The sequence below is a fragment of the Balearica regulorum genome, chromosome 3, assembly GCF_011004875.1.
Source record: "Balearica regulorum gibbericeps isolate bBalReg1 chromosome 3, bBalReg1.pri, whole genome shotgun sequence".
NCBI classification, from domain to species: Eukaryota; Metazoa; Chordata; class Aves; order Gruiformes; family Gruidae; genus Balearica; species Balearica regulorum.
In genome coordinates this window covers 53,475,199-53,763,556 of record NC_046186.1, presented here as the reverse complement: position 1 = coordinate 53,763,556, position 288,358 = coordinate 53,475,199, and the positions used below count along the sequence as shown (strand labels likewise).

The following is a 288,358-nucleotide window of genomic DNA, read 5'->3' as shown; positions in this document are numbered from 1 at the left end:
AGAAAAAAAATGTTGGCAGAAAACAGGGATGAACTAGCTTAAATGGAAAGGAAGGGTGATGAAAAATGAATGAGGATATTGCCTACAATCAGGACATGATACAAGGACAGTAAATCTTTTTCCAACATTTTATACCTCTGTGTTGGGAAGGAAGATTATTTTGTAACTCAGCCTATGAACCAACACTAATTCTTGGACTGAATATAGCTGAAGAGGAAAATGGAAAGACTGCAAAGAATTAAAGGACTGAAGTTTCTGTAAAGCGAGATAACATTCTTGGGAATCCCTGGTTCAAACTTTATGCATATCAGGTCTGGTGCCTGGAAAATAAGATGTAAAGCAAACCTATAAGGATTTTAACATGTGGCTCAGAATTCAGTAGATAATTTAGTTTGTTAGCCAAACAGCAGGAACTTTTCTCCTCAAGAAAATTCTGGAATTTTGGTCTCTGGCTTTGTCAATCAGTCTAGAAAGTCTTCACATCTTTGGATAAAATAGTACATTCTGAAAACATTAAATTAATTTAATAAAGGCTGATTGTAATGATGAACTCAATACAATGCGTTTTACATGTCACAATAGAATCAACTTTGCTGAAATAACAAAAATTGAAATAAAACCAGGCAAAAATCCATATGCTCTGTGAATCATTTTTGCTTTTTTCACACCAAGATTTCCTGGTAGAAAGCACACCTATGCCAATAAGTGTTCCACCACTTCTAGTAATTACACCATTTTTATGTGTTTATATTTCTTGGGATGTAAGTTTTTAGGAAAAAAATGTAATTCAAAAGCTCTTTCTTGTGAGTAAAAATAAGTATTTTAAAAGGAACTAGTAAAAAAAAAAAAAAATGTTAAAACTTGGGAGGATGCATTGGTAACAGGAAAAGCTTTTATTTACAAAGATGAAAAGTCAATTCCTGAGTGATGAAAGCTATATTAGAAAGATCAAAAAGGTATACATGCAATTCTGAACATACTTACAATAAAACTTCTTAGAAGTTCACTCTCAATTATTTATTGTAAGTGTTGTGACAGTCAATGACTGAAGGATTTAACTGCTTGTATCTACTGTCAATAGACTGACTTTCATTGATGAACATACACAAGTTACCTACAGGCTTCACCTTGTGGTGTGTTTGCTATTCAGAAGTTTGGAGGAACAGGAGAAGGAGGAAAATGAAGAAAAAGCACCAAAAGTCTTCTGAGAGCAAGCAAAGTAAGAGGAAAAGCCAGGTACAAATTTTCTAGGCAGATGTCTATGGATGAGAAGCTTAACATTTTGTGTTTCTCAAAAAAAAATTCCTTAACCTTTTATGTTTTGGTTTTTTAAAGCCTGTTGTTAAAGATTTGATCATTTCAATATTGTGTTGATTTATCTACCTGTGCTGATTATAGCTGAGTTCAAAAAATCCCTGCCCAGGAAGACAGCTACATACATAAGTTGTCACAAGGTAAGCTGGGAAGTAGATTTATTGCATTTTTTACTACTCTCTAACAATAGTCTGAGTGCTTGCTCTCACTCTGCAGCAAAATTGAGACAGCTTACCCCTCACTGAAGAAGAAAACTACCTACATTTACCATGGCATAAGAACAGGCAGTTATTATAGAGTAGCTGATATCATAAATTCAAACTATAACTTACACCTCATTAACCTGTTCAAAGACTGGGAGTCCTGTATGATAAGCACTGTACAAACACACAGGGATAAATATTCCTTGTCAGAAAGAACAAAGAAAACAAAGGATGAGTTTAGAAACAATGATCTGAATTGTAGAAATCAGATGACTTGCTCAAGGACACATGTAAAGACGTGAAGTTGCAGACTTGGGACTTGAATATTTATCTTTGAAATTCCAGTGCTTCCTCACCTCAGCAGTACAAACCTTCTTTTGCAAACAGAGTGTGCATTTAAAATTTACCTATGTTCTTTCACTTCAGCATTGCTATAATTTGCTGAAGTCCCATCCCTACCTAAATCCAAAAAAACAAGTGTTGGATAAGAACACGTTCAGTATACTCACCAAAGGGTCGCTGTAGCACACTTGTTCTGCTGCCCGAGGAGATCCAGGCAGCTTCATGGCCAGGTCCCAGAGGGACAACTTACCTGAGGGACTGCTTGGGAATGCGGAATGTTTGGGCTACTCACATTTGTTTAAAATGATAACTATCACTTTCTCAGCTGCTAACCATAACGGGGTATGCTGAAACAGTTAAACTGGAAGGTGTGCTTTTTGCTGTGACCCTGGAACAGACGCTGCACTGAGAAAAAAGCTGGTCACGCAGTGCTACACCTGCAGACTCACCTTAGAGCTGTAGCAGGTTATTCACAAGACTTCATGAGGCATGCCCTTCTCTCCTCCCTCTCTGCTCCCATGTCAGCAGCCAATGCTGCTTTGGCCTCTCTGAGCCATCCTCCTGGGCACCAGAAGCAGCAGGGAGTAAGGCTTGCTTGTGCCTGCACCCTCCAGGAACCCTTTGCTGAGGAGGGTTCAGGATTTCCACCCGCAGGTCCTAACCCTGGCTCTCACTCTTATCGACGTGCATGTTTCCCCGATGTGCAGCTGGTTAGCACTTTGGAGAGCCATGCCAAAATAATTAGGAAATTGTAGGAAGTTGTAAAAAATGCAAATCAATTAAAATAAAATCATGAACACCAGTCACTGATGCATTACATTTTGAGGAGGGTTTTTCTGGGTTTTTTTGGGGTTTTTTTTTGAGGAGGAGGAAGGGGTGTTAAGCTGGGCCAATCCATACATATACAGGATGGGATATTGGTCTGTGACATGTAGGGGTAAACTACTGTAAAATCCAAAATACTACCCTTAAAAACCCCTACATAAACACTACTTTTATGACAGTCACTTATGACTGTGATACATTTCTGTTATGTCATAGACTATGAAAGTGATTTTACAGATTTATTCTCCTTTTCTGAGTCTTCCAAAATTAGAGTAAAAAGTCATCATTCTACTTTTCTTAGTGTGTTTAAACAGCCCTCTTGCTAGCAACCTCTATTTTTATTGAAAACTGGCACAAAAGCATGATTCCAGGCACATATTGGACATTCAACAGCAACTTTGCATTGCAATTAGAAAGCAAATCAGCATCGCCTTGTAATTAAAATAATAACAGAGCACTGTCTCTTGCTAGTTCCTAATGTCTATCTCTCTCTTGCTCATTTTTTTTCCCTTCAGTTACCACAGTGAACAGCTGTGGTCACATATATGATACACCTGGCATCTTCAAATGTCCAGATGCCAAGCTTATCTTTCCAGTATTGGCATTCATTTATGAATGTAGCTTTATTTGAAGTGGGGATTTGCCTAGAAAAAACATTTCAAGTGACAAGTGTCAGAGAGAGGAGATGCTCAGCAGGAATAATTAACCTCCTGTTTGAAATTTATTTTGAATGGTCATAGGTATCATAATTAAAAGGGTAAGTGAATTATGGGACTAAAGAAATCTTTGCCTATTTGGAATTCTTTAATGAAGGCTTCAATAGTTAATGTTGAACATTTAGGTAAATCTTCAAACTGAGTTTTGCATACACCTCCCTTGGCAAATGGCAAGGCCCCAGATCCCATCTCCACTGATGGTTAATAGACAGGAGTAGGTTAAAAGGTAATAAGATTTGCTTTTCTGGAGCAGTCAATTCCGTCTAAAAGTGCCAGAAGGTACCCTCATGACACCTTCACAAGACAGACTGTATCATTTTCCCCCCAATTTGCTGCAAAATAAATTGAGGATCAAAGAGGTTAAACTACTTACCCATGGATTCATATGAAGCCTGGGGCACAGCCAGGATTAGAAAACAAACTTCCTCACTCCCACCCTATGTTTTGCCACAAGAACCATTCAACATTTGGTAAACAAGAGACTTGTAACTCAGCCATGGAGAAAATACTGCAGTAAAGTAGTTTGTTTTTTTCCATCTTGCAGTGTGAGCAAGGAAGTTCTTGAACCAAAGAAATGACAGTATTTTATAAGGAAGGGGTGCAAATCTTAAATGTTTCTGAAATTCTTCAGCTCTGGGGCTATCAAGTACTGTTCATTTATACATCATATAAAATTATATATACTGGATGATTAAATAATTGAAGAATTCATAAACTCTGAGGTTAGAGGACACATTGTTTAGGATGGTAATCAAAGCCTATGCCTGAATTATTGCAAAAGTGAAACATTAAGTCTAAAAACATTAGTGTCTTTGCAGTATTTTTTTCCTCTGGCCTACCAGTCTCTGATATTTCCTTCCAAGAAGTCATAATATTTTTGTTAATTCACTTATTTAAATTATGTAAGGTCCCCTCTGTAAACTATGGTATTGCATCCCTCTCCTTGTCAAGGTAGAGAGAGGCCATGCGTATCATCTTACTCAAATGACATAAGGAAATTGTTTTGTGATTTGGTGGGGTTTTTTTCAAATGTGCCACCTAAACCAATATCAAGATCCAAGTCTACACAGAATGTACACAGTATGCTCCAGATTTTCCAAACTGCAATAAAATCAAACCTTCTCTCTAAAAGAAAAAGCCCTAGTCTTTCTTTTCTTTAGAAAGTGAACACTTTATGGAAAACTGTGATGCTGTCAAATGCATTTCACAAATTCAACTTATTTCCCCATCATTTACTTGTATGTTTTATCAGAATCACAATGAAAGCTAATCTGGAGCCTAATTTGCTACTGCCCTGTAGCTTTTTTAGGTGAGTTCTGCTGCCCCAACGTGGGAAAGCTCCCGCGAAGAAGGGGGTTCTCTGAATTGCCTGCATTACCTTCCACTGCAATCCTGGAGACTGTCAGGAGCGTTTCCAGGGAAAATCAGACAAAACTAATTATAATGTGCTGTTTACAGGTAAGCAAAGATTAAGGTAGGTCTATTGTTTTCCATACCATATGAGAGAAACTGGTCTCCAGACAGTCCCAAAATCAGTGAGTCACAAATGGAAACAAAAGTTTGAGTTCTGTCTGGTACCTGCTTCTTACAAAGGCTTGTATAAAGTGAACAATTTGGAAAGGGTGAGTGTGGGACAAGACAATTTACAAGCATTTTAAAAAATACTACTATTTGTAACTAAACAAATTACAGAGAAGCTCAAATCAGATAACTTCAAACACCCTGAAAGAACACAGACTAAGCTAAAACATTTGACTAGCAGTAGGCACTACTGGTTTTAAATAGAAATAAGAGAATTTACTGATTTTGTGTTGCTTTGTGCTAAAATGGTAATGAGACATTGAACTTTCCATTGAACTTTTGAGAACAAGTTGATTAACATGGAGAAGTTTAGGACTAGTACTTAGACAAAAAATAAAGGAAAGGGAGAAAATAGCTGAACATGCTGAAGGAAGCATACCAATAAAGAATAACTACTAGGAGCTTTCTAATATTTTCTTTAGTGACGTTGATGTAATAAGAAATCTTGTTTTAATGGAATTTACTGATACCATGAAGTTGGGAAACATCCTCAGTGCAAGAGAGGATGATGAGCTTGGGGATTTGCATAACAGTAATGAGATAAAAATCCAATCATGCAAAGGGCAATGTCATACACTTAGGGGCTAATATTAAGAACTTATGTTATGAGCTTGAAGTATTAGAAAAGGAGATGATCTGTGTGTACCAGTGATGCTTGTGAACTGTAGCAATATGTGTAAAAAAGCAAATGTAATTCTTACTTGTATCAAGTGAGGTATTTCCAGAAGGAGCCATAGCATTTGAGTGGCTTTACATGAGGTACTCCTGACCACTTTTGGACAATTATGCAGTATTTAAGACCACTCAGTAAAGAGCAGGTGAAGGAAAAGCCTCTTGGAGTGATCAGAGAACCATGAGTCCTAGAAGAAGAGTAAGACTGGGTTTGTTTTGGGTAATCTAATAAAACAGAGGCCAAATGATATTGAATTACTATCTATAAATACACAGACAAGGAAACACCAGGGCAAGAGAAGATCTATTTAAACTAAAGGATGGTATTGGCACAAGAACAAATGGATAGAAACTGGCCATAAATAATTCTAGTGTGGAAATCAGAAGGAGGTTTCTAGTCATTAGGAGAAAGATATTCTGTAGACTCCTTGCCTCCCCCACTCAATAAGTTTATGAAAGGGATTGTGAAGAATGACTGCTCATAGCAGCTGAGATTTAGATCCAAAGATCCAGGAGCTTCCAGTCTAGGTTAAATGCCCATTCCTATCTTACTAAATAAAGAAAATATGCTGCACGTGGCATGTCACGCCACAAACCAAAAAAAGTTGAATCTCTGTCTTTGCTGGTTAATGTGTCAAACTGTGTGGTGGAGGAATTAAATAGAAAACAAATATTTTGTAAAAGGTAAAGATGCCTAACCGCAAATTGCTTTATTAAAATGCCTCTTAATAAGAGAGATAGCATGGAAGGGCAAATCCTGTGGCCTAATCTGTGGGGGGAAAAGAAATAAAATCAAATGATGTAAAGTTCCTACATACCCCCTTTAAAGTTTACCGGAGAATTGTGCCAGCCTGGAAAAGGATACTGACTAAACCTTTAGACCATTATTTATTTATTCATACCCAGATTTATGTCAAAGCAAGACAGGAAGAAACACTAAACTTCTTAGTGTAATGAAGCTTGGCGTTTGACTTCCATTATAAACAATGTGAACTAAAACTGCCTGGAGGCACTATACCTTCTGCATCTGGCATTTATACAGCAGATTACCAGCACTCTCACTGACCTTGGTAGCTCTGCAGGGGACACACTGTATTTTCATTTAGCTGAGCTGATTTAAAAAATCTCTTGTCTGTGTGCATCCATATCAGGGTGAAGCTCAACTTGTCTCTATCATTGTGTCAAAGGGATTCATCCGAACTTCATCATGCTCTCAGCAAAGCGCATTTGCAAAGGTGTGAAATCAGATGGCAAGTGTATTTAAAAACCCTCTGTTCCAAAACCCTCAAGCTCTTACATGTGCCTGTTGCCCACTGGGTTCAGTGCAAACAATTATGGGAGTTATTCGTTACATACACTCAAAAGCCTACCAGATCAGAGGATGTAAACATTAAGGGTCAAGCTTTCCCTAGGCTCTTTTGCAATTGTGTGAAATAGCTGGACACAAGAAGTTTTCCATCTACCTACATGTTTCGTGTAAAAATCTTCTCTACCACTTCAAAGAAATGAAGTTTGAAAAGTAGGCCACTGCCATCTGACTTGCTGGATGGTAATGAAAGGCCAACTGACATGAGAGGTTTGGGGGAACAGATGTAGCACTCAAAAGCAAACAGAGACTGCCTTCACTTTCTTTTCTCATCGTTCCACTGTACCTTCAGAAACCAAGTCTCCAAAAATTCTCAACAGACCAGGCACCTCTGGGCCATCCGATCTCAGAAATACTTTAAAACCAGAGTCTGCCTTTTACTGCAATGTACTGCTTTACTTGAAGTTATAATAGTGGTAGCTGTAGCAATATTCCTAGTCTCAATTTCCCTTATTGTTAAGTTCTACTTACAAGAAGACTTCAAATAATAAAAATGCAAAGAATGAAAATGAGTTCTTCTGGCAATCTATTCTCTGTGTGTTTACTTCCATCAAAGTTTTCATTAAAACAGAAACTTAGTGAGTGCAATCCAAACCCTTTGGATTTTCTGAGAAATAAACCAGCCAAGATCATGAATACTGTGCTAAATATGAATTAATTTATTTCTGACCAAAAATATTATTACATGTAGACATATTAATATGTATGTACACCATTATATGTATGTTAACCTTCAAAAGCTTCTTAAAAGATCTGTTTCACTACACATTAAAATGAATATCTACCAAGATGTGTTATTTAGACATAACGGAGTCTATAACACTTCTTTTGAACGTAGCATTTACTGTGCTAAAAGCAGATCTTGTAACTGCACATACTGAGTTTCTGAAGAGCTTTATTTCATGAACTTACAGAATAGAAGAATCTTTTCTTTCATTGAATGATGCAGTAGTCCAAAGAGCATGCTAAGTCAGATATAGCTGTCTAAAATGTGTTCTAAGAATTATTAATATATATACATATACCTGCATTTTGAAGTAGCAGGCTAACTGAAGAACGTACATTTTTTTCTGAGAAGTGTTTACCAAATAATGATTCTTATTTTTCTATTTTTTTTGGTAAATTTTTTCATAGATGTTTTATCAGAAGCAGAAATAACAAAACCCATCATGTAGTAGCTTTGTTCTTGCAGTAGAAAAATACAAACTAACCCCTCCCCCAGTCCCAGCAATCCTGACAAGAAAAAAAATGGGAGAATGTTGGCTTTGCATTTACAACATCATTTTCAGCAGTCAAAAACATTGATCAAAATATTCCCTAAAACTAATTAACCAATTGTAATCAATAGCAGCCTCAGTATTTCACTCATTTAAGCAGGTTTTGTTCATTTGACATGTTTAATTTTGGCTGCCAAGCACAAAATGAGCTTTCTAGTCATTTAATTACCTGAAATTATGAGTATCTTCCTGATAGAGAATGCCGTGGTCATGGAGAGATAGTCGGGGCAGAACTCTTGGCTTTTGTTCCAGAGTCTTTATGTTACTGATGCGGCGCAAAGCTGACCCACTTGCTTCAGTTCCCAGTCCTCAGCCTTTCTCAAAAGTGTTATTGAAAAAAGAAGCGTAGGGGCAGAATGGGGATGGGAAAAGGTAGAATGGTGGGTGCAGTGCCCTATCACATCCTTGGCCATGAGTAGCTTTTGCAACATTGTGGATTAGAATATGCTAAAAATAATCTTAAATTATGGAGCAGATTTTCTTGACTAGACAGGAATTGTAAAAGCATAGGGAAATGGCTGAAAGGTAGCCTCTCCCTAGACATTTGTGCAGGTACTTTGAAAGAATGAATTTTCTGCTGACACCAGTATAAGCATCCAAAATATTGCATTTTCCATATACTTAAAACATGAAACAATGAATGCCTGTCTTTTGAAATTCTTTACTATTTAATGGCAAGCAGTGTAGGGTTATTTGAAGCAAATGTATATTTCAGTTCTCCCTCTAGAGTAATATTTTCTGTTAACAGGTCAAATAGTCTTCTATTTTTTCTGCTAGAACCTGGCCTGTCATGCTTATTGATATGAAGGAATTAGAGACTGGGGAGGGGGGAACTGTAGAATATAGCAATGGCAATTAGCATGTATATTAACATTTAAAGAGTGTTATGTGCCTACATAAGAAATGAGGCATAGTTAGCTGTATTGGTGCTATTCCTATACTGCAACAACTCCTTCAGGTCACACAGCAAGGCAGCAGCTTATCTAAAATGCAAGAGGGAACAAGGAGACATTGTTTCCATCTATCTTGTTGTTTCAAATATGATGTTAGTTCTTGGAACTAAATTTATATGGTTTCATTTGTCTCTTCAACATATGAAGTTTCAAGAGATGCCAATTTATTTTTCATACATATTTTTGAATGCATTCATTCTGAGTGCTGGTTTTCATGTTTTTGCAAGTTCAAAGTGCCTGTCTCACGCAACTTGAGATATAATTAATCACACAGGGGTAGGATTATATGTTTAACACTTAGCCTGTATTTTGAAAAAATCAAAATCTCCAGAGGCTGCTCCATTTTCAGTGTAGTAATGCGTATAAGTAACTTTCCATCAGCAGACATGTTGGAGCAGATATACATAACTTTACAGCTCCTCATTGGCTTCAGAACACAGAAAAAAAAAAAACAAACCCAAAAAAATGCACAAAACAAAACACAGACTTGGTTACACTAATGAAATAGAGTAACTTGCTTTAAAGAAGTTTTTGATGAGGAAAAAAGTCAGTGAATGAGTGTTTGCTAAAATCTCTTCACAGTTAAGCTATGTTTTAATTCAGTATAACTGACACATGATATACATTCACAGCAGGAATATAAAAGAAAAACTAATGAATATTAGGGGGGAAAAATCAGCAAGTGAAACCCTTAGAGATTATTTCTTTCTTCTGCAGAAAATCCAAGCATCAGCTACTGCTCAGATGAAGTTCTGCAGCAAATCAGGGTGAAAATACCCTTCAGTGTTCTGCCATAGCAGGCACTCTGCATGGGATTCATCTGAACAAATGTAGATTTCTACATCTGAGTGAGGCTTCCTTTTTAGTCCCCGCAGAGAAATAGGCACTTCTATGCTGAAATTTTGCTCAGTTTGAACTAAACATCTACATTTGGTCAGATGAATCATGCAATGAAAATGCCTAACTCCCTCCACTGTGCTGCTCTCTCCCAAGCTTAAAGGTGACCAGCTGAGATGTAGATGTCCTTGCTGTACTTTCTGACCTTTATGTGACAAGAATACTACCCTAACCACCACCTCAGCATTAGTGGCTAACTACACCTGCAGCTGCTTACAATTCCCTCTTACCCCGACAGTCATCCAGCTACATGTCCTTGGGCAGCTGTGCACAAAAAACACTCTCTGTGATGACCAGCCTGAGCTGGGTACTATTACTGTCCCAGCCTGTATTGTCAGGTAAATCCTATATGACTCAACAAGTCTATATAGGAGGAGTACTGACTGACTTGAATTATGGTACATTATTTCCAATATAGTAGAATAAGAGCAATGACAAGTTAAGGTCATAAGGAAAAACAGAGAGAGGAGATTCAATAAAAAGAATAAAACTACGTCTAAAACATAAAGCGGAAAAAAACACTTCAGTTAGGTCCATAGCAAATGACAGAAAATTAAGTTGTAAGGTGAAAACCTATAAATAATTTTGATGATTGTTATAAACCACAGTCCTCCTTTGTACTCTGAGCAGAAGTCCTCACAAGGGTGACCTGTACAATCCTTCTAAGGGTGCCCTGAGCTTTCACTCCTCACCATTTCTCTATAGCCATTAACTACACTTCTCATATTCTTCTTTGAACTCCGTGTTCAAGCTGATACTCATTGGCCCTTTTTTAAAAAAATTATTTTTCACATACTTCACTCAATCCTCTTCCTCTCTGATTTATCCCAGAAACTGATAAAAATGATAAATTGACCTTTTTCTTTGACTCAAATGTAGAAACTTCCTGATACCGCAGATGTAGCCCTCTGTCTTCTCTTCTGTTTTCAGTTCCACCTGCACTGTGGACACTAATCGCGAGGGAAGAGCTGTTCAGTACAACACAATGTGTGCAGCAGCTTAGTGTCCTAAAGGAGTCTTTCCTTCAATCTGTTTCGATAAGTATTTTTGTGTGTGTGTATGTGTGTATATGGACATATATAAAAGAAGGAGAAAAAGAAAAGAAAAAGAAAAGTAAGAGCACAAGTCTGAGGGAACTAAATTCTGCTAGGGAAAAGATATTCATTTATAAATGCCATCCAGTAATTTCTATCAAAACTACTCTGAAAAGTAATTTTCTACATGACAATGGTAGCTCAGAAGAGAAATATATATCAATAGCTGCAAATAGTTGATACATCTAGAAAAAACAGCTGAGGAGAATCAAAACCAAACATGAATGGATGGTGGGGCAAAAGTATGTCCTGGAGAGTGTCTTGCATTGGCAACACCCAAAGGAAGAATAGAACATCAGAGGTGCCTCCAGCCCAGTATGCTGTCTGCAGCAGCAACCCAAACCAGATGGCAGAGAGTGAGTGAGAACTAGCAACCATTGTTCCTCCCAGCTAATCCCATAGACTTCAACACCTTTCAGCTCAGGCCATTTTCTGAGCCAGATAGGGTTTGTCTGTTTAGTAACCTCCCATGGATATCTCTTCCAAGAATGTATCCAGTCTCCCTTGAACCCATGCATCCACAACATCTTTTGGTGAGGAGCTCCTCAGGTCTGCTACCTAAAAATTAGGTCATTCTAAATGCAACAATTGTGAGGTAAAAATCAGGACAAAAGAGTAAAACAAAACTAACTAAGAACTATCCATCTTTAATTCTTATAGCATAGACCAAGAACAAATATTGAGGTTTTCCACAAACCTATTACACTTTCAGATATAACCCATCTATTTATAAAAGATTTATTTATTCTGCAGCACTATTTAGGTACTCAAAACTTCCTGCTACTCTCTCCAAATGGCTCCTTCACATTAGGACTAATGGTCATTCTGTAAAGCTTTGACTCTTTTTGTATAGACGTAATTCACTTAATGCTAGAGTCAATGTCACTTACCCATGGAATTGCAAGGCTGTCATCGCTGAGACACTTTTCAGTCCGTTTGCTTGGTTTTGCCAGAATACCATAGGTGGAGCTTTAATTTTTACTGACTCATGCCAGTAAACTAGTAGCCCCATCCCGACTCCAGACTTTTCAATGGAGAGATGGAGAGTATTTCTTTTTCTTTGAAGAGAAATCAAATTGTGTTTTAACAATATGTAAGCTGCATGAGGGGCAACCTACCAAATCAAAGTTTTAGGCCTGAACTTTACCTTTTTAGGTCGGCTTTATAATTTCCTGTGATCCTTTTTCATTTTGAATCCCTTTACTTGTAAGAGAATCTACAGCCTATAAATCACTCTTCAGAAATATCCACAGCAGTATCTGACAAAAAAGTAGTGAGCTTTGCGTTTGAATTTTAAAAGGAAAAATTTTCAGAAGGATACTATAAGAGCTAGTAGAAGAAATGATGAATCACTTCAAAATACTTTTTTAAGAAGAACAACTTAATAAATTTTTTTTTGAGAAACAGTGAAAACAATGCTCTGACTTCCTGAAGAAGTTGTAAATTTTCCATTAATAAATATTATTTTTCCCCGCATGAAGGTTGTTTTTTTTTTCTCAGATGCCTGTGTTTCAAGGACTAACAATATAGATAGTGTGAGAAACAACACAAAGACAGTGTCTTTGCATCTTAATTATAGCAGCCCTCTTCTTTCTAGCACTGAACCAAGCTACACCCAGAGCATGAGGAGATAAATGTGGGATCTGTAGGCTTGACGTCTAATATCTGCTACTGAAGATTTGGGATTTGATTTAGTGCCTCTATTGGAAGGTTTGAAAAAAACAGGTCTTCCATCTTCTTTTAATAAATTCATTTTCAGACCTGCAATTTACCTTTTTGGCAGTTTTACGATTCAGAACAATGGGCCTTTTTTAGTTGTGTAATTTTTTTGGCTGTTTCCGTTTTCTCTCACATTTATAAGCAGAAAAGTGGTGTTCAGTAATTTGCAGAATAGGGAAGCAGGAGACATTCATAGCTCCCTAGCTAGAAAACCTTAACCATGATTCCTGATTGCAGAAAATGTTGGAGGACTATTTGACATTTTTTAATAGTGACAAACCAATACTTGCACATTACCAGACCACATTACATTAACTCCATATACTCCTGCTGTATTGGAATTTCTGAAAAGTAACAAATTCTGAAGTGACATAATACAAATAGCTCCCAGCAGAAAGGAAAAAAGGTTTTCTGCAAGGAGGAAAAGAATCTCACAATAGTATGACTTTGCTTTTATTTCCCAGTAAGCTACCAACAAAAAGGCATCAGTGTAGAGTGGGGGTAGGGGGTGCAGAAGATATTTAAGAGGATAGAAATAAGCTCTGGAGACTAGTGATTCTGATGAATCTCAGACCTGATAAACTCATGACAGCAAGAATTGGCCAAATTTGTGCAAGGCCACCAAAACACACATCAACAACAGGTTGTGTGATGACTCAGCCCATATGAAAGAATGTGATGGCTGCTATGGGCAGACAAAGACAACAGGATTACATGTTTACAGCCTCTTGGGGGACTTTCTGAACTTGTACCTAGAGGCCACTGGTGCATCTTCTGAGTCGACTTCTCAGTTGGCCTCCTCATTGCTGCTCCCATCGGGTAACTCTAAGTGTGTGTGTGTGTGTGCGCGCGTGTGTGTGTAAACTGTGTGAGGAAACAAGTAAAGGTACTATGTGAACAGCTATCTGATATTAATAACAACAGCTAGATTCTTTTAACAACAAAAAATTAATAAACAATAGTCATTCTAATAAAGCTTGGCTATGATCTGTACCCCTGGTTCAAGAACCTGTCAGGGGAAGAAAAGAGGTAACGAGCAGCCATCACCCCTCTGCATACATGCACTGCATCCTATCTGGTGGTGGTTTTGAGTAACACATATACTTTAACTGCATTTTCTTGAAGAATTGTACAATCCAACTCAGAAAATTAACAAGAGTGACACAGCTGTTGGGTGAAACAGAGCAGTTTCTCTATTGCATTGACCTTTCACAAACATGGACGTCTTGAGCACATGGTTCAACCAGTTTTTAAATAAATTTTAATTGCTTTAAAATAAACTGTAAAGGAGAAATAAAATATTCTGTATTCTATATAGATAAAGATATAGAATATAATCTGTCTTCTGTCAACAAAAACAAAACAAAGAACTGCTGAGATTCATGCAGCGATCCAGTTGTGTCAGATCACCATAAAACTGAAATAAGATTGTAAATCAGTCCTGTTATATCTGCAATTCACAGTAGATATTTGGTGCTCCAAGTTCCATTTCTTTGCTAGGAAGCAGCTGCTGGGAATGTCCCTTGGTCAGAAACCAACCCCGATTTCACAGTCCTTTCATGTCTTGCTTGCACATAGACCCAGGATCCCAGGGTCTCACTGCTCCATGTACACATTCCAGCGCTGGCTTCAATCTCCCCTGCCATTAGTACTGCAGCTAGGATGATTAGGGTGATAGGATGATTGGTGTTTATGGGGTTGTTTCTATAGGGAAAATATCTTCCATGCATCAGGACCAGTAACAAGAAAAAGGTTGTGGTACATTCCTTTTCAGGTTGGATCAATGTAAAGAATGTGTTGTTAGCTATAGCATGGCTTTATTTTCATTTAGATCCTTTTCTACAGATTGTGGGAGGAATCATGGAATGATGCTGTGCTTAGCATTTGTCTAAGAAATGAAATCATAGCATTATCCATACAACAAAACATTTGTCTTCACTTTCTCCAGATTTCCACAAGAGTTTACTATCTTATTATAAGGGAAGCACAACCGCTTTTATATTTCTATTAAATTCAGTTGATTAACAGTAAGAGCCAGGGTTGTATTCTTGTTCTTTTGATTCTTGCAGTCAGCATCCTTTTCGGTAAATGAAAGTCCCATAGGGCATCTTTCCTTCCTTTTTATGTATTTGTCTAAACCCAGTAAGAATGGAAGAAACACTGAGGCATCAAAGGAGAGAGGGAAAGAAAAAAGAAAAAAACAAAACAAAACACAAAATCACCTCACTCCAAACAATATAATTAGGACAATTAAGGATCTAGCCTCCACTCAGTACGCATACATAACTCTGATTAATGTTATCGGGAAATACAGACTCACAGACTGGAGAATAGGCCCCTTAGCTCAGAAGAGAGCATTACTCTTGTATCTGAATGTGTCCTTTAAAAAAATGACCCTTAAGTTTATCCCATAGCAACTATTTTCCCTTTTACTGCATATTTGAAACTATTTTAGTTTGAAGTGCTGTCAGGAAACTAAAATCTTGTTATAAAATTCCCCACAGAATTTGAACCACATGTTTAAAGAATCACTTGATATTAATTGCAAGATATGTGGAAATAAATTCTGCGATACCCATGTGGACCATCTCACAGATGGCAAGAGGGCTGTAACAAGGATGTAACAGGGATCAGAGTCTGTCCAATTTATGCTCCTTAATGCAACACCATACAGGAGTATTTTTGGAGAGAGGAAAAAGGAAAGGAAGAGGAATTCGAAACTGGTTTTGTCCCCTTGTTTTCTTAAACGTCATTATGACTAATGATCCACGGACTGTTTCCAGGTCTATATACTGCAGTAACAATAACGAAAATGGAAACATCTATATGCAGATATGGGCTCCAGTAAAAAAACTCTCTCATACAAATACAATACTTCTGTTCCAATTTTCCACATTGTAGAAGGGAGGAAACCTATCTTAGCAAGCCATTTACTGAAACAATCTCAAAACCTATTTCATTAACTCATGGTCCTCATATCAGCTGACAAGAAAAATATTTCAAGGTTTTGCCTTCTCAGCTCTTTTGATGGGCAAAATATTATACCTCCCTCACAGACATGCCATCATGCAGGGCTGTTTTCAAAACAGTTTAAACAAGAAATGCTGGACTGGCAATTAAATTCAATCACTCTGTTTAGCTAACACATCCTGAACAACAATCTCTTCTTTTTGCCAATAGAATACAGATGTGTTTCTAACTTGCTGCGTACACTTGAAGGCCATCAGGTCATTTCCACCTGGATATACCAGAGATGGTCCATTGATTTGATACCAGGCGCTGTAATTCACTTGCGTATATACAGTTCAATATCTCTTGTATTCCTCTGTGTGAAGTCTGTTATCTCTTCACTAAAAAATAGATGTGTTTAATCCTGGTAGAATGTGATTCTTCTGGGAAGTTTACTGAGAATGAAAAGTAATTAAATAATTGGTGTGTGGCCTAAGAAGGCTAATGCTCTTAGTTATCTTTACAGAAAAAAATCTGAGGTCAACTGGAGTCTTTTAGTTGGCTTCACAGAATGTTGTAGCTAAAAGGAATCATTAAATTTTCTAGTCTGAACTCCTTCACATAAAATTTCATCCAATTATCTTTCTAGTGTTTTCACTAAATCATTTTTTTGCTAAAGCATATCTTTCAAAAAGGCATCCAACCTTGATTTTAGGACCTTAGCTGTTGAAGGACTGGTCACATCAATACATATATTGTTCAAGAGATTAAAATCTGTGAGAAAATAACATTTTCAAACTTGTGCTTTTCAAGCATTGGAATTTGCTTGATTTATATTTCTAGAAATTGGCTCTTGTCCTTCCTATCATTGATAAGTTTTAGCCTTTCACCACCCACTATTTTCCTGAGAAATTTATTCATGGAAATAAGTAATTTCTTAGTCCCTCCTTAAAACCAAAACCAAACCCAAACCAAACAGATTTGTCTGTCTTCATAAATCCTGATCTAGATCTAGTTAATTAGAAGCTACCTTCAAATAGTTTCTCTAGTTTTAAATCACGTCTGTATGAGACACAAAATATTTCATTCTTTTTCTTCCACAGTTTTTAACATGGATTTAGAAACAAGAATAAAAGAGTGGTTTGCAGCTAACAGTCTGACTTAAGCCACATTCAGATGCAGAATTACATAAATGTATCCTAAATATGAGTCAGTGTTTCCTTATCTATAATTCTAAAATTTGTTTTGCTCTTTTATTATAGCATCACACTGGACAGTTTCTTCTCTTCTATAACCACTTCCTGGAGACATTGCTTTCCAGAGTTGCAGACCCTCATTCTGTAATAATAGTTACATACTTCAGTTTTAGATTTATAACTTAGACCTATGCAAATATGATTCCAAGTTATGCTACTACTATGCATTTCAGGCATTTTCTACTGATCTTCAGCTGTCCTTCTTCATGTAACAATGAACTTCTATAGTGGATGCTAGCATGGTACTAGTACCTAAAGCTAGCTCCTTTTAACTTTGCACAAAGTTAAATATAAAATAAGGGCTAGTGACTGGCATGGGTGAGTTTCAAGCTAGCGAGCTTGTACATTTGACTGAAAAGAGTAGGAAGCGCTGCAATAGAAGATATATTACATCATTCTCAAATGCAACTGTGCCAGCAACAGCAGCTGGGAAGAGTATGGGGTTCTAATTACAGATTGCATCAATCTCTGTGAACAGAAGCAAATCTCCTTCCTAGGTTTCAGAGTTGCAGCTTGCTTGGAGAGGCATAATGAGAGAGGATTAAATGTTCACTTACAATAGGATGACATTATAGGATGTAAGCAGATGTTGCATGTAAGAGCTCTAATGATATATGTTTCAGTACACCAAAACTTCAAACTTCTAAATTAAGTCTTTATTAACCTAACCGTAGATGTAAGGATCCGTGCCTTTATTTTGGGATGCAGAATCCGTGGTGAGAAGAATGTTATCTGTGCATGTTAAGTGGGATTATAAATCAGCTAGAAACATCTTAAAAGAAATATTGGGAGAGGGTTTCCACACAAGAAGGAGACAATAAATGTTGCATATGAACAGAAATAGTGAAATTACAATGCTAAAAGTCAAAGTTTACCAGATGATACTGAGAAGTAAGCATGTTATCATATTATTTCTCCCAGCAAAACTTTAAGCCCCCATTAAGACTCCAAATTAAAATAGGACTGTTCTAGTCCTTTCAATTAGGAAATCTGTGTTACAAACTGTGGTGGGTTGACCCTGGCTGGACACCAGGTGCCCACCAAAGCTGCTCTATCACTGCCCTCCTCAGCTGGACAGGGGAGAGAAAATATCATGAAAAACTCATGGGTCGAGATAAGGACAGGGAGCGATCATATCCCCAATTACCGTCACGGGCAAAACAGGCTTGACTTGAGAAAATTAATTTTAATTTATTACCAATGAAATCAGAGTTGAGTAATGAGAAAAATACCCCAAATCTTAAAACCACCTCCCCCTCACCCCTCCCTTCTTCCCGATCTTAATTTCACTCATGATTTCTTGATCTTCCCCCCTGCAGCAGTGCAGGGGGGATGGGGAATGGGGGCTGTGGTCAGTTCATCACACGTTGTCTCTGCTGCTCCTTCATCCTCAGGGGGAGGACTCCTCACACTCTTTCCCTGCTCCAGCGTGGGGTCCCTAGCACTGGAGAGAGTCCTCCATGAACTTCTCCAATGTGAGTCCTTCCCATGGGCTGCAGTTCTTCACAAACTGCTCCAACATGGGTCCCTTCCATGGGGTGCAGACCTTCAGGAGCAAACTGCTCCAGTGTGGGTACCTCACAGGGTCACAAGCCCTGCCAGCAAACCTGCTCTAGCCTGGGCTTCCCATGGGGTTACAGCCTCCTTTAGGTGCATCCACCTGCTCCAACATGGGGTCCTCCAGGGGCTGCAGATGGATATCTGCTCCTCATCATCCTTCATGGGCTGCAGGGGGACAGCTTGCCTCACCATAGTCTTCTCCATGGGCTGCAGGGGAATCTCTACTCCAGTGCCTGGAGCACCTCCTCCCCCTCCTTCTTCACTGGTCTTGGTGTCTGCAGAGTTCTTCCTCTCACATCTTCTCACTCCTCTCTCCGGCTGCAATTGCTGTTGAGCAGGTTTTTTTTATTTTTTCCCCTCTTAACTCTGTTATCCCAGAGGCGCTACCACTGCTGCTGCTGGGCTTGGTCTTGGCCAGCAGCGGGTCCATCTTGGAGCCATCTGGCATTGGCTCAATCAGACATGGGGGAAGCTTCTAGCAGCTTCTCACAGAAGCCACCTCTGTAGTCCCTCCACTATCAAAACCTTGCTATGCAAACCCAATACACTAACAATGCAATTGTAGTTCTGAGAAGTTAATGAAATTCTGTTAAATAAATCTGACCTCAAAGCACACACACTATAGTCCAAAGAGTTTGGTTCAACCACATCTCCATTTTGTTTTCTTTTTATTCCTGTTTCTTTGACTTCATCACTGCTGCTGACTTAAAAAAATAATTCCTACTTTATAAGGAAGTTTATTCAACAACAAAGAACGTATTGAAAACCCCCTTAAAGGGTATATACAAATCAGTAGTAGGTGTTAGATGGATTTCCTCTGCATCATTTGTACCATGAAACCAGGTATACTGATGCTCTTGTCCTCCTCTCTGTTGTTTAAAAGTCTATACCAAAACACATAACTCTTCAGGTGTTTGGAAGCCTAAGCAGAGTCTTAATAAATGGTGGCAAGGGAATTATTTAGAGGCAGAAAACCAGATGCCTAAGCCAGGCTTCTGCTTCCAATAGTTAGCACACCTGAGGGATCTTTACATCAGAAGATCATTAAAGCCAAGGCATCTGAGATTTTGTTGATCTCCCGGCATCACATATTCCATGAGCATCCTCTCATAGCAGGACACACTGCTACACTACACTAGCTTTCCTCTGCTGTAAAGGATTCACTGATACACGTGAAAGTTAGGACTGCCTGGCAATAAGACTGGCCTTCAGAATCAGACAGCTATAACCAGACACCAACAAACCCTCCCTCTTCTGTGCCAAGAAAAGATCTAGTGGAAGACTATTGACAGCATCATTTGCTCGTAAAAAACATTGTTTGGATTGTCAATTCAGTTGATGCTAGAAGACAAACAAAATGCAAGGACTAGAAAATCAGAATAATTTCTTTTCTCCTGTTTGATGGAAAGGAACAAAAGGGGATCTGAGAACATTTTAGATCGATATTCCTGATAATTCCTCATAGAGTAGATACCTATCAGCAGAAAATAATATCTTGCTTAAAAAGTTTTCTTGTTTACTAAAAATAATCATGAACCTACAAAATTTTAAAATGGAAAATAATGTTTTTAAAGTATTTTTAATGGAATTCCTTAGATAAATTTTATGATAAACTCCATGGTGCTGTATAGAAGCATCTTTCAAAACAGAAGAAGTGGAAATAAACAATGAGCACTTGTAAACAACTACTATGTTCTACAGCAATTATAGTGCTTCAGAACAGAGTTTTACCTCCGCATTCCTCTTCTAGTAAGAGAGTAGTCCATGCATTCCTCCCTGTGAATGATCTACCTTGTACACCATTCATATCAATAAAGATTTTTAAAGAGTGGGGGTGTCAGGGAGCAGCAGGAGCTGCTCTGCAAAGGAGAACGAGCAGGAACCGAAGGTGACTCCAAGACAGATCGTGTCCTCGTCGACAGGCACCACCCTGGACTACCCAAGCAGACAAGCAGGACAGGATGGTCACAGCAGTGGATCCTATCAACAGCCTCATGAAAATGAAATGGTCATGAGATGACGAATCAGGTCCAAGGTCAAGTCAACCCAGGATATTCAGCCAACCTCAGCTGGGGACAAGACACAGATAATCTAAACCACAGATAATCTAAACCACAGCTCAGCAACAACTGCAGGCTGAGCTGAAATGGGGTACCATCTCCCATGTGTAGAGTGTGGGTGAGGGTCCTGGGTGAGGCTGACCAGGGCCACTAAGGCCTATTGTTGCCCTCAGGACTCTGATATAGTGACTCTTTTTTTTTTTTTTCTTTCTTTTAATGTTAAGTACACTGCTTCTGGGATGTACTTATAACGTAATTACTTTTCTTATATTTTGACAGACGTGTACAGCTGTGCTCTTCAAGTACTTAAAATTCTTATTAACATAGGTTTATTCATTTCAATAAGAACAAGATGTAATAACTATTCATAAATATGAAACTGGGTCATATTAGTTCAGTGACAGTGGTTTATTTGTGCCTCAAAGCTTCCTATGCAAAATTAGCCAAAAAATAGCCACTCTTAGTGGTTTCCTAGAATCTATGTATGGAAAGAGGTGGGTTTGTCCAGTCACCCACTGCTGCAGCAATGACTGAACTGCTGAACCACACAATCTCCAGGAACCACAAAAAGTTCAGTGCTCCCTGAAGGCTCCTCTCTCCCTGTTTGCCATTTCTATCCACACACCTGCTTCCAGCAGCATGGCTCCATCCCTACAGGCACTTCCTGGGAACAGTATGTTATTTTCATTGCTATGGCATGGAGAGCTTGAATTTAACACTATTACTTTTATTTAAACACTGCACAACTCAAGCAGCACGAGCTTGGCTTTGACTGCAGACCAGAGCCTCAGGCTTTGAAAATAGAAGCCAAACTTTGTTTTCTATAGTTGCAACCTGCTTCCTTGCTGAAAAATAGCAACTACTCCATGCAGAGCCTGTGCAGAAGTTGTGCAGCTACACAAGGATATAATTTTATTGAAAAGAGTCTCTGAGTAGAGAAAATCTTACTATTGCTGAGGTACTGAATAATGGTGACACAGAGCAAGGACAATTAGCTAAATTTAGAGCACAGATTCAAATCCCTTCACCTTACATTGCTGATTATGTCTATTTTAGGAGCATAGTTGCCAACAGAGAAAGACATTTCCACAAATAAATTAGAATACTAGTGGCCTGGAGGTGCTCTTTTTTTTTCTACTGTCCATACACAAAGTCTAAGCTACTCTCCTGATTTAAGTGATCCATGCTAGATGATTTCACCTAAGCCTAGAATAGTAACTGGTAGAAATATCACTTCTGCAAATCTTTCTTTTTTTCACCCATGTATGCTTGAGTTTAGAATAAGATCATCCAGGTTTTTCAATTGGATGAGAGTACAAAGATTATTCTTTTCCTCATGTAGGCTGCTCAGGAGTTTGTCTTCTGACTGACATAGGTTTCTGTATCCCTGGAAACAGTACTGGGAGGAGATGTGGCTGGTGGGATAGGCATGGTTTTGTTTTACAAACCTGTCCACCTTCCTTTGACGTCTCCTGTTCTATGGCCACCCTTCCAGAAAAACACTTTTTCCCCTGTCATCCATCCATCTATTCTTATATTTCCATCTTGTCTCAACAACCAGAATATGTCCTTTGTTTCGTGTTTGTTTTGGCATGATTGTTTTTTAATTTTATATCTAAATGATAGTTATCTCACTGGATGTCTTTAAGGATTCAGTTGACACAAAGAAAGCAAAAGTTTCATTATATTGGATTTTTAACACTACTTGTGGATTACTTATATCAGACCAGTGTCGTTTAAACCAGTTAATTCAATACCCCTCGGGTCAAGAAGGTTTGCTGATTTTATCATCTTGTCGATACTATAAATGCACTGCCTGGTTGCTCAGTCAACATCTCTGTTAGAAATCCTATGCTTCTTATAACTTAACCATTTCAAATGGCAATTGGACCAAAAACTGGCCTACAAGTACTGATCCACTTACATTGTTTTCAAATCCAAAAAGGAAAACCAAGGACCTTTTAAAGAGCTCTTACTATTCTGAATCCAAGTAAAAGACTGTCATGGTAATGGCTAGACAAAAGCTGTTGCCTGCTCTGTCTTTCTTTCCCATTCCAAGGTAATATTACTGCACATAACAAGTGCTGTTCTGATACTTCATCTTTAATTTAGTCTTCCCTAGAATTTGTCAGCTTAAGCCAGAGACTTAACACTATTTTTATGCAGCTTTTTTGTATTTAACGACAGACAATCCATTCTGCTGTGGAGCAGTAAACAAGCTCACTGCAAGATGCCAATTGGGAATCACAATGGGAAATAACTGATCTCCTGTGTGATATTAGCTAAAATGGTGTGTCCTACAGCCAACCTTGAGACTTGGTAAAACATTTTTTTGTGAGAGATTAACTCACACTTCTTACAAACTGCAGCAAACCCCATACATTATCAGATAATCATGAGGCATTTTCTAAACAATTTTAGTTTATTGAGACACGATTAAAGCTTGCAATATCTACCAGGCTCTGGCTGTGGAAGTCCACTCGAGAGAGGATATGAATGACAGTCAAGCTACTCCAGAGGTAGCACCTAGGCCCAAAAGGCCCATGCCCCAGGTCGTGACCACCCCAGCAATGAAGAAAAGGAGAGTTATCGTCGTAGGGGATTCCCATCTGAAGAGTACAGAGGGCCCGATATACAGGGCAAACCCTCCTCTCAGAGAAGTCTGCTGCCTCCCTGGGGCCCATGTCAAGGACATCACTAGGAAACTCCCCAGCCTGGTACAGCCCTCTGACTATTACCCACTGCTGCTCCTACACATGGGTGGGGACGAAGCAGAGACACGCACCACGAAAGCGATCAAAAGGGACTTCAGGCTCTTAGGGCAGTCACTGAAGGATTCAGGAGCGCAGGTAATATTCGCCTCCCTCCTTCCAGTTAAGGGCAGCAATGGTGGGTGGAACAGGCGGATGCAGTCCATAAATGCATGGCTCCGTTGCTGGTGTCAACGCCACAACTTTGGGTTCTTTGACAATGGGGCAGCCTACACGGCACCAGGCCTGATGAACCCTGATGGGATTCATCTCTCTTAAAGGGGGAAGAAGATCTTTGCCCAGGAACTAGCGGGGCTCATTGACAGAGCTTTAAACTAGGCTCGAAGCTGGAGGGCGATAACATCAGGCTTGCCAGCGACATGGTGTGGGATGATGTGCCCATGTTGGAGGGACAGGGCACTGGTGAGGACCCTCGGCCTACTGCTCAGAGACGTGCTGGATGCACTACAGAACGCTCAAAGCCTAGAGGAGATGAGCTGGGGGCTCTGGATGCAACAGGAACCAACGGGGTAACACTGGGAAGATACATCAAAAGAATCCCAGCCACCCCAGCCAATAAGTCAGCCTCATCAGGGACACAAATGAAATGCCTCTACGCGAACGCACAGAGCATGGGGAACAAACAAGAGGAGCTGGAGACGTGTGTGCGCCTGCAAGGCTATGACATTATTGGCATTACAGAGAAGTGGTGGGATAGCTCCTATGACTGGAGTGTTGGCATGGAAGGGTACAGGCTCTTTAAGAAGGACAGGTGAGGAGGGGGCATCGCCCTCTATGTCAATGACCAACTGGAGTACATGGAGCTCCACCTGGGGATGGATCAGGAGCCCACTGAGAGCCTATGGGTCAGGACTAAAGGGAGCGCTGGGGCAGAGGACATCATAGTGGGGGTCTGCTACAGGCCACCTGACCAGGGGGACCAAGCAGATGAAGCCCTCTATAGGCAGATAGGAGCAGCCTCACACTCACAAGCCCTGATCCTTATGGGGGACTTCAACCACCCTGACATCTGCAGGAGGGACAACGCAGCTGAGTGCAAGCAATCCAGGAAGTTCCTGGAATGTGTCGATGATAACTTTCTCCTCCAAGTGATAGAGGAGCCCACGAGGAGAGGTGCCATGCTGGACCTTATTCTCACCAATAAGGAGAGCCTGGTAGGGGATGTGAAGCTCAAGGGCGGCCTGGCTGCAGTGACCACGAAATGGTGGAATTCAGGATCCTCAGGGCAGTGAGGAGGGTGCACAGCAAGCTCACTACCCTGGACTTCAGGAGAGCAGACTTTGGCCTCTTCAGGGACCTGCTTGGTAGAATACCATGGGACAAAGCCCTGGAAGGAAGAGGGGCCCAAGACAACTGGCTAATATTCAAGGGTCACCTCCTCCAAGCTCAGGAGCGATGCATCCCAACAAAGAGCAAGTCAAGCAAAAACACCAAGAGGCCCCCGTGGATGAAAAAGGAGCTCCTGGGCAAAGTCAAACAAAAAAAGGTAGCCTACAGAGGGTGGAAGGGTGGTTACCCAGGATACGGAGAAGGCTGAGGTACTCAGCAACTTCCTTGCCTCAGTCTTCACTGGCAAATGTTTGAGCCACACTGCCCAGGTCACAGTAGGCAGGGACTGGGAGAATGCAGAACCGCCCACTGTAGGAGAAGATCAGGTTTGAGAATATCTAAGGAACATGAAGGTGCACAAGTCTATGGGACCTGATGAGTTGCATCTGCGGGTCTTGAGGAAACTGGCGGATGAAGTGGCCAGGCCACTCGCCATCATATTTGAGAAGTCCTGGCGGTCTGGCAAAGTTCCCGCCGACTGGAAGAGGGGGAACATAACCCCCATTTTTAAGAAGGGAAAAAAGGAAAACCCAGGGAACTACAGGCTGGTCAGTCTCACCTCTGTGCCTGGCAAGATCATGGAGCAGACCTTCCTGGAGACTATGCTCAGGCACATGGAAAATAAGGAGGTGACTGGTGACAGCCAACACGGCTTCACTAGGGGCAAATTGTGCCTGACAAACTTGGTGGCCTTCTATGATGGGGTTGCAGCATTGGTGGATAAGGGAAGGGCAACTGACATCATCTACCTGGACTTGTGCAAGGCGTTTGACACTGTCCCGCATGACATCCTTGTCTCTAAATTGGAGAGACATGGAGTTGACAAATGGACCACTCGGTGGATAAGGAATTGGCTGGATGGTCACACTCAAAGAGTTGTGGTCAATGGCTCAATGTCCAAGTGGAGAACGGTGATGAGTGGTGTTCCTCAGGGGTTGGTACTGGGACTGGCACTGTTCAACATCTTTGTCAGCAACGTGGACAGTGGGATCAAGTGCACCCTCAGCAAGTTTGCTGACGACACCAAGCTGTGTGGTGTGGTTGACACGCTGGAGGGAAGGGATGCCATCCAGAGGGACCTTGACAGACTGGAAAGGTGGGCCCGTGCGAACCGCATGAAGTTCAACAAGGCCAATTGCAAGGTCCTGCACGTGGGTCAGCGCAATCCCAAGCACGACCATAGGCTGGGCGAGGAATGGATTGAAAGCAGCCCCGAGAAGGACTTGGGGGTATTGATTGATGAGAAGCTCAACATGAGCTGGCAGCGTGCGCTTGCAGCCCAGAAAGCCAACCGTGTCCTGGGCTGCATCAAAAGAAGCATGACCAGCAGGTCGAGGGAGGTGATCCTGCCCCTCTACTCGGCTCTTGTGAGACCCCACCTGGAGTACTGCATCCAGCTCTGGGGGCCCCAGTACAGGAGAGACATGGAGCTGTTGGAGGGAGTCCAGAGGAGGGCCACGAAGCTGATCAGAGGGCTGGAGCACCTCTCCTGTGAGGACAGGCTGAGAGAGTTGGGATTGTTCAGCCTGGAGAAGAGAAGGCTCCAGGGAGATCTAATTGCAGTTTACCGATATCTGAAGGGGGCCTATAGGAAAGCTGGTGAGGGACTGTGTATCAGGGAGTGCAGTGACAGGACAAGGGGTAATGGGTTTAAGCTGAAGGAAGGTCGATTTAGATTAGATGTTAGAAAGAAATTCTTTCCTGTGAGGGTGGTGAGGTACTGGAACAGGTTGCCCAGAGAGGTTGTGGAGGCCCCATCCCTGGAAGTGTTCAAGGCCAGGTTGGATGGGGCTTTGGGCAACATGGTCTAGTGGAGGGTGTCCCTGCCCGTAGCAGGGGGGTTGGAACTAGACGATCTTTAAGGTCCCTTCCAACCCAAACCATTCTATGATTCTATGATTCTATGATTCTATGATTCTATGATTCTATGATTCTATGATATCTGTTGAGAGATATCTGTTCACATGTGCATGTGTACGTGTGTGTATGAAGTTAAAAGTAACTGTAAATCCGACCTGCACTATTTTGTTGCCACTGATACTGGCATAGTACTGAGGTACTGTTAAATAATTTAGAGAAAGATAAGAAAATGTGAAGGATCAAATTTACCTGTTTTCTCAGGTGGCTATGAGCTGCTGTAGTCCATGGCAAAACTGAAGAACTGTAAATGTGAAATAACTGACAAAAGGCGAGGGTTGAGTTTCTGACTGTTTTGATTTAGAAAAATAGTCCAAAGGAGCTAAAATGTGCTGGTGAAGTTTGCAAGCAATCTTAGTGAAATGTTTTCATTACATAGTAAGGGTAGTAAGATACAAGGAAAGAAAATTTAGGAAAAAACATCTTTTTATATCCATCAAGTACTTGCCTCCTCTCAAAAAAACCCAGCCTGGTGTCATATAAAAAACTCAGATCTAAGTCTAACTGGAGTTCCTGTTTTGTTTGGTGGTGAAAATGTACAAGAACGAGAATTTACTTTAAAGTTAACAGCTAACAAACTAAGGAAAATAAATCAGCCTTGGGTTATTTTTATCTTATTCAGGTGATGGAGAAGGTAAAACAAAATGTGACAGAGGGAAGATTATATAGAAGGAAACCATGACTGAGGATGCCTGAAAAATACCTGTCTTCATTTAAACAGATTAGTTGGGGCCACATGATTCACAATCTAATGTTTGTTTTTTTGTAAACAGACAAGGGAAAGACTTGTTATTTTCAGTTGTTTCATCTCAAAGTAATCCTGAATATTGCTGCACAAAGCGTGGTTACCTTCAGTGTGAAAGGATACTGTAAGAAAAATCAAGGAACTCCAAGGCGGGGGGGGAAATAAGAATTAGCGGTCCAGGTCTCTCACAATGTCCTATTCCATATAATCAGGAGGCTGTAATTGGAGATGTATCAGCTTATAACCAGTAAACATTATTCAATTTTCTCTTGCCACCCACTGGCTAAGAATTTCTGTCTTGTACTGTTCAAGTTGCTCTGCAACCTGTCAGTGTTATCTTGATAAGTACCTTGCCTTTCCCAGTTAAAATGCATAGTAGGTCATGCATATGAAAAGCATTCCTATTTCTTGTAAATGATCAGAGCACACATTGTGTCCTGCGGTTATCAAAAAGCCCCTGTGAATATGTCCAACTGTTCCCCAGCTCAGGTGATGCTTAAAGTTGCACAGTATGGGCTTCAGGTATTGCTGCTATTAAATGCTTTTCTTTGACTGGGAAACTTTTATCAGAGAAAGCTATTATCTGCCTTACCTCCTGGACAACACCATAAAGGTTCTTTGCTGCTATTTCTGCAAAGTACTTGCTACATTTTAGTTACTCATTCCTTCCTTTGTGCACATGGATAGATATACATATATAAGTGAAAGTTCCCCATATCATTCTGCAAATGGAAAATTAACAATAGCAATTATCACCATTTCTTACTTAATTGCACTTGCAGGCACACAGCATATAAAATAATGTGCTATTTGAGCACTGATAATATATATCCCCAAACCTCACTGTTACTTGAGGGGAAAAAAATGACAGCAGAAGTAATATTTACACACGACAAATTCATGTGCAATATCGACTCTTCTACTCTGCTTATTTTAGACGCTACCTGCACCATAGGTTTCAGGGTCGGTGGGACAGCAACATTTGTGTAAGGGCAGTACTAGCTCCATATGCCTGGAGAAGGGAACAGTCCTTGTCAACACAGACAAGTGGTGGAAAAGCTTTCTTCTCTTTTGGGGCAATGCTGGAGCCATGGAGGAGCAGCACCTGCTCCTAGAAATGGCTTCACTAAGAAGTGCTTGATGCTGGAGCTTCATGGTAGTTGTGCAACTTGGAACTCAGATGTGTTTCCAGGAGAGCTTAAAATGCAGTAAATCCTGACAGATTGTGATAGGCTTATATTTTCTCTGCTTAGTGTCAGGCATGTAATGTGGATAAGCGTATAAAAATAATGATATTTCTGTCATAATGCAGTTTTGTCAGGCTGTACATGTAGACTACTGGTAGGCAAGTGGGACAGTTTGCCCCAAGACCCATTGCTTGGAAGGATTAGAGAGTCCAAAGTTTTTGAAGTAGAATGAATCATCAAATAGATGAGACATACAGAAAGCATATGTTTGTGAGTATAGTAGAGGGAGTAAAAACTTTTGGCCTAGATCTCTTTGATCCTTTGTATGTCATTACCTTCATGGGAGAGACTCAGCCAGGTACATCTCACAGATTAACAGTTTCACAGAGCAGTGGGGTTTGGAAGGCACCTCTGGAGATCATCGTGTCCAACTTCCCTGCTAAAGCAGGATCACCTAGACCAGGTTGCACAGGATGGCGTCCAGGCAGGTTTTGAATATTCCTGGAGAAAGAGACTCCACAGCCTCTCTGGGCAGCCTGTTCCAGTGCTTGGTCACCCTCACAGTAAAGTTTTTTCTCTTGTTCAGATGGAACTTCCCGTGTTCCAGTTTGTGCCCATTGCCCCTTGTCCTGTCTCCTCAAACTAAAGTGTCTTGGAAGAAGACTAGGTGTGGCTAGGTTCTACTAAAAACAAAACTAAACTAAACAAAACCACACCAAAAAAAAAAACCAAAATAAAAAAAATAGCCTTTTTTTTTCTCCCCCATGTGTTACATATTTGTAAGAGCAGAGCAAGGAAACACTGCTTAATTTCCATCATCTTGCTTCATCAGGAGGTAAGAGTGAATTCATTAACCTCTCCTGCATCTCCTATGCTGAAAAATGTATGCTTCAGAAGAAACAGCCTAAGGAGTTTATACTCTATGTCCCTAGTTTCCTAGAATGTTAACAGTGAGGCCTAAAGCGATTTGGGTGATATTATAAACATGTTTAAAGCTAATTCAGGGCCCTAAGTTCAGCCCAGGGGGGTTCTTTGAAATAGGAAAGTCTTGGCCAAAAATGCAAAGGCTTGCATTGTTCAAGTCAAGCAGTGTAGCAAAATGAGGTCAAATAATAAGTCCTGTGTGATTGACCTTCCTGTGGTTTCTCTGTGCAAGCATTGGGTAGTGTAGCATAGCTGATAATTAAAACTTGTACGTATTGTAAAGCTTTCCTGTATCAATATGATTTTCTTTTTCTCTCAGATAAAGCTAGAATAAGCATGTTAAAGGTCATGTACACCTTACATTTGAACATATCTGTAAATATTTGCCCTTGTGCAGGTTACAAGCTTTGTAATAGTGTGCTAGGTGGTGGTGGGGGGTTGTTTGTGTATTTCTCTACATTGACTATAAGTCATATATTGGGTAGAGAAGCTGGCTAAATTGAATCCGATATCCAGTCCAGCTTTGGTTTATTGCTACTATTTGATTCAAAGAATTATCTAACCCATGTGTTGCTTTAGTATTGGGCTTTCCCAGTAAATACACTAGAACTCGTAATTTTTCTGAACTCTTGGATGTATATATGAAATACTTTGTACTTGTTTCTCCTTATTAGCACCCTAGCTGATTTCTCTTGAACTACTAAATAAAATGACCCTAAAAAGCAGAGTGGCAAAACTGCATTTGTCATGCTCAGCAGCAAGAGGCATTATTTCTTGCATGCAATAATGCATGAAAGTTCTTATCAGGGAACAAACCAACAAACAAATGCCAAGAGCTGACGCATATGAAATAAAAGCCTCTTACATTTTAAGCAGAGTGGATAGAATAAAAAGACAAAAAATAAGACAGTGGAAAAATCCCAGAAAGGAGAGAAGTCAAGGCAACAGGCCCATCTGATATCATCATCAGCAGTCATAGTACACTCATTATCTAGCCAAGTATGTTTCACTGGAATCCCATATCATTAGACGAACAAATATTTTTCCTTTAGAAAAACTCTGAATGATCTGATAATGGGCACAAGGCACGGTATAATTGTCTCATGTTTTAATCCTGGCTTGTTTCACTGCATAGCTCAGGACAAATCACTTTTCACCCCTCACCATCTTCTAAGTGTGAATAATTATAGCTATCCTACTTCACAAAGGTGGTATTAGGAACAATTTAATTGATGCCTGTGCAGTGCTTTAAGAAACTTGGGTGGGTAGATCAATGCTAAATTAGAGCAGGCAATTATATGCAGCCTGAGGGAGAGAAATCAATATCCATATGGCAAGGCAGGAGGTATACTTTCATGGGCCTCTCTGAAATCTCCCTTACTCCACTCTCACATCCCCATATTTTGTGTACTTCCTTGGAGCTAGTTCTGGACAGCACTGGAAAGACGAGAGTACAGTCAGATCCAATGAGTCCGTACCTGTGAGGAACAACGGCCAAAATGCTCTCCGTGGGACTGGAAGAGAAAGCAAAGAGCAAAAGCAGTTACAGTCGAAGCTCCTCTATATCCTGCACAGTATTTTGATTTCTCTGCTTTTATGCAGGCTTGGATTTTTACCAAGTTTTACCTTTTAGGGAAATAATATTATTACATTCCTAGGGGAAAACAGAAAATGCTGACACTGAGTTTTTGCGTTGTATGGGAGAGTCTTTTTCTTTTCCTTCCTTTGGAATAATGACTGAAACTTTTATTTAGTTACTGTCTCCATACAATTATTTCTTAAATGAAGTGAAGTATGTCCTGAACCTTCAAAACCAATTCATTAATTTTATCTTAGGGGGTAAAAAAAAAAAAAAATAAAAAAATCTAAAGATTATTTTTATGCCTAAATTCATAAATTCAACTAACAAATATTTTCAAAATATTAGATGTATCTCAAAACATACTGAAACATGAAAACATTGAAATATGTTTCTAAAGTATTTTTCTCATATGTAATATGGGAAAAAATCCTGACAAATTTTATGGAAAAGTACACTTTTAGAAAAAAAGAAAATACTAAATAAAAAAGGTTATAATTACATTTGTTTTCATTCACAGCATCCAGATCTTAATTTTTCTGCAATCTCTGTGCCATTCCAAAGGGTTCAGAGAGCTATTTTATCCAGCAGGTGAGGACTGTTCTGGTGAGGGGATGAATTATAGCAAATGCAGTGATCCATAGTTATTAGAACAATTGCTTTAGGGAAAGGGGAGAAGTTGGCAGCTAGAAATTACGTTAGGCTAGCCCTGAAACTTGAGACCACCTTCACTTCTCAGATCCAGTGCCAGAATTAAATAGCAACTCAGATTTAGGCCTGGAGAGTACACTGTATTAATACCGACAGCTGTCTTCCCGGAGAACGCGTATACACAGGTGTACATATGTGTTGCACTTCATGCTCCTGGGAACCAGTAGAGAGCCTTTCAAGTCAAGACTGGATTAGATTTGAACACAAGCCCTTCTTTTCTAGTGTTTATTGCTAATGAAATGCATGTTTTGCAAATTTGGTGCGAAAGCACATTGAATTTGCACAAGTTAAAAAGGCTGGATTCTGTCACAAAAACGTGCTTCTACCTGAAATCTTTGTCTTTACTGTTACTGATGATCCTGTTTCTGATTTTTGGGACTTGCAATTAAAAGTTAAGTGAAAGTTTTTGTTTATTTTGCAGTAGAATTCTTAAATATTTATGAAGGACCTTAAGTCTAGTTCGCCTTGAGGAAATATAGATGAATTAATAATTTATGTGGTTGTTTTGCAGAAAATTAAAGGTTGGGAACAAGTGTTTAAAAATTAAATCATCCACAATCTAAGATAGCAGCTGTTATTTTGTTAAAATCTTGCAAACAACAAAGTACAATGAGGTGTTATCTTCTCCTTGGTCCAACTGCAATCTTAACAATTCATTACATTGAGCAGATTCTAAAGCCTGAGGCTAGCTAATGTCAGAATAATGAAGAGGAACTTCAATTATGTAGCCTAGATTTTTTCTATTTGTTTTTGTTTTATTTTATTGCCTGCAGTGAGAAAGACTCTATATCTCTATATTACATAGTGATTTGTAAGATGTTGCACTCCCACAAAAATCACTGCATATTTCATTAGTAATCCTACGATGGAATCCCCTGCAACTACAAAGTGTGTGCATCTACCTATGTAAATAATAATAACAGTAATAACAACAACAACAACAACAACAATAATAATGAGATTTTAGACGGACAAGAGATCCTGCAATTATATAGCTTAATAACTTAATGATTCTTACTCTTTTTTCCAATATCACTTTTTTTTTTTTTTTTTTCATCAGTGACAGCTGTCTCTAGCTCTCACTAGTCTAGACATCATAGCCAATTTCTGGTCAGCATCATAAGTCAGTAGAGTAGGAAAGATGGCTTTCAGGCAAGGTCTGTAATGGGTTTCCTTCTTGGCTTTAATGAGCCGCCCTGACAATACAGTTCCAAATTCTGCTATTGTATATTTACGTACCTTCCATGATGAAATCTATATTGAGAAGTTGTAAACAAATTGCTGGAAGTAAGGTTAGGCATGCAGTCTTTTGGAGTTATTTTTTACAATAAAATTCTCTTTACAACTACAGTATCTTTATCTATGTCCTAAGCATGGTCTGATGGCTAGTCCTGCTTCTGGATCGGTGTTCAGTGCAAGGGTTTTACTAAGATCAATTCAAAACTCTCAGAAAAAGAAAGAAAAAATGGTACCAGAACTTGGAGAAAGATCTGTTCTACGAATACAAATTCCAAGAAGTCTATAAGTGTAGAACTTTATACCAGGATCCAGAGAAACCATACATTAATTTCTCCTCTCATTTTTTGCCTATTTGATTGTGACTTCAACTGTATAAACAAAATTTGGTCATTTTGGCAATGTAAAGACATCAGCATATCAGTCTGTAACCACAACTGCAAATATAAAAGAGATTTTTTAGCCTTCAAATAAAAGATCTGTACAGCAGAGCAGATGAGAGAATTTTGTGCTTAGATTCCATCTAATAAGAACCCAAAGGATTTCACTGCTATTAAAAATGTAAGTTAAGCAGAGATGTCTTCAACTTAAATAAAAAGTATATGTAGGAAAAAATATAGTCATAAAAGGGTGCTCTTTCAAGATGCCATATGAGGGTTTAGCAATGTGATTCCCAAGATGCAAATAAAGGCAGAACATCTAAAAACTTGTACATTGCTTGGTAATATAATTCAGCTCTGTAGTTTGGCATTTTCTCCTCAGAGGAAGCCAAGTATTGGCAACTCATCTACACTGATGCTAAATTATGGTTGGTATAGATATACGACTGTAATTGCACAGTAATAATAAATGAGAAACTTTCACAAAAAACTACATACATAACAGTTCATAGACTCAGTCTGTTCCGTTTTCCTTCTAAATGTTCATCTTCAATCAGCATTGCAAAAATCAGTCTCTTTTTTTTCTTGTTTTTTTCTTTCCTATTCTGAGTTGCTGTTTGTGAGATTGACTATTCCTAGTGATTTCAGAGGAAGCTAGATTTGCCTAGCACACACATCTTAATAAAATGGCAGCACTCTGAATAAACTGGAGTGCTTTAAAGTAGAATCACTTTTCTAAATATTAAATGTAAGGGACATAATGAGCAGATTGCTTTGATAGCATCAGAAGCTTGCATCTCCTGACTTTCTCTAGATGTGCATTTCCATATATGTAATCTTTCCTTTTTTTAATGTTCTTTCTACTGAGCAAATTAATCTCACATTCTCACTGCTGGTGTTATTTTCATTATTTATTGTGTCACTGTTATTCAACACAGTCAAATCATAAATCTAGTGCCTAGTTTTTAAGGGTCCATTATTAGATGCCAACCATTTTGTTCCCCCCTTTCCAGATAAAAAATGCAATTTATGAGTGTGATCAAGTTCTAGAGGCTTCTGTGTGATGCAGAGCATTGTTGTGACAAGTACTAGTACTGCAAAGAAAAAATATTAGAAATGTTCAGATTTTGAAACAGTTTGATTTGCTGTGAGGTATGTGAGATACAGTTGAAAACCACAGTTTTAGCACACACAAAAAAATCAGGGATCTGAAATTTGCTTTTGTTTAGGAATGATTGAAAAAGGAGAGGAAAGAAAACCTTTTGAAATCCATCACAGAACAGAGACCATCTAGCACACCTCAAAATATCTGGCATCTCAGTGATTAGAGAATACACCTCATACCTTGAAATTCAAGGGTCAGATCTTTACTCACAACAATCTGAAATTAAAATCTCCACCTTCCTCTTTCCTGATAAAATTTCTGTGAAGACTTTCTATGAAATATTTTAGTTGCAATGAAACATTATCTCATAACAAGGAAAAAAATTTGGACCAATGTTGTTAAGTACTATAAAATTTCATGCAGTTGCACCTTTATAAAACAGACTGGATTTAAAATTGTTTAAAGCTCTGTTGACTTCAGTAAAACAAAACCCCTTTTAATTCAATTGAAGTTCTGCCCCAAAGGATCTAAGAAAAACTGTCAAGTGTTAAATGAAAATAACTCATAATTTTGTTTCTCAAAACCCTCCTTTTATCTAGAAACCAAAAGTAAGATACAGAAATGTTTTGAGAAGTCGATAATGTATCTGACACTTCTTCCAATTTCCAAGCGATCTGGAATTCACAAACAGCTGGTTTGCATAATATCTACAAGCATTGCAGATTAGATGCAAGCTATCACTTTCAACAGAACTAGCCAATCTGAAAGTGTGTTCTCCTTTACATTTTAGCAGTCATGTCTCATTACACAGCTAATGTTCTATTACTCTGTCTAATGTAACATGACATGACTGGTAAAATTCGAGGAAGCAGACAATTTTTCATATCAGAAACTCACTCTTCCTCTCTCTGAACTGGTTGTCGATTCCATTTTGAATGCACCAAACTGTAATTTTGCCTAAGTCACCTATATTGGTGACTAACGTAGCAGCTATTTTACGACCAGAGGAATGAAAAGCCAAGCTTCAACAGCTTGGCATGTCACCTTTTTTTTTAAAAAAAAAAAAAAAGGCATGACATATGATGTTTGTTTCCTTGAAATTGCTTTGAAAGCCTGTTATGGTTGAATACAAGCTTTTACTCTTCTGTTTATGTATTCAACTACCCACACATACAAAATATAATCGGGTTGTACTTTTTTAATTAAGAAAAACATCACATAGACAGTTCTTAAGGAAAATATATTGCAAAGTTTGATTCTTTTTTGGAAGCTGAGTACTAAGAATTGAGAGCAGATGGAAATATCTTAGTCCTGCACATGTGACACATATATAGTCCTTAGACAAATGCAATTCGCATTAACTTTGGCAAGTGGTGCCTTTCAGTAAAGATTTTGAACCGTAATGAACAAGTACTTCTTTGGCACATCTATCTGGAGTATGAGAAGGGCTGTGGCCTAACCTGAATGGCAGCTACACCAGAATCCTCAGGTGGATTGATTTCATTCTACCTGTTGTCTTCAGCAGGGCTAAGACTGATATAAGCTGTTATTTCATGCTTAAGACTGGGGACTGCTACACAGGCTTAGATCTATGAGATTTCCATTTTTCATTCTACACGAGGCTGGCATCTAGAGGAAAAAGGAAACCTTTATGTCTGAACTTACTTAAGTTTGATATAAGAAATGTTTTAAATGAGACACAATGAATCTCATGGTGATCTTTCTTTAAGGAACACACAAAAATAACCAGATTCACGTAGAATATTTCTAATGCCAACAACCATTACTTAACACTTCAGGACTTCTTCATAATCTCAAAAGTGACCAGGTCTAAGTCATCGACAAGAGGAGGAGGAGGATTACAGAACCAGTAATACAGATTAGGCTGGTAAAGCATAGTAACAGTCTTACAAAAGTAGGTTCTCCCAAGTTTATGGCAATCACATTTGGCTAGATCTTAGACATTCTAGTGTCTCTAGCCAGTGGCACCAACATCTCTACTTGCACATTGCTGGAAACAAAAATTATTAATAAGAGTATGTAGTAAAGCCCTATTACATGAAAAAGGGCCCTCACAAAAACAATTTATGCTCTACCTTGATATCAAGTGCTTCTTTCTTTCTCGATTTTTTCTGTCAGTCAATTAATGTTTTTGGAGACAAATCCCCTGTCTTGGCAGTAGTTGGGTTAAGTATTAATTGAGAAAAGGTATTTTGTATGATAGTACTCCTTTGGGTTTTGACACGTCAAAGCTGCACAGTCATGAAGGAAGGCATAACAGCTGTTTCTTTTTTCTACTGAGATTTTGGAAAACTTCTGAAATTTAGAAGAGGAAAAATAACAAAATTAATTCTTTTCCCCCAATGACTTCAGATATATATTTAGTATTTTTGATAGTCATAATAGTCTTTTCTTAAATTAAGTATACATAAACTATATACATAATATTTATAGCTGGCACCAGGAAATCACTAAAGATTTTTTTTATAAAGTTTGTTGGAAAAATAAATTTTGTTGTGTGGACATCTTGTAAAGAAAGGCTATTTTTCAGTTTACAATGAGGACATTTTCATGTTGTAATACTGAATACTCTAAAAATATAGTACTGTAATAACCAGAAGATTTCAAATTTTCCTAAACTGTCAAGTAAAGTATAACATGCCTCAGCAAAATTATTACTTGCTTATATTTTATTGAGGTAACAAAAGAAGTAAGTGATTTAATCTGCAGAATAAATCTCCTGCAAGTATTTTTTTTTTCTGTTGTAAGACCATTATGAAAGATTGACATTAAAGAATGCTCCTAGATTTTACCCCAGTGTAAATAAACCAGTTTTTATTGCAAACTTTTCACTCAGGAAGGATACATACTTACACTATATATGTTTTTCATGCTTAATGAATAAAAAAAATGATGAGGCAAGAGTGTGGAAGAACTTAATTTTTCTTGGTCATATTACTAATGAAAAGGAAAAAGAAAAGGAAAGAGAGCAAGTTATACATTAAATATCTGCTATAGCAATGGACAAAGCTTTCTTTACATAACCACTAAGACATATTTAAAATTTTTTATATGTCTGAAAATTGTAGACTGGAACCCATCGAAAATGTTTTGGCACTCCAGCTGTTCTTTCTGACTGACCTAAATTTTATTTTTCTCAACTATCTCTAGATTTATTATTATTATTATTTAGGTGTCCCATTTTTTAAAATAATGTATAAAAATTAAATATCTGAATGTCAGAATCCAACAATTTGAATATTTCATGTTCTTTTTATTTAATTCTTACCTCATATCATTAAATGTACTCAGAATACAGTATTTACTGTGCAACACACCCATCTTGCAGAGCAACCACTAAGACTATAGACAGGTCCTTGAGACATCCATTCTGGTACAACTAATTCCTTACGAATGACCGTAATGTGACTTTACATAAACAGAGGCAGTAAATATTGTGATGCTCTTAAAAAACAAGTGATTTTGATTAACAGTTTTCAGATGTTTTTACTTACCACCATAATCTCATAGGGGGCTTAAAAAAAAATAATGTGGAAGAACCATAAAAAATCATTTCGCTTAACTGCTACCCAAAGCAGAATTAGCTGTGCCTAAAAAAATTCCTGACAATTATTTCTCTACACTGCTCTCCAAATTTCCAGTGAAAAAGATTCCCTAGCCTCCACAAGAACTCGGTGTCCATATTTAACCACCAGAACTACACTTTTTCTCTGATGGGCTGTAAGCCTTACAAAGGGATAGTTCCTTGTAGAAGAGAAAAAGAAAAGGAAAATTGTCTTTTGAAAAGGTGTGTTTAGGAGAATGAAAAGCAATAGCCCAAGCTGCTATCTACTGTGGACTTCATCAGGAGAAACAGTGTTTTCTTCTGCTGAAAGGCAGTTATTTACCATTCTGAGGGGAGCAATTTTTACATCCTGCTTTCCTCTAGAAATACTGTCCCCAAAATAGTCCGTATTTTCAGTAGTCATTGCCTTTTCTAATTCTCAGATTTACTAGCTTCCTAGCTATACATATATATGTGTATATATATGTGTGTGTGTATATATACATATATATACACACACATTCCAATCCAACACATATTTTAACTCTCCGAAAGAACATATCCTTGCTATCATGTCAGTGTGCCAGCTGAATTGGTATCCTTTTTACTTTGTTGCCAGGACTATTACAATGAAATTGTCTCCACTTGTGATCTCACATTATAAAGATTCCTGAAGCTCTGACAACTCAAGGCATTATGATATACTCCTCTTACACTGGTAAAGCAGACATAGGGAGCAGAGTTCTCTGTAGAGCATAAGTAAAGATTTATAGACATGGTGAAAGAACACTTTCCCTGCTGCCTTCTTAAAATAATTATGACTTTCCATGAATCTCTTTCTAAATCAAGTGCAGAATGACAAAAGCATAAGGAAGCAAGCTGCAAAAATACCATTTACAATAAGCCCTAGTGGACTTATTTCAGCAGCATATCACATCCTTGGGTGAAAACTGTATATAATTATTTCAAGACATATGTGCCTTAATAGGAAAAATAAGTACTTATTGTGCCTGCCACTACATTTCAAAAGCTTGCTTTCTGCAAGCTGTGTTACTATAATACTTTCATATGATGTTACTAAATATTGAAGGAGTGAACAGATACAAAGTGAGAGACACATAAAAGGACACTATGTGACACAAAATAAACATAATAGATTGACCAGTTCTAACTCTCATGAAGAAATATTCTTCTTTAGAAAAAAAAAGTAAACACCACTGAAATTTTACAGACACCATTGCCGCTCCTCATTCAGACCACAAGAGAAAACTCTCTGATTTGTCTGATCTAGCAGCAGCTACTACGTGGGCTTATCGGTACGTGGGGTTAGGTAGCTGCTGTGCGTTCAAAGGTATCAGTGACTTTCCACACTGCCATTTCTGCCTAAGCGTAATATATCTTACTGTAGCAGTACACATTGCTGAATTAATACCCTTCATTCTTCGTGTTAATTATACAGAATAAAACCATTCAAGATTAGCTGTTAACTTGTCAAGAAACGGGTGGGGACAAAACCACCCTTCTGTTATAGGGATCGTAAATGCAGAATGTCTCTCTCAGGTGCTCTCTGACGGCCTCTCCCAGCCGAGCCGTGCCTGGACGGGCTGTACAACCGTCCTCACGTCCGGCTGCTCAAGTGCCTCATCTCACCCAGCCAGCCCCTCGCCCCGCTGGCAAGGTTTGCCCTCAGCCTCGCAAGGGCCGGGCAGCACACACAACCCTCTCGTAACAACAGGGTGGTTTCATTCTGTGAAGGGTACCCTGCTCATGAGATATCATCAGCAACCTTTTTAAAGAGCAGATTTCATTCACAGTCATCCTCTCCTCGTAGCTGACGTCTCCCTGTCTGTGTGGTTCCACACAGGTAGGTAGGCTGGGTTACCCCATTCTCCTTGGGTGTATAACCCCAGTTTTTCTGACCTTCAAACACTGGCACAGCCTCAGATGCTGTCTGTGGTTTCATGGCATGAACCTGATCCCTGCATTTTAGAGAGAGATTGCTAAAGCCATTCAGATAGACTCCTGCCGTTATGTAGTAGTACATTCACTTAATACACTCAGATCCAGTGAAAACCACTAAATGTAGGCACTAAAAGATGATCTGGACACACAAAAGTGCATAAGAACTAATGATCTAAAGGATTTGTATTATTAAATTGCATTAAACCGAAAGATATCAAATTGTGTGATGACTTCTAAGAAAATTATAACATAAATTCAAAAGGTTAATGAATTACAAAGGGTCAGCACTCAAAACAGAGGGTCTTATAACAGACACACATGACAAAGCACTTTAAATAAAAGACCATGAGCAGTAAAATACAAAAAGGTTGGGTTCTATAAAGAAACAGAAATAGTTGCTTAAAGAAAATAGCGACTTTAGACCCATTAAGTTTCCTTATTTTGTTCAAACAAATCTTCCACCCTCTGATAAACTTCTGTGCCAGTGGATTTTGGTGGATGGTAAAGCTTTCTAACAGCTTGATGCTTTGAGATAAGGTAATTTTATTCTTTAAAATAAAGCTTTCATGATGTTTGTATACTTGGAAAACAGGCATTCAGTTAGGTCTTTAAACTGTCCGTAATCCTGTGCATGCAAGGACTAAAAAAAAAAAAAAAAAAAAAAAAAAGTTTTTTAAATAACATTTGGTTGCAACTTCTGCGGTGTTAGCTTTGGTTTCTTTCAAGCTAAGTAGTTTATGAAATAGTAGTGGCCTATAAACATTAAAATTATTGAGTTTCTTTAATCTAAAGAAGACAAAGCAGAGGGAAGGATCATGATGGAAAAGAAAAATGCCCCACTAACAGACTTCAGATACAAATTAGACCATTAGCAAGACCTGTGAACACATGTCGTTCAGATTAAAGGCACCAATGAAAGTTGTGCTCATATGTTTGTGATGCTGTCACTGCAATACAGCTTCTCTCTTGTCAGGGAAGCAAAACATAAGAAGTAGCTAGAAATAATTTGAAAGAGTAAAAACTCCTGAATCTGGGGCAAAAAATCTCCAGTAAAAATAATAGATCAGTAATGCTCCCTGCATCCTACCAAAATTTCTCTCTACAAACAACTGGCCTAGGATGGTGTTAGACTCAGTGGGTCTTCAGGGAGCTCGCTCACCCATAAGTAGGCATGTTTTTTGAAGTCCCAGTACCCTTTACAAGAACCTTTGCTTAGACAAAAAAGAAAACCAACCAATCAATTTTTTTTCTTATTCTTTGATGCATAAATAAAAACAAACAAAAAAATGGAAACATATGGAAATGTTGTCATGCAGAAGTATACAAACTGCAGATGAGTGCATTTAATTTATTTTGTACTTAGTTGGGTTTTTTTCAAGACTGGATTTATTTCAAAGTTCACAGAGATCTAGCCTTGTTGCATTATGTATGGTAATTTTCACTTCCTCTTGGACGTAACCACTATAAAAATTGTATCATGCTCAACAAAATCAAATAAGAAAATGCTTTAATTAACAATACTAACCATGCTTTAACTATTGAAATCTTACCTATATTTTGACTCTGTTTCTATTAGGCTTGCTGATAAAAGATAGATATCAAATACCTGTAACTGCATATAGCATGAAAAAAATTATGCTTCTTAGTTTGGTTATTAGGAAAAATTTCTTCACCAAAAAGGTTGTCACACACTGGAACAGGCTGCTCAGGAAAGTGGTTGAGTTACCATCCCTGGAGGCATTTAAAATACATGTAGATGTGGTGCTTAGGGACATGGTTTAGTGCTGTGCTTGGCAGTGCTAGGTAATGGATGGACTCAATGATCTTAAAGGTCTTTTCCAACCAAAATAGTTCTATGATTCCATGATTTTTGTTATAATTTATTAATATAAACCTGTTTATGGAGATGTTTTTACTGAACGAGTAATGCTAATGACTACCACTTTTCTTTTAGACAAGTTACATAGTTGGTTATGAAGTTTCACAGTGAGCTGCCAGACAAGGAATTAAAATGAACAAGGTTGAATTCATGTCCATATTATTTCCATCAAATTCCGTGAAGATTTGAATTAGATGTATTTTACTACGTGTTTATTAGTATGTGTACATATTTTATATGCATACATAGAGAACAATGAATAGGCTACATATGTTATATCCAGAGTATATATCATTATATACTATTATATTACACAGAACATATTGTTGTTATATATTAGGTATGGATATTTCAGTGTATCAATCTCTAATTTATAATGGCAGTAACAAGTTCAAATCTACAGGGTAGAAGAAAAGCTCAAAACAAAGTCTTTGTATCTTTTTTCCACTAAGAAGAAAAAAAAATATTCATTTTTTGATGCGTTCAAACACTGCAGAGGCTCACTTTTAAAGTGTAGGCCTCTGGTACCCCTTTAACACTTTACTCAGCAATACACATTACATTTTCTCTTGTGCTCCATATTATATTCATAACACATGACGCATGGCTTTTGTATAATCAAATGTGTTACTCTTGACACTCATACAGAAAACATTCACATTTTAATGGGAAGTGCTGTATGGATAAAGAAAAAAAGACCTATTTGTCATCCTTCATTATGTCAATTCACTATAATAAATTAACAGGGAAGAAATATTCTCCATATTTCCACTGCGCATTCTACAGCTCTTCCCCTTCAGCATGTTAAGAGACCAATCTCTTTAGGGAAATAGTGCAGGAGTACTTAAAAGCACTTTGCAATCTGGTGTCTGAATTACATTCTTGTAAACTCTGTTTGGCCTTGGATTAATATCTAATTTTGCTCTGACAAGAACAAGCAAAACTTATACCTGTTAAAATGCTTATTTAGGTTGAATATGAGAACATTTGTTTCTCTGTGGGAAATATGCACATAAAGCTACAAAAGAGAGCCTGAGCTATGGAAAAAACCCCACCTCTTCAAGGCTTGGTCATGCTGGCAGTTCATGCAGCTGTGTACAAAACAAATTATACAACATACATGAATGCTTTAATAATCCATTTCAAACTCTATGCAATATATATGATCAGTCACAAAAGAAATACAGGTATATGAATTATGTTGACAGAAAATATAATGGAAATGGGTAGGAAACAACATATACCCCACATGATATGAAAAGCATGTTCTGAGATGCATAATTAATTGGTAAAAAGATCTTATGGGAACTTTGTATAATCATTGCCCACCATAGTAATTCTGCCTACAGGACTTCAGAGAATATTTAGGAAATTATTGCATATTGTAGATTATTCTTGGTTAGGTGATGACCTACTTCTGTGTCTTTTACTCTGCTTTAGAGCTCTTCAAAACAAATAGACAAACAAAAAAGTCAATTGGTCTTTTTGTTAGATGTCTGGGGAAAATAATCTTTTCCCTGACTCCTTTCTCTCCTGTTATGACAACAAACCTGGTTTGATTTGGTCACTTTTTCAAAAATTGACTGACTTACTACTACTAGTTAATCTCGATTCCACTGAAATCAGTGAATCACCCTTGGATTTTAGTGAAAGACCATGTGTTCACATAACTCATTGAAAAGTTCAGTTCAAAAGGTAAGTTTTTCAGAAAGCTACAGTTGTCCACAGATAGAGAACTGGAAAGGATCACCTTGATTTCATAGAATCACCAGATATCATTTAGTACTTAATTATTCTGACATCAAAATTGTAAGTTCTGTTTTGCTTGAATATCTAAGCAGCCACAAATAAGTTTGGGGTTTTGTTTTGTTTTGTTTTTCTGTTTGCTTGGTTGGGTTTTTTTCAACAACTGAAAAAGCATTTTCATTACAATTAAAAATAACAGTGACAACTGCCCCTTCTGTTCTTGAACACTATTATGAGATTTTTCCCTGTCCGTATATTTCTTTGGCAGTGTAACTTTTTTTTACCCAGACAATGTAGTGGATTTTTCTATTTAGTCATTGGATAGGTATGTTTCATATAGTAGCACTTGGTATACTATTAGTATATTTGGAAAAAAGATTAGAATTAATAGAGCAATTGTAAAATTGGCAAAGATGCATTTTTAAGGAGAGCAGCACACAGATGTTTCAGATGGCAGTATGAATGTGGTTCCTAGTCAAGTTCCTCAGAATATGATCTTGGAATTCATCTGGCTTATTGTTCTTAATCTGGCATAGTTTTAGATCTGTAATTATAAAGTTTGCTGATGCCATGAATATGGAAGGTAGGACAGAGGAGATTGGAACAGAATACCAGAAGATCTAGATGAACAGAAATAGGACTAGATTGAAATGCAAGGTCATGCACGTGAAGCTAATAATAAAAAGTTCTCCAGTATTCTGGGGGCTCATCAGCTGGAAATTATTTGTAGGAATGGGATGTGATAGTCAATGAACTGCCAGTATGATGCAGTATAAAAATGGCAAATGCAAACTGAAAATGTACTGCAAAAGGTGAATCCATAAGACAGACAAGCACCGGTACCATTACACTAGGCCCTGGTTAAACCTCGCCTGCAATACAGTATTGAGTTTTCTGGTCTGGAAAGGTAACCATGAAAGAGAATAGATGCAGAGAAGTCTGTGGAAGAAAACAACAGTAGAGGTCAAATTTTGAAGTTGAGCCTGCAACTGTTTTCCTGGTAGGAAAATGTGTAGAAAAATGAAGCAGAGAGGGAGGTGATTGAGGTCTACAAATACATCAGTGGATAAATAAAAGAAAGAAGAAAGAGCTCATTAAATGACAGTACTGAAACAAAAAACATTCTAGATGAACATAAAGATTTGAAATGGAAACGAAAAAGGCTTCTAGCCATTACACCAAGAAAATTTTACAGTGGCATTCCAGTTAGACTACACAGGAAGAAAGCTTTTAAAAGAGATGTTGGTAGATCTAACCCCATTGTGAACGCGATCATACAGAATATGCCTGAGCATGGATGGAAAAGTGGGATTATATGGCATACGACTGAGCCAGGATGGAAATGTTATACATGAAACATGTCCCTTCCATTCTCACCAGCAAGACTCCAGGGGCATCACTGCTTCTAAATTAGCCTGAAAGAGTAATATATGGTTGAATAATACCTAAATGTATAGAGACTGAACCCATGTATTTAGTGATGTGTAACTCTTAAGGGAAAATTGAGCAATACCAAAGATCAGATTCCCAAACTGGACTTGAAAGATTAATTTATACACCAGCTTCTAAATATGGAATCTAGAAGGACAATGTACACTTTACAGGATGTCACCTGCAATGCAGGTGCCACTTATCTCTCTCTATTTCTGCCAGCTACATGTATCATGAAATGCAAATTTACTAAGCATGTGATGCTGAGTGTTTGGATTTGTTACAAAAAAATATCTGTTAAATATGGAAGTAAATGTAAACAGTCACACTCACAGGCAGCTCTTGAAATACATTATTCAACACATACTTGTATATATTTACTGGTTTTTTTCCCCATAAACCTAGAGTCTGAGTTAAAGGAATTCAGCTGTTTCCATTGTCCAGAGCTTGTTGTGGATTGACAGTTCAAGGAGGAAAACACATCAGCAAGGAGAGGGTGCCGAGATGTGCATGATGAATTTTCTGAATTTTATAGAGAAGAGCAGAGGGACCAGCTCTGCAGCACGTCCCCACTGTGATCAAAATCTGTGGATTCAAGTAGGCACATGGCTCAGTCAAAGTTCAGAACAGCAGTCTGCACTGCGGCTCCAACAGAACTGGTAAACTTAGAAAACTGCTGGTGGTTACAGAAATTATGAAAAACCCAATGTCCTGAGTGTTATTCCCCATAGATCTGATCTTAACTAGGCTGTTCTAGGAATCATAGAATCGTTGAATAGAATCATACGATGGTTTGGGTTGGAAGGGACCTCAAAGACCATCTAGTTCCAACCCCCCTGCTGCGGGCAGGGACACCCTCCACTAGACCACGTTGCCCAAAGCCCCATCCAACCTGGCCTTGAACACTTCCAGGGATGGGGCATCCGCAACCTCTCTGGGCAACCTGTTCCAGTGCCTCACCACTCTCACAGGAAAGAATTTCTTCCTAATAGCTAATCTACATCTACCCTCTTTTAGTTTAAACCCATTACTCCTTGTCCTGTCACTACACTCCCTGGTAAACAGTTCCTCCCCAGCTTTCCTGTAGGCCCCTTCAGGTACTGGAAGGCTGCTATGAGGTCTCCCTGGAGCCTTCTCTTCTCCAGGCTGAACAACCCCAACTCCCTCAGCCTGTCCTCATAGGAGAGGTGCTCCAGCCCTCTGATCAGCTTCGTGGCCCTCCTCCGGACTCACTCCAACAGCTCCATGTCTTGTACTGGGGCCCCCAGAGCTGAATGTAGTAATATTACAGATGAATGAGGTGACTGTCAGTCTTGGCCTAGCAAAGCAATTCCTGACCAACAAGATCCTCACCAACAAGAAATCAGTTCAGAGGAAATGTTCCTTTGGTGATTCTTACAAAACTTCCCACAGATAAAAGTCCCCATCTGTGGGTTTTAGTAGAGAAAAAGGACCCCTCTCTATTTTATATCAATCAGTCCTTGTTAATCTAAAGAGTTGTGGTTTACAGATTGAGTGGAAAAATAATACAAAAATAACTGTAACATTTTATGTCCTGTTGAAATTCTCTGAAGACATTATTTAGCAAAAAAGTTTCTTGTTGTGGGCAGTAAACAAAGAAATGGGCGTGTTTTGCTTTTTTCTTCAATGTTTGTTCCAAATCAGAAAACAGGAGAGGTCATCCTGGCATCACTGTTGTTAGAAAACTTGGAGAGAGAAGCAAAGGCTTCCAGCTCCCAGCAGTTCCAAGCGATTTCCCTCTCCTTTAGCTCTGCTTCAATCCTTTCTCCCCCTATAAGTGCAATATTTTAAGTGCTCAAAATAATGCGATGACAGCACCAAAAATGAAGTGGGCTGTCAACTTCAAAGCTGGAAATTTTCCAGGTGCTTCTAGACAGCAGACAAACTTTTCCAGTTTGGCTCCAAAATAAATGTTCAGCAAACTTTGCAGAAGATTATTCTGGGATTTAGATTTTCACTATGCTTGAAGAACTAATGCTCAGTTATAATCTAAGCCTAAAGCATAGATGGGTTCCAGTTTACCACATACAAGGATTGTAAAGATATTTTTTGTTTCTACAGGACCTCTCCTCATCAGTGCACAGGATGACTTATCTCTGGGGATAAAGTGGGACATGTTTTATACAGTGCTGTCATCTGTTTTCTCTCTGCCTTTTTTCTAATTTCTATATTATAGTATACAGTGAAAGAAGTTTCAGTATACATTTCAATGAACGTTTCATTCTTAAACTATTTGAATGATGACACATGCCCTTGCATTTCTGGGAAGTTCCAGAGGGATGCTGGAAAAACCACCAAAACTGAACTATTCACATGTTTCTCACGAGTTATGAGTATTTTATTTTTGGATGCCGTACTTAAAAGCCTGGGTGTCATTTGTAGAATTCACCTCTCAGCTCAAGTGAGCCTTTCACAATAGCCTTTCAACAACTAAAATGCTAATTCCTAGGCAATTTACATTTACGCTTAAAACTGGTGAATACTCTTGCTTTAATTTGTTATGTCTCAGTTCTCATCTCTACAATGGGAAAGATGGAAGCACTGTGAAAGTAAATTAATATTCATTTGTGAGGTACGCAGATGCCATATGACTGGTATCAGAGAAAATCCTCTGAAGATGCAATTAATATTTTTCTCAGTAGAGTTTGAACAAATTGGTTAAAAGTGTCTGATCTGCCCAAAGGCCAAGTAAAATAAAAGGCCTTTGACATGGTCCCCCACAACATCCTCCTCTCTAAATTGGGGAGATATGGATTTGATGGGTAGACTGTTCAGTGGATGAGGAATTGGTTGGATAATCACATCGAGAGGGTAGCCATCAATGGCTCAATGTCCAGATGGAGATAGGTGACAAGTGGTATCCCTCAGGGGGCCGTACTGGGACCAGTACTGTTTAATACCTTTATCAATAACATAGACAGCAGGATCGGGTGCACCCTCAGCAAGTTTGCTGACAATACTGAGCTGAGTGGTGCAGTTGCCATGCCTGAAGGATGGGATGCCATTCAGAGAAACCAGGACAAGCTTGAGAAGTGAGCCCATGTGAACCTCATGAGGTTCAACGAGGCCAAGTGCAAGGTCCTGCACATGGGTCAGGGCAACCCCCTGCAATACAGGCTGGGGGAGGAAGGGATTGAGAGCAACCCTGAGGAGAAGGACTTGGGGGTACTGGTGGATGAAAAGCTGGATATGACCTGTCAAGGTGTGCTTGCAGCCCAGAAAGTCAACCGTGTCCTGGGCTGCATCAAAAGAAGTGTGACCAGCAGGCTGAGGGAGGTGATCCTGCCCCTCTAGTCCGCTCTTATGAGACCCCATCTGGAGTACTGCATCGAGCTGTAGAACCCTCAGCACAGGAAAGATATTGAGCTGTTGGAGCGAGTCCAGAGGAGGGCCATGAAGCTGATCAGAGGGCTGGAGCACCTCTCCTATGAGGACAGGCTGAGAGAGTTGGGATTGTTCAGCCTGAGGAAGAAAAGGCTCCAGGGAGACCTTATAGCAGCCTTCCAGTACTTAAAAAAGGGCTTATAAGAAAGATGGGCACAAACTTTTTAGCAGGGCCCTGTTGCGATAGGATAAGGGGTAATGGTTTTAAACCAAAAGAGAGTAGATTTAGACTAGATATAAGGAAGAAATTTTTTTATGATGAGGGTGGTGAAACACTGGAAAAGGTTGCCCAGAGAGGTGGTAGATGCCCCATGCCTGGAAACATTCAAGGTCAGGTTGGACAGGGCTCTGAGCAACCAGATCTAGTTGAAAATATCCTGCTTATTGCAGGGGACGTTGGACTAGATGACCTTTAAAGGTCCGTTCCAATCCAAACCATTCTATGATTCTATGGTAAAACAAAACATTACGCAGCTACTTAGTCATTGAGCAGGACTCATCTCCTCCAGTGACAGATGTCCTATGCTGATGGAAGAAAACATTACATGGTTTTATAATTTTACAATGTGTTATAATGTATATCCATAAGTAGGGAAAGAGAAGATGAATAGAGTTAGTAAAGGTTACTTCAGTTCTAATGTTGCCTTATACATGACAGCAACACTCTTTTGTAATAAGAATTGAAGGGTCCCTTCTTTCCCTTTCCTTTTCCTTCTTCTCTCTCTTTCCCTTCCATTTTCCATACCTTTTCTAATCTTCAAAAAATAATGAACATAAATATTTCAAAGAATGGCCTGATACCAATAAGTTTCATCACTGCGGTCAGAAAGATGTCTACAGAATATGTTTCTGCCAGTAGAGCTGATGTCAGGCTTGACAATGGTAACAGATGGTCAGCCCTTGTGTAGAGCAGCACCAGAGGAGAGCTAGGAGCTCACTTTGCCAACAGGTTTCACAGATATTTATTGATAACAGCGAAATGCTGAGGTTTGGGATGGTTGGTTCATTTCCAAGATCTGCATGGCAGTGTGCTCTAGTATTACAGACTTTTCTGTTTCTTTTTCTGCCTTCATGTCTTATTCCAGTTCTCTCGCTCTCTCCCCCACTTCTGGGACTTCATTCTCATCTTCACATCTTCACTGGCTTGTTTCCACCTGACTTTTTTCACTTAGGCAGCTACGGTCTTCAGTATTTAGATTTCTTCTTTTTCCTTATCAGCATATCCAAAATTATAAACTTCTCACATAGTTTTCCCATCTGACTGCCACACAGCCAGATCTGTTGTCTCTTCCCATGCTCCTTTCCTGCACCTAGTGGTTAGTCATCTGAGTTCAGTCTTTTCCTTCCAGTTCCTCCCAGGTCTCAGATCTTTCTCCCATACTTTTTACCATTGAAATCCCTGTCACTTCATCTTTGCCAGCTCCCTCATCCCAAGAAATCCAGGGAAGACTTCTTGCACTCCTGTGCTCAGCTGAACCAGTCTCCTTCTCAGCGCAGCTTTGGCTCTAACCAAGTGAAGAACAGAGAAAAGACAGACCCTCTTGCTTAAGAACAGCACTGGAAGGGACAAAGCAAGGTAACATCTGAATATACCTGGTTGGAGAACAGCTAAATGTATGCAATTAGCTGCATAACTCTAACAAACTGCTATTTAGCATGTGTGAACTGAATTTTCAAGTGTTCATGAACTGGAAAAAATTAAATTTTTGTAGGAAGATTTCAAAGGGTCTTCAACTAAACTAATAGTTATCACCCTGCTAACTTACATGTCTCTCCTCCATTGCCTGCAGGTCCTAGAGTTCTTAAAAAGTGAGTCTTACAAGAAATGCATTAACAAGAAATAAAACAAAATAATGTCCCTTAATCTTGTCCTTGGATATAGCTGAGCCATTTGTCAGGTATGCTAAGAACATGCAGCCTGAGGCAGAGCTCCAGCATACAGAATTTCAGGTTGAATCACTGAAGTTTAGGAAATTTATAAGAAGCTGCAAGCAGCACAAGATAATGACAATGTCAGGAAGAAACACAGAAGGGGCAGTAAAATAGCTGAGAGTTATTCCTCTTACATGCAAACCTCAGCTATTTTGTCAATGCTTATCTCAATGGAAAACAACACTCCATAGGCCTTGTATGTTAATTTGGAACTGAACGGAACAGTAAAAATATCATAAACCTGTGAAAATAGTGACTAGCAAGGGTGCCCAATGACCAAATAGCTCTGCACATATCCATTGATCTTCTATTAAAATTAATGTTAGGTCTTTGCATATCTCTTTTTTTTTCCTTCCTAAAGGGAGTCATGCATGGACATTGGGAGGCAGAATTTGATTCTAAGCCTAGTATCTTTGGATTTTTTTTTCCTAACATGAAAGTCCCTCTTTAACATGCTAGGCACATTTCACTATGATTTTAAATAAGCTGTCTCTCAACCTATTATGGTTTAGTATGTTTTCCTGTATATTTAGAAAGAGTTGTCAAAACTCTCAGGTGCTGCAGATAAGCTTGCAAAGCAAAGCTTCCACAAAATAAAGAAGGAGATGGTATAAATTCTGGAATATATCAAGGTTAGATTACCTTTGTTGCTTTGTATATCTAAGATTTGAATTGATTTTTCTGGTATGAAAACAAAGGGGGGAAGGGACTTCTGATGTAATGCTTTGCAGAAAACAGAAAAGTCAATAATATGCAGACAGCTCAAAAATACAGTATTTACTGATTCAGTGAAGCATGTTTGTATTGGTTATGATGGCAAGTTCCAACCTAACAGAAGTATATCAGTTAGATTTCTTAAAAATTATATGTATTCTTGTAATGCATGAGTTTACATAATCCTATAAGATCCTTAAATACCTTAACTTTTTATAAAGCTCTTGAAGGGCACAATTTTTTTTTTCTTTTCTTTTTTTTTTTCCCCCCAAAAATAAGACAGCTTGCCATATATTAATAAAAAGTCGGGGTATGAGACCTTTCACATGAAACAGAATGCAAAAATGAAAAATTGGGATATAATTACATAAAACATACCTTTGTGATGGACCAGATGTTTAAAAAATAAAGCAACACTTTATTCTAATTGCCAGAACTATTACTCAAACTTGAATTTTAAACTGAAAATGCAGATAGAACATATTCCTATGACCATTAGCTACCTTATTTTCTAACAACTGAGACCATGTATCTACATGTGACAAAACAGCATGGCTTTTAATGGTCAGATGTTGGATTGTGAACTGAATTTCATATTTTGTCAAAATACCGCCATTTCAAGTTACTGTCTCGGTTCCTTACCAAGATACAAGGAAGAGTAACCATCCTGTACCAATCAGTGTCATTTTGTCCATCATTTTGACTTTCTTAGAAAATCCTCTTGAGTATCAAAAATCTCACTTGTTTTAAAGGGGTCAATGAGATTACAAGCTAATGCAGCCATAGCAAATGTAATAAAGGTTGGGTATTTAAATTTTACCATTCTTATCTATTGTTGATACCTTTGCTTTTTTTGCAGACAACGTCAGGTTTCATTATTATTTTATTATCAAAGCCTGTTTGTAATAAATGATACATACCACTTCAAGTTCCAGAACCAAAAATAAATACAATAAAGCTGTTGCATAATATACCTTGTAGTAGAAAAGGAAATAAATTTAAAAAAAAAAAACCTTTATTAAAGAACAGAGGATTCAACTTTGTATTTCCTTAAAACAATGGCTACCAAATATCAGCTATTTTTGTACCATGTGAAAGGCGGGAAGCTTGGATAGCCAGGAACTTCACAGTTTTGCATCAGCTAATATCAAAGTGATTATCCTACACAACATAGGCAAAGAGGGACCAATATGTCATGGCTTATACCTCTCCCATATTATGGTAGGCAACTCTCAAGTAAGGAGAAAACACTTTGGACTTGGTGAAGAAAACACAGTGAAAAAGCAAGCCACTAAAATACGCCTACTTTCAATATTTAACTAGGCTATTGACAGTAGTGGTAAGCACTCATTCATTTTTGAGCTTTTAATGACTACTCTTGCCACAACAGGTTGAAATATAGCCTAAATTTAACACTATTTATATAGTGTAGATTTCCATCTCTTTCCCATCCCAAATGTCTGCTCTGAAGCCAGGCAGTCTCATGCACTGAAAACATTCTGCTAATGTATCAGTCACTTCTTGATTTTGTTATTGATCTTAATGAAAATGGGATCAAGACTTCATTTTCTCAGATTAAAACCATAAAATAGCCAGCAAAGAGTCTTGGGCCTTTCTCTCTTCAGGCTAAGACAGCACAGTGCCAGCTGACTATGCCTGAGGAGCTGGTTAGGGTGACAAAAACCACCCCTTAAACCTTCTTTCTTGGGGTGAACAAGTAAACACCCTTTAGGGAGTGGGTGAGTCCCATGAACTTGGATTTTTTAGCATTGCCCAAAGTTTCATATTTGTTTTCTGGGAGGACTTTCCCTAAGCCACAGAGGACTTAGAAGCAATGTGTGGAGGTCTTGAGAGGATGTAGGTGTTATCCTGCACTCCTCATCCCCTAATGAGCAATGGGATATGTTTTACAGCACAACTTTACCATGAGAAAGGAGGTTAAGGTCTTCTTTCGTGCTGTGTCCTTCACAAGAGATGGGATTTTGTTTCCAGGCCCAGTTTCCTCTGTAACATATCAGCTTCTTGTATTCGCTGTTGTCACCCAGCTAGCACTACTCCCCATCACCATCACCTTTCCCCTTCCTTCTCCCCAGATCCTGATAGGATCAGTCATCTTTTTTACACATATTATCTTCTACTCCCAGACCAAGCAGCTCGATTTAGCAATGCCAGATTCAACTTCTCTGAATGCAGGCTTTCCAAAACAAGTATTTTGACACATGGCAATTAGGACCACAGCCTAATGTCAAAATGTCCTATGCCAAAAAAAAAACCCCAGAAAACATTGCACTTCCATTTTTCCACAGATGTATTTCTATTAACTACGTTGGTTGTGTAAAGAATAAGGTGCAAAGTATAACTTTCATGTTCTTTCTGTATCAGTGATTCTGTGATTTCTCCTCCAAGTGGTAGCATTTTTTAATAGCACTCAGCAGGGGGTTGAGAGCTGTGTTTTTAGCTTTGCTTCTTTTCTGTACTCATTTTCTACACTAATTTTTTAAATTATTTTGAAGTATGTTATCTATATAATGGGTGTATATATATATACTGCATGTACATGTGCACACACATTTATGTATGAATATATAACTTCAGACAGAATGTATTTGGATTAAAGGGCATATATGTATGTGTGCGTATATACATCTATAACATACATGAAAGGAAAAAAAGGCCCTATATATCCTATTTTCATACTCTAATTTTGATTATGTTGGGTTTTGCTTGGTCTCTCTCTGTAAAAGAACTGGAACTAAAACTTTAAATGGTACACAGTCTAAATAATACATAATTAAATGATGAAGGTAAAATTATCCAAAATCATGTTATAAAGTAAGAATTTTTCATACGCCGTTGTCCACCTTTCTACGTATTACCTTAAGCACAGCACAATGTTTTTCCTCATAAAATGAACACAAAGTAGCAAAAAGCCCACAATATATTTCTTTCTTATTACTTTTATTGTTGAAGACACCCTTTTCAATTGCAACATAGGAGAGGGGAGTTTACTATGAAAAGAAAATGGCTTGTCTTTAAAATATAAGAATTTGATCGTGTGCTATTGTTGCCTGCCAGCAATGAGCTAAAGAGGTTAATGGATCATAGGTCTGGCAAACAGCCACGCTACCTCCGCCCCGATATATGTAACTGCGTAATCTGGATTAAGGTTTGGTGCTGTTTTTTCATCAGGGCATGAATTGCTGGTAAATAAAAGTTAGATTTTATCCAATCTTTTTCCCGCAAACAGCACCACTGATCACTGATCTTGATTTCCACAGCGGGAGGAGCGAGGGAAAGCAGCCGGTGGCCTCCCGCCCCCCCGGGCGTCCTACGCCCTCGGACTCGGCTGCTGCGCTCCGCGGCCGCGCTGCCTTCCGCGCCCGCCGGCTCGCCCCGCGCCGCCCGGCGCAACCTGCGCGGGTAACGGCGCGCCCGCTTGGTACGGCGAGCAGCTGCGCGGCGCACAGCGGCCCTCCGCGGATATCTCCAAGGTACCGGGGCCGGGGTACCACCTGGTCGCCCCCCGAGATCCCCGGGCGTTCATCAGCGTCCGCTCCCTCCTCCCCCGCGGTGCCAAACCCGAGGCCCCAAAACTCAGGGGGAGCGCTCCCAGGGGTCCTCTACACTCCCCCACCCCCCCGGCAAACTCTACTTGCAACTCAGAAACCACCACCTGGAGCCACCTCTCCAGCAAGTGGGGTATGTGTGTGTTTGGGTTTGGATTTTGGGTGGGTTGGGGTTTTTTTGGTTTTTTGAAAGAGAGATTGAAAGAGAGAACTACTGTCACGAAGAGAAAGCACACAAAAAGTATATAGCTCCCTCTCTCCCATCTTGCATGTTTCTTGGGTACGCTGTTGGAGGAGACAGGCAGCAGCGGCAGCGTTATAATGCAAATCACAAAGCGAGCAACTTTCAATGCTGTTACGGCTATTTTTGATTTCTCTCCCGAGAACGGGCTTTTTTGGTGTGCGTGTTGCTTTTTTTCCCCCTTTCACTGTGATTGTTATAATTATGCCCTCCCTCCCTTCTCCGCCTGCTCCCCCCCTTCTTCCCCCACGAAACCAGGCAGTAATGATGCACTGTCCTCGGTCCTCTTCAGCGGGTCATTCCGCTCAAGCAGAAGGTGAGCCGAGCGGGGGAAGCAGCGTTTGCTGGCGTGCGATGGGGCACTGCACCGCTGCCCGGCTGAGGCGGGCCCGCACCGCTGCTTCCTCATTCCGCCGCCGTTGCTCCTGGGGCCCGCCGGCAGCTCTCGGAGGCGGCCGGCTCCCTCCTTTCCGTCCCTCGCTTCGCCCCGCTCCAGCCGCGTCCCGGCGGGGGCAGCCTGCCAGCGCCGCCCCGGTGCCTGGGGGAGCCCGGCCGCTGCCCGCGGAGAGGCCGCTGAGCCCCGCGCAGCGCCGGCGGAGGGCCCTGCCCTGCCCTCCCCTCGGCCGCCAGGCGAGCCAGCAGCACCTACCTGCGCTGCCCGCCTCAGCGGGCTGGGAGGGAGGGAAGGAGGGAGGGAGGAAGGGAGGGAAAGGAGGGAGGCTCCTCCGTGCGCGGGGAGAGGCTCCGACTCTCAGCTGGGCGCTACCGGCAGCTGCTGCCGTGCTGCACCGCGGGCGGTGGCGGCTCCCGGCGCGGCGGGAGCGCGCCGTTGCCGCGGGACCGCAGCTTTGGGGCGGGAGGCGCAAACCTCGGCCGGGAAGTAGAGACAGAGTTTTGCTGGTTTTTTTTCCTTCTTTTTTTCCTGGTGATTGGGCTTTTTTATTATCGTTATTTTTAATCCCTCCTCCCTGCTCCCCCTCCTCCCCGCCTGCGGTGCGTGTGCCACCGGGGAGGATGCGCGCCTCCCCCAACCCCTTCCCCGGCAGCTCCCGCCGCGGCAGGGGGCCGTGGGGGGCCGCGGGGCCGGGGGCGCGCTGGGCCGCACCTTGCCGCGCCGCGCGGGCTGCGCCCCCTGAACTCCCCCGCCGCTTCCCGCCGCCCCTCGGTGCCTGAGTCTCGTCTCGCTTGTGTCCAGCAGCGCGCACACACGCACAGGCACACACGCACGGAGACACTCACTCACTGACTCGCAGCACTCTGCCGAGCTGCCCAGGCTGCCGAGCAGCGCAGCGCCGCGCAGCCCGCCAGTAGCCCACTCCCTTCTTCCCTCCCTCCCTCCTTCCCCTCCCTCTCTCTCTCTCTCTCCTCCTCCTCCTCCCTCGCTCCCGCCCGCCCGCCGCTCTGAAGGATGCCCGGTAAGTAGCGGCGAGGACCGGCACCTCTGCCGGTGCGTGTTCTGACGGGTTAGGGACCGCTTTATAATGCTGCCGCCCGCCGGGGGGTGTGTGTGTGTGTGTGGGGTGGCGCGGGGCGGGGGGGCGAGGGGAGGGGAGATGACAGCGATCCGAGGCAGGAGGCGGCGGGGCTCGCCGGGTGCTCCTCAGAAGGACTTTTAGCTGCGCGGCCGGGTCTTGGATGTGGGCGCCGAGGGACGGGGTCTGTGCACCGCAGCGGGCACCGGCCGGGGCGGGGGCGCTTCGCCTGCGCTGCGGGTTGCTGCCTGCAGCACCGCGGTGAGTACGGGGCTCCGCGACGCGCCGGGGTCCCCCGGGGACGGGGAAGGTGTGGAGGGTGCCCTGCCGTGCTGGGGACTCCCTTCTCTGTGGCTCCGCTCCGCGCTTTACTGGGGCCGGGGCGCGAAGGGCACGGTGCCCCCGGCGCGCCCCGGGGACTGTGCTCTGCTTCTCTCTCCCTCGGTTTTGGCGATGTCCCCGGGGGCTGTCAGCGCGGTCCGGTATTTCGGGAGCCGCGGTGCCGCTGTCCGGGGAAGAGAGTGAGCTCCGCCGGGCGCCTTACCTGCGGAGGGGAGCACCCAGGTGCTGCGCGCCGCTGCGCGGGGAGGAGAGCGGAGCCCCGGCCGGTGCCCGGCACCTCAGCGACAGGGTGCCCGCAGCTCCCCTGCCCGCTCCCCGTCCCGGCTGCTCCCTCCCGTGCTCTACAGTGGGCTCCGGTAGCAAAACGCTCGTCCCTTAGGGAAGGCTTAATGTTCGCAAAATATTTGCTATCAAATTAGTGCGCGGCTCCGCTTAAGCTCGGGTTTGCGCACGGCTAACTCCTCTCAGGCTGGGGTTCAACTCCGGCTACCAAATGCCAGGGACACCGGGCAAGGGGCGTTTTGTTCTCCTTGACTGCCTGGTGCGACTTGTGGGAAACATATATAAAAGCTGACTGTTGCTGGAGATTTTTAAGTGGATTTTGCTAAATCATTTAAATATTTTTTCTTACTTTTACAATGTCTACTTTGACAATGATATCTTTTCTCACTGTGTTTTGCATCCTGGGTATGATAACTCTCCCATTGAAGTCAGTGGCAAAACTCCCAATTGACTTCAGAGGGAGAAGATTCTGGCCAATACCAAATACTTTTCGAATGAAGGGGACTGGGCAGAAGGCTGAGAGATGGCAAACTGAGAGAGATGTATAAAAGAAACTTCATTTTTAAAAGATAGCTTTTTAACCAAAGAGATTTAGCTGCACTGTGTCAAAAATGTCTTCTAGATTTTCATTCCCACTTTGCAGTGGAGAAATATTGGAATGATTTCCTGACATGTTTGATATCAAGATGGACTTGAAGCCCATTGTTTTACCCACAGGCGTTATAAAGTATTACCAGATTAGTATCTTGTACTTTTCCGGTGCTGTATACCTTTTTTTCTCACTAAAAAGTTGGAAGCAGAGGGAGACCACTGAGGCAATTGGATGGGCTCCCATTGACTTCAGTGGCCTGTGAATCAGGCCCAGAAAGATTCAGTAGAGAAGTAGCAAGAGAAATGTGCTACAGTTTGTAAGGAAAGGTGTTGCATAAGCATTAACTCATGAACAGCCTCCCTCTAGGGAGGAGACAAATCTAAATGTACATAATTTCTTATCCCGTTTTTAAGAACTCTTTCACAACACAGATACAAATAAGAAAGTATGCTTCTGATTAATAATTAAAATGCCCATATTCATATGAACTACAAGGAAGATTTTATGCAAAAATAAATCCATTAGCAAATGGAAGTTCTAGTTCATAGAACATCCTCTGTTCAGTGCAGTATTTAGATTGGGAGCAGTCAGATACATAATGAAACACCAAATAAAAATATTTGTATTCAAATGGCAAAAGCTACTCTTGTTCCTCTAACCTGAATAACCACTTTCAATTGCATGGAATGCCGTAAAAAGGAAAGTGTGAAGACATGTTTTTAATTTTTTTTCAAACTGAGTGTTGAAAGAACCCTGAAAATGCTGCATGTGGTCAACAACTTGTCAAGTATCAGAATTATGCCCATACTCCATGAAGAATGGGACTATTACATTGATAAGAAAAATTACCTTTCTCAGTTATGGTCCAATAATAATGTTTCCCTTCTAAGCACAAGTGTGTGTTAATAGGCAAGTATAAAAGAAGTTTGAGGTGCTACATCTCTTGTTCAGCTCTTTATTTGTAGGCATCTGGTAGAATTGTCATTGAATTGAGCTATATCTGCCACTGATATTTAACTGTGAACAAATTAAGATGTTCATGTTACAATGGGGAAAAAAAAAAACCCACCTGTAAAATGGGCAAATGCTTCACTGGTTATTTCTTCTCTCCTTGCAATTACATAGGCTAGACAGAAACCTCCTTTTAAAATGTCATATTACAGATTCCTGTCTATTTTCCCTGTGAATTCAAATGTTTCTTTTATCATGTGCCATATATGGAGGTGAAGGATACATATTTTACGGAACATTGCATGGAGAAAAATTTTCTGAGCTGCTTTGTTGCTTCCTATATTCTCCAATCTATCTGCTGTTTACTAACACATTGTAATGCCACAATCTATTTTTGTTGATAATACTTCCATTTCAAGTCAAATGTGAAGAATATGGTGATTATTTCCATCTTAAGGGTTTTGGACTGGATGGTGGTTTTTTTTTGGGGGGGTGCTGGTTTTTTAAAGGTCCAAAGCAATGCTTAATTCTCTTTGCTTGCTTGGATGTAGAGAGTACTGTAGTACTAAAAATGAGAATATATATTTGCATAAATCTTCAGTTTTGTCCTGAGAGCCATTGGTTTGAAATTTTGTATTTTTTTCATTTTAGTGTTCCAATATTTATTATACATATGTGCATATGGAAATGCAGCCAGATGTTCTGGTGGAAAGCATCTCCAAAATAGAAAGTTAGATTTTTTAGGCTTACCTGTAACTGAAGAGTATATAAGATTTGAATACTTAAAATGGGGTTGAAAGAAGCCAGATAATGAAGGAAACTCCAGGAGATGATTCTGAGTAACTATTACTCACTTTTAGCATCTCTATAAGCCTCATCCTGTTTTGAGGAATAAGTGCTGTCTATCTTTATTCAGACACATCTTTTTCTAAATCATTGCAAATTTGCTGTCCTTTACCTGACTCTGAAACATGTTTATGACATTGTATTGCTATGGTTGTTAAGTGAATGGTGGCAAGCATTTACAGATTTCTCAGTATCTGAATCTAGGAAGCAATATTAGTGGAATTGATGAAAGTCACCTGAATTTTGTGATTATTACACCTTTAAAAAGTTTTTTAGAATAAATTTGATTGTTTGTTAATCCCAGAACACATTTGTCAGATTATTTATTTAGGACTATATTCTTCCATCCAGCAATTTAAGAACAAAAGCCTCCACTGTAGCTCAAATCAATCAAAATATTGGGTTTAGGTTATACATTGTACATATGGAACCTGGCATGTAAAGCAGATGGTACGTAAAATTATGCATAGCATGTCTGGAGAGCCATACTATATCTAAATGCAGTGCAACAGAACAAGGAAAGAGTGTCACATGCAACTTAAAATATCAATTACTGGCCTATGTCTAGTCTCAACTGCGCTGGTTTTGCGCGTGTATATGTGTGTGTGTGTGCGTGTGTTCAATTTTCTCTTACTTCAGTCAGGACATTTCCTTGATAATATGATCTTCCCTAGAAAAGCATGCAGATTGAAATGGTATGCTACTGGCTAGATGAAATAAAGTTGGATATACAAGAAAAACTAGTTTAGTTTGGGTTCAGAATAAAAATGCATGCAAATTAAAAAAAAAAAAATCAGTAACAGAACTTTTAATCCGTTAAGGAAGATGATCAGACACCATTTGCTACCAAGATTGTCTTTTTTCTATATAATTTATGCACTTGGTTTGCCCAACCTAGCAATAGCATTTAATAGTACTTCTGTTGCATAAATACTGTGTTAGCTCCACACACTCTCTCTCTCAAGTATTACAAGTCTGTAAGCACAAAATTTCTTCCTGAACAAACAAGCATTACTGTGCATTGTTAACACAATCAGATGAAATGGTAATTGCAGAAAGATTCACATCAGCAAAACCCTTAAATAAATATTAGTGTTTAAGCATGTGCTGGCCTCAAAGGGACTTAATCACATGTTTTGTTGAACAAAGATGCTTTCCTGATCAATGACCGTGAAAAGTAATAATTTTCCCAAGTTTATTCAAGTGTCTAAATCTGTGGTTATAAAATATTCTCAACATCAGACAACTTTAACTTTTAATTTCCAGGGGAAAAGCTTTAAATATTTCTACCTTTTTTGGTTTTTTTAAAATATTTTGTATACTTTAGAAGTACTGCAAGCATTTAGCTGTTTTAAAAAGAGTTGCACACCTGTACTCAGATATTTGTAATCAAAATGAACTGTTCTAGATTAGATGTGAAGGATGAAGTTTATAATGAAAGACTACCTCAAAATGAACTCTGGATATAGTGTCAGGAACTAATACTGCATAAAGTAGTCTTTAATAGCCAATTTTGTAAGATGCAGCCATTTTCAAAGAGTCAAACTGAAGGAATGCCTCCATATTTGAACTGTAGAATATCCTCAAACATTTTTTAAGGTTTTTTAAGGTACCTGAGTTGGTATAGAATGTTTCACACTACAAAAAAAAAAAAAGATAATTCCTGTACTTTTTGTGCACTAGCACCTTTAGTCCTTATGCATGTTATTGCTTGCAACAGTATTGCTTGAGAAAATACAGCTCTCTGTCTGGGGGATTAAAGTAACACATTTGTCCTGATATGTTACAAAACAGTGTCTATCAATCCATTTCTCTTTTGGAGATGAGAGAACTTTTATCCATTCAAATCACTGTAATACAATCTTGTATTATAATGGCTTGAACAATCTTGACTGCACACAGTCGCTGGAGTCTCCAAAGGACTGTCATAAATAAAACTATTAGACTGTATTATAGCAGACACATATTCAGAGTCTACCAAGGGATGCCAGGATTTTACATTACAGCACAAATCGCTAAAAAATGTCTGCGAATACCAAAAATGATTGGTAGAAGGACTTCATGAACCAATTTATAATCAATATATATATATATATTTCTTTAAAAGTATGTAAAGGAAATATTAATATCAATCGATTAATCCTCTGGAGAATCAAGTAGAAACTGAGCCAACAAATAAGGGATTTGTCCTCTACAACAGGTACTTAAGCTTGCTCAGCAGCATGTAAACTTTCTGCACTAGCTGACGGACTTTCAACCTACATCCAAACCTCCCTTTGCAACCTGGCATTGCTACTGTGATGACAGCATTAGAAAACTGACATCTCATGGGAGACAATTCAGTTTACATCAATGGAAATGGATTTACACTGCATCCTGGATTCTGTGCAGACAGGTTTGTTTTTCTTTTCTCTTACGAGATACTTTTATAGAAGATATGACTTTTGCCAGATATACAGACACAACTGAGTTTGGCAAAACCCTAAATGAATCTAGAAACAAAGTTGGAAATGGTGGAAACATGGCAAAATGAAGTAAAAATATGTAAGGATGTGTTTTGTTGGGTTTTTGGTTTTTTTTTTGAGAGAGGAAAAAATGTACTCTCTTATGAAAGATCTTTAAGACAGTAGTGAAACATAAAAATAAATGCAACTGAGGTTAAAAATAAAATTATGAAAGCTGAGTTACCTAACATGTTCTGGCCACGGGAGAAGTAACTAAAGCTGACGTACTGATAGGATGGGAGCTTCAAAAGAAGACAAAAGCCAGAAAATAACAATTTCCCATGTTGGAAATCCAGATGGCCCTAGCAGATTTTGTGTGTGTTTGTATACGCATTTATCTGTGTGTATACACGTGCATACATATGTAATTTTTTTCTTTTAATATCAAAATCCGTATAATGCCCTACTTTGTTATTGTCTGGTTTCCTCACCCCAGCAGGGATTTGCTGGTTGGTCTTCCTTTCTGACCATGAAGATACAGAGGAAGATATGACAGCACAATAAATAGCTGAGAGTGGTTAAACTGTTTCCTGAAGGTAAAACAGCAGGGTCCAATGGTTCTCCTGCAGAATGTTTGAAACCCAAGGCTATAAATAATAGCCAGTGCTGCCGAAAAAAAAAAAAAAAAAAGAAAAAAAGTAGCTAAATCCTGAAAAAGAAGAAAACAAAATGAATCTTCATTTCAGTGTCTGAAGCCAGTGTTACATTATGTCCTGATAAACATGAATTGGAAAGATATTTTGCCAGCTACAGGCTAGTGTCATCTACAATCACAGTCAAGTTCTTCCTGTTAAGACTTGAAAAAGCAACTACAGACTTACATTGAAGTACCAGAAAAGATTATCAGTGAATGTAATATGGAGCTTTAGGAAAACAGAAGATGACAGTAGAGCAGAGAAGTATTTGATACAGCACTGTACTTAATACAGTAAATAGATATACAATTTTTTAATGTCAGCTTTTGATGCTGAAAAGACAGTTGACTGGACTGAGTGAAGCTAACTTTGGCACGATGTCAGAAGTAAGAGTCGGGGAAAATTATTTTAGATAATTTGCTGCTGCATGTCCTCACCTTTGTAACTGCTGTATAAGTATAAATAATGTCAGAGGTGGCAGTAAATCCTTCCTATTTATAATTTCACATTCCTGCCTCTTGTAAAAGGATTAATCTCCAATATAAAGTAAAACAGATTTGCAGTAGGAAAAAAGTCTATCAGTGCAGAGTCTATATCAGTAGAGTCAAACAACATGCTTTTATTTGTCTTCTGGTGGAAAATTACATTCCTGAATGGTGATGCACAGTCTGGCTAAAATAATCTATTATAATCTTTTTGGTAAATAAGAAGATATGACTGATAAGCTTTGTATGAAGCAGAGTTTTCACTCAGAGGTAGAAAAGATTTGAGGAGAATTAGTGAAAATTCATTCTGGGATTAGATGTTCTCAGTTCGCATATAACAAACAATTATTGTTACAATTGGCATTGCTAACCCCTCTTTCAGTATCCTATATACAGTGGTTTCTGACCTAAGAATGAAATTCATTACCTTCAGGTATAGCCGAACAACCTGGGCTTCAAAAAGTTGGGTTGTGCAACTGCAGAGAATGGGAACTCAGAGCTTTGTTCAGATCTACCTAAAAACATATTTCATTTCTGCGGTTGCTTTCCCAGCGGTTCCTTCATGACTGCTGCCCGGCTCTTAGTGAGGTAGATCCAGGTGAACATGAATCAACAGCTCTTTCCTCCCTTATATATCGGACCCACAGTGTTGTAAGTGCCTTTGCTGCTCTTCTGGAGGCTAGCAAAGAGAGTATTTGTGGTTCAAATGCTTCAGAGACATTTTCGTATACCTCCACCTTACACAAGTTGATAGCAAGAAACAACAAAGGATGAATTTCGTGACAGAAGCTTTACTTACCAGCATTATCCCTGAATAGAAATTATTTTCTTCAACAAAAATGGATTGAAAAAAGATTTATCTGTTGTTCAGATTTGTCATCTTTCTTACTCTGTCACAAAGCAAACTAGAAAATTTTGGTTTGTTTGTTTCAGAACCAAACAACATACAAGTTTCTTAAAGATGTGTTTATCATTTTTCTCTCTTTTCTTTTCTTTTCTTTTCTTTTCTTTTCTTTTCTTTTCTTTTCTTTTCTTTTCTTTTCTTTTCTTTTCTTTTCTTTTCTTTTCTTTTCTTTTCTTTTCTTTTCTTTTCTTTTCTTTTCTTTTCTTTTCTTGGAAGTGAGGAAGAATTTCAGTGACAAAAAGAGGGAAAAAAGAAAAAGAGATAAAAATATTTTTAAGCTTTCAAACAATTTTCTCTGTTACACAAAGTAAACATATCTGATTAATGCTTCTTTATTATTCATCGCCTCAAAAATATTCTGTATTAAATTAAAAAATCCTTTTTAAAAATGTCACCTCAGAATGCATCAGAACTTTTTATTACAAAAATCTTGTCTTTGAAGATATTTCTGTCAATTCCCATGAAAAACTTGAAGCTGATTGATTGAAATTTCTTTGAAATTTATGTTTTTTCAGACATACAAGTTCCTTGAAACCAAAGCTGTCTGTAGAAAAGATGCATTTTCACACATTTTCTTTGTGCTGTGATTGTATATCAATTAAAAGGTATATTTTTCTTTTTTTTCCCCATCTATAAGGTGACTTTTTGTAAAAATAGTAAAAAAATAACCCCCCCCAAAAGTCCTCAAATTATTGACACAAGACTTTTGATTTGTCCCTAATCAAAATGTTTTTCTATCTAAACTTTTAAAATTTTTAATTTCCTTTTTCAACTTCAAAAAAAAATTTGAAAAGCTCCAAACATTTTTCCTGATGGGGGGAATACTTCTTGCCCAGTTCTAGAGCACACACCATTGGGTAGATCATGTTTTTTGTCTAGTGGATAAACTGGAAGTATTGGAAAGCTAACCAGGTGCTTCCTTGGAAAGGCACTTACTAGTGGAGGGTTGCTTATTATTTTATTCCTGAATACAGCTCATGCATTGAGGCAGGCTTAAGGTGAAAACCGAAAGAAAGAGGGAAGGAGGGGTGGGTCTCTTTGCCATAACTAAAGAAAATAGTGAGTGGGAAATCAGATGTGTCTTCTTTAACAACTTTAAAAGAAAAATGTCCTCTGATCGAACTGTATTTAAGCTCAAAATGCAGGTTTAGAAGACACTTAGAGGCCAGGTGGAAAGAAATCTAATTTACTTAGTCTACTGTTTGAGGAATTTAAGTTTAATATGTGTTGTTTATGTGATTTGACATGTATCAGTAAGTAGTGCTTATGGACAAGACAGCTTGCCTCTGGACTCGGATGTATATCAGCACCAGTGCACTGGATTAATATAGAAAGCACAGCATGGAGATACAGTGTAAATCCCCAGCATGGTGGTAGACAGAAGCTGGCCACTCCTGTTTTTCCCCGAGGGACACAAGAGAACAGATTTGTCAGGGTTTGTCTCTTTTATTCCAGTAATAATGAGAGATTAATTGGGAATGTTTACTGTTGGGAGACTAATTGGGAATGTTTGTTGTTTAGATTTTTTTATTATTATTATTACAGCTGCTTTTCTGCTCCTTGCCTATATTTTTTATGAATAAACTGAATGATGCAAGGCCTCTCTCTAGCCTGGAGGCCAGCTAAGCGTGGCCACCTCCATATGGTTAAGCTCCCTTAGCCTCCCGAGCACAGGCTGCAGCTAGCCTGCCTCTCAGGAACGGTCCCCAGGCTGGGCTGCTGCCCTAGCTGTGCCCAGGAAACCCTTGGGAGACGGCTGGTCAAGTAGGCGAGATCAAGAGAGTGTCAGGGAGTGCCCTGAGATTTTATGTTTTACAAAAAAAATGGTCCCAGGGCATGGATTCGTGCCCTAGCACTATTTAAATCACTTGCATAGATGTAGTCTTAGTATTATTTAGGTCAGTATGACTCCAAATGCATACATATTGTTTATTCACTTTTCTCATTTGGAGTGAACTCCACTGATTTAAGTGGTGTTAACTACAGCACAGCATGATGTTTTTACAAATAGTATAAAAGGGGCTTAATATTTGTTTGTAAGCAGTCATTAACTGTGGTATAAGCAATAATGTTCTGAAAGTAGTAGAAGATTTAAACATGGTAAAATCTTTTAGGAACTGGTAGCTACTTTTTTGCATAATTTTCATTATTTATAGTTAGGTTTCTCACTGAATGCTGGGGACAGTTTATTCAGCAATCACTGTTATAGGACAGCTATTATCTACTTACAGTGCATTTGTTGACAGAAGTTTGTAAAGTATTGAAAAATGTGGTTTAGAAAAGTGAGGGTACAAGCACTTCTCAAAGATGCATTACTAACTTTTGCCAGAGAATGCATATGGAGATAAAAATCCTTGTTTGGTAGAATATTCAGTATTCTGTGTGATAGAAAAAATTCATTACAAATTTTTTAGGGTGTGGTCTCAGAAATCAAACTGCTTTAAACTTTAAAATACAGACATTCTCAGCTAACTGAAAACTATGCTTACACAGGATAGTTGGATAAAATTTTAGGAAGTAATTGTATGGCAATACACTAATTGCATAACAAACATAATATTTCAGTTAGTTGTGGAGGAAAACCGCATTAATTTATGGTGGTTCTTATCACAGGTTTTTATTTCTTGGTATTTAGCATCATTGTTGCATCTTTTGCAACTTTTACAAGTCATCTCTACTCTTTCTTCATCTTTTACTGGCAAGCTTTTGCAAGGTTTTATGATTCCTTCACTGAGGCAGGATAGCACAACTTAAAAAATAGTGAAAATTAATCTGGGTGTGGGTAAATAAAAATGTTGCCTAGGAGAGATTCTGCTTCTCACTGTAATCCTTCAGTACCAGTTCTGTGGTTCATGGGTTGCATACATAAATTACAGTGCTCTTGGGGGAAAGTCACCTAGCAGAGAGATAATACTTTCCTACCAATGGTAAAATAATTGCTTCCAAATGCCATGACCCCAGGTGTGGTAAGACTGAATCTCAGGGGGAAGATCATGAGGCTCCAGTGCCTTCTCTGGACAATGCTCTCAGCACTCCAGCAAGCTGCATTGATTTAATACCTTTGGTGGTTTCAAATTGGGAGAAAGAACAAACCTAAATCTTTTAGCCATTTCTTCCTCTAAGTGATGCTTTTAGGATATCTCTCAGGAGTTTCAAGGAGTCTGATTTAACTATTGCATAAGTACATATATAACAAACCTGGTGGATCCAACCTACAAAAAAATGGATCTGAATTGATAAATAAACAATAGTTAAATATCAGTTTCATTATTCAATAGGAACTATTTGGCTTGACCCACAAAGACATGAAGATTTTTCTAGAAAATTGAAACTTAATGGAGCGTACTAGGACTTTGAGCTCAGCTTTGGTTTGGAAGTTGGGATTACATTAATTTACTTACTTTGCCTTCCTATTGAAATCACTGAGCTCTGTAAAATTCTTCACGCTTGGAAAATTATATATAATATGTAACTCCATAAATATGTTTAAAAATAATAGGATAGCAACAGATATTTAAAGACCCCTGGTAAAAATCTGAGAAAGGTACTGTATGATTATTTATGATATACCTGTAGTTACTGATTTTTAATTTATTCTTACATATATATTGTTGGGCAACCTGGTCTAGTGGAGGGTGTCCCTGCCCGTGGCAGGGGGGTTGGAACTAGATGATCTTTGAGGTCCCTTCCAACCCAAACCATTTTGTGATTCTGTGATTGTACAAACTCTCACCAAAATATAAATGGATTTTATCAGTAGGTATGGAATGTAATGATTAAGGAAAACTGGGTGTGTTCTAAAAAGTTTAACTTTTTTATCAGTGATATTTAGTTAAATAAGTAGATCTAAAGCTGGCCTGGACCACCTTTGGTGTGTGGCTGAAGCATGTCTACTAACTACAACTGTAATTCATGTTCTAAAGAGCATTCTGCTCCTTACATCCTGCCGTAACATCTCTGGTGCCTCTGCCTGTATCTATTCTCTCCCTCCAGTTTGGTCTGCAGGGATTGTAGCTCTCAGTTGATGAATACAAGTCATGCAGTCCGGAAGAAGAGGAACTCTTACCAAACAGTTGTTAATGGATAGTGAACTAGTAGCCAGTCTGTGGGGCAAACAAAGAATTTACCACAAGTCTGAGATTTCTTTAGATGTCTTTCTTTTGAAGATGAGGCTTTTTCATCCAATCTATTTCTTGGAAAAAGCCCCCAAATTATAACCCAGCTCTGCAAATCTCTTTGCAGACTGTCTCGATATGAAAACATTGTCATTTGTGGCAATAAGTGTAAGCGTCTATGAAGCGTCTACCAGTGCCAATAGCTTCCTATAAACTATGAAAAGCAGCTGTTATTCTGGCCAAAATTGTACCTTCCTCTTGACTGCTTGCAGCGGGTGGTGGACCTGACTCTGACCCCCCCAAAGTAACCTTGAAGCTGCTGTTACGGTAATGGAGACCTCACTATTAGCCTGGTCCTGCAACCATTTGGCACACGCTATAGCAAAACTGTTCTAGCCTGACTCTGTCAGCTGCCATCTCAAAAGCGATACTGTCCGCTTATAACTCAAAGTATAACTCTGTCATACATATGCTTAGTGCAGTATGGTTCTTAAAAGGCATTTTAATCTGCTGGCATTTTAGTTCGTAGGCCTCTAGGGTCAGGTTGAAAAATTACACTAATGCTGAACTTACTCCGATATTCTGGGCAGCCTTCTGAATTTTAAATAACTATCCTCAGAAGTATAGTTATTTCAAAAATTATCTTTAAAACTGCACACAGAATTTTAAGCTCAGTTCAGTTAATAGCACACTGATATGCAGGCTAAAATTTATAAAAATGCAGGGTAAGAATCTCTGAATTTATAGATACCGGGAGTTATTTTAGCTTTCATTATCTGAGTATCTGGCCTATAGATTGCTAACTGTATGAGTTCAGTGTTACTGTAATTGTTAATATGTGCATCTGAATTAACTGTTCTGCATTGTTGGTTTTGTAGTTGACTGCCTACTCAAATATGTGGGACTATTTTGAAACCTATATAGGAAATGATCCTTTTATAATCTGGAATTAGGCAAAGCAAAAGATACAGGTCTATTTTTCCAATGAATGACATTCCTTAATCCATTTCCTTACATGTATATAATGAAAAAAACAAGATTACCACTTCTTTGTCTTGAGAAAGATTTATGTAAGTATTATGTAGTTTATCCATTATTTGTTTCTTCTCCTAGTGCTCTACTTGTATTGTTACTGATTCTCATCATGCAGCTATCCTTATGCCCCCCCACCCTGTGTTATACAGCCGCGTCTTCTGCTGTAGCCTCTTCTATTGTGGAATTGAATCCGATGATCCTTGCTTGTCCAGCCCAACCCATTGGGCTCCTCCTCTGGTCCTCTACCACCTCCTCCAGTCTGACCCTGCCCTCGCCCTCAGTCTGTTTCCAAACCGCAGACTGCAGCAGGCATCCAGCCATGGAATGGGACCAGCTTTTGGGCACAAAATAAACCCCACTGCTTCTAGGCAGGGACTGCAACCCGTTAGCCATCTGTTCTGCCTGATCGTTAGGGATAAAGGCTACCCAGAGACAGTTTTTAGCAAGGCCTTGAGCAACTGTACCTTTCTGGTTTATCTGAACCCTCTCTAACAGCCTTAGAGGCATGCTAGATCTAACCTTCTGTGTATCGAAATCAAATTTTTGAAAAGCTGTAAACAGTTCTCAGCTCACAGCACATCTTCTTACTAACTTGACTGGAGCTGTTCTCCTTTGGGAAGAGGTCTTTTTGAGCCAGAGGGAAAAGAAGGATGAGCTCAATATATTCCTTGTTCTACCAGCTGCCACCAAACGTATTCATCTTCCCTCCAAGGAACAGCAAGTCCAGATCCATTCGCACTGTGCCCCCTGATGAGACAGACTGACATATTCCATGATAGGTGATGAGGCCGTGGTTCCAACCTCTTTTTTTTAGCACATCTAATGAAGAATGCCAAAACAGATGTGTTTCACTGTTGTGCTTTCAGGAACAGAATGAAGTAAAAAGCTTAGAATGACCGCTACAGTGAAATCTTGCAGCATGCCATGTACCTGGACAGTGAGAAAAAGATATTCTTTGGCTTCCCAGATAAGTCACAGTCTTTTCTGAGTGCTCCAGCAAGCTCTAGAAAGAAGATTTAACAACTGCTCATCTACTCTGTGTTGGAAAAGGCTTGTTAACTTCGGCATGTGTCCAGCCCTTTGCTAGTTAGCAAAGAGTTTCTAGAATGCTTCTTTGGCTCCTTCTAAGATCGTGTCTTATTTTTAGATTGACAGCAAACTGTGCCTGGCAGTGACATCTGCAAGCTATTCTTTCTGGGCTGAATGGTTGCTTTTGTGCTAGATGTGTGATGCATAATACACCAGTTCTGCTCTTTGAGTAGAAGGAGGGCAGGGTTTGCTTCAGAGGGTTTATTTTATCCTTGTCCTGGCCGAAAATCATTGGCTTCTTAGGAACTGGGTGACCTTTTTTGGTTGTTAGTTGAGGTAGATAATGGTTCTGATTCTCCACAGGAGCTTTTTGGTACAAATATGCTCCAAATAATGTAAATAAGAAAGTAATGATAATACTTTGTATTATTTACAAAACAAAACAGAAGGAAAAAGATTATAGAACTCCACAAATAATCCATTACTTCAGTATGCAAACTGTTCTGTTAATATAGACAAGCATGCGGTTCTATAGAAGATGTAAAGGCATATCAAGAAATACCTATGTCTTTTGATGTTTAGACACCTCTTTTGAGAGTTCTGGTTGGGGTCCTTACGAGGACAGGGTCCTCCTGTCAAACTATCCTGCATGATTAGTTGTCTATTTTCTCATTTGGGAATATCCTTGCTGAAAAAAAAAAAAAAAATGAAAATGACATTTCATTGCCTTTTTCTTCCTCATGGGAAATGCACATAGAATTGCCCCTCTTTTTGTGAACTGCAATTGTGATTGTTATCCAACAGATTCAGGTCTTGAATAATGAAATACTGCATTACTTGCTTTCATCATGCTAAGTGATCTATCTCAATTCTTCACTTATATGAAGAATGACCTATGCTTTCTTATCCTTTCCTCTCTCTCAGAGTTTGCCACAGAATTTCAATGTCACCAGAAGAAAATAACAACATTACATCTATGCAAAAATAATCTACTTTATCATATATCATTCTCAGTAGCATCACACTTTCACCTTTTTCAAAATTAGATGATGGATTAATAAATTGGTGTTTGTTCCAATCATAATGGAAAACTGTGACTACTTAACATGCTCGTGCCCTCCCTGTAATTGAAATTTTCCAAATATTAATGAGATTATACCACTGTTCTGTCAATAACTACTATCAACTGAGTTCATTTATGTGGAGATCTTGGGATTTCTGCAGAATGATTTTGCATTGTCACTCAAAAGATTTCATTATAAATCTAACGGATCCTGAATACCTTTTTTAATTAACTCAAGTTCTCTCAAACTTTATATAACATGTCACTGGGTGTAAAGTATACAGCTCTTGCACATGTAAGCAGACAGGGAGAATGCACGCTGACGTCACTGTTGCTTATGAAGAGTTACAACTATTTGGAGCTTTGCAGTTGCTTCCCTAGCCGAAAATAAGTGAATGACAGATAATCTAGCTCTATTCCATGTGTAGGTTGTTTCTGAATGAATATATCTCTCTCCTGGGCAAAAAACATCCAGCACTGTCTCTGGGAGACACAGCCCAAAGCTCTTACCTAGTTCTTATGTGGCAGCTTTGCAATCAAAAGTGACCTTGCCGTTAACAAACTCCTCAGTTACTCATGCAAAGCTGCTGGGAGAAGGTGACTCCCTTTACGTACAGCCTGGCATAGCCAAAGCTGAACACTTGCACGCACACAGAGAACAGGAACGCTGTGTGGAATAGCACCATTTGGTGACACTTGTCATACGAATATCATCACTGGGGTGGTTCTGACTGCCTGAGTTATGTTTAATAACTGTGAGGAGTCAACGCTCAGTTTTAAAGGAGTTATAAGTTTCTGAAAATGTCCCTGAACCAAAATTTCCAAGATGGGCCTATTGCTGTATGTATATAGAAAGTTCAAGGAAAATGGTTTCTCTTTTTAACTTTAAGGTAAATTCCACAATCATGTTAATGACTAAAAAGTAAAAGACCAAGTATTTTTAATGCCTGTGAAAACTGAAACTTCCAGGGCTAGAAAACTGAAAAAGTTAAATCCAAAACCATGGCCCAAATAAATCTTTCTTAAAATGTATTTGGTCATTCCAGAGACATTTAACTGAGCTCCAGCTTTTCAAAAAGTATATTGTGCAAGATTTTTTTTCTAAACTTATAAATAAATGTAGTTCTATATATATATTTTTCTAATTATTTGAAATATACTGAGCATTCAAAGGAATGAGAGAGATCTCTTGTTCTTTGTATTTGGCATGAAGGGTGTCCTAATGCACATTTTCAGCTTTTCATTGAAGAAGAATGCTATCCCGTGGATTGCTTACACAAAATGGGAGAGTCTATGTCTGAGAGAGGCAGTCAAATGACATTGTGTAATACACAGTCAGCATATTTCAAACTGAGAATTTTTTTTCCTCTTGTTACCTTCCTCTGATGTTTTCTTTTAAAACAACATCACCAGATAACCTTGGAAAAATCCTACTAAGAGTCCATCTAGTGCGAGAAAATTAAAGTTGTCATTGTGCAAAAATGTAAACTTAGTAAAAATAACTTTTATTACAAGTATTACATCCCAATTTTATGTGCCCTGTGTTTTGAAAAAGGTCAGACTAAATTATCACAGTGTTTCCTCCTGACCTTAGAATCTGTGTCAGCACATTTTATTTTTTATTGGATCCTGGCACTGGCATTTCTCTAGTGCTTCTCTGAAGGTGCTATCTTTTATTTTTAAATAAAAGCAGAAAATCTGGGGGGGAAAAAAGCATGTAAGTCTCTAGCTGTGACCATGACAAAGAAAATTTAAAAAAAAAAAAAGAAAGAAAAAAAAGAGTTAAGATTTTGTCTTTTTTTTCAGAGAGAGTGATAGGCACTTGCCTTTTACTTGACATAGTCTAATTTTAGGTGTGAATAGTCATATAGCAAAGCTCTTTGTATCTGCACTGGGCCTGAATTTGCCTTTGTGATGTGCAAGAATTCTGGCTCCATTTCTAACTGCCTGAACCCTGCTACAAAACTAAGCCATCCCATATTTTTTTCCAGTTAATTGAGAAAGAACTTCTGTGCTATAGGAGAATTTCTGAAGAAATATGACATAAAGATAATTTAAATAAGGAGAGATTCGAAAAATAATTGGTATCCCATCATCCAAATAATTTTCCTGATGATAGAAATCCGTAAAATCATGGCATGACTTTCAGTGTCATCTCTGAATTGCTTTCATACCCAGGATGTTTCCCTAGTATATTCATTGAATTTTCCAAAACTAGATCTATGACTAAATAGTATATGAGCTAAGGTATTATTCCTAAAAAAATAATCTTCTTTGCATTCATTTCAGAGAAATAAGTAGGGAATTAATTAATAAAATACTTTCAAAAAATGATTGCAGAAACCATGACAGTTTATTTCTCTGTCATATTCCAGGACCTCTTTTTTTTTTCTTTTTCTTTTTTTTTTTTTCCCCATCAGTTATATATTTTAGTTTAATTATTCTACAGATTACCAAATCCTATTGCAACGTTCAGTGCAGTATCAGAACAGGGGAAAAGGTGAGAGTCTCTCCAAACTGCGCCTGCGCAAGGTGCTTTTCACTGTGAACTTATAAAAATAGCTGCTTTTCATTTTTAATTGATCGTGTATTCAGAAAATTATCATAACTGTGTTTTTCATAGGAGCATGTCCATGGGCTCTGCCAGTGTGAACATCCTTACATGAGATTAAATGCTTAGTTGCATATTTCAGTCTTTTCCTCTCTTTACATATATAAACCAATTCATGCACAGGCATATATTAAATTTCAACACGGATTGAGTTTTGGAAGGATGTTCAACTACTGCTACTTTAATATTTAATGCTAGTTTTAAAAATTATATCTTTAAGTATTTCCAGTGTATAAATTGGAATAAAATTTTTATACTTTTCTATCATTAAAACTCATTACTTTGTACATTCCTGTAGAATGTACATTTGAGCAAATTAGGTTTCCATCTGAGTTACTTAATTTATTTTCCTCCCTTTTACATATCTGTGCATTTTCTTTTTTCAAAATGTGCTGTTCCCAATAATTTATAAGGAGACATAAGATACCTAATGAGACTGAAAGTGTTCAGAAACTCAGTAAAAAAGGACACTACTCCACTAGTAGGAGGGAGATGTCTGTACTAGAAATGGTCAACAACTCCTGTAATTTTTTAATATGATTGCAACCACAGGCTTCTCTCTGATAAGACAGATACTATTTCATAAAAGTTTCTCATGTCTTAGCTCACACATCTACCAGTTGAATATGTGACCAATGACTGGAACAAATGAATTTTATTGGACATAATGCCATAATTAGAACAAATTATAATTATTTCCAAAATAAGGATCCTGTTTTTCAGGATCCTCATGTTTTGCACAACATGAACTTTAAAAAAAAAAATTTAAGGAAAAGCATGGGAAAAAACCCCAACTTTACTATATCCAACCTAAGGACTCTTCAGGTATTTCCTGCATCTAACATAAGAGAACTAACTGTTTACCTTTTGTTTTAAACTTGGGTACTTCACCGTATTTGCTTGTTACAGGGCGGATAAAAAAAGAGAATGCTGTATATCCCATTCCCAGCGTGGTAGGAGAAGCATGGTCCCATGATCAGAGCATTGCTATTGCTAAATGCAGAACCTTTGCCTTGCTTTTGAAGGACATTGAGATCTAAAGATTTAATCTATCATATAAAATTTAATTACAGTTTCTGCAGAATCAGTAACAGTAATTCCATGTATAGGTAAAGGTGAAGTCTAGGGCAAGACATATAGGCTTCTTTATAAGTTTTTTGAAGAATCTGATCCTGTATTAAGGTTTTAAGTTTGATTACATTGAAAAGTGAAGTATATGTATGTGGGTATAATTACAATAATGTTCATATTTACCATTCAGAAGTGCGTCTTCATGCTGAGCCCTCTTGTCACGTTTATGAATGGTGTATGAGACAAAGGATGTATATAGATCAGTAAGCCATGCCAGTGCTCACTGCCCTTAAGGACACCAGCAAAAAAATATGTAGACAGCCATTTTCCAACAACACCCTGTATGCATAATTTCTCACTCATTCCTTTCTTCTCAAACCCGCTAGTTCGTAGGTTTGTATAGCACCTAAACCCTCACATGCCCAGGGTCTGCTCCAACCCCCGCTGCCCAGCTCTGCAGAGCAGTAGGATGACCACCACAGCTGCGGCTCGAGGAGAAGGGTGTCCTGCATCAGCACAAGTCGTGATCCAGGGAGGAAGACCCGTGGTGGACACCATTCTTTGTGGCATAAATGTGAACAGGTGTGGTCGAGGAAAAGGGTGGAAATGCTCTAAGGATGTAGGGATGAGCTGGTAAAAGGGCAGGGTGTCAACTCAAAGGAGCATGCAGTGAGTCTTTTGGTTCAAAATTGGCTTATATGGCTGGCTGGACCTGTAGGTATTGACTAAGCACAATTTTCCAAATACAGTTTGAGGCTGGGTTAAAAGAGAGGCAAAGGAACAGAAATCTGATTTGCAGTCTGCTGATGACAGCTGCTTAATTTTCCACTACTCTTTCGAGAAAACCTGTGGTGTAACAAGGAAGGAGTTTTAATGTACAACCAACCAGTCAACTAGGCTCAAGCCTGTAACATCCCTCATGCCAGCAATTACAACTACCTGTGATGACAGGCCTCTCTCTGCCCATCGCACCCAGTGTCTGTGATCTGAGACAGGTCCCACCTTGGGTGAAAACACGGGAAGACAGCGGGTTCTCTGCGGTGGTGGCTCTCCTGTACGTGAACCAGTGTGACAGGAGCTGCGCTCCCAGCATGACTGCAGTGTAGACATCCCTTTGAGATTCCAGGTAGGACAAATTTTTAACAGCTGTGTTAGTAGCTAATTAGCTCTATCCATGCTTTGATATGTGGTTCAGTCACTACATGATGAAAAGTCTTAGTGTTTGAACTGATACTATTTAAAGGACTCCAATTTTGTACTATTAGGACCCAAACCAGATGCCTCTCAATTTTTTGTTTTTTAACTGTATTAAATTTTCACCTTGCTTTTCCCTGAGTCTTCTTTCCCAGGAAGAATTCAGAGTAGTCAGTGCAATAGAAGAAGAAATGAAAGCATATCAGCCTGATGGCAGTGACGTTTTCTTTCTATTAGCATTGAATATAAAGAGGAGATATTCTGTATTTCTTTGTTCTTTGGTGTTTGTTGGTTGTTTTTTTTAAAAAAAAAGAAAAGAAAAGAAAAGGGAAATAAAAGGACTAGGAAAGTTAATATGTTTCTCATTCTCTTAATGTCATTTATACTATGTTGTTACTCGGACGTCTTCAACTGAGAAAATGGCCATGAAATCCCTGCTTGTCCCTACAGATGAATCCTGGTTCTCTTCAGCATTTAACACGTTCCTGCATAGTTCATAGTGTCATATGCCTCTGCCCCTATGACTGACTGCAGCCCACAAAGTGACTGTCACCATTTTTTAGTTGACATACTCACTCTTTCTGACATGGAAAGTGTATACTAGCTGCATTTAAACTAAGGGACCTGATAATTTTTCCAGCTCAGAAGTGAGAGGTGAAAAATCTTCTCCTGGCCAAATATGGAGGGCAGACGTGAATGCAGAGTAGCACATGTCACAGAATAGTCCTACACCACAGAATAACTTGTGTCTCCAACCACCATCAGCACATTTTCAGCTGACTAGGCACCATAAACTCATCTGCTATGGGTCTGCAGCAGGCCAGAATAGTCCATTTCCATATAGTTATTATCATCTTTCTGTATTGGAATGGTCTTGTTCACTTGTCTGTCCTAGGAAATCCTGAAAATATCTCTTTTCTTTAGCTGTGGAGTCCTTGCCAGTTATTCCATGCCTATAAGATGACAGTGTGATAGGACATGTGTGGTGTTGCACCACAGGAGCCTGGAAGCAGGTTTATCCCACAGACATCCAGACATTCCTGGTTCTACTTCTGTCTGGACTGCAGTTTGAGTGCACCTGGGGGACGGGGTAGATTCCTGCCTCAGTGACATTGGATATGCACCGGGAGAGAAAGACGAGAAGGGTAATTAGTCAGAGAATCCTTGGGATGTTCCAAGTTTATGTTTGAGTTTGTTACACATGAATGACTAATTTCTTATAAACTAGGTTTTTACTTTTATAATGTCTATAGTAAAGCATAGTTCTCCAAGAAATCCATTAGTTGACTTTAAATATCTAAACATATTTTTAAATAATTTGATTTGTCTACAGATCTTCTTCGACACAAGCAGAAGCATTTTTTAAACATTAAGTATTAATTTTATAATTCATATATAACTTTCCATAATCATGTACATGTACATTCTAATTAAACAGTGCAGAAATCAAATTATTCTGTTAAACTGTGACGTACCATTAAATCTGATATTTTAACCATGATGAACTATAATTAGATTAAATATAATTAGATCAAAATAGTGTCCTGAACATTTGGTACAAAAGGAAAAATATATGGCTGCTTACATAGGCATCATTATGATAAATTTGATACAAAAGAACATAAGCTAGGTTGGTTTAGTGATCTTGTTCAGAACATGGCAGGAGTAATTTAAAAGGAGTTCTCTATCAGTTTTATCCACATTATACACAATAAAACTGTCAAATTGAATCATTAGTATACTAATTTTGGCTCTTTTAATAGTCCTTTTTGTAATGTGTAATCTTACACAATCTTACAATGATGGGGAATGTATATAATTGTTGGTTGCACTAACAGCTTGTCTGTATAAAAGGAGAACAAATTTCAAAAATAGCCACTGCTTTCAGTTGTGCAGTTTGAGAATCCTTATTTAGTCATCCAAAACCAGAAGAAACCAAAATCAGGGATCATGACGTCAAACCAGTAACTTGCCTTTTAACCAAGCTATAAGCAAGTAAGCAGCCATACAACAAATGGCAAACACTGAAGAATACTAAGAAGGTTTTGAAATCAAGAGCTCAAACATTAGGAAATGTCACAACCAGGGCACTTTGCTTCCAGCCCTATTTTATGGATGCATTATGATTCAGACTTCAATTGCATGAGTGCATAGTACTTTTTCCAAAGGAATCTTGACTCATTTGGTATGATGATTAGGATGGTCTCTCTAAAGAGCAACATTTAAATTCTTTTTTTTCTTTTTATGGTTTACTGAGTGAACCTATGCCTCATTCACTTCATGCTGTCAAGGCCTTATTTTGAAGACAGAAATCTTGATTTTCTCCTTGGCTTTTTCCAGTGTTCATTGTGGTAATTTGAAAAAGTCACTAATATAATTATTAATTTTATAAATCCTGAAGAGGAAACAGGTTATTATTGGTAATGATAATATGATATGATAATCCATTATTACCATAATGGATTGACACTAGCCCTGAGGAGAAGGACTTGGGGGTGTTGACTGATGAGAAGCTCAACATGAGCCGGCAGTGTGCGCTTGCAGCCCAGAAAGCCAACTGTGTCCTGGGCTGCATCAAAAGAAGTGTGACCAGCAGGTCAAGGGAGGTGATCCTGCCCCTCTACTCTGGTCTGGTGAGACCCCACCTGGAGTACTGCGTCCAGCTCTGGGGGCTCCAGTACAGGAGAGACATGGAACTGTTGGAGGGAGTCCAGGGGAGGGCCACGAAGCTGATCAGAGGGCTGGAGCACCTCTCCTCTGAGGCCAGGCTGAGAGAGTTGGGGATGTTCAGCCTGGAGAAGAGAAGGCTCCAGGGAGATCTAATTGCAGCCTTCCTGTACCTGAAGGGGCCTACAGGAAAGCTGGAGAGGGACTGTTTATCAGGGAGTGTAGTGACAGGACAAGGGGTAATGGGTTTAAGCTGAAGGCCTTTTTTTTTTTTCTGTATATTTGAAAGACCTATTTCATTAATATGCTGGATGTATATTATACATTATACTTTTAATTCCCTTGTTTCCACATACATCATATTAGAAATAGTTACTGTGTAGGCCTTTTCCCTTGCCAGAAGTTCTTTGTTTGAAAGGAGTCTTTTGTTTTATTAATTACATTATCAATTTCCAATTATTACTCAATTTTGATGAAAATAAAGAATAATAAAAAAAAGTTATCCAAGATCTTCCAAGCAATTGTTTCTAGTGGTGCATCTTTGGTGGTGGTTGGTTGGTTGGTTGGTTGTTTTTTTCCTCTCATAAGGAACTAATGAAACAATGCCCTGGTATGATACTTTATTTTGTATTCATATGGGCATTATTCTGCAAGGTCTTCAACCTTTCATGTCATAGGAAATATATGCTATGGTACTTTTCACAAGAGCAATGATGTTAAACTCTGGTGTCCTGGCTATGTTCCAGGTTGATTAATTAATATTCTGCATAGCTTCTCTAAAATTTCAAATGAAAAGATTGTTCTTTATTTAAACTCATAGCAAACATAGCATCGCATGTACGTTGCCCTCCAGAAAAGACTGCTTTTCTTATTGCAGTTTAATTTTATGAAGTCTTTCAACTTTGAAGAAAAATAATCGTAGAAATGTTAGCATGCCACAAGAAACTAAGGTTGGCTATTCAGAGCAATGCGTACCTGTTGCAGGATATCAGATCTTTCATGGTAAATTCAACTTCATGTAAAAGACCAAAATTTAAATGAAACATGGATGGTATATATGATACAGTAACGTGGCAAAGTTATCACATAAAGATGAACCAAGATGGATTTGAAGATTCCTGTGACCTTACTGACCCCTGTGAGGACAGGAGCAATCAGAGTCCTTGAGCACAGATGTGCCCAGGGTTGTTAAGTGGCACTCCCGACTTGGAGGGAAAAGGGGTGTTGCACACACTTTCCTTTCTATTGAACGGCACAGCTGGCCTGTGCAGATCAGAGCATCTGCTGCTCCCTCTGAAACGCTGCTGCTGCAATCCCGTTACCACAAGCTCTGCATTCTGCTTGACTCTCACACCTGCCACTTGGATAATATAACTGAGAATTACCCCAGTGCAATACAGAAACTACATGATGCTATCCCTAAGAGCAAATTTGCAGTTTTAAAATCCAACGATATCATTGTATAAATGGAGCGGGAACTAAAATACAGCAATAGAGATATGTTTCATCTTGTGTTTTAGGAAACAACGAGGATAAGTATGCCCTCAATGAAACAGTTCTCTCTCTCCTGCTCTCTTCTATCTTGCAAAATATACTCAGTAATCCAACTGGAAGAGATGCTGAAGATCAGTATCTTTATATTCAAATTTGTTGGGTCTTTTCCTGTGGTATGAATAGGAAGAAGGAATTTGTCGAAGGACTTGAGGGTCTTTAGCCAAAGAAGTGATGGATTCGCATGGGTTTGGTTCTCATCATGCAATTTTGAGAGAAGGTGCTTCTGATACATCTCAGGACTGTAAAATGCCAACCAGGCCAACCTGTGGGCGTACCGCATACTTCTGAATTACATAGTGGCTCAAGTCAAGATAACTAGGGACAATCTGCAAACAGAGGCCGGGGCTTTGGCTTCTTCCAAATTCTGAAAGGGCTTTAGCTGGGAGATTTCATCCAGTCTTTGCAGGAGATGGGGTTCCTCCACCCTGCCCTGTTCCCATGCTTTAATAAGCCCAGGGTGCTGTAGTCTTCCTGGTCATTCTGGAACCAGAAGGATCAATTATCACTGAGAGATTTGAAAAACATTCCTGGCGACTTGGGCTGCCAGCCCATTGGCACCTGAATTTTCAGAGCTACAGATACACTCATTTTATCTGAGTCAGTCTCCAAATGGCAAGGGCTAGTGTTAAATCAGCATTGCATAATCCTGGGGAATCTCAGTGCCTCACCTGCTTTAGCACAGACAATTAGATGGCTTGGTCCTTGTCTGTTGCCTCTCCTTCACAGACCACTCTGATGAGACAGTGATTTGAGGACAGAATCTCCCTGGGAGAAAGGGTTTGAAGACGGAGACTTGTTATAAGAAAAAAGGGTAAGGTAAGAAAGGTAGGAGGCCATTATGTGGCAGGGCAGCACAGCTCACCACGAGCTAATTGCTTCTTTGGAGAATGAAAGCAAGCAGGAAATAAAATCACTCAGAGAGGTAAAATAGCACTTGTCTAGGCTGGTAGTGGCTTTTTGGCCATGAAGTAAACAGATGTAAACCCCTGATGGCTGGAGGCAAAAATAGAGGGCCTGATGCCATATCATGCTGCAGGCTATTCCAGTCCTAGCCTACAGCAAGGCTGGATTATCAGCAGGCTGGAGGGTTAGTGGAGGAAGGAGAAACCCCTGCCCCTGTGCACGGTCTCCCCAAACTCTAATGATACTTGTCCAAAAGTCTTAATTTTGTCATGATCCGTGATGATATTGTGGTTGGTTTTTTTTTTTTAATATCAAGGTTTTGAGACACACAGGTGCATTGCAAATCATTATTATCCATTGGTCATAACTGCTGACTGAAAGTCCCCAAAGCAATACTCAGACTCAAAAAAGCCGAAAAAACTATTTTCTACAGTATGTTGTCCTTTGGAAGGGTCATTCATTCAGCGTAAGTGTCATGGATCTTTATCTTGCTCTAGCCTCACACTGTCAGGATAGCAACAGAGGGAGCAATATATTCCCTCCAACGTAGACATAAGGACCTTGTATCCTCAAGTCCTGATATCGTTACAGTCTCTTGAAAACTCCAGCCTCTCAGCAGGAGTAATTACTGTGAAGGATCTAAAGTGGACCAGCGGAGGCTGTGCAGAGCCCTGCTGCAGAAACCACGCACGGGGAAGCTCGGGTACGCAGCAGCGTGGTGGCTGCGCGGGGGCCTCTCAGTCGGGTCACAGAGCCTGTATGACTGACACAAGAAATAATCTACCAGAGCAGGACTCTGCCACCGGAATCCAACTCTGCCGGAGTCCCTGGTGGGTCCAAAGCCAGCTGCACAATTTAGGAACGCCTGTCACAAGGTATAACCTTCACAAGGACTGGTTCCAGCGCTCTGACACACCTCACTCCTCTCCCGTCTGTTTAGGAGAGAATATAATATCTGGGTCGTGTGTTACCATCATGTATAGGAAATGAGCTGTGATGGTTAGATTTTTCTGTTATATCCTCAGTATCTGACCCTATTTAGGATTTTGAGCATTTTTCCTTTCATTTTTAATTCTTCACTCCTGATATAGAGGTTGTGGTAGGTGAATGACAGTGCTATGGGTCAGGCTATCTTTTTCAGGCCAGAACAGGAAAACACAATCAATATTTTTAGGTGGCATAGCTAGTATATCACTGTAAAACCAATTCATTTCAAATAGTCTTTTTTAAAGTTTACAGTAACAGAAATGTTTGTAAATAAACACTAAAGAAGAGTATGACTCTCTAGAACTTTCATGGGCTAACTTTACTCTTGTGCCATCCATTATCAGTGCCCCAATTTCTGAAGTCCCTGTAGGCATATGAGTGTTCATTAAGAAAAAATGGATGTATTCATTGACAATGAGGCAAATGATCTTAAACTGGGAAAAAATCAGATTTTCATATCATAAGTCCCTGCATGAAACTATTTTGTTATCATAAAGAAAGCACTATAGGCTAATGTCTTATGAAGATGTAAAAAAAAAAAATGTCTACAGTTTTGAAAGTTTCTTAAAAGTAATTCATATTCACTTTGAATGATGCCAACTCTTTAAGAATTTTGCAAGTTGCTTTAATGATAACTGTGATCATTGTATTAAATTATGCATTCAGTAACAGTAGCGGAATATTGTGTATTAGTCTGAATAAGTGAAATCTGGAAGAGACATTTATGCAGTCCACAAATACATTATGAAAGTACTTAATCTGAAGCAAACGCAATTGTATATGCTTTTATTATGTGCTCTTTTGGATTTAGCTATGACAGAGTATCTTACAGAGCATTCTAAGATATTAGACAAAATTGAATATATTGCCTCAGTTCATCCTAATTTTAAGTAGGTATGTCTTGGGGTTTTTAAGAAAACTTTTTCCAGTGAATACAGAAACTGTCATGAGGTGTTACACTATGCTACCACTTCTTTTAGGCAAATAGCTGCTTTCTGAATGGCAATTTATTTTTTCCCTCTGAGTTTGCTTAATGATGTTATTCATAGAGTGATAATTTGTCACAGTGTGAGGCTGCCTGCTCCAAAGGAACTCAGCAGGGGCTGGGAGCTGCTGCCTCCCTCAGGTCACTCCGCTGTGAGGCAACAGCTTGTATGCCTATAGGAACTCGCTAACATCCACTCCTTCCCCAAGGAAATATCACCCCTCAATTCCCTCTTTATTTTTTTTTCCTCCCAATATTTGTAGCATCTCAAAAATCCCAAAAGAAATAGGAAATAAACTTCTACACATGGACGTCTCCAACCAAATATGGATTTTATGAGTGGAGAGAGTGCTTTCTGTTCTGTCTGAATGCATGAAATAATTTTTTGATGCTTTACTCTGAATCTGTCAACAGATAATCAAAATATTAAGGAAGAGGACACTTTTGTGACCAAGGTGTCAGCCTAAAAGTGATTACTTTCATTACTGAACTAAGGAAGTCTGTAGTTTGTCCACAAAATAAAATAAAATAGAATAAATAAATAAAAAGCTTTCAATATCTGTTGGCATGTCTTTTCCATGTCTGCCTTGCATATCTAGAGGCAGTGACCGCATGTATGTGACTACTACTTGATGCTGACATGAATATTACTTGAAATGTTATGTCCAAACACATGTTTTTCAGCACATCTACATTTTCACTTAGTTTCTCAAATTTCTCTGATTGTTAACTCCTGGAGCTTTTTTTTTAGTGGTCCCTATTAAAAATAGATGGGAGCTATCAACTTGTTTTCACTGTGTTTTATCAGCCATAGGTATCAGAAGATTATTAGAGGATTAGATGAATGTTTCCTCTATCATTATAGAATAAATTGTAGTGGGCTCAGTGGCTCATTTTATAAAGTGGACTTTGTAATATGTTCATTGAATATTTCCTAATGACTTTGGAGAGCCCACAAACATCATACTTTATTAGGAGAAGCTGCAATAAGGTGTGAAATGAAAAACTGAAGAGTTTAGTTGGGAAAAACAAAACATCTCTCAAATTCTTCTGCCTTGCACAGCTCTCTCAAATTTAACATCTCTGTGTAATCAATCCTCCTTCTTCTTTCCTGCCTTCTTTAATTAGTACTCCTATGTACCTACTGAAGTCTTGAGCAACAAAATAATCTTGAAGTGCACGGGAGTACACAACTGCCTTAGCAACAGGTTATAATTTTTTTCTTTCTTAAATTATAGTTCAGGGTCATTGTGCCTTTGGATTTTCTAAAGGCCAGAAAGATGCTAATTTCAGTGGAAATGGCCCAGGCATTCATAGAAAGAGAGGGTGGGGGACAGGGTCGTGGACAGTGTTTTGAGAGCAAGGAATCAGGAGATACCCTAGACCTGTGGCTTCGCTTGCGGTAGTGTTGCTCTGTTAAGATGAATGGGAGATATATGGGTTCAGTGACTTTGAAAATGAGGTTATATAAACTCTGCAGGTATCCTTGCTTTCTTTCATGCCCTCATCCCTAGTGCCATGCAGAAGCGACGTGTGTCAGAGAGATTATAGTTTCCTGACTCCTAATGCTTTGTGTCTTCCGTCCTTTCTTGCCTTGAAATCTGGAATTCACCCATTGTCTTGAACGTGATTCTTCACACACACCTCACAGTGTCAATTACACAGTTAAATCCAGACAGAAACATACACTTCTTTTTTTGAGGGAGGAGGGGTGAGTGTCAACTATAGCTTGTGCTCTTCAGAACTGAGGTTGTCAATAGTTTTACCTGGTGTAGTGCAATTTTTTTGTAGAGTTCCAGAAAGCTAACATTTTCCTCCCCTCTCTATGTGCAAAAAGTGGCAAATTAACATTTTTTTTCTAGAACTGAGTTGCTGGGAAAGGCAACTTTTCCTTTATTGGTTTATTTGAGGGCACTTCTGCAAGAATACATAATTTAGACTCATTTTAACTTGGTGCTTAAAATTAAAAAATAAAATTCTCTTTATCACAATAATTACCCAAAAGAATGGAAATTTCACAATGAATCTTCAGGCTTATTATAGATCACAGACCTATAGATGGATGCATTTGTTACTTGTGGAAAATGAAATTCTTATAGAAATTATTTCAATGTGGTTATATACAATTAAATTTAACAGTGATAATCCAATAAAGAAGCCTTAATAATTAAATAAAACATTTAAAGAATTAAAATCTAGGCTTATCTTAATTCCGGTAGTACTGTAGAACAATTTAGGTAATATGGAGTTAGCTGAGTCAATAGACTCCTTTTTCTTTCTTAGCAGAATTATTTACTTAAGTTCCAGTCAATTACACCTATGCAATTCCATTGCAGACTTAATCTAAAGACAGTGGGGTGGCCCAGCATTATCTTGGGGTTTAATTTTGCTTTCAGAATCTTTATTACTGGTGATGATGTGTGAAAAGGAAAGAGCACAGCTTGGCTTTCAGAAGCCAGAGTGAGTTTGTTTGGCTGATGATTAGGAACAATAACAAACAAAGGCTCTATAAACTGGTCACGGATGATGTATAAGTCCCTAAAAACCAATAAAATTTAAATTATTCCATTTTAGAATGTAACCTCAGTTTAACTTGTAGGTGCTGCAGAGTTTGCATTGCAAAGTGATTTTAAAATACTTATTTACATGCCTTAAGCTAAAAAAGTTTATGGTTACAAAAAGCTAGATCATATTAAACAAAGCAACATGCGCCAAGTATTACATTTTTCCTCATTGAGCTTAGTGGTAAGACCTCAACTGAGTATTAGATCCACAATGAATAATTTGGGATAGGCTTTTTTCTAACAAAAGATGAATTAATTTTCCAAACAAAATTAGCAATCCTTAAACTAAACCTGAAGTTCTACTCTAATGAGGTTGGAACTGTATATTTTATGTCCACTTAAATGATACTTTTAGCTCCTGAGAGGACACTACAATTGGCACTGATGATAGTTAGATGTGATTTTATTAAAACCTTATAGACTCTCTGAAAAATATAAACAAACAAAAAGTTCGTCAACTGTCCTGAGAACAAAATGTCAACAGCTTGCATTCTCACCAGTGTTCTGAAGAAACATGTTGTTTAACTGCATGGTGTTCATTAATATTTGTAAAGATACATATGCTAAAGTTAAATTAACCACTTGATATCCCTCTAAAGACTTAACTGAGACTTACCCGTAGATTTGTCCTGCGGAAACTCTGACCCAAGACAGAAAAAGTATGTGTACTCTTCAAACTCTGCTGGTTTGTAAAGCACTTCCACCATTGACTTCATTTTCTGTCCCTAACCCGTATGAGTCCTATGTGTCAACTGACCTCTCCCTCCTATTTCAGGGACTCTTGTAGTCCACTCATCACTTTCTGTTTGCTTGTTTTGTTTCCCTAGAGACACTGATTGCACTTTGCTTCTTATCGCTTCTCATCCCAAGACTCCACTTTTCATTGTTTGATGTGATTCCCTATACATTCTAGCTCCCCTTTTCTTCCCAGACCCTCTTTCCCTATACTAGTATCACAAGTTTCCTTTTCCTCAGCGTGTCTCTGTTCTCTTGCTTTCTTCATATCAAAATTCATCACACCCTTTCTCATGCACCTAGAGCTTTGGGTCCCCATGGCCAGTCATTTTGTGTCCCCTGTTTTTCTCAGTTCCATGGAAGGTGCAATTTCTACCTCTGCCTAAATGTTCTCCTCTCTGCTATGGGTCTGGCAGCTTCTTCTGCCACTCTCCTCTTCTTTGTAATTTTATTTTCCTCTCTGAAAGACATATCATTCAGAGCGCCGATGCATAAAAATCTATTGGGAAGATGGTTAGAGCCACGGTGGGAGCTGCAAGGTATTAATTTAGGTTATCATCAGACCTATTCTTTGAACTTCAGATAATTGGAAAAGTGCTTGGAGCTGCTTAGGTAAATAGATGGCAAAGGCTTAATGCGTGATATGGGGGTTTTTTCTTTTCATGTTTTCCACTTGTTTTTTTTTCTCTGAAAAATCAATACATTTTTGCCCATTTAATATTTTCTGAAATTTGGAACATTGATCACATGCAATATGCAAAAGTGTTATGGACAAGGAAATGTATCAGGCTGAACCAGAAGCCTTATAAGTGTGGCTGGTCAGTAAGCAAAGGTAAAACTTCCTACCTGCCTTCCTCCATTCATGAGTAAGCAGTTGCAAGTGAGTTAAAATAGTTATTATGGATGATTATGGTTATCAGCCAAGGCTTAGTTCTCACAGATGGCAGGGGGGGTCGGAACTAGATGATCTTTAAGGTCCCTTTCAACCCAAACCATCCTATGATTCTATGATTTATGAAGCTTGCTCAGATTACCTTCTCAGTCTCAACGAGCAAGTCTGTCTTTCCATTTATTGTTGCCTTTTATATTGTGATGGTTATATATAATAGGAATGGGATTCATCTCACCTAACTTTCAACATCTACAGTATTTCAGTTAGATGGCCTTTATAGTTGAAAAAAAGAAAGAGATGTTTTTAGGGTATGATTCATTTGACCTCTTTCAAATATCTACTTTAGGAGTAGATGAAACATGCTGTACAGGTACCTATTTCTCTTCACTAACTACAAAGAAAACCTAGAGGGACTAGATCAAATGTTGTGTTTTGTTGTTGTGTTTACATTTATTCAAATTAGGAATCTCAATTTAGTGATTGGAATTTATTAATGATATCCACTTCTGTACAGAGTTGGTATACAAGACATTTTTATCATGTAAATCTTAATTTGAGAATATTTTTTCTCTTTGGTTTGGCTGGAAGGGACCTTTAAAGATCACCTAGTCCAAATCTCCTGCCATGGACAGGGACATCTTTCACTAGACCAGGTTGTTCAAATCCCCATCCAACCTGACCTTGAACACTTCTAGGGATGGGTCATCCACAACCTCTCTGGGCAACCTGTTCCAGTGCCTCATCACCCTCACAGTAAAGAATTTCTTTCTAACATCTAATCTAAATCGACCCTCCTTCAGCTTAAACCCATTACCCTTGTCCTGTCACTACACTCCCTGATAAACAGTCCCTCACCATCTTTCCTGTAGGCCCCTTCAGATACTGGAAGGCCACAATTAGATGTCCCCGGAACCTTCTCTTCTCCAGGCTGAACAAGCCCAAATCTCTCAGCCCATATTCACAGGAGAGGTGCTCCAGCCCTCTGATTATCTCCGTAGCCCTCCTCTGGACTCCCTCCAACAGCTCCATGTCCTTCTTATGTTGGGGCCCCCAGAGCTGGATGCAGTACTCCAGGTGGGGTCTCAGGAGAGTAGAGTAGAGGGACAGAATCACTTCACTCAACCTGTTGGTCATGCTTCTTTTGATGCAGTCCAGAATATGGTTGGCTTTCTTGTACAGTGTTGAACATTGTTGTTATTTGTGTCTTTCACTACAAATGAACCCTACCTTCAGAGACAGCACATTGTTATGGAAGGCGTGGGAAAAAGAAAGGAAAGAGTAACAGGATAAAGCAGAAGGACAGTAGTACGAATTGCTTGAAATCTGAAGTGCAATTTATCATGATATCTTGCAAACTAAATCTAATGCAGCAAAGCTGAAATAATTTCCAATGTGTCTTACTAAAACAAGTAGACCTTAAAAAAAGTCTCTGACAGTTTCTTTACTTAAACCATGTTTGCCCTTAAAACAATTTGCTGACATAGCTGTACTGGGGAGGGGTGAGATGTTTTCACCATCTTAACTGACATAAGTATGATAGCAACTCCCTGGATGTAGAAATGCTTCTAAAACAGCAACAAAGCTATTTTGCAAGTACAGCTTATTCTATTCCCAGAATGAAACTCCTTTGCTGTTGTTCTAGCTCCATGGTTAGGATTTACCAATGTCACCATAGTATAAAGCTTTTTCAGCAAACCCTTGTAAATCTAGAGAAGACCTTCTGCCCTTCGGGAGAATCAGCCCTTATATTCTTGCTTTTTGATAACCTTATGAATTACCTCCAATGAACAACCTTTTTCTTAAGTCACCACATTAAAATATCCCCATGTGGTCTTTGGTACAAGTTCACTTGACCTTTTGTTAAGGACTTTTCTGCTACACAGCCAATTTATACCAGTCTCTTGAGTGGCCACTTATCAGATATGTATATTCATTTGATAAAGATGTGCTGTCTAGCTGAATGTGTGCCAAAATTTTATGACTTCCCCTCTTCATTTCTGCTGGACAGTATGAAACTGCTTAATAATTTCTGGCATATTGTGCTTTGTCACTATGTATGACCTGAATGTATCCAGACATATGTTACACAGAGCCTTTATCTCTTCCTTTTCAGTGGGTGGGAGAAAGTCATTACTTATCAGGAAACTGCCGTGTTTAATTATTGAGGGTATTTAATTCCAGAATATAGTAGGATTTGCATATTCAATGCATTCGTTTTATGCCATCCAGGCAATATCTGGTTCTGTAACCTTATATAAAGTTCACAGAAGATGTTTGTTGTATTGAGGAAGGTGAATGCTGCTTCTTGCACTGGAAAAGAGGTGGGTTAGCAGCACATTTCTGACACTGGTTTGAGTACACCAGCTTTCACTAGAGTCGGAGCACAGTGGGGTCGTTGAGCGTTATGGTCTTGTCAGCTTAGGGAAAATAAACCAGTGTAAGCAAGGAGAGGGTTTTAACTGATCTAATCCTACAGGTCTAGATCCAATTTGTAAATTCGCTCATTTTAAGAGTTTTAAGTTGGAATTTTTTGTGGGTTAGTCGTTTGGGTTTTTTTTCTAGTTTAAGCAGAAAATACAAAACTACAAGAAAAACCCTAAACAACTGCTCTTACTCCACCATAAGAGCATTGATATGAAGAGTTATAAGACTTGTATGTTATGAGTAAAACCATCTGTGTTCAGACAAGCCCTTAGAAAGGAATATTTTATAGCTCACCAAGCCTCTTCTGCTTTTCCGAGTGTGGCAAAGCTGTGCTGCTGTGCTCAGGGGGATCCTGATTTGTACCCTGTGTTAGCATAACGCCCTATTGGAGATACGGTTATACTAGGATTTCCTGTGCATGAAATTGTCCCAATGACTGCCTTTACTCTGTCAGTCCAACAAATATCTCTGCTGGTAAAACAACCTCCCTATTTTATTTACAGGCCGTCTATAACAAAACAGTAAGCCTGCTCCCAGCTGCTTGAACTCTCTCTTCCACCAGATTACACTGTCCCCTCAGTTACCTCAGCGTGACTGTTTAATTGCTCTCTACATTAAATCTATAAAAATGATGCAGGCTAAAGTCAGAGCAAGGGATGTGGTTCTGTGGGACAGAAATGTGACACTGTTCCAGCTGACCCGAAATTTCCCTCAGATTCATGCATTTTAGTATGAAGTTACTAAGCTTTTGGTGGACCACAGCACAAGGTGGAGTGTAAACTCAGTGTGATGAGAGTGTAGCCTCGTAAAAACAAATGAGATCTCATTCAGTTGTGTCTAATAGATTTTTTTTTATGAGAGGTGTGCAAAAAATCTCATCTTCTGCCAAGTCCTTAATGGTGTTTGCTCTTATTACTAAATATTGCAAAATTCCTTTGGGGGAATCTCTAACACATAACCAACGTAACATCACATGTATTATCCTCAAGATTCCTCATAACTTGCTGCCCCTGTTCTTTTACCTCATGTTTTCTCTCTGAGTTAACTCTTTCATAAACATCAGCACATCAGGAGAAACAAATTTATTACACTCTTATCATGCTAGGTCACTGATGACTGTCAAGTGCCGTGTCATTTAGGTCAAACAGTATAATCCACACTATTACTGTTACAAACCAGAGAAAGAAGAACAAGTTCCTGCACATATTGAAGGTTTCTTTAGGCAATGAAAATGGAAGGAACTAGAGATATGCCATGCCACTTATGCTGATTTAACTGGAAGGTTTAATCTCCTCTAATTTTGTTATATTGGAGAACAGCAATGGAAAGAAGTATCTGCTGTGTTGCTGTTGGCTAGAAGAGCTGAGGAACTGACCAAAACAAGATAAGTTATTGCAAACAAGGTTCTGTCTGGCACCTGGGGCTCTTTAATTAGCTAGGAGACTGAACTCTAATGAGAACAAATCACTACAGAAGAGAGCTTTCTGATTTTTCTTGCTTCTGCTGAGCAAGAATATGGTGAATAAAAGACAGTATGAGGTAAAAGTTCAGATAGGAGCTTGGGATTTTTCCATAAAAATAGGAACAATTTTTTGTTTTCTTTCTTTTTCTGTTATCTCTGCAGTGCTGGAACCTTTAGGCCAGAGGGAAATGAGATGGCATCCAGGTTATTCCTGGTGCAGTGGTGAAAACTTTGCAGCGGTCGCTGCCCCACCAAGTGGTGTGCCTGTGAGAAGTCCCTCACCAGCTTCCAGGGCAGAGTGAAACAGGCTATTTAAACAGTTTAAACTGCTAGTCTGAACTAAGATGATTTTATCAGCAGTGGATTAGGAAGCAGTATGAATCCCACTGTGGGCTCTGCAGTGGGAGCAGAACCTTTGGCAAAGTTGAAAATGCAGCAAGAAACAGGGCATTTGGGTGCCTCCACAGAGACCATCTAGTAACTTTTTCTCCAAGTATGATTCATGGCTGAGTTGTGGACTAGTTCTGTCTCCTTTGGTTAGCAGTTAGTAAACATGATACATCCAAAATATGTGTAAGAGCCTGTCCCACATGCAGCCAGTCTTTTGGGAAGTATTAAGCAAAGGCTAATTTCAGCCACCAGCAGCTAGCTGATCTACAGTCAGTGGAGGAGAGGGCGCGATCTTCCAGCAGCTCCTCCAAGTTAGATTTCTAATCTGAGTCACCACCTTACGCAATCACTTTACTAAGAATCCCAGTGAATCAGATACTCATTTGTACTGCTCTTTTTTTGAGAGAGAAGATTGTAGAAGGAGAAGGGCTGAAATATCGTATCAGCACAGATCAGACACTGATTAAGCTGGATTTAGAACTATATTGGTGCTGAGTTTGTTCCAGCTACCGTAATTGCTCTTCTGTTTGATGGCAATCAAATGTCCACACTGACATTAAGGTGTCCACTATGAGATTGCTTACAATTGGCTTACTTCTTTTTTGAAAAGATATGAATGTATCACGGAATGTCCAGCCATTGCACACACAGATATAAAAGAGTTGGTGAAATCAGCATCTCTCTATTCCCCCCTTTCATCCATTTTCATACAACAGTGAAGATGTTGAAAAAAAAAGACGTTTGCTCCCTGTTCTGGATTTACTTCATATTTGGACTGCAATTCAAGTTACCCAATATAAGAGCAAAAGAACTTATAAAATACTATAATGACATATTTTTTAGCCACTGCCCCAGTATAAATAATTGTGCGAAATACAGAGTAGGGACACCAGAATGAGCCCAACAGTGAGTCAAAAAACCTACAGGTACTTTAGCTGCACATCTACTGTGTGCATCCTAGTCATATAAGTTAGGTAAAACAGTGTTGTTCAGATAATTTGTTCTCCAATACATACCTGCAACTCAACTCTACAGAAGATCTCTATGCTTGAGGCAGCATGACTTCAAAGTCTCTCTTTGTATAACTTTCATATTTAAAATAGAATTTCAGTGCCGAAGGCCAAGAAGCTTTCCTCTTGGAGGATCAGAAATGGTTGTGCTCTTCTGCAAGTTCAACGACTTCAGCCTTAGCTCACTCCATTGGAAAGGCAAGAGAAAAAAGTCATGGTTCCCTCATTGTGCTTAACCAAAAGATAAATTTTCTGTGGAAAAAGCTAAAAGAATGATCTGGAGTTGTTCTTCTGGGCTTGGTGTACTTGAGCAAGTTTTCTTCATGCTTTGAGAATTATTTGACCCAAAGTGATTATATATAATTTAGCTTCCTTTCCATATCAGAACTTCAGTCAGATAAGAAATGTGACCTTACTGTTGGGTAAGGACCACACCAGTTCCACCAGTGAATTATTTAATTAGCTCTTTACAGCAAGTAATGCATCTGTAATATGGTTGCTTTGATAGATCGAAACCCCATAAAAGCCTAATTTTTTTCTTAAATATTTACTTTATAAATACATTAGTAGCAGTGTTCAGATATGGAAGCTTGCTCCAGGTTTCTGTGCCTGAAATTCAAATGCAAACAATATTTAGTTATTCTAATATTTATCTAACATTTAATTAGCTGGAGTTTTACATAAGGAATGACTACAAGAAAGTATTTGCGTGAAACAAGCCAGCCTTCTTTACCTTGTATCAGTAATTATCAGCCAAGATTTTCCACTTTGGACTGCATGCAATATGCTAGTTATTCACTGCTTGAGATTTGCACTTAGTTTTGACTGAAACCATGAATAAAATTAACTTAATTGATTTTGATTGTAGTAAGCACTTATCTGTATGACAAGACTATCAGAGACCTAGGGATAATTTGCAACACTTCCCAAGGTTGCACTTGTAAAACAGCAAAGGTGTTGATAGACCCATTTTATGCCTCTTGGCAGGCTTTTGCAAGGAAACTTGCAGTGTTGTGCCTACATTACGTTATTGTCACATCTATTTAATGGGTTTCCCATCACTGCAACAGGAGACCCAAGAAGTCCTTAAAAATCTCAAAATTCACTCAAAAGTTCAACTCTAAATAGATTATTGAACTGGAAAGATGGAAGGTCAAGGAAACAAACTCCATCCTTGTTTTGTCTTTTAAATAAAAAAGAGTAACAATTTTAAATAAACTAGAGTAACTATCCAGAATTTATCTTATCTGTTTTTTTAATATGAATATTGTGGATTTTTACAGATTCTTCATTTTTATGGTCATTATTGACCACTGTCTTTTACTACTTCAGTGAAATGTCCAGTAGAGCTGTCAAGAAATTAAGTCTATTTTGGCAGACTCTTTATTCTCACATTTTTAATTTGAATTTGAGTCTTAACAAAATTTTATACAATTTCTCAGATTAAAGGAATTCTGAAAACTCGAGAGCACACAAACTTGAAAATAGTTCAGCTTGAAAACGGACTAGAATAGTTTGCCTTTTAGCAGTGTGAGTCAGCACTGTACGTATTGATTCCAAACAGCACAGGGCATTGGAGACACATGATGACCCAGTTTTAAAATGCATATTGTTGATTAGAATGGTCATTTCATTTTGGTGGCAGAATGAACGATACTGGACCACGTCCAGGCTCTTAAAACAGTTAATGGCTGCCCTCCTCCAACAGATGGCCACTGTGTTTGTTTTATGGGATAGTTTGGATCCATGCAGCTTACTGTATCACCGGCTTATTGCAACTAGTTGTGCTACAGTTGGAAGACCCACTTCCACAAGCAGATGACATGATGGTGTAATTTATACAAATAATTACCAGCACGCAGTCAAACCACTGTAATGAAAGGATTAATTTCTAGTGACTTGAAGAAAGGGTTGGAGTTGAAGAGGGTAGGTTATTACCAGTTGCTCATTCACTGATGGCCTAATTTATTTTGTATTATAATTTGGTAATTGTTGATAGAAAAAGTCATACACACATGCCTGCTTCCATTTATCTTAATGGTAGTGCAACATTAGATTGCAGTATGAATGAAAAGCTGGTGTGTTTCAATGCCTTGGCAGCTTGCGGTGACCTTCAGGAGAAATGAAATGCTCTGTTGGCTAGGGAAACAATTGAGCTAAAACCAGTCAGGCGCAGTAAACTCAGAGATAGTCTTTCCAAATTAAAAGCTGTTAGTAGCAGCTCAAAACAAGGCAAAAAGTGAAAATATAACATCTTGCTGCAAGGTGATTTTATGTGCAGATTAAAACAGGAGAAAAAAAAAAAAAAAAGACAAAGTTTAGATCTAAAGGAATTCCCATTAACTTGAAGAATTTAGAGATTAGATTGAACATTAGCAACCGAAGGTAGCTGATGTATGAACACACTGTAGAAGCCATAACCTGTTGAAAAGCGCTGAGATAAATTTAGGCTACTGACCTTTTAGCACATCAGGGCATGAAATAAATCACTGGCTGCAAGTAGTAAATTTGCTACAATCAAAATGCTTTCCAAGTACTTCTAGTTATAGAATTTTGCAGTCAAGAGCACTACATATCTGGAATAACCTTTTAATATTTCAATTATGCCTGAGTATTATGGACCCCATCCTGCATTGTCGCATACCCAAAATTCCTATTAATGTCAATGGGTATTTCAGAGGATAAGAAAGAAAAGGTCAGGCTTTAAAACAGCCAGCAATGTCCTCATAAATTAGTGGTTATTTACAAACTGATAAAGAGCCCAGATTAATCTCGAACAAATTTCTGCAGATTTCAGCTGCAATGCTTAGAAATATATTATTCAGTGTTAAAATACCCTTCACCAGGATCCCTTTATTGCATGGGTGTTGCTTCACAGGTGGATACCCTTTAACAGCTGCAACAAGAAGTCACTTCAAGTGCAGACAATGCTTTCCTCCTCTTTCTGTCTTTTCCAGAGCCTTTGCATGGATGATATAGAAGTACTTAGAAAGTTTTAAACCAAAAGAGAGTATTGATGACTTGTATTTGGGGGATGGAATTGTATCTTCTTCTATCCTTGTGCATTTTCCTGGCTCTAATGCCACTTAGACATTTTTCTCTTTGCAGAAGAAATAATATAATCTATACAGCACATATTCATCTCTAAATGTCAAAGTGCATTCAATATCAAAGGTGTCAAAGCATCATTCTTTCCCCTGATAACTGGGGTACGTAGAGCATTGACTGGCCAAGCGTGGGCTTTTTCAGAGATCCTCAGAAACCACTGTTCTCTTGAAAGCTTGGAGAAATTATAGGGGTTCAGCGTTTTTCAAGATCAGACTTTGGAAGAGACAGGGAGAAATGCTGTCTCACTGCAGCATGAGATAATGTTGGTTTAATTCTGCTAGGCTTCATTACAGTCTCTTTGTGAGGGGAATTGGAAAACTGTGTGGACAGAAACATAGCTCTGCTTTGTCAGTTGAAACTCAAAACTCCCTCAGTTCACCAGGTCAGCAGCATTCCCTGACCACACCAGCCCTGATGTGGCCCTCTCCTTGGCTGGAGCAGTGAATGGACCCCTTCTCTTCCAACTGACTGTTAGAGATTTTACCAGGTGGATGATCACCTTTTAATGAAAGTAATTGATTCATGGAGTGCTCTGCTGGGCAGTGTCCTGTATGTTAAAGATCTCAACAAACAGCAGCAATTAGCTTATTAGCAAATAGTTTTTATAGGTCTTTTTTTTTCCCTTTAGTATCCAAGGGATCTAGCAACTCATGCCTGACTGGCATTGTTACTATTTAGTACATTTTCCCTTCCCTGAAATAAGTATTCAAGGCATATGCTTTTATACTGCTCAGGGGAATACTTCTCCCCAGACAGCTCTCTTGTGAGATTTTCAGGGAATAGCATGTAGGAAGTGATTTTCTGCACAAATGTCTTAGCAAACCCTAGAAAGATGAAATTTGCAGGTTTCCTTCAATTCTGACGTCGTAATAGAATCTAAAGAGACAAGGGGAGGTCAGGCACCATACACTGGTTGCTCCTTAAAAATAAATAAATAAATACATACATAATAATACATAAAGCTTGGGGAGTCGAATTCAGTTTCCTAGTTTCCTGCTCCTCAGTTTAACAACGTTAAGGATAATATGAATGATCATAGGTGCCCTGAAATCTACCCTTAATTGCTGATAGTCTTGCTTGCAGTTGAGGTGCCATCCTCTGTTAGGCCTATCGCCATCAAGGGAGACCACTTTAACTTTACACTAAGATGACATGCAATGGAAAGATCTTTATTCCACAACATCAATTCAGAAAAAGAAGAATAAAAAACCAACAAAACTCCTCCCAAAACCCCTCTTTGTGTCTTTATTTTTTAATTGACTACCAGCCTCTTTATGAGCAATTTTTCAAATTACTTCTCAAACTTACAAACTCTGTTCATGAAGCTCCTTTATTTGGCCTTTCTTCAGGATTTGACTTACACTATGTCCACAGAAAATTTAAATACAAAAACATCATGCACCTGCACTCTCAGCATATTGCCGTACTTCAGAGCTCTGTACAGCTGACTTGGCTCTCTGTATAATGCCCTGTTTGGCAAAGAGTGTTCTCAGAGTTTGGTGAAGTACAGAGTGGGAGGATTTGGGAGGATGCTGTGATAATAGCTGACCTTGCATGCAGTGATTAAGGACATAAATAAGTTACAAGAATTGTAAGGTATATAGAAAAGGCATCACGAAGAGGAGAGGGAAAGTTAAAATAAAATGGTGCACTGGAAAGGTGAAAACTGAAGATCTTTCACATTGAATACTATCACCAAACATGTATATGTCTTTTATTTGAAGCTAATTTTTACAAGGATCAAAGAAGAGTTTTTTTCATCCTAGCCTCCCCTTCTGTTAGTGCTTTTTTGTCTGCAGTACTCTTCTCATCTTTTATTTTGCTGCTTTATTTTTAATCTTTCTACTCCTCAGCTTTTGGGGATATTTTTGAAGCTGTGTGTAACGTGATCCTTTCACGTTTGCCTGTCCAATTTGGTAGGTAGTCTGTGCACTATCAAAATTTAATCAAGATTTGAGATTACCAGGTGTTGCTTTTAGGTGAGTATATCATTACAGGGAAAGTAAGGGGTTTATCTGTAAATTTTCAGAAATATTTGTATCATTATCTAGCAATGAGTGAGAGAGAAAGAAGCAATTGCCTGTTAGGGGGTCATGTGTCCATCTTACTGGAGAAAATAATTACATTTATAATGTCCTCACAAACAGTAGGCTTGATAGTTAATATATTTTTTATTGGATGAGCAAATCACTAGCAAGCATGCAGGATTTACAATAGAAAAGAGAGGCAACACTATGTTATTTGGTTTCTTTTAAGCATGTTGACAAGTATTCATGGTACAGACAATAAAAGAAGGCCACAAACTGCGACACAAGTCAATGCAAACTGAAAGTCCACTAAATGTTCAAAAGAACATTTGTCCCAAGTACACGTGTCAAGCATCCATAATTTTTTCTCACATTGAGAATGTCAAAACTATTGACAGCAGCTGGAAAAACAGCACCTGAATAATAACTCCAATGTCTTCTGCATGCCCAGCTTGAAGTATCCCTAAAAGTCCAATTTTTGTGAAGTCCTGAACATAGACCTTTTAGAATCAATTTCTTCATTTGTGCCAGTTGGGCAAAGAGAAATTTACGTACAACATTGCTAGGATTTGAAAATTTGCATGTAGACATTTCTGCAATATTAACTATGTTGTAATCTTTAAAAGTTTTCTAAAGAGGATCACCACTAACACGAATGCTGATGCTGTCTTTATTCTTGCCCATGTACAGTAAGTGAATTACATGAAGTGTACAGTCCATGCTCCAAGGGGACATTAAATGCATACAATATGCCTTTAAAATACTTGCTTTATTCATTTATTTATTGATGCAAATGCCTTATTTTTATAACGGTGTTTATTAATTTAAAGTGCTTCCATGTATGCGTTGCAAGCGTCCTCTTGGAATTCCAATAGAAACTGCTGCACACTCCATTATTTAAACCTGCTCTACTTCTGCTTTGGGCTCCCTGTTGTCTTCTATGAGTTCATTCCCCATCTATCATCTGTTGTATTCATTTTTTTTTCTGGAGGAGAGCTGTCCCTTTGCTCTTACTGATCTGGAAATGAGGAATCAGTAATGCAAAGTCAAGAAGCTCAGTTAAAATCAAGGCCCTGTGCCTTGCTGGGTTGACTGTACACTGCTGTTTGCTCTTGAAAGTAAAGCATGGCTGAGCTCATTTAGCATTGCAAAGAAAGAGAAACATGAAATTCCTGTTTTAGCACAAGCCATGGAATTATGGTGAAACGGTTGGTAGAAGTCAGTCTACAAAAACTGGAGGAGAAGAAAGGCATCATTTAGTCCCTTTGTCATTATTAAATATATAGTGGGATTCCAACCAAAAACCAACCACCTTCAGCCAAAGACCAATCCTTCACTTCAGAAGAAAAGGGGAACATAAGATACTGTCTTCTCTCTTGTCAGACAGAACTTTTCCTCAAAGCTTCCCAAGTCCTTTCCAGAGTCACCCATGCCTCTTGCTAATCCTCCCAGGGTTTTTTTCCATGCTGATATTCTTTCTAGTCACTCTTTGCAGCTCAGATGTGACCTTTGAAGCTCTAGCTCATGACAGCAGAGAGCTAATTTATTTATTTTTCATTTCCAGTTGTTTAAGCTATGTCTCTGGTTTAGATGCAGTAGTTAGTTAAAAACCTGAATTTTCCTGAATCCAAAATGAGCAGTGGGCAGCATCTCAAAAGGTTCTAAATATGAAAAGAAAATTGAATTCATCATTTAGCAGCACTAATTAAATTTTTTGTTTGTTCAGTGCCTTCATTGTTTATTTTAATATCAATACTTTATTAGGCATTGAGAAAAAAACTGCAGTTCTTGGTAAAATGTAAATTCACTTTTGTTGCTTTAAATAAAAATGCAAATTCCTTCTTCCCACTTATCTCTTCAAAAAGAGAACACAGCAATAAAAAAAGGAAAAAATTCTTTCTACCACCTGCATTTCCTTCTCTAGCCTTGGCCACACAGGAAAGTTACACAGGTATAAATGAAACAGATTAATTAAAATGACCTTGCTTAAATAGGTGAAAATCTGTCTGTGGACACTGTTTTCATTTTAACAGTGTATTTTATGGGTCAGCTGGGACCAGATTTATGAATGAAATCACCCTTTCACTGATGTAATGCCATGGACATATGAACACAGACACAGAGGTCAAGGCATAAACAAAATCACTCCACAGTAACTCCATGAAAAAAACCCAACAAACAAACAAACAAAAAACCCCCTCATATTAACTGTCATTTAGGGCAGTGTGGATTCCTACGTCTTCGGGAAGCTGCTTCATGACTAAAGAGTTTGAAGCTCTTCAGGGTGAGGATGTCATCCCTTGTCAAAAATGAGTGTTTTCATATCCTTGAAGATTAAAGGATATGTCCATAGTCTAGCTACAGAGGCAATTTCAGTGTAACATGGAGACACAGATCTAGGATTAAACTGTATGGACTACTACTAAATTGTATTAGTAGTGGCAACATAAAACTTGGGTTAGAGTAATTTACTCTACTTGTGTGAAGTATTTAGACATACTCTTTTTTAATGTCCATGCAGATGTCTATCACAGTATAACTATCAATCAGCTTTGACATATTAGCAAGTGACCGGGTGACAATATGTTACCAGGCATCAGTGACTCCATGATAACTGTGCATTGTGCATGCTCCATTTCCTCATGATAAATGTGAGGTATTTGGTGCAGGTTACCCTTTGTAAGGAGGGTAAGCTTCTTGACTTGTACAGAATATGCTGCAGAGTAAGATAATGCGTAAGAACATCAGAGTAGCTGATTCCCAGGACTACATTTGTGTGTTAAAGCTTTATGCCAGATTGAAATCCAATTTAAGTTAAATCAGTGCAATTCTGCCCTGCAGGCAGGACATTAAGATTAGTGCATTAGTACAAACTAAAAGCTATATTGGTACAATCTATGATTTAAACAATCACCCAGTGTAAGTGGGCATATATTAGTTCAATCCCATATGGAAAAGCAATAAGTCACACCAGTCTAAGGCCAAATTTGCATTACAGATTTTACTGGTATAGCTATATTAGTCAAAAGCCTGACAGTGCATGCTCTGGTTGACACAGCTATAGGCGTAAAGGCACCTAAAAGCATATAAAGAAGCAGTCAAGCCAAGAATATCAAGCTTTTGCCAGCAGTAGTCTACATTCAAAGATGCTATGTTTCTGGTCACTCTAGATATAACACTTAAGCAAAACAGTAATGAAGGCAGAAGTGCTAGTTCAAAAGACAGAAAAAATTATTTTGATAGTATATGTTATGCTGTTCAAGGAGTTGGCTTAAGCTGTACCTGCAAAGAAAGCTATTTTATCAGACCAATCTATTTCTGTACTACAAAGGAGTGGCTGGTGTAATTCTGTCAGTGTAGCTCTTATCACCAACCTGTTAAGTGCAGCCAGGCTCTCAAGATAACTTATTTATCATAGGAAGAGGAAAGGTGTGCTGGAGTAAAGTATACTGGCTGAAGTACAGTTTTGCTGATTTAAGTTGCCTTCTCAAGAGAAGTATTTTGCTTGTCATATTCCAGTACAAAGTACTCTTATAGTGGCCCTGACCTTAGAAAACTTTTTACAGTGTAAGTGGTCTTATCAGGGTTTATACCAATATATCATTGTCACTAAAAAAGTTAAAGTGATTACTGCAGTGGCTACATAACATTGTATAAAAAAATCTCTGTGTAGACCAATATTTAGGCTCCAAATATTTTTATTTGGAACTTGTGGCTGAATTTTTTTGTAGATTAACATTTGACGGTTGGACTTGATGATCTTAGAGGTCTTTTCCAACCTTAAAGATTCTGTGATTTTAGTGTTCTGCTCTGGTCGTGATGGTTAACTTCCTGTATCATATAGGGTATTTGTAACTTGATTTTTTTGTGGAATAAATAAAATAAATAAAGGTCTTATTTTGATGACACCACAGCTTCTGATCTCCTCTGCTGTGTCCTCCTTTGCCTGAGGTCATACCCATGTGAGAATTCCAAATTTATATTCAAATTCTCTGCAAGACAAGTTTCACATAGATGTATTGACATACATAGGTATGACACAGAAAACTCTGAAATTAGTTAGGGGTTTTTTTTGTTTGTTGTAGGTTGTGGGGTTTTGGTGGGGTTTCTTTTGATTTTTGGTTTTTGGTTTTTTTTGTTTTTTTTTTTTAAGAGAGTAATTTACAGGCTTAATTTAATTGCAATGGTTGAAGAAAATGCTCAAAGCAAACCTGTCTCTTCAGACACATGTTCAGTTTGGGATTTTAGCAAGAACTTTCACTATTGTGTATTTCTTCCTCATTTCTATCCAAGATTTAAAAGCTATTGTTTCCATCAGCACATGTTCTCAGCAGTCCTGCCCTTCGCTGTTTTTTCCTGTGCTGAAGGGTGCCAGACTAAACTAACAGTGTTATTACTCTGTGTTACTTTTACTCAGTTTTTCCTGGAAGATGAGCTACTTTATCTCAGTTCTCACATTTATCAAGTTCAAAAGAGAGACATCTTCTGTCTTCACAATGGAACAGTCAGGACTCTGTAGTTATTCTACCATGTTGAAAATAATCATCTGATACAATGAACCCCTGATCTTGACATTCCTAATTTGTACCTGAGATGTATTTATAATTGACTGTGAAACACTGAAGAGTTACTGTATTTTCATGTGCGTCCCATATCTCAGAAAACCTACACTCCAACAAAAACATTGGCAATAAAAGTGATGCTTACCTTTGAAGAACCTGTACAAAATTAGAAGTGCAGATGGGGTGCTTTTTTGGAAAGAGGGAGGACTTAGAAGTAGTCATCTGCTTTTCCTCCTTTCAGTTCAGATGCATGAAAATGCTGTACCTGCCAGCCACCGTTGCTTGGGTATTTGGTAATGCAGATTAGTGTCATTCACATGATGCTAATGGGATCACAACGAGGGTAAATTTAATATTTTTGATAAATGCAGGAACTATTTGTACTGTGACATTCTTAAGAACTATTTATAGATAGTAAATATTTTTTACACAACTAGTCTTCAGCTGAGTTTTGTGTTGAGTGGGTAGCCTTTTCTCCTGGAAGGAAGCATGGAAAATGTGGAAGAATGAGTTCATTGACAACAATGAATACCATTCATCAAAATCTGGCCAGTACTGTTTTCATTTGTGTTTAAAATACTGTCATGGGAAGTTTAGCCTTTTTTTTTTTTTTTAATTATTTTTTTTAAATAAAGAAATTTTATAGAATCTCACCCAGTGGGATTTTCCATCCTAATCTGAAACAATTGTAATAGTCTTGCCAGCTGGGGAGTCCCACTGTGTAAACCAACAGCTTTAATTATGGCCATTCTATCTACTTTTAGGTAGTGACTTTAAGGGTCTATTGTTAAAATGAAAAAGGTGAGACAAGCAGAAAATATTACTTGTTGAATCATTCCAAAGTTAGCAATAATATGAATAGCTTAAGTACTTAGCCAGAAATTCACTGTAGCATTATTCATAGTTTCATACCTGGTAAGTGAAGCAAGTCATTACAGGCTTTGCAAGCTGATTAAAACACTCACTAGAGAAAGAAATATATACAGGTATATGCAAAAATAAGGGAAGTTTTTAACTTTGCACAGCATAAAAATGAACTTTTCCCTAGTGAAAAACTGGAACATATATATTTGGAGTTAATGTCATCTCTTCTCGAGGTTTTAGAAATAGGGTGCAACTGGAATAGCAAGTTAGCTGTTACTGACCAGTAGTTTGGGACAGCATAAAGAATACTGTTCTGTGGTCAGTCTTGTTCATGTACCTATCCCTACAACTGCTCATGACAGCAAGAAGGATTGTTTTCCCACCACAGGTCAGTAGAGATCATTAGACTTCTCTGCACTATGTGGTATGAGTCCTGTAGTATGATTAACTGGGCATGCCACACTTGTTCAGCTCTCAGTTATTGCAAGGGTTTTGAGGAACTGTGATAGCCTTGTTTCTTGCCTTGCCCACAACATGTTAATCACCTGCAGATCAAAAAAAAAAAAAATAAAAATTCAGTCCGGTCAAAATATTAGATTATAAACTGGCAGATGGATGACATTTAATGAGCTGTGATATTCAAGAGGTCAGACGCGATTGTTCTTTCTGGCATTAAATTGCCTGAAATCAATGACACATGAGGAAGCAGTGATGGTAAAGTGAGTGAGACATACTTTCCATAAAACAATGCAGAAGTCTCATACTCTGTCCAGAATCTCTCAGTTCAAGGAGAGAAAATATAGGCTACTTAAAACTTATGTGAGAATTAAATGGTGTCATTTTTAATTCAAGTTCCATAGAATTAAACTGCAGCATACTTTATGTGAGCACAGTTAAAGGTAAAACATAACTCTTAATCTCTTAGGAATGTTCTTAACAGTCCGGAGAGCTTAATGGTATCAACTTCCTTCAGCTATTTTTGCTCAACCAAATGCTTAGTATGTTTTTGGCCATACAAGTCAATTTTATACTAATGGCAATGTGGAGACATAAATGCCCTTTAATTATAAGGGACTGCCATATTAGTGTTGTAAAAAGCCAAGATGCCACTAATAGAAAGAACTTTGGCAGGCTACATTATCTGGGAAAAAAACTAATTTTATCTGAACATACTGACTGTCTGTAAGATGAGCCTTTGGAGTCCTTTAAAGCCAGCATCTCCCAGTTGTGACTGAAAGTGAGTATGTGAAAATGTAGTAATAATGCAACCTGTTCATAACAAGGACAGCTTTTTGTTAATTGCAAAACTGAAGATATTGCATAGAGATCAAGAATCAAATAACTAGAATTTTAGCAAATCCTGTATGCACATTACAGTTATTTTTGTGGTATGCTTAATTGAAAGGAAACTTTTTTGCTTTATAGAGAGATCAAACTATTTTGAGCTGCAAAATGTTTGGATAAATTATCCAACATTAAATTGTTTCCAAAGCTGCAGGCAGTTTTCAATCTACTGCCCTACTCTTCTGTAAAGTTCAGTGAATTCAAGGAAGGCACAGGGTAACAAACCAAATAGTTCAGAGGCTAAAGAAGACAGTACTTCCTCATGGATACTACTACTCAGCTGTACGAAGGACAGAAATTAACTTGCAGATGAGGTGAAGGGTTTGACCCTCAGTAAGTCTAGCTCGTTTGTTCCCATACCGAGGACCTGTCATTGCACTAGCAGTGTTACTCCTATCATGCAGTACACACTTGGCAGGGGAGCCTCACCTGAACTCCTCAAAAGCCACAAGATAGTCTCTCATGAATAAATCAGCTTGATTTGGTGGCTACTTAATTTCTCATGTATGCCAGTCAAAGATTCCTGTAGTTCTAGAGTAGTAGTCAGTCACTTAGTTTCCAGTTAAGATTTTGATTATACCATTTTGCACAGTGGTCACTGCACACAATAAATCCCCATTCCTGTTGCCATATCCTAACATAACTTCAAAATTAAGCTATAGGTTTCTAGGTGGTTTTGCTTTCTGCTAGAAAATACTTAATTGCTAAGACAATTAATAATAAAGTCCATGAGAACCACTGCATACTGGAAATGTGTTTCTTTGAATGGAGGAGAGAAATTTAATCAGGACATAGTGGCAATTTCTTTTGAGATACTCTTCTGACATGTGATTTGTCCTATCACTACAGTCTGAGGAGAAGACTAGAGATATACAGATCTCAGTTATTGCATTTGTACATAAACATCTCAAACATGTACACATATAGTTATATTGAACAGAAACACATAAACACAAATGTACACACACTAAACTCTCCTACACAGAGGTGTGGTATTTACAGGAAATGTCATAATTATGGTGTTTATGACATCTTAATTCAGTTCTTCAGGGTGTGCATCAGGACACAGGGATCACATAGTCACAGCCTGTTTTCCATGCACTTTTCCAGTGCTCAGAAGAGCATCATCTATAGCTGCATAGCATAATTCTTTGTCCTCGTGGTTTAGTGTTTTACCTAGTATTAACTGTGCACTAGCTAGCTATGCTTATTCTGAATACAGTGGTGTGTTTTTCCTTCTGTTTTGCCCTACTCAGATGTTCACTACTGTTTTACCTGACTGATTCACAAATACTACTTCTTCTCCACAATGTTCTGCGAGATGTTAAGTGTTAGTTCCATTTACAGGTTGAAAAGTGATATATATAGAGATTAAAATTAAAAATGTCCAATGATTTAGGAAGTCCAGTTTGAGATGTTGAAGAACTATGTCTTTTGCAACATTATATAAGAATTTAAGTAATCAAAACTCAGCATTTTTTTGCACTTGCAGCTGTCAGAATTTCTGCAAATCTGATACCAGGAGAATAAGGAACAAATGAGTAGATATTAATCTGATTTAAACAACTCTTATAGCATGTGGTGGGTTGACCCTGGCTGAGGGCCAGGTGCCCACCAGAGCCGCTCTATCACTCCCCTCATTCATTAGACAGGGGAGAAAAGGTACAATGAAAAAAAAACTTACGGGTCGAGATAAGGACAGGGAGAGATCATTCTCTAATTATCATCACAAGCAAAACAGACCGAACTTAGAGAGGGAATTCATCTTATTTATTACTAAGCAAAACAGAGTAGAGGAATGAGAAATAAAACCAAATCTTAAAACACCTCCCCCCACCCCTCCCATCTTCCCAGGCTCAACTTCACTCCCAGCTTCAACCTCCGCCCCCCCCAGCGGCACAGGGGGACGGGGAGTGGGGGTTACGGTCAGTTCATCACACATTGTTTCTGCCGCTTTTTCCTCCTCAAGGGGAAGGACTCCTCTCATTGTTCCCCTGCTCCAGCATGGAGTCCCTCTCACGGGAGACAGTCCTTCACGACCTTCTCCAACGTGAGTCTCCTCCATGGGGTGCAGACCTTCAGGAGCAAACTGCTCCAGCGTGGGTCCCCCACGGGGTCACAAGTCCTGCCAGCAAACCTGCTCTGGCGTGGGCTCCTCTCTCCACGGGGCCACAGGTCCTGCCAGGAGCTTGCTCCAGCGTGGGCTTCCCACGGGGCCACAGCCTCCTTCAGGTGCCTCCACCTGCTCCAGCGTGGGGTTCTCCACAGGCTGCAGGTGGAACCTCTACACCCCCTCATCCTCCCTCCATGGGCTGCAGGGGGACAGCCTGCTTCACCATGGTCTTCACCACGGGCTGCAGGGGAATCTTGCTCCAGCACCTGGAGCACCTCCTCCCCCTCCTTCTGCACTGACCTTGGTGTCTGCAGAGTTTCTTACATCTTCTCACTCCTCTCTCTGGCTGCAAAAGCTCTCTCTAACTGTTTTTTCTCTTTCTTAAATATGTTATCACAGAGGCGCTGATTGGCTTGGCCTTGGCCAGCGGCGGGTCCGTCTTGGAGCCGGCTGGCATTGGCTCTATCAGACACAGGGGAAGCTTCTAGCAGCTCCTCACAGAAGCCACCCCTGTAGCCCCCCCACTACCAAAACCTTGCCACGCAAAACCAACACATAGCATCACATAAAAAATTATGTGACTTGACCATATCTCCAGAGTGGCTTTGCCATAAAAATATGTTCTTTTACATTTCTGGCTACATTTGCTTTATCACTACGCACCTTCCATCTCCCATAGGAAGTGAAGCTAAAGCTCCCACAGCTCTCAGTCAACTTTCTCCTCGGCATGTTCCAGAGTCATTTGTACAGCAGGTCTGTCACCAAAACAGACAAGGCTCTTATTAAAAAAGAAAATGGAAATAAAATTTAAAGATAATATGTTGCATCCTTCAAAAATTGATCTTATGGAGTCATACAGATACTTGAGGGTACTTCAGCAGAGCTGACACACTCCAGATTCCCTTCTTACTTGAGGAAATAGTTATATGTATCAGATAGTGAGAGCACTGTAGTACTATACAACAGATAGTGAAAGTGAGTTCTTATGATCAGTCTGGATCAGCACTACAGGAAAGCAAGCACAGATTGCCAGATGATTTCACAGATACTTTGACAGCCATTTCAGGCTCTTCTCCCAGACTTCTGGATGCTATTCCCTAGACCATCTCAGTTGCTTGTTCCTCATCCAACTGGTTAGTCTCTCTTATCTTGATTTATACCCATGTCTTATCATATTGTGAAATGTCTTCCTCAGGCCATTTCCAGTAGCAGTTTCCCTGACCGCTTGCCTTTTAGCCACCTCTTCACACATCTAGTCTCTGGTTTCCTTATTTCATTTTGCCCTTTTTTTCCTCAGCATCTACAGCTTTCAGGTTGTCTTGGCCATCCTATTCCAACTTTTTTATCCTGTTCCACCTCTTGACTTCTTCGAGACCAGGCCCCACATCTGCTTAGTCCTTGGCTTTCAAGGTATTCCTGCTGAGTGTACCTCTGAAGCCCATTGTTGGCCAGTAAATCCTAGTCATTTCATGGATCCAAATCTGAAATCCTCTCCCCATCCTGTCCCCATCTCCTACCCCTCTGGCTGAACTTTCCTGCTGACAGCCTCCTGTTCCATGCCCACATCACTCATTCCATCCCTCTCTCCACCTCCAAAGCTTCTTGCTTTACACCTGCTCCTCCATCCACACACACATGCATGCAGTGTACCCAGCTCTTGTCTGCTTGTCACTTGAGTTAGGTGGCTTTCCCCAACCACGCTGGCTGGGGAACCATCGCCCTGAGCTCACTTCACAGGCTCAGATCAGCACTTGAGGTGGGTCACACAGCAGCCCACAGCTGGTACATACCTACTGAGAACAGGATCTTCAAGAAAAAAGTCAGCTACAAAAAATCTAAACTACTAAGTATAAAAGTATAGATTCCCCGCCACCACACCCCCCCCCCCCCGCCACCCCTCCATGAAAATGTATGTTTGGATGTAAGAAAAGGTAAAAGATGTATCGATGTATCTTTGGCACAAAGACCATATCTGTACAAGATTTGGGGGTCTTGCTGCCAAAGCACTCTACAGACTCTGAAATCTATAAAACGAGCTGTCCACACAGTTGGGGGCGGGGGTATTTGTTTGGGGTTTTTTTAGCATTGTTTTTGACCAAGTTTCTTTCTTTGAAATGACTGGAATTTACCAAAATATTGCAGTCTGGGCCAGATACTTAAGATAAATATTTTAAGCCCCTATTCAAATTTGAGAAGGTTACAAACAACTGAAATTAAGATTTTATGATGGAAAGTATTAAACACCTTTACATTTTTGTGATTGAAGCAAAGTTCAGGCTATCACCTGATTAATAGCTGTAGAGTTAATGAGTATGCAGAAGGCATAAAAATAATCAATCAGCTCTCCATGGACTCTTTTGAATGGGTTAGTAGCTTTGGTACAAATTTATAATATACTGTTGCTTTTTTAAATGCTGCGTACATGAGAGAAGGCTGGGGCAATGATCTTGCTCCACTTATAATATTGTTTATTCTTTTTGTTCTTTCTCTCCTTTTTTTTTTTTTTTTTTTTAATCCCCTGGGCATCTAATGCCTCAAGAGTGATATTCAGGCTTTTTGGCTTTATGAATTTGTTTCCTTTTAGTTTTCATTCCTTCACTCTCTAGCTTAGTGCTAACTGTTTCAGTAAACAATAACATGATAAAGCAAATGGAAATCTGTATTTTTGGGTAAGATGTAAGCAATGTAAAAATGGGGCACAAGGAACCTTATACAGTTCTAAAATCCAGAGAGTGTTTGTTTTGTCATCACCTGATTTATCAATAATATCTAACTTCTTTTTTTGCTGATGTTCTTATTATCCAAAAGGATATGAAATTACATCCATTATTTATATGAAAGTAGTCCAAACTTTATAGCTGACTGATGTGGCATTCATATATGACTTTTAAATATCTAGCACTCCTGAAACTGTGTCTTAAGAATTCAAATGACCCTCTAGCGGCCAGATCTGTTTCATTTGCAAAATGAGTCCCGTTTTTTAAAAAAATAACAATTTGATTATGTAAAGATTTGGACTCTAGAGAAACAATCAAAATGGAAAAGATTAGCCTCTGAAACAAGGCACTCTTCTGTGCTTCATAAACTCCTATATGAGAGCTGTGAAATGTAGAGTGTATGTCCAAATTAGCTAAAACCTCTTTAGGTGGAACTTTGAAATGGCTAACTCTGTCTTATTCTATTGCAGTTATTTTGAATATATTTTGAATATTTCAGGTATGGATATCTAGGACTCTCCAAAGTAGCCTGATTTTTCAAGAACTGTGTATCTCTTCTTGGAGTCTGAAATTCAGCTGCAAGCCACCTGAAATGAACACCCAGTATCACATTTAGCGATTGTAGTGTGGTCAGCTCTGTAAAGCTGGCTTTTTGACAGTATATACCAAATCGCCTGCTTAATTCCAATCAATTTCTACAATTTAATACTACTGACGTTGACATAAGCCAAGTACACATAAATATGGATATATCAAAATGTTTCAGATTCTTTTTGCTGTCAGACAAAATAGCTATTGCTGTATGGCTTTATTATCCCTTTGCTAAAAGGGATATCTTCGTGGAGATACAGGACCAATAAAACGGTACATGATTGTAGCACGTTTTTGCTACTTCAGACAAAGCTACATAGATAAACTTTTTTTTGTTATTATTTTGAAAATATGTTGGGAATGTAGAAATAACCAAATATTGACAATATTTCAGAACACTCCATCAAGTGGTAGGAAAGAAGCTTATAGCACCCCAACTCCTGAGCTCAGATAAGCTATGCACATCCTGACAGGCTCATGTCTAATCTGTTCTTAGAAACCTTCAGCAAAGAAGACTTCACAACCTCCCTAAGCAGTCTAATCTGCTGCCTGTCTACACTGTTCACAAGTTGAAACTAATGCCTGAGCTAAGCCTGCAGTTTGTTCATGCTCCTATTCTGTCAGGAGTATATCACGTGTAAGATGTGTCCCGCCCCGAGTGGCCATGCATTCCTGCCTCCTTTTGAGCCCTGATGGTTATTTATGCCAATTCAGCAGTTTTTCTCCCTGACTATAAATCAAACTGGTGAAATGGCATGTTTTTATTTAAAGGCAAGACTTTTTCTTTCCTTTTTTTTTTTTTTTTTGAGCACTTCATTTTTGCAGGTCCAGTTTAGAGCACAGTCATGTGAAGAGCTGTATCAGCATAACTGAGCGAAGAGAAATCTCCAAGGGAGAACTAGAATGAGTGGCTAAAAGTAGAAGAGGTGAATAGTGTTTGGGCTACTATAAATGGCATGGGTAATGTTAAACCACAGTCTGCAAGATTTCTTGCTTCTCTGTTCCCAGTGGATTCCTGATCAGAAGTTAAATTTTAAATAGAAAGTACTCAAGAGGTCATAATATGATGGATGAAAGACAGCAGCAAGATGATCAAGCTGAACCAATGTAACAACATAGATATTATGAAAGATGTGGTTCCCAAACTATCTGTCTGCTCTGCTGTTCCTCTGTCTTGCCCCATCCTCAGCTACTCCCTGCCCCCTTTTCCACTTCTCTTGCTCCCTTCCTTGTACAAGCTCTGGTGCACCTCTAGCCTCACCGTAGTTTTATTCAGCTCACTAACCTGCCAGAAGTTCACTTGCTCTTTTTGCTGGACTAATGAGCTGCACTGGTTCACCAAACTGTCATACAAGCAGCAGCAGGCGAGTCTGTGGCATAATGGGGCAGGAACGGGAAGCTGCACTGTCACTGCGTGCAGCTGTCCCATCAGAGGGGTCTTGAACTTCCTTATATCGTAAGCAACAGCAAGATGCTATTCATTCCTTGTACTAAATAAAGCATGTGTCAACGATGCTGTCTTATCTGTAGGACCTTTCACAAGCAAAACCTGAAGACTTGTGAAACTACGACTGCTGGGATTGCAGTATAGTTCAGTCACGCTTCATTCTCATTTGTGTCTAGACCCATTGGCTTCAAGTAAGCTCAGCACAGTTAATAAGTACTCACACTGGAAAAAGGACTAGAGAAAGGGTCATTATTTTAATCAATACAATGAACTTAATTTTCCTTAAATCTAACAGAAACACACTGACTGCAAAACAAGCAAAGAAAAAACCCAATAAAAGAGGAAAGGTAAGACATGCACAGCAGTGTCTGAAGGAAAATATTGGCCCAAACCTGCTTTGTTTCTTTCCCTGAAGGCAGCAAGAGACGAGTTTTAGCCCAAGTCTCTCCCTGGGATAAGGGTCAGCATGCCTTGACTATCCACTTAGGATCTGGGTAGGTGGGTGGTCTCCCTTGTCTACTAGACCTATTCAGCTGTGAGGGAAACAACAGAAGTCATCAGGGAAGGACAAGCACCAAGAAGAAATCCTCACCCAGAGTGTAATTAGGGTACCCTACTGCAAGAAAGCCTTAGCAGGGTAGACCTGGACTTTTATACAGTTTGTTGTACTAGAAATAGGAATAATGCAGAGAACAACACCTGAAATCCTCCTTTCCCTTCAATTCCAGTTTTTATTGTAAATATTGGTTTTCTTTTCATCTTTCCACTTTTCATCTAAAGTTTGAATTGCTGTGTTCCTAAACATCTGAAAGCCTAATCTTTGTCCTGGTATTTAGACTACTTAATTTTAGTCAAAACACAACAAATGTATATACCAGAAGACACGTATACCTTCATATCAGATATAATCTTGCATGAATGATTAATGAAATGCTTTTTTTCTTATTATTTAGCTTCATGTTGTTGGTAATCTCAACAGCTAAAGGTTATGATCATTATTTATGTGGCTGATATTTCACATTTGTCCTCAAGTCTGGTTTGCTTAGGAAAAGTAGATTGTACATATGGAAAGCAATAGCTAGCCATAGTCACTGATTTACTATTTCTCTCTTTTGAAGTTTTTGCTAAAATTAGATTGGTATTATGGTTAGCTCATCCTATAGAGTTACTGCCTTCTCTAAGACTGATTATATATACAATGAGATTAAAAAAATCTCTAGCTTGTTGAAATCTTGAGGCTGTTGTCCCTTTTTGCTGAATTGACAAAAAGGAATCTGTACTTATATTGTATTTTTCTATAGCAATGTTGCATTGTGTAATAAGAAAAAGAAAATAGTTTCAAATCCAGATTTACATTCTTACAGTGTTATTTCTAGTAGACTTTATACTGAAAGAAAAAAAATTTTCTGTGGTGAAGAATTGTTCATTTAGCATGTCCCTGTCAGCTTACAGCTTTCAGAATCAAAGTCCGGTTCTGCTTAGCATTCTCATATTGTTCTGACTAAATTCAAAGGTTGAATTTTACCATTAAAATAACTTGTTCATAAAGCAATGGATTGTTCCATTGATTTAATTACTGTTAAATGTTGTAAAATATTTATCCATAGAAGATTATTCCTACTAAAAAATGCTTTAATTTATTTTTTGATTTATAATGACTACCCATAAATTTCCAAGATTTGTCTTTCAGTACAAGTGTATACCTTTCATGGTATATTTGAAATGTTACTTTCACAGTTGAACAGTAGTAACAAGGATTCCTTCTTCCTAGTTGCTGCTACAGAGCTGTTGAAAAAAGTACAGAAGTAAATGGTAGTCATTGTGAATGCTTGCTAATAAAAAAGTGGATTCCTGCTTAACCTGTGCAACTAAAGAACACTAGCACATCGGTTCAAATCTAGCATGTTATACTATGTAAAATACATATCACATGACAATATGAACATTTTTAAATATTGAACTGATATACAACATATATTTTCTTCATTAAGCAGGTTTTCTGAGGGCTGACTGTTTATTAGTATATAAAGGGTTGTTTAAAACACTTTCTTTATTTTGCTGTTTTATCTGCTTAGGTTCTTCTTAATACAGGTCCAGCCTTATGCAAAGTTCAAGGTGAAAACTGTAGTTTGCAGAGTGCATATAGAATTATACTCTATTCCTTTTCTGGTGTTCTCAAAATTGTATCATCTGGAAGAAATCTTTGAATCCTCCCTTCTAAGTCTAATCAACTGCTAACTATTCCAAGCCTACAAAAAGAACAATAACAAAGTATTTGTCATTTTAAGCCCTCAGCACGATATACAGCAGTTATTGTTTTTGGTACAGTGAACACTTCTAAAAGCTGATTCATGCAGTGTTTAACGCGTCTTTCTAGACTGCTTTTTGAATGCCAATTAGATTGAATCTGAAAAAGTAATAGCAATAGCTAACTACGGGAGAGGATTTATATATATCTTGCGTCATCATGTTGACATTATACACGTGTGAAAGAGAGATGAGAAGGAAGGTTAAAAGGAAGTGTAATTTCAATTACCTACTGGATTTTGGTAACAAATAAGAGTAAACTGGAAAGCTGAACCACCACAGAGAGGCTTCAGTAATTTATGCACTCATGAAGACTGTCAAGAAGTATGTCGTTTATCTTTTTTAACAGAAGTTGATCCTTGCTACTTTAAACTGAAAGCCAAGATCAGTTCTGAATAGAAAAATAATGAAAGCAGAGGAGCAGATAAATTTTGAACATTGAAAAAAGGATTGAAAGCTGTAGAAAATATCTGTAGATTTCATTTGTAGTCCATTTTAACTTAGTACTCCTTGTATTCAGAGTAGCACAGAGACAAGTTGCTGCTTACAAAGGACTTAATTTTATTATACCCTGACGAGTTCTGCAACAAGACTCTACTTGGATGAGGGAAGAAGGCCTTTCTGAGATTAAGGATCCCTCTTTAAGAAGTTCCTGCTCTTTTTCTTCTGTATTTAAATCAGGGAGATGGCCTTTTGCTGGTGTCAATCACTGGGCTGCACATAGTTGTTCAGGTAGGCAGAGCACAGGCTACTACTCTCTTTACAAGGAGGACGACAGGGATAAGCTTTGGATAGAAAGTGCCCTGTAACCTGTCAGAAACTCTGTCTACTAGCCAAATTTTCAAAATTTTCTTAAGGTAAAGAGAAGGTTACAATTTTTAAGGGTAGATAATTTCATTTGAATCAAGTGCGCATTTGATTTACTCATTCGAACTGCATGATGTCCTTGATCTTTATAAATAATAAATATTTTTCAGTATAGCTGAAATTAAACAAAAAAAAAAGTCACAGCAGTCTGAAAGTGAGAATGCATATAGGGGTATCTAGAGAATTAAGAAAGTTTAGAGGTTTTGCAGGTAGAAGGAAGAAAGTGTATTCTGCTAATTAGTAATACTTACTCCAAAGACTCACACAGTAACTTAACATTTACTTCTCCATTCTAGCTTCTTCTCTTAAAATTTCAGGTGACAGAACAAGTCTTACAGGCTGGTCTTACAGGCCATGCACACTTACAGTGTATCACAGGTACACTGTACATAACATCACAAATTTTATGTTGAGCCATGTTCTGAACTCAGTGTTTCTCCTTAAAACCAAGTTAAGACTTCAGAATTTGATCTATGTCTTCCAAATAATGCCGTCTTTGGGGTGGCAGTTGTTACTGCCATCTCATTGGGGATGGATAAATCACATTCAAATCACCAAAACTTTACAACTTTTGCTGGGATTCTCATCATAGTTTATGACGACTCTATTGCACATATTGGTTTTAGAATGCGCATATATTTTAGCATTTCAAACAATGAGTACTAAGCCTAGTAATACTGATTATTTTTTATTGATGATCTGATGACTAATAACTTGACTTTGTATCTTCTTATAAAATGTATTGTTGTGATTGTCTCAGAGTTCAGAGGACTCTGAGAATGTCAAACAAATACAAATGTAATCAAATTTAAAAGTCATAAAAATCTGATGATGTAAAAATGGCTGAAATGTTTGTCTGGAGTGCAAAAATATGAGAGCATTCTGAATATGGAATATATTAAAATCAAACTGTAGATTGTATTTTTCTCTAAATAATTGCATTTTGATTATTTTATCTCAGAAATTAAATATTGCAGCAGGGCAGAAAACTAAAATGTTTTCTGAGAAAAGTTAGCTAATGGAAGGAAGCTGTAAGGGAAAGTAATGTGCTCACACATAAGGAGATGCAAAAATGTGAAAGTTGATATATAGTTTAACTATATGTAGTGGATATTGTTCACCCTCCAGGTAACCACCTGCAGACTGGATGTGTCCTGGAGATAAATGTGTGGCTGCACAGAGAATGTTACTAAGAGAACTTCACTTTGCCTTATCTGAGATGAAGTTCCACGAACATTGGGGCAGGGATGAAAAAAGACGGAAGGAACATCTTTACAAAGCTTGTGAAAGGGTTTTTCAGGTAAAGAACTGAGAGGCTTGAGGAAAAGAAATCCAAAGGTAACGATAAACAGCAGAAATCTGTACAAAACCACAAAAAGTAGGAAAGAAAAATTTAATGAGAATAAGGTCATAAGAGGAACATGAAGGATGATAATAGATCAGTCTACTGAATATGTGACATAAATAAAAATATACCAATGTAGGAAGTGCAGGAATAAAGAACAAGAGCTGGAAGTCTCACTACAAGATCAAAATATGATTTAACTGGCATAAGAGAGACATACCAATTACCCCTCTTAATTCATATGACATAAATATTACAATAAAAGGTTACAGCTTGTCCAAGGACAGACAGTGGAATAAGGTAAATGTTCTTTGTCTGATATATCACAAATACTTTCTTTTGACTTCAGACTTGGATCACTAGAAGACAAGAGACCCAATACAGGTTGGGTAGATGAGACTTTTTGTGATTTTTTATGAGTATGTGGCAGAATTACCCAGCAGAAACTGGGGATTTTGACTGTGGATAGAGTACTGGAGGGATATGGTGTTTGGCAGTTTCTAAGAATGTGGCAATGAGAAGATTTGGGTACAAAACTTCAAGAAAGATTTAGAAGAAGACATTCTTCTGATCTAATTCCAGCCAATAGAAAGATATTCACTGATACAATGAAGGCTGAAGACAACTTGGCTGAGAATGACAGTGAATTGACAGAGTTCACAGCTTTTCAGAAGAGAACCCAGGGCGCAGAATAGCAGAACGAAAATAAGCAGGCAAATTCAGCAAACTCTGAGATTTGAGAAATAAGGGGAAAGGAGTTAAGCAGAACAGGCAGACCCTTTAACAAGCACTTTTAAAAGCAGATGTTCAAATTGTTCCATTCTTAAGGAAATATAGAAAGAGATCAATATGGTTACATCAGAAGCTGTTTAATGACTTTCAAACAAGCAGGAAAACTAAGGAACAGGAAAAGTAGATTGGATTACCATGAACAAAGTGTAGGAACAAGGCAAAAGACCACAGAGATACAGTACACAGAGCTACAGTTAGAAGGGACACCGAAGCCTCTCTCTCTCAGGGGGAGGAAAAAAAAAGAGAGAAAAAGAAAAAAAAAGAGCTCTTAAGTACATTTGTAGTAACATTAACAAGCAAACAAGTAATAGCTGATATTAAAAAGGAGAGAAGACTACTAGTAGATGATTCTAGGAAGGCCAAAAAGTTTAATATTGTCACAAAAATATTGGCTGATATAATGCCAGCCTGATAACAGAAAGATGAGTGGAAATCAGCACAAATTTCTGAAGAAGACACTGTATTTAATTTTATTCTTACAGAACAGCAGACCCTGTGGAGAGAGGGAAATGTTTTAGTAAAGTTCATGACATGATCTCATATGATGTTTTAAAAAATTAGATTTTTTTCCTATAAAGCCATAATAAAGGTACATGAAATATATGAGCACATCTGGATAATTCTATTTGCCTTTGGTTGAAAGATGTAAAGTAAACACTTTGCAAATATAATATTTTTTAAAAAAAGACTTCTTTCCAAATTCATAAGTGAGATTCAAACAAAAAAATATATCTAGATAAAATTAATTTATCATTTACATAATTTTAGAGGTTATCTGGTTTAAATTGAGGGCGTAGAAGAGATGTTCTTTTGCTTTATCACACATGTATGGATGTGTAACTATGTAGCTGAAGTGGATTGTATTCCTCCAAAACAGCCAAGTTTTGATCACTATTGGAAACCTTTATTCTTTTTAATCAAGCCGATCCCATCAATCAAGCTAGACACATTTTGAATTTGATGTATTGGAATGAAATTTTCTAGTGTTTGTGTGTACTTGCTGAGCAGTACTGTGTGGGACAGCGAAATCCCAAATAATGAGATCTTTTTGCTTTGTGAAAGCTGCAACATCATTTCTCGTGTCTGGTATCAGAGCTACCTGCTACCATTTGGGACTTGTCTAAAAGAATAGAGCTCCAAATTCAGATGCCCTGTAGTATCTTTCACAGGTAAACCACTCAATCTCCTTTTTTTGTCAATCAATCAGATTCACATCCCAATCTCCAGAGGTGAGACGCCAGTAACTGAAATCAAGACTTTTCAGACTTTAGGTCTGCATTCGACCATGCCATTGATTTGTTGTTGATGCAAAGTCCAGCCACGCCAAAATCTGACAAACTTCCCCAACTCCTTTTTTTCAGTCTGCTCTCTAAAGTCATTACTCTAATAGCTTGATATCTTTGATGACATAAAGTACAAGGCAGAATAATAAGTTAAGCCAAAGCATTGATCACAGCAGAGTATTTCTTTCATCATCTAAAACATAACTCTGGTTAGGATGATTCATTGGAGGTATATTTTTCTTTTTTAAAATTTTCCCTTAACTTTAGGATCATAGTTCTTACGAAAAACAAGCAAACAAAAAATTAATGTCTTTTTTTTTGTGTATTTGTCAGTTGGATGTTCATTAACACACTGTATTCACTCTGCCACAACTTGCTTATCAAACTCATAGCAAACATTAAAATGAATCACTTTTAAATGAAAATGTTAAAATTCACAGTGGCATGTGAAAGACAGACTGTTCTGTGTTGTGCTTATATCAGAAGGAATAACAGGAAAAAAATGGGGCAGAAGAGTAAGATGAATCCCACGAGAAAATACCTGACTTTCCTGTTCACTTGTTACAACTTATTTAATTTGGTACATCCAAATGAGATTTAAATTATATTACCTATAGCCTAAAGCAATAAGGATTTATTTTAATTTGCAAAAGGGTAAACCATATTTTGCTGTCTGCTTAGTTCTGTGTTATCTAATTTTTTGGCAAATATTGACTGAAAAAAATTCTGTCTACTTCCATTCTTCTTCAACATTCTTCTCTTCTGACAGGAATACAGATAAAAGAATATTAATATTTTCATCTTTTCTTCAAAATCCAGTGTATGGTCAAAATCTAGTCTAGGGCTCAGAGCATGCACTTCAGTTTTCTAGCTGTATCTGAAATACTACCCATTGATTTTTTTGGCAATTTAATTTCTACAAGATGGTTACAATTACAGAAAGGAAGTCTCTTTTGCAACTGTCAGTATTATGGATTTCTATTCTACTCAAAAAAATTATTTGGGCATATTTTACTTCTTTTTTTGGAAAAAAATAAAAAAAAGCGATAAAATAGTTATGATCAAGGACTCACTAATTCTGAAGCAAATTGCATTTGTCTGCCAGTGAAAGAGAGTAGGGCCAATGGTGCATTGCAGAGATTGTTGTAGGTTCTTGGTTTTTACTAAGACCATGAACAGTAATTGGTGATCTCTGTGATTAGTGCTCTCTATTCAGAACAAGGATGTGATGGTTGTCATAATATTTAAACTATACTTTTGTAATAGGAAAACTATTGAAAAGTTCAGCATGATCCTAACACACCAGGCACCATAAAGTTGCAATACACTTGAATCATCCAAAAGGGAAATTCAGTACAGAAAATAAAAGGGAAATTTAAAAAGCAGTCTAAGAAAGACAAGAGAAGAGCAGAAGCCTCATGTTCTAAAGCAATTTAGTAATTCATATAATCCTGTGAAATGTTTGATTCAGGCACTCCAAATTTAAGTGAAAGTGTTGCTATGAATTTTGCAAATGGCTAGAAGTAAACCTTTATCCAACAGAAGTGTAGAAGAATACTTGCAACTTCCAGCACATGGATAAATTGAATGGTTCATGAGATTCCACCAGCCACTATACTGCTTGCGTAACCTGGCTGTCTCCAATTATCCTACTCTTCCCATTCTTAAACCATCAATATTCCTACTGTTACAGAACTTTCCTTACCCTAGAGCAGTAAGAGAAAGGAGAGATTTATCTTCTTAGCTAGATCACTACTAGATGAATATTCATCACTACTAGATGAATATTCAACTCAATTTTTCTTCCTTGAAAAGGTTGGCATTATGCCTAAGATATCTGATATTACTTTGATCAATAATATTTTCACTTGAAATAAATTCTGTAAAATTCTACACTCTAAGGGCTTTATTTTCTAGTATGTTTGTTTTCTGGATACATTGAATTTTGGGTGTCTATTGGATGTGCGAAAATTTCACAGCAAAGAATGGCATCAAACCAGAGAACACTGACTAAGGCAGAAACCATAAATTAAGGGGTCAGATAATGCTGGCATTGGCCTATGTGTCAGTCTGTAACAGAAGAAAGTAGTTCCTTATTTCACTTAAAATTACACTTAAAGCAGCTTGGGAAAGTCTAAAAAGAGCAGTTTTATATTTTTAAATATTATTGGAGATAGATAGCCTAATATTAGAACAAACACTTACTATTAAAAAATTCCAAAACTGTAAAATAGAATTAAAAAAAAAACCCAAACCCCAAAACAAAACCCAACAAAACCCTGCACCCTGCACTAGAGAATCTAGATATCCACACACTTTACTGAGGGCTCAAAAATACCCAACATTATCAAGTCTAGAATATCATAGATAGTGTATTCAGTCTAGTACCCTTCTTGTCAGCTCCTATTTTCATAGCTTTCCTTTCTGCTGTTTTAGAGAACACCATGCATGTCATGTTTATAAACACCACCACTAATTGCTAACTTGAATTTGAAGAACAGGCCTCCACAGTATGTTTAATCTTTGGCCAAAGCTCGAAACATCTCAAAAATGATCTTACAAACCCATACCCGGCCCCAGACATTAGGGAATATTATACATCTGTGCAAACCTTTAACAAGGTTTCAGAGTCAAGAGACTACAGAGACTGAATCAAATTTCTGTGTACTCTCCCTGGGGTCAGTGACAAATCAACAGCTGCTTGTTTCCATCAATAATAGTCCGTCTGCTGCTGCTGCAAAAAAAAAAGGCAAGTTTGAATTCTTGTGATTCAGCTCAGACGAGACAGTGGGGTGGGTGACTGGGTTTACAGATTTTAGACCAGGTGCGTTGTTGTCAGCTAAGCAGAATGGATAGTGCTGATGCATAATTACTTTGTACTTGCAGATCACTTAGTAAAAAGAGGAAGAAAGATTTACAAGGTAAGTCGTTCTGTTTAGGATGATCTGTATAATGTAACAACACTGTCTTGAGATTAGAAAGTTTTTGAAATAGACTATATTTGTGCTTCCTTATGAAAGTTCTGTTTTAGCTACTGCAGCACCTGATTTTTATACAATTTTCTGCAATGTGGTTGTATTTCTAGAAGGTATTAAGTTACCAGTCCAGGTAAAGACTAATGCAGTAAAAATTTCCACTGGTGATGATAATGAGATTCATTGATATCTCCTGTTTCTTCTTTGGGGAGTGAAAGAGTGGGAGCTTTCAGAAACCCAGTTATACTCCTCTGATTCTCAAGGGCCACCTCCAGTTTTAATAATTTATAACCATGTAAAGAGTAGCTTGTTGGAGTCAAAGTGCTCTCCTTTCCATGCTTTTCCCTGTCCTTTGAACAGCTGCCTGCTGGGAGCTGTCAGAAGGGGTGCTTCTTCCCTCACACTCTCCTGTAACAGTGACCTTTCTGCAGAAAAAGAGCCCAAAGTGAATCTAGTAACACTAAAATACTCCAACCCAGCAAATAATATTATAGATAGCCTTCTACTGATATTTATCATAACTCAACTGGCTGGGACACATTAAAAAGATGATGCATAACGTGTCTTTTAGATATGCTATTTCATATTACAGATTTTTTAAATAACATATTTTTTAAGGCAATTCTAAAGCCTCTTGAACTAGGTGTCTTCAAAGACTCAAGAAGTTCAATGAGTTTCAGATCAGGTTATGAATTTCACCCGGCTTTCCACTATATCAGCTAACATTTGGTCTACATTGCCAGATCTAACCACCAGCCTTTTGTAAACATTTGTGATGCCACCAGAAGTGTTTCTGACATGACTAGATAACTCTCAATGTCATTCAGAATCTAATAATGTTTATAGGTTTATAAAGAAATATATATATAATTTTTTTTTTAAGTAATTAAGTCTTTGAATAATTTAGGAGGCAAGTGGATAGGTCATCTCAACGTAATACAGATTGGCTTGCTAAAAAACTTTCTAAGTCTGCCATAAATTATGCCTTTGATCATATTTATGTTGTCTAAAAAAACTTACATAATTTTATGGGTGAAAAAAACCTAACAATGCAAATCTGAATAGTGAGTCCAAGACCTGAGCAGCCCTAGATACAGATCCTGCTAAGATATAACTCAGTTTAAACTGACTCATGACCTAGATCTACTCATAGCTTACAGAGAAAAAGGCAAATTGTCTGGATCTAAATAATTAGGGCATTAGAAGTTCAAATGCATCTTTTAAATTAACAGCCAGTGTAGTTTCTGAACTGTTGTATCTATGTGTTCACAATAGGATTTACCCCATAATATTCAAGAAACAGCACTCATAACTTGCTTTAGCTTCAAAATGATCTCACATATACGTGATTTCACACAGGCTGTATTTTGGCAGCCTTTTCTCAAGGTGACAGAGGCACAGATAACAGAAGCAGTGCTCCCATCTGAAAGAAATGTTTTTATCTCACCATGCAAAGGTGGAAGAACTCACTGTTACTTAGCTGCTATGTGAACACTTAAGAGCAATAAAAAAATCTGAAAAGCTGCATAAATTTTGAATCCGCATAACCTTATGTGGCATATACAGATACAGTGTAATCTACATTTCCAATTTATTTCTTTCACTTTATTAATATAAATGCTCATCCAAATTCCAGTGTCTGTATGAGTACTTTGCGCATGTAACAGACAACACATTCCCTTCTTCCTATCCCTTTGAGAAACCTCATGCCCCATATGACAGATAAAAGCAATTTATTGCACAATTAATAATCTGTGGTTATCTTAAAGTTTAACCTTCCACATCCTTTAAAACATAGCTATATCTCAAAGCCATTTGAGTACCCATCTTTCTCTTTTACATTCAGAAGAAAAGCTAAAAACTCAGCTAAGCAAACTCAGTACTAGACATCCTTCCACCTTTCCTTTGAAGCAACAGCCCCCTCACAAAGTGGAAAGGCTGACTGGAGGGTGAGCTGGAACCTGGAAGTCAGGCATGTTCTCAGCCCCCTGTACAGAGCCTGCAAGAGGCATCCTAAAATTTAGTCCCTGACGCTTAAAAGATTGGACCCATGTTATATCTGAGCGTGGTCAGCAATGTGCTGCTTGAGTCAGCTGTGTGCTCTTGCAGCCATGAAGGCTAACTACAGACCAGATTTCATTGTCAAGTTATTTGCACCCATTCAAGTAAAGTGACTATTTACCCAACATTGGTACTTGTTAGACTTCATTTAGGGAAATGTGTGCAGTATGGGGGCCCCAATACATGAAGGATGTTGACATAGTAGAGCAAATCCAGAGCATGGCCAGGGAGGCTGGGGAATGATTCTTTGGAGATGATACTCAAAACTCGACTGCATGTTACCCTCAGTAACCTGATCTAAATTCAAAGATCTAACTGTAAAGGTGGCCCTACTTTGGCCACAGAGTTGAACCAGATGATCTCTATAGGTCCCTTCAAATCTAAGTTATTCTGTGATTCTGATATAAAACTGCATGCTTCCCAGCTTTACAATCTTTCTCTACCAGCATCTCAAATCTTTCTTCTCTGTAGATTTATGAAAGACTTCTTTGTTTCCTACCACAACAACTCATAGCAATCAAAAGTTTTGCCTCTCATCTCTCACAAAAAGATCACCAAATTACTTTCTTTACTACCTGTTGATTTATTAAAATATATGCAAAATTGAAATTCTCAGTCACCTTCTCTTGTCAATTAAAATGTCTACAAGCTATATTCTATTTGTTTCCAGATAAGCTCTTTGATTCCAGACAAGTCAGCTATCCAGGCTGCCTTTTTGACCTAATTATATGCTCTAAAATCCAGAGCATCTTTTTTCTAAAGCACACTTGATGTGATATGGATTTATTATCCGCTCCACATACAGAACAGTGGGAAATCAATGTGCACACAGCTTATTCCTCTTCTAATAGCTGATAACAAAAAAAATGAAAAGTCAAAGCACTGACCGTACATTCATATTTACTGTCCAAAATGCGGTCTGTGCAGTGTGGAAGAGTAATAGAAAGGGATTGAAAGTTGTTTGTGAATTTTTAAGGCAAATAATCTGCTAGTATAAATTATTTAAACATTTGTAAAGTCAATAGAGCTATGAAAATTTATAGCAGCTACAAACCTGACCCTTCCAAGTCTTAATTTTCTGCATTTTACTTAGATTTTGAATCAAAACACTTTAATAATCTTCTTTGGAGCTCAGCCAAAGCTCAATGAGGTCAATGAAAATGTTTCCAGCAAAGGCAAGGGTCTTTTGATCAGAAATACTACATTTAAGTTACTTGCATTGCAATTGTTATCTCAGTTCTGTCAAAATGACTGTATTTATCTGGGGAAAAAATTCAGGAGCTCTGGGTTATGAAGAGAAATTATTTTAATAGATATTAATGAAAGAAACTAATGTTAAGATTGATTCAAAGCCTTTGCATCCTAAAGAATGAGATGTCATTAGTCAAGCTTTGATGCTTTCTGGAAATAATTTTTATGGAAAATACCTCTTTTTCCTCTTTTGGTCACATTATGCCAATATGTCTCTCTTCCCCCTCTCCTCCTTTAAGGTTTACATACACATACACCCTTAAAGTCCAGTTTCTTCAATGAAGTTCTAATGGATGTATCTTTTGATGGCAGTGTTATCAGAAAAGTGACATTCATAGCTGAGAGACAGTTGAAGTGTCTCACTGCAAAAAATGTGTCGGGGGGGGCTGGGAAATAAAGTTCTGTTAGAGAACCCATCATGTTTTGGATGTGGATAATGGAAGAAACACACCATTAAAAATCTGTACATCCCTTGTCCTGCTACAGTGAAAAGACCTAAAAGCCTTCCATTCTTCCTTTCTTCCTTCATTCCTTTCTTTTTTATATCAAACTTGAACAGCTTCCTAGGTAGCCGTAAGGGAAGAAAGGATGGGATTGAAGAAGAGGGACTATTGAATTTTTTCTATTTTTTTTTTCAAGACCAATTACCCTTTTGATCATAATCCTTTAAAATGTTAACTCATAAAACTGCCACATGAAATTTGGATATGATGACACATAGAAGATTCTCAAGCGAATTTGTAATTTTCACTTTAACATAAACATTTGCCACTAAATTCATATTAAATAGCTGAGTCATGAAAGAATTGGAATTTGTGCTCAGTTGGTGCTCTGCTGATGTGTAACTGTTAAGAGATTGATAGACATGTAAAATAGCATGAAGGGAAACCTGACGTTTATTTTAAAATATTTTTTCTGTCCAGTTCTGTATTAGCAAATTTTACATAAATGAAGGCATTTTTTTTAAACTTCAGAAGACAGCTTGTGAATTCCTTTGTCTGCTAGAAGAAATCTCACATGGAAGCAGCAATTGTGTCTTCTACAATGGCTTTAGATATTGGAATTATTTCAAAGTTTTTCTAAATAAAACCCCTCTTTAAGCATAATGCAAAAAGAACACTTGAAGCTTTTTAATTTCAATGAGACTATGCTCAAGGACTAATGCCTGCAGCATTGGGGTGACAGTTTATTAGCCCCTGATGTAGGACTGTGAAGGAAGTCGCTTGGATGCTAGACTTCTTCCTGCTAGTAAAATTTCACTGCAATAGAAAATAGGTATCTATTATTATTATTATTATTATTTTTGCCCATTTGTGTTGTCTGTGTTTCTGCAATATTGCATTACAGTCTTGAGTAATGATACAGTTTGTAATGAACAGCTTATACAAGAGATATAAAGCTCTTTTCATATATTTGACTCTTTGCTCTAATATTGATATGTATTTCAATTATCAAATTAAATTAATTAACAAAAGTATGAAGTCAGGATATCTGGGACAAAGAAAGAAGCAACAGTTTTTGCTTTTTTTGAAAATTTACTTCATTAAAGCTTTTAAAGTAGCACACTGGTTCTTCAGGTATGATTTCAGCTGGATTTTGTTCATGGAGAGTCTTGTAGGGATAATTGATCCAGTCTGTTGCCAGTATTCAGTACTGTCAGTGAAAGAAAAGGTTCAGTTTAACTGACTCAGTCTTTTGGCCAGGAGCGTTCAGATATCCTGAGTTTGTAAGGATTGAGCTATATTTTTAATGGTTTTATTTTTCAACGGATTAGGACAGATTAAGACAGATCCCCTTTGCAGGGCTTTAAAGTCATTTTTCTCTGCTAGAAGGCCAACGAAGATGGGAAGATGATGCAGAGTGACTGGTGTTACGATGGATATTTTAAGTTTAAAAGTGAACAAATAAGACAAACCCCTGTATTTTCCAATTATGGCAAAGTCCGCCTGGTGCAGGAGCGCAGCAACCGACAGAGGTACAGGTCTGATTTGTACACATTGATCCAGAGAAGCATTTGAATCTGCCTATTGAAACTAATGCCAGCTGTCTGCAGCACCCCTGGGACAAATACGGCAGATGGAGGTTGCCAGAACAGCATAACCATGTCCCTTCCCTGCCAATATGTTCCTTTACACCAGTGGGACTTGGGGAAAGCATTTGAGCTAACTATGTCACAGGGGAACTCCTCGGCTGGGGCTTTCCTCTTCCTTTGTCCAGAAGATGTAACGGGCGAAAAAAGAAGGGGGGGGGGAAGCCAGTGACTATATCTCTGCATCTTCCTGACCTTTTTCAAGTTATCATCATCAGAACTATGGTGCAATAGCGTTGGAAACAGTACTGCAAAGCTGCAAATAAGTTTCTCCTTTGTTCTTATTCTGACAATATTTTCCTTAGCATTTTATCAGTTAATGTAGCTTTTCAGTATGTTTTCTCTATACTGTTTGGTTTTGCCAATAAGTAAGACTCCAACATGGTCTCAGTACACACCTGTGATTTGATTGCTGCTTAAATCCTTTATGTGTGATTTTTCTCAGGACTTAGTTTTCTGAATTCCAAAATGGTTGCACTTGAATTGCACTTGATTTTCAATTCATCAGGCAGTGGATTGTGTAAATCCACTACTAAATATGACCTTTCCCTACTCCATTTCCCTTACATAGCGACACTCATTCCCTTTTAAAGGTAGTGGAGCTCTAGTGCAGACTGAAGAGCTGGGGACATCCAGGTCTCTCTGAAATTCCTTAACCAGTGATGGGGTAGGAGTATACTGGTGGTCATTTGGTATCATTTAATAGAGAAAGCTGTTAACACAGCCAGACATAAACCATTGGTTAAAAATACTTCGTACAAGCTCTGTTATACTATGCCCTTCTGGGACCTTGGCTTTCCACATTTCTAGAAGTTTTTTTTCTAAGTTTGCAGCTATTTAGAAAGCACAGATGTTGTTTCTCCATGTCCCTGTCACGGGTGCATAGGAAGTGGTAATCTAACAGTGAGTTATTATGCTAAAAAATTCTGCTGTCTGCTTCTCAGGTGCACATCACAAAAAGACTAATCTTGTATGGATTTTCCTGTTTGTTATCAGAGGCAAAATGGTACTCTGATATTTAGGTATATAAAAGTGTTTTTTCTCTTCTTTTCTTTCTTGCATTATGTGCAGTGAGAAAGAAGGATAGCTGCAATTCTTTACAGCTATCAGGAAAGACATGTTATGTTACCCTGATTGTAAGTCAATAATTTAAACTCAATAAATTTGCTTTTGAATAGGGAAGTTATCTGGCTTGGAAGTCAACTGCACCATGGGTGAGGTGACACTCTATTGTAATGCTTCCAAAGCGAGTTACTATTTCCACATCACTTAGGATATCTGTGGTCTGCAGTCAGTACTGTGTTGTTTTCTTTTCTCACTTAGTTTTTAATTATATATCCTTACAATTATATATGCTCTGTGTTATCCGTGTTTTTGCATTGTCTGGGGCCCTCCGTTATCCCAGAAGATCAGGAGCTGACTATATAAGTCTGTGCATGTGTACTGAAAGAGTAAGAGGCTGCTAATAGGTATGTTCCTGCAGGAGGTTAGAACAGCAAACAACAATAAATTTCCAGTGAGTCTGTCCAACACACAAACATTTGCCTAGTGAAACTGCCTTCATCCCTTGTTACTGTGAGGAGGGTTAGAAACCACGAAAAGCAGAGGCCTCTACAGGGACAACATGTTCCCATTGCTCCGTTCATGATGAAACCAAAGCCGGGAGCTACTGGCTTAGGGCGGTACATAGGCAAAGGTGCAAAACTTCTTGGGGGTGGACCCACAGTCACCAACTGACTCCAGGAAGCAAGGAATGGCCATAGGTGGCATATTTGTATATTTACCTGTTCCTATGCATTTTCACATTGTTATGAAAGACTCTGCTGACGTTCTACAGTCTCAAAATAAGCCCAGCTGCTGTTTCAAGGCAAGAGGCTGCATAACAAACTCCCTCCCTGCTGCAGGCTCTTTTTAACTGATTAGTCATTACTGCAAGCAGTATTCAGTTGCACAGCTAGTATCTCTTGCCCTGTCACAATGAACTTGCCTTCCTTCTTGTAAAGAAAGACAAGCAATCTCAATGGCAAATACTAAAGTTTATTGTGGTGACTTCAGATTTTGCACGCTGTTGGGTTTTCACACACACACACCCGCCCTCCTCCTCCCTGAGTGGTAAGCTACAGGTGAACTGTCTGGATTTTCTGGCTCTCTGCAGGCTATTTCCTATTGCTTCACATTTCATTTTGAAAAATATGCAAACTTCCATCTGTTTCTTGAATACAATCCTTCTGAGATCTATGCATGTATGACCTTTTTGTGCTGAAGAGGCAGGTTTCTTAGGACTGTGTCATTTTATATGAATGCATTTTGACATTAGTTTTCTGCGTCCACATACTCGTCCTACCTGCATATTGTGTTTTAGGTGCCAGTCAGCGTAATCACTAAACTTCTGTAGTGTTTGTATTGCAATTGGGCAGCAATGTTAAGTACAAGCAAAGGCAGAGCTGATCAACAGTAAAATCTCAGGTTTCTGTTTTTAGCCAGGGTGTATGTGCTTGCGCTCTACAGCAGATGTTTCTGCCTTAGAGGCAATTTCAGTGCCGAGCTATTTTAAAGACAGATTATTCTACATGAACAAGTAAATTCATAATTAATTCTACTTTCAACTTTTCAAGACAATTTTTTTTTTTTTTGCCACTGAGGGAAAACGTGTTTCTGCCTAAAACATAAACTCTGAGAGTTTATATAATTCTTGTTTCATCAGATGGTGTTTCAGTGGCAAATGGTAATGCGTTCTGACCAGAGGTGGCTTTGATTCATACCTAACACTGAGAGGTAGGATGTGAGTCAGATAACTAAAGGCTGTCATTATATAACTGAAGAGATGCATGTCGACCAGACCCTATTAGAGCACGTTGCCTAAAAATTCTGTCTCTCTCTGAGACAAGTGATGTTAACAGCCCTTTTTTGTCCCCTGTCTGACCACATTAACTGTGTTTATTAATTAAGCCTGGGACAAGACTCACTTAGTTTGGACACCTGACTATGCAAACCCTCCTCAGAACCATCTGCCAACTTCGCTGCAGTCTCAGGGTACCCTCTGTAGGGTAATAGAGGCCACTTTGCTGAGCAGAAATAAGCAATGTTGGCAGCTCTCTGCATGCACTTGTACAATTTCTGGAAGAATATTTTTATGACTTCTTGTGATGTGGTAAGTATGAGTTGCTGTGGTGATTTGTGATAGCACTTCCCTGTTCTGGCCTCCTGGAATGAAGTTGGGGGAAACTGTGGAACTGCAAAAAGGTGTTATCAGTGGTTTAGCATGTGTCTTCATCTCAAAATGGGAGAGATGTTGGTCCAATTGAATCTCTCTAGATTTTAGGCCATCCTATTCAGTCATCCAGATAGCACAGGCTTAGCCACCAGCAGATTTGGATGAAATGTTCTGGATAGACACAAATGGAAGGAAAAAGCCACATGTAGTGGCTTTTAGAAAGTGTAGACTGAATTGCATTTTCAGCAAAAACTACTGAGATGCATGAACCCCAGGTGAGCTGGCATATGTCTATAGCTCTGTGCAGGATTGTATCCCAGGAGCTGTACAATTGCACCTGAGTGGCAGAGGGAGATGTAGGGTCAGCTGCCCTCGGCATCCTCTTGTACTGACTCAACTACATCTCTGTTCCAGAGGTGTCAGTCTTTCTTAGCTGACAGATTCACAGATTGGTAGAGGTTGGAAGGGACCTCTGGAGATCATCCAGTCCAATCGCCCTGCTAGAGCAGGATCACCCAGAGCAGGTTGCACAGGATCGCATCCAGGCAGATTTTGAGTATCTATCTCCAGAGAAGGAGACTCCACAACCTCTCTGGGCAGCCTGTCCCAGTGCTCCGTCACCCTCAAAGTGAAGATGTTTTTCCTCATGTTCAGATGGAATTTCCTGTGTTCCAGTCTGTGCCCGTTGCCCCTTGTCCTGTCACTGGGCACCACTGAAAAGAGTCTGGCCCCTTCCTTTAGACATCCACCCTTTAGATATTTATAAACATCGGTAAGATCCCCTCTCAGTCTTCTCCAGGCTAAACAGCCCCAGCTCTCTCAGCCTTTCCTCATACGAGAGATGCTCCAGTCTCCTCATCATCTAGTTCAGGCACCTGAGTGGAGCAGCACAACACTACACATATATCTTTGATGTGAGACTCTCTGTTCACATCCTTACAACTCTCACTGCTTTGGCTTTGCCTTTTTCTTTACCTCCTCAATGACTGGAGTTTTGTGTGTGCTTTTTTTTTGTGCAGTAGTTAAAGTGATGTAATTGTGTTTGTTTTCCTTTCAAGGGTTGTTGGTGTCCAGATTATAGTATTTTGGAATAATTATTGCATTGTAAAAGTTATCAGAAACCATTTAATCTGAAGAAGGTGATCTTGTGGGTACAAACACATCTCTGAATAGGGCAAAGTAAGTTTTGGGTATTGGAATAGCTGCTTCTTTCACTACATCAACGGAAGCTACTGGTAGTGTACAGTGTTAGCAATCAGCCCTTAGGGAACAAAGGAAAAATCACTAATGCTGACATCTCTTGCTAAAGTATAAAAGCTTCTGTGGTTAATATCATATTTTATGATTTTATAGTCTTCCAAAACGTCTATTTCCTACAAAGAATTGGTGGGGGGAGGGAGGGGGGAGAGAAATTTTGGACTTTATAGTTCTAATTAACTTTTATGTAGGTCACAGGTTCTTCTTCAAACAGATATATCATTATCTTCCATAAATACTAAGGCAATGTTGGTCCTAACAGTCAAATAAAAATTATATCAACTAATTTAAGACCAAATGTTGGAGTTTTGGTGTCACTGTTTCCCTCCTGAGTGCCATTCTTCTTGTAGAATAGAAATTAGCAAGTGAGGGGAAGGTGGGGGATGGTGGAATAAAGAAGCAGAAGTGGTTTGGGGAAACAAAAACTGTGTGTCACTTGGCTAAAGAAGGATGTGACAATCAACTATATTTTATTAAATGTTAATGGAAGAGAACAAACTTGTAAATGCTGTATTCACATAACCCAAAGTCAATGAATGGCTCAGTATCAAAGACTGTTTTTCATTTCAGAAACTGGTGTCTCAGATACAGGGTAATTCCTGGAGGCAGTCATTCATCCAAATGGAACTTGTAGATCAAAATGAATGGGGTTTAGTCCTTAACAGGAAAGAAAGACAGACAGACAAAAACTGCATGGAAATAGCAGATTCCTTCTCTTTCCCTCCCCTTTAAGAAAAAGCTTTTGCTTTGAATTGCCTTTATTAATTTTGTATTGAATTAAGTATACTGTCAAACTTCTTGTCCAGATTGCTCAAAACAGTATTTGGCCAAGTTGACAGCTATTACAAAAGCCTTTACTTGAGCCCAAATCATCTTTTCATTGCTGCTGAAGTGCCTCAGAGAATATGAAACAAAATTGAATAGGTTGCATTTTATAAGTATTAATGAGCCTTCTTTCTTGGTATATAAACTGTCAAAAATGGTAAAACATTGTAAAAAAAAAATCTCTTGCCTATTTAATATTTCTTAACATCGCCAGATCCCATCAGTTTTTGACAATCATTCATGTTATGTCAGTTTTAATGCTGTTGAACATGGTACAGGATTTCCCTTGGCTTTAACCTACTTTTACTATTTATGTGAAGGAACTTTTCTTTAATATAAATAAAAACTACTTTTTCCTTATATACTTTGTAGCTATTTTTATTTTTTTGGGACACATGCTATGTTGTAACATTGTTTCATTTTATTTGTTGACTTATTCAGTAATTTTGAACAATTTGAATAAATTAATATGTAGCTGAGTTGTATTTTAGATAATTAGAATCCAAATTAGCTTGTGCAAAAGACAGACCAAGTCCAAATTCCAGAAAGTCCCTGAGAATGTCCTTAGTTTTCAGTCCTTAAGTCCTACTTGAGTCCTGTTCACTCCAGTTCGCTTCCCTGGTTTACATCAGATTTCAGCTCAAGTTTAGCAAAGCATATAAGCATGTGCTTAAGCTTTGCTGTTCAAAAATCATGATGTGAAAATGAGTCGAAACAAGCTAACATTTGCACTTGTTTTTATTTGCCCTCTGTTTTTATATATTCTGATTATATTTTCAAATTTTAGCACAGCTATTGAGGCCAGCAATATGCTTAACAATTATAACTCATCAATTAAGTAACAATAACTCCTAGAAGCTAGTTATTTAAGAAAAGCACATCAGGAGACTCACAAAAAGTTATGGGTGCTCTCAACATTGAATTGTCTCGAACAAACTACTTAATGCTGAATTATGGATTACATCTAATAGCAAAATGAGTAAGCAAATGTTTGAACAGACTACTTCTGCCAGGCTAGCTTTTTCTCCAGGCTTCTCTTAGCCTGGATATGAATCAGCTCTGGTCCAGAAACTACACAACTATGTCTGTGTGTTTGTAATTTGCTCTGCTATGTCTCACTGTCTCCCCAGTTTGGGAGGCTGGTGGGACAACCCCCTCTCTGAAATGCCGTAACTGAAGGCTTTTGTGTTTTGCATACTTACTCTGAAACTTTTTGTATTTTGCACTTCTTGATTATTATTTTAAAGATATTCTGTTTCTCATTAAAATCTGTACTCTGTGCTGCAGTTGGTATTTTTGCAGCAGTGACTGCTTTGAATTTGCTTCATTTTCATTAGACAATGGGTAACAAATCACTATGCTGAGGATTCTCACTAACAGTTAATGTTTTATAAATACATGGCCATTGTGTATTGCAGTATGCTACTTTAAAAATAGCTCTTTTCATATCATTCTTATGGCACAAAAGGGAGAATAAAAGGTAATTATGTGATGCTTCACAAATCTGTATTTAAAGTGATTAAAAATTGGGATGATGTTTTCCATTGTAAAGCATCATAGTAATGACAGTTGATAATGAAAATACACAAAGAAATGGAATTAAGTATTCAACATTCTTTTGCATATCCTGTTTTTTCAATTGTCCAAATAATAGCTTAGTTTTTCAATAACATTTTTTTGTATTTATTTCTCTTTCTTATTGCGGTTAATTACTTTTATAGTGATCAAAGAAGCCTAGGAATCTTGATTTACAAGTGCTAAACTAGAGAGTTTACTTCTCACTGTTCCAATTCTTCAGTGATTATGGTCTATTAATGTTACCAAAGACTTAAAAGTGCTTGTGAGACTGAGGCTTACTTTCAAACAGAACGGAAGCTGTGGGAAATATTGGAAAGACTGAACATGAAAAATTAAGTTATTCTACCAGCATAGGCTATAATCCTATTGCTACTGTGTATTGGTTACAGTCTTCAGGACTGTGCACGTAAGTTAAGCATTTAAAAGTCAGATGTTAGAAAAGGGCTTCTGCCAGCTCCCTCCATCTCAGCACTGCCTGAGGGTGGGATTTGTTTGACCTAACTCCAACTGTCAGAAGATTAGGTGTCTAAAAAATATCAGTCACCTATTGTGGCACAAAGGAGACAGATTCACATGCGTAGAGATTTATCAGTGGGGTCCATAGCTGGTGGCATACACTGACAGTCAAAGTAGCTATAAACAGCTCCTCAGTAGCTAAAACAGAGGAGGAGAGAGAGAAAAGGAAAAGCGAAAACTATCCCTGGTGGCCATCAGGGGAGAGAAGTGACAAGGTCCACAGCTGAGCACCTCCAGGCCCCGCTCCCATCAGCAGCAAGTAGTTTACCAATACACACACACAAACTTCTGTAGTGACTATATGGATGTCTTCAAGACCTGCTCAAACTGTCAGTTGCTTATGGGCACGATGCTGTTAGTGCTGATGGAAGCACACTTTGGGGGCAGGTGCTGCAACTGGTTAAGCTGTGTGCGTGAGTTTTATTTGGTCCACTGAGTAACAAAAGTGTAGGGAAAGGATGGAAGAAGGGTGAGTCTCACACCGGTGGCAGTTGTTACCTATAAGAACGCACCATAACAACTTTGAGGCTTTCAGATGCAAGGATGTGAGAATAACAGTGGGAAAATACTGCCATAAGGCTTGGGAAAACACTGCCATGGTGACTTCTATGAGAGACTTCAGCTGTGAGTGAAAGGCGAGCTTCAGAGCTGCAAGTAGAAGGCCCTTGGTGATAGAAAACACAGAGAAACTGGGCAACACTACCTTGGGAAGGGATGGACCACCCCAGGGAGATGCCTGTCTCCACTGGCTGCGGAGGCATTCCCATTGAAGTGTGTTGCTTAGCTTTTAGTTAATGTGAGTTGAATCCTACTCCGTATGCACACATCCGACAGGAGGGTACTTTTAATGTGAAGTTATAAATCTGCCTTCAGCAATCCTCATAGGCCATGCTCCTGGTAATACTATATTTTTCTTGGTATACTTTTAGCTATCTTTAGCTTAGCAGCTTTTAGTAGAATACTTTTATTTATGTCAAAATGACATATTGTGTAAGGAATTGACACTCTTCTAAAATGATCTGAGAAAATGGCCTTGTCCACACTCAGCAGTTGCAGCACTGCAACTGTGCCAGGAAGCTGAAAAAGGCCAGTATGCAATAGCTGAAAATTATGCCTAAATATTTCAGCAGCTCATGTTGTTATGTCATCAGTTATATCTTGCTTATCCAGGCTTATTCCCATAGGGTTTAATGAACTGCTTAGAGTGGTAGTACTTCAGTCCCATTAGCAGCTGGAGAGGTAAAACAATTTCAGTAGAAGGAATCCCTTCCATCACAGAAATAGTTACACAGGAACAATACGTCATGTAGAGCAGGGCTAAGAAACCATTGTAGGATGATTTACTGACTACAGCACTGGGTTTTTTATTCTCTTCCCTGCCTTCTACCACCTGCTGTATCCAGTTTTTAAGTTGGATTCTTCCTTTGACAGAGCATCACTCATGCAGATCACTGTCCTGTTAAGGTTATTCTGATATATTCCCTTTGTGTGACTCCCTCTCTGAAGATCAGGCCCTTCACCCATGCCTACAAGGTTGAAGAACTGCCTGCTGTTCTAGCTGTGATCTCTAGTTCAGGAGTGAAAGGACTAGCAGGAATAAAACTAGTCCTCCGGCTCTACATACAGTACCTCGAGTATAGTGAACTGGTTTATCTGATCCCAGCTCTTGTACTGTTCATCTCTGCTTCGTTGAAGTGGCTACTCTCACCTTTTGGTGGGTGCTACATTCATCTGTAGTTCATACTATCCCATCACAAACCTACAAACACAGAGCAAACACACAGATGCTAACAGGCAGTTGCATCCAGGAATGAAGCTCCGACAGTCAGATTGACATAATCAGTAATCCACATATCAATCATTTTTATGTGATTTGGTGGCAGCTTCTGTTCCCAAGGAGTAGAGATATTCACTATTTCTATCAACAATAAGACATGTGCTTGATGACCAGCAGTGAACTTGGCTGGTTTGTCTGAATGTGTCGATAGTATCTTCAGCAGCCATGTAGTAGCACTTTTTAAAACACTTTTGTCAAATAGTTATCAGTTTTGCAGGTCTAAGCATTTAACAGGATAATGTTTTTTGACAGCTTAACTAAGTTTGAAAGCATCAAGCACCGGCACTTAGATAATGACACTGGCAGGAATGTTTTTACTGGATTAGATGCCAATTAAATTACTGATTTCATAATTATAAATCAGCATGTTACAGTGGATAATTAATGTTGTCACACTCAAGCTGAAATACTTTATATAAGCATAAGCCTTTCCTCTGTTGATTTGCTAATTCAGGAACCAGAAAATATTGCATATCATCTTTTAATATTTGAATACATATCTTTTAGGATTCCTGCTCCTGCCTGCAGCCATAACAACGCACTATGCTATATAATGGCTCAATTTAATGAGTGTGGACAGTGTTCAAAAGGGACGTAAAGATCTCTAGGGAGACAAGTGTTCATATAAAATTAACACTAGATTTGGGGGCAAAAAAACCCAAAACACTTAAAAATAATTGCCAGATTTATCATTTTACTAATAAGAAAATCTGCTAGAAGGAAAGGTGGTTGGCAACTCACAGTAGCAAGGACTTGGTGCAGAAAGTTTTGTTTGCTCATGTGGAGTTGCTCTAAATTATAAAAGAGATGGTGGAGAGGTAGTACTAGAATAAGGTCTTCAGTCCTATGATAATGAAGCATAATGTCCTAATCTTCTTGGCTAACTGAACTTAGTTTTGGTCAAGCTGATTGATTTACTGTTGATAAGTCACACTAGTAAATGTATAGATAACCTATCCATAGAACACAGGGCCAACTACAGAATAAAACAATACTGTGCATCTTTCAGCAGAACATAAGGTCTGATAATATTTTTTTCTCAGAAATAAAAATTCTAATGACAGTTGTTGACCATGTATCAGCACAATAATTCTATTTTTAACCACAGATGTGTTCTATTAATTTGGGTGAGGAAGTGGGAAGCCAAATCTCAAGGTCATTTCCATCTTCAGGGAGTTTAAAATCACAGCTCCCCCCACCAGGAGAAGACTTTAAGACTAATGGACTTCTGTGAAAGCATCTTCCAGCTCCCTCTTGTAATTGGGCCACACTGAAACCAGGAATGCAAAAGTGGTGAAGCTAGAAGATGAAGTACAAGAGACCCATTTCTGGTTTAAAATTTAAGGCACACTTGGCTTATTATTAGCCAGATATGGGGTTCCAGCCTCTGCTGTCAGAACTCGTTATGCCCCTGTTATTCAATATTGTTGTATTAAAAATATATCACAGTTGCTCTCAGCATGGTCATGAAAAAGAATGAACCTTACAAGGGCCTATCCACGTGCTTGGGGGCAAAATATAATCAGAAGTTGCTTTAGGTCACCATTTGCCTTCACCATCTACAGCTTCTAATGCAGCCACCCCACTGCACGCCTATCAACGTTGCTTTACTTTCCCAGCTCGTTCATTTTTTTCAGTTTTCTTTCTTTACCGAATCACAAAATTCTGGTCATGAAGTAGAACCACTTTCCTGACTGCTCAATAGGATCTTGAACCCTCCAGATATTAGGTTTGAAATTGTGGAACCAAGAGACTTCCCAGCGTATGTAGCAGTGGAGAGTGGCATCTGCTAACTTGATCATTCATATTTACCCTAAAGAAAATCAAAGTAAATGCTTTACGATGTTATAGATCTAAAAAGACGTGATTTTTATCAGTTTATGGCTTTATGATATAAATATATGAATTTAAAGAGGTAAAAAGTGAAAATAAAACTAATCTATTTTAATGTAATTTTTCAGTAGTAAAATGTTACATTCTTGCAAAATGTCTGTATTTTCTTTATCAAATGTAGTGGAAAGGTAATTGTGATGCTTTGGTGAGTAAGCAGGAATGATACAATGAATGATTACTCCCAGTTTTCTACATACATGTAAATTCTCTTTTTTTTTTACATTAACATGGCTTTGAAAAATTTAATTGAAAGAATTAATCCTGTAGGTTTTTAATGCCATTAATAATTTTGTAGTCCACAACTCTTAAAATTGAAAACTACGCCTATTTTTTGAATATTGAGACAAAAGCAACACACTCTTTATAAATATGTATATACACCCAAAGTTAATCAGTTCACTGTTCTGGAATTAGCTGACTTGTTTGCCTTGGTGTGACGCCAATTAGCAGGAACCCAGGGATACTGTCAGCTGACAGCTGGAGAGAGATCCCAAGCTCTGCAGCATACGGTTTGCTATGTCGTACAAAACCCTGAGCTCATGGTATTAATGCTTTAATATTACTTATTAGAATTTTCATCAGCAATCTGTCTGCTACTTTTTAATGAGCAAAATATACTGCTAGAACCCTGCAAGGAACTGTTTTCCTCAAAAATCATGCTTACTTTGGTGTTTGAAAAAGCAGCTTTTTGGTTCGAATTTCTAAAAGGGGTTGGTGAGGAGAAAAACAAAACAAGAAAAATCACAACAGATAAACAGAATAGGGGTGGAGGGGAGGAGAAAGAAGGCATTTTACTGTCCAGGAAGCTGCATGATTCAGAATGATTTCTGAATAGAACACCTTGAAAAATTTGTTAAAGGGGTTTGTTCATGGGAATCTAGCTTTAAAAGAAAAATATATGCTTTAAGAACTAAATGCTTATTATTACTTAATAGGGTTGTACTTTTGAGATCCAAAAGTGGATTTTTATTTTTTTTTAATAAACGGTTGTGAATGGTTGACTTTTTTCTAGCATAGAATATACATGCACAGATACAGTCTACTGATATAACAAGCACAATATTAAAACACAATTTGCTTCTTTTAAGATCTAGAGTAAATCACAGTTGTTTTCCTAGTCTGTTTATGCTTGAAAGGCTGGATAAATAAAATAAAATCACCTAACAGGATCAGAAAGTTAAGCTTCACAAGAGTGAGCAACACTAAAGGTACGTCATTTATTTTCCATCCTTAACTTTATTCTTCTCTGGAGAATTTAGAGAATTCTAAATTCTCTAAAAGAATTTAGAGAATTCTTTTAGAGAATAATAAAGAATAAAAGAAGAGAAGAATAAAAATTTAGAGAATTTATCCTCTATATATCTTTATATATATTTATATAGAGAGAATGCAATTCTCCTTATATTTTGTATATGATCAGCAAGAGCAACGCTGATGCTGCACACTCCTGGAGTCCCTGCCACAACTGGGAAGGAGTGGCCAGTCAGAACCTACGGCACAGGATGTGGCTGGAGTCATAAATACAAGAGCTCCGTGAGGTTTACACATAAACAATTCAAGATTAGTATTGATCTATTTTTGCATTATTTACAGTTGCCCTTGAGTCCATGTGCATAGTTTTAATGGAGCTTAGCTGCATTAGAATTCAAGCTAAATATCACATTAGAAGCCCTCCCAGGGAGAAAAGCTGTCAGAGTACAGTAATAATGGAAAACACATATCTGTGGAGTGCTAAAGATGACTGTATAACCTCCTGTGTTGGCTGCTACATAGATTAACGCATGACCGTGCAAAGTAATAGATAGTTGTTGATAAGGTAGAAGTAATATGTGTAGTTAATGGCCTAAAATTAAAATTGCCACATTTCTTCCTTTGTCTGGAGAAGTTTTATCACTGAATTAAAACACTGGGAGAATAATAATAGAAGTGAAGAAAACTTTTTTCCCCAGAGAAATTTGAAAGCAAAAGTGTGATGGGAGTAAATGACCTTGCATGTTTCACAAGCTTAAATAGGCCCCCACTGGCAGCATGCTGGTGAAGGGCAGATAACAATCCCGCTGTTTTCGTCAGGGATTGCAATCGCTGTCACAAAGCTTGTCATGTGCTGTCTGTGGGAGCAGCAGCAGAGTGCAGATTTGAAATCAGTGTTATCTGTCAAGAAAGAGATTTCCCTGTGAGTTATTTTGAAACATACACATCCCTCATTTGAGTTTTGGCAGTTTGAGCAGATCCACAAGCAGAACGGCTGCATCAGCACTTTCACTGAAAAAACTACAGAGAGAGAGTTACGTAGCGTTAGGAAACATGTGTCTGTCCTGTGCAAGGAGGAAATGACCCGGTGCATGGGTGCAGCCAGTGCTCTGCAGAGAAAGTAGGGTTGTGTGTGTAACAGCAGTTTAATGTGGCAACATTGGTGTCAGCCAATCTTCTTGATGGGGCAACTGGAGATGTGGTGCTGGCACCTCAATGTATCACTTTTTTTCTGGGCATGGTCCACTTTTTTGCATGTGAGCTGCAGGAATAGCAGTCAGCAGAACAGCCTGACTTTACCACACGATGTTGGCCCTTACCCAGGATAATTTTCTTTCTCAAGTTATGTTGGCTTTAGGGGGCGATATCTGTTGCAATAAAACTAAGAGCAGCTCCAGCTTCCTGGGGAATCTAATACTCTGAGTTACAAATACAGGAAAAAGGCAAGTTCATTACTGGTAAGAGCACAGGACTTGCTAGCATGGGATTAATTAATATTTTTTTAATAATGGATTGTTACTGAAAAAATATGTGTAATACAAAACAGTGAAATTGTTAGCTCTGCATTTATCATACCATAACTGAAAGGCAAGTAGAAGACAGTAGGCTGAACAGATCAGTCATTTTACTCAGTAGCATGATGCAACTGGCACACGTGTTTGTATAATGGCCTCCCTTGCTTAAACCAGAGATCCCTGTCTTTCTAGCCCTGTTTGTTTGCTCTACCTTTCCAAATCCTTGTGGCCTGGGACCTTGCTCCCTCCAGATCGTAGACCTTGATGCATTTATACTTCCTGAAGATTAGATAGCAAGGAGAAAGTTGAGTGTTTCAGGATTCTTTTTTTTTTTTTTTTCGTTTTTAACACAAAGTTAATGATTATGAGTGAACGTACAGTTTAGGTATGTTTGAGACTAAAAGCTACATATCACATTTGGATATCATACTGATACTTTGGAAAAAGATTCAGATCATGTTTCAAACAACTAAATTTAGGCATTTCCATGTAGGTGTCCAGATGAACTAGGTGTCTAAACTCTCATTATTGTCAATAGTTCATTAGTCAAAAGCTTAATAGTGTCATCCTAGAGAGCTAACAGCAGGTGTTTACAGCAGTCAAAAGCATCAGCACTGGTGTAAAAATATCCCCTCCCTGGCTGCTTGACCCCTTCTAATGCTGCTTATTAAAGATTTCCTGCAAGACTTCACCTCATACCAAAGCCCAGAGGGACTAGCCCTTGTTTTATGGGGCTACAAGGGGGTTTTTGCCAGAGCCAATAGAAATTACTGATAAAACTCAGCCTTCTTAAACAGAAGTTATTAGGTGTCAATTTGTGAGAAGGGCTATACTATTGAGGTACGCTGCTTCAGGCAAAAAGAAATTCCATTAAATGTAAGGGCTTACAAAAAATAACAGTTTATTCTAAATAAGCCTGTCTAGGCTTATTGTCTCTTTTTGTCCACATTAAAAATTAACTAACTGCTCATAAGGTTTAATCACATTTTGTAAGTGTTCTCTAATCTGCAAATCTTCAGCAATTAGCCTTCAAAGAAGTTGGACATCATGTCACCCAGTATTTGGGTAGCAAGAGCACTGGAACAAAAGTGTGCCTGGTGCCTATCGTCCTGGAGAGAGGTAGAGGAAGGAAAGGAGAGACATGATAGGAAAGATGGTTGAAAGACTGCCTATTACTTTTAAGTAAGGCACCTCTTCTGTTTGGCTTGATTCTGATCCCAAGTACCTAAGACCATGCTGAAGGACAGTGAAGAAGAAAAAAGCTACAGAACTTGTATATGATGGTGATATTCTTGACTGGAGGCAATGCGTTCACTTTTAGCAATTTGGAGGACCTAAGGTGGAAAAGCATGTTTGTGCCTAAATGAATAGGTTCTGCTGAGAAAGCCTGAAAGCATGACCATGGCTATACTGCTCCTTGAGCCAGCTCAAATATTTCTGCATCATCTTGTCCAACACATACAACTGCAAAATTGTCTTTAGGCAAGGAGTGGAGCAAAGATGTCTATCTGTACCCTCTGCTTAGGCAAGACCATTAATTTATGCAGGTTGTCCTTCATGGAAGCCACATCAGCATTTGACTGGTTACTCCATCCTGGAGAGATCCTGGAGAGATATGGCAACGGAATCAGCTAAAAGTCTGTAGAAAGTCAGAGAAATCTCATGAGGGATTAATACTAGTCCCACCACTACCAGCATTGCATTTGTAAGTCAGATTTGAGACTGCTTTCTACTGACCAGACTGTTCTATAGGGCAGTAAAGTCTGTCAGATGGCAAGAAGTGGCCCTTACACACCTCCCAGGGCACATGCTCACCATTGGCATTCATTTCTGTATTCCCAAGTATGATGTGGAACCTCAGCTGAGGTTCAGCCTTCCCTTGACAAGCTGAGGAGCCACATTGCCAAGAAATCACAAGGGTCTAGCTGGACATGGTGGGAAAATATAAGTGTTTCACAGATATAGGAGACCAGTTCTTCTTTAGACAGGAGGATCAAGAAAAATACTCATATCAGCTGATTCAATAGAGAGTTAATTTCAGTTCAGAATAACTTTAGAGTTAACTATGATTTATGGCAGAAATTATTGTAAAATTCATTTTAACACCCCAGTCTATGCAGATAACACTTTCACTTTCTGGGGTTTTGGGGTGGTTTTTTTGTTGTTGTTTTTTCTGACCTTGATGCATTTTTCCAGCCTCTTTTTTGTTTGATCACACCTTGCTGACTTCACTTCCCCTTCTTCCTCAGTGTTCCCTCCCCTGTAGGTTCATTGTAGTTTATTGCTTATATGACCGAGCTTTGTGCATATGTCTGTGCCCAGTGCAGGAGCTTCTTGGTACAGATGTTGACCAAAGACTGTATTCAGACAGTTAATACTTTGACTCTAAACAATTTTTCTCACCAATGAGCGGTGCTGAAGATCTAGCCTTTCTTTTTCTCTGTTTATTTTTTGGTGCTTTGTGTAAGAATATTGTTACATGTATTCTGAAAGTGGATATCACTGACTTCAGTGTTATTGGGAGAACTCACAGTTACCAGTCAACAGTTAAAGAGCAATTTTTGTACTGATAGTAATTTACAATTCAGTACATGTACAGAAACAATATAAATTCTTTCAGTGAGTGATATTTTTCTCTAGGAATGGGTCAGAGATGCAAAACACCCAAAAAGTGTACTTCTAGCCCTTTACAGCTGGCTTTTCATATTGTATTTATTGTTTGGTAAATATGCAATAACATTTGCCAAGTATTGCATAAGAAGGCATGAGGGACCTTAAAGATGTGTCATTCTCATCAAAATCATCCTTCACTGAGATAATTTTTTAAATTAGTCTTTAGTGCTCTGAGCTTAAAGCTTGATGAAGCAGTTAAGGGAGGTGCCTTGTTTAGAAAATGGACTCCCTTGTTTTAGATGATTAACTGTCATCACAGATTTTGAGTTTTTACACTTATCATATTCCAAGCTCCATGAAAATTCTTTGAAGAATTCATCTTATGTTTTCAGATTGCATTGGAAACCCATAATATTACCTTCTGTCTTTAAAAGCCGTCAAGTTATGGATTCCTTTCTATGAATTTTTGATAAGGTGGTCCAGAACAAGGAAAAGAAAAAGTAGGTATCTGCCAACTAATCTCATGAAGTCTGTATTCACTGTTTAAATGCTTGCTTTGTAGAGCTAAGCCAGATCATGCAAAAACTCCCAGCAGATCCATGAATAAAAAATACATTTTGCCTTATATATTATTTACTGCTGCAAAGCTCCTGCACTTTTTGTGAAAAAATAGATCCTAGTTTATTAAAAGAAAAATTCAATAATTGAAATTTTTTCATTACTTAGTTTCATCAGTCAGTTTTGTCCCATATGCAAGTGTCATATGAGACAAGTCAAACTTGCAAAACTGTGTGTTTCTAGCAGCGGGTCTTGGAACTGAGGTTTCCCTTGGGACAATGGGGAAGAAATCCTTGGAGTCCTGCACGCAATTATAAGTGCACCTGCTGGATCAGTTGGGCTCCCCTGGTCCATGGACTGTATGTGCGTGTCCCCATGCAGCTCTGTTTCATACCACCCAGCCTCTTTGGACCTGCATCTCCTTTTTGAAAATATGAATTGCATAAAACAGTTCCTTGTTTGGTGCGGCTTGAGTGATGGCCAAAGCAGAAGATTGCATATGGGTTTACAGCATAGAATTTATCTGATTTATCTGTAGAAGTCGCATTTCATTTCACCATGGTAAGCTTGGTATGCTGTATTTCTGCAGCCTACCTATGCCAGACAAAAGTGTTAGTTTTCTTCCTGATGAGAAAGGCTGAAATAACTAGAATACAGTTTCCCTAGTATTTGTCTGCCTTCTGAAGATATGAAAGCATGTTCAGAGAATATAACAAAAAGGTAGATAAACTGTGAGTGATATTATGGAACTATCACCAAAAAAAGTAGAAACAATTCAGTGAATGCTAATCTTTAAATCCAATCAATCCAGCAACAGTATTGAAAGAAATGCTGGGGCTTTTTTAGTCTTAATATTTTCTCAAAGATTCATAGCAACCGTAAAGGAAAAGAGAACAATTATCGTTCTTTTGAGGGCACATACAATAGAACACTAAAATGTAAAAAATGAGTTTTCTGTGTGTGTATTATTATTCTGATAGGGGAAAAACAGTTAAAAGAAGTTAAATAGTTTAGGTTTTGATTGTTGTGTTTGTTTGTTGTTTTTTTTTTTTTTAAACCTATGATCATTAAAGAACATCTTACAAAGTCTTCTATTACTTGTTACAGGTGCTTTTTTACGATGATTCATAGCTGTGACAATTCAGCCTATTGATATCAAAACCACTTTCTGCAAATGCTCTGTGCTCCTTTGTTCCACTGACAATATGCAAAACCCTTCTTATATCACTTGAGATGTTCCACTATTTGAACTTCGAAATTTCTAGCTTCAGTCCTCTGTTTAATCAATACATTTTATAAAACAGCAATGCTTTAGGATTGTTTTCTGCTGTTCCAGGCACCCCTAGCATAAGGAATGACAGCGTTTTTTGTGGGTTTAAGTTTAAAACGGTGTTTTTACTAGCTGTTATGGAAAACTACAATTACATTTCTTTTGTGTTTACATTCTGGATATGTTACAAAATTACTATAATTATGTAGAAAAGAAAGTGATGATTATATGGTCGGCTTTTTACATTTCAAAACCCAAAAAATATTATAATATCATTACATGTCTGAGGTAGTCTCATAGAAAAGTGAAGGGTACCAGTTTCCTTCTGGCCTTAAATCAGGCTGTTTGTGGTCTATTTCAGGTCAACCTCTGCAGGTTGTAACCACTGCAGTAAGCCCTCCAGAGTGTACATGATGAGCATAGTGGATGATTTAGGCACCTAATAGGAATAAAAGAAAAATGGGGTTGGAATATGTCATCCTTGTATAAAGAGTATTAAATTAGCAAACAACTAGAACCTTTGAAACGCTGGAATGAGGCTGAATTTATTTATCTGGTCTGGAAACCAACCCTCATTCAAATCTCACCCCTAGCTAGGTTTTGATCACTGACAAATTCAAACAAGAATCTTTGTATTATTGATCAAGAAAGAACAGCATGTGAGCAAATTGAGTATGTGTGTATTTTTAACTGTTGCATGGACAGGCAAATTAGTTTTTCTTGTGTATATTGCTTTCATAGGTTGCTTTGTTGTGTCATAGGTTGTTTTGCACCTATGACACTAATGAGAGAAATTTTTAAATGAAAAGAACTCTTTGACCTGACCATGCTGCGGGTTCCAGTTCTATCAAGGTGCAAGACTATGACCAAGGAGAGAAACGTAGTGAAATACATTCTTTAAATAGAGTCACAGCCATGGCTCCCAGCTGTGGTAGATTCCCAGCTTCTAAACCAAACAAAGTGAATACTTCTGAGAAGTGGCAGGCAAGTACGCTGGGTGCCTGGGGCTTTGATCTCTTCAATAGGGAGAACAAGTGTCCTACTTAAAATTGCTGCAACCTAAGGAGCCTCACTGTGTGTAACTTTTGAGTCCTAGATAGAGGGATAATGTCAAATAAATCTTCCAACAAGTGCTTTGTTTGGGAAATGGAACCCAAAAGGAAATTTCAGAAATTTCTATCTTTAAAAGGTTTTTTTAAAGTGGAACTCTTGTTTGAAACCTTTTTTCTTCTCTCTTATCAGCTTAGTTTTCCCTGTAAGCGTAGAGTTCAAAATTTAACTGGGGAAAAAAAACAGAAAAGCTTCTTTCCTAATGTCAAGATAATCTTTTAAACATAAAACCCAGAGGATAACGATATGAATGCTACCTCAAAAACTGGGTCACTTGTCACTCTTCTTAAGAAAAGTTATATTCCGTTCTTGTAGTATATCAGAAAAAACATAGTACTTTGATAGGAGTAAAAAAATCACTGCCAAAACAGCAGGATAGATTACAAATTATTTTTATTATTCCAATCCAACTTGCTTTGCTGACGTTTTGTTCTGGATAACTTTTTTGTGGAATGACCTAAGTAAACTCTTTTCCACTATTCTTTCTTCCTAAATGCCAATGATGGGAGCAAATAAATTTGCACTTGTAGTCATAAAACTATCTATATTGTTTCCCAGTTACAGCTCTGGGTTTTCTAGATAACTGAAATTTTTCCATAACACCTTCTGTGTTGTTCTTTCTTCATCTCTATGACGGCCATTATTTCAATCTATAGTAAGGAGGGGCACAGTGGTGAATTCCTTATGACATCCTTGCACTTATGATCTGCTTGGCTCAAGGTGTAGGTGTTGAGTGTACTTACATGCTAATTCAGCACTTCTGCTTCCCTGGGGAAAAGCTAAATAAAGTTTGAAAGTGGGGGGAAAAAAAGCATTTCTGTGGTAAATGAATGCAGCATTTTTTAGGTCAGATCCTCATTAGTGGAAATCAATGTATCATCACTGACTTCCATGGAGCTATGGCAAATTACATAAGCTCAGAGTCTATATGCAGTGATGATATTTGCATTTGTTGAGGCTTTGAACAAGAGCTGTAAAGCTTTCATATGGAACAGATTTGTTGCACTGGGAGTTCTTAAGACTTTCTGTTTGGAGTGTTTAGATTTTGCTGTTTTTCAGATTTTCAATAGTGCTATAGAGTATGATATTACTTGTTCTGCTGGGATTTCCTAATTAGCATTGCTGAGCGGGAATTGTTTTGAATGTAGTGTGAATTGCTGCACTTCTGTCCATTTTGTACATTTTAAAATTAATCTGTTTGATCAGAAACTTATCTATAGAAACTAATTAAATGACCACAGCTGTTACACCTAAGTTCTTGAACCTGAAAGTTTGTCTATGTAAGTACTCATTTGCGAGGTATAATTCAGTTGCATAAACATATTTGCAAATAAGATTATTCTTTTGTCTTTTCAGTGAAGCTAGCTTAAGATTTTTATCCCCCAAAAATACAGGAAAATATTTCTCTGAAATAATTTTCTTTTTTTTTTTTTTTTACTACCTTTAATTTTAGGTTTATTTGATGGCAAATCATCATTGTCCATTTGAGTCATCACAAAGCTTATAACTGGTGGGCAATCTGAGCTTCAGAAAAACACGAGTGGAGTTATATGCATGCTGTGACAGCAACAAGCCCAAGGGCAGAGCCCTCTGTTCTGGAGAAATAAGGTTTAGGTACTTTGAACTGTCTGTCCCACAAGTCTCTAGAGAACAGTATGAAAAAAAGGAATAAGCACTTTCTGGATGTGGATCTTCTCAGCCATTGATTTAAGAATGATTCTTTCTGTGCATTCCTGAAAGTACTCCTTCTGAATGGAATAAACTTGGTAGACTAAACCCCTTTCTCAGACATCCATCAGTCCATGCCTGCACTGACACTGTACCTGCTCAGGGCAGGGTTAGAGGACACACACCTGCAAATATGTCTTTGACGTTTGAATGTCCTTAGTGTCACTTTAGCCAGAGTGAAAGGGAGCATAAGAACCACAGCTGATGTTAGCATTTTGGTAGGCACACACAACCGTTTCCATTTTCTGGCATCCAGCTGCCTCTGACATCCATTAAGGTCTCTGCTGCTGTATGCAGAGTGGTCCTTAGGATCTGGGGAACGGCCATTGATGATCTTTTTGGGTCACACATTGTGCCAGATCAACCCAATCTGCCAGTAATGCATAGCTGGTGTGTGATTTAAAATTAACTTAAGCGGGAATTGTAAGTAAGTGAGCTCTTTCTCTAAGCACCGGCTTTGAAAAGATGGTATTTTGCTCATGGGTATTTTGTTCTGTGTTTTTCAGTGTTGCCAGTGTTCTTGATTTGATTGTAAGCCCAATGATACCTTGTGGTCTTTTGTAAAGCCCAAAGTCAAGTGAGCGCATAAGAATCTCAGTTGTCATTGAAGAATGAATTAAAATAGACCTCATGTTGTAGGAAAAATAAAACCTAGAAAGCATGTCCTAATTGCACAGGGAAAGCTTGGTCACCAGAAAAGGATAGAAAATAATGCTTCTTTTACAACAAGGAGAAAAAAAAAATCCTCTGTTCTTGTTTTAATTCAAGAGAGGTTTTTCAGCTGCAGATGTTTTTTATGCTACAGCAGTGGTGAGAACTAAGAAAATGTATATTCTGCATGTCTCTAAAGCTCATGGCTGGAGTAGTGCACATGTGGAGCTAAATCAATGCTCTTCATGTCCTGGTTGTTAAACTAGGGCTACCAGAGTCTCTGCTTAACTTCTTGCACCCCATTTGAAAGCTCTCTGTGCAAAGTATTCATATTAACATAAGCTGAAGTCTTTTACTGGGAAAGGCTGGGCAGGGTTGCCTTTAACGCTTGTTGGCTCCATCACGTAACTAATAGTTTCATAGATTAATTAGGAGATGTTATGGCTGCAAACTAGAGCTGAAAGAGCAGATCTATTGGCCATGATTTGTGGCTAAACAAACCTTCTCTGACTCCACACAAGCTCCACCACTCTTCCACACAGCCTGCTGAAAAGTTATCACAAGTGGCATTATTTCAATATATTTACAGTTTCTGCTCATTTCAAGTTCTCGTGGTGTTCTTGCCACCCATGTGCCTGAGCACTCTAAAGATATACGCTTAATTTCTGTGATGGGTTGACCCTGGCTGGGGGCCAGGTGCCCACCAGAGCCGCTCTATCACTCCCCTCCTTCATTAGACAGGGGAGAAAAAGTACAACAAAAAGCTTGTGGGTACAAGGACAGGGAGAGATCACTCACCAATTATCGTCACGAGCAAAACAGACTGAACTTAGAGAGGGAATTCATCTAATTTATTACTAAGCAAAACAGAGTAGAGGAATGAGAAATAAAATCAGCTCTTAAAACACCTCCCCCCACCCCTCCCATCTTCCCAGGCTCAACTTCACTCCCGGCTTCAATCTCCACCCCCCCCAGCGGCACAGGGGGACGGGGAATGGGGGTTACGGTCAGTTCATCACACGTTGTTTCTGCCGCTTCTTCATCCTCAGGGGGAGGACTCCTCTCATCGTTCCCCAGCTCCAGCATGGAGTCCCTCTCACGGGAGACAGTCCTTCATGACCTTCTCCAACGTGAGTCTCTCCCATGGGCTACAGCCCTTCACGAACTGCTCCAGTGTGAGTCTCTCCCTCAGGGTGCAGAGCTTCAGGAGCAAACTGCTCCAGCGTGGGTCCCCCACGGGGTCACAAGTCCTGCCAGCAAACCTGCTCTGGCGTGGGCTCCTCTCTCCACAGGGCCACAAGTCCTGCCAGGAGCTTGCTCCAGCATGGGCTTCCCATGGGGCCACAGCTTCCTTCGAGTGCCTCCACCTGCTCCGGCGTGGGGTCCTCCACGGGCTGCAGGTGGAATCTCTACACCCCCTCATCCTTCCTCCATGGGCTGCAGGGGGACAGCCTGCTTCACCATGGCCTTCACCATGGGCTGCAGGGGGATCTCTGCTCCGGTGCCTGGAGCACCTCCTGCCCCTCCTTCTGCACTGACCTTGGTGTCTGCAGATGTTCTTACATCTTCTCACTCCTCTCTCTGGCTGCAAAAGCTCTCTCTAGCTGTTTGTCTCTTTCTTAAATATGTTATCACAGTGGCACTGATTGGCTTGGCCTTGGCCAGTGGTGGGTCCGTCTTGGAGCCGGCTGGCATTGGCTCTGTCAGACACAGAGGAAGCTTCTAGCAGCTTCTCACAGAAGCCACCCCTGTAGACCCCCCCACTACCAAAACCTTGCCGCGCAAACCCAACACAATTTCCAAAACTGACATGCATGAGAAGCAATGTGGTTACTCACTAATGCTAATTGGCTTCCTAAAAACCAGAAAATTTTTCATATAGTACTGCTCTTGATATGTTTAACAGAAATATTCACCAAAGTGAAAAGAAAGTCTTTTCAAGCATTCATCTTCCTTTCTCAGTGAAGCAGCTTGTGTCATTCACCTGGATGTCCTTGACAATCTTCATTTATCATAAGCCTCTTTTTCAGTTATTTTCCCCAGCCTTCCTATCAGTTTCAGCTGACAAAACACCACAAGCAAAAGACAGCAGTTGTTGTTGGTCGGTTCTAGAGGACCCCTTGGTTTTTACCAGAGCTGGTGAGCACATGTGCATACAAATAACACAGGAAGTTGGAACAGCTTAAGCTGGCTCTGTTTGGTTTCAACTTCTTTCTTATTTTTTAATGAAAGCTATCCCCATTTTTTGAAGAAAAATTCTTATTTCCAGATCTGTCACTAAAGGGAACTCTCTCGTTCTTAAGCACCATTGGATAGAGAAGATCATATGTACATGTAAAACTGAACATCAGAATTAACTCTGTATTTTGCTGGATTGATACTGTTATTCTTCCAGGGAGCCACAAAGAGCAGCAGATCACCTTAGAGCAGACTGTAATTCTTCCCCCCCCCCCCCCCCCCCCCCCCCCATGAGAAAGAATGGTATATTGAAGCTGTCTGAGCAATGTGAGTTTTTTTGGGGGTGGGGTTTGTAGTCTTAAGTAAAGTAAATATGACCATGGAGAGGAACTATCTTATCCCAATGGCCCTGATGCTGATCTCTTTTTTGCCAAAGTAAATCAAAAATAATTTTACCAACATCAGTACAGCCACATCAGTAAAATTCTAGTGGGACTATGGAATACAGCACAGTGTCTCTGTAAAGAATAATGAAAGATTGCAGTGGGAATTGTTATGCCTGTGTATCTCTGCAGGAAATCAGTGGAATTTAGTATTTTAGATAGTTGAATAAAAGAAACTTCTGATTTTAATTAATCAGGGCTGAGTTAATTAATCTGACACATGACAGGAGAACACTGTGAAACTTCAACCATGTCATCTGAGACTGGACTGAATACCTCTGGTCTAGAAAGGAAAAACACTTTTCAAATCTGCTGTTAATATGATAATGGTTGGCAGCATTTGGGCAGGATGGGAACTGACATAAAAGCAAACTGGAAATAAAGACTGCTGCTCTGTCTCAAACAGAGCCATTATATGGTGCAGAGCAATTCTTTCTGTATGTGTTTATGAAGGAAACCAGGAAACGGTAAGATAATTTTGTTAGCACAGGCAACTTTTTTGCATTCTTCATGGCTGACAGTGTCTTTGCTCAAAGTGCAGAACTCATTTCTGAAAAGGTGGCCATTTAGACTGTTTAAACAACTGACTGGGTAGCGATAGGCTGCTTTTATGGGGTGTACAGATAAATACATGACGCATCCATGCCGGCAGCGCTGCCTCCTGCACCTGGCAGCTGTCCCTTGGCATGCCCGTGGAAAACCCCTGCCTCTCCAGCAGCTGCGGGCATCGCGGGTGGCTGCTGCAGCAGCCAGGAGAGAGGAGGGGGCTGTAGGCAAAGTAACGAGATCAAAGGATGCTGCCTTTGAGGGAGGGGGGGGTAAATCACATCCCAGGAGGTTCAGTGCAGGATTACATTGTTTTCACTGCCTGCCTGGAAACATAGTAAAACCCTGAACATCCTGTTACATCCAGAAGATGTGAAACTGCTGAAAAGACAGATGAAATGAATAAGCTAGCCAGTCAGAGAAATTAGAACTGCAGAATATTAATTAATCTCATTTATATGCTTATCAGTTTAAGGTGATGGTGGTCAAGGAGAGCCATTTAGCTCATTTTATGATTGGCTTGTGCTTCATCCTCAAATGAGAAAAAACTTACTTTAATGGGAATTTTTGTATGAGGCTGCACTTTCTCTGGAAAGCTGATGGGGCTGAGCCTCCTTGGGTCATGTGTATATGATCTGGTTTAGGATTCGGAGTACTGCTGTGTGGATTTCACTCGCAAAGATAACACTTTCCCCTGTAGCAATACCCAGTGTTTTGTGGGAAGCAGGTCTGCAAGCAGTGTTTGATCTGTCAGAGGAACCAGGACTTCTGCTCAGCAGAGTCACCTGATGGGGTCAGGGGCCTTGGAGTGCCTCTTGTCCACCCTCCCGCTGAAAGCAGGCCAGTCACACAGCAGGTAGCTCAGCCTCGTCCTGTTGAGTTTTGAATATCTCCAAGGATGGAGATTCCACAGCCTCTCTGGGCACCGTGCTCCAGCTGACCACTTCTAGTTGTAATTTTTTTTATTTTTATTCGTGCAGAATTTCCTATGTTACATGCTGTGACCAGTGCTTCTTGCCCTCCCACTGTGCACCTCTGAGGAGAGCCTGGTTCCATTTTCTCTACACTCTCCTCTTAGGTGACTGCAGACCTCAGCAAGGTCTCCCATTAGCCTTCCCTTCTTATGGCTGAATAAACACAGCTCTCTCATCCTCTCCTTTTATGTCATATGCTCCAGTAATGGGTCTTCTGGTGCTTTTTCTTGACTCTTTTTTAAAAACCCAGATAAATGGAATATTTGGAAGTTGCAGTTAAGAGGATAGGACAGACAACCAAATATACAGCTACTCTCACACTGCCTAACATTAAAATAAAGAAGATCTTGCCTGTGACCTTGAGTTCATGGATTGGGAAAGACAAAGTACCCATGATGTAGGAGCGAAGAACCCCTTATTGTGGTTTTTCAGCTGTTCTCTCCCACTTACAGGTTGTATCAGGCACTACATGGTAAGATGTAGTAAGTAGCTCTGAAGAGATGGAGCAGCTGATATTCATATGTATTCAGGTTTTGAAGGGAAAAACTACCGTAGCACTTATAATACATGCTGATTTTACACTCTTCCTTTTGCCCCAAAATAATCAATGTTATGAATACTTGTATTTAAATACATGTGAACATGGAAATACATATATTATGAGAAATATCTTCATAGCAAATATCTTCTTTTTAAATATAGGTACCTAAACTATGCTCATGAAATCTTTGGACAAGGTTGTCAGTTTGTAGTGTGCTGATGAGCATGTGTGAGTCCCACTGGCCCTCCTCATCTTCTCCCTGTCACACAAAGCTACCAAGGGCCAGTATGGGTTGCAGACTTCCCTTCCCAGAGAGCATGGTGTACCCACGCTGCCAGGCTGTGACATGAACGGTGTCATAGCTCCATCCACTCCTTTTGCACTGTCTCATGTTAGTGTGAGAGATTTCTCTACACAGAGGCATGGATGCTGGGCCACTAGCTGTTCCTTTTTCTGACTCTCATAGAAAACATTTCCTGCCAAGAAAATTCACATTGGCCTTCCCTAAGAGGAAATTCACTATTTATTTCCTCCAAGAACTAGTGATTTCCTCATAAAACTGACCCGTTTCTGTAGACTATGTGCCAGAGATTCAGCTGCTGTAACTGGCTGCACAGTTGTGCTAATGCACTGAATTTATGTTAGTAGAGCAGCTACTCCTGGCCCAGGTAGCAATTTGTATTGAATAACTATTGCAGAGGGGGTGCACATAAGTTGTGATATGTGCATATTGCATATATGGTGTATTTCTGGAATATGGTGGATTAAAGGTGTATACAAGCTCTTTCATGGTACTTTGAACACTCCTCAGGTACAAATGAGGTTTTGTTTGTTGTACATACCACTGTTGAAGGGTAATTTGAGAAAGTTTGTTCATGATGATTTTATTCTTGTTTTTCTTATTAAACGTCTATTACAATAGAACTTTGTTATTTCAGACTACTGCCTCAAGACATTCACTGCACATTTCACACCTTTTTTTTTTAATGCAATTTTACTTTGAGGATTTTTTTTACTTGTTTTAACTTTTTCAGTGTAGACACACTGCACTAGGTTGACACCATAGTAACACGTTACCCAGCATGGAATGCTAATGCCACATTTTGCATGACAATTAAACAGGAGAAACAGGAGGTTTGTGCTTATTTTGAAATATGGACACACTAGCACAGTGTGTTTACCAGTCTCCATTACACATTGATGCAAATAGTCCAAGTAGTGTTTTGTCAGACTCAGATTTGAGTTCAAAAGAAAAAAGAAGTATGTTTTTAAAAATGCAGGTTGCTAATATTCAGCTTTTTGAAGGCAAATTACTGAGCTGCTTGAAATTCATTCCATCATACAACCAAAATTTAACTTGTAACTGAAAAGCTTGTGATGAACATGGTGGTGTGGTGGTCACGATGACATGCCATTGCTTCACACGTCTCTAAAACATTTTGAATAACAGCTGAGTAGGTAATAAGTGGCATGTCAAAATTTGTGAAAATAGAGGGTTGTTTCCCTGAGGGTAATTGCGCTTCATACATATATGGCAGGTGGAATAAGCAATCTATAGAAATTCCTCCCAGATTTCATCAAGAGTTCCTGGACTACGTGCGGTCAGCTCTGCAGGTCTGTGCGGGAAGGCTTCCCAATGCTACTGGCCTAAGGCAAACTGTCAGAAAGGTTTACCCCAGAGATACAAATACTAGAAACTCTGGCTTCTTAGAAGTTGGGGCAATCTGATTGTCAGGGTTGGACAGATTCCATGGGCTTAGAAATTTTGGTTATTCTGAAAATTATTTTCATGGAGCAGAGGGAAGCCAGGAGGTGAAACTCTGTGCAAGTGATAACCCCAAGTATTTCAAGTATTTCTTTTTTATTTCTTTTTTTTTTCCCCAGTCACATAATTATAGATCTCTGGATGTGTTCTCATGGCATTCATGGCAAATTCATTGTTATGGTAGGGGCCAGCTCTGACCGTGACTTGAACCTGCCAGAGCAGCCCTGACACTTGCTGCCAGGACAGCTTCTTCACTGCCACGGAAGCAGCGACAACTGCTCTCTGTGCTGTTTCCACAGCAGTGTCTAGAAGGAAAAGTAGCCAGTTGGCTGCTCCTTATTCACCTTAATTTTTACACAGATTTCAGTTCAAAATATTGAGATGTGAAATGCTTTAGGAGGCACATTAAATATTATATTATTAAATTATATTACCTGGATATGGGCTCAAAATAGCACTAAAACCAAACAATGAAGTATTGTTCATTAGACCTTAGTTTGAATGACCTTTGGTATTTAGACTGACCTCAGGTAGTTACTACTGCAAGAGATCACAGTGATAAGTAAAAGAGAAAAAAAGTTCTATCCTTTGAGATTTAGTGCCTTCTGTCTCACTCTGTTGAAGCAGCAAGTATGATTTGGCTGTCATGGCTTAATCTAACTTACTTTATTTTACATTGAAATGGACGAGGTGTATGCACATGACTAGTTTTTGTGTATTATTTGAGGCAGAATAACTTTCATTTGTGAAGAAAGAGGAGGTCACATCTTAAAATGTACAAGTGTTTAGTTGCTTGCTATTTTCTGAACTAAAAAAAAAAAAATAAAATTGTATATTTCTTTTGAAATTCTGCCTTTCCAGAATCAAGAGACTCTTGTCTTTTCATCTGTTTTTATAAGATTTCTTGCAGGGCACTTTCTTGTACTTGAAACGCACACACAAAAATATATCTGGCAGATTCAGAGACGGAAACCAGTAAACCAACTCAAGCTTATTATTACAAACAACGAACAAACAAACACACACACACACAGCATTCAGCAGATCTTACTTTTTAGTGTGCCTTCACTTATGATTTTTAATGGTTGGAGTCCACAGTACCGCACACTGGTGCAGCCACACAGCTACGCGGCGTCTAGCCGCCCTTGGTAGGAGTTGGACCCAGCTCAGCCTGGAACAGTGCAAACCTTTATGCGGTGCAGGTGACTCCTCTTGAATAGTTTCTAATGAGAGACATTATCCTTTGCTTTGAATTCAATGAGCTTTTGCAATGCTTTTAAGTCATCAAGTGGCTGAGTAAGGGGTTTGCTCTCTTAATGGAGAGGAAAGATACATCTACATCAATTGGTTATTCTCTTAGTGTTTAGTCCTCCTGTCCTCCTGTCTTTCCACTCAGTGAATGCATGCACCATAAGGGCATGCGGGAGTATGTGAGGACCACAGCTGGCTGGGTTACGCTTAAATAACTGTGTAGGAGAGAAGGTGTCAAGCTGGCAAAGTTTAGTCCCTGTCACTTATAGGGAGTGATGTCCATGTGAATTGTGGCCAGGGTGATGCCCAGAACACGTGGGGAACCAAGTGGCTCGTTTCAAGAGGGAGCTCAGGAACAAAGTAACATGAGGCAATTTGGAACAGTCAGAGGATCAGGACCCAACAGCAATTCATGGACCAAAACAGTAGCTAAGGCTTTGCATGCAGGAGCTGCTTGGATCCCTAAAAATGTTGGTTCTTCTTTGTTGTCATAGTCTCTGGACATGTCTGAGCATATCTAGCTTATAAAGAAATCAGCTAGAAGGCTTTTTGTGCAAAAAGACTGACATACATAACTTGTTGGTTAATAGTGTTGACACTAATGCTGGCACCCTTACAAGAAAAGCAGCCAATCTGTTGAAAGGAATTGTATTCTGGGAAAAAAAACTAAAAGTGGCTGGAATTACCATATCCTTTTGCCCTCTTGTGGGGTCTGGAGACCCCTATGGATCCTGGGCATGGAGTCTGAAAGGACGCATTGACCTAAGAATCTAGTCTTAGGTAAAGAGGGTAAATCCATACTGAAAATGGACAGTCACTAAAGAAAAATCTCTAGTGTTCTCATTAGCACAAAAAGAAAGAGTTCAATTAGAAATAAAATAAGGAAAAAAATTATGTTACTCCACTTAATTTGATTTTTCACTTCATATGTATTCATTTAAACTGTTTACAATAAATAAATTGATGATATTTGTGATCATTATATATAATTACATATATTGATATTTGCATATATTCTATGTTGAATTGTGGCTTGTATTGGTAGATCTGTCATTCCTGAAACTTATTGTTTATAATCAATATGAGATTTCATCAAATAATAGAATCTATTACGAAGTTTGAAAACAATCTATTCTTGGCAGAATATGTGTTTTCATTTAAACATATTTATCCGTTTTATAAATAAGTCTACATACTGTCAACACATTATTGACTAGTCTCCTTAAGCCTGATGGGAAACCAGTCCGTTCTGCAATTACAGAATGCCTATAAAATGATAGGACTTTCAGCAACATTATTCTTAGGGAGCTTGAGTACTGCTCTGGAAAATTTTAAGTTATTTAATTCATGTAATATAGGAAAGAGGAGAAATGTATATATGCAGCTTTCCTCCAAAAGTGTTTTCAAATCTCCCTCCATTTCTCTAAATCCTCAAAGGTAGTGAAGATTGTCAAAGCTCAGCCCTTAGAATACATTTTATTTTCCTTGTGATCAGCTTAGCTGAAAATTCTGTAACTCAGAGCATGACATATTTGTGATAATTCAAGAGCCCTTGAGAGCTCCCTCTTAAGGAGTTTATCACATTTACTTCCCTTACTGTCTGTCGCACATATGAGTGATGGCAAACACTGTTTGGATCTAATGCTACGATCTCTATCTCCAAGTATCACTGACTTTGAAGGAATCAGACCCTTCTGATTTCCAAAGTCCCATTCACACATCTGAGAGAGGAGTTTGTTTGTCTCCTTCATGTGACTATTAATCTCATTTCCATGTATGTAGAATTTGTTTGTTTCTTTGTTTTTTTTCTGGAGCCAACCTATTAGTTTTCGAAGATACTGTTCATGATACTGGCATGATCTCACACAGCAGTAGTTGAGATGTTTTATTAGTTATTTCAGCTGAACATTTACTCTATGAAACTGAGCTATCAAAAGAGGGCTTTTGGGACACTATCAGTTCAGGCTAATGTATGAGCTCAAATTATTGTATCGTTATAATATGCTGCCTGGTGTCTTTTGCCACTGATTTGCCTACATTTTTTAAATTGCTCAATCAGAATCCATTTATCTGATAAATTATTAACAAATAAATGTTTCTGATGGAAAAGCAAATAATTCAGCATTATAAATCATATACCATACAGGCAACAGCAGTCAGAAGTAAACTACTCTTGAGCCAAGAGTTTATGTCATGTAGATGGAAATTATGTAGTCACATAAACACTTAATTGGAAAGAAAGGATAGCTGTTATTTTCCTAGACTTATACCAGATTCTTCAGTTTCTGCATAGTACATTTCTATGTTCTTTTATTGGTGCATCAAACATACAAAAACAAAATTTAGTTTCATGTGTGCAAAGACATCTGCATTTGTTAGACTCTGACCATACTCTAAGGAACTTAAACTGGTCATTCTTTGTAATGTTTCTGTAGCAATCTTTTGATTTAATTCTGCTTCTCCGCTCAGAAGTACTTTTTCCTGACAAACGGAATAATTACAGAGTTAATGTCTTTTGGCAGATCACATTGGCATTGATGATTTTGAGGACTTAACTGTATTCCAAAATCCTTGAAGCTTGATTTACTTTGAAAGAAAGTAGATGTGTTCATGCCTAAAGCTAGAAATTGCAATACTGGGTTTGCAATTAAATACCATATTCACATTTGTGTCTGTTTTCCATTTCTTCAATATGGAGGCATAGATAGATTTAAAAAAAAAAAAAAAAACCAAACAAACAAAACAAAAAAACAACCCACAAACCAAACAGAAAACAGAAAAAAGACAAGAACAGTCAAACAATTCTTACTAAATACTGTTAACATTTTCTCCAGATGGGTCTGGCATTGTTCTCAGTATAAAAGTAGTTTTTGCAGTGATTTACAAAATGTCTGCAAAATACATTTCTGGTCAATGTCAAGGGTAAAAAGCAGCGGAGTAGCAGTAGCACATGTAGTATATCATAGAGTCATAGAGTCATAGAATCATAGAATGGTTTGGGTTGGAAGGGACCTTTAAAGGTAATTTAGTCCAACATCCCCTGCAATGAGCAGGGACATCAATGAGATCAGGTTGCTCAGACCCCCATCCAACCTGACCTTGAATGTTTCCAGGGATGGGGCATCTACCACCAATCTGGGCAACCAGTTCCAGTGTTTCATCACCCTTATCATATTTTTTTTTTTCCTTATATCTAGTCTAAATCTACCCTCTTTTAGTTTACACCCATTATCCCTTGTCCTATCACTACACTCCCTGATAAACAGTCCCTCCCCAGCTTTCCTGTAGGCCCCTTCAGGTACTGGAAGGCCGCAATTAGATCTCCCCAGAGAGCCTTCTCTTCTCCAGGCTGAACAACCCCAACTCTCTCAGCCTGTCCTCACAGGAGAGGTGCTCCAGCCCTCTGATCAGCTTCGTGGCCCTCCTCTGGACTCGCTCCAACAGCTCCATGTCTCTCCTGTACTGGGGCCCCCAAAGCTGGACGCAGTACTCCAGGTGGGGTCTCACAAGAGTGGAGTAGAGGGGCAGGATCACCTCCCTTGACCTGCTGGTCACACTTCTTTTGATGCAGCCCAGGACACGGTTGGCTTTGTGGGCTGCAAGCGCACACTGCCGGCTCATGTTGAGCTTCTCATCCACCAGCACCCCCAAGTCCTTCTCCTCAGGGCTGCACTCAATCCATTCTTTCCCCACCCTGTATTTGTGCTTGGGATTGCCCCGACCCATGTGCATATCACCTCTTGCCAGTAAAGGTCTAACATTCTTTTTCCTGTAGCCCACTTAAAATACATGTAATTAGTAATTTTCTGTTATTAAGAATGTTTTTTGTTTGGGGCTTACTATTGTGAAACACACGCTGTAATTTTCTTTCTTCTATAACCTGCGTTCCAGATTCCAGGCTGCCAATGTTTACCAGATACTGAGTACATTCAAAAACTTGACCTGGCAAGCACTACCTCTGGGGCCATACTGCACAAGATTTCATTCCTGAGGAGGGAAACTGAGTGTTTCTTTCAGCATTTTCTTTATCAAATATGCAACAAGTGTCTTCTTTTTTTGTACAGGCTCAGCAAGTTGTACACCATTTCAGCAGAGATGTCTGATCTTTCCATCTGCATACCTGGAGCAGCTTTATCACTTCACTGATCTTTTCAGTAACCACTAAATTCTTCCTGAGACTGAACATTGGAACGGATGAGTTAAATTCTTCCTGAATGTTCTTCGTCAAAACTAGATGTACTGGACTTTCTGGATGTGCATAAGGACACAAAGGTTAGTGTCTTTGTTAAGAGCCTGAAGTTTCAGGACTGTTTCATTTAACTATTAGCCATGCAGACTATGTTTCAATGTTTTGTTTAATATATCCGTAGGTGGATAAAATGGTAATTGACATCACATATATAGTTGAGATCATGCTTTTAACTGCCACAGAATAAATGTACTTAGTGAGTTGGTGCAACTTAAAACCCTCTAAATGACTTGCTGGCCGACAAAAGCAAGCTCTACCCATGCTCTGAGCTTGATTGCCATTAGCCATTTTTGTGATATTTCTCCTAAGTTTGGGTTTAGTGCATTGCAATAACACTCATCTGATTTATAACTCGTAAAAAGATGATGAGAAGAATATTTTACTTACCTCTGTTCACAAGACAGTCCTTGTTTGCAGGATGAGGGGGTAGATGTTTGTCCCCCTGTGTGACTTAGTTGTTCTAGATGGCGTATGGGCTTCAGGGGAATGTCAAAGACATACAGAATATATTGGAAAAAAATAATATCTTCCTAACAGCAGCTATTCACTTCCTGGAAGCTGTGAGATTTTAATAAAATGCTTTTTCTATCCCTTGATTTCTGTTAAAATATTATGGATATTAGTCTGTTTTCTCTCTGCCACCTCTGAAATCACCCTCGATCAGGAGAATTCACTGACATCATTTTTCCATGGTATGATCAGAAATGTAGAAGAAACCATTCTGCAAACAAATACATGCTCGGAAAGGTGGTGGAATGTGTGTGGGCATATGTGCATATCAAGTCATGTCTCTGACATAACTGACAAGGAAAGTAGCAAGATCATAAAGATACATCAGGATTTTCAGCAGCAATCATAATATTATATATTAAAAAGTTATGTTTATAATGATGTGCATAATGCTATGTGCGGTAGAGAAAAAAGTGAACAGTCATGTAACCTTGATTTTATTCTATGATTGCCATCTGGTTTTCATCTTTTCAGAATATTCTTCAGGATTAATGTTCTACTTAGGTTTGGGGGAGGAGGGAGCTAAATTCTTTTCGGTTTTACTCTGTCAATCTCATCTTATTTGATTCAGCCATTTTTAAAAAATAATTAGTTTTACAAATACTATTTGTTCTTATTAAACATCTCCACAATGTATTAAAATGGTTTCAGGAAGCCTATTGGCTAAAGTAGATGGAGCTCAAACTTGATGCAATTAGAACTACATGAACTGAGTTCTGTTTTCTCATTTTTGTGGAGGGATTCTAGTGATATCATCTGAATAATAGCTTTCTAATCAATCTTTTTCTGTCTGCTACTCTAGCTAGCATTTCTGTTTGCATTCTAAATGCCTACTCCCTGTATAAAGTAAATAGAAGACAAAAATATCATCCCTCATCAAAAGGAATTGTTTCCCCGTTGGCACCAAATGTCTACTCCAGATAGGAGAAGAGGAGAAAAAAAAAAAAGTAACAATACAGTTTTGTTTCATCTAAGTTCTATTGAAGTTACTGAGAGTTTTGGTAATAGAGTTAGTAGGAACAAGAACATGGATATAAAAATACAGACTCCATTTAAAAGCAGAAGGTTAGAGGAGTTGCAGATTTTGCAAACATTTCCATATGGAAGAGAGCTACGATAGTTCTGTGTGGTGCCCTCACTGTAATACCTCAGTATTTCCCAAGAAAGTAAAATTCATATAGAGCATATATTGTAGCTTTAATGTGTAGATTGATTTTTATAATATTACATCTTTTATACATGTGTATATAAAATACAGAACTAAAGGGTGAATATCTCACACAGTTGCAGAGCTCAAATGTCAGAAGTGTTTTGAACTGCACCTTCTTGCACTGCATGCATGTTTGTACTTCTGCTTGCGGGATTTGTGTAATATGTAGTTGTGTGAACTGTTAAATATGTATAATGTACAGAATTATAGGCTCTGCAAACTCAGTACAATTGTTGACAGAGCCTTGCTGTTAGGATAGGTAATGCTGGAAGATCCTAATATCTCATTTTGCTTACAGTATTGCTACTAAACCACTCATTTATTAATACCAATATATAGATTTGGATGGAAAATTATGCAAAAAAAAAAAAAAAAGCTTTATTCTTCAGTTTTGTGGATTTTGTAGTTTATTTCTTTGACAGGTAATGGATATGTTCATTTAAACAGTGCAAATCAAAAAGAATGAGCTAAATTATCTGACTGGCTGCAAATCCAGGGAGTTTCACCTGTTCAGATTTTCCATGATGAATTATGTTACTGGCTGACTTTTACCTTTTGCAAGAACACAAGTTCTAAGGTTATCCACAAGGCCTGCATAAGCTTAGGTAGTAAAAGAAATGACCCTGATGTAAATGAATAAATGATGGTTATACTGAAATGAGTTAAAAGAAACTTTGCGCATTTAATGAAGAAACACCAAAAAAAAAAAAAAGACATATGATGATAAGAAGTAGGAATGTTAAGCATAATGTCAGATTTAAAACTGATCCTGGAGATTTTCTGCTAAGCCTACAGTATGAAGACTAAGTCCTGAGGGTTACAACTTCCTCCCAGAGGTTTGAAGGAGAGGCCCCTGACATGGGGAATTCTGAATTTTGCCCTACCATGTCTTGGGAGGTTGACTTAATGTGCAGAAAAAAGATGTCTTCTGTCAGATATATGTTGTGAGGAGGAAACCAGAAGTGAACTATCCACCACTTCAGAAGCAGGTCGGAGCTGTGAATCCTAATCCAAAGCAACATGACTGCAACTCAGCATAAGGTCCCTTAAGTTCCAGAAAAACAGGTTGTGTTTAAGATATGTCTCTGCCCTTGTCATCACCTTTGCCTGACTTGTTGGCTCTCCTGAGAACCATCTTTCACACTAGAGTAACCGCATCTTCCTCTTAACCATTACGCCTCATCAGCAAACCTAAAGCTATATGCATCTATCTATAGCAGCAAAATAGGGCTTGGGCATGAGTTTGATCCCCGGCTCCTGCTCATCCATCCCATCTGTTCACATGTTCGCTAGTATGGTTTTGCCCCACAATCCCACGCAATGCCAGGGTAGAGTTCAGGGAGAACTGTGGGGTAGGGACAGTTTCCAGGAAGCAGCTAAGAATACAGCCACTTTCTTTTGGGGTGGAGACACTGGGTCACCCACAGCCTGGCCAAGAGAGTTAGCCCTGGTTTCTTTAACTTACAAACAGGCACACAGCCAAGTGTTGCAAAGCTGTGGCCTCCTCTGACTCTAGCTGCGGAGCACAAGTTATTCCATCATTCTCCTCTATCTTTAACCTTTTCACTGGCCACCGCTTAAAGGACAGAGAATTTTGGACTTCCAGGCAGGATGCAATTCCTTCCATTTTGGACTTTCAGGCAGGATGCAGTGCAAAGGATCCTAGCAGTGTTTGCTGCTTTTACATAGTGGAACATCATTGTTCAGACAACTATAGTGACCTCTAATACTTATCCCCAGTCCTTTTTTCTTTCTTTTGTTGTTGTTGTTGTTGTTGTTGTTGTTGTTGTTGTTGTTTTGTTGGCACTATTTCTAGCTTTAATGAGGTAAAAAATTTGCATGAATGAAGTTATATTTTCCATTTTACTGGAAGTTTATTCCCCAGGTCTGCTTGCTAGTTCATGGTCTTTTGTTCATGTTTGTAGTCTTTTCTGTATAGTTTATGTATGTGGTTTGGCTTTTTTTTTAGTGTGTTTTTTAGTGTTAGCTTTTCTTTAGTGTGTTGAGCATCACACCTATTGGCTGATTCTGATGAAATAGCTATGTTACCATTTCCTTTTGTACAAAATAAGAAACTTATAAACATGGAATTTGTTTTGGTAATAAAATGATAAAGGAGATATGATGATAAGCTTTATCAATCCAACAATTAAGATCAAAGTATAAAACCATGAATTCTAGCCATTTTGTTCTGGCTATCAAAAATTTGAATACTAAACAGCTTTTACAAGAAGTGAAGTATATATGACTTCCCCTTTCTCTGTAATTTTACTTACATAAGATTTTAAAAATATTTGATTTAAGAAAATGTGGGCATTTTTACTCACTTTGAAAAAAAAAAAAGCATTTTAAACAGCAGGATGTAATTTCAGACTATTTGCAGTCAAGAGGCCTCTGCTGAGCAAAATACTCATTCAATTTAGGAATGCAGATTATAATAATTTTCCTATCTCCCTCACAGCAGGATTCCTGCCATCGTTTTGCAAACTCACAGGTTGCAGTATTGAATGACTAGCTAACTTCAGTTCCAGGTAACACACGCTTCAAGCATATTCTCATTAGCTCAAGTTAGTTATAATGCAAAGCTGCTTAGTTTCACCAAGTGAAATGGGATACACTTAAATTGTCTCATCTAATATAATACGCTTTCTTAATACATGCAAAGTGGTTTATGATGGCAAAGCTTGTAGAGCATGAAAATCGGCAGGGAAAGTAAGGTTTTCTGACTAAAACTATCAAAAAGAAGTCCTATTTTATATCATTTCTTTTTAAAGAGTTTAAGAATGAGGAAGGAGAGGCTGGAGTAAGAAGTAATCGGTGTAGAAAAATGTAAATTTAGTACATTAACCTTTTTAATACATCAGCTCTATCAAACAAGAAAATTATCAAATAAAGCTGTTCTTTCAGTAGTGTCTTCTGCACCGTAAAATTGAGTGTAAAATACACAATGTCCAAAATATATTGCAGTAAGAAACAATAGTCTTTATTCTGTTTTATCCAGAGTTTTATATTGTGCACCATGTTTCCATTTGGTGGTATCATTAATCCAGCTTCCTGTGGCTGTATTATTTTGCAAGACTTTTTAATTTCAGATGTTGATAAGGAATTATTTATCTTTCTTCTCCCTTTAAATGCTAAGTGAATATATCCCAATCTTGTATACCTTGCAGACACAAAATCTGGTTTCATTTAGACCCTAAACCAACACTGGTAAAATCCTTTTTCTTTCCTAAAATCCTGCACCTGCAATCTGACCATAGGGCTATAAATCCTCTCCCTACATCCCTTTCCAATACTTCCAGAAGACAGTTCAGAGAGGGGCTAAGCTGCTACAGGCTTTGCAGATGACACCCAAGTGTGTATCTCATTTTCCACAGATGCAACCAGAGCCATCACAATCATGTTGCACTGCCTAGAGGAAAGTGGCTCCTGGAGAAGAGCATCTGGCTGAGATTGAACTTGGGTGAGATCCAGACAATACTGGTTGAAAGACATAAATGATCCAGACAACCAGTTGAGCAAGATTCCTAGGTGTGTGCCTTTAAGCATTAGTTTGCAATGAGAATGTTCACAATGTTCAAAAAAGGCATGTTGCTCAGCTGTGGCCCCAGAGAACAAGAAATCTTCCCACTCCAATTAAAAGCATCTACAACGTAGAGGGGTTTTTCAGTCTTTCACTAAGCTTAGAAAATGAGGGAGCAAAAATAACAATGTCTAGCAATCTCTTCCATGCCTCCAAGACCAAGGCCTAGCACACAGACCTCTTACTTTGTAAGAGGTTGATCTAACTCTTTGTATCCAGGGCTGTTTTGCTCTTCACAGTAAGAGAACATTGCTCTTGAACTGCAGTATCTCTGAGGATCCCAGTCTATTTGCTTTAAAGCACTAATCTTGTTCTCAAAGGTACCATCATTTTGGATCTCTCGATATCCACGATTACTTTTTCATTTTCCATGAACAGACAACTTCTACAAGAAACAGTTTAAAACCTTCTGAGCAAAGAGGGCTCATGAGAGAGACGTAATGGTTATGCAGTGAGGTCTTAGAGTCTGTACACACTGCAGAGTCCTTTCAACAAAGAAATTGACTTTCAGAAGTTCTGTACATCTGCTAAAATCAAGCCTTGTACTCATGGTAGGAGAAAGATGAAAGGTGATTTAAACTCTAGGAGGTCCTACAAGTACCCTTCATCTGTGAAGTGCCAGGACACAATAATAGTAGCCTATAGAAACTGGTGAGTAGAGGTGAAATCATTTGTGAAAGCTGCAAGCAAATAACACCCCATGAAACCACACAGTTGGGGAAGTTGCACACAGTACTCTTGGGGAAGCTGGAGTCTACTTTCTGAATGGAACAGGTCTTTGAGTCTAGTACCAAACAATCGATGGAGAGGGGCACTGAGGAGAAGAACTTGGAGCTGCTGGTGGATGAGAAGCTCAACATGAGCCAGCAGTGTGCGCTTGCAGCCCAGAAAGCCAACCATGTCCTGGGCTGCATCAGAAGAAGTGTGACCAGCAGGTCAAGGGAGGTGATCCTGCCCCTCTACTCGGCTCTTGTGAGACCCCACCTGGAGTACTGTGTCCAGCTCTGGGGGCCCCAGTACAGGAGAGACATGGAGCTGTTGGAGAGAGTCCAGAGGAGGGCCACGAAGCTGATCAGAGGGCTGGAGCACCTCTCCTATGAGGCCAGGCTGAGAGAGTTGGGGTTGTTCAGCCTGGAGGAGAGAAGGCTCCAGGGAGACCTTATAGCAGCCTTCCAGTACCTGAAGGGCCTACAGGAAAGCTGGAGAGGGACTGTTTATGAGGGAGTGTAGTGATAGGACAAGGGGTAATGGGTTTAAGCTGAAGGAGGGTCGATTTAGATTAGATGTTAGGAAGAAATTCTTTCCTGTGAGGGTGGTGAGACATTGGAACAGGTTGCCCAGAGAAGTTGTTGATGCCCCATCCCTGGAAGTGTTCAAGGCCAGGTTGGATGGGGCTTTGGGCAATGTGGTCTAGTGGAGGGTGTCCCTGCCCGCAGCAGGGGGGTTGGAACTAGATGATCTTTAAGGTTCCTTCCAACCCAGGCTATTCTATGATTAATGTAATCCGTACAGAAGAGAAATAACTGTAAAACTGTTGGTATTCACTGTCAAAATCTTGAACCTTCTCCCTGGCAGCATTATCTTTGCTTTACTCAGTTCCTTCAACAGGCAACAGAAAAAAAGTCATCCCGAGGTCTCACTGGTGAGAATTTTGTTGGTGTAAGCAGTCACCTGCAGTGTGCATGTTTATTCCCCCAGATTTTCTGACGTCAGAACATGACCCAAGTACGACATGCTCCTCTAAATATATCTCTTGTGTTTCTTCCAGTTCACATTCAGGAGTAAGTGAGAGAAAAATTATAATACAGGTCATTAGCTTTTTGCTTTTCTTAGTGGTGATGGTTCTGATATTTGGTAGAGAATTGTCAGAGAAATTTCTGTCAAGCAAAACTGTTTTCAGAAAGTATTTGAGTCACCCTGTTTATTTTCTGTATAAATTTTGCATGTATGAACTGGAGCACTAGTCTTAATTGGTTAATCTTTGGGTCTCGTAGGAAAAATACATTCCAAGAACATTTTCCTCCTGGTAATTCCTTCCTTGCAGTCTCTTCACTGGCTCACCAGCTGTGCTGCTTATCACAGCTTCATTCACTTTATGAAAACTATTTAAAATGTTCTCCATTAAAAGCTGTGTAGAAAACTCGGTGCACGTTTTTGAGGCACTTGTAGGAACATGTAGTTATTGGGAGGAATAAAATAAAAAATGCAAAACTACTATTCAATTGATATGTGTACAGCTATGCTGTACTTATTGCTATCATGAATAAAGCATTTGTTTTTCTAAATTGTGTGTATATTCCTAGAGGGGTACTTAAAAGACAGAGCTTGTTACAGAAGGCATGGAAACAATGCAGAATTTCTCCCATTTCAGTACTCGAATCGTAAGGTATAATCGTAAATCCTGACTGCAGTCCGACCAGCTAAAAGGGCACAGGGGACCCCTCCAGAAATCTGGGAATTTCTTTTCTTTGACTGCTTGTGTAATCCAGCTCCTCTGAGAAATGAACAGCCAACCGATCCACTTCAGGGTTTACTTGTGTCATCTCCCCAAAAAATGCTGTGTCGCTGCACGGAGTCCCAGCAGAGCCGAGGGCAGTAAGCACCCCAAAACGCTTTCCTGGTCAGCCTCTGCCTTCTGGAGCCTTTGCAAACCAGAACCTGGGGTGTGAATCTTTTGCTCTCGAGGGGGTGTAATGAGAGCTGATGTGCTTTGATCTGCTAGCTTGCTCACAGGAAATACTGCCGTAAAAACATCGGGATCCTTGGGGAATTTATGGTTGTTGATTTGGTTGGTGGTTTTTTCCTACATTTTTAACTGTCAGTTTTTAAAGCCTAAATCCTCCTTCCTTCTCTAAAATAGAGTTACAAACTCAGCTGCAAAATATGTGTACTGCTTTCTGTGTCCTTCCTCATTACTCTGATAGAGGGTGGCGTTTTCCCTCCTTTATTAATATGCTGGTATCTTGACTGAGATCAAGAAAGCTACTGTCTTAATGAGCCCAATCCCTGCTTTAACAGCTATTGCATAGTGCTTCAAATACCTTTTAACATTTCAAATATACCAAAACTATGTAATGCAAAAGGAAAAAAAATAATTAAAATAGCTTTTTTTCCCTTATTGTTTTTTATTGATTTTTCTAGCTGAGTTTTATGTTGTGTGGCACAAATACCATTCTCTGAATTTTTTCTCCTTGCAGATTAATGTGCATGGAAATGAGGTAGCAATAGTATTTTCTTTCCATAAAGCACTTCCTTTCACAGCTGTGTGTGGTGTGATTCCATCACATGGTAATATATACATATTGCTAGGTGAATATCTGTTGCAGCTTGTTTCAAAGTGTCAGCTGTGCCCTCATATAGTCATAAGGCTTACCATAAACAAATCTTGGATATTTGGGGTTTTAATATCTTGTAGATGTAGCCTTCTAAAACTGTGTAAATGCATAAAATGGATAGAACTTACTGACACAGCTTTGCTGTCCAGTGTCATGTAACACTAAGTTATTCCTAAGTTATGTCCTTAAGAACAAAATTCAATATCGTTATATATGTTTCCAGATTATTAGCACGGTCCTTGAAGCATGTAAATAGCTGAAGTATAATGGAAGCAGAATTTGGATACAGAAACCTACCAGTGTAATTAAAAATAATAATAATAAAAAAATCTTTAGTGCCCATTTAGTATTTGAGGATTCACAAGTATCTTAGCTTGCAAGAAAGATTGTCACTTCAAATCCTGTGATCACACAGCCCAGAAGCATTGCTGTATTGGCTGTGCTGTGCGTTCAGCTAACTCTTCAGATCTCACAAGCCAGGTACCTCCAAAAACTTGTGTTCTGCATGGACCAGACACAGAAAGTTTCTCAGCAATCCCATGCTTTTCATCTGAGAATACGCCCAAGTTTTTCCTAGTTTGAGTAGTTAAGCTTTACTTAGGAAAAAAAAGAGAAGGAACAGAGACTGGAGTCGAAAATCTATGTCTCCCTCACTTTCAGAGGTAATTGACACCAAGTCTGCTTCCCAACACCAAGTCAGCAGAAATCATGAAGCCATAGGATAACATACGGAAAGTGTATTCACTAAAATACTCCACTGTTTCAATTTTCACTGACTTGTGCTCATGCACTTGTATTCTTATGTTATCATGGATAGAAATGATGTTCAATGATCAATGGAAGAAGAACATGAAAAATAAATGGGCCATGTACTTTATCCACCTCTACTTACTGTCCCATATCACAGATGCTTATTTAACATTTCACATGCCTGAACAGCTTAAATCTGTCAATGTTTAAAAAAAGGTTATTCTACTTTTGTCCTGTTTCACAAAATTCAAAATGTCAGATGAAAATCAATCCATTTGTGGCTCAGATGAAAAAGCTCAGTTCTTCTTAATTTCATGTTCTAAAAATGGCATGGATCTGAAGTATATTTTCTTAATATTTTCTCCTAAAAAAAAAAAAAAAAAGGATATATTTGCCACACCTAAATAGCTATTTCTTTAATCAAATATATCAGAGATTTTAAGTCATTTTCAGAAGATATTATAGCTTCATCCGATTCTCTTATTCACAGTAACTCTTGCAACCTGGCAGCTCAGTCAGGTGTGAAAAAATACTCTCATTGTTATAAGCACTCTAAATATAGTGGAATTTGTTTTTTCAGTAAATAGATGACATGAAATACTTTTTTTTTTGTTTTTTAAATCAATATTCATTCCAAGGTAGTTGCATTACTTACAAATGACAGTGAACTAACATAGAGAAATGTAGCATTTCTGTGCTTATAGAAACTGTGGTGGAGACTTGAAGACGTGTATTTGGATTCTTTGTCCCTGTTTCTGAATATCATGACTCCTTTATTTAGAATATGACTATATCTCAAATATAAGCTAAAAATAAAATAAGGAAACATTTTCCTTTTTTCCTCCTGACAAACTGCCTAGATCTCACAGGCCCAAACTTGAATTGTACAATCTGTTCCTTGGCCTCATTGGAGGGACTGAGGAGTTTTCCTGCCTAGAAGCATAAGCATGTAGCAGAAGTCTCTAAATTGAGAGCTTGCTCATTTTAAGCTGATTCTGTAATCAGCAGCCGAGATCTGAATCACATGCTGGAAATGTTCATCTCTTGGCATTGATTGTAGGGAAAGTTTAAGGTGACTTCAGCTCCCAACTCAGGCACTTAACTGAGAAAGTCATTGTGATGAAGGGTGAATCCAAACCCTGATGTCGCCACAGTCCTGCTCTGGTTTCTACATGAAATCCTGGTGTAGCTGAAGCTGATGGGAGTTATACCATTGACCCCAGGCAGCTAGAAGCTCTCCTCAGACCTTGATTCAAAACTTGCCAGAATGTTTAACCTTGGAAAAAAAGGACATATGGAAATATTGACACAGCCTTGAAAGCTGTAACTCAAATGCGTCTGCAGTAAAATGTATCAAGCTTGTAGCTTTGACACAGGAATGGGATGATGCATAACTCAATGAATACAAGAGGTCTTTTCCTTTCAAACTACAGACAGCAGTGCTCTTTCAGCAAAGCTTAACAATATATAAATATCTCTTTGTCACTGCCATGAATGCTTGTTTACAAACCCCTCAAGCCCACAGAGTGCAAATAAAAATTGACAGGTAACATTATAATTGAAGGTGCATGCATATATGCTGCAGTGTTTTTTATTTGTGCAATGTTGTGTTGGGCTGTGCCAAACACACTGAAGAAATAGGACCATTGCAATCATTTTAAGAAGTTATTTGGCTGCATGCATGATGTGATTTACTTCTGGGTCTCGCGAATGCACTCAGCTTTGTTTGTTAACCTAGCAGAACATTATTTATTAATGAGTTCTTCATGCTTTATTAAGCCTAATGTCAAAACACCTCTGTGGGACTCTAGGCATGTTCTCTCTTTGTGTTAAAGCCTTCTAAAGAAAATGAAAAATTATGCAACAAAGCTGCAGATAAAACCCAGTAGATATCAGTTCAATTACTCTTGATCCTGGCAGATGATGTTTCTGAATATTTGTGAAAGCACAGCGTCTGATTGTGTGCTGGCTTAAATTAAAGCATTCTGCAATCTCAAATGTATGTAATTAGGGCACCTTAGAAACCTAAAACAAGGCTACTGTGGTCTCTAAAGCTGAGTGGAGCGCTCAGATGGCAAAAACTGACAAGTTCACCATGGAAGTACAATTCATGCTTTTTTCTATGAACTGCTGTTTCGCAGCAGAGGGGGGAGGCTTCTTCATGGTAACGTTAAAATGGTTCAAAGTAGTGAATTATCTGGGTGAATTATCTGTGATTTTCTGTAATTTGAGAGGACTGTTATGGCTCGGGAAACTAATATTGGAGTTCAACAAACTTTTTCACCCTTGATCTGACTGTACACCTTGTTTTCTAGCATTGACATGAGATTAAAATCCAGCAGTTCTGCATAGCTTAACCTGAAGAATATCCTGGGACATATTTCATAATTCTCCTACTGTTGGTATTCAACTATGGTTAAGCAACATCAGCTTTTACACCACAGAAACATAGACAGAATGGAATAAACATGTGATTTTATGTAGCTGAAAAAAAGAGTAATACCCAGAAAATCAACATGTTCATCACTTTTTGCATGAAAAAGATATAAGCTATACATGCATAAGAAGCTTTCAGATAAAGTTCTTAGTTTGCTGTCATCTATTTGAAGAGCAACCTTTTAAATATGTGCTTTCTAAAAAGATTTTGACTAGCAGACTTAATGGCCAGTCATGATCACTTGGTTTATTATAATAAGCAGAAATAATATTAAAAAACCCTTAATCTGTAAAAATAATAAAAAAAAAAGAGTCAGTTCCTTTTATGAATGCACAAAAGAACACATTTAACATCTGAAGTGACAGGCACGCAGTGTAGTTGTTGAAATCTAAAAGTTTCGCGCAGTTGAGAGGTCATCTTGTTTTTACTCGACAGAGTGTCGTCACAGATTTTAATGGAGAGTAGAAATAAGGTGTAGAGTCTTATTTTTACTAGCAACTCATCACACTAGCCAACATTTATTTAACAGATAAATTAAGTAGCAAAATCTGACTAAAGATACAGGCCAAAAAGACTGGCTCACTTTCCCACTGCAGCAGCAGAAATCTATGGAGAAATATTCCTGGAGGGAGTTGCAGATAGATGATTTGGACACTGCATAATCACTACTGCTTTATTTCCTATTTTTTGTTTGTAATTACTACCAGTTATGAATATTTAATGTAAGCTTGTTTTGAGCTTTTCCTTTTTCTTTCATCTTGCTACTTTCATCGTCTTTCACAACATCTGAGAGATCAATGTAAGGCAATGGGATGGTAGAGGAACGTACCGTATCGTTACCATATCACAGCAAACATAAATAATTGGGGGGACAGATCCTCGGCCGGTGCCTTTGAGCGGAGGTCCCCAGTTTCTGTAGAAGCCAGCTGATTACAGGCTGTCACACTGAGACCTCTTGGCATAACGATTTCGGTAACATGAATTGAAGACTGCCAGGCCCTCCTGCTGGAGTGCTTTGTCCCATTTTCTGCCAAGTAGTCACTAGAGCCTGGTTTGCTTCTTTCCAAGTGGGTGCCTAATCATCAGCGAAAGAGTCCTGCTCGTCTGCTGCATTTTTTTTTGTCTGGCACTAACTAGAAAGCTGTGAAATAAGCCAGGGATGGTAGTGGAGGGCTCTGCTCTTTCTCCTTTGGTTATCTTTTGTGATAAAGACTTGATCTTGCTACAGATGTTAGTCTGCAAATCCCAATGGGAGGGAAGCACCCCCTGCTAGTCCAGGAAAAAAATCTGGAATTACACAGAGCCAGGATCAAAATTTAAGCCACATCCTTTCCATTGGTGTTTCCTATTTAGCTTGGTTAGCTGCAGAGGGTTTTTCATACGGAATTGGTGGGGGTTTTTTCCCCACATTACTCAGCTACCACAGTTGTTATAGATTTTCTTCTTCCCAATCTTCCCCATGCATTGCCTATACGTTGCATGCAGAACACACAGTGTAAACAACGAAGGGGTGTAAAGCACGGCATTGTTGTGCTATGCCCAGCTGCCTGCTCTAGATCCAGTTCAAGAAGCATTGGGTTGTACAAAGGCCAAAGAAAACAGGTAACTTGGCTTCCTGAGAGTCGTAAGGCAAATCAGACTGGTCACCATTCCCACTGTGGGCAAGTAAGTTGCAGGTATTGTTGCTTTAATGGCCTCTATTTGCTATTTGTGTATGCTCAGACTTACGCTAATAAGAAAGTAGAACTATAAGAAGCTGTCACAGTGAAACTTTTATATATTTCTTTATTTTTTCTTTTAGTGTAAAAAAGATGTCAATAAAATTGCATTTGTTTCAGAACAAGCTAAACATAATTTGTCACTAAGACTTAACTAGAGTCCAGAAACTCAGCATTAAGTCATCTTAGACCAAAGGGGATCTGTTGAGAGCTTGTTAGATCCCTCTGGACGACAAGGAAGGCAAGCAAGTCTGCCTTGTACAGTTTTCCCAAGAGGACACAATTAAAAATCATCCTGTTCAGGAACTACTTTATATGCTTTTGTTTTTAATAAAGCCCTTTGAGACCAGCAGCAGTGTGTAATATTCCTCTTGCTTTTGGTCTATGTATGGTCTTTATGCTGCTCATCAACAGTCTGCCATGCTTTCTTCTCCATTGTTTGCTGTCTAATGAGCAAACTCGTGATTAAATGGAAGGTCACTCACTTCTTTACATAACTTCAGTACAAATGCAGCATGAAGAAATGCTGTTTCTTTCATGTGATTTCCAGAAATATAATTTCAGCTGATTAATGTGATTTTGTGATATGCACATTCCTGTGAACACATCATTTCTTCAAAATGGAAGTTTTTTTACTTACAACTTATGCTGGTTTAGACTGTGGCATAAACCTTTCACTGAGGATGGCAGAACCATGGTAAGTTTTGCTGGCCTCAGCCATAAGCTGATTTTGGTACGGACTGATGCTGACATGATGCCTGGCACACTGTCGCATCTCCCTGTGCTCTGTGTGTGAGAGAGCTCATGGGGAATGGTGAGGCACGTCCTCGCCTGTGGTCGTGTTCGGAGGAAGCTGCTGTAGAAGGAACTGTTGGCTGAGACAGGGCTCTGGTGAAACTGAGCTTTAGCCCACCCTTGTGAGCTTGCAGAGCTGAGGGCAGAGAAAGCCTTGCATCTTAGAATAGAATCATAGAATCATAGAATGGTTTGGGTTGGAAGGGACCTCAAAGACCATCTAGTTCCAACCCCCCTGCCATGGGCAGGGACACCCTCCACTAGACCACATTGCCCAAAGCCCCATCCAACCTGGCCTTGAACACTTCCAGGGATGGGGCCTCCACGACCTCTCTGGGCAACCTGTTCCAGTACCTCACCACTCTCACAGTAAAGAATTTCTTCCTAAAGTCTAATCTAAATGGACCCTCCTTCAGCTTAAACCCATTACCCCTTGTCCTGTCACTACACTCCCTGATAAACAGTCCCTCCCCAGCTTTCCTGTAGGCCCCTTCAGGTACTGGAAGGCCACAATTAGATCTCCCTGGAGCCTTCTCTTCTCCAGGCTGAACAACCCCAACTCTCTCAGCCTGGCCTCAGAGGAGAGGTGCTCCAGCCCTCTGATCAGCTTCGTGGCCCTCCTCTGGACTCTCTCCAACAGCTCCATGTCTCTCCTGTACTGGGGCCCCCAGAGCTGGACGCAGTACTCCAGGTGGGGTCTCACAAGAGCCGAGTAGAGGGGCAGGATCACCTCCCTCGACCTGCTGGTCACACTTCTTTTGATGCAGCCCAGGACACGGTTGGCTTTCTGGGCTGCAAGCGCACACTGCTGGCTCACGTTGAGCTTCTCATCAATCAATACCCCCAAGTTCTTCTCCTCAGGGCTGCTTTCAATCCATTCCCCTCCCAGCCTGTAGTTGTGCTTGGGATTGCGCCGACCCACGTGCAGGACCTTGCACTTGGCCTTGTTGAACTTTATGTAGTTCACACGAGTCCACCTCTCCAGCCTGTCAAGGTCCCTCTGGATGCCATCCCTTCCCTCCCGCGTGTCGACCACATCTTACATCAGTGCAGTTACCAGGATGTTTGTTCTGGAAATCAGAAAGAGAGTAAATATGCTCAAAGAAGCTGGGTTCTGTTCAGTGTCATCATATGACAATTTTGCTTAGTCATGTAATTTCTACCCTTTGTTGTACAGACGTGCAGCCTGTCATCCTGTATCACACAGTAAAATATGACCTATTACATATGCAGTAATTGGGAAGGGAGAAACTTCCCAATCATGTAAAATTAATGCTCTAATTATTGCAATTTTGCTTGGCTTACTTCTGTTTGGAGGAGAAGCATATTTGGAAAGCTCTTCTCTGTCCTCAGTTACTGCTGCTCCAGGCTATTTATGCTGTTGTAGCAGTTCCGATAAACCCACAGAAGAGAATCACCTTTTCTGTTGATGACACATTTGCTGGTATTTCTGCAGCAGTGCAGGAGTGTCTTTATTGTGTAATGCTGTATTTTAATAGACAATTAAAATTCCCATTGAATTGACAAAATGGACTTACGAACTTCTGAAGACTATTTGGCTAAAAGTACTCATGAAACTGTTCTGATTATCACTGCCACGGCACTATTCAAAATTACTCAAAAGCCTCACCTTATTACAACAGGAAAAGTAGTGAGGCAAGAGAAAACACACTTTTATAAAGGAATCCTGTTGTTGAATTGAGTCTCATGTCGTGCTTGTGTCTCCTCTCTTTTTCCTTTGTCCTCCAGCACCACCATCATGTCTCTTTTGCCTTTTGTCCATTTTCTCAACTTCATTCTATGTTGTCTCTCTCTTTTTCCCCCCCATTTTCTTCTCTTTCTCATGTTATCTAATAATAACAAATGGTGCAGTGCTTTGTGATGTGAAAGGGAAGGTGATGAATAGTCCCGTAGCAAGATTCCAGGGGCTTCACACAGAGTTTGTGTAATTTTATTATTTTCATAACAAATGTGTTTACAGCCTGAAGGTTAAAAATAAATGAAAGTTACAAAGAATACATAAGATAAACTCTGTATGAGTAAGTACACCGCTAACAGGGACAGAACTTGCAAACACATGAGTCATTCCAGCTCATCCATTGCTCACTTCTGCCATCCCTGCAATGTTATCTTCAGTCCCGTGATATTTGATGGGTTTCTTAACGCCCCAGCTGCTGGAACCAGTTATTGTATGAAGACCTTTGCTTCCATCCAATGTGTTTCTCAGTTGTCCCAGTTTCATTAGAGGATTTCTTTTTTCTCCAGATGTCATCGGTAGATATTCTTTTGGCATTTTTATGATGATTTCCTCAGGGCCTCCCCGATACAAAGAGATAACAAGCTTATGTAGTGTAGTTCACTGCCAGATGTGTTGTGGGATCGTGTTCATAATATTTAGCAACTCTTGCAATTGCTCCACAGAGGAAGCGTGTTCCAGCTTTCACAGTCAGACTCTGCAAGCAAAGCAAATGACAAAACTCAGGAAAAGCCATAAATAGGAAGCTCACAATTCAAGACACAAACAAATCCATAGGGCTACTGTGTGAGAGAATAATAATAATTTTAGCCTTTTGAAAAGACAAGGGCAGACTGAACTGCAAACAACATTTCAGTTTTCCTCGTTCTATTGCCTCTGGCCTTTTGCTTCTCCAGTATGGTGTGCAAATAAAAGTGAATTGGCACTTTCAGATGTACTCCTGTAACCCTACAGATGTGTTATTAATGTGGATTTTTCAACTTTCAAGGCATAAAAGAACTGTGATGGAATTATATGAAAATATAAATAGAATGGACATCTGCTTACAGGGCATTGTTCCTTCTATTATTTACTATAGATTGTGAAGAATCATTTTGAACAGAGATGAATGTTGGGAGAGCACACAAACAAGCTTTTACGGGGAATAAAATCTGGGGCATGATGGGCAGGGGAGAGTGAAAAGGGTAGATTTAAAAAATGCCAGAAGTGGTGAAGCCCAGGGGCAAATTGCTGCAGAGTGAGGCAAGGACTTGCTGACAGCAAGTGTAGGGGACAGTAGCAGAAGGATAATCAGCAAGAACTGAACACGGCTTTTTTTTAGTCCAGCATTTCTTTGTAGTTAAATAATTCATTCCACCTAGGGAAGTGTTTGCTTCCTCTTCCCTGGTGGGACCTCCACAGAGTAGTACTTAGTCTTACATGCTTAGAGCAAGGAGAAAGGACTTATGCCATGCGGGGAATGAGTCTGGGTGCTCCTCAGCAGTGGTGACCCAGAGATGCTGCTGCGTGCTCCAGTGCACCTCTCAACACTGCTGCACAGAGGGGAGAACACTACAGCACGCTTCTTACCTACAATCCCAAGCCTTCGGCCATGGAAAGCGAGGGAGCATGGAGAAATGATAGGTTTTTGTCCTGAAATGTAGCCGAGGTAAGCACCCAGGGACTAGGATAGCCTAATGCAACACTAATTTACTCCCCCTGAGTGTATGCATTATAGCACAGTCTTTAGTTCCTGATTACATACTATTTTTTCAGACCTCTGTTTCATTCACTGCACAGGAGAGACTATGCACCGAGAACAAACTAGCAATACACAGAAAAAATATGCTAATCTCTGTAGGATGCCTGTCTCATATGTGGTAAAAATGGAAGTTATATGACAGCTAAGGCAGAAAAATGCAGCAAGAAAAAATTATAGCACCTGAGGCTTCAAAAGTAGGTATAGCAATTTTAGCAGTTACTACCCACCAGCTGTTCATTACTACCCTTTAGCTGGAGATTTCTGCCTCCACAACTGAGTTGCATTCACTACTGGTAGTTTAAAACAAGTCCGCTGACTTTGTGCTGAAGCAGACTCAAACTCTTGATGAGGACATTAAAACAGTGTAGCTGTGGATGTTGTAACAGCAGGGGAGAGCAATCTCTTAAATTACTTCAACTCCATACCAAAGCCCTGTCTCTGCCTTGGGTTTCTCCCAGCCTCTGCCACAGGCTTCCTGGCAATGGAGGGCAGATGACTAAAATTTAAGTTTTTACAGATGTCCACTAATTACATTTTATTCCCAATTCACTCCATTTGGCTAAGCAAAAGGAAATAGTTGGGGTCTGATTGATAGAAATGGTGAACAACTCCCTACTGCAGATAAAGTTCATGGATGCCAGCAGAATAGGGCCAGGTTGCAGCCTTCTCAGACTGACTTTCAAGTTAGCTCATACTTTAGACAATTCTTCTTGAACCCCTATAGCTCAGTTCCCTGTCTTGTGGGAACACTGGCAATACTCTGCTCTCACATGGGTATTTTTAAGATATTTATTTATTGGTATTTGTAAAGAGGAAAGTCTTCACTTAAGGAAACTGTCATTCCTGTTAGAGGTATAAAGTGAAATTCAGCCCATCTGTCATGTACCGCTGTCCGATTTCAGCTTTTTCTCCCATACTTGTAAAATTCTTGAATGTGACAAAAAAATAGACTTTTTTTTTTTTTTTTTTAAAGTTGCTCTTCAGAGCATGTGGCAAATGATGCTTGGATATCCTTTTCACACTTGCAATGTGTGAGTGAAAGGATGTATAGAGAGACTTGTCTGCCTTTTCTTGTCTTTTTCTTCATTTGAGTGTAGAATGCCTCCTTTCCAATATTACAGAGTGCCTTTCTGTGTGCGCCTTGATTTCTGCGGTGTTTATCATTATTCTATCAACTCTAAGTAGTGTTGATTAGGAAATTGATACAGTTACTAACTGGCTATATTTCATGTTTTGATTTCAGTCAACAAGACATGAAACTAGTTAAGCTGATAAAGTAGTAAAATACACGGTTGATTTATTTTCTGGAAATTTGCCTTACATCGTCACTAGATGTAACAATTGTTTACATCCCTATCATCTGATCATCATACAGTGAATGAAGCAAGACCCATTGGCTTAGGTATCTTTCTGTGTGCTGCTTAATAGTGACTCTGCATTTGTGATGAAGAGACAGCAGTTTGAAATATCCCCTACAGATAGTGCCAGAAGAAAGCTGGAAAATCTCCAGAACTCTCATTTAAAAAACATTGCTGAATTTCTTTCTGAATATATGAATATACATATCTTGCTTATTTGAGCAACGAGATTTTTTTTTCTCACTTGACTGTACTTTCTTCTTGTAGTACATATTGGTTCAAAAAGAGATTAGAGCTTACCCCAGTTACAGAGGAGGGTAAGAGGTCGGAATTTTAGTATTATGCATATTAAAATCAGGAATGTATAATTTTTTTTATATATTTCATTTTGTAAACAAAGAGAAAGTTGGAGAAAACATATACTCGATATTAAGCATGACCGAATTGTCACTGTAACTGAACTGTTCCAGGATTGAAGGATAGTTGTTTAACCTGGGAAACTGATTATAAAACAGAGTTATAAGTCTATAAAAACAAAAGACTTGGTTTCTACAAGAATTTCAGCCCCTCTTCTTTAAATAGGAACAGAAAAATAAATTAAGAAACATGATATTGTATGTGGTGACATGTGGAGGAATGTCTATATCCCTCTTTATTTTAGGTGACATTCTATATTTTTCTTCTGATCGTGGGAGGGGGCAAGCACAGAGATATCTCACCGTTTGGGATCCTCTCAGATCTTGCTGCCACCCTCCACCAAACAGCTGGGGACACAGGTCTACCCCTGAGCAGGGTCTAATCTAATCTTACCCCTGTCAGTGGCTTCATTTCAACCTTTGTCATTGCTCAGGAATGACAATCGTAACCAAAATTACAGCAGGACTTAAAAGGGAAAAAGCCTGAAGGCGATGGGGAGTTCATCAGAGGGATGCAAGGAAGGGTGAGTGGAGGGGGGAGGGAGGGAGGGAGGGAGGGAGAAGAGCTTCTGCTTTTTCCTCCACTGCTGAGCTGTCAGTCAGCCAAAAGAAATTAGAAAGTGAAAGTTATGGCCCATGTGAAACCAGGAGAAGGAAGCACATTAGAAATGCCCCCTGATTGCAAACCCAGGTGAACTGGATGCAAATTTAACAATGTTATTGCTCAGTGAGGAGGATTTCTCGGGGATAAAAGGCAATAAGCACAGAAATATCTTTGGGCAAGTGTTAGTCTCTAGTGTGACCTGAACAAACTCAATTTTATTGTGAGCCATGTTAACAAGGAGCTGAGCCTATAAGCCTTGTAATAGCAACAAAAAAGCAATTTATGCAAAATGGGGGCAATCCTCATCTCACAGTATCTAGAGAATATGCAGTTTTATAGGTGATTAATTTCAAAAAAAAAAAAAAAAAGAAAGAGGAAGGAAAAAAAGGCTTGCATAAGTTATTTAAAAGCCTTTTAGTAGGCTGCTACTGGAGAAGTCTTAAGAAAAATACAAAGGGTATGGCATTTGAGGAAACAGCAAAGCATTGTGGGAATATAGTACAAAATAAAGAAGAATTCATTTATGTAATTATTACAGAAACACAATAGTCATACAGTAGTAAAAGTTATGCCATGATTCCCCAAAATAAACTTGTCTATGAAAGTTTGTTTCTTTGCCGTTTAATTTTTCTGCTGGGTGTTTTTATTGAAAGTAGAATAAGTCTAAACAAATAAATAAATGAATAACTATTTCTAAAACACTCTTCCAGGTTCAGAGTTTGTTTTGATTTGCTTTTGTTGTCTTTTTTTTCTTTTCTTCATAATATCTTCAAAATTATTTAACCCAGGCATTGCAAGCATAGCCACTCTGAAAAGAATTGTGTGCTGCTGCCTTTATGTATATTAATCAGAGAGTTGAAAGACATATAGGTTTACATTTTCAAAAGCAGTCCGTATTTGACACTGTGAGTGCTCCATTTGATATGCATAGAAAGAAAACAGTGAGTATTAAATCTGCATTTAATATCAGGTTTCTTTAAGTGTGTAAACTTAGCTACCTGACATCATTAATCAATTTTGGTATATTAGGTTGTAAATATTTACATTTGTTTTTAAAGTAATAAACAGTCACATTTTCTGTTACCATCCAGAATATTAATTATGGTTGAGACTTTCAAAAGGGCTAAAGGATAATACACATCTTGGGTTAAATCACCCCAGCAATTACGGTTAGAAACAATAAAGGACTCGGAATGAATTTTAGAAAGCAGACATGAGGACTTCCACACCAATGTTTAAAAAAAAAGGACATCCACATTCGTGTTGCCACTTCTGAAGTGCTGGAAGTCTTTCAGTAGCTGCTGTTTATTTCAGTTTTTAAAGTTCTTGATCCATTTTTTATGTTTCTGCACAGGCATCAAAGGACTTTGGGCTTAGGGAATTTAAATATTTCCTCTACACAGGAGAGTGCATTACCCACCAGCCTCTCGATTTATTTTGCTGTAGCTACAACACAGCAGAAGCTTCATATGTCTTAGACCAACTGTTTAAAGCACTAAAATTAGAAAAGCCAACCTTCAGGTCTGAAATAAAGCAGCACCTTTCAAAGTTCTTAGTGAGTTCAGACCTATTTGATACACATTGGTTATCGGTACATATGTCATTAACTCTGAGTCATTTTTCTTAGCTTTGGTTTCTCAGTCCCAGGGTTATGGAGGTGCCTGCCCATCGTATGAGCCAGGTCCCTAACCCTGGGCTGGGGCTGAGATTTTGCACCTACCCCCATACTTGGTGTTTCCTTCTGTTCTGCTCAAGCAACTCCTGCTTCATATGTTACCACTCCCAGGCACATAACTCTGTCTCTGTGTTTCGTTACACATTAGACTATACGTGGCATTTCTGACTGTATTAAGGGCCCAGCCTTGAAATTCCTAGCCGAAGCAAGCATTTGCGCATGGCAGTGCTGCCACAGTGGAGGAAATCCTGAAAGTACCTTAGCTGGTAAAGCGACAATTTAACCTTATCTTAGAAGAACTTGCAGCCTAAGTCTGTCAGCATCTGAAGCCCCAAGGTACTGAAGGTTCTGCTTTTGCAAACTCGCATACACCTAAAGGTTTTCCAGGTGGATGGTTAAACCCACCTCCAGACAGCTCTTGGGCCGCATATTTAGAGCGAGGGCACAACCTAGCAGAGAGCCAGCGAGAGCCCTGGCCGTGGCACGGACACGTGTCGGTCGGTGCAGCGACAACCAAGCAGCACATCCTTCACCAGGAGAGGTTCCCATCACCTAAAAGCCATACGGGCTACTTAAGGAGAAGGTTGTGGGGTGTTGTATGAAGGGGAGAGGAAAAGGGTGTGAAAAAGGCCTGCAGTTATTGAGGCAAATGTCTGCTGCCCTCAGCTCCACCGAGGCATGTGGAAGCAGCTTTAGCCCCTGTAGAAGCAGCAACTGGAGGATTATCTGCTGTATTTCAGCACTGAGAAAAAAACTGCCATATTTTAACCAAATCCCTCAGATTTATGCCTGATTAGCAAGACACTGTTGATGGTATGATTAAATACTTTCAGAATATATATGTAATCAACTTTTCACTCAAATTTTATAGTTTGCAGAGAAAGTGGTAATTGGATAATGTTAGGAACGTTCCTTCAAAACATGGCTATCAGTGAATTCAATAGTAGCAGCTTTTTAAAAGCCTGCTCAGGTTTAAAGGCATTTTGTTCAGTCTAAAGTATTTATTCCAGACTACAGTTTTAGAACAAGAGCAAATTATTTCTGCAACTAAGTAGTTTATACTTTAATTTATTCCATCTCTGTCATTATATTGTCCTTGAAACTATTTTCTGTCACTGTCAAACACGATAGCCTCAGGACAGAAATGAAAGTGAGATAATATATCTCCATGAGCTTTTCTGGTGAAATGTTTTTAAAAGTTTTCAAATGCAGACATTTGGATTTAAGCAGAAAATGAAAGAACAATGAAACTAGGAGATTAAAGGAACAAAAGCAATTATTTTAAATGTTATCATTCTAAAGTTCCAATATTAATCCTTGAACACCGTTATAATTGCACCAAATGATTTATATAAGTAACAGAAAAAATTATTTTATGTTACTTCTCCTATTCCTCTGTGAAGAATAATGTCTTCTCCGTCAGTCTCTTTTCTCTTAATTATGATTCCCAGAAATGTGTCACTGTGACATTTTTCTAAATATGGTCTTAATAAGAGGCTTAACTTTAATGGTTTAGTGCCTTGAAAACTTTCATAAGATTATCAAACCAATTCTTAAAAACATATAATATATTCGTTTTCCGAAACCAATGTAAGTTCAATGTGTGCTATTTTTCCATTTCAGAGATAAACTAAGTAGAACAAGCAAATCCAAAAAGTAAGATTTTCATTGTTAGAATAGTGTGGGAGGAAGAGTGAGGGGCAGAGATTAGAAGATTTATGCTTTTGCCCTATTTCTTCAGTGCGTGTTATGGAATTTATCGATTGTTTATTTCTCATATGCTAGCATTTTAAGAGATTATTTTTTTGAATAATTTTTACTCTGCTTAACCACTATTACATTTTCTAAACTGGAATGTCTGTCATTTAAGCTTTGAATTTCCACTGACTGACAGAGTCAGTGTAGAGGTAGAGTGACTGGCTGGCTCAAGGGAAGTCACGTCTTATGTTTCAAGAAACATGATTCAGACCTCCTTGCATCGCTTTGAGTGTTGCAATGTTTTCTTTACACAGAATTACCCTTGCATGTTTGTTTGCCTTTTATTTTCTCCATGCTTAGCACCAACAACTTCATCAGCCCCTTGCAAAAAAGCAGGTTAGCGTAGATCCTCCTTCAAAGAGTCCATAAAACAGACACAAAGAACAGACGGTTCAATGAGGAGACCAGGAGAGGATATGCAGGTGTTTTACTGCTTTAACTCACTTCCAGTTGTTGGCTGAACCAGGGCCTTTCTGCATCCCTGTTATTTTGATACCATTTCTGATGAGCTAGAAATTAATATATGGTAAATCATTTATAAGAGATTAGCACATTTGTGTAGTAGCACAAAGCCTTTGTCCCCATCCCAGGACATGGCAGTTGGTTTGTGCTGGCAGGATGGAGGAGCCCATTTATTTTGTTGATCCTACCATGATATATTTTCTTCATCCAAAGGGACACTTGCTATGCAGTGCTCCTCTTGAATTACCACTTCATGCATTTGCGTATTCATGCATAGACATGTATTTTTGTATATATTCACAAAAAAAATTTTTAACTGCAAGTGCATACATTTAAAATTGTAATTAACTGCCATGTTATTAAAGTGATTGAAAAGACTTAAAATGTAGTCTTGAAAGCAACTACTGTCTGCAAATGCAGTTCTCCATTATGCCAGCATGCTTTTTTCAACATTTTCTTACAGTCACAAGATTTTATAAATCACTGGCACCAAGCGTGCATGTTCTATATACCAAAAACTGTTTACCCACACAGATGGATGTATGTGTATGACACTGAATCACACTGAAATAAAATATTTTTCATGAAGAAATGTGTAAATACTAACCAGTATTTTTCAAACACTTTTCCCACTAACACAAGAAATAGATATACCAGCATTATTAAAAAAAAAATGTTTTAAAGAGAAAGAAATCCAGGCAAAGAAATCTTTTTGAACGTGCCTATTAAATTTAGATAGCTTAGGAGCTGGGCGTCCAGCTGGGGAGATGCTGCCTTTTAGGAACACCAACCTATAACTGTGATTGACCTTAGCAGGTACTGGGGGTGCTTAGTGTCACAGGGAGAAACACTGGAGAGGCCACAAAACAAGAATGCGCCTACAGGAGATTTAGGAAGTGCCAGCAGATGGCATGCCTGAGCCCACAGCGGCGGTTTTTTCACCTTGCGGGGGGCAGAGCTGTGAAACAACAATTCTTGAGTACCCCAGATGACTTACTGTGCACAACATTTGATGAACGTTACTCCGAAAATCGAGATTTCTGAAGACGTTATGCTAGGTAGGGAAAAAGCAAAAGAACCCCAAACTGATGAATACATTTAGGAAAGGATTTGCCTGAGTCATTAAAAAAATATATCTCTGCAGTACTGAGAAAGCTCAGTTCCTATTACAGATACAGATTAAAGATGCTATTTGTATGCACTTCTTCTTGATCTTCACACTTGTCTTCTTTGTTGGAGTTTTCTAAAAACACATTAAAAACATCAGCATTGCAAAAAAGGATTTAAAAGCAACTTGTCTTCTGGAAAATGTTTGTTTCATTGATGTTTGAGCTTGCACAGAAGAAGTAATAGAAACTACATCTCTGATCACTGGAAAATGGATTCTTGTCAAAGGCACTAACTGTCCTAATAGTGTGATGCTATGTCTTGCTCTGTCTCACTGCCAGACTCAGCTATAGAAACAGCATAATTATATGAGTCGCAACAATTCCCTTATCTAGTATGAACACTTGCTACTGTTAACCACGTTTCAGTGTGCTGAAGATGAAGCAGAGAATTAAAATTTAAGCTGAGTTTGTTGGGTCTTTTCATACAAAAGAGGTGGTTTTTCTGTCGGATTTTTGGCGGTGGTTTTGGTTGTGTTTTTGTTTTTAATTTTACACCTTTCAAAATCTGCCAGCCAGCCCAAGAGCAGGTGATGTTAGCAGGGCCAGGAGCTGCTGCTGCCCAGGGCACGCCACCTGCCCTCGCCTGGACACTCTTTGCTGCCCCGCGAGAGTCTCTCCTGGACTTGCTACATTTCTGTTCTGCCTGACTTCTTGTGCCACTGCCATTGCCATGACCTTGAGACTGTGGCATTTCAGAGCTAGTTTTTTCAAATAATCTCAGCAGAAAATTCTCCATTTCTATCTCTCATTGCCACATAAGTATATTTCCCAAGTGTAGACATTACTAGTAAATCAGTCCAGATATCCTCATGCTGTTATTAAAGACAGTCAGCTAATGGCCCAAAATTCCTGATCCAAAGCTTATTAATGTCAATGAAAGTTCTTCCAGAGAAAACTCTAAACGCCATATGAGGCAACCGGCATAAGCACCTTTTAATCCACCAAACCCATGAAACTGAATGGATATTCAAATCACAACAGTGAAGTAGTTGTAATGATATTAAGAACTAGTGAGCTTTTGATATTAGAATATCTAGTTGTTTGAATATGACTAGCAGTTATTTCCAAAGCATCTCACAGAATCACTGAAGTAACAAAAAGACCTCTGCAGAAGGCAAAAAAGAAATACATGTGAGTTAGAGTAGGGGGAACTGGAGAAAATCCAGCTAAGAATGATGAGTCGAAACTCATTGTATATTGAACAACCTAATTACAGTGATTATGTTATTTGTCATTGCAGAGTTGATGAATATTTTCCGGAGCAAATGGAAATTTCCATCCCACAGTCATTGTAGTTGCCTAATATTGCTGTACATTAGTGTCTTAGAGCACTGTGATAGTGTCAGATATAAACAGATTACTGTAGACAATGATCCGCCAAAAACAACAAAGAGGCCAGATTATATCTAGGCCTTCTGATGATCAAAGCTTTAATATGCTCTATGTGCTGTTTCATAAATAATGAATGTGAAATGGTTGTGGCAGTAACATCAAGGCTTGCATATTCCTGTAGTAATTATTTCAAAATTAAATATAAGTAAACATATTTAAAATGACTGTATTTATTAAATATAAAGCCAGAAGAACCAAACACAAAGAAATAGCTAGGAGGAGATTTATCATCTGTAGGTCGCTTGTATCCTATTTGTAATGATTCCTTTCCTGCATTAAAGAGAAAAACTAAAACAATTTCATAAAAGTGTCATCTAGGAAAAGATAACCCTTCATTTGGAATTATTTCTAATTTGTTGCAGAGCTTTGGAAGGAAATATGCCATCACCAGGATTTATTTTCCCCTTTCTGTTTCATACATGTTGATTTATGTATTTTGCTGCTCTTGTTTAAATAGCACACCATCTTCTGTGAACTAAACAGACTTTATTAGCAGCAATGATACCAACTGTTCAAATTGGAATACATAAAATTCCTTGTTATTTCATATCACAAAATAGGCATTCTTATCTCCATAAACTATATAAGTAAACAACATCTAAGTTTGAACACTCAACTTGCTCATATTCTTTACCTGGACTTTTAAAGAAAACTAAAAGTAAGATAAATTTTCAATGTCCTGCCAAAGAAATTCAGGTGAAGGTTCAATAAAGTTAATCATCCTTTCCACAATAATGAGGAATTAATACTCAAATCATCTACATTTGATACACTTTATATTCAGCAATGTCATTTAAACCTTAAAAAGGCAAGAATTATGGGAGCTCTCAAGCTAATATTGATCTAATGCCTTCAGCTCAATGACAATGTCAATTATTTTATCTTTTTTTTTTTTTTTTGATAATATGGAAAGTACCCATGCTGTTAGAAACAGTACATGACAGAAAGGACTTCCTTCCAAAATTGAAAAAAAAAATTTTTTCAATTTCTTTTCATTGTAGCTGATTCAGATTTTAACTGAAAGCATTTATAGGTTTTACTTAGGGAAAATTAAGAAACAACTTACATGTGTAAACTTTAAACTATCTAAGGAAATTGCTTTAAGCTTTAATTAAAAATCCATTATCATTTGCTTCCATTTTTATGGTTCAAACTATTGTTCCCTTTTAGGATACTATGACGTACCTGGCCAGTGCAATGTCTGCGTTGTTCCATTCAAATTCGACACCTGAAAATGGTTGTTATTCCTTCTTTCAGTCCTTGCAGAGAAATGAGAGAAACCCAGGATTCCTCTCATTGTTTGCACTCTATAATTTTACCTTTTTATTTAATACCTCCTTGCTATTTTATGTCAGGCCTTTGCTAAACAAAATTATTGTCAGGTGTAGATCACATACTTACCAGTTTATCACAGGAAGGTTTTAGGGAATAACAGTAGGGCAGTGGTCTAATCAACTCCCACATTGCACTTCAGCTGCCTATATTTAAAGGCTACACTACACAGATTCTTTACAAAATACGGGTCAACGCAGCATATGTGAAAGATGTAGCAGATGTCTGCCAGAGCACCCCACTACTGCGTTGGAGGCACTTGTCTCCTGCTTTCTCAGCACCTTCCTGAGTGCTCCACAAGGCAGGTCAGGTGCCTTCTGCTGCTCAGACAGTGCTCAGCCCATTATGGGTATTACCAGAAACAAGTCTGTATATTAGCAGCTTGTTTACATGTTGGCAGACCAGCTACAGAAAACAGGTTTTAATTTCCAGATGTTCATTGCAACAGAGCAAGAAGGTGCTGATTGACCCCAGCCTGTTTCCTCAGGGCCAGGAAAATTCTGAACATTTTCGTATGATCACTCTGAAAGTGGTGTCTAAAACAAGTGCTCTGCGCTGCAGCTGCTTTAAATTGATTACACATTTATTATTAGCATACTTGTAATAGTAACATCAAGCCTGAACCAAATGACAGTTCAAAAGATAATTTTTGCCTCAAATCCAAATTGAATCTCAGTCTCTCCTTCTCAACAGGAATCAGAACAGAAACAAACATGTTGCCTGGTTGGGATGTGGTGGATTTTTGATCTGAAGAGTTTTCTAGTGTGGGAGTGGTTGGTGCTATGAGGATGCGCCTCTGTAGCTCTGTGCTGCTCTCGTAGCCCTGTGGGGATTTCTTGTGGTGGCCCCCAGGGTACCCAAATTATTGCTCCCAGTGGCCCTTTATATGAATTTCTGATCTCTTGTGCTGAGTTACTGTGTGCCCTGGGAGCGCCTCCAGAGCTGATGTGTCCGCACCATGGCTAAAACTTCTTTCAGGCCTGTCATATCGCAGTTTCCGGTTTCAAATATTGTGGGTTTTGATGAGAACCATTGAAGCACAACATCTAGTTTGTCTTCATGTCCTGGAAAATTATGACTGAAATAAGAGACCACACATCACAGTGTCTGAGGCAACCTATGAACATTTAAAGACGTTATGCCCAGAAATGTAGGCCCTTCTTGGAAGGAAAGGACTCTGCTGTCACTTCCACCACATGTGTAAGAGTTTGAGCATGCCGGGTCTGCCTGACAGCAGGGATGAAAGAAGGTGGCTGGTCCTTGTTTCCTTTTCATTGGCAATACAGGGAACTGGCTTCATATTTCTGCTGTCATTGGCTTGCTTTTACACAGATCTGCATACCTCTCTTTAAACCTCACAGCTGTTGGCTCCCTGTGATGCATTACCCTCTATTTCATCAGTCCAAGGAAGAACAGGTCTAACCAAAATGAAAATGATAATGCATTGAGAAATGCCACAAACAAGAGACTTTTCTCTAGAGGACTCTTGCAAAAATTTGTTCCAAAATCATAACAGTGCAACAAGAACAGAAGATGCCTCACACACTACAGCTAAGCAGAGCATACATATGATGACACCTTAAAAAGGGAAAACTTAACCATTTAAATACTTAAGTCCTTAAAATCTCAGATATTGCTCCTAAGACCCACAGCAATGACCCACTTGCTAGTCATCCAGAGATGAATTCTCTCACCTTTCCCCTCTCTCACCCTGTCTGGGTTAGAAGAAAACAAGCATTACTGCAGCTGATCATTGCTTCCAGTCTTCTAATGAATTTCTAGTTCCTTTGAAAGAACAGCTGCTGCACATATTCCCGTATCACGGGTATGAGTATTTGAGATTGGTAATCATGTCTTTCTATAGGGGTTAACCTTGGAAAAAAAACACAAATAAATATCTTAAAAGCTGAATGAATTTAACATGTTGCATACAGCATTACAAAAAGATCTGGGAGAGTCCCCTGTGAAAAAAATTGTCCTGAGAGATGTGATACAACAGAAAACATTGGAGGAGAAACCTGACAGCTGTTTTACAAGAGATTTAAGAGTTAAGACTCCATTAAGGACTCACCTACAGAGGGGTCCTGCCTATATTGAATAATGTGCTTGTTACCTTGAAGAAAACAGCATATCATTTTAACCACTGTAGGTGGGGGGATGGCTCACCTGCTTAGACATAAACGTTTTCCCAGCTGATGACTGGAAGGGTTTGCTGATGATGGGGAAGAACCTATCCTGAAATCAGGTAGTGAAGTATAATTAATAAATTATATGCTTCTGTCATCCGTTGGTATGCTGGGTACAGGCCCATACAGAAAGGATCAGGTTTCTTTAATTTAATTAAGGAAGGATTTCATGGGTGGGTTTTTTTTCTAGTTTGTTACAGGTGTCATTGGTTTATAGCAAAAATTTCACTAATATTCATTTATTTGCTCATTTGATTGTAAACAACAGGAGCTGTTGTGCTGTAGGTCATAATAAGAAGTGCCTCCTGAGAGTAGTGTCTCAGGTACTGAGTGGTGGCTACTCCGTGCATCAGGGATTCAGCACCAAATTCATCATTTGCCTTAAAAATTACTATAAGAGGGTTTCACGCTTCTCAGAACCTGGGTTCCAGAGAATAACTGTGACAATCCAATACAATCCAAAGGGATTTGTTCATCTGTAATATAAAGACCAAACTGATGCTGCCTTTTGTTATACAGAAGTGCAGGCTTAACAAAGTGATCAAGCCAGGGGATGCTGTGATCAACAAGAACAACTTACATACTCATTTTTATATTTTTTCATCCAGACCAAGCCAAAATATTGAAGGAAAGGATGGAAATATTTATTTCTAATTCTAATGATCATGGTACTGTGCCTTTCACCTCTAAAATTAGGTCATATACATGTGTTTGTTCCTTACAAATAACTGAGACTCCATCACTGGGGCAAACAAAGCATTTCTCTTGGCAGACCAGCAGTCTTTGTAGTAACATGCGTAAGTTAGTATCTCCTCAGTTAAAAAACAGCTTATTGCTTTTATCTACTTGTTTGACACATACAGAGTGTCTACTTCTAAATTAATTCATACTTTAGAAGACTGTAGCATGCTGTCATCTCTGCTAGAGGAAATGTGTGTCCAGTACTGGCAACTGCCACAACATTTCTAGTTTGCCTTTGACAATCTTGGATTTCTACTAGCACGAAACTATTCTTGGTGACTTTGCTGATACAGCTACAAATATTTTTCTTTCTGATTGACTTCAAAGACTTCTCAGTGTTTTTCCTCCATTTATATACTGGCATAAGTACTCCTTTCAACAGGTTTTCAAGACTCGATGTCCCTGAGAAGCAGTGATATGTAAATGACCCTCTCCCTTTCATGCACTAAAAGTCTCATGCCTATACTTAAATGAATTCATGTGGATTTGCTATCTCCTAATTTTTATCACAGTTATGCTAATGCATTTACATTTGTTTGCCTTCTTCCTCTGGAGCATAGTACATGGATTAGCAACACGTTCTTACAAAATTCTCCAGTCACTTGATTGCAAGCATTGGCTTTGTTCACTTTCTTTGGAAACACTTCTTTTTGGAAATGGCTGAATCTACATTAAGTAATAACATCAGTGACTATATTCTCTTTGTTAAGTATTACATGTAATTATCAATTAAAAAATACCTTGTATTCTTTTTTATCTGATGGGTCACTCATTTGCCTTATCCAAGATACCAAAAAACTGGGCAGCAGTTAATAACAGGCCAAATTTTGTAAGCTATACTTTGCAGTAAGCTTCTGTATCCTATAGAGATGAAATAAAATCTCTCTAAGTATAGAACAGCAAGACAGTCTTAGTTCTGCATTCTCTGCTTCATTATTCTGTAAGATTATATGTAAATAAGTGCACCTAATGCTTTTTATGTTAAGAAATTTTTTAGCTGAGTGGGTAATACATAAGGAATTTAAAGTGCAGCAAGTACTACTGCATATACCAAGTCCATGATAGTATCTTCTATAATACATTATCCAGAAAACTGCCCTAATCTATGAAATACATATTTGTGTCCTTTTATTGTGCTGTTTTGCTTACTATGTCTTAGTGGAAATGGAATACAGAAATCTATCTCTGACATTACCTGTTTAATGAATTTATGATCTAGACATGCTCAGAAACTGATTTATAGTCCTGTGATGGTTTTTATCCTATTGTCCTTAAGGACTCATACATGGGTAACCAGGGTATCTCACTTCTGCTTCTTCACAGAAAGTGTGGTTGAGTCTATTGGAGAATAACAATAAGTGCAATTTTGCTAACCAGAAGATGCATGTCACGCACACCATTTCCACGGCCGGATGTGGCTGCTCAGTCAAAGCTTAATACAGTTCACCTCCTTGCGTAGCAAACTGTTGCCATTACTATTATATCAGTCCTGCAAAATCTTGGCTAGCCAGTGTCTCCTTTCATTGCTTTTATTTGCAAAATTCTGCCCAATCCTCATCTGCATTTCTCATATCCTACCAACGCTTTCTGTGCTCTTTGCCACAGACTGACCCTTCTTTCAGATCTCTCCTTTTCCCCTCTGAATGTTGCAGTGTTCTAGGCTGGGATTTTTGTTAGTTCTTTGGTCACACAACGCTGAGAATTTACTGCTTCATTAATAGTCTCTTTTTTACATATATATTACGCCTGAGCTCGCCAATTCATGGATATCAGCAACACATACATCAGCCTTGCAGGGAGTTTTGGTTTCTCCCAAATGCTGTGTTGCCCTATATCATTCTTTTCATACCATTAAATGTATTTACTTTCTTCTATGCCTGAAAGCTGGTCTACTCCTTCTAGCTATATAAGCTACTTTAAAAAAAAAAAAAAAAAAGATCTTACTCTCCCTAAAAACCTCCTCTGGTCTTTAACCAGCAATGCTAATTATGCCAGAGATTGTTTGGATGAACTTTTTAAACATAAAAGCTTTGGGAAGATGTATATACCAAACCTATTTAAATAGGTCTTACCTCTTTACTATATTACAAGTTGTATATATTTCCCTGCTTCTGAGACTAGCATTTTTCTTCCTATTTTTTAGGGATATTTTTGGAGAGGGAAGGGCCTTCAAAATGACCATAATATTTTAACTTCTTCTGTAGTCAGAGTAATGAATGCTGGAAGAGCTGAATTCCAGCAGAAACGGTAATTTTTCTCAGTGGTGCAACTTCATCTCTCCTACAGACATGGGATTTTGTCTTTCTGGCACTTTCTCACTCTCTCAAGCTCCCATTTTCTTCTAACCAGGAATTCCATGGGTTTTCAGTGGAATATATTCAGTGCTGCAAAAAGAAAAAGATATATATTACATTATATTACAATCTCAGCCCCTTTCACCAGCAAGGAATGTCATTTTATAACATTTCAACACTTTCAATGTACAAGTATGCTAAGTGTATTTTGTTTGAGATGTTTCTTATAAATTTATTTATTTAGTAGATGAAAGAAAAGAGGAGAGAAGGAAGTGCTGCTTCATGCAATATGGTCTGTGAAGCTGAACTGTTGTCATAGCTGGTATCTCATTTTAACTTTGCAGGTCTTGATGAAAAAGGATCTGAGTTCAGGCAGTTATTGAGCGTATGCTCCAGTGACTGCCAGATTGATGCTTCTGTCATATAAGAATGTGACAATAGTTGCTATGGGTTTCCTGATTCGCTTAATTAGATTTTTCCCTGTATAATTAGCACATCTTTAGTCTGAACTTCAAACTATGTCACCAATTTATTTTGAAATTAGAGAAAGTGTTGGAGAGGATTTTATTCCTCTCATTTCTTGTAAATTTCTGTGCTAAGACCCACTAGGAATATCACAGAGCAAAATTGTTAAGAGGTCAGTATGTGATGTGGAAACAGGCTGTTTGACCTAGTTTTGGCTGTGGCTCACTGAAGAGCTGCTGTGAGGAGAATCTCTCTTTGTTTCATTTCTCAGGATCGAGGTGAAGCTGGTGGGAAAGAGTGGGGTAGCTTTGCAATTATATGAAATAGATATTCAGTTCTGGAGGTCGTCGCAGACACAAAAGTGTTCTCATAGCACAAGAAGGACTGGCTCACCATATGGGGAGGGAAGGAGGAAAGCAGTACTGCAGAGCAAAGAAAGGTACATACACAGTATGAAACTTTGTAAGTCATTTTATTCATACAGGTAACCACAGAGATTCAAAAGCCTTTGCTTTGTCCAGTAAAGTTTCTACCCTTTCATGTGCTCTTACGGAACTATTGTAAAACTATCAAAAGTTCAGTTAAAAAAAGCCCTGTTTTCATACTACACAGTTATGACAGGGATGCTGTTGGGGTTGTTTGGCTGAGGTGATGTAGTTAAGCTGGACTTCACTCTATAAATCCCCAAACCTCTGTTTTGATTTATTTGTAACATAAAATCTGTTGCTGCTTTAAGGCTAAACAGTATAACATATGCAAAGAGAAATTTGTCATTTTGAGAGGCTTCTGAAAAACATGTCAGCACTTTGCATTAGCTGAAGCTTTGCTCTATGCACTGCAGCAGCTCCTTAAAGATTTCCAATAGGCTGCTGCATGCCAATACCTCACTACAGAATTGTTTAAAAGCACATTAGCATGAGGATACATTTCAGTGGAGTGGGAAGGGGCCAGGAGGAGTTACAATAGGATTGTGACATCCCCGCACATGACCTGAACCAACACGCATCAAAGGCTGAAGCATCCTCAGCGCTCCCTCCAGCGCCACGGTCCCGTGGGCTCTCTAGCGTCCCTGCAGCGGTGGGGGAACACCACACTGTGATGCTCATTCAGCCTCCTCACACCCTCCTGCTTTCCCTTCCTCTGCAAACACACACTGTCCTGAGCATGATTTCTCTTTTGCCTTTATGGTGATGGAAGCTCAAGTGAGCAGCCTTTAGGATGGCGCTCCATAAGACACCATTGGTCCATACACAGACTTTCCAGGGGAGCTCTGCTTAAATACGGATGCCACAAAACAGGCCAGGTCATCAAATTTGCCTACTTTTTTTTTTTCTCTTTTCTCTTTTCTCTTTTCTCTTTTCTTTTCTTTTCTTTTCTTTTCTTTTCTTTTCTTTTCTTTTCTTTTCTTTTCTTTTCTTTTCTTTTCTTTTCTTTTCTTTTCTTTTCTTTTCTTTTCTTTTCTTTTCTTTTCTTTTCTTTTCTTTTCTTTTCTTTTCTTTTTTTTTCTTCTCTTCTCTTCTCTTCTCTTCTCTTCTCTTCTCTTCTCTTCTCTTCTCTTCTCTTCTCTTCTCTTCTCTTCTCTTCTCTTCTCTTCTCTTTTCTCGTTAATGTGAACTAACATTTGTTACCTTTAGAACACAGCTTCCATACCAGAGAAAAAGGGATGGCAATAAAGAACTTTCTGCCATTTCAAGACATCAAGGTTCAGATTGTTTATCCCCTTTCTTGTCTCTCATAGAAAAAAGTACTAATATCACTTTTGTAGCACAAGTTAATGCCACTGCTGTCTGCTTTTATAAACACCACTGACTAAACTTTCATTAAACCAGAACTATTATTTCAAAGCAGAAACACTGGAACTAACGATGTTTATGTAAACACAGATGGCCTTGATATTCATTTGGAGAAAAAAATGCCAAGAGCTTTTGTGAAAAGCAAAAGGTAAAATAAGTTGACAGACTTAGGATGTCTTACTTTTCTTTAGGAAGTTCTTTTGCATGCGTGACTTGAAACATATTGATATCTTCAATTCTAATGCTATTAATTTACTATCATTGCACATACTGCCACGTAATGGGGAGCAACTTGTATTAGTCCTTCTTCCTGTGAACTACAACTCTCAATTACATTCTTCAGCTATTTAGTTCCCAAGAATATCTTCAAAGTTTGATAATAATTTATGTTGTCAGTATATTAAGTCAATTTTACAGGATCCAACACAACCAGCATCTGCTTACGTGAGGCCTGAAGACTATTTTGGGTCTCTGTGAAGGCCATTTGATATCTGCCTTCTTTATGGTTGACCTTGAAGGAGAGTTCAGTTTGGTAATTTATGGCAAACAGCATCCAGGAAGACCCATTTGCAAGATTCACTGTCACTTAGTGCTAAACGATCGCTCCTGACTCTGAAGACAATCTGAGTCCCTGACAGGGCAATCCCATAAAAAATATTGCCTGGCTGCCCAGGTGTCTTTTCCAATTATCTGGAGTAGAAATTAATACTTTTAAAAGCTGCTAGTTTTTGAAAGGTTATTACAATTTATTCCAGCAGTTTCTTTTACACATTATGATGAATTGGTTTATTACGCCATTATTTTCCATGTCAGCTTTTTAGAAGATTGAATCATAATGTTGAAACATTAGAATGAATGGCAAACATATTATTTTACAGCTGAGTAATATATTTGCTCTAAAAAATTGTGCTCTGTTTTTAATAACATGTAATTTTATGATTATATTGCTTAATGCTGTTGTCCTGCATTATTTATTTCTATGTAGTAAGGACTGGAGGACTTTCTTTTAAGATGTCAGTGATAGCTTGGAGAGGACACAAAATATACGAAAAAATCCAAATTGTGAACTGTGCTTGGAAGGATAGCAATTCGTGACTTCTCAATATCAGTTTAATATATGGAGCAGCTCCAGGGAGAATAAATGGTTAGCCTCAGTTTAGTGGGCTTCTAAATTTAGAAGCAAGTTTTTTAATGTCATGTTTTCTTCTTTGAATTTTTTCTTTCTGTCATAATCTCTGGGTGCTATTTTTGTTCCCCAAATCCTCTCCAACTGATCTATAAAAGGGCGGTAATTAGCATTTTAATGGGAATAGTTGAATCTCACTGTTTCCCTACAGCGAGCATATTCCTGTTTCTGCAGAGCTCAGCAATACTCAAAGACATAAGAAATTCATCGTTTCATTTTCTTTTTCTTGGGGGGGCTGGGAGAGGGGGAGCTGGAGGGGAGGAGGAGAAGGACCAAAGCTAAAACTCCCATCCTTTTTGACACTGTATCTGCATGTAGAATAGTTTCTTTTTCCAGCATGAATTACAAATTTTTGGCTCTCTATCATCAGTTCTGCAGGTGGCTGAATACTTTGAACTCCCATTGACTTCTTTCACAGCACAATAAAGTTTCCATCCTGAGGTGCACAGCAATGCCCCATGTATTTCTTAATTGGAACAATTATCTCAGAATGGTTTAGTACAAAGTACTATTTCAAAAAGACAATTTCCTGTAGGTAAATGGTGTCAATTTCAAAAGTTTTAGGTTACTGCTAATGAGTGTCTGACACTATTTTTCAAGCAAGCGAGCGCATGTATAGATAAAGATTTGGAATTCAGCCCAAATGCCTAGAGCAACACACCTACAGGTCAAATAGTCAGATAATGGCATCAAAAATAATCTTCCCTCAAAACCAGAACTTCTTCCCCTTCACTATCAGGAACCCTTCTATCAACTGCGTGAAGGGCAACCTACCATACAATCTTATGGGTATTCCTGATTTTCATCCTCCATTTCATTAGGCTGATTTGCATGGCAGCGTGGAGAGTGTGAATTTATCTTCAGTGTGATGTAGAGAAATAATTTAAGTTTATAAAATGTAATGTTTGGATTCCTGCTTCTTGTCTTAGCCACAGGTCCTATGTAATGCAATAGTTGATAAAAGGTGATACGGTTTTATGGATAAGAAACAGATTATATTGCAGGAGAAGAGGGCATGGTTCCTGGCTTAGCTGGGACAAGCTGGCGGTGCTCTGTATGAGACCGTGGAGCTGGTCTGCCTCTGGGCACCACAACAAGGTGTGTGCCACAGCCCTACCCAGACACCCTTCACCCTCCACATGGGTCAGATAACGGCCTTTGTGAATATTCGCAAAATGTTGCTGAACAATGCTGAGCTGTGTGTACATCACGAGGTTCCTGGTTGTACCAGACCACAAATCAGTAAATCTGTGGCTATGATGACCACTATGTTCATTGTTAAAAGTAAACGCTTCCTGACTCTATTCAGTATATTCCCTAGAAATGCTGGTGGAAATGAGTTAGGAAAAAATGGTTTTCCCCAGTCCTATAAATATTTTTCCCACTTTATCATATTAATATCAATGAAAAAGGTCACATACCTGAAATTCAAATCCATGGAGGAGCAATTTCCAGATATTTCTGATTAAAACACTGAGACTATAAATAACAATATCTACATAGCAGCCTCTTGTTTTTCTGAATATCAAGATTTATTTCCCCTCAAGATAAATATTGACCTTGGCTTTAAATTGGTCAGAATTAATCTTTCTGGTCAATAAATCTTGGTATTCCCTTCCACTGAAATCAATATCTGTTTAGTATATCAGATGATTGAATGAAATTAATAAATTTAACTCTGCATGAAGATTTTCATAAATGGTGAACAGTTCAAATTTAGGAGGCTTCAAAAAGGCTTACAACATACTATATGGACTGTTTCAGTTTAATGTTAAGAAACTGCTGAACTGTGCATTAAATAAATTACTGTATTGCTCAGAGAGTTACAGTAAGGTCTATTAAGTACTTATTTAAAGACTTGGCAACAGTGAACAACAATAAATAATTCAAGCAGCACCTCTAATCTTGTTTTCTTTCTCCTTAATTGGTTTTACAGCATTGTTTTGACATTTACCCTTGAATTTAAAAAAAAAAAAAATACAAAGAAGAAAATGCATGCTGTGCAGTAATCCAGCTGCCAATTGAGTACTTACACATTGATGCATCAGAACAGCAGAGGAGCTCCCCTCTGTCTTCAGAGCTGGCAAAGCCCATTACTGGTGTGAAGCAGTACGGGTTTCTGGGCTTGCAGAAAAACTGTGCTAAAGAACTGTTTGTTTATACAGATGCACGTGTTCAAACATAAAGTCATTTAAAAAAATAGAGAGAGATTGCACCATCTCAGTGAGACTCCAGAGCAAATACACTAGAGACCATGTCTGACCCATCACCCAGGGAGGCATCTAGATGACAAAAAAATTGCCAAGAAGGGCAGATGGATCCAGAAGAGCTCAACAGCTGGAAAGCTCGAGAGTTAAAGAAAGAGAGCCAACACTTTCGCTGTCCAGGTTTCCCCAGCCTGTTAAGAACTTTGGAGTGATTTTAGCCTTCAGGTTTTACATTCAAAGGAACTGTGTCAGGTTATATTTCATCTTAGCTTTTAAAAGTGGAGAAATTTTTGTTGGTTTTGTTTTTAATTAAGTTTACAGAAAATAAGACATAATTTGGTTTCTGCAACAGTTTTTCAAAATTTTGTGTCTAAAATATTTTGTGTTAATTGGCCTTTTTATTCAAAATAATAATGTCTATAGACAGGTTTTCTTTCAAATTCTTTTTTTCCTGAAGAGAAGAGAGAATAGGAAAAGAAGAGAGACATATATTTTCCTTTCTTTGTGTTTTAAGTTTGCTATATAATTTTTTAAGGACATGTAAGGTATAAGTTTGCATGTGTGTATGTGTAGGTAAATAAACACGTACATAGAGATATGAGAAACCAGATTACACTGGCCTGTTTTGAGCAATGTATGAATATATTCAAAGCATACATTTGGTGAACCCCAAACTGATAAAAATATGGCACATACTGCTTTTAGATATCATATTGGCACCTCTTGGAACTTCAGATGGAAGTATTAACACTTTTGTCATGTACATATCACCTCCATGCATATTCATATTGAGACTTCTATGCATAGTGAGTAATTTTTTTCTCTAACAAACACTGTATGGTTTTGTATGTGTATCCATTGTTTAAAAAATTACATTTTCCAACACATCCTTCTCTTTCTTTAATTCTAAAAAAAAAAAAAATAATAATTTTGAAAACAGCATTCTTACTGTGTACTAAAATATAAAAGTTAAAGACAAAGCAGCCATTAATCAATGTAAAACTGAAGAATATATTTTTATTACCCAGAGAAAGGTGGAAATTCTCTTCTCAGTTTCTTATAAGTTCTCATGCTCCCAGCCTTCTTTTTAACAGGACATATATTTTTTTAAAAAATCTGTTTCCTTTTCCACCTAGGCCATCAAGGTGTTCCCAATGTGCAGAAGCAATACGTCCCTAGAGAGATATTTTGCTGAGTAGTGGAAGACTGCAGTAAAGTTAACATATTCCCCTCTGACAGTAATTAATTTCCTCTCTCTTCATTGTGATGTTTGGTTGAGGTGATATGTATTCACACCTCCCCAGTAAGTCCAGACACTAAAAGTAAAACCTACTGCTCTTGTTTCCCATTCAATTTCCTACATTAGTCTATCAATAAACATCCTTATAAAGCTTCATGTTTTTACTGTATTAATTTGTTCACCTATATTAGTTATATTTAATATTTGACTCACCATGAAACATGAAACAAATCTAATTAGTTCCATCTTTGTTTCCAGTCAGGTTATTAACAATTCCTTATTAGGATAAAGTAGCATTTATATACCGTGTTTAGATATCCACAAGCAAGAACTGCATTGCTAGCTCTGCAGATAGCCTGCCAAAGTGAACTGAGTTAAGTCACTTCACTCTCCTTACTCCATTCACTCATCAAGAAAGAGAAACATTTATCACTACGTCCTTAAGGCTGGTTCTGAGCTCCAGGGAGCCCTATGCATTATTAATATTTGTGTTCCAATAGTGTAATGGTTCCCCAGTATTATAACTGGGTGGGATTCATCTCACTTGACACTGACTGAAGAAGGAGTCAAGCCTGAGTTAGTTGGTTACCCATTTCTACAGAGAAAGGCAACCTTCCACAAGTGACAGGTACTATCTATCTCAAAATGGTATCATAGGTTGACGTGAACTGCCTCTGCGAGGTACCTGTCCTCTCCATTGAGAGAGCCTCCATACCCTGCTTAAACTTGAAACCTAGGTCAAGATCTAAATATATATGTACCTAATACATCTTGAGGTGCCCCACAGTATCACAGGTCTGAAAGGTGAGAGTCCTCCATCAGTCCTGTGTCTCCAGATCTGCTAGTACATGCATGCATCTTGAATAATCACAGAGCATCTCAACAGGCATTAAATGCCTATGTCTAGGTATCTGACTTACTCTTCAAATTTTTAGGGCACTGCAGTTGAAGGAATTCATCCCTCTCCCCATGTAGCATACAATGAGTCTTACACACAGGCACAATGTTATAGTGCTTGGACAAGAGATGCCGTGAGAACATGCTTTCACATGCAAAAGCATCATTTATTAGAAATTAAAAATACTGAAATATTGGTCATGTAAATAAATAATTTTTGTCAGTCAATATTATGTATATCCATCCTGATACATCACTTGCTTGCCTTGGGTAATAAACTCAGTCATGGTAGTAGGACTAAAGCAATAACTCTGCAGTATACACTCTTAAAATAATTATTATGGTCTGGTTTTATTTTCTTTCCTTTTTAAGAACATGTTCTGTCTGCAAACACACAGCTTGCTCTCTAAACGATTTCTCTCTCTAAAGGAAAAAAAAATCAAATAGTATTGATCTAATTGTGCACTTACTAATGAGTGTCTCAGGAAAGCAAACAATTTGAGAAAAGGAGGTGACATGTTTGTAGTTTAGCCATATCAATTATCATCTTAATTTTGTAAACCTATAGATTGACTTCGAATTGACCATGCAATTTATAAGCTCAGATGAATAGTTACGCAACCAGATCAGCTACCACTCGAAAGAGCAAAAGCAGTCAGCTGACCAGTCACTTAAATTCAAGAATAGATAAATTATAAACCTATCGATTTTGCATAACATTTTAAAATAAATCCCTACAGTGATTTTACTTTGCAACTACATTACAGCCACTCTGTGGTTTGAGCAACTTTGTCGTTTCCTCTGAATTTACATTTACCAATCTAACAAGTTTAAGCTCTCATATCCCTAGCAAAACATCATATTGGGAAGCTCATTCTCTCAGATGGCCTAATTCAGCTCCCATTAAAGTCATTGAAATTACCTTGTTGGCTTAAGTGAAAGCTGAATTATGTACTACACAGAGAACAGCTGTGCAGGATCAGCTCAGAAGTGCATTTACTCCAGTATCCCATTTCTGACAAGAATAAATAAAGTGTGCTTATGGAATAAGTCTAAGAAACAGGGCAAATACAGAATGATACTTTAACTTGGACCCTTGCTACTCCCAGTAATTTGCATTTCAGAGACTTTGTGAGCTGTATGTTGTAATCACTTCACTGTGTTAATAGCTTTTGATGGATCTTTCAATGAAAGTCTTCAATCTGCCTTTGAATCCACTTATACTTTTGACATTCCCAAAGAGTTCCACAACTGAATTATGCCTTTTTTGAAAAAGTACTTCCTTTTGTTTATTTTAAACCTCCTAATGATAATCTCATTTGGTTCTTCCTCATTCTTACATCCTGAAAAATAATGGATAATCAGTCTCTTGTTCAGTATCTCCAAGCAATTTGTAATTTTATGGACATAAATCATATTTTCCTTCTACCAATATTCCTTTTCAACCTGAAGAGTTCCAGTTTATCTAATTACCCTTCACAGGGAGGTCACTGCCCAACCTTATCGTTCTTCTTTGAAGAATTTGTAATTCTAGTTTGTCCTTTTTGAAGTGACACAACCAGAACTATCTGCAGAATTCACGATGCAGGCACACCAGGAACGCATACAGTGACATGATGATGTTTCCTCTCTTATTACCCCTTCCTTTTCTACCACTTCTTTGTTATTCCAATGGTCCTGAGCACTAAGCTGACATTTTGCATAGAACTATTTGCATCCATTTCTCCTGATGGGCGAGAGCTGATTTTTCATGACCATGGTTTAGTGTGAATGTGTACTTAAGGTTGTTACTACCAACATATGTGAATCTGCCTTTTTCAACATTGAATTTTGTCTGACGTCTCATTTTCTTGTCATTTTGTATCATGAAATTCCTTCTGTAACTCTTCTGTATGAGATTTGGGGTTTTTTTGGACTAACATGAAATTTTTGTCATACCAACTGTTTCACTATTCAACCTCACTATTCAGCTCATTATTGAACTCAGTTTCCAAGTCCATTTTGTCTATATGTAATGACAAATCACAACAGAGACTCTTTAGAGAGATGGTTATTGTTCATCAGTGATTAAATCTGTTCATTAGAAAGAACCAGAATTTTGATGTAGTCCTTGAGCTGAGCTTTTACAGTGTCCTAGACTCTTACCTGCCTGTGGAAATGCATCCTCTGAGATGGGTGTGAGTCCCAATTCCTCAAAATTTCCTTCCTCTGATACATCCTCACCCATTCCCTCACCCCATGCAGGTGAATATGACTTCACATTTTTCATTTGGGATTAAATCAGTGCTTACTTCTTTCAGTGACAAGTGTGAGCATTCAGGGATGATGCCCTCCAGCCAGTCCGACCACCCTTGTGCCAAGCCTTTCAAGTGGCCACAGTAGCCCCCGTGGTCCACAGCTGGGACTCTGTTCTCTGCACTGAGCCTGCAGGTTTTAATGCCTCTGAGAGCCCTATTAGTACTGGCCACAGAGCTTGTCTGAGCAAGGCCTTTGACCTGTTCTAGTCTGAGCGGTACATTTCTGGGTTTGTGCAAAACTGTTTCTGGTAACCTTTTTGAGCAAAAGCCTCTCCTGTGCCAGATCTATAAGTGCTCATATGAGTTAGTACACAAGGGTATTAATTTCAGATCAAAACTTGGATTATACAAGAATATTTTCCTTGCATAAGCACAGCCTAAAAGTTACATGCATAGCCAAGGCACAATTTTTATGTGGAACTGTCAAAATAGTTCCTAATAGAGGCCACAGGGAAGCCCACGCAGTAATACAGGTGTGTAAAGGAGAATGGCATGTGTCAGTACAGGGAGTAGTAATCGGGGGTAAGGTGAGGCCTAATCTTGCTGCGTGTGAAGGATTTCTCTGTGTTCCAGGAAGAATTGTGGAGCTGAATCTCTTGAGTTAAGGAGTTGGGGGATAAGCAGTAGGCAAACTCAGTTCTGGGGCTTTCCAAAATATTTTAAAGCTTTGGATAAAGCTATAGATGTGAATACCAAATCATCAAGGAATTTAAATAGAAAAAGATATATGAAAAATAACAGCAACAGAGCTAGCATACCATACATTACTTGGAGAAAAAGCACAGATATATTAGGTGCATCCCTGCAGGGAGCTGTGACAACAACAAAACCCTTGAAGTTAAAATACTATCTAACATGCTTTAATCAAAAGCCATGTGGACCTTTTGGATGCTCTCTTCCATCATTGCTGTGATTAACATCATCTGTTCTTTCTGGCAAGCAAATAAATAGATAACTAAAACATGCTCAGATGCTCTTGCCTGAAATGTGACAAATATGCCTTGCCAGCAGATCAGAAACATCTCTTTCCCAGGGATGGGCCAAAGTTGAAAAGTTGTGAGGTGTTTGGTTGTTTTTTTGGTTTTTTTTTTAGTTTATATATGCATTGATATTTGGGAGTGGTACACTTCTTGAGTAAAAAAATATTGTGTATGTGAATATGTCTCTTCAGCAAGAACTAATACCAAACACATCAGGCTATGTGAATTACTTGATGAGCTGAATGAAATCATCTGCTTTTTTATCCTTTTTTCCTGAAGAAAATGTGATTTACTTAAATGCTGTCCATATTTGTCTGGCAGGCACTTAGGACTTCCTATTAATTTTTTGAAGCCATTAATCAAACTTGACAGAAGGTAGAAGTCTCAGTGATAGCTATAAAGAGAAAATTAATACTTGAGTTAAGTTTTTGTTACAGTTATTATTTGGGTATATAAAGTGGCTATTTTAATGATTAGAATTTTTGCTTCTACTGTTTGGAAGGGTTGTGTGCCTGGATTAAAATGGAAAGTGTTAGAAGTCATAGTTATAATGAAAATATCAAGGTTTAATTGATTTTTGTTATCTGTTTCATTATCTGCTTTAGAATGATATTTAGAGTGCTGTATTAAAAAAAAAAAAATTATTTTTTTTTTCCCAAACAAATCTATCTGTACATAAAGGTGAACATGGAAAGCACATTGCAGCCTGCATGTTCTGTAGTGTCTCTGTGACATTTTTACATCTAATGAACAGCTAGATGTCCCAGGTCTGTTGTAGCATTTCTTCTGGATTAGTTTATCCTTCTCTCCAACAAATTACAAGATTGTACTTGTAGGTGCGAGCAGCAACAGCCACAAAAAAAATGAGAAGAAAAATGTTTCAAATTGGTAAGACTGTAATGGAGCCTGTATTTAAGAACAGCCATTATTAAAGGCTTCCATATACTTTCCGTGTTAGTAATACGGAAATACTGTGAACTGAACACTGTGTTTCCTGGTAAATCAGGACATGTTTTGAATTTCCTTTCATGTAAACTATGAAACACAACTAACATACTACACGTCAGTGAAAAATGCTGTCATTTTCTTGATAGTATGTAACATGATGCATGTGAGTTTATGTTTAAAAAATGAAAACTTTCTTTCAATAGGCTAGATATTGGCATATTTTAAAATGTGTACATCATAATATACTGGTCATTCACATGTTGGTTGCCATTTCAAGAAAAGAGGTCACAATTCTCATGATTTAATTTGTTTCACAAGCTAGACTTCAGACTTCAACTTTCCATGGAGGAAAAGTTAACTAAAGATTGTAGATTATCTACTACTGGTAGTTTTCTTGCAGTCAATGAATTACATAGACCTCTGATTTAATCTACCTTGATAATTCCTATGCCCCTGTATTTCTTCTCTTAAATGTAGCTTCATATCGATAGAAATCCTGAAAGTGTTGTCACTACATGCTTTACACAAGAAAAGCCAATTTATAATTGTAGGATGACTGACTAACATAGCAACAATGAAGAGTGAAGGAGAAAGAGTTTCTTCTAATGATAGGTATGTATGTGGGCTGCCCACAACAATGGAGTACATTAACAGCATAGTTAACAATAACCACTTAATTACTCTGCTTTCACAGGTGTTTTTACAGATGCTTTCACAGCAATACTTTCAGATATCCTTTCAGATAACCTTCATTTTTTTTTAAGATGCTTTTCCTTGAAAGCAAATATTAACTTTTTTCCTTTTTCTCCTCAGAAGCCCACACTGAGGGAAATGACTTTGCTCAATGCCATGAGGGATTAAAAAAAGGAATTTGTTTCATACTAAGAGATAGGACTTTGTTCTAAGGGATGAAGTCAGGAATATACTCCAATGCAAATAAAACGCGATGGAGATAAACAAGGGGAATTCACTCTGTGCTGAGGGAAGGGACTCAGCTTCCCCTACCTTTTTAAATTATAGGTCACACGTAAAATATAGTACTGGGCGGGGGGGAGGGGGCAATTTTTAAGACAAAATCTTCATCTAAAAACTGCTATTGAAAGTTGGCAAGATTGCATTGTGGAGTAAAATCGGGTAAGAGGTCTCAGGTGAAAATTTTGAGCTTAATATTTGGGGTAACTGCAAATAATTCAAAAATTAACATAAGTTTTTTCCAGTGTGTGTGTGGGGAGGAATTTCTCTTCAACGTTTTTTAAACAGAATATTTCAGTCTTTCATATGATTGTTCCCTATTTTTCCAACCTTAATATCAGATAGTCACTTCATGGTTTGGAAATTGGGGGTGGTCTGCATATTTGGAGTTCTCCCTAAGATGTCTGAAGTTATGCTGAAACCAAATGAACGGTTTGCAGACTTATAATGACTTTTCTTTCAAAAACCAGGTAATCATTCCCACCTGAACAGACTTGATAAATTGAACAGATTTAGAGCAGAGATGTGTTTTACTAGTAAAAGAAACAATTCTTTAATATTCTCTCAAATGTAATTGGGAAGAGATGACAATGAGACAATGCTGCCTTATTGCCTACCCCTTTGTGGCTGCAAGTCACCTTGCACAAGTTTGATAAAAGACTGCATGAAATAACTCCTAGGCATATACTACAGTCTGAAAATGGCAGCACGATTAATTTTCATTTTATGAGCATCCTTGCACTCAATTCAGATCCTGTCCTCTGCCTCTGTGCATACATATCTCTTTCATACTCTTTCACTTACTCTCCTTGCTGACTTCTATACTTCTGCCCCTATCTCTGTTCTCTCTATCATAACTTCCCTGAGCTTTTTTCAATTTTTTTTTTCTAAGAGACACAGTGCAATACTGGTTCTCTTCTTGTTCTCTGAAACAGCTGAATTATTTTGACTATGAAATTTCATTGCCCAAAATTCAGCTTGAAAAAGGCACCAGATGTAGAAAACGCAAGCCTGCTTCTTGAAAACTTGAGTTTGAAATCACAAAAAGCATTTTCTGGCACTAAGAAACATCAGGAAATTTTTACTGTGGTCGGCAAAATCTATCTCATCTTTAAGTCCTTCCTTTCTAATGGAGCAGAGTATGCGCATAAAGAAGCGAGAGAAGGGTCAGGTTCAGGTGGTAAAAAAGTGCATCTGTTGGATGACAGACCAAATAACAACCCATTCATTTCACTGCCTGACTAATGCCAGGATTTCACTCAAAATAATTTCAGGCTTGTGATCTGAATTATTTGTATTCATACTGAGTTCAAAGGGAGCTAATGACTCTCAGCCCCTTCCACAAGTGAGTATTAACAAGTAAAGTTGGCCAGGCAGATATAGGACCTACAAGAGAAATCCCTCTAGACAGGGTATCTGATTCTCTGGAGTAGAGAGGTTTGCCTAGGGTTTGGTAGTCTGGAAAACAGCTGTCTTGGAAAGCTGAAAACTGCTTTGTAAGCACAGGTGTTGGGCCAGCCGTGGGGCTTGGAGTTTCTTGACCCTCGCCAGCAGTTGCCCTTAGCTACTGAGGGCTGCCTTCAGGTCCTCTGGATCCTGCTGCACACCTCTCTGGCTCCCACTCCCTGGAACTAAAGAAAGAACAAAACCAGTCCAGCCTCTTCTCCCCAACATCTTCATGGGCCACTTGCTGTGAAAACCCACATCACCAGACGGGACAAGACGCATGCATCTCGCAGAAAAAAGACCAGGTCTGTTGCCTAAGTCTGGGCAGTGTGTTTCGTCATGAGACATCCCTGGTCCGTGCTAGAGCACCACAACCCCATCCCTTTCCGCAGTGCTCAGTGCAGCCACCTGCAACAACAGCCTGGGTGGCACCTGGGGTGACCGCCATGCTCTGCAGGAATGCGTGTCATGGGGCAGGGTGGAGACACAAGGCTTCACTCTCAGGTGTCATGGGTGAGTGCAGCTCAACAGGTCTGATGGATGCAGATGAGTCATTTTGTATATGCACACAAGAAGGCCTTAGATAACACGTGCCTTCTCCACAATATAATTTGTTGGATTAATTACTCTGATGAATTCAGACTATTTTTTTCCTTATATCTAGCAGGAAACATAAGCTATTTTTTGTTCTGGCAAATACCAAGTCATTTTCTTTTGGTGAAGAAAAAAAAAAAGAAAATATTTTAGTTTTGCATGTTCTCCAGTAGCTGAAATTTTGAAAAGTGTTTAGTAGCTTAAATCCCCAAATAGTCTGTCTTATCACTCAGCTGTAAAAGGCAATTTGAAACAGAAAGTTTCATACATTATTTAAAGCCTTGTAGATTTGTTATTTCCTGAAGGCCATTCTAATTTCATGATGCTGTTCTGTTTGCTAGAATTTTCTCAGAATAGCTGTCTTGAAGATTTAGGTTAAAAATAACAAATATATCATACAAATAGTAAAAATGTCAGAAATTGGTAGACGAAATTCAGAGGATCCTTAAATGCTAAAAGCAACGTGGAGGACTGATGCAGTAAAGCAGAGAGATATTTTAATTTCCAGAGACTTCAAAAGTGTTTTTCCCTGGTTTGGGTTACTGATATTATTGTTAAAGTAGTGCCTTGTCAATCAAGTGTTAATTTTTAAAACTTCCTTAGAGAGACCAGTAAGACCATGGCCCTTTATATCTTCACATAACATCTTTTTTCATGAAATCTAATAAGCAACATTCCAGTTATATTCCAGATTTCTGTGAGCGTAATTACTTTTCCCTTAACAAAGCATCTTGGACCTCCCCAGAAGGATGCTGCAGAGGTGGAGAGGTTCGCCTTCATCCTGCAACACAGCAGACCTCTGCACATGGGGCAGGGCGAGAGGGCTCTCATGCTTCTCTGCATGAACAATGCAGATAACCACAGTTACAGGTTGTTCTGCCCAGTGTCATTTCGTATCTAAGATTCTCGTCCTATGTGCAGGGAATTACACGTGGGGTTTTTTTCATGGAAAGTCTCATGCTGAAGTCTTTATAGGATCTAGGCTTGCCTTGTATGAAAGAAAAGAATGCTATCCCCCCTTTATAAGCAGGGCTTCATATACCCCAAGTAACCATAACATAATTAGCAGATCCAGGAAAGGAAGCTAGGAATCATGCTGTCTAATGTACTGTATACACAGTTATAAAAACCAAACCCAAATTTTACTTTGATGCAAGGCAACTGAAAGGCAATACCACCCCTCGGGCCATTGCTGGCTACAAGTGTCAACTTCTTGGAAAACAAGAGGTGTGGTCAGTGCTGCTGTGGTCACCACTGCCACCAGAAAAACACAGCCCATCAAGAACTCCCTGCAGACACCGGGAGTAGTCTGTGATGCAAAAGGGAGCTTCCCAGCATGAGTTCCTGCACCTGCTCGCTATGCCGGGGCTCTTCCTTCCTTCAAAGGCTTCTTTTTGGTCTATATATAGAAGAAATGCAAATGTCTGCTGTGAGGGGGTGGAAGGCACTGCAGAACAGTTGCTTTCCAAAGCTACAGAAGTTAAGGCGCCTGCAGTAATGCACTTGACTCATCCTGTAGTTGGCACTGAGTCAGCATCTTAGGGCAAAAGAGGTATTGCGTGCAGCAAGGTCATATGCAACTAGTGACAATATCAGCCTTACGGTACTAAGAAGCAAGCCTAGCTTATTTTAGTCACTTTAGTAGAATCATTATTGGAAAAGGTTACCCGGGACTAAAGGGATTCCAAACACTCTTCCATTACCAAATTAATGTCATGCAACAGGAAGAGGTTGTAAGCTGAGACGTATTCCTCAACATTGTGCCTGAATCCTGCTCTCGCTGCCATGGCTTGCCTGAATGAAACAAACAGTGATGCTTTGTTGATGCCCTCCAGACGTCCACCACACACCTCCGTGTTGGTGGTGATACCAGACCATGATGAGCATACCAGAGGCAATACGGTCACTGGTGAACTGGCTGTGTGTTCATGCAGGAAGGAAAGGGATCTCCCACCACTTATTCCTGGCACACTACTCTCAGCCTTGCCTTGATGAGGACATTATGGTAGGCATGGATAGGAGAACCCTTATGTCCTCCTTATAGACTCTCTCTTCAGCTGTCACCAGGGGGGTATGAAATTACCTTCAAAGAAAGATTACTATAAGTTTGCTTCCTCTTTCATTCATATCTATATGAATCTGAACTTTTATTTGACTCGTAGCTATACATTGGAAGACTTTTCAAAAGGGCTATCACTATTGGGGAATGTTAATATGCAAACCCCCCAGCTGATGTAGGAGCACACCGCAGACTCTCAGCTCTCCATTCAGCTTAGTTTTATGCAAGGCAACTTGAGTTCAACAGGATTGCTTCACCAGACTACAGGCAGAATCAGACTCTCAATATTATATTTAGAGTGTGCTGGAAATTTTTCACCTGAAAAGATTTTCAACAAAAAACAAGAGCATTATTGATGAAAATGTTTGTGATTATAAACTACATTATGAACAGCCTCTTGAAAGGATTGTTTATTTGTTTTTGCTGGTATCTGTCCAGCTGGCTAGAGAAAAATAAGTATCTTCCAGATTTCCTTTCTATTTTTTTGTCAGTCTTCTGATGAAAAATGTTGAGAGGAAAAATGGCAACGATGCAAAACAAAGCAGCACTGTTTGTTTAGAAAAAATGCCCATTTCTCACTCCTTGAAATTTTAACAGCTCTAATTCTTATGTATACATGAAAGGAAGAGAAGAATTATTCCACTAACTTGTCCCCTTAAGCAGAAAAGCTTGCCCATATGTCTTGCTTGCTCATGCTCTTAGCCATTTTTCACGGTATTGTGCCCATTTACCTCCTTTCTCCACCCCTTCCGTAGCCCCGTGCCATTTGCAGAACGGTTGCAGGTGCTGTTTTTCACTTGCGTTCCCCAGGCTGCTCCCACACCAGGGCGACTGCTTAATGCAGCGTGTTGGCAGGGCTCCACGTGGAGCCCTCACCGAGATTGCTCCCCTCTCTCCCCCTGGGTATATGAATGAGTACAAAATAAACTCAGCAGAAATTTGCATTCAGGCTTACATGGACTGAGCACAGAGTTTGGATGGACTGACCAAACTTATTACAAGTTTTCGCTTTTCTTTTGGTCACAGGTGGAAAGGTTGTCAAATTTTCAGTTTATTCTAGATAAGAAAAGAGCTGGATACAGTTAATGAAAGTCATAGGAGCAGTTCAACTGTGCTGTTAGGTTCAGAGCATGAAAGATCATATATCACTGTAACCTACCTAACCTTCCCTGTACTAAATGACAAACTGCTGGAAATAGCCTTTGGGTCAGGTCTCACATTCACTAAAATACTCGTCCTTCAGCTGAGGACTCTGTTGAACTCATATATCATTCAGCATCTTAAATCACACAGACTTGCATAAATGCTAAATACTAATTAAGATTAAAAAAAAATAGTGAAAGATAAACTCCATGAAACAGGTCAAATCAAGGCTTAATTATATTTAGAATTTATCTTTTTAGGTGACCTTAGGAAGATATAAGATTTCCATTTTCTAAGAGTTTATTAGGTTGCTACTGTACTACATGCTGCAACTCATACCACCCTCAGAAGCCATTCAGACTACAGCTTGTGCTCATCCAGAAATGGATTTCCACTTAACCACTTCAAGAATCAGGACATGGTAACATGACTGAGCTTAGAGGGGCTTGGCTGGTGCTGAGAAACTTTTCAAATTTTCCTTGCGTAGAGTCATGTTTTAACCCTGGCCGGCAACTAAGCCTCACACATCTGCTCACTCACTCTCCCCCGCAGCAGGATGCGGGGAGACAATCAGAAGAGTAAAAGTGAGAAAACTCATGGGCTGAGATAAAGACAGTTTAATAGGTAAAGCAAAAGCCATGTACACAACCAAAGCAAAACAAGGAATTCATTCACCTCTTCCCATGGGCAGGCAGGTGTTCAGCCATCTCCAGGAAAGCAGGGCTCCATCATGTGGGATGGTTACTTGGGAAGACAAACGCCATCACTCCAAACGACGCTGTCCTCTTCCTTCCTCTTCCCCCTCTGAGCATGACGTCATATGGTGTGGAATATCCCTTTGGTCAGTTGGGGTCAGCTGTCCCAGTTGTGTTCCCTCCCAACTTCTCGTGCATCCCCAGTCTACTTGCTGGTGGAATGGGGTGAGAAGTAGAAAAGGCCTTAGCTCTGTGTAAGCACTACTTGGCAACAACTAAAACATCAGCGTGTTATCAACTTTATTCTCACACTAAATCCAAAACACAGCACTATACCAGCTGCTAGGAAGAAAATTAACTCTATCACAGCTGAAACCAGGACACATACTTTGATTAATGGGTCTCAATGAGCAGTTCTTAAAAGGTTTTATTTCAAAGGTTTTACTTCACATACGGGGCATCATTTGCTGGAAAAATGTTGTTCTTGAAACATTTCAAGGACTGATATTAAAATGCATTTCGGAATAAAGCGGGAACTATAGGTGGTGGCTTGTGCAGTTAGGTGCACAATGAAGTTAGTAATTATTACTTAAGCACTGCTCAATGCATGCAAAATGCTTTCTGAGCACTGTTTCTGCCCTGAGGAACAAACACGCTAAGAGGAGACAGCTAAATAGTCAGCAGACACTGAAAAAGGGAAGACAAGAGACAATTTATATATCAAATCAGCTACTTCCCTGCAAGTAGCACGGTAGAAGTGTTGCAGTTTTTTATGTGGCAGAAGGCAGGAAAGTAGCAGATATGCTCAGGGAGGTCGGGCAGTGAATATAGAGCTTTTAGGTGATGGAGAAGCTGACAAATTGGCTGCTTTGATGTGAATTGAATTGCACTGGGGTTTTCAGAACTGAGCAACACGACTTTGTGTAGGGCACATGGTATAAATAATGAAAAAGAGAAGAAGACATGGTACTGAGTCATATGTTTTGAGATAAGATACGAGTTGCTGGCAGGGAGATGCAGGACCTATTCTGAGCACAAGTGCAGAGGACAGGACTCTCAGACGAGAGGTGACGAGGGAGGGGAGAAGGAGGTAACGGTGCAGGAGGTCAAGAGCAGTTGCATACATGTGACAAGCACTTCTGCATTTCAAAATGTGATGTTAGCACAGCAAACATATTTGAAAATAACAATATAAACAAGTTTGTTCCTGCCCTCTCCCCATTCCTAAAAATAGGACACTAAGGGCAGCACGGCACTACCTCAATTTACTGTCTGTCATATTCCCTTCTGCACCTGGGCTGCTGCAAGTGTGTTATTACTGCTGGCCTCTGAGTCTAATTCAGCAGCTCCCGATGCAGAGGTGTAACCCCCTCCATCAGCTGAGCTACGGCGTGTGCTGTGCTGTCGTAGTTCGCAGTTGTGAGGTAGTCCCTAGGAAACTATTACCAGCCGCTGGAATTTAGAGAAGGTCCAAAGCTGCTTTGAATTACACCCTAGGAATGATTAATGCAGGCACATAGTACAAACTGAGCTTCTGTAAACTGCAGGGCAATATTGTGCAAGGCAAGGAAGGAAAGAGTCCGGGGTAATTTTTCCCCTCTATTGTTTAAAATGTCACAATATATCTACAGTTTTTTAAATTACAGATAAAGGAATTCAGACAGAACTATGTTTCTTAGGTGTTTGATATGTCTTCTGATTAGTCTTTGTTGGAATTATCTGTACTGCAGAATAGTTATCTATACACAATTCCTAGTATTAGCATTATAACCTAATCACATCTATATAGCTTTCTGTCTGACTTTTTTAATTGGTTCTGTAATAGCCTCAGTGTAAAAACAGTAACATGAAGTGATTAGTCATTCATTATTTTCCCTGTCCCTGAGTCAAAAGAAAAGAGATGAGCTAATCAAATCCATACCACTACCCAGTCTTTTCCAGAAGTAGCTAGAAGTTGCTTTTACAGGGCAGAAAATCACTTCAATTCTTTCCCCAAATGACTGCACAAAATTCAATGTGGAGCTCCTACAATATCTTCCTTGAAACCACTGTGGGTTTATTTACATCAGAGAGAGAATTCATGTAATTGGGTGTAAGTCAAAGCCTTATTTAACAAAAAGGAGAAGCATATTCCTTTTATGCCCAGCATCATCTTATCAACAGGAAATTTTTCACTAGATTAATAAATTATTATGGCTAAACAGCTAGTTCTGTATCTTGAGACAGAAAAAAAAGAGGCTATATGTAAAGTCTGTTGTTTCATATTCTTCATTTAATATGCAATTTTATACATATGTATAATACGTAGTTATATGCAATGCAGAAAAATGTATGAGTATAGTATACATACTTATGACAATATTTCATCTTATATATGACCTGTACACTGTGACAATATTGGGTTTTGTTAAGCATCATTTAAAGGTAGAGGTGACCACTATTACAGTTTAATATTATTAAAGGTATAGATGTCACTATTTAATTTACTAGCGCATATGTAGCCAATGCACTCAGTACAACAGATCTTGTTATGTTAATCACTTTACATAGCTAGAGAAAGTCCCTAACTTGAACAGTTTGAATCTAATTAGATGAGATGGAGAAAGGAAATATTTTAGGATATGGTGCTGAGGCACAGATATACTTAATCACCCAATCAGTTGATAGTCATTAGGCAAAGGGGAAACTGGTCTTGGATGTCTTGAGTCCTAATGAAGTATCTTAAATTCAATGACCATCCTTCCCTGCTAATGTCCATCATATTCTGTTATTTCCCTTTTTATCTTATTTTATACAGTGCTGTACTTCCTTTTTCAACCACAGTATATAATGGTCAAAGATAATATTGGTGCCAGAGGATAAAACTTCCATTAACAAGCTGATGATGTCAGATGCTGTTACCAATTTATTTATTTAAAACTACAGATCTGTCAACAGAAAACTGAAAGGGAACTTATATTTCCCTTAGTCATCCCCAACAACTAAGCCAAGGGCATCAAGCCGGACTGATGTTACACAAAGGCTAAAGAGCTGTTGCTTGGTGTCTTCACGGCCCCAGTGCTCTGCAAGTTTGTCTTTTGTGAGATCCCTCCCAATGGTCTGCTCCATCTCCCCCGTCCTGTTGGTCTCTGGATGTGCACTGGAGAGGTGCTCTTGGGCACCAGGACCAAGGAAGAGGCTTTGCAGCGTTCTCCTTGGCCCAGAACAGCACCGCCACAAGCCTTTCACAGTCCTGCCCTGCTGAATAGCTGCCTTCTGACATGGGATTTACTTGGACTCAGCACGGTCAGTCAGAGTATCTAGCTAGGCTCCAAAAATCATGATATTGCTAAAATATATTGAAAAAAAATTGGCTTTCTATCATCCTTGAGCTTAGCTTTTGACAACACTTCAATAATGTTTGCAAGCTGTTCTCCGTGGCCATTAAAGCTGGTTAATTGGCTGCTGATACATTGAGTGGGTTTCTTTTATTTTGTTTCCCCTCTTTAATCACATAGATCTATGAAATGAAGCTTTATTAAAAAAAAAAAATAATCACTGATTATTATCAGATGCACCATAAAAAAATGAAGGTTGGATATACAGAGAAAAAATAGCCCTCACTGAGAGCAACACAAATTTTATGGTTGTAAAGGCAGCAGGTGTGATTCAAATGGAGCTGTACCTTCAAGAATATCTTTTTTCCTGTAGAATTTATGACAGAAAGACCTTATTTCCCAGCTATGTTTTAGCAAATACCATTAATCTGTTCCATCCAAATGGGCACAATACTAACAGATCAGAACAAGGTTTCCATGTCCTGTTATTAAAACACCTTTTTTCTCCCTTGTCTGCACATCTTCTGTCATTTCAACTAGTAACATTTGGCATTTTTTAAAGCTAGAGACTACAGCATGCAAATTTTTCACTGTGATTTCAATGTCCAGTTAATGTAACCAAGTCATGTCAGGAAGTACAGGGGAAAATAATTACAAAGGGAAGGAGGGGCGCAAAAGAAAAAAGGTGGGCAGTAAGTGGGAACGTGAAGACTGAAAGGAGAAAACAGAATACCTGCCTTGTCATTGTATTAGCTAGTCAAAACTCTGCTACATTATTTTCTAGTAAGATATATTTTTTTAAAGATGTGCCATTTTTAAATGACATGAGAGATTAAGAGGAAAATAGCACAGGTTGAAATCTTTGAGCAGTAATTCAGCAGAGCTATTTACTTAAAAACTAAATGTAGGAGCCCTTTTCATACGTTCCGAAGTACTGCTATCTGCTAAAAAATATTATTAAATATCCAGATTAAATTATACCCTTGCAACAGAACTTGTTATGAAATAGGAATGAAGTGTCTCCAGAATTCAACAGAAGCAGATATAATTTTCTAAGCAAATATTTTTTAAATATATACAAATCTTTATTTACATATGTGTGTATCTGAAGTCCTTTGTGACCTCCATAGTTTTCACAGAGAAAAAACTCTAGGAATTTGACCTATTACAAATCCTAATCTCACTGTCCCACCGCAGGCTAGTTTATCAAAACATTCTTCCTAGGAAACAGCTGTCTCCTGAAAATTAAAAGCTGTGGACTACGTTCTGCACTCGCACACATGAGTCCAGTTACCTTTAGGGTGGGCTGCAAGACAAGCATAGCGGGGGACTCACTGAGATCCTGACCACAGTGGGACGGTGGAGCATTTGCTCTGACAGAGAGGGACAGAGCCTTAAAGAACACACAAAGGAGGACAGTAGAAACTGGCTATATCTGATTTATCTACAGCAAATTTCCAAATTCTGGCCCCAGTTGCAATGTCAGGAGCTGAGGGAAACAGAAATGGCAGACACTCTTGTAGAAAAACATCATGGTAAGTCCATTTGGAGGAGCTGTTTTCCCTGCAAGAAGTAAAAGAAAGCAGCACCCTTGTGCACGGAGGGAAAAGCGAGATACAAAGCTACAGAGCCCAGGGTGGTGCCAGCGGAGCTCCTTCTGCTGGCTCGGCCTGCTCACGCTCTGCTCTTGATCATAAAGGCTGTCAAGAGAAATGGGGGCTGCTGCTGCTGCTGCACAGTGCCGGCAGCGCCGTGGCTCTGGAGCTGGTGTGCTTCTGGGCGCCTGCCCAAACAGCCTCCGCTCAGCAGCCTCTGCAGCATTTTATCCTGACGGCCGCGCACACCTCGGTCCCTGCTACTCGTATCTGGTAGTTCGGTACTTTCAGGGTAATGAGTTTGGTTGGCAAGGTTTAATATCAATATGAAGGGAACAATGCCTCATTTATATCCTTCTACAGACAGGGACCATGTCTCCCAGGACCCGCACACCCTCAATTTTCCCACTCCAAGACCAGCTTTGTTGGGGAGAGAAAAGAAAGCTTCTGGCTGGGAAGAACTGTTTTGCAGCATCCTAGCCTTGTGAGGAAGCCTTGCAAGGGTTGAAGCCAAAGCAACTGAGAGAGCAGGCAGCACTGGTGGGAGCACTGGGCTCCATGGAGCAGAACAGCCTCAGGCACACAAGTTCCACGGGCTGCACCTACACCAGTAAGACAATGCCAAGATATGGGCTCAAACACTATCCTATGGTTGTTCACTAATTGCTAGCGTACTCCCTGACACACACTTGGGTTCATGCCAGCTAGCACTCCCTAAGCCAGTGCTCCAGCACCATTCAGGAGGCGGTAAGCAAAATAGATGAGGTCACCGTTATTTAAAGAGTATTTAGCTGTCTGGGTGCAAACTGCTTCTAAGGCCAGAGAGCAGGCCATGGACTGCTTTATATACTAGTTCAAATGGAGTGAGGGACACCACAATAGCGATGACATTTCATTGCTTTAACATCTTTAGGTACCATGTACGTTCAGGTACTACTACTACATGGTGGAATATCTGCCTTTAACGTGAAGGAATTGTGCATCCAGCCACACGAGTGGTTGTGCATGGGACTGCTATGGATATGCTGGGAGAAATGCTCATGTTAGGACAACTAAGCATGTGCACCTTATAGTGGAAAATCCGTCTTTCTCATCTTGTACCTCTAGAGGGCTATTTAATATGTTTTTTAGCAGTGTAAAGATGCAATATTGTGCTCACTAATTCTTAGGACTGCTTGCGGCAGGAAAAGTGTTCTCCTAAGATCTTACTCCTGAGAAGCATAAGGGAAATAAAGCCATTGTTATCAGTGCCTGGACTCTGAGGAGATTGCATTGCAATTTTTTCACTACTCTGCAGAGATCTGTTCATCAGCATCACAATTCAGTTAATTTAAAAAAAAACTTCCTTTCTGCATAAAAGTAGGTTAAAATATTTCCTTAATATGTTCCCCTTATAGATGTTTACATTACTGGGTAGTCATATCTGCTATTCTTATTTTCCTTTGTAAGCTTTACTTGAGATAAAAGGACATAGATATCTCAGTAGACACCGGATATGCAACATTCATTTGTACCTTTGCGTCTACTTATCTATTTGTGTCCCTACATATAACATTCGTATAACCCTGTTTACGTGTCCGGGCCAGGACTACAAAAATAAATAGGCAGGCATTTGCTTGGCTTTTCAAAAGGAGATCTCTCCTGTCCGCCTTTTCCATGCACAAGGCAGCAATGTCTCAGTGGAGGCCCACGCTGCTCACAGGCGGAGCAAGGGAAGCTGCTGACTAGCAGGAGTGCTGCTAGGCTCCTGCGAGCGTGCACCTCTGAGCAGCAAAGGACGGCAGCCTTTCTCCTGCCCCAGGATGCTATGTGCCAAACACAGCTTGTGGGTAGCTGAGGCTGACCCTGACACATGGGGCCACAAAGCAGGGAAGGGGCCACAGCACTGCGAAAAGGAGACATGCCAGCCTGGAACAGAGGCAGACGTCAGTGATGGCAACAAAACACTCAAGCCAATACAGCTGTCAAATGTCCAAAATTAGCTAAGCCTTAAACCCAGGTTTAACCCAAAAGCCTTACCTCTCCGAATCTTTCAAACCTCTAGCAGTCTAGCCTAGCCAGTGCCCATGGCTTCACACAAAATACTCCTGTTTCTAACACCAATATAACACAGTGTACTCAACTGCAAAAGTTTGAAAGGTCAGATTTGTTTAATAATAGTAAAGACAGGAAAAAGAGGATGCTCCCCAAAACCTTTTCTTCTAGCTGTCACTTGATTGCCTTTGGAGTTTGTGGTCTCAGGATCTGAGTTGTTGAAATTCTGAACTTCAGACAAAGCCAAACCAGAGAAGTCATGAAGAGGGTTTTGTCCTGGGTTCTCTCACGTTCCCGCTGAGGCCAGAAGGGTTCAGCTCTGGGGAGGTATCAGTTCGATCCACATTCACATTTGTACTGGGATCAGACTGATTGAGACAGGGTGATTTTTTTTTTCAGTTGCATTTCACCATTGATAAATGCAAAATCTGATCTGATTAATGACCAGTGTGTTGCAAGCCCCAACTAACTCAGGAATAAATGATTAGCCAATGGAGCTTGCTGTCAAAAGAAATGATTGAGGACTTGAACTGAATAGGATTAAATACATTTGACACCAGAATTTTAAAGCATGTAAGCAGAAAAGTACCGTGTACTGAGCATAAACAAATCACTGACTGGGAGGGTTAGGAGCTAACTTCCCCATTAAGAAGGTTCTTCTACAAATGTACACTTTGATTATATTTCGCTATGTTGTTTCTTATTTATTTTGTACCATTCGGTTCCAGGGAGAGGGAGAAGGAGTATAAAGGAAAAAGCCAGCATACTTTGGACTCCATTGGAAACTGCTAGGAATAACTTGCTGTGATTCCCTCAGTACAGAGGGAAATAATAGTCCTGAAAATAGGGGTACGACCCTTCATGCCCAGAGGCAGCAGAACAAGCACTGAGTTAGGCACACCTTGTGGAGGGGCAAGGGCGTCAGGGAGCAGGAGATACCAGAGGCAGGTTGTACGGGGCAGTTTGATGGCAAACTCTGAGATCTCTAATGATGTCATCAGTTTTGATAATCCTAATTCATGTGTACCTGTACAGATTTGTTGCTTAACAATTATTAAGCTTTTGTGCATATAAACAGGTGTAAAAAACCCCAAATTACTAAGAAAACAAATTGATGTAATTTTGCGTGTGCATGCACGCGCATGCGTGTGTGTGTGTTACATAAGCCTTTAATCTTTCATTTCAGGAAATGTGATGTGAAAGAACCGCACAACCTATAGTGCAGTATTGTATTGGAAATCGGCCTAAGTACAGCATTGGGTCTGGTCATTGGCGATATTGTGCCAAATACATTATGTCAAATGTTTTATACCGAACTCATTCCAAAAGTTGTGCCAGACACAGAAATCATCTGCCTTCGTGCTTGATCATAAGACATTAAAAAAATGTAATACTTGAATCCTGGAAGTAAATCCTGGAATTGCAACCCCAAGAGAGAATTTTCTTTTGCAGATTGCATGCCAGGCTTTTTCTGAATTATTATCACAGATGGTGAAAAATTCCCATGGCCTTATCCTCATGTTCTTTTTCATTCCAAATGGAGTCCTTTGTGAAATACCAGCATGACTGCATATGTTTGAACTCTGACTGTCCACTTAAACGTATGCTGCACTTCAGTGGTGTGGTCTCCGGGAGAGAGTGTTAGGCTCTGTTTCAGGAGGTTTAGAACAATTTATTTTCACCCCAAGGCCACTGAAACCTTGGCTAATATTATCTCTGCTAGACTATACCACTAAACTAGAACAGTCAGAGCTGAAACACAGTCCGTCATGCTGTGCTTAATCCAATAGAGCTGCAAGCTTCAAAAGTCAATTCTGGTCTCTCCCTGTCCTCTACACCCAGGTCCATGTGCCCGTCACTTCCCTCAGCTCTCCCCAGTGATCTTTCAGCTGCAGAGTTAGCGGGATCTGCTCACTGATCCAGTGGAAAATGATGTGTGGCTGGCTCTGCGATCTCTTGGTCATTTGTCTGATGGATGACCTCAGACAAAATGCTGCAGCTCCCGCTCCCTCCCACTTATGCCTCGATAAAATGGGGAAATGATAGTAGTGAGGTCCCTGTAATTAGTTTCTATCCTGGTGAAAGATCTTCAATGACAGTCTATTTCTCAGCAATTAGGGTGAGCCTATTTAACTGACAGGAAAGCCAAATTTAAAATTACTCAGGTGATCTTATATCTTAGACCTCAGGTTTTCTTATGTTTGCATCAACAGCCATATAATGCCCATTTGCTACTTTGTGTAATAGGTATTCAGAACCAAATTTGAATGTACATACTATCAGAGATATATAAAAGAAATCACAGGAGTTGAGGGTATTCTTAGAGTGGGTGTGAAATTTTATATCTGCTATAAGTTTGGGATGAAAGTACTGCTCACATTTTGCAGCTAAGTAGTGGATGAATTTCAGAAGGAGCATGGGGGAGAGCTTGGCAGAGCGGGTGCAACCTTTCTGGTGTGCCCACTGTTTGTCACCTGATAGGGGCAGAGCTGGCAGCCCAGCGGTCCTGCCCTCATCCCTCACCCTCCCGCCGCTGCCGCTGGCCGCTCTAGTTGCGCACTGCCTGCATTTGTGACCACTGGGTGATAGCCCATCACCCTGTATGGGGTAATTTACCTCGAGTCCTCTTGGTGGAGCAGTATAAAACAGCTGGAGTGTGCTTACGGACTTGGCATTTAATGGGCATTTTGGTGAGTAGCAGTACAAGCCTTATGTATCGGGTACTGGTACACGGTGTACAAGCCGTACTGAAATGGATACGTTCCACAGGCAATATGATTTTATGCTTCCTAATTAAGCAATTAATTTGAGTTTTGCCTACTATTTTGCAAATGTCAGGGGACAAAGTTGGGAACAAGTGCATGCTGTATTTGCATCAGGAATTGAGCGCTAAAGGATTGTGCAAAAACGATAGTATGCAGAGTTGATTTCCAGATTAATGTTTGGATGCATTTAAATGGATAGTTATTTTTACTTTTTTCTTCACTGATTTGATATAAACTGGTTTGAAACACCCTAACAGAATAAGAATACAGATTTAAAGGAAGTCTTGGCTGACTGCTCTCTTTGAGTGTCCTTGAAAGTCCTTCTTTATTCGTGTTACGACTCTGTTCTTTTCCACTGGTAGACACATGTTGTCCTGTAACTCTAAACTCATAAGAGACAAATGTCAAGAAAACTTGGATGGTTAAATAACAACTGATTTGCATGGTCTGAGACTGACAGGTGTTTCATAGAGTTTGGGCCAGCCTATGGAAATTTTGAAAACTTAATGACCAACAAAATCTGTCTCAACTAAAAACTGCTCAGTGTGTTCCATCCAAATGATACTAATTTTATCCACTGAAAACAGAGTCTTGAATAAACATTGGTTCATTCACAGAAAAGAAACCAACTCTTTTGCTCAATAAAGTGAGAGGAAACTTGTTTAGTATGAACATGTACTCATTTACAATATATTATTTTATTATTACATGTATGTATGTATGTAGATAATTATAGGCCTAATCCAGAAAACCCTAGAGAGGGATGGTCAACATTATTCTGGGTGTTACATCAGTTCTGCACCACTGAGGAATCCACTTTATTTAAGGAGACTCCCCAGGAAAGCAATGAAGAGAGTCAACAAACTGCTTTACACAAGTGGGAAGACTCTGGTCATGCATGTCTAAAATGTGCCATAGAAAAAGATGTGATTGCCCATTTCATGGCCTGTTGGACTTCACACGGAATCTGCTTCTAGCAAAGAACATTTCTAAGGTATTGCATGCAGTAAATTAATCCCCTAGGCTCTTGTTTTCAATGTTGCATGTACTTCTTTAGTGTGAAAACTTCTGTGGAAGCTTCATGAGCTAAAAATTCTCTGAGGTGAAGTGCTGAGACTCTAGGAAACAAAACTGGTAATGTTGTACCTCTGGGCATCTGTACTCCCGCTCTTCTATATTCAAAAATCAATGTATGACAAAGATGTGGTTTTAGAAGACCTGCTGTATGGAAGTGGCTATTGAAATGATGTTAATGTCATCGGAGGCAAACTGGCATTCTCTTCAGAGATCTGTAGAGAGTTGAATTGAAACTAAGCAGTTACTGAACCCAGTGGAATTCGGAAAAACTACCTGGTTCCTACATCTCCCATGTAAACCTAAGACTGAAGGAAAAGCTGCAGTTTACTGAGGAGGCTTATTCAACAAAAATAACTGAGGCGATACAGATGCCTTCATCATGCAAATGAAAACATGTAATAGCAGCAAGTGCACCTGCAGTGTGATAAAGTATCTGGTGTGTATGTGGAAGCAGCTCCACAGGCTGTGTACTGTGCGTTTTGAAACTAAATCTTTCTTACTCCTATTGACTTCTTGCCCTCTGGTACATTGAGTTGGCTGCTTGAGACGCTTTCACTAAGTACAAAGTCAATTGACTCTAAGTGGTGATGAAGAAAACATCGTGTGATTAATATTACAGTTCAAGCTCTTCTGATCAGTCACAGAAAGAGCAGTCAAATAAACCCAACTTCATTTCAAAGAATCACACACTGTTAGTGGTGGAGAGTCTGCCTGGAGCCCAAAGGGAAAAACAAGCCACTTGAGGGAAATCTCTCTTCTTTTACATAGAACAAACTAGTTGAGCAGTGTTAAAAGCTGCGTATTGATTTGTGCCTGGACTGAAAGCCATGCAGTGATGTAAATGAAAATGTGTCAAGAGTCAATATTGATTTTTTTTTCTTTTTCTTCTTCTCTTTTTTTAAAGCAAGGCCACCCCCTTGGGAAATACTGTTCACTATACTGCTAGGCTTGTCAGTGAGTGAAGTAAGACCCTTTTCCACAAGACTACATATGTCCAGACATCAAATTTCCTTCTTTTACTGAGGTAATATGGACAGCATACAGAGAGCAGCAATGGAGACAAAATTTCTTTTTTGAGAAAATTGTTAGGTGAAGAAAAAGAAATGGCAAGAGAAGAAATCAAATGTTAGAGAAGATAAATTTGCTGGGCTGAGCTTGCAGTCTAATACTTGCAGAGTAAACCAATTTTTTAAAAAAATCTTTGCTTGCAATAAATTTGTGTAACAATATAAATTATACTCTGCAAGAGCCAAGGACAAGGAAAGGGTAGAAAGGGAGTCCTGCTGTCCCTAGAGAGATGTGCACTCAGCTGGAGTAGACCTGGTGAGAGTTTCCCTCAGAAATATGGAGGCCCCAGCGAGAGGCCCTGCAACAGTCTCTCTGATGAGTGAAGGCTAGCAGAAGAGAAATGGGTGATCTCTGAAGGGTAATCCAAATATCTTATTTGCTGAGTTTGCATCATATTCAGATAGGGATATACAAAGCAGTTTAGGAAAATACAGCTAGCAGTTGCCTATTTTTGCCCTGAAGAATCAGATGCAAACTGCAATAACCAGTGTTCTCAAAATAAATGATATAGCTTTTCCTATTAGATAGCAAACTGCAAGCAGACTCTTTTAACCAAAATTTCTACCTTGCTACCTCTTAACAAGTAATATTCTTCCAGTTCTTTGACAAAGATTCCTTCTCATAGACAAAATAAGCTCTTATCAATCTGTGCCATCAAATTTGGCAACTGATCATCTACATCTCACTTAGAGGTGACAACAGGATGGGGCAGACAGGCTATTGCAGCTCCGATCTTCTAAGAATGAACCAAGGCCAACAAGGAAGGGTTGTATTTAGTGCGGAGGCAGCCTTGTGAGAGATGCTTTTTACTTTATTGGCTCTTCTTAAGGCTTTGGATACTTCCATAGCTCCCAGTTTTGCCTCTTGGATGGAAGAAACACTGCTCCATCTACGGTGGTGGCTTCCTTCTCTCCATTCATCCATCTCTACCGGCCTCTCTCCATGAAAGAAAAACATTTCTCCTGACTCTGTATCTGCCACCAAGAAATATCCTCACCTCAATTGTAGTTTTCCCAGAGTGACAAAAGACCTATTTCAAACTGAAAATAAATAAATGCAGAAATGAAATTCTAAATTGTGTAGTGACCAAGTACCACTGCAGTAAACTGGCAATCTTCCAGCTACTGGCAGAAAATGGTGTCCCAAAGTAGGAAAATGCTGTGGCAAATCAAAAGTGCAACCCCAAATGTTTTAAGTGTGTGGAAATACTCCTATCGATTTCATGTTGATGAGGTTTCAGGTTCCAGCTGATTAAAATAAAAGTTCAGTTTTAAGACTCCAGCAAATTTAATTTGGCCTTCTAATAGAAGGCTGCAACTGAGTTATAAATGGTTGCCCGGCTATTTGGGCTGCTGAACTGAAAGTAGCTGAATGAGGGATGTACACATGGCTCCCTTTTTATTTATCACCATCTCAGTCAGATTTTTGACCCTTTTATCTTCTTTTTCTTTTTTTAAGAACTTTTTGTTGCCAAACAGAATGAGAACCATAAACGTAGCAACTTTTTTTTTAAAGAGAAGAAACATGAGGATAATAACAGCTTCTGCACAAACTAGAAGTATTTTGTCACAAATCAGGGAAGGAATGCAATATTGAGGTTTTTCGTGCATTCCGCCTGGTTTGTCAGGCAGGTTGCTTTCAATTTTGCATTATAACCACTCAGACTTAGTATTATTAAAATTCAGGCAGAGGGAGACAGAAGAAGATATAATATTATTCCACTGCTATTTTCTGTACATAATGTGCAGAGATCTTCACTCAGTGGAATTCTACAATAAAAGAAATTAACAAGAAATATGAAAGGCAAAACACTTATGAATTGGATGCATTTTATAAATCTGTTTTAAAAATGTATGAATGGGAATGATCTGACATTAACTACTTTCTAAACACTTTGCTCGTCTCATAATAATGTTCTTTGCATAAATGATTTTCTTTTGTCAACACCACAATTTCCAGTGCTGTCTCATACTTTTCTGGGAACAATAACTGAAAATAATTTAAGTGATTTCAGCCAGCTTTGGAAACACCTATTTCTTCTGTACATCTTAAGAACTGAACAGAAGAAGGGCTGCGGGTTAGACCCACTTAGATACTCGGGAATGTAGAAGATAGGTACTGACATGTAGAAGATTTAACTAATATCTCCTGGAGTCCTCAATCCTGGGTGTGGTGCTCCACTGCACAGGAAGCCACCTGAACTAACCAGGAATGAAATGAAGGGGAAAGAAGCATCTGCCTCTGGCCAGACAGACATCTCCTTTCTCTTGATACTCTTGGCCGCAAACTCTGCCCTACAGCTAGGTGTCAAAGCCTTCTTTCTGTATTTGATGAAGCAGACACAATGATATTTCACATTTTTCCTTGATATTTCTTTCATCCATTCATTCGTTCATTGACTTGCTGTGAATAGAGACTTGTGATTAATTATTTGTTCTGGAACAGGGACTTGAATCTTGATAACCCAGCTGAGTGACCTAGCTGTTGGCAATAATTAATCCTGTAACACTTAAAACCAGCATGTTCTGAAGGCACTTCTGTGATGTAGCATGGCTAGAAAAATGGGTGGAGAATTGCCTTGGTTGAGAATTCAGCCTTAGGGACTCAAGAGCTGTGATTTGTGCTAGGACTTTTACCTGAGGTGCCATCACTTCTCTTTAAGCCTACCCAAAAAGATCTAGTATCTCCACCCCACAGGAAGAGAAGCCAATCTAACACAGCATAAAAGCAACACAGTTGTAGCTGACTCCTGAGCTTTCTGAGATGCTGTTTGACTTTTGCGGGTACCAGCCAGGCAGTGATCTGACCAGATGATGACCTAGTGGACACTCAGTACCAGAAGCTGCCCCAGTGCAGACAGAAGCTGCATCAAACGAGGGAAGACCTCCTTTCCTGGAAGTCCTCTTGCTGCACCTAACCTGTCTTGCTGCACCTAACCAGTCACCTGGAAGTTGAGGGCTCACACGCTTCACCAGCCAGGGTGGAGGGAAGGGCTCAGTTCCATGTTTCAATCAGAGCAGTCACTGGTTTAAATAACAAGTAGTCTTTGAAGCAAAGAGCAGAAAACAGGTCTCTTTCCCAGCTGAGTGCCCTAATTGCTGCCCTGTGGTCATGCTGTGTCCTGCTCTCTGGCCCAAGGAATCCTTAATTATTTAATGTAAAGTACAACGGCTTTCTTAGGAGCAGCACGGAGTGCTCTGTCCGTCTCTGTCTCGGGGTATTCACGTATGCATGTGCATACATAAAGTCCATTGATGGAGAGGTTGCAATTCTCTTGGGAGGTGAGATATGTGAGTTTGAATCCTCTTAGGCTGGAGGGCAATGGAGGATTAATTTTCTTATACTAGAAGAAGGTTTTAATGGGGGGCTTGAAGGAGGATAGTAGAGTGACCTTGGGAAAGTTGTATGCCTGGTAGTATTTGGTTGAATACTAAATCGTTGAAGGGGACAGAGGATGATAGGTAGGGGAAAAGAGGCAAATTAATTTATCTCAAAACTGTATTGGTTAAATTAATCATTTAAATGATCCGATCTGGATTCTTTATAAGATGCACACTTTTACGTGGAAGTCAATTGTCTTTTTTACAGATGAAATGCTTTGAAGTCAGTATAATGATATGTCCCATTTCTCAGCACAGGACACAGAGGGTAGACATGATAACAGCTTATCTGTTTTTATTTTAAAAGGAATCTATTTGAAATATCTTCAAGATTAAAAAAAAAGAAATAATAATATGGATGAAATAGCAGCTGTCTGAGAAAACTGTCGAAGAGCTCCACTTTCTCTGAGAAATCTTTATAAAAAACACAAACAATTGTGTTGTTTAATGTTTTCTTTGCTTGTTCAGGTGTTACATTCAGGAGTGAATTCAGAGTGTAAAAGAAGAGGCTGTGCCTGAGTTTCATAAAACGACATGATATGTGACTCACAGTTTAGAGAAAAGAGAAGGGAGAAAAAGCATTACTCATTTTTCTCTCACCCTACTCTTTAACCCTCTTTTAACACTTGCCTTATTTCAAGAACATGCTTCTGTCCTCTTTAATCCAATGCAGAGTCTTTAATCGCTTACCCCTGGAAGAGGGAAGAGTCTGACTGAGTTTCATTTGCTTTGGGGGGTGTGACGGAGTGGCAAGAGGGAAAGCAGAGGTTTGTGTTTTGTTTGGAAGAAAAGGAGACAGACATGGGGAAGGAAATATTATGTGAATAGCAAAAAAAGATTATGCATTCAAAAGCCTTTCAGAAATCCAAGCCACCTTCCTTTTCCCTCTGCCCACCCCACTAAATTATTCTGGCTTTGATCCCATCTCTCTCTCTCTCTCCCTTTGTTCAGTGACACACAAGTATGTGACCCATGCCCTGAAAGGTATCAATTCCCATCTCCTTTCCTGCTTAACTTGGATCAGGAGGAGGAACTGTTTGAAAAGTAATGGTTATGAAATGGATTTTTAATGTGAGCTCAGTACTTTCTGTGAATGTTTATGCCAAAAGAATTTAACCTGCCCGATTCCTTAGAAATAAAAGCAAATACAAATAGACTTGGAACACAGTTAAAATATGATTTCTAATTTATTGTAGTGGTTAGGAGCATATTCGAACTCAATTTGCCATGCTCTCCATGATTACTGTAGGCTTGTCAATGAGAAAAACTCTTCCCAGTGAAATATTTGGATTCTTGCCCTTAAATAAAACAGTATTGTTTATGCCTTCTAATCAAGGATATTGTTTACAGGGCAGATAACTGTTAAGCTTCTTTCCATTATTGACTACATGATTTATTCCCTTTTGCAACTGCATTTAGATGTGCTAAAACCTCTCTTGACTGTTTATAATCTCAGTGCCTTGCCCCAGTATGTGAATGCAGCATAGTCATATCAAAACAGCTAAGTATGGAGCAGAGTCCAAGCTATCGGTCACCTGTGTCGAATAGCTGTGGCAGTCTTTTTACTGTTTGTTTTCTGCTCTGTAGCAGAGCATGTAAAGACGGTCAGGGAATACTGTATTATTGGACATGGGTATAAAGACTTCATCAGCCTAATGGAACAATTAACTCAACCATTCTGCTGCTCTTGATCTGCAGAATTTTGCTTTAAGATTAGAGTGATAAGGTGAAGATTAACACCTCTGGGTCAGTGGGGCTGATGAGACATGATTTATTAATCCTCAAAGAAAAACTTAATTGGACACTGGAGCACTCTTTCCTTCATTGTTAAACACTGCCAATTCCCTGGATAATTAGTGTAGATGGTGAGTATGATAGAGACTTGTTGTAATTAGATGCACCAAAACTAAGGTAATGATTTTTTCCCCTGAGAACACCATGTGTTATTTTCCTCAGATAAATCAGTGCTGATGTTTGCGAACAACTGAAAAACATCCCCTACAAATGGTCATTGACTACCCAAACATAAGTTATAGATGAGAACTGGAGAACAGGATTCATAAGAATCCTTTGATTTAGAGGAACTGTCTTAAATCCTGGCCTTCAGAGCACAGAGAATTTACTCTTCAAGCAGGTTAATGAGCAGGTTGATTTATTCTTATTTTTTCACCTATCATTACTCATTCTTTCATCAGGTTCTTTCCATTAAGAGGCACTGATTTATAGGAAGAAGCACTCCTCTAAGGAGTTTGGTAGGTTTTGAAACCAAATCTCAGAAATACTTTCTTTTTCAAAGAAATGTCTTTTTGCAGGCAGTATAATAAATGGGTTCATTATAATGCAGCATGCAGCTAAAGATGGGAGAAAAGTCCATAAGCATACAATTCTAGCTACTGTCCCCCAGGCTCAAGAAATGGAGCTGTGTGACTTGAGGATTCATTAAGACACTTGGTATAGTGCAGCTCTGATGAAATAAGTTAACATTCTCATTAGGGGGTTGGAGCAATCACTTGGAAAAAGCCTCCTTTGCTACATTTGTTTACTGTGTCACGGGAAGCATGTCCTCAGTCAACTGGGATAATCATTGTAAGCATTTTACATAGTTACGAAGCAAACTAATAGGCCAGATTGTCGAATTATGTCAATCGTGTCTAAACATCAACAAGCAAATTGCTGTATGCATATGGGAAATTTGTAAAAAAGCCTAGATATTCAGTACAGTGTGAACAGTGCACCTTGTGAGATCGTGATTTAAGACTAATATCCCAGGGAATGTGACTTTCCACAGTGTGGCTCTGAAACCAGATTGCTGTGTCTATTAAATTGTCTGGTGAGACTTTTGACATTTAGGGCACTGACCGAGGAGAACTTGTATCATTAAGCATTACATCCTCCTTCTCCTGCCCCATCACTTTACCCACCACATTATCACACTGGTATATTAGTTGTCTTCTTGTTGCCTCTGCTGGAGTCCTCAGGATTTATTGCAACTTCACATTCAGACTGACTTCCCAAGGCTCTTGCTGGAGGAGAGTTGAGAATTGAGAAGTGGTGTCAGAATTTTTTCTGCTAAAGACAGAGGAAAATTATATATATTCCTACCCGGCCCTGTTGGGGATTGGAGTCAACTTTTAGCCCAGCGATCCTGATGTCAGCTTTCTGAGTGACAAATCCTTTTGGCACTTGTCATCTTTGCACCAGACACCACCCCATGGGGGAAGGGACCTGTTTGTGCTGGTAGTTGCCGAGTGCTTGTGTGATTTCACCCCTGCCCAGGCTGATACATAAGGGACAAAAGAATGAAGAGTTTAAAAAATGCTATAAAGCTTTCAGAATGCTTAAATAGACTCAAGTGAAGGTTGCACAAGGAAGTAAGATAAAAAGTAAGACATTAATCTGCAGAAAGAACAAAAGATCTATTAAATTAATCAATAGGTCTTTTACAGTGGCAAATATAATTTAGTTAAAGAAAACATAGACAGTGCAAGAAGAATATAATGAGTTTTCCACCTCTCCTAAAAGCAAGGATTGACATGAGCAGTTATTGACTGATAGGTATGTTTTTCAAAGAGGAAAAGTCTGCTCTGGAGTGTGGGTCTCAGATCTGTGTTGAAGTTCCAGAATCCCCTGCACCATACTGTCCCACGGGAACATGGCCTTCAACTCACAGCAAAGTGATGTCACCTCATCAGGAACTCTGGAACACAGCACACACCAAAGCCAATTTCTGTCCTTCCTCATATTTAGAAGGAAATAGCAAGGAATAGATAAATATTCATTCCCCAGCAACTTCAACTGTCCTTTAGGAACATGAAGAAATAATGGGAGAAAAAATAATGTATATTGTAAACAGAGACAACTGTCCAGGGCCTCAGGTAATGGGAAGACCGCCCTGTGATTGTAGGTACCACTGTAAGTCGCTCTTTCCATTAGGTAAGTCTCAAAGGGTTTGATGTTGGTTCTGCCCAAGACGTAAACTGGATTGTTCAGTCTCAATTAAATGTAGATTTGCCTTTTACTGTGAAGAATACAGTGTGTCTGTCCAAAGTTTTTACACTGTGATACCAAAACCCCATAGTTTTCATGGTCATTCCTTACTGATGAATTCCTACTGATGAATGATGCATTGTTTTTCCAAGGATTCTCTCCCAGAGCTACAGATTTTCCTGCATCACTGTTGCATGTCCTATTGTATTGATTTCCACTGATCCATGATCATTATTATCTGGAATTCCTTCTTCATCTTGCATAACATGGAGTGCTTGCTCCATATTGTGCATTTTCTTTACTAACCTCTCTTCAAATACTGTCATGTGCTACCCAGAGCCCAGGAATTTGGAGACTCAGACATTTGCAATAGTTGTCCCCTGTAGCATCAAAAGACTTAAGTCCAATATTATTAGTTATACTATTACAACTTCCCAAGAGTTTAAGTATCACAGTCTGAAACGAGGTGCAGTGTGGACTGTTCCTCCTAATCCTGAATGTTCATGGCTGAATGCAGGCACTTGCTATTCAACAACAGTTTCCTGAAACTTGGGCAAGAGGACAGCCAGAAGCACTAAATTAAACTATTAGTGTAACACACAGAAGGGATGAACAAACTTAACTGTATCGTACCCCATCTGACTGGAGTACTGATGTTATTAATTTAAAGATGAACCAGCCATCTGGGCTCTTTAGCATCCATATATGTTATGTTGGAGTCTGAGCCTCAGAAAGGGGAAACCAGGGAAAACTTAATCTGCCATTCTGAAGAAAGGCGATGATATTTCCTTTTCTCAGTGTGAAGCAGCCTTTGCTGAGCAGGAATTTAGGAGGCTCATGGGGTCTGTATGTGCCAGCAGGCACAGAGGTTCATTTTAACTTCATCTGGCCCTCTGGGAGAGAGTAAACACATAGAGCATCTTTCTTTTCACACAGCTTCATAATAAACTTCCAGAGAAGCATGAGCTTGACAAATCTCGCTGTACAATTCTAATTAAAATAGATTTAAAAAAAAATAAATCGATTCCATTAAAAAAGAAACCCTCCATAGTTCTGCTTCAATCTCCTTCTCACTAGAAAGTATCAGTAAGCTGTTGGATCTTGTGGAAAAAACCCATACATAACCTGTCTGATTGATTTTAAAATGCAATCAATTAGAAATCACACTTGACTTTTTTAATTGGAACTTAATTTGATTTGGAATGGGTTTGCGTCCTTGCCTATTATTAATCAGCAATAATAATAGTATTGTTCTTCTATGGGAATTTCAGATAGATCTGCCTTCCTATACAGATGGTTGGTACAGCTCAAAGCACTTTCAGTCGCAGCAGAGGTCTCAGCTCCATTACTTCTGTTAGCTGGCAGGGAAAGGCTTTGGTAGAAACAATGGTAACCTGGACAGAGGAGGAAGTTGTCAGTGGAACGAGTTTACGTTCTACAAGCTGCAACCTGAAAGATAGCTACAGGCAGGAGGGGCTGCGGCATCCTCACAGCGTTGCATCCATGAAGGCTCTGGGGCTGGGGCACTGCAGGGCAATGTATAGGACGGTAGTAAGGTGGTGGCTAGAGCCTGCTCTAGAATTCCAGGTATTAAACCAGTGTCAAACAATCTGATCCACATTTTTATCTAAAGCATTAGACCAGACCTTCCTTGGCCAAAAGCAAACTCAATTGCATTACCTTCTGTTTGTGCAAGGGATAAGCCTAGCAGCTGTTCTTGTTGTCTAACATTTATATCTTTAGAGAGGCTGCAATAACAAGGAACCTCCATGTGTGGGGACTGGCCCCTTCAGTAACCTCAGAAGGAGCGGGATGCACAGCGCTACAGCACTGATGGGAGACAGTTGGGTGGATGGCTTAATTTTCTTTTTTTTTTTTTTAACCTTTACAGTGCAGACTAAATACTAGTCTGCAGAAATGCTTCCCATTAGTATTCAGCTGACAGAGTTAATTTCAAAGTGAGTATTTGTTATTTTCATAGATGGAAAGAAGCTGTTAGTATTCTAAGAGATAAAAGAGATTTTTTTTTCTTTTTTTTTAGCCTGGCGCATCAAAGGGTACCAACACGTTCATAGCTCTACAGCTGGTTTCTCCAATGTACCCTGGTAGAGCTGTGAGGATTTAGGACAAGGAGTGTGAATGTATGTGGAGTGTTGGCTTCTCTTTAATCAGCCCTGTTCTTCACACAGTGGTGTGAATAAAGCCTGAAGCTGGGCACTGTGAAAACTGATGTGGATTGGCACCTTTGGGGATAAGCTAAGCAGAATGATGCTTAGTGCCAGTTACTCTGTACTACTAGCCTAAGGATCCACGCAGAGATCCACGACCTGTATATATAAATACCCCCTGACATGGGGTAGTGTGAGAAACCTACCATTGCTGAGGATATTTTGGCGTCTTTTCTGCAAGTGTCTTCAGCTGACAAGGGCACTGAACCACCACCTTTCAGAGACAAAAAAATATACCTACAAATACAAAGGGGAAGGACAGAAGCATGTGTTGCCATGGAAAGCAAGGTTCTCTGAATATATGAAGTTTCAACTCCATGGTACCTTCGTACCTACTACGTACATGTGTTAGCAACTTCCTTAGCTCACCCAATATAACATAAAGCCATCTCTACAACTGCATAGTCTGTTAGGTGACTATTAAATAGAGAGCATTCGGACCATTGAGTTGGAGGTAAGAGATGTCCTATCTCGTACCCCACTCTCCAGAAATCTGATTCTGTTAATAATAACATCATATCCACTGACATCATCCCATCTGCTTAGATGTGATGCTTAGGGACATGGTTTAGTGGTGGACTTGGCAGTGTTAGGTTAACAGCTGGACTTGATGATCTTAAAGGCCTTTTCCAACCAAAACGATTCTAGAATTCTTATTTGTGATCAGTCTCACAGAACTACAAAATGCATTAAATTTAATCAAACACAATAGATTTAATGCTCTTAGAAGGGTAAAAGTGCCTGCAATTATCAAGAATGAGAACTGACCAAGGAAGTAATATGGGACATTAGTATGTTAATGCACACAAAACCCACAAATATTTCGAGAGAAAAACTATGTGGTTAGCAGCAAGAATGTTCACAGAGTCATGAGAGAAACATCTTCAAAGACCAAAGGATTAAAATGAACCTGCAGATAGGACAGAGCGCTGCTCAAAAGAAATCAGTGAATTACTCCATAGCTGGTACTAGAAAAATAATCTTAGGTAATACTGTAATATTGTTTCCTTATTCTAGGCTGTGATTTTGCATTTGCGGACAACGGGGCCTGTTGCAGAGATGCCAGGAGGCGAACCGTTCGCCTGAGTGGCTGTCAGCACAGGGGAAGGAGCGTGGCGCTGCCATCCATCCTCCAGCCTGACAGGGGCCTCAGGTGGGGACGTGCCACTGCTCTGCGGCACAGGCAGCTCCGCCACGATCGCTCACAGCCGGCTGGTCAGCACGGTTACCACCTCTCAGACGTGGATTTTTAAGCAGATATCACTGGGTTTTCTTTGCATAAAGGGAACCACAGCAGGACAGAAATGACCACAAGCCCTCTCCCACCAGAGCTCCTTCTTCCTCCTCTTTTGCAAGAGGGCTTCTGCCAGGGAGCCCTGGGAAGGGACAGGAAATGGATGTGCCACCCGGGCACGAGTGGAAATTATTTTGGACTAGTGGAATTGAGTCTGCTCTTGTACTAAACCATGAGGAGCAAGAGCTCCATCTCAAGTCCACCAGCACATTGGTTTAGGTGTAAAGCTACCTATATATACTTTTAAATTGAAATCTTCTGCCTTGGTAGCTTGCTATCTGGTAATTGTACCAGCAGAGCAGTGTAAGGGATGGAAGGAAGGGACATAAACATGTTATGGGAGTAAAACAGGAGGAAGTCAATCATAATATTAAGAATATATAGTATGTTCTGTCATGGAAAGAGACTAATGTCTCCTTTACACTCTGTAAGGTGAAGTAATTGAGAAGCTGTTCCATTCAGATGCTATTGCAGCTGGGAAGCTATGAGATGAACTGCCTCAAAAATTAACTTCAAGGAGACAGGCAAAGTATATAAAAGAGGTTCCTACTCTGAACTTAACCAGCATAGTACGTAATTCACTGAGCTTTAATGGTGAATTTATGATCAGGAAAAAATTATTTCCTATCCCATCTTCCGATCTTAAAAAAAAAGAGAGAGAGAGAAAGGAAAATAGAAATATTTCTTACATAAACTTTAGTTACATCTTCTAGTGAAATGGAAGGATGAAAAGAGTAATTAGGGTTCAAGGTCAAAATGAAATTCTGTTCACATCTGAGTCCTTCACACACACATGATTCTGCAAAGCAAGAGCTCTGAACAGAGGAAGAATTAACAGATTTCTTTTAAGTTGAGTAATTGCAAATGCGAAATGAATATCATTCTGCAGCCATGGTGCCAGAGGACAACGCAAGCTAACGAAATAATGGTAACCCTGATAAATAATTTATGCACCATATCAAAAGCTGAATGAGATAAAGAAATGGAGAACCCATTTGAAAATTTGGAAATTGCTCAAAGCTCTTCCTCCAGTGACTCCCGAGAGGATGAGCATGGAGCACTAATAAAGTCTGTGACTGTGTATAATTCATCAACTTTCCCTCATTTTTTTGATTTGCAGTGCTTACACTTTATAGTTAACAAAGGAACAAAGAGTAGAAAAATCCTGGTAGCATTTGAGAGGAGAACATAAGCCAGCTGATTCCTCCACTTATTCTCTTCATAAAGGGCATCTGCTTTCATCCCAAACTGCACATATATCCACCATCAAACTTAGCACATTGAAAACAGAAAAAAATCCCTTCTGCTCACATTCTCATGCCTACTTTATATTTGTATTTTTATGACAGCTATTACAATGTGAGATTATAACATAACAAAAGCCATTTTGGGATGATTTTTATTAACAGTATTCTATTGTGGCTCTTGGTTAATGTTCACACTTGATTTGTTATGGCTTCACTCAATGGCAGCAGAGCAAACTCAGAGCAAACCAGTGGACGCTATCTGAAGGCAGTGGAGTGTTTCTGAATGTATTACATAGCAAGAAACGTCCTCCCAACACAGCCACATTGGAAAGATATTACTAAATAAAACAAATCTAAAAATTATATTCAGATAAGAATTGTCTTGAAACTATTTTGATGGTCGCAGTAACAAGCCTGAGAAGTCATATTCTCAAAAGACATGGTGGGCAAGAGGGTTATTTTTAACTCTTTGCATGTTAGCAATTTGTTGCTTGATTTCAGGTACAGCACAATTCTGTTGCACAACCAGACTTCTGTAACCTAGTGTGGATCTGAGTAGCTTGATGATTTGCCCTTTAGGGATGCAACATGAAATATTTTAAGCTGTTGACATTTTTTTCCTCTAAGCTGCCTTAGAGTTTTAATTTTTATTTTTGCGGGCTATCTAGAAACAGGGGACAGCGTCCTGTGGTTTTCTGAGGGAAACCCTCTGCTCCCTACCCTATAGCTTGAGTATACAAGCAGAGCACAGCTTCTCAGCTGCGTGACAAGTTTCAAGCTGCTGAAAGGCTGCGATGGCACCCACGGTCTCTGCTGCCAGGTGTGAGAGCGAGCAGCATCTGGCTTGAGCCATCACAGCAGAAGCCAGCGCAACACCAGAAGAGGAATCCCCAAACAGCTTCCCGCTGTCATCAAAGACACAAAGAAATCACACAGCCCTCTCAAGACACCTTTGCAGATCTGTTGTCCTGGGTGGGTGGATAGAAAAGTAGGTGACTACTGTCTGCAAGCTACAGAAGAGGCTACAGAGCAGCTGCCCTTTGGTGATCCCCTGTGCACACACACAGGCTGTCATGAGACTCACGAAATGGATTCATTCCTCCAGTTAGTTCCCCCCTGGCTGTCCTGCCTGCCTCCCAGACCCTGTTGAGTGTTATTCGAATATTGTTTACTTCATTAATTTCCTCCTACCATCAATTGATGAATAAATTATTCATAAGTAAATTTATAAATTATTCTACCAGTTCTATTGATGATTGAATAATATTGACCAAATAAATTATTCACTCTTCTTTTCTCCCACCAAATGACAAATAAATTATTTGTGAGTATTCTTTTTTTTTTTTCATTATTAGATCAACTCTTCCATCTATTGAGACATTTATAAGATGTCACTCTGATAGCTACACAATTTGTAAGCAGGACCCTTTAGGACCTATATTTTCATAGACAAACAGAACTAGTTTAACTTTATTGTATGGCAGTTGCTTTAAATATGAGGTCCTTTAGAACATGGTGAGGTGGTTTTGTATATTTCAAAGTCAATTAAACACTGAGATGTTCTGGGGTTAATTCTCACCCATCTAATATATTTTGAACTCTGCAGATTATTTTAGAGTTTTCTGTATTTGTACAAAATAGTGTTGAAGCTGCAGCCAGTCCGTGGTCCCAAAAGGTGTTAGGATCTAGGTTGTGTAAATGAGCATCAGGAACAAAGCCAAACCAGACAGATACCTTGACTAATGGCCACTACAAACGTGAACTGCATAGGCCGGAGGTTATTTCAAGTTCCTGGATAAATTACATGAGCTTTACATCTAGCTAGATGCATTGCTTCTCTCTCTTCTTTCACTGATTCACCACTAACTATGTGGCAGACAAGTGATAGCCTCTTCTAGTGGCATCATTTTTAGCATATTTTACCATGCAGGTAAAATATGTCTATATCCAAAAATATGGACACTCCATGTGGTGACTGTCATTATGATGGGTCGGGGGGGGGGGGGAATTAGTAAATAAATACATCTCTAGAAAAGTGATACTAAGTCATAAGCACCCATAGAGAAAGGATTAGTTTCTTTCTGTTCCATGGAGCTCAAGTTAGATTATGTCCACCAAGTCAATCGAGCTGCATTAGCGTGAAATCAGTATAAGGACCGTGAATAGTACACTGACAAGTATTCTCTAAAAAGTTGCTCTAAAAGAGAGAGAAGGTATCTCATGCCAGCAGAGGAGCAGCCCTTCTGTAATTTTTCAGGTATGACTGCCAGTAAGGATCAGAAGCACATACCTCTCTCTGCTGGCATCTTTCTTGCCTCAGAGACCCACCAGCAAAGCACATGCAAAGAGGTTTCAGTTGAATTTTTATGGTTTTATTTTTTTTAATTTAAAACCATGGAGCAGGCATATTTGCCAAGCTGGCTGCATGTGAGAGAGTGAATACAGCCCCAAGACAGCAGTTACTTCTACAGCTCACGCTGCCCAATGGGAGGAAGATGAATGGGCTGTACAAGGGAAGCAGGACTGCTTAGCGAGCAGAGAGCTCATTTATGGGGGACTCTCCGGCACCGTGCAGTTCTCTAACACCTGGCTGCTGCAGACATGAGCTGCCTCTCCTTGTTTCCCCTTTCTTTTCCACCCAGATGGGGGTCGTGAGCTGTCACTCAGGCCAGTATAGCAGTGTAATATTGGCCTTTAAAATGCACGCACAGCAGAAAATCACAGCTCTCTCATTTTCAGAGAAAACTGTTAATAGGTCTCCCTCGCTCCTGGAGGCATTGTTAACAAGTCCCTGGTTAAACTGGCATTGATATTTTCGCTTAGATTTCCACATTAAAATAGGCAGCACTATTTAGCGAAGTGTTGCGATCTGGTCTTACAGGGGAAGCACATAGACTTTGCATTCTGAAAAATAACTCAGTGGTCTTTGGGGTCAAGTTTTTAAATTCCTTTTCTCTCTGTTCCCCCAGTAGAAATCCCATGGAATACTCAGACACAGAAAGGTACAGAAAGGTATGATAGAGAAAGTGGGAAGACAATAGAAGGGTGTCTAGACAGATGTGGTGTGGTCAGAGAGACAGGCTGGAAGAACGTTCTTTGCAGCGCTGTTCAGAATGGATGTGAACAGAGCACAGGTATATTGGTCAAGGCCAGAGAAAAGGCCACTGCGGTAGTTAAGATAAAATGGTGAAAGGAACCCATGGGAAAATTTTAGATGTATAGGTGTGTAACAGACTGTATTCTTGGGACTTTTATGCAGAAAGAAGCTATGAAATTTAGCCTACATGTGAGGTTTTGGAGGGTAGTCTGAGCTGAATGTGTCAAATTAAGGGTATGAGTGAAAGAGCTACTACTGATCCAGAGCAAATGTAGGTGCTCCATATTAGACAGTGTGATGTCTATTCATCAGTAATGGGGCAGACCAGAATATGAATCTGGATAAGAGAAAAGAGATGATCAAGTGGTCTACGTAAAGATTTGCAGGTGGGCAAGAGAGAGGTGCCTCTCAGGGGACACTCAGGGGAAGCTGAGTCTGCATAAACAGCAGATCACAGAGTCACAGAAGCTGAAGGAAAACAGGACCACAAGAAGACGTCATCATATTTTGTTGTCTTGCAGTATTTTGCAATATTATCTCACTGCACCTGGTCATTTGCATCAATATTAGGAAAAAGGACTTTTATCACTGCTGCTTACTCCAGTTTAACAGCCAGAGCAAGACACAGCTGTGCAGGTGGTAGGTATTACTGCAGCACACATGGCATGGAGGTTGGCAGCAGTGTAGCTCGGCTGGTGCATCTGGCCTGAGGAGCAACGACTAAGATTAGGCTGCAAAAAATGTTCAGACTCACCCAAATTATTTTTTTATAACATGTCCATATATGCACAGAGGGGTGGGTGGGGGTGTTATCTCGTACATTGGAATTTTTTCTCTCTGGGAGTAAACGCTGTGAGCAAAAATCTACTTAGGTGTTTTTCACTGTAAATGCAGTGTACCAGGAAAATATATTTGCAGCTTGGTTAAGTTTTTGCTGTTAGTTTTCCCATCACTGCTTTTGACTCCTAGTAATGTTTTGCATTTAAGTCAGTTTTGCTTTTTTTCTGAAGCAAAGTCACAGAAAACAGAGCTGTAAGGATGCAGGAAGCCATCTAAATTTTGCCACCGTAATTACTAAGAGGAGAATTACCTGAATTGCCTGTTAGTTGTAATTAATTAAAGAACCTTCAAATATTCTTTCATATGTCTTATTTGAGGTATGCAATTATTTGGGAAACGGCAACTTTTTCCAGGAGGAAAAAAAAAAAAAAAAGGACCAATAGTCTGCAAGCATGACTTGAAGTGGTGGAAAAGAACTTTTTAAAACTACAAATACGTGAAAAAAAAGTAACTTTATTTCACACTGAATCATATTAGCAATACCATTAGCTTTCATATCCTACTCAATGCAGTGAAACTGTTCATGACAAAGACAGTACTCTAAATGAAGGAAAGAAGAAGAAAGCTCTGAATATCTACCTGCTTACCTTTCTCTCTGAGGACTCATAATCTTCTTGTTTAAGTCTTTCCCAGAGATGACAAACAAACTGCTTACTCCTAATGTGACGGTGCTCTTGGCATCCCCTTATGATTTCTTTTTTTAACTTTTGCAGTCATTCCTCCTTCTTCCATTTCACTGCATTTTGCTCCTCAGCCTCCTTTTTCCTTTTTGATTGCTATTTTTATTTGCAGCTGTTGTAATGCCAGCTGGAAGAAATGAGGCTGGTTTTCACTTTTGAAGACACTGAAATTAATATCTATTATAACATTTCTACAGTTAGAATTGGAGGTCCACGGGTTTTCTATCTTAGTATCATCAGCTCCACCATTTCTGAGAAATGGAGCAGACAAGGAAGGTGATCATTTCAGAAGAAAAGGAGGGAAGTAGCCGGGGAAACACCATTAATTTGAAGAAAAGGGCCAACCCTATCAGATTAATCTCATGCTCTATGAAGAGCAGTGCAGGGTAATATACTCAGGATGCTGGCAAGGAGACAGGCATCTGTATTTTGGACTAATGAACTCCTATTAAGATCTATGTGCTTGGAAGTGTTCCTGCAGCACTGTAGCTGCGCGTGGATCATGGCAACCTAGTCATCATTCAGCAGAACGCGGCCGCCTGCCTCGCCGGCTCAGATGCAATAAGGCAGTTTTCCTAAGCAGATGTGTCTGAGACCTCAAGGGCATCAAAGCGTCTGAGATTCCTAACTATTCTGACAATCTGGCAGCAGATCTGTTTGGCACAGGGCACCGCAAAGGCAATAGCAAGCTTTGGAGTTGTTTCGCTCTTCCCAACACCATCTTGCTCAATGTCTTTCAGTAAGATGCAAAAAAAAAAAAAAAAGGGGGGGGGGGTCTAGCTGAGAAAGAAATGTGATGAAGAGCTGGTTATGGCCTTCTGTACTGTTGTCACTTGATGCAGTAACTACCTAGAGATAGTAAAACTATGGATAGATGAGTCTTGAGAGTGTCTGGAGTTAAATATCCTGTGGGCAGTGGACTAAATAAATAGCCATTATCACTCTCTATAGGCTTGAGAGAACCCAGATATCTGGGTGTACCACCCAAGCCAGCGTGCTGGGCTTGGGATTACGAATGACAAATGCTCTTTCAGCACTGATAGTGTGCTAACTTCTGTGAAATGAACATATGTTTTCTTATCTAGTATCCACATACAGATGCTCTGGATGGTCTCCCAGAGTAAAGAAACCTTTCTGGGGAAAGGGTCTTACCACTTCTTTATACAAAGGACTGGCTTCAAGGGCAGTTTAAAGGCAGTCCTAAATGTTAAAACTCTACAATACCAGACAAAAAAAAAAGGTATTTTTAAGTTATTGTCACAACTGTGGCATAAGATTATAGGAAATCTTTATGTTGGAGTTTATCTGCATCATTTACTATTTTCCGTCAACTTTGCTGACATGTTCTTCTCCACTGTTTTAGTCAATACAAGTCACAAGGAGAAAAGGACATCTTTAGTACACAGGGACATTTACGTGAATCTGTGAACTTGTTCCATGTTGTGAACATATTTCCTTCTTTTCTTCCTTCATAACTTGAATCGAGCAAGTGTGCATTAATCTTATTTCATCTCATCTCATCTCACTCTTATGCTAGAGATAAAAAATTGAAACACTGTAATTACTCATCAGAATTAAATTTCCTTTTGATATTGAAAATATGAACCATTAAGGAAATTTTTTTTTAAAAAATAATTAAATCCAAATTCCATTTCTGCAGGCTCAGCACTTTGCCATTCCCACAGAAAAATGGTATTTTTAAAGCTTTCATTATCCATTATCCATTTCATTTTACTGTGTCAAAAAGGGGAAGAATTTTGTCTGTTCTAAGGCTGTTCAATGCTATTATGAATGAAAAACCCCCTCTCTAATGAAAAATCATGTTCTGCTTTATCATGATTGTTCTCTTTAATACAGTCCACATGGTGCAGTAGTACTGTTGCAATTAAGCGACCGAAGTGAAGGGTACTGGGGAAAAAGCACAGTGGGACTGTTGTCCGAAAAGCAGATTCAGTGCCTGGTGTGCAATAAGTCAATTCTCACACACACGGGAGAGATATTGCTTTTTATTCAGGTCTGGGTGGTCAGTGGATTCCACAAATCAAGCACACCTAACACAGGTTCTCTTGTCATATTTATATACAAATGTTACAAATTAATACACTCCCAGTTACAATGATTGGTTCATATTTCTTCGCCTAGTATGCAAACTAGAATGCATGCTCAGTTCTTTCCTCTGCCTTTATCTTTTGAGTAGGTGGTATAATTTGGGTAGGGGGCTCATGGGTTGGTGGTCGCAGAGACCCTGGCCCAAATTACCTTTCCCCTAGTTTCTCAATATTTCTGGCACTTCCAAATGGTTCTTCAGGGTCTGTTGATCAGACTAATGATTTCTTCTACCTCTTGACAATCACGTCTTAATTGACACATTGTTTGGGTGAATATTAACTAACATAATGGTAGGACTGTACAATAGTCATACTTAGCAGTACCTAGCAACTATTTGCAAAATTATCTGTGAGATTCTTAACTGTAGAACTATGAAGAACTATCTGTAACTTCTTAGCTACAGAATCATGATTAACTCTTAACTTTGATGCTGGATATCAGGACTGTATTTTTTACTTGCCACTGGCCTAGACCTTCATCAGTGGTAAGATAGCACAAGGGGAAGGGGAGGACCTGTACGAGACTAAGGAAGGAGCACGAGCATGACCAGAAGAAGATCATGATGCGTTATGGTCTAGACAAGTGGTCTGTGTGGTGGATGGGGCCTGGCTTACAAGAGCTTTATGAAGTTCAACAAGGACAAGTGTGAGGTCTTGCACCTGAGAAAAAATAATCCAGGAGTGCAGCAGACTGGGATCCACCTGGCTGGAGAGCAGCTCTGTAGAGAGGGTCCTAGGGGTCCTGGTGGACAACAAGCTCAATATGAGCGAACAGTGTGCTGCAGCAGCAAAGAAAGCCAACAGGATGCTGGGCTGCATCAACAAGGGCATCACCAGCAAAGATAAAGAAGTCATTATCCCACTCTACTCAGCACTTGTCAGGTCACACCTGGAATACTGTGTTCAGTTTTGGTCCCCACTATACAAAAAAGATGTGGACAGGCTGGAGCGGGTCCAGAGGAGGGCCACCTGGATGATCAAAGGAGTGGGAAGCCTGCCATATGAGGAAAGGCTGAGAGAACTGGGTTTGTTCAGCTCTGAAAAAAAGAAGGCTTATGGGTGACCTCATCATCATGTTCTAGTACTTCGAGGGTGTCTACAAAGCAGATGGAGACTCCTTTTTTACAAGGAGTCACATGGAAAAGACAAGGGGTAATGGGTGCAAGTTACTCCTGGGGAGATTCTGATTGGACACTAGAGGAAAATTTTTCACACTGAGAACAATCAGCCATCAGAATAATCTCCCCAGGGAAGTGGTGGATTCTCCAACACTGGACACTTTTGAGGTTTGGCTGGAGGGGGTGCTGGGGCATCTTGTCCAGACCGTGCTTTTGTCTCAATGGAGCTTTTGCCAGGAAAGGTTGGACCAGATGATCCTTGAGGTCCCTTCCAACCTGGTATTCTGTGATTCTATGGTCATGAGCTGATGAGCTGATGCACACAATTTGAGGGATAAATTCCGTCCTTTCCCAAACGCCATGTGATTTCCTACCCCAGAAAAAGTCTAAGTGCTTTATTTGTATGAATTTTACTTACAGTGACAAATGTAAGAAGCTGTAGTTAACATTCCAGAAACATAATGCAAAATCAAGAGAAGCGGAAACATGCCAAGTGATCAGTTCCCTGACTTGTTTTCTCAGTCACTGTATTTAAATCTCACAGATTTAACTCAAAGATCTTTTTGCAATGTATGAAGACAAATATTTGTTGGTCAACAGATGACCCCTGCTGGTGTGCAAAATCAAAAATATCTATGCCAACTGATTGATAAATTCAATTTAAAACATACCTCTTATTTATTATTTTTTCCATCCTCCTTTGTGCATTTTTGCCTGTGGTTTGTACTTCACTTTGATTAATCACATCACTCCATCAAGACTGTATCTCTTCAGTCTGTTTACCAAAAGATTATATGTTGCCTTCCTTTCTTACGCTTCTCTCCATAATTAACCACGTTATTCATTTATCAATAGCATCTTCTCATCTCTGCTCCATGTGTCCAAAAATTTCCCTCTGATCATTTTCAAATAACTTCCTGGTGATCTTCTTGTCTGTTTATTTGGAATAGGTGATTATAGCAACAGCTTCTGTTTTCAGTGCTTGTGCACACTTTGTGGTGTTATCAAATTCAGACTTTTATCAGTAATACTGTCATTATTGGTATGCATTTTTCTGTTTTCTCATACTCATTTGGCTTTGAACTAACTTGAACCTAAAACTAACTTTTACAAGTTCACCGAAAATTCACATTATTTGGTCAGCCCATGTAATATCTTCCTTTACCCATGATCACATCATGTTGTCAGGAACAGTCCATCTGTTTTTCAATCGGTATTATCATCACAGTTTTACATAGTTGTACTGTCTTCTCTTGGCAATTCACTCAATAATCCCAGTCCTCTGATCAGCAGGGCTGGGAACGTGGGGAACAGGGTTGGGTGAGGCATTCACATCAATACTCGGATGAAGCTTCTTTATTTAAATTTGCCGTGTCAATCTAACAAGTTAGATCAGCTGTGCATCTGAAATCACAAACCACATTACATTTTTTTCTCTACGTAATGTTGCACACACTTTAATTTCTAGAAATTATGCATGCTACTTTGTGAATTGTTTGTATTGTTCTTTGTGTATCGTGACTCTCCTGGATATCCAGGAGGGGACTTTCCTCGTGTGTATATTTAACTAGATTGTTAAAGATAGATATGTCAAGTGTAAGCCCACTGGAGATGTGCTGTGTGTGTATTGTCATCTCTCGTGGTAGGAGGTTTCATGTTCAGCATCCAGCTGCCAGGAGAGTTCTGCCTGTGGCTTTCCCAACCCTCCTCCTACCGGTCAGCAGCTTCTGTGCCAGTTCGGCTGTCGTCCCTAACAGAGAGCAAAATTTTTAAAATAACACACTTATTTGCCTCAAATAACTGCTAAAATCTTGTCACTTTGCATTACATTTTATCTTGCCTTCCAGCTTTTTGTTAGGTTTAAAAGTACACGTTCCTTATAGAAAACTTTGTGCAGCTTATAATGTGCCCCAGAATTTTCATTTCTTCCTTTTCATTTCTTCTTTCCATTTCGCTTAAGTGTTGCCATGTAAGTCTCCAGCAACATTTCTGCCTTAGGGACCTTCACCTTAATCACATTCTGGTCGTATTAACTCTGTGGCTTAAATAGAAGTGTTCCTTCAGTCTTTTCCTCTGTCACATAGAGCTGCCTCAGTACATCCATTGCAATATGTAGCCATTTCTGAAGCTGAAATATTATTTCTCTGCATTTTTTTTCATCAAAAAATCTAACATCTGAGGAAAGTATTATAGAGGTCACTGGAATAAAACTCTTTCCATGGACTTTAAATTAGATGCTGAAAGTGATAACAGAAATTAAACAAGCAAATAAATAATGTTATATTTGCATTTCTATTGGGTGTTTAGTACTTATTATTCTGTGGAAAAGTTTTCTGTACTCAGGTGCATACAAACACAGAGCAAATGGAACAGCTTTGGTATCCTGGTTTGTTTTTTGATTTTGGAGTTTCTCTTTTTTTTGTTCATTGGTTAACTGGGGTCCAAGAGCCTGTATAAGGGAGAACACGTGGACAGCACTTTAGTTTCATGTACAGCGGGCTGCATATGCATATGTTCTCTGAGACATGAAGTTCAGAACCAATTGTTGTAACGCTGAAGTGATACTTTTGTTTAGAGACAGCAGCATTGAAGGATTTAAAACTGGAAACCTATGAAAATTTGCTATTATCATCATCATAATCAGCAGCAGCAGCATGTGCTTCTCTTTCCTCTTTTTAATTAAATAACTTAATTAAAAGAGTAATTAGCAGTAGCATATCTACATAAAGATATAGTATCTGTGCATTTTTCTTAATAATTAGGCTTCAGCTATGGGTTTTCTCTCTTGCTCAATGTCTAGAATTCCTCATTTATATGTCATATATATGTTTATATTTCAATGTTAAGAAAAAGTATACTACAAAAAAGGCAAAAGTTTACCATGTAGTTAAGGAACTAGATAGGAATTCTGACATTTCGCACTGAATCCCACCGGTGCTACAGGTTTTCTCTGTGACCTTGAGCAAATCACTTAATCTCTCTGTACCTCTGCTCCTCATTTATTTTTTAAAGGATGATAATACCTCTTCTCTCTCTGTATTTACATTGCAAACTCCTTTTGCTCTGTGTTCGATATGATTCTTGTTGCAATAAGGATCTTATCCAATAATTCTTATTATAGAGTTCCTTTTATCTATGTAAAAAGCAATATATTCTGTATGATAGGTTATCCTGTATGAGAGGTTATCCTGAGCTATGACCTGGCTGTATAAGGAGTTCCTATTATTATTAGCACGCCAGAAGTGTGTTAGAGACTCAGTCAGACTCAGACCTTCGATGTTGCATGGCTCTTTTATCAAGAGATGATGTGCTGGTCTTACAAAGGCTTTCTATATAGCAATAAAATAAATGTGCTTGGGAATGACTATTCTATTGGTTGAAGACAACCAGTATGGAGTGATCTGCATCCATACCATAAAACTCAGCCAGCACTTAGGCAGGCAGGCTGCATGCATGCTGTCTATTGGGAATGGTCCCTGGCTTGTAGTAGCTCCCAAACTGTATTCTGGAGTCTCATGAGAGCTTTCTGGGTCAAAAATTTAACAGTATGTGTAGGACAAAGAAACATTTGCAGGCTCTGTTTAACAGTGACCAGTCAAGCCTTGAATTCTCACTACCCATTCTGCTTCTGTATATAGTTATAGGCTTATAATAATCTCTCCCAGTCTTGCCTGATGCAAGTCCTAAGGCCGGAAAAGAAGTGAGCTGCAAAAGGAGCTTTACTAGTAGTAAAACTTGAGATCAAAAATTGTTCAAAGTAAGTCCAGTCAAAATTCAGAAAAAAAAAAAAGCAGTTTCTGCTGAAACTACTCCATAATACATTAAACACTCCCTGGTTGAGGGACTGAGAATATGGATGAGCAATTCAGGTGATTCCAGTTTATATTTGTGGGTTTTATATCAAAAGGATCTATTTGGAAATTAAAGCATTCATTTGGTAGGTATACAATATGGCTTTATATCACCTAAGCTAGTGAGGGGATTTCAACTTTAGTCTCCTGTATATTTATATGAAAGCCCAGGACTGGCACAGAGTGAAGAACCATGTCATCTTTGGCTGTGCTCTGAAAGGAGGGCTGATCTTTCTCCTCAGTTCTTGTAAGAAGGTATTAGACATGTAGCTCTGAGTCTCTTAAACAGGTCTGCAGTCCTGAACACAAACCTAATGCCTAGGGAAGAGTCAGACTAAAGACAAATAGTTTTACTCAGCACTTCCTACTACCTTACCACCTGGTTATTTTGGTTAAATTTTCTTGGCACAAGGTAACATTGTTTGACTCATGCTTGCCTTATATCTAAAGTCTTGCAAGCAAAGCTCATTTGTGAGCTTTAGATGGTCCCTGATGCACATCAGAAAAGGAAAATTAAGTCTACGCATTGGTGTTGCTGAAATCTGTGGATATGGGCATGCTTACTTCAAGGATTCCAGTTTGTGTCCCATCAGGTTTTGAGATGACAGCCTCAAGACAGACAGACAGATGAAGTGCTTAAGGTTTCTCCTTAGAACAGCCCAAGCTAACGTCCAGCACAGGGAGAGCCAATAGGATGAGCTAATGTCAGAAAATGGTCATTGAGCCCACCTCAGCTACATGCTTCTCAGATCTGCTATCAGAGGCTTGCTGGCACAGATCAGGAAATACATTGGTTAGATTTCCCTCCAGTTTACATTCTATTAAGACTAGAATCACAGTAAACGTGCCCCCATACAGTGTGCACAGAACCTGCAAGCCTAACTCCTGGTTACTAATGACTCACTTGGCAGCAAAGCATTTAAATCTCTGTTGAAATCTAGCCCAAAATCTGCTAATAATCTGATTTTGAAGGGCTTAAAGTCTAAACATATTTACCTAACAAGAGATCCTATACAAGCCTCTATACAGTTAAGACCCATGGTATGGCTATCAGACAGCCCTAGTAATGGTGGATGTAGCTGAACTATCGCTTCCAGAATTATCACTATATTCCAGACACATTGCCTGGTGTTACCATGTGGGACAGAAAAACAGTACCAAACAAAAAAATTTTAACTACTCATTTTGCAGTTTGAAAAGATTTTGCAAGTGTAGCTTAATCACTTGCAACAACTGATTAAACATCACCCTGCATATTGCTTTCTGATGACTGTTTTGTCTGTTCTTGTCTCTGCAGACTGAAGAAGTCCTGAAGATTGATGGAGGGCCATGCTATTCAAACAGCAGGCGTTGCTGAGACAGAAGCTCTTTGTACTAGGCAGCCTTGCTATTGGAAGTCTCCTATATCTAGTTGCCAGAGTTGGGAGCTTGGATAGGTAAGTCATTAAGTAGCCACTCTCTTAATTACAAATAGGCTCAGATTTTCTTGGGTTTTGCTTAAAGTGTCTGGTTTCTTTTTTGTTCTTTTTTTTCTCTTTTTTTTTTTTTTTTGTTTGTTTTGTTAGTGTGTACTCATGTATAGAAAGACAGAAAGACTGTCTAATCTAGTACTGGTTTTCATTGTTCTTCCCTCCCCTTTGGAGAAGAGAGTAGGAAAATAGTTGTGGGTCATCACTGTCAAAGTATTTTGGTCTGTCCATTTGTATTCTAAGCACATTGGCACTTGTTTTCAGAGAAGAAATAAAACAGCATCCAGTAAAAATGTCATTACAGTAGCTCATTTCTGTCTGTGTGCATCTGTGTGTTGACCTCTAGTTTCAGCAAAACAGTTATGATGTATTTATATATCATCTTTCTAAATTTATGAGCAAGCAATTAATGTGCTACAGTGGTAGTTAAAATTAAGTATGAGCCTGCAGAGTAGCTCGTCAAGTTTTGAATACTATTTCACTTGAAAGATTGCTTCAGGGTTTGAGAATTTTACCTATATTAATTAGCCAGTATTTTCTGGAGTTGAATGTGCTAAATAAGTGGGTTTTCTCTGCAAGTGATTTCCTGGAGAACAGTAGAAAATCCAGTAGAGGAAATCAAAAGAGTATTTGGCACTTTTGACCGGGCTGAGTTTAGACTGGTTATTGACATTGCTGTTTCTGTCACCTTCAGCCTGGGATTGCCCTAGTAGGTGCTACACAAAGACAGGATAAAACCCCACTGTTTTGAAAAAATGAATGAAACAACACTTAGAGATTTCCAGAAGCTGGTAGACAGCTTGTCAGTGCTAATAATCTAATAGTGCTTTTCTTGTAAATGATGGAAAATATTAGTTGAGTTCAAAATTGTGACACAGTGCTGTGTGAATATGCAGCACATGGAAAATGAATTCAAAACAGAGCTACCTAGTGTCCATTGCTAGGTAATGTTGAGCTCCATCTGAGATCCCTGGGTGCCTTCTTCAGCTGCTTAAATCCACTCCAGAAGAAGAGGGAGACCGTGTACTAGCTAGGACCAAGTGCATTGCAAAGTAAGCCCCAGAATTTATATCTTCTTTCCACTGGTGGTCAAAGCATCTCTGATGCTGCAGAGGTGAAAACTTCACTGAGACTGATGTGATTCTGTAAATGGAGGCAGAATTCCTTACTGGTCCCCACAAAAGTATATTTTATGCTCAGAGGCATTAAATCTAATTAACCTTATGCTATTATCTACGCTTGCACATCTACAGAATTTACTGATGGCTATAAAATTATCTTGCCACAGTATTTGACTCACTGACCTACTGCGCCAGTGAATTCCACTGGTTTCATATATAATGTTGCCAATGGCAGTAAAATGCAGTTTCATTCTCTTATATTACCCAATGTGAAGAATAGCAAACTGCTAAATGCAGCCCTTTACTTGGACTTGTTATGAAAGAGAGAGAGGAAAAAGCACTAGGAAGCATGAGACAGATGAGTTAACTGGAAATGTTCTTTTGCCTTAGCACTAGGGTACAATCAAAATTTGTTGAATCTGTCAGTAAAAGGACACTGAGTGGCTTCGATAGACTTTGGCATAACTAATTGTTGAGGAAGAAATCCAGATTCATTCATGTTTAATTTATGCTGATCCAATTTGGACAAGAGAGCTGGGGATGGCCCACATTTAATAGCCTCATATTAGGCTCTTAAACGGGAATGTTTTGAGTTTTCTTAGGCCCGAAGGGAAATTACCACTAGCTTATCTGATTCATTGAGTCATAAAGTCAGATGAGCTGAGCACTTCCCTCCAGGGGAGGCCACCGTCCTGCAGATCCTGAGTGCATGGAGCTACTTCGCATGTGGAAGCTCAAACAGATTCTGTGCCTGGCAATTTTGAGAAGATCTGGACAAGTCTTTGAGTTGCCTGACTCCCTTATTGGCAGGATGGGGACCCTCTGTGCCTGGTTTCAGTGCTTCGAAACGCTCCTGCTGGAACCAGGCTCATAATCTTTTGGCTCCTACATTAGAAGTCAATCAGCAAGTATTCTGGATCAGGAGCGAGGGGACTGCTACTTGTCATTAAGATTGCCCGGTCATACTTTAGTTGTTTTGAAATTAGTAAAAAATATAGTTTCCTGAGATGAATTGTTCTATGGTGGGTTTTCTCAAGAAGAATATTTGTGGAGTTTTACTGTAGCAATTTGAGAAATTGCCTGTTTGGGGAGAGCAACTTCAGTGATATACTAAATGTCACACAGTCTTTCTTGGCAAAGGATTTTTATTTTAATGGAAAAAATGACTCAATCAAAAATATGAACATGTAGCGATATAACAGCAAATAGTTACATCTGGGGATTCAACTACCAAGATCTGACAGCCTGCTTAATACCACCGCTGCCAGGATCTTTTAAAGGATGTTTTTTATTGTTTAGAGAGAGGAGAAGAAAGGGGAAAGAGTAAAAAAACTGAAATGTAAAGTGTTGAGGAAGGACTTTTAACAACATCCAATCTTTTCCCGTAGGCTAGAGGATATCTTGAATATTTATTTACTTTTAAAGGAAACCACCCTGTTTGACAAGCTGTTGTGTTACACTGAAGGCAGTGCTAACTGTCTTTTTGAGCAGAAGAGATAAAATTAGTTGAGATGGGTCTGGAACTGCTGTTGTGGAATCCTTTTTGCTTGAAAACAAATAACAAATACACAGAAGGAGAGGGAAAAGGAGAGGGAAGAGAAGAACACAGATAGCAATTGCAGCTTCTGTTTCTTATGCTTTTAACTACCACCTCACTACTGCAGAAAGATGGTCTTACCAGCCACACAACAGTCTGACCAAACTGTAGCAATGTAAAGTCAAGACATTGCTTTCTGCTTGTTCTGTGTTGTTTTTTGGGTTTTTTATTATTGGCAGGTTTGCATCGGTGTTGCAATGCTTCAGTCTTTGTGACCAAGTCAGGCTCTTGGGAGATGGCAGAGAGCAAAGGAACAGATGACACTGGAAACCTGAGAAAAGAAGTAACAACAGGAACTCACTTCTCATCAAACTTTGTAATTAGTCTGCAGGGCTTAGCTAGAGCTAATGTGAACCCAGCAATGTCATCTGGATTGTTTCTTCATCTCTGTCCGGACAGGCTTTATCTCTCAGCATCTGGATAATCAAGGAAACAGCTAGTGGGTCAGCCACGGGGATCAAACTTACTTTGTCCCAACCATCCATTGTCCTAGCATCAGTGTCAAATTAGAGACCCCAACAAGCAGTGATGGATGGAAAAGCTGTAAAGAAATAAATAACTCTGTCCTGAAAGCAGGGTTTGAATAATATACAGTAAATGAGTGAGGGGCCACATGCTGAGAAACCAGAATAAATACTGAATACCTAAACAGCTATTAATGAGCATTGCCCATCTGGTATACTGATTGAGGCAGGGGTCCTGTGAAAAATAATAGCATGTGGCCATGTAATTTAAAAAACATATCATAATATATATATGCACAGCGAGCTCATATTAAAATTGCCTAGGCAACCTTTGTTCTTACATACCCTTAATTTTGCAGAGCATGGCTCCACAAAATTACTAATGATATTTTTCTGTAGGACTTAGGAAGCTCTCTCTACACACCAATTTCATCTTCAGTGTAATATTGGCCTGTATAATAACCAAAGCACTGATTTGGGAGTAGAGGTGAGAGTTTATTCAAGGTTCAGTAGTAGCAAAACTTTAACATTTTTCTTACTGAATCATTTCTTGCATTCAGTGACATCAAATACAAGAAGGAAGCATTAGAAAAGTGGAAAGTAGGTAAAATAATTGGAGATTAATATAAAAGAATAGCACAAAAACACAGGGGCCAAGTAAGAAACAGTAAGGCACAAAATGAGGTTAAGTGATGATAAAAAATCATTGTGTAATGATGCAAGAAATGCATTTTTTAAAACTTTTCTTGCCGTTCTTTCTGTGCCTTGCTAATGATGCCTGATTCAGAACCTTGGTCTTTCTGATTTTGTCCCAGGGAAAACACTAGACACCTTCTGAACAGGAGGGAAAATACTGAAAGGTGATGCCTAGAGAGCTGTTTTTCGTCCCTTTTGATTCTTTTCACTAAACAGTGGATCTACAGCTAATAAACTCAACACAATGGGAAGCACAGGAAATAATTCAGGCTAGAACAGGAAAAATGTTGGAAAAAGATGACTTAAATGAACTGGATTTTCAGATCAAAATGACCAAAGAAAATTAATCTTATAATGTCTTAAAAAAACTGCCAAAGCAATCACATAGTAATCAGCAACGTGCAAGGTGAGATAAGGTTCAAGAAACCCCAAGAACAGTAATCACAGTGCTTATGCTTGAAAAGAGCAGAAGGGTAGAGTTAGGAGTTGCTCAGCCAAATCATAGCAAAACACTAGAATAAATAATCAAACTATTAGCAAACAATTTAATCCCTGGCAGAATAAAACAAAAGTTGAAAGATGCACACATCACATCACAGTGTGAAAGGTTTCCATGAGCGTGACTGCCTTACACAGAAAACTTGCCTTAAGAGATACCCTTGTCTTACAAATACCTCTTATCTTGCTTGCAGATTGCAGCCCCTCTGCCCCATCGATGGTCGATTTGGACCCCGTGGCCAGGACGAAATCCCGCTGCGAGCTCTGCAGTTCAAGCGAGGGCTGCTCCACGAGTTCCGAAAGGGCAATGCCACCAAGGAACAAATACGACTGCACAATCTGGTTCAGCAGCTTCCCAAGGCCATTATCATTGGGGTGCGGAAAGGAGGCACCCGAGCACTGCTGGAGATGCTGAACCTTCACCCCGCAGTGGTCAAAGCTTCTCAAGAGATTCACTTCTTTGACAATGATGAGAACTATGCCAAGGGGATTGAGTGGTACCGGAAAAAAATGCCTTTTTCTTACCCTCATCAAATAACAATTGAGAAAAGCCCCGCGTATTTTATCACCGAGGAAGTACCTGAAAGGATTTACAAAATGAACTCATCTATCAAATTATTGATCATTGTCAGGGAACCTACCACACGAGCTATTTCGGATTACACTCAGGTGCTGGAAGGTAAGGAAAGAAAGAATAAAACTTACTACAAATTTGAGAAGCTGGCTATTGATCCTAACACCTGCGAAGTGAACACTAAGTATAAGGCGGTGAGAACCAGCATCTACACAAAACATCTGGAGAGATGGTTAAAATACTTCCCAATTGAGCAGTTTCATATCGTGGACGGAGACCGGCTCATCACAGAACCACTGCCAGAACTCCAGCTGGTCGAGAAGTTCCTAAATCTTCCTCCGAGGATAAGTCAGTACAATTTATACTTCAATGCCACCAGAGGGTTTTACTGCTTGCGATTTAACATTGTCTTTAACAAGTGCCTGGCGGGTAGCAAGGGACGCATCCATCCAGAGGTGGATACCTCTGTCATTACCAAATTGCGCAAGTTCTTTCATCCTTTTAATCAAAAATTTTACCAGATCACTGGAAGGACATTTAACTGGCCCTAAATTAAACTTCATACAACACTTTCTGTTGCACCTGAGACATGCAATAAATGTCTCTGCTAAAATATGCACTTTTCATAGACATGGCTATAAAAGTAACTTTTTTCATGCATACGTGTACATATGCAGTGTGTGACCAAATATACGGTGGGATCAATTTTTTCTACAGAGTAGTAACTAACATAAATTTACTGTCAGCATAGTTGCATCTTTTAAGATATAATAATAAAGGGAAAGGAGGTATTTAGGGACATCAAGTCAGACACCGTTAAAAGGGTCAGTGTTCCTCTCGCTTAGTGAAGTGTTTATGTGACATACTTATTGATCTAAGAAGAACATTATGCCATAAAAATCCATGTCAAAAGTCTGTGAAGCTGTGAGAAAGCATAATCTTCAGGCTATATTTGGTATGTATATTGCTAAAGGAATACTGACACTTTAAACACAGTGCTGAATTTTTACAATGAGAGTGGATAGTACTATTTTCTTATTATTTGAAATGAATATCTTATCTCATACCAACTACATTGTTTCAGAGTTCCTGTGGTGAGTTTGCACTATTGTTTTATTGTATGGACCATAGTGTCACTTGTAGCATGTCAATCATATGTCAAAAAAGGTCAAATAATTTTTCTTCTATGCTTGTGTGTCGACAAAGCTGAACATCGTGTACATAGTGTACAATGTTTGTAAATACTGGTTTCACACTAAGTAATTCTATTTTGTAAACTGAATATGGCTATTTAATTTATTGTGAAAATTAAATTTATTGTGGTATTTAAAAATGGAATGGATTAAAATTACCTATATGTGCAACAGCTTTTCACCTTTGCTTGATGTACATCGATGTGGTCCCTTAGCCCAGACAAATCACGCGCAAATGTGTGAGAGAGAGCTGCACATGTAAACTTGGTTTCTAGACAGTTGAGAAAACTGGTACATGTGGTGAAGCTGAGTTTATTAAAAAAATCATCCATCTGGGAATCTGGTGTCATACACACCTCAAAGAACATTATTGTTGTTCTATTGCAGCACTTTGCTATAATTAATTCAGTTGCAGTAGCCCATGAGGCTACAGAACGACTGTAAGAGATTACTGTAACCAGGTATATCAGAAAAGCAGAGCCACTATTAAAACCAAAACGACAGACAGTCAAACAAGATTAGAAGAAGAGTTATAGAGATTTCATCACCGGAAGCTGGTGATGTTTCAGAAGTCAAGGAAAACAGTTGTGATATATCTGCTTTTATCTGGTAACATATGCACCTGCTCCAACCAACCAACCAGAGTGTTGTTATTCCTGATATAAACATACAGCTCATGTTTCCATTCGGTAAGTGACAAGAAATTAGTTCAGGAAATTAGTATTTTCATGTTTTATACATTGTATAGCTCTTAAAAATTCATAAGAAAAAGAATGAAAGCAATTGAAAAATGTCTTTTAGAATAAGAAAAAAGAACGAAGAAAACCCAACCACTTAAACCCAACATGTAAAGATTGATGGGGACAGAGATTTTGGAAGGTATCCAGAACATCTGAATATTTTGGGCTACGGTAGCAGAGTAGCTGGTAGTTCAGATTATAATAAGATCAAGTTTTCCCTGTGGGCTTTTTATCTTGCTCAGTGATTTGGAAGCATCGGTTTTCTAAATAAGTGATTTTTAAATCTCTTGTGAGAGATTGCTAGTTGTCTTGCTGTATCTTTAATCATATGTGCTAGCACCGTGAGCAATGTGCCCTTTCTTCATGCTGCTTCAGAGTCTTGCCAACACAACACGGTAGAGCATATGTGAAATTTTCTGTAGTAGCTACAATACTACTCACTGTTTTCCTGTATAAGAGCCATTTATCCTGCCCACGTCCAGACATAAAGGCGTACACATTTAACTCACCTAATAGTGTTCAAAGAGGAGATTTTATCCAATTTAACATTTGCACAATCTTCAGGTGAGCAGACAGGTTCCAGGTGGTTTTGGGTGATACTTACTGGCTTCATATAGTCCTGGTACAAACTACAACTGAAGGCTGAGATATATTTTCAATGAAAGGGACAAACTGGGCCAAAGTTACCTCTAAGCATGAAATATGCATTTGAAATTAATATCTCTCTGCATTGATCAGAAAATCACAGAGGCTGTGATCTAACAGGCACGACTATGCATATTCCTGTTAAAGTCGTCTGGCTTAACTCCAGCTTATCATTTGCAATTTTGGAGACACATGGATAAATTTAGGTGATATCTTAGACAATCTGGTTCAAAAAAGCACAGAGGAATAGTCAGGACTAGCAGGGGAGAAAAGAGGGTTCAGAGGCATTGCAATGTATTAAGAAGCCTACTCCAGCCAGTCAGTCAGCTTCATCAGGGGCCCAACTTCAATGCCTCTGTGCAAATGCAGGTAGCATGGGGAATAAACAAGAGGACTTGGAGACACGTGCATGTCTGCAGGGCTATGATCTTATTGGCATCACGGAGATGTGGTGGGATGGCTCCTATGACTGGATATTTGAATGGAAGGATACAGGCTCTTTAGGAAGGACAGGCAGGGCAGGCGAGGAGGGGGTGTCGCCCTCTACATCAATCACCAGCTGGAGTGCATGGAGCTCCACCTGGGGATGGATGAGGAGCCAACAAAGAGCTTACGGGTCAAAATTAAAGGAAAGGCAGGGACAGGTGACATTGTAGTGGAGGTCTGCTACAGGCCACTTGACCAGGGAGACCGAGCAGATGAAGCCCTCTATAGACAGATAGGAGCAGCCTCACATTTACAAGCCCTGGTCCTGATGGGAGACTTCAATCACCCCGATATCTGTTGGAGGGACAACACAGCAGGGCATAAGCAATCCAGGAGGTTCCTGGAATGCGTTGATGATAATTTTCTCTTCCAAGTGATCGAGAAGCCAATGAGGAGAGATGCCATGCTGGACCTTGTTCCCACCGACAAGGAGAGGCTCGTAGGGAACGTGAAGCTCACGGGCAGCCTTGGCTGCAGTGACCATGAAATGGTGGAGTTCAAGATCCTTAGGGCAGCAAGGAGGGTGCACAGCAAATTCATTACCCTCAACTTCAGGAGAGCAGACTTTGGCCTCTTCAGGGATCTGCTTGGTAGAGTACCATGGGATAAATCCCTGGAGCTCCTGGACAAACTCAAACACAAAAAGGAAGCCTACAGAGGGTGGAAGCAAGTGCAGATAGCCTGGGAGGAATACAGAGAAATTGTCTGAGCAGACAAGGATCAGGTTAGGAAAGCTAAAGCTCTGATAGAATTGAACCTGGCCAGGGACATCAAGGGCAACAAGAAAAGCTTCTTGTAGGTCAGCAATGAAAGGAAGACTATGGAAAATGTGGGGTCTCTCTGGAAGGAAATGTGAGACTTGGTTAACCAGGATATGGTGAAGTCTGAGGTACTCAATGAATTTTTTGCCTCAGTCTTCACCAGCAAGTGCTCTAGCCACATAGCTGAAGTCGCAGAAGGCAAAGGCAGGGACTGGGAGAATGCAGAACTGCCCACTATAGGAGAAGATCAGGTTCAAGAATATCTAAGGAACCTGAAGGTGCACAAGTCCATGGGACCTGATAAGATGCATCTGCAGGTCCTAAGGGAACTGGCAGATGAAGTGGCTAAGCTACTTTTCAACATATTTGAGAAGTCATGGCAGTCCGGTGAAGTTCCCCCTAACTGGAAAAGGGGCAACATACCCCCCATTTTTAAAAAGGAAAAAAAGGAAGAACTGGGGAACTATAGACCGGTCAGTCTCACCTCTGTGCCCGGCAAGATCATGGAGCAGATGCTCCTTGAAATTATGCTCAGGCACATGGAAAATAAGGAGGTGACTGGTGACAGCCAACATGGCTTCTGTAAGGGCAAATCGTGCCTGACAAACTTGGTGGCCTTCTATGATGAGGTTACAGCACTGGTGGATAAGGGAAGAGCAACTGATGTCATCTACCTGGACTTGTGCAAAGCATTTGACACTGTCCCGCATGGCATCCTTATCTCTAAATTGGAGAGACATGGACTTGATCGATGGACTGCTTGGTGGATAAGGAATTGGCTGGACGGTCGCACTCAAAGAGTTACAGTCAATGGCTCGATGTCCAAGTGGAGAACAGTGACGAGTGGCGTTCCTCAGGGTAAGTATTGGGACCGGCACTGTGTAACATCTTTGTCAGCGACATGGACAGAGGGATTGAGTGCACCCTCAGCAAGTTTGCTGATGACACCAAGCTGTGTGGTGTGGTCAACATGCTGGAGGGAAGAGATGCCATCCAGAGGGACCTTGATAGTCCTGAGAGGTGGGACTGTGCAACCCTCACGAAATTCCAAAAGGCCAAGTGCAAGGTCCTGCACTAAAGGGGCCTGCAGGAAAGCTGGAGAGGGACTGTTCACAAGGCCATGTAGTGATAGGACAAGGGGGAATGGCCTCAAGCTGAAGAAGGGTAGATTTAGATTAGATATTAGGAAAAAATTCTCTATGGGAGTGGTGAGGCTCTGGAACAGGTTACTTGGAGAAGTTGTGGATGCCCCATCCCTGGAAGTGTTCAAGGCTAGGTTGGACGGGGCTTTGGGCAACCTGTTCTAGTGGAGGGTGTCCCTGTCCACGGAAGGGGGGTTGGAACTAGATGATCGTTACGGTCCTTTCCAAGCAAAACCATTCTATGATTCTATGATTCTAGGCCTAAAAGAGTAGGAGATTTATTCACTTTCGCTGAGCCTTCAGTGCAATGTCCTTGAGCCTCTTTGGCATTACCTAATGAAGAGAAAATTTCAAAACTTCTTCTTAATACATGGATCCAACACACCACCCAAAGCACACTCCTAGGTTAATGGGGATTTTGCTGCAGTACTCATAACCGGTTTGAGAAGTTCTGACCTTATGATATTTACCTCTTCAGGAGCAATTTGTGAATAATTCATTTCAGCCTCTTTGCTTTGCTTCCCAAATCCTAAGTGAATCATTTCTATTCAAATTGATCATGAGTGTTCAGACTGGCAAGAGCGCTCCTAGCTTGAGTTTATGATTGCAGAGTGAGGCACAGCTATATGAAGTTGCAGCTGTTAACTTATGGCATTCAAGTTCTCTAAAGACATTTCATATTTTCTGTACCATAAAATTGCAGGCTTCACAGCTCTGATAAATGTTTGGATTAAAACTGCTAATATTTCTGTGCATTTTTATCAGATTGTCCCAGCTGCTATTTAAACTACATAGAACAACAATTTGCAGCATAAAAGAATATCAGAGATGAATTTGAAATTGTATTTTCAGAAATCAGTACATAGGTAGATAAAGGACTGACATTTGGAGATCAGCAATTCGTTTACCATTAACCTACTATACTGCCTTTTCTTAAGTAAAGCAGAATAAGCATGATGAAATTTTTTTTGCCATGATGTCTAAGAATACAAGAGAGACAAAGTTTTTAGTCACATATTTCAATATACTAGTCCAAGATTTTTAAGAGGCAACAGACACAAATGGAAACATCATACAGGATGTCCATATGAACATCAGGAAAAATTTTTTTACTGTCAGGCTGACTAAGCACTGGCACAGGTTGCCCAGAGAGTTTGTGGAGTTTCCATCAGTGGAGACATTTGAAAGCCTTCTGGACATAGTTCTGGGCAACTGGGTCTAGGTGTCCCTACTTGATCAGGTGTTTGGACCTCCCTTCCAACCTCAACCATTCTGTGAAGACCTCCCTCTACCATTAAATTTCTTCTTAAATATTGCCCATCAGTTCAGTGTTACACAGACCTCAGAGAAGGTCCAAGCCCAGTGTCACAAGCCAGTCCAATTACTGTTCAAACCCAAGCTGTGGAAGCACTATTGTGCACGTTTACTCCCTTGCTAGCTGACCTAACTCATATCGAGAGCCTGTGCAACGTGTTGGAACCCTCTGATTGGAGAAGATAAGGAAGAAACTTAGAGAAATCTTTCTTTTTCACATTCCAGGCAAACTTCCAGAAAAGATAATTTAGTGAAGCTCTCTTCAAGAAGCTCACAGTGAGCAATGTCTCTTGCATGGCATTCTCTACAGCAAGACACTGAGGTATATCCATAAACTTGGGACAACAGAGCCATTAATATTTGTTTCATAAATGCATATTACTTAAATTCTCTGCAGTTCCAAATTATATCAGCAGCTACTTATACTGGACATGCCTTAGGGATACATGCCTTAGGGATACATCCACAACATGTGGGCTGCTGAGTGAATGCAAAAGATTCATGTTTGAATACATGTGGTAAATACGTAACTTATATTGCTTCTCTGTTTTAATTTGAGTTATATGTAGGACCAAAGTGTAGATTATAATTTGAAGAAAACAAAAGTAAAAGTTCAATCAACCCACAAACACATGACAATAAAATTTTGGAGAAACTTCCTTTCCCTGTCCTCCATATAGGCTCCTTGATACTAATGAGACTTGTTGAAATCATGATTTAGCAAGCTAGATCTATTTTACTCTAAACAATCAAATGTTAGCAATAGTGAGAGCATAAAGCTCCTATAAAATTACTGGCAGTTGGTTTGTGTGAAACTTTCAAATGATGCTTTCGTAACAGATGAGACTTTACTACTTAAATGCTCATGCACCTGTCCAAGGTGGTAAGCAGAGGAATTTCATGAGTTTTAGGCTTTTCTGAATTCCACAGAATTCTGTTTCCAGGCATTTTCAGTTTGATGGAATAAACTTATTGTTAAACTGGGGTACCTAAATCCCACACTGAAGTCATTGCATCCAGTTATTTTGCAGACATGATTTCACACATGTAACTGATTTATCTCCCATGAGACAGGGCTGAGTGTTCTAGCAAAAAGTGTTTGCTTGCAGTTTAACTGACATATCTCACTGAAGTTTCAGCAGTGTTAGAAACTGTTCCAGCATTAGCATATCACTGAAATTAATTATCTGCCTCCTTGGAGAAGGCCAAAGATAAAGCCATCACTGGAAGGGATTTTTAATACCCACTTGAAAAAGTTGAAGGCCCCACTTCTCCTAAGGTAGCTAATGTTGGAGCAAGGATCATGCAGAAGCATTGTTTGTTAATGACAGTCTAACAAATCATTGCTGCTGGTTTTGGTACAATGACTGAGAAGCCTGCAGTAACTAGGAAGTTCACAAATTACCCTTCTTGATGAAGAGGCCAGGACTTGAATGTATGTCTGCTTTCATTTAAAATGGGATAAAATTATATTTCTTTTCTGTGCATGTTTGCAGAAGGAACCTACAATCCCACAGCAGTTTAAGTGAACCCAACTGACACCTGCCAAGGTCCCAACCTCCCTGCCCACACAATGTGCTCTTTCTTTGCACTGACTCTCGTGCTCCTTCCACATGGAGCTGCTTCAGTTCACTACACAATCAGAAGACTAACCTGACCTAAAAAGGTGTGTAATGTCACTAAAACTGTACTGGGTCAGAGGAAAGGTCTTTTCAAACCAGGATCTGTCACTAGAAGTGGCCAATAGCTAGTGCCTCAGGAAGGACATAAAGACAAGGAAAGCACCAAGACATTTCCAGGCTCCAATGGTTTGCAGTCATTGGATGCCTCCAGTGAGACAGTGCAATATTCAGATGTAGCAGCACTGAGTACTTTCCTCCTCTGTGTACTTACCCAGAAACCCCTTGAACCCACTGACAAGGTATTCCACAGCTGCACTCTAAACCCTCCTCTGTTACCAGTTTGCAAGAATAGATGTATAAAAGGAATCAGAGAAGTTTGAGTAGAACCTTTAAAATCTGATAATGAATATACAGATATGGTAGTAGAAGTTTTATTTTCCTTCCCAACTCACTTTGAAAATGCTATGGCTTGTCTTATTTGTTTCAAAAAAAAAAAAAAATACTTGCCACACTACTTTAAACTTATTGGAGATCCCTGAGCAGACTTGGTCCTCAGATTTGTAAAAGACTGCAGAAACAGACTAAACTACGGTAAATTTCACTTTTTAAAGAGCTTGTTTGCAGAGTAAAGGACTTCAGGTAAATGTGCTAAAGATATGTTTAATAGTAATCTCAAACATTTTTTGCTATTGTACTTGTCAACTCCAAGGAGACCGACTGGCTACTGGGTCACAGTGCTGTTAGTCTTCTACTTCAGTGTCACTATTTAGAGCCTACCATGTAAGATTTACTTCACAGAGGAGGAAAAAAAAGATTATTTAAAAAGCTTGGCGACATAGATCTAGCAACTCTCACATTGCCATATAAGGAGTTAATTTTGTTACTGAAGGCCCATGCATGTTACTGAAATAGTGATGTGCCCAAGCTAATCATTATTACTACCAGAGCTGATTTTTCCTTTGTTTACGAGTTTCTTTGAGGAGATCTCTACATATGATATTCCATAGTATACTTCAAACAGCTGATCAGCTCTCACTGATCTGTTCTTTAAAGCCTAATTTACCTTCTGACAACTTTGAGACAGACATAGTAAACCCATCTTCAGAAATACCAGCTATCACTAACTGCATTTACATTTATAGAGAAAGGATTTTCAATTCATTCTGCAGTAGTGCACCAATGAAAGAGTCAAGCCCTTAGAGAACACCCATGTGTTATCAATATGGATACCAGCCTTTTTCCCAGGGCTTGAATTGACAAGTGCATGGAAAGCACAGAAAAGACTAGAACACCATCGTCCATCTGCTGTACTGTGCTTAGCATACGGTAAATAAGGTTACCTGCTGTTTTGAGATCCCTGTTAAAACTGGCAGTAGCATGACTTTAGGAGCTGATGTTGACCAAGCTACCTGACTCTTTTTGGTTTATATGCAGCTTACTGTCAGTTCAGCTTTGACTCCATTCAGCTTACATCAGTTACAAAGTTCTCTGTCATGGCGCACAGTGATCTGCAGCTCTCCCTGAAACGTATGTCTTGTGAGACAGAAAAAGAAATATCAGCAGAGGCTGTCACAGTGCCCCTGCGACTGCAGAGGAAGATTGTGGCGCACACAATTTCATTCTGCTGATGTCCTTGTAGTTAGCTGATTCCCTCTAACAACTTTCACAATAATCTCTGCCCCCCCCCCCCGCCACCGCCCCAGCAGCAGTGGTCACTATTTTAGAAGGTTAATGCTTCTGTGAAAATGTCCTGATTATTGACCAGGATTCAGGCAAAATATGAAATGTCTCTATTTTTAACTGATTGCAGTCCTTTCATACAGTACATATACTGTACACATAATACACAGCAAATCATAGGACATGACAAGAAAACAATGCCACTTCAAACCATCTAATGTTATGCCTCAGGCTGATTAAATAAACAAAAAGAAACATGACAGACTCGTGCACATCTTACTCCTGGCCTTAATTGTAAACAACTGTTTTGTAATGTATGAGGCCTTTGCTATCCAATTCCTTGGCTGATTTTCTACTGATGAAAGACTTTCCACTTCGTTGAACTGTGAAGGCATCATTTCTATTCCAAACCCACAGAGACACAAGAATTAATTTACAATTCCCTACTATATGAAAAAAGTGATAGGCATTTCATAAGAGGTGGAACCAGCAGCAGCACTATTACTAACTTCATCTTCAGAAAATTGCTCCAGCTGTTACAAGCTCCTCAGTGTAGCTCCACTAGTAACACAGCTTTAGGAAAAGAAAAAAGCCTTTTTACTTTGGATGGCTGTGGTGTATCACAGTGCCTTGCAAAGAAGCAGCCTGGACCTATAGGGTTGTTGAGCTGAAACCATCATTTGTCTTAAAAAAGGAAAAGCACCACATTTGCTATGCATTGAAATAGCCAGCCTGCATCAAGGAGATAAAGGAAATATAGTCTTTTTTTTTCTTTTTAGAGTGAATGGTAAAGCCAGTCTTCTAAGAGGTAACTGCATGTAATTATCATTACCATCAGTAGTAATTAGCAATGCATATCCTGTACAACGGGCAGTTACTGTTACACCTTCAGGCTCATTTAAATCAATTTGCTCTGAAGGCCTGCAGGATTAACTGGAAGAGAAACTTACACTCAGTGCTTATTAGGGAAAAAGTCTGACCATGTTTTCATCCTGGAGTCTAAAATTGCCACCTGCATGCACGTGGTCTGCCCCGGTACAGTGGCCTGCCATTCTATCCTCTGGTAACGAAAGGGGAACAAGTGCAGCTACTCATACAAGTTCTTTTATATTTAAGATCCAGTCAAATTTCCTTTTGCAAAGCCACACGGTCTTTATTTTAAAATGTTGCAAATTGACATTGAGTATTTCACAGCTGTCATGTTCGCTTCCACTTTTGATACTTAGATATTAAAAGAAATCCAGAATATAGCAACTCAGATATCAAGCCTTGAAGCCAACTAAACACTCCAGATTTCTATTTTTACTTGATTTTAGTGGGTTAGAATAGCAATGACACAAAATGCTAAGTTACTTGATAAATAAAAGTAGTAGCAATGCATTTTTATATTGTATAAAAGTGTAGAAACAATCACAGGAGTAGGCCACAATTTTAGGGACCTTCTCTTCCTGGTTGTTCCTAAGTGTTAGCCTACAAGACTCTTTTTTCCAGATTTCTTGTTCAAAAGTGCACCAAAAAATGCAATGAGCTACATCCGAAGGCAGTTTCTACTTGCACTATGGCTTGGATAGTCTTTGAATATGAGACAAGCATTCCATTTCCCCCCAAACTTAGGAAACTCTGTAATATAAAAGGTAGCCATTTTGGGGGGCAAGTATAAAACAGAACTGCTGGCTAAGCAAGGTTGCATCCTATGAATGTTTGCAAGGTTTGCTGAGAAACAGCTGGTCTCATACAACCTCCTCAGGAAGCCTAATGGGTGGATGCCGTGAAGTCTTGGAGAGATAAGAAGCTATACTGATATTGCCAGCATGGATTGTATTGGTTGCTGAATCATTGGAAGGCACTGTTCTTACCCATGGTAAGGGTAACCTAGCACCTACTTCTGGGTTACGAATCCTACAAGGGGGTTACAAAGTTTAGACAGTACAAAAATTATCCCTGGTTACCCCAAATGTCTTGGAGTGACACCCTTGAACTAGAAAATCTCATGTCTGAGACTAGGCTCTAGGTTTGAAAGTTAGCAGCCAACCTAAAACTGTTTAAGCTTATGAACACCATAGCAGCTGGCACAGTGAAACCAACACTATCGCTGTTTCCAGACGAGACCAGGTACTCTGCAATATTTCATCTCTGAATAATGAATGACAGGGCTGACCTTGTAGGTGTTCACACAGTATGGGGAAACCAAAGAACTCTGACTAGTTTGGTCAAATGCTTGAGTGGTAGAACTGCTCTATTAGCCACCAAGCAATCTTCAAACTTAGTAACGCTTTATGAAAACAGCATTAGAGTCCGTTTGAGTAACACTGGTGATCTCATTTTGTTTCCTTTATGGCTCTTTATTAGTTACAATTCATCAGATCTGATGTCCTTTCAATTGCACAGCTTTTTGTGTAATCAAGCTGAAGGTGTCGTAGCACTTTATATTCAATTAATTATGGTTTTCCTGCTGCAGCTTTTGGGAAGTGCATTCCGAGAATCTAGAAGGAGCTCATTTTCTCCCACAAAAATAAAAGTCAAATCCAAGATAGAACCAGAGCCCACAGGAATGAAGTACCACTGTAGTTAATTAAGAGACCCTGTCTGCCATACCTGTACTAAAATCAGTGGGAGACAGCTCTGTTAAACCCATCTTTATGATCCTGTAGAGAAAAGAGGGAAGTTTCAGGTGTGAAAAAGAGGGGAGCATCACAGCTCCTGGAGCCATTGTTTAAAATAATTTATCCTCAAAGACAGGCCAGGGCTGCATAGTAAATATGCTTTGTCTGTGTTGATTTGTGGTCCTAGCATATTCAGCCAGTGTATTCCAGCATATATTCTGCTTGCATCTAGACTGGGAAAACTCCATTGATGTTACACTGCCATGCCCTGAGTATGGTCAGGTAATTGACAGAAACGTCTCTGGGGGAATGACATAGCACCCCTGGGAGCATGTGTTCACCCATTCTCCCCCTCCTCCTCATCTGCCTTACCTATCCCATCACCTTCCCACTCTTGGTCCCGCATGATGATCTCTACCAAAAGGAAACATGAATCCAGAATAATGACTAATCCAATGTCTCCCATGCGGGTGGTTGTGGATGGTGCTGACTCACTCCAAAGGGATGAAAGCAGGGAAGCTCCTGAGCCATGTGCAGCTTGTGAGCAGCCTCAGTGCAGCCCCCAGGGTTGGGCTGCACTTCCCAGTGGGCAGAGAGGCTTGGCTTTGCTGCAGCAACCCAAATCTGCAGTGGTGGCAGGGTGGGGGCAAAACGGGTTTGTCTGCTGATGCAGGATGTGTGCTTCCTCAGGGGGGCTGCTCTCGTCGTCTTCTTACGGATAAAAGGCAGGTCTCTCCCTTGCTACATAATCTTTCTGTGTATGTACATGCAGAAGAAGCCTTATTCTAAGTCTTTCCTATATACACCTGCTCTTTTCTAGCCTCCAGAGCTCTTCTCCATCATATCTGAGCTCTTGCCAGCTGGGAGACAGACACCTGGCATGAGTCTTCTCTCAGTCTCTCCCTAAAGGTGTTTATAAAATCGCTTGGTTTAGTAAGACTTTGTTTGCTCACATATATTGTTGTATTTTGCATTAGGGAAGGGAACTTCTGTGTGCTGGGTTTATGTCCTTTTGTAAAGTAGTAGATATGTAAATACTTAGAATTTTCACATAAGTGAAATCTTGCCCTTTTGCTGGGTTTCTTGCTTCATAACTCATTAAATTTCCAGGGGGGTAGAAAGGGCAGCCCTGTACGTCAGGCCAAAGGTACTATGACATGACTGACAAAGGTTATTACTCTCCTAATCAAAATATAAGAAAAAGTAGTGACTTTAAAAGGAGCTAATTCCAGCTGAACTCTCAATGTTTCAAATGAAGGGAGATGTCTGCATATGTTTTGAGCTACTCTAAAGCAGGCATGGCCAAGCTGTGACTCCTCACCCACATGAATTTTGCTCAGGGACAGTTCATGCATGGCTTTCAGGCAGGGACTAGGTTATTTCTCCAAGGGAGGGAGCTGTGTTTAGCTGCGGGATACAAAGGAGCCTGTAAAAGTTGTGGGTGAGAAATTTTATATGCTGAGCTAGCCGGCTTGAATTGTCCAAATGAATCCTTGCTATAACCCTACAGCTTGTATCTTGGAAGGATAAACAGCTTCTGTATCTCAGAATAACAGCTACACAATACAACTTGGAGAAAATAAAAGTGATAGACAAAAAGCACTAGTTTCTTTGGAAAGAAAGACTACATAGAAGCAAGCAGAGATGTAATTTGACAAGAAATAGGAATAAAAATCTGTGGCTGTAAATATGAAAAAAAATTATATTGAACATCATAGGAAAAGAGAATAAAACAAATCAGTTGCTGTATGTGGGGGCACAATATAAGAGATGGAAATAAGCAAAACCATTTAATGCCAGTCAAAGTATTTAAGATGAATCAAAAAGACTTTAACAGGTATATTGGAGAAAGGAAATAATAGAGAAAATAACTTGATAAATAAACCAGGACATATAATCCCTGATGAATGGAAAAGAAATTTCATTAAAAATGAAATTTAAAACAAAAAAATAAGAACTAAAATAAACTGAAGCCACATATTGTAGCTTGCATTTTCTGATAGCTTTTCCTACAGTTGTATACCTTTGCCATGCAGGTTATGCACGCCTATATAATCCTGAGTATTTGCGCCAGGTTTGTGCTGTCTGATGAGACTGGCTGAATCCTGCACCTTTGTGCTTGTGTGAACAAGGGCAGAGGCCCACCTGCACAACTATCCTGCTTTCCCAGCGAAGAATACAGGAGTCTATAAAAGTTTCATTCCTTCTTATTTTAAATAAGAATGACCTACATAAAGTGGACCTGTTCAGTTTAATACCAGATATTTTTTTCTATTTTCCCTCTATAAGCCAAACTTTCAAGGGATCCACTTGCTCAGCTGAGTGCCTCAGTTCAGCTGTGAGAGCCAGGCTTCCTCCCCTGCTCCCAGCAATCTCCCAAACCTTCCTGCCCTCAGCCCGCCTCCAGCAAAGGGACCAAAAAGCATCTTCCACCAGCTGGATACTTAGGCTTGAACTTGTGGAATCTGAAGTCTCAGTCTCCACCTGCAGCTCTCACCATCAGGGTTTCATAGAAAAGTGTGGCAGTGCTGAACGCAGGTCTCCTCCTTTGGAACAGCACCTGCCTCTTGCTTCTCTGTTCTTAAAGTGCCTGCCAAATTGGGTTCATAATTAGGTCATTTTAAGCTGTTACAAAGGCAGGTAGTCCTAATTCTGAAGAACTAATGCAGCTGTAATAATAATAATAATAACAACAACAACAACAGTAATAATAATGAGAGTGTGAAAGCTGGATTATCCAACAGAGCCAGCGGAGAGAGCACTCAGCTCATTGCTCAGAAGCAGAGATTTAGTTTTCAATTCAAAGGCCAGAGTCATAACTAAGATGAAAATCCATAATCAATAGGACAAACTATGGAGCAAGACAGCATAACCCACAAACTAAAAAATAATTAAAAAAAAAAAAATTACAACTTCAAACTATGCTTTTATCCTCACACTCCACTGCAGAAATGCACTGTAATGCTCTAGGATAAAGAGAAACTTGTTTGACCCATTAGCTGCCACAGAGCTTCAGATCATTCCTTGTCATGCAAACTTGAATACTTTGAAAGTTAGAATTTCAGTTAGCAACATAAATCCTAAGAACAGTAGCTGTGATGAGGTACTGCTGTGTATCTGCTTCAAGCAATCAAATCTACCTAGAGAAAAGGATGGATGTCTCCTTAAATATCTGTCCAAAAATTATAAGAAGGCAAAGTAGCATGGCAGCTGATGGTTTTGTCCAAGGGCATTTCTGCTGGAAAACTCATAAAATTGAAACATAACTTCAGTGGTGCATCTTTTTAATATGATATTTTAAATACACTATTATCAATAATTAATTACATTTTTACAGATTCACAGATTCACAGATTGGTAGGGGTTGGAAGGAACCTCTGGAGATCATCTAGTCCCACCCTCCTGCTAAAGCAGGATCACCTAGAGCAGGTTGCACAACATTGCATCCAGGTTTACCTAGAGTATTTTCAATCCCTGAACGATTAAGTGGTTGTAGAACCAGAACATGTTCTTTCTCTGCATACCTGGTAGGTATGTACTCTGGTGTAACAATGTATCAGCATTTGTTTCCTTTTACTCCATGTACTTAAGCTTATCCACTTCTATTATTTTTTTTGTATAAGCTTCTTTTAAGCATCAATCAGAAAATAGTACCAAGTGTTATTAATCTTGTAACAGTGGCTTTAAACACAGAAAGTTCAATGGCTCCTTGATATTTAATATTTTACCCACATTGATGAGCACAGAAGTCTTTCCCCAGCCATTTCCAGACAACATAAGAATTGGTGAAAGAATAAATAATCAGGAAGTCAGCTACTGTTACCCAATGATTGTATTTTATTGTCATTTTGACCAAAAATATATCATTGGTTTATTGAACTTGACAAAAAAAGATCAAGATCAGTTTCTATGCAGAATTGTTCCATCAGTGTCAAGACCATTTACATTATGTCTCCTTCAGTATCACCGTCCCTCCTTCCAATTTTGTTATCCGATAGTGCACGAGTCCCTTTTGTGTCATCTGCAGGATGAGTTATCAGGATGCAAGGTAGTTTTCATAGCTGTCTGGGGGTTACTATATTTCTGTTCTTTTGCAAGTGTCTTCAGCGTATAAGATATCTCCGTTGTGCACAGCAGTTATGCTGACAAGGCTAGGATTTCCAAACATCTGGTGGCTCAACTGGCTCAGGAACAACAGTTCCACTTGAAATGCTGGGTATCCAGAAACCCCGACCCAATGGGCAGGGCCCTTAAATCACGGCTGGGTCAGAATTGCTTGCACTGGGTTGAAATTTCTAGGCCAAAAAAAAAAAAAAAAAAGTGCATATGCTCTAGGATAATAGCGAGTTCATCTTTTTTCATGAAGAAGCCTCAGAATTTATCCAACAGTGCATGAGAGAGGTTTTTTTGATAGCCCCGTTGACTGAAAGCTGCCGTGAATAGCCCCAAATAGCCAAGAGCAGCACGAATTTCTCTATAGTTACCACTAAGTGCAGGACAAAGCGGGACAAGAGGAGAGAGACTGATCTAGTCTTCATGCCAATTTCAGTCCTTTGCTTTTCAGCTGATTCATGTGACAGGGTCTCCTGTTCATAGACAATAAAACTTTACATTCTCAAACAATGTATTTCAGTAAAATGAGCCCAGGGATAAGGGCATAAGCTGTCATAGCCAAGGTTTCTACAGGTAATGGTAGCTACTAACTGGTGAAAATCTGAGTGGTAGTTTTTAGAAAAAGATCGCTGAATAAAAGTTCAGCAGAGACCCCTGAAGACTGGAAATGGACCAGTTTAATGTCATAATTAAGACAAAATCCTATGGGTATTCCAGAGATTACAGAACAGTTAGTCTAACTTCTTTTTTAGTAAAGCATTAGATAGCAGTTTTTAGAGATCAGATGGGAACACTTTAAAAAAAAAGGAAAACGTCTTGATTTAAGGGTAGGTAACCTTCCTGAAGAGAAGCATAATCATGTTTCACATAGGTAATAAGAGGCAGTCGACTCCCATTAATCCTGAGTAGATCAAAAGGATACAGATAGCATAATTAAAATTTCAGAGAGTGCATAAAGAAGTTTCACAGTGGTTGTGAAGGGCTAAGAGTTGTGAGAAAAATGAAAGAAATTTGTCTGGAATTAATGTAGTATAAGCTTTTGGCAACAGTGATACTTCTATCAATATCCGTATGGGTTTGCCTATTTAAAGCTAGAAAACAAACCGTTCCACAAGATTAATATTAGTGCCAGTTTCTAAATTGCGAATGAAAATAAAGGAGGACTATTTTTACAGGTGGCTTTCCCACTTTCAAGAATATATTTTACAACTTAGAGCAAACATCAACAGAAATCTCAAAAGAAGCAGCAAGTCAGCAGCTGAAGAAGCAGCTGAAAGCAAGATATTTATGAAAGTACACACAAATATGGATTTATGTTTCTAACCTTAGGCATTCAAGCTAGAAATTATTGGCTTTTAAGAAACATGTATGATCCAATAAAAAGGAAGGTTCAACTTACTATTAAGGCTCTGCCTGAAAATGCGGGTGCTACGGGTTGAATTTCTGGCTCTGCCTCATTCTCCCTGGATGACCTTCGGCAGGTCACTTGTGTCTCGATTTCTTCTCAACAAAGTGGGAATCATGTTTCTCTGCTGTGCAGAGGTTATACCAGGTAAATTCATTAACATCTGAGCCTGACAATGCACAGCAATAAGGAACAAATAAATAAGACATGTATCAGAGAAGTCAGCAGCAAGAAAAATCTGTGTTCATGTGACAGAAAAACAATTTCACAAATAAATTTCATGAATTTTTTTTCCCTTGACATTTAGAGTTGCTGGACTTTTACCAAACTGCAAAACGTCTTCAAGCTTCAGTAGCTTAGCTTCAGCCTGATAAGGTAGCAGATGCCACATGAGAGAAGGCACCTGTTCTGCACCCTTGCTGCATTAGGTAATTATGTGCAAAACAACTTAGATATGCAATCTCTAAAAGTCAAACCATTGCGTCTATCAACATCTTGATCTACTCATGGAGGCAGTGAGAGTGTGTTGAATGAATTTACAGCAAAGTGCACCTCCCCAGTTAAATTTGTGTGTGTGTGTCTACAAGTGTGTGCATATGTTTCTGTGTGAATCTATAGATTCATAGATACAATTTTTTTCCTCAAGAAACTGGTGGATAAAGCAGTAACAGAAAACTCATGTTTGTGTAAATGGATTGGAGCCAGATGGTGAAATACTATAAACTGAAAAGTTCACAAGGTCAAACAGACATATGGTTGAAAGGCCAAAATGTCACATTAGGTCAGAAAGTGTCACCACAAAAAGAAATACACAGGATCATTTCTGCTACTTTGGAAAAGGGATAGGAAAGAGATAATGATCCATCACTGATACCTTCTGGTTTCTGTTCTTACAGGTCCCAAATTACAATGATAGCATTGATTTAGCTAGTGGGTGTGACTGGGACAGCTCATGCCTCAGAATTGAGATGATAACACTTTTATTTTTTAGCTGAGTATTTACCTCCTGCTAACTTTGAAGTATCCTCAACTTTCCTCCTCATCAGTTTGTTTTACTAATGGCAACTTTTCAGTCACTTGTCTATCAAACGCATCTGGCTTCCCTGAGGTAGCATGCCATAAACTACACGAATGTCATGATTTCCTCTGCAGGTGATTCTACTCTAAAAGTTGAGGAACATATTCTTGTATTCTCAGTCACAGTGGTCAGTGCTTTAGAAGAATCAGATCTGAAGTGTATCAGGGTCAAGAGAGAATCCATTGGTGCTAAGAGGTCTCTTTCCCACCAGGCTCCTTTTCCATGTATAACTAACTACAAATGCAACAGAGTTTTTTTCTATGGTAACTCTACAACCACATCAGTAGTAGGGGACAGTAAGGAATGACAATATAAAGTTTTCATATCTGCAACTAAGAACTTGAAAATTCTTTCAGATTCCAAAGATTTTATGGCTCCTCCCAAGCAAAGATGACTTTGTCATTATTGTGCCATTTAAAGCAGATAACTTGAACCAAAGCAATGAGCAAGGTGATATATGACAAAACATGAATGAAAGGAAATCTGGAGAACAGAGTATAATCATTAGCAAAAGAACATGCAGAATGCAAAGTATTGCTCTGATACAGCAAAAACGTTTTAGCAGTTGCAATTGTGAGATCTATCCTGATATCTTCTTCCTTAATGAAAGGAATGAAGGAAAATGTCTGGAAACCATTCTGTGGACCAAACCGGGGGAAATACAAGAGTAAAGGTACAAATGTCTCAGTAAAAGGATGCCAAAGTCAAATGTTGAGAAAAATCAACAGTAGAACTGGTCAAAATGGGGTTTTTATTCTAAAATAAAAGGTTTTGTAACAAACATAAAAACACATTAATAAAAAATCCAACCCAGAAGCATTCTAGCTTGAGCTATAGCATAAGTAATCTCTGCAAAGCGGGTCTGGGAAGAAATAACTAACACACATTATAAAGTTGCACATATATTCTAAAATATAAGTGATTTTTTTAATTGAATGAATCATGTCTGAATATACTGGTGTCACCTACCTGAACCACAACAATGCATCCAGAAGTATCAGGAAAATCAAGCTAAATGTTTGCACTCTATTCTGTGTACCATTATGAAACCTGCTGTTTCCACTCATTTTTGAACAGCATGTTAATAGATAAATCTGAAGACTGGCAGCAGTCATAACACATGGAAAAACAGCTCAAATATTGTTAGAAGTCTTTTGCAGTATGACCAGTGCTTATTTTCAGGAGGAAAGTACTAATCCACAGAAAGAATATACATTTATACTGAAAGTAAAAGCAAAGAAATATTTAAGTTTTTCATATTTGCACATTTAAATCTAATTTGTACAGGATGCCTAATGAACCATACATTTGCAGAGAAAAGCAACAATTCAGCTGTTTGCTGCCTTTTGTTTCCATTTGATTTACATTTGTTTGCAAGTGATGCTAGATTCCAATTGCTAGGTTTATTGTTTATTGATTTTCACTATTATTGGGCTCTACATATGTACAGAAATTCATAGTCCAGAGATTTTTACTAACTGTGCAGCGAGAACTGTGCACGGGGACCTTTTTCATCAAAGTCAGTGAAATACCAAGGAGGCAGGGCCAGATCCTAGGTACTCCTTGCACTCTGGGACTGAAGGGGCTCAAAGGTCTCACAGGTTGGGTTGTCAAGGTATAATTTTATGGAAGCATGGAAATGAAGCTGAAATCTTGTCCATGCAGCATATGTACCTTAGGATAAAAGCTCACAGATTTCTGAATGCTGTAGCCAGCCCTACTAGTCTGAGCACTTAGTCGGCATTAACATGCTATTCTGTCTTCCAGTCTGTACCGCAGAGAGCCAGGACCAGACTAGGTCTGGCTTTGTGTTGCAAGAACAGTAACGCTGTCATCACAGAATGATTTCGTGCTTTTACTTGTAGAGAGCTGTCAGGAAACTTTTCTGGTCTGTTATAGTTGTGGAGAGAAATGTCCTAAGCCTGCAAAACATATCCCCAGTATAAGGGCTCTCAAGGGCATGGTTCTCAAGATCTTTCATTAAAACTTGATACTTTCAACAGAGCTCATGTTAGTTCTCCAATAACCTGCAGAAAAGGCATTCAGGATTTTGAGGTTGGAGAAGACTAACTTGTCACTTTTTACAGCCTAGTAGTCAAATGAAAAGTCTCAGAAAGATTCATAAGTAAGGAACATGGAAAGATTTAGATTACTGATAATAAAGTCTTCAAGAGTTGTATCACGCACCTACTTAAGATGATAGTTATAGAGCAAGCTAGACAAGCAATTTATCATTTCTGAGTTGTTCGTCAAGGTAATAACTGATGCCAGGAAATACTGACCAATGTAGAAGAGCACCAGGTTCAGCAAGATACATCCTTTACAAGAAACATCCTATCCTTGTGTGAAGTAAAGGGCAGTTATCAGAAAAAGTCATATAGGAAAAGGTAAAAAACAACCAAGACAGACTGAATACCATTTAAATACGGTTTAAGGAAATAATAAACCATTATACCTTTATACTTTATTTTTTATATATCCTATAAGTCTAAAGAATAAGACTGGGGAACTAGAATGCCTCATTTAAACAAGGATATTGACACTATAATAGGTGTATCAGGAATTTGTTAGAAGGAAAACAACCTATTGAGCACTTATGGCTACATCTCTATCAGTAATCTAATCAGGGTCAGGTCTTAGTCTAGAGCACTGCCTCACCATGGTCCATACTGCTAGCACTCCTCATGGCAAGGCAGTTATTTGTGGTGACAAGCACTCTTCAGACACCTTATTTATTAGTATACATGTAGCCTCTAATACCAGGATATGAAGCATATAGAAAAGCTAGAACATGCTTAAGTTATATGTCACATATACAAGTAAGGACACTCTCGGGTCTTTTTCTCAGGTCTAAGCCAAATGGATTATCCCTTTGCTTTTGCTAACTGTAACTTTGCCACTTTACGTTCCCTAACAGATGAAGTAGAGAGGTCTCAGCCTTCTTCCACACTCCAGACACAGGAGTCTGTTGGGTATGCCCAGAGGGAACATCAGAAGCCTCTTTGTAATTAAGAGAAGTTCAGCATAAGACAGATGGCAGAGCTAATGGAAGGAGCTGCTTTGGAGATGGGAAAACAAGAATCCCATGGTGGAGCCATCCTGTGTTGAAAAACTGGTATAAGCAGCAATAAGGCTACCTTCATTTAATACCACGTTCACAGATCTGTGTGAGCCACTTTGTCCCAGATTTTGAGCCTCAGCACTTTACTAAGAGATGAACAAAGCCTAGAAACATGCTGATATTTATTACTCAATGCAAAACATCAAGTCCAGGCAGCTACAAATCAGTCTGGGGCTATAAAATCTACACAAAGCTGTCTTCAAGGTTTTCATTTCAATTAATGCTGTGCTGTCCCTCTACTTGTCAACACTGGCAATATCCATCACACTTGGCGTGTGTGCTGTCCCTTAGCTGCATGGGTACAACTGGCCAAGACTTACCTTCTGAAAGGAAACAACTGCATTCAAAACACTTGCAGGACCTTGGCAGCAACCATTGCCACCACTGCCGCAAGGAACTGATGATGAGCTCTTCTCCTTCAGACAGTGGCTTCTGCTCCCACCAAGCTCTGGCTGGCAGGACGAGGCAGGCTGCAAGCTTGTCCAGAGAGGAAATTCTCGCTGTAGTACAGGGCAGCCTGCTCCATGATGAACTTCACAAATCCAGTAGGAGCTGGAAACTGCTGCCCTGGCTATACACGGTGCCTGTGAAAGGCTGCCGCTGAGCAGGTGGGTAGCTTTTGATTTGCACATCATAGGTAAAAGACCATTTTGCTTTTCTTTTTCTCCACATTTTGAGAACGTTTGCCTGAGACGCAAGATTCATGATGCTGGGTAGTCCTGTAAGCCTGGCCTGTTTCAGCCCTCTGTCCTTCATGGTAAAGTCTTCCTCATGGTGGTGAACAATGGCTGTGTCTGACTATGTGCTCTACAGTGAAAGGACGGTGGTGAAGCACACCTTTAGATTAATGACTCACCTATCAGTGCACAACTTCCTTATGTTTGTACGTGGAAAGCAAGTGAAAAAGGATAAAAGAGTAATACAGCATATTCAGGTTGTCATAAGATAAATTAATCTTGTTGCTTTTGTTCACATAGGAATAGGTATATCTCAAAGAAATAAAGATTGCTTTCTTCCTAGCTTTACTGAAGCTTACTGATGCCTAAAGACTGTCCAAAACAATATTACAGCAACCATGTGACTAAACAAGGCCATAAAATTATTAAAATACTTGTTGCTTCTGTTGTATTGCAGACGATGTAGAGGCAAGTCAATGGTATGGTGGTTCATGGTTTTCTTATCCAAATACTAGGATTTTTTGTTATTTGGAAATACAGGATAAAAAGAATGGGAATGTTGATCTCAATTTTTAGCAAATTAATATTTCTGGTGCCTGTTCCTAAGCATAAAAGGTAAAATTGATGCCCAGGCATACCTATGAAGGTAGTATATTTTCATTTGGCAAATGCAGTAAGCTTTCTTTAATTATCTTGGATGTCAATAATTTTGTAGCAGTTAACTCTTAGAGTGCAATTATAATTACATGTTAAAATGAATCTTAAAGTAGAAAACAAAAAGAAAGGGGGGGAGCAGAAAATCTCCCTCAGTAAAAGAGAAATATGTTCCATGAAGAAAAGTCACAGCTGGAAAATTCTACCTTTACTATGAGAACCTCTGAACCTGCAGCTTAAAATGCAGTACTACATTCAAAAATAAGGGTGTTAATACTGCATACAGAATTTGTAGCACTTTTGTACCTTTTTCTCAAGGACTGAGAATAATAGCATTCCTTAAAATATAAAAGATTTAACTGATTTCTCTTTGTGTCTCATAAAATATTTTTTTTTTTTTTTAATTTAACTTAGTGGAAACTTTTATTCTCTGGGGAATAGCTGGGAACTCACAGAAATAGTAATATATTTGCTCTGGGTTGGGAGAGGCTGAGAAATTCTGTGCACACAAGGATGAGCTGAGAGCACAGGAGCCGGTTGCACCACTGTTCTCCCCTGAAGATGACACAGAAATCCCGGTTACAAAACTTTACTGCATACTAATTGAAGGGGGTCAGCTGGAAAAGCAGTGTATCAGCTAGAAAATTAAGCTTGTTACATCCGAGTGAAAGATTCGTTCCATCAATTGGCTTATTAGCATCCTTAGAAAATATTCTTTTACTTTATAGGTTTTTTTCTTCAGTGGATTTCACCGAGTTGTTTTCATTAACTGGAGCTCCCCCTCAAGGAATACAACGGGAAACTAGTTTTGCAATAAAAGAGACAGATTTCTCTTTTTGACTAAAACAATCCCGATATCCTAACCTACAAAATCCTAGCGATTTTCTTCAGGGTATTCCCTCGCTTATGGCTGATATATAGTTTGCTAAGCAATTTCATGTAGAAGTGAGGCTGTTCTTAAATAAAGAAACCTAGGCCAGAAAAGATCAGAACGGTGATCTGAGTGACTTTGGGGACTTAGGTATGAATTTACTCAAACTACAATTTTTGTACCATAAAATGGCTGATACCCACATTCTGCTGTAGTACAAAAAGCCTATGTTTTGGCTCAGCCCTATCCCTCATACTTCAGCAAAACTTAAATGAGACCTTCTAGATGGGTCACAGCACGGAGCTCTCAGCAGAGCACCCTTCCAACACTGCCCACTGTCTGCCAAGGCAATACATGACGAAGAGATGATGGGCCAGAAAATATCCAGTGGCAAAAAGGGAGGACACGGGAGGACAAGTCACTCACGCTCTGTCAGGAAGGTCTAGGCCATGGTGTCCAGAAACATAACCTAGATTTGCTCAAAACCATGGAAGGAATTCTTCCCAAGACATGAAGACTCTCATAAATCTTACAGCCTTAAATTTTGCATTTCTTCAATCTTGACTTCTCTGATGTTGACATTTTGCAGTGTAGATAAAAAAGCCCACATCCTATCAAAACAATGGTATATATCAAACAAAACACAGCAAATAATAATTATTTTGGGGTGGAGGAGAGGAATGAGTCATATATGACAAATGTATCCACTTGGCTGAATTCATTATATAGTGTGATGAGACCCAAACAGGGAGGGCTGAGGGAGAGAAGAATGAATACCCAGTACCAAACAGCTACTAGTGTCCTTAGTACTAAGCAGGTGAGCATGGGTGAGAAGATCATCAGCATCAGCAGGAACGGAACTTTACTTTGTTCCCTTCTCAGTGCCTTTAGTATCTCCACTGTCCCCTCACCTTGACCCATTATAGGACTAGTCACACACCTATACAACTACCTTAGATGGGAAAAGGTGTCCACGCTTCTCAGGATTCAAAAACAATACCATCTGCAATGGTTTTGGTGGCATTACAGCTTTGTCTGCCTGTCCACATTCAGTCATACTGTGGTGGTAAAATTATTAGTATTTAAGAGGTTTGGCAAAGAAGTTTATCTTAACTAAAAGAACACGCCTTTCAGCTAAAAGCAAACAGCCTGTGATTGTCCACCGGCCTACTCTGAGCTAAGATAATACTGGGTGTGCCACTCCTATAGGCTCCACCAAGATCCATCTCTCCATATTGTCCCATTATTTACTGTCTAATTCCTTCTTCTAATTGCGGCAGTTAGCAAGATGCTTGAGGAGTCCATCCCTCCCAGGGATGGATACCTGGCTTTATTAACTTTATTTTCCTCACCCCTCTTTTTTCTTTTTTTCTTTTTTTTTTTCTTTTTTCTTTTTTCTTTTTTCTTTTTTTCTGAAACAGCATATAGATTGGGTCTCTGCAACCACTTGGCAGAGAACAGGGGAGCAGAGGGGGAGATGCTGGCCAAATGTTCGCTCACTATGATCAGAGTTAAAGCTTCTGTTCTGATCTGTGCATTATTATGCACTTGGAGACACCCAGATCTATGACAACACCTTAGGAATTATCATTTTTCAGGTTCTTCGGGGACCCCATCCCACTCTTAGTACTCTGTGGGACAGAGCTCGGCACAGCATCATTAGCTGCTCTGGAAAGTGTTTTTAGTTTCACTTCTTTCAGAAAGTGGATGAAGTCACAAAGCTTCACCTGATGCAGTGTCTAGCACTTGTTTTTCTTTTGAATGTTGTACAGTAGATAGAGAGCAAAACACCACATGCTATTTGCCCCAGTAGTGTCACTCTGCCATTCATCCCACAAACCCCTTAAACGCTACAGCTCCATGTTATTTTTATTGCACAATAATTAGATTTTGCATTTTGCAGGCCCTCACAGTTTTGCTGCAGCTGCACATACAGCCGTGCCGAGAGAGAGGTAACCGCCTGCCCCCTGCCCTGGTTGCTCAATACGGAACCCTTCCTGTAGGGTATTGCCCCTTATATCTCCTCAGCAGCCAGAGAGAATGTTCACTCATTCAAGAGCCAGGTTGCCAGAGATCCAACAGTTAATCTTTGTAAATTATGCTTATTTATTCAACTGAAACAGCAGGGAGGACACAGCCAGTGTAACCGGAGGGTTTCCTGGGACCTGCTGTACCTGCCTACCTGTAAATACGATACAGCTGTAGGGCCTGCTGAGACAGACAAGTTGCTTTTGCTCAGTTTAAAAAAACATGAGTAGCAACTGTTTGAAAGTGAAATAAGCTGCAGTTAAGTGGGCAGAAGGGATTTAATTGACTTAATTATGTCAAATTTAGTTAATTATTGTTCAGCTGGTGCAAACAAAACTACTGTTTCCTAAACTACAACCAAGTCTTTAGAACTTAAATACTTCCATTTCCCAACTCTTCCAAGAATTAACTTAATGCTTAATATGACTCTCCACCAAAGTCAAAGCCCCAGTCTGTTTTCCAGCTGTAATGTTAGCCCTTTTCTATAATCACCCAGCACAAAAACCTCTTGCCCAGTCCTTCAGCAACTCTTTTTCTTTGTGGCAATATGGACCCACAGGCTCCTGGTTAAATTTTAAGTGGCAAATATACCACTTTGAGGGGACAGTAGAAGCTATACCTCTCCAGAGCTGATAGTCTGTTCCTGCCCACCCACACTTTTCTGAGCAAAAATCAGTGTTGCGTGGCTTTTCTCAATGCTATGGCCTCTGGGATACGACCTGAGAAGTCCCAATGCTTCAACCTGTGCAAGGAGAGCCGGAGGGAACACTCAGCAGCCAGGCATGTCTCTACTCACAGCCGCATGAAGCCATACGTCATACTTTGCAAACAGTGCAATTGCAGCAGGATTTTTATTTTTTTAATGTAAACAAATTTCCCCAAGTAAAGCAATCCATGTCTGGTCTTAAAACAGTAGATATAATAGCCTATACACAGCGACACTATATATATATATATGTACACATTTTTTTCTAGAGAATGTTTGCTCTGATTCTTCTTACTATCTTCCTGTTAGCTAACTAAACCTTTCCTTTGTCACCTACAGCTTTATTCCCATGGATATGCAACATACAGACTTTGCAAAGAGTTCAGTAACGCTGTCATTATATTTATCCCATCTCCTCATTACTGCTAGCCTCTGATTTGTCACAAAGAAAGTGCGACTAAGCAAATGCAAGCTTGTAACATCCAGGCTGCATCACCAATTTCTATTCACGCAAGAAGGAATAATTCTGTGCCCTGTGTCAACACGGGTTGATCAGAGAAGAAAGGAAGAATGCAGAAAGTGCGATTGGTTTTGCTACTGCTACCCCTGCTGAAGCGAGCACTTTTCATCTGTCTCTGTAATGAGAGGGAGCCTTCCCCAGCCCCGGGTACATTAAGAAAGAATGTGTGCATAGGGGGTCCCCACCGTGCGGTTAACCTCATGTTTTCAGGACTCTTTGGATGGCTCCTGCTGAATTAGATGCATAAAGGAAGAACTAATACTGCTGAATCAGGAAATGAGACGATGGGGATATTTCACATGATTCCCATTCCTTTTATATTATAGTCTGCAAAGGCTACAGGTTTGAATATATTTTACTTGTCTAATTCCCACTGAAGTCAATAGGATTTTGGGGCACAACTTCAAATAAACTGCATGGGGAATGCGGAGGACCCTGGTGACCAGAAAAGGAACACTTTCTGTATTATTCAAGTATTTATAGTGTCTGTATCAGTGCTTTGAGTGTCATCTATAAAATGGGATTATCTAGGCTTCAGAATAAAACTGAGAAACAATTTACAACCTTGTTCTCTAATATGCCTTAAGCTTCTTGCGGTGTACCATTAAAATTAAGAAACACAAGGAAAAAGTTCCATTATAGAGCAACAAAGTTCATTTTAACTTCAGACCATATGCTCCAATATCACCTATCTTTCCATATTCTTAACTAAACTACCGACATCAGCTTGATTTGTTGAATAAATAGATTAATTGATCTAAGAGAGACATGGTACACATCCCCATTATCTTCCATTCTGTGAACAAAAAAGAGCAATCATGATGTGCACTTACATTAAATTGTGTCAGTAAAATATGCTTGCTTGATATTGTAAGCATTTGCATTTTATATACTTCAGTTACCATCTGCTAATGGCAATTTAATCATTCAATAAATAACACTAAAGAGAGCAACATTAATGAAGATTGGAGAATTTTTTAATATAATGAATATTTTTTTGGTTTATTTCTGAGAACTGCAACTGCAGCCAGCAATAAAAAGGATAATCCATTAAAACTAGAGCAGAATAATGAATGCTGTTGTTATGGTTCTGGCATAGTGGACGACCAAAGGGGATTGTAAATTCCCAGAGTGATGACTTTCCCTACCCTTTACTAAGGAATAATGCGTGAATCATTATGCTATAGACAGATGGGACTACTCCAGAGAAGCTGTGATTGCACGCTAGCCTAGCAGAAGTTCCAGGAGGCATTCGCAGCTTAGATAACCACAATGTCTCCAGCAGGGCAGGAGGAACCTGGGTATGGCCAAACCCTTTTAAAGAGTGCAGGTTTTAACGCCTCTTAGGGAGGGCACTTCAGGCCTGCTGAATAGTTAAGTCAGCTTGACTAACACACAAGTTGAAATATAAACATTTGCTTATAGGCTTTTCTTAATAAATGTATGCTGAGATATGCTTATAGGCCTTTCTATGCTACCTAAAATTTTAATTCTATTTTTAGGTCAACCCACCAAAGCATGAAAAACCTTTTGCAAAGTTTTAAATGTACATTGAATTTGATCCTGTTTTGTGGCTCAGGACACAGGTAGAGCCCAGAGTTCTTCTTAACTAAGACTGCAAACTATTTTCTTATTAAGATGGACACAGGTTTAATCCCAAAATACAGAGCTTCGATGTCCTCCAGTAAGTTCCAGTCTGCCTGTATCTCCACACTCACATCTGCACTGAACATCATTTGTAATTCTGCATGTGATGAGTTCATATTGTAGGTCTCTATTGCATAGGGCCTCCTCCATTTCTGCATTCAAATAGCTCAAATGTAGCTTTCTGGCAGCTCCATATCTGAGTACGTTGATAACCAGCAGAGGCCCATAGTGAAGTATCTTGGATACTTTGGTATGATGTCAGATGAGTCCATGATTCAAAATCATCCTCAGAGTCACAAGCAATACTATAATATTTCCAAAGCACTAGCAGAGGGCAGTAAGTGTGTGGTGGTTTAACCTCGGCTGGATGCCAGGTGCCCACCAAGCCGCTCTATCACTCCCCTCCTCAGCAGGACAGGGAGGAGAGAAAAATAAGATGGAAAAAACAACCCCAAACTCATGGGTCAAGATAAAGGCAGTTTAATACAGCAAAAGGCTGCGCATGGAAGCAAAGCAAAACCAAAAGATTATTCTCTACTTCCCATCAGCAGGCAATGTCCGGCCACTTCCCAGGAAGCAGGGCTTCAGTACGTGTAGCGGTTGCTCTGGAAGACAAACTTTGTAAAAACGAATGTGCTTGCTTCCTCCCGCTTTCTCTCAGCTTCTTATTGCTAAGCAGACGTCATATGGTATGGAACATCCCTTTGGTCAGTTTGGGTCAGCTGTCCTGGCTGTGTCCCCTCCCAAGACCTTGCCCACCCCCAGCCTGCTGCTGAGGGGGGAGAAATGTTGGCGAGGCAGCCTTGATGTGTGCCGGCACTGCTCAGCAGTAGCCACAGCACCGGTGTGGTATCAGCACCTTGCTGGCTACCAATACACAGCACAGCACCATGAGGCCTGCCATGGGGAAAATTAACTATCTCACCAGACCCAATACAAAGTGGTAGTTATTCAATGCAAGGAGAAGTTGGTTTAAAAACAAAAACAAACAAACAAACAAAAAGCACCTTGATTATCATGAGACCAAAGACAGCACAGATGAATCCATCAGCTCTCCTTTTTCTGTGACAAATTTTTCAATATAGTCAGACTTTATAGACTTTTTAAGACACTTGGGCCTAGTTTTCATTAGAGGTTTTTGGGAAAACTGGAAGAGATTTAGGAAACAGAGGAATGAAAGGACTTAAAACAGGTCATAGGAGAGGAAGGACTACAGTGAAGGATACAGGAAATGTATCAGACACACAGCAGCAGTAGTGTTGCAGCCAAGAAATGAGTGAAACAAGAAGAATTACTGTTAAAAAGGTATGTCCTGTGGATCAGACCAACTGTTCATTTGTCAAGTATTTTCCCCTTGGCTGTGTCAGTAGCAGGTGATACTTAGGGAGACACCATGAGCATAGTGTTATCCACTATTCCCTTTGTTCACACCCAGCATCCGTAATCATCAGAGATGTTAGAGGGCACATTCCTGCCTGTTTCTTTACTATCTGTTTTGGACACACTGTCAATGGATTTGTCTAATCCCCTTTTGAATTTGCTGATATGGTCTGCATCCCTCAACCCCCTTCAGCAAGAAGTGTGCAGAATCAGAGAGTGTTGCAGGTTGGTCAGGATGTCTGGAGGTTACCTAGTCCAACATCCTGCTCATTGTAGGGTTAACTCCAATGTTAGATCAGGTTGCTCAGGCCCTTGTCCACCTGAGCTTTGGAAATCTCCAAGGATGGAGATTCTGCAGCCTGTCTGGGTAACATATTCCTAGATTGAGCCACACTTATTGTGAAAAATACTTTCCTAATTGGAATTTCTCATTTCCCTTTCCTCACTCCAGTTTGTCAACCTTCCTCTTATATTTTTCTATCCATTGTGTAAAAACTACTTATTTTATTTATGTGAAAACAATCTCCTCCTAATTTCAGAGTTGCCCCCGAGTTATAGTATTGCCATGTGGTGAGAGATGCCATTAGTCTTTTTTTTTTTTTTTTTTTTTTTTTACATTATGAGTGAAATTTCCACAAAAGTGAGAGGATTTTCTCTCTTAAGAATATTAAATACAGTGAAGTGGTCTTTGCTTCCACTGAGGTGGACTGTACCTTAGCCTTTGGATTATCTACAATCGAAGATGAACTATGACAGTAAAATTAAATATGTAACCAGTGATTTATTCTTGATTGAATGTGACTGATTAGTGCTAAATAATTTATTCAAAATCAAGTTTGCAGATTGAGCAATGTCTGCAGGTACAGGAATATGTAACATTAGCAAACATTTTGTATGAGTGTCTTTCTTTTGTACAATTCCTGAACAACCTGTGGTTGTAGCAAGTACAGAATACTCAAAAAAGACTTTGGGTCTGGTCAGTATGTTCAGTACTGATGGTCAGGTGTCTCAGACAAGAGTGGCTATGCCCATGACAGGTGATTCTAGCTCAGCATCCTACCTATGCCAGTCCCATCTGCTTTATTTTGTTTGAAATGTTTTCATACAAATAAGCTTTCTCGGGGGAAGGTTATATTTTCTCTGTAACTTTTTGGTTTTTCATCAAAGACCTGCTAAGTAATTGCTTGTCAATGAAATGACTCTTTCCCATTGATTGATGCCAATCTTCTATAAACCCAGAAAACAATTCTTCATCCATTCTGGAATCTTCAGAGGTAAATAATTTCCTGCATCAACTACTGCACTAAATAATCCATGGTTTATGAACTTCAAGCACCTCCGGACTGAGGCACCATTTCTTCATTATAATTTTAAAATAAAACACAATAAAATATTTTATCATTGTCTTGAGTAAATTATGACCTCCGAGGAATGTGTTTCTGAGACACAGCAGAGAAAAGATACAGACAATAAATATAGACAATTGTAGGTAGTTTAGAGTGCAACAATAATGCCAAATGCTGTTGAAGAGAACCTTGCCATTCTTTCCAGTGGCAAAGAAAAAAGAAAGAAGAAAAAAAAAGAAAAGAAAAAAAAAGATATGAAATTATCTGCTGCAGGAAGTGTGCTTACGTTTTGGCTCACATGTCAGACCAGAGGCGGACAAGGATGGAAAGAGCAATGGCAGTAATGGCCAAGAAATTCTGCCTGGGTGCACGTAGCAGGGTCAGGTACCTGAAGGCCTGAGGCTACTCAGGATAACCGTGTCTGTGGTGGGTGAAGGGGGGTGTTGAGAGAGGAGCAGGTGCAGGAATTGCACAACTCCTCACTGCAGTCTGTGCTGGTAGCAAAATCCAAGTCCGTCCTGGACTGGGCTGGGCAGACGTGCGATGGCTGTGGTGACACACTGACTTCTCAGGGCTCATTGCTGTGGTGTTCCTGCTTTTGACCCCATGATCCTTGCTGTAGCTGCAGTGTCTGGTTTCTCCTTGGCTTCAGGTGATTGTGGTGCCTTGACCCTGGCTGGAGACCAGGTGCCCACCAAAGCCGCTCTATCACTCCCCTTTCTCAGCTGGACAGGGGAGAGAAAATATAACAAGAGGCTCGTGGGTTGAGATAAGGACAGGGAGAGATCACTCACCAATTACCATCACGGGCAAAACAGACTCAACTCAGTAAAAATTCATCTAATTTATTACCAAGAAAACAGAGTAGAGGAATGAGAAATAAAATCAAATCTTAAAAACACCTCCCCCCACCCCTCCCTTCTCCCCAGGCTCAACTTCACTCCCAATTTCTCTCCCTCCTCCCCACCAGAGAGCAGAGGGACGGAAATGGGGGTTGTGGTCAGTTCATCACACGTTGTCTCTGCTGCTCCTTCCTCCTCAGGGGGAGGACTCCTCACACTCTTCCCTACTCCAGCATGGGGTCCCTCTCACAGGAGACAGTCCTCCATAAACTTCTCTAATGTGAGTCTCTCCCACGGGCTGCAGTTCTTCACAAACTGCTCCAGCGTGGGTCTCTCCCACGGGGTGCAGACCTTCAGGAGCAGACTGCTCCAGCGTGGGTCCCCCACAGGGTCACAAGTCCTGCCAGCAAACCTGCTCTGGTGTGGACTCCTCTCTCCACGGGGCCACAGGTTCTGCCAGGAACTTGTTCCAATGTGGGTTTCCCACGGGCCACAGCCTCCTTCAGGTGTCTACACCTCCTCCGACATGGGGTCCTCCAGGGCTGCAGGTGGAATCTCTGCTCCCCATCATCCTCCACGGGCTGCATCACCATGGTCTTCACCACAGGCTGCAGGGGGATCTCTGCTCCGGCGCCTGGAGCACCTCCTGCCCCTCCTTCTACACTGACCTTGGTGTCTGCAGAGTTTCTCACATCTTCTCACTCTGGCTGCAAAAGCTGCTGCTAGTTTTGGGGGTTTTTTCCTTCTTAAATATGTTATCACAGAGGCCCTACCACTGCTGCTGATGCACTTGGCCTTGGCCAGCAGCGGGTCCGTCTTGGAGCCGGCTGGCATTGGCTCTGTCAGACATCGGGAAGCTTCTAGCAGCTTCTCGCAGAAGCCACCCCTGTAGCCCCCCTCCTACCAAAACCTTCCCACACAAACCCAAACCAGTGATGTTCAGTACCTGACACCTAAAGCCTCTAGTGTTGGCTACTGGCCAGTTCAGAGGGTCCTGCTGGACATGCAGACCTCCAGCCTAGTGCTGCTGCCCCTTCCTTTTGCATGGCTCAGCTCGCAGTCTGTTGTGCGTGTGGATCAGTGGCACTAGTGTATGTGGGGTGAACACATGCATCTCCATCCAGTGTGCTTTGTCTCCTGTGCTAGAATCCAGGTGAACCCAGAGGGCTGCACTCAGGATATCCTGAATTTCCTTCTGAATTCAGGCCAGAGGCATT

At 39.3% G+C, this 288,358-nt stretch overlaps 1 protein-coding gene across 2 annotated transcripts; it reads left to right on the top strand.

Annotated features, from left to right (window-relative positions):
• Positions 1 to 56,164: 56,164 nt before the first annotated feature.
• Positions 56,165 to 255,858, top strand: HS3ST5 (heparan sulfate-glucosamine 3-sulfotransferase 5). Of its 2 annotated transcripts, none has more exons than XM_075750057.1 (4): positions 56,165 to 56,524; positions 160,134 to 160,341; positions 249,446 to 249,584; positions 254,188 to 255,858. In XM_075750057.1, exons 3-4 carry the CDS (start codon positions 249,478 to 249,480, stop codon positions 255,116 to 255,118), a joined length of 1,038 nt encoding a protein of 345 aa, XP_075606172.1. In that variant the 5' UTR covers positions 56,165 to 56,524; positions 160,134 to 160,341; positions 249,446 to 249,477; the 3' UTR covers positions 255,119 to 255,858. The 2 variants fall into 2 exon arrangements, with proteins under 2 accessions (XP_075606172.1, XP_075606173.1); XM_075750058.1 differs by lacking the exon at positions 56,165 to 56,524 and adding an exon at positions 56,752 to 56,842.
• The last annotated feature ends 32,500 nt before the right edge of the window (positions 255,859 to 288,358 follow it).

Bases quoted from the DNA above. Each gene is read 5' to 3' on its own strand.
- HS3ST5 (XM_075750057.1), top strand. From the start codon at position 249,478: ATGCTATTCAAACAGCAGGCGTTGCTGAGACAGAAGCTCTTTGTACTA. The intron at 249,585-254,187 runs GTAAGTCATTAA...TCTTGCTTGCAG, and splicing joins AGAGTTGGGAGCTTGGATAG to ATTGCAGCCCCTCTGCCCCA.